We start from the raw sequence: 245,854 nt of genomic DNA on the forward strand, positions 1-245,854 counted from the left end.
TTTCCCGGGGGGACGCCCTTAGGGGTTGCGCCCATCCGCTTTAATGGGTGTTTCCCGGGGGGACGCCCTTAGGGGTTGCGCCCATCCGCTTTAATGGGTGTTTCCCGGGGGGACGCCCTTAGGGGTTGCGCCCATCCGCTTTAATGGGTGTTTCCCGGGGGGACGCCCTTAGGGGTTGCGCCCATCCGCTTTAATGGGTGTTTCCCGGGGGGACGCCCTTAGGGGTTGCGCCCATCCGCTTTAATGGGTGTTTCCCGGGGGGACGCCCTTAGGGGTTGCGCCCATCCGCTTTAATGGGTGTTTCCCGGGGGGACGCCCTTAGGGGTTGCGCCCATCCGCTTTAATGGGTGTTTCCCGGGGGGACGCCCTTAGGGGTTGCGCCCATCCGCTTTAATGGGTGTTTCCCGGGGGGACGCCCTTAGGGGTTGCGCCCATCCGCTTTAATGGGTGTTTCCCGGGGGGACGCCCTTAGGGGTTGCGCCCATCCGCTTTAATGGGTGTTTCCCGGGGGGACGCCCTTAGGGGTTGCGCCCATCCGCTTTAATGGGTGTTTCCCGGGGGGACGCCCTTAGGGGTTGCGCCCATCCGCTTTAATGGGTGTTTCCCGGGGGGACGCCCTTAGGGGTTGCGCCCATCCGCTTTAATGGGTGTTTCCCGGGGGGACGCCCTTAGGGGTTGCGCCCATCCGCTTTAATGGGTGTTTCCCGGGGGGACGCCCTTAGGGGTTGCGCCCATCCGCTTTAATGGGTGTTTCCCGGGGGGACGCCCTTAGGGGTTGCTCCCATCCGCTTTAATGGGTGTTTCCCGGGGGGACGCCCTTAGGGGTTGCGCCCATCCGCTTTGATGGGTGTTTCCCGGGGGGACGCCCTTAGGGGTTGCGCCCATCCGCTTTAATGGGTGTTTCCCGGGGGGACGCCCTTAGGGGTTGCGCCCATCCGCTTTAATGGGTGTTTCCCGGGGGGGCGCCCTTAGGGGTTGCGCCCAACCGCTTTAATGGGTGTTTCCCGGGGGGGCGCCCTTAGGGGTTGCGCCCATCCGCTTTAATGGGTGTTTCCCGGGGGGGCGCCCTTAGGGGTTGCGCCCATCCGCTTTAATGGGTGTTTCCCGGGGGGGCGCCCTTAGGGGTTGCGCCCATCCGCTTTAATGGGTGTTTCCCGGGGGGGCGCCCTTAGGGGTTGCGCCCATCCGCTTTAATGGGTGTTTCCCGGGGGGGCGCCCTTAGGGGTTGCGCCCATCCGCTTTAATGGGTGTTTCCCGGGGGGGCGCCCTTAGGGGTTGCGCCCATCCGCTTTAATGGGTGTTTCCCGGGGGGGCGCCCTTAGGGGTTGCGCCCATCCGCTTTAATGGGTGTTTCCCGGGGGGGCGCCCTTAGGGGTTGCGCCCATCCGCTTTAATGGGTGTTTCCCGGGGGGGCGCCCTTAGGGGTTGCGCCCATCCGCTTTAATGGGTGTTTCCCGGGGGGGCGCCCTTAGGGGTTGCGCCCATCCGCTTTAATGGGTGTTTCCCGGGGGGGCGCCCTTAGGGGTTGCGCCCATCCGCTTTAATGGGTGTTTCCCGGGGGGGCGCCCTTAGGGGTTGCGCCCATCCGCTTTAATGGGTGTTTCCCGGGGGGACGCCCTTAGGGGTTGCGCCCATCCGCTTTAATGGGTGTTTCCCGGGGGGACGCCCTTAGGGGTTGCGCCCATCCGCTTTAATGGGTGTTTCCCGGGGGGACGCCCTTAGGGGTTGCGCCCATCCGCTTTAATGGGTGTTTCCCGGGGGGGCGCCCTTAGGGGTTGCGCCCAACCGCTTTAATGGGTGTTTCCCGGGGGGGCGCCCTTAGGGGTTGCGCCCATCCGCTTTAATGGGTGTTTCCCGGGGGGGCGCCCTTAGGGGTTGCGCCCATCCGCTTTAATGGGTGTTTCCCGGGGGGGCGCCCTTAGGGGTTGCGCCCATCCGCTTTAATGGGTGTTTCCCGGGGGGACGCCCTTAGGGGTTGCGCCCATCCGCTTTAATGGGTGTTTCCCGGGGGGGCGCCCTTAGGGGTTGCGCCCATCCGCTTTAATGGGTGTTTCCCGGGGGGGCGCCCTTAGGGGTTGCGCCCATCCGCTTTAATGGGTGTTTCCCGGGGGGACGCCCTTAGGGGTTGCGCCCATCCGCTTTAATGGGTGTTTCCCGGGGGGGCGCCCTTAGGGGTTGCGCCCATCCGCTTTAATGGGTGTTTCCCGGGGGGGCGCCCTTAGGGGTTGCGCCCATCCGCTTTAATGGGTGTTTCCCGGGGGGGCGCCCTTAGGGGTTGCGCCCATCCGCTTTAATGGGTGTTTCCCGGGGGGACGCCCTTAGGGGTTGCGCCCATCCGCTTTAATGGGTGTTTCCCGGGGGGACGCCCTTAGGGGTTGCGCCCATCCGCTTTAATGGTTGTTTCCCGGGGGGACGCCCTTAGGGGTTGCGCCCATCCGCTTTAATGGGTGTTTCCCGGGGGGACGCCCTTAGGGGTTGCGCCCATCCGCTTTAATGGGTGTTTCCCGGGGGGACGCCCTTAGGGGTTGCGCCCATCCGCTTTAATGGGTGTTTCCCGGGGGGACGCCCTTAGGGGTTGCGCCCATCCGCTTTAATGGGTGTTTCCCGGGGGGACGCCCTTAGGGGTTGCGCCCATCCGCTTTAATGGGTGTTTCCCGGGGGGGGCCCTTAGGGGTTGCGCCCATCCGCTTTAATGGGTGTTTCCCGGGGGGACGCCCTTAGGGGTTGCGCCCATCCGCTTTAATGGGTGTTTCCCGTGGGGGCGCCCTTAGGGGTTGCGCCCATCCGCTTTAATGGGTGTTTCCCGGGGGGATGCCCTTAGGGGTTGCGCCCATCCGCTTTAATGGGTGTTTCCCGGGGGGACGCCCTTAGGGGTTGCGCCCATCCGCTTTAATGGGTGTTTCCCGCGGGGACGCCCTTAGGGGTTGCGCCCATCCGCTTTAATGGGTGTTTCCCGGGGGGACCCATTTAGGGGTTGCGCCCATCCGCTTTAATGGGTGTTTCCCGGGGGGACGCCCTTAGGGGTTGCGCCCATCCGCTTTAATGGGTGTTTCCCGGGGGGACGCCCTTAGGGGTTGCGCCCATCCGCTTTAATGGGTGTTTCCCGGGGGGACGCCCTTAGGGGTTGCGCCCATCCGCTTTAATGGGTGTTTCCCGGGGGGACGCCCTTAGGGGTTGCGCCCATCCGCTTTAATGGGTGTTTCCAGGGGGGACGCCCTTAGGGGTTGCGCCCATCCGCTTTAATGGGTGTTTCCCGGGGGGACGCCCTTAGGGGTTGCGCCCATCCGCTTTAAGGGGTGTTTCCCGGGGGGACGCCCTTAGGGGTTGCGCCCATCCGCTTTAATGGGTGTTTCCCGGGGGACGCCCTTAGGGGTTGCGCCCATCCGCTTTAATGGGTGTTTCCCGGTGAACCCATTTAGGGGTTGCGCCCATCCGCTTTAATGGGTTTTTCCCGGGGGGACGCCCTTAGGGGTTGCGCCCATCCGCTTTAATGGGTGTTTCCCGGGGGAAGCCCTTAGGGGTTGCGCCCATCCGCTTTAATGGGTGTTTCCCGGGGGACCCATTTAGGGGTTGCGCCCATCCGCTTTAATGGGTGTTTCCCAAGGGACCCATTTAGGGGTTGCGCCCATCCGCTTTAATGGGTGTTTCCCGGGGGGACCCATTTAGGGGTTGCGCCCATCCGCTTTAATGGGTGTTTCCCGGGGGGACGCCCTTAGGGGTTGCGCCCATCCGCTTTAATGGGTGTTTCCCGGGGGGACGCCCTTAGGGGTTGCGCCCATCCGCTTTAATGGGTGTTTCCCGGGGGGACGCCCTTAGGGGTTGCGCCCATCCGCTTTAATGGGTGTTTCCCGGGGGGACGCCCTTAGGGGTTGCGCCCATCCGCTTTAATGGGTGTTTCCCGGGGGGACGCCCTAAGGGGTTGCGCCCATCCGCTTTAATGGGTGTTTCCCGGGGGGACGCCCTTAGGGGTTGCGCCCATCCGCTTTAATGGGTGTTTCCCGGGGGGACGCCCTTAGGGGTTGCGCCCATCCGCTTTAATGGGTGTTTCCCGGGGGGACGCCCTTAGGGGTTGCGCCCATCCGCTTTAATGGGTTTTTCCCGGGGGGACGCCCTTAGGGGTTGCGCCCATCCGCTTTAATGGGTGTTTCCCGGGGGGACGCCCTTAGGGGTTGCGCCCATCCGCTTTAATGGGTGTTTCCCGGGGGGGACGCCCTAGGGGTTGCGCCCATCCGCTTTAATGAGTGTTTCCCGGGGGGACGCCCTTAGGGGTTGCGCCCATCCGCTTTAATGGGTGTTTCCCGGGGGGACGCCCTTAGGGGTTGCGCCCATCCGCTTTAATGGGTGTTTCCCGGGGGGACGCCCTTAGGGGTTGCGCCCATCCGCTTTAATGGGTGTTTCCCGGGGGGACGCCCTTAGGGGTTGCGCCCATCCGCTTTAATGGGTGTTTCCCGGGGGGATGCCCTTAGGGGTTGCGCCCATCCGCTTTAATGGGTGTTTCCCGGGGGGACGCCCTTAGGGGTTGCGCCCATCCGCTTTAATGGGTGTTTCCCGGGGGGACGCCCTTAGGGGTTGCGCCCATCCGCTTTAATGGGTGTTTCCCGGGGGGACGCCCTTAGGGGTTGCGCCCATCCGCTTTAATGGGTGTTTCCCGGGGGGACGCCCTTAGGGGTTGCGCCCATCCGCTTTAATGGGTGTTTCCCGGGGGGACGCCCTTAGGGGTTGCGCCCATCCGCTTTAATGGGTGTTTCCCGGGGGGACGCCCTTAGGGGTTGCGCCCATCCGCTTTAATGGGTGTTTCCCGGGGGGACGCCCTTAGGGGTTGCGCCCATCCGCTTTAATGGGTGTTTCCCGGGGGGACGCCCTTAGGGGTTGCGCCCATCCGCTTTAATGGGTGTTTCCCGGGGGGGCGCCCTTAGGGGTTGCGCCCATCCGCTTTAATGGGTGTTTCCCGGGGGGGCGCCCTTAGGGGTTGCGCCCATCCGCTTTAATGGGTGTTTCCCGGGGGGACGCCCTTAGGGGTTGCGCCCATCCGCTTTAATGGGTGTTTCCCGGGGGGACGCCCTTAGGGGTTGCGCCCATCCGCTTTAATGGGTGTTTCCCGGGGGGACGCCCTTAGGGGTTGCGCCCATCCGCTTTAATGGGTGTTTCCCGGGGGGACGCCCTTAGGGGTTGCGCCCATCCGCTTTAATGGGTGTTTCCCGTGGGGACGCCCTTAGGGGTTGCGCCCATCCGCTTTAATGGGTGTTTCCCGGGGGGACGCCCTTAGGGGTTGCGCCCATCCGCTTTAATGGGTGTTTCCCGGGGGGACGCCCTTAGGGGTTGCGCCCATCCGCTTTAATGGGTGTTTCCCGGGGGGACGCCCTTAGGGGTTGCGCCCATCCGCTTTAATGGGTGTTTCCCGGGGGGACCCATTTAGGGGTTGCGCCCATCCGCTTTAATGGGTGTTTCCCGGGGGGACGCCCTTAGGGGTTGCGCCCATCCGCTTTAATGGGTGTTTCCCGGGGGACGCCCTTAGGGGTTGCGCCCATCCGCTTTAATGGGTGTTTCCCGGGGGACCAATATAGGGGTTGCGCCCATCCGCTTTAATGAGTGTTTCCCGGGGGGACGCCCTTAGGGGTTGCGCCCATCCGCTTTAATGGGTGTTTCCCGGGGGGACCCATTTAGGGGTTGCGCCCATCCGCTATAATGGGTGTTTCCCGGGGGGACGCCCTTAGGGGTTGCGCCCATCCGCTTTAATGGGTGTTTTCCGGGGGACGCCCTTAGGGGTTGCGCCCATACGCTTTAATGGGTGTTTTCCGGGGGACGCCCTTAGGGGTTGCGCCCATCCGCTTTAATGGGTGTTTCCCGGGGGGACGCTCTTAGGGGTTGCGCCCATCCGCTTTAATGGGTGTTTCCCGGGGGGACCCATTTAGGGGTTGCGCCCATCCGCTTTAATGGGTGTTTCCCGGGGGGACGCCCTTAGGGGTTGCGCCCATCCGCTTTAATGGGTGTTTTCCGGGGGACGCCCTTAGGGGTTGCGCCCATACGCTTTAATGGGTGTTTCCCGGGGGACCAATATAGGGGTTGCGCCCATCCCCTTTAATGAGTGTTTCCCGGGGGGACGCCCTTAGGGGTTGCGCCCATCCGCTTTAATCGGTGCTTCCCGGGGGGACGCCCTTAGGGGTTGCGCCCATCCGCATTAATGGGTGTTTCCCGGGGGGACCCATTTAGGGGTTGCGCCCATCCGCTTTAATGGGTGTTTCCCGGGGGGACCCATTTAGGGGTTGCGCCCATCCGCTTTAATGGGTGTTTCCCGGGGGACCCATTTAGGGGTTGCGCCCATCCGCTTTAATGGGTGTTTCCCGGGGGGACGCCCTTAGGGGTTGCGCCCATCCGCTTTAATGGGTGTTTCCCGGGGGGACGCCCTTAGGGGTTGCGCCCATCCGCTTTAATGGGTGTTTCCCGGGGGGACGCCCTTAGGGGTTGCGCCCATCCGCTTTAATGGGTGTTTCCCGGGGGGACGCCCTTAGGGGTTGCGCCCATCCGCTTTAATGGGTGTTTCCCGGGGGGACGCCCTTAGGGGTTGCGCCCATCCGCTTTAATGGGTGTTTCCCGGGGGGACGCCCTTAGGGGTTGCGCCCATCCGCTTTAATGGGTGTTTCCCGGGGGGACGCACTTAGGGGTTGCGCCCATCCGCTTTAATGGGTGTTTCCCGGGGGGACGCCCTTAGGGTTGCGCCCATCCGCTTTAATGGGTGTTTCCCGGGGGGACGCCCTTAGGGGTTGCGCCCATCCGCTTTAATGGGTGTTTCCCGGGGGACCCATTTAGGTGTTGCGCCCATCCGCTTTAATGGGTGTTTCCCGGGGGGACCCATTTAGCGGTTGCGCCCATCCGCTTTAATGGGTGTTTCCCGGGGGGACGCCCTTAGGGGTTGCGCCCATCCGCTTTAATGGGTGTTTCCCAGGGGGACGCCCTTAGGGGTTGCGCCCATCCGCTTTAATGGGTGTTTCCCGGGGGGACGCCCTTAGGGGTTGCGCCCATCCGCTTTAATGTGTGTTTCCCGGGGGGACCCATTTAGGGGTTGCGCCCATCCGCTTTAATGGGTGTTTCCCGGGGGGACGCCCTTAGGGGTTGCGCCCATCCGCTTTAATGGGTGTTTCCCGGGGGGACGCCCTTAGGGGTTGCGCCCATCCGCTTTAATGGGTGTTTCCCGGGGGGACGCCCTTAGGGGTTGCGCCCATCCGCTTTAATGGGTGTTTCCCGGGGGGACGCCCTTAGGGGTTGCGCCCATCCGCTTTAATGGGTGTTTCCCGGGGGGACGCCCTTAGGGGTTGCGCCCATCCGCTTTAATGGGTGTTTCCCGGGGGGACGCCCTTAGGGGTTGCGCCCATCCGCTTTAATGGGTGTTTCCCGGGGGGACGCCCTTAGGGGTTGCGCCCATCCGCTTTAATGGGTGTTTCCCGAGGGGACGCCCTTAGGGGTTGCGCCCATCCGCTTTAATGGGTGTTTCCCGGGGGACCCATTTAGGGGTTGCGCCCATCCGCTTTAATGGGTGTTTCCCGGGGGGACGCCCTTAGGGGTTGCGCCCATCCGCTTTAATGGGTGTTTCCCGGGGGACGCCCTTAGGGGTTGCGCCCATCCGCTTTAATGGGTGTTTCCCGGGGGGACGCCCTTAGGGGTTGCGCCCATCCGCTTTAATGGGTGTTTCCCGGGGGGACGCCCTTAGGGGTTGCGCCCATCCGCTTTAATGGGTGTTTCCCGGGGGGACGCCCTTAGGGGTTGCGCCCATCCGCTTTAATGGGTGTTTCCAGGGGGGACGCCCTTAGGGGTTGCGCCCATCCGCTTTAATGGGTGTTTCCCGGGGGGACGCCCTTAGGGGTTGCGCCCATCCGCTTTAAGGGGTGTTTCCCGGGGGGACGCCCTTAGGGGTTGCGCCCATCCGCTTTAATGGGTGTTTCCCGGGGGACGCCCTTAGGGGTTGCGCCCATCCGCTTTAATGGGTGTTTCCCGGGGAACCCATTTAGGGGTTGCGCCCATCCGCTTTAATGGGTTTTTCCCAGGGGGACGCCCTTAGGGGTTGCGCCCATCCGCTTTAATGGGTGTTTCCCGGGGGAAGCCCTTAGGGGTTGCGCCCATCCGCTTTAATGGGTGTTTCCCGGGGGACCCATTTAGGGGTTGCGCCCATCCGCTTTAATGGGTGTTTCCCGGGGGACCCATTTAGGGGTTGCGCCCATCCGCTTTAATGGGTGTTTCCCGGGGGGACGCCCTTAGGGGTTGCGCCCATCCGCTTTAATGGGTGTTTCCCGGGGGGACGCCCTTAGGGAAGGCGCCCATCCGCTTTAATGGGTGTTTCCCGGGGGGACGCCCTTAGGGGTTGCGCCCATCCGCTTTAATGGGTGTTTCCCGGGGGGACGCCCTTAGGGGTTGCGCCCATCCGCTTTAATGGGTGTTTCCCGGGGGGACGCCCTTAGGGGTTGCGCCCATCCGCTTTAATGGGTGTTTCCCGTGGGGACGCCCTTAGGGGTTGCGCCCATCCGCTTTAATGGGTGTTTCCCGGGGGGACGCTCTTAGGGGTTGCGCCCATCCGCTTTAATGGGTGTTTCCCGGGGGGACCCATTTAGGGGTTGCGCCCATCCGCTTTAATGGGTGTTTCCCGGGGGGACGCCCTTAGGGGTTGCGCCCATCCGCTTTAATGGGTGTTTTCCGGGGGACGCCCTTAGGGGTTGCGCCCATACGCTTTAATGGGTGTTTCCCGGGGGACCAATATAGGGGTTGCGCCCATCCCCTTTAATGAGTGTTTCCCGGGGGGACGCCCTTAGGGGTTGCGCCCATCCGCTTTAATCGGTGCTTCCCGGGGGGACGCCCTTAGGGGTTGCGCCCATCCGCATTAATGGGTGTTTCCCGGGGGGACCCATTTAGGGGTTGCGCCCATCCGCTTTAATGGGTGTTTCCCGGGGGGACCCATTTAGGGGTTGCGCCCATCCGCTTTAATGGGTGTTTCCCGGGGGACCCATTTAGGGGTTGCGCCCATCCGCTTTAATGGGTGTTTCCCGGGGGGACGCCCTTAGGGGTTGCGCCCATCCGCTTTAATGGGTGTTTCCCGGGGGGACGCCCTTAGGGGTTGCGCCCATCCGCTTTAATGGGTGTTTCCCGGGGGGACGCCCTTAGGGGTTGCGCCCATCCGCTTTAATGGGTGTTTCCCGGGGGGACGCCCTTAGGGGTTGCGCCCATCCGCTTTAATGGGTGTTTCCCGGGGGGACGCCCTTAGGGGTTGCGCCCATCCGCTTTAATGGGTGTTTCCCGGGGGGACGCCCTTAGGGGTTGCGCCCATCCGCTTTAATGGGTGTTTCCCGGGGGGACGCCCTTAGGGGTTGCGCCCATCCGCTTTAATGGGTGTTTCCCGGGGGGACGCCCTTAGGGTTGCGCCCATCCGCTTTAATGGGTGTTTCCCGGGGGGACGCCCTTAGGGGTTGCGCCCATCCGCTTTAATGGGTGTTTCCCGGGGGACCCATTTAGGTGTTGCGCCCATCCGCTTTAATGGGTGTTTCCCGGGGGGACCCATTTAGCGGTTGCGCCCATCCGCTTTAATGGGTGTTTCCCGGGGGGACGCCCTTAGGGGTTGCGCCCATCCGCTTTAATGGGTGTTTCCCAGGGGGACGCCCTTAGGGGTTGCGCCCATCCGCTTTAATGGGTGTTTCCCGGGGGGACGCCCTTAGGGGTTGCGCCCATCCGCTTTAATGTGTGTTTCCCGGGGGGACCCATTTAGGGGTTGCGCCCATCCGCTTTAATGGGTGTTTCCCGGGGGGACGCCCTTAGGGGTTGCGCCCATCCGCTTTAATGGGTGTTTCCCGGGGGGACGCCCTTAGGGGTTGCGCCCATCCGCTTTAATGGGTGTTTCCCGGGGGGACGCCCTTAGGGGTTGCGCCCATCCGCTTTAATGGGTGTTTCCCGGGGGGACGCCCTTAGGGGTTGCGCCCATCCGCTTTAATGGGTGTTTCCCGGGGGGACGCCCTTAGGGGTTGCGCCCATCCGCTTTAATGGGTGTTTCCCGGGGGGACGCCCTTAGGGGTTGCGCCCATCCGCTTTAATGGGTGTTTCCCGGGGGGACGCCCTTAGGGGTTGCGCCCATCCGCTTTAATGGGTGTTTCCCGGGGGGACGCCCTTAGGGGTTGCGCCCATCCGCTTTAATGGGTGTTTCCCGGGGGGACGCCCTTAGGGGTTGCGCCCATCCGCTTTAATGGGTGTTTCCCGGGGGGACGCCCTTAGGGGTTGCGCCCATCCGCTTTAATGGGTGTTTCCCGGGGGGACGCCCTTAGGGGTTGCGCCCATCCGCTTTAATGGGTGTTTCCCGGGGGGACGCCCTTAGGGGTTGCGCCCATCCGCTTTAATGGGTGTTTCCCGGGGGGACGCCCTTAGGGGTTGCGCCCATCCGCTTTAATGGGTGTTTCCCGGGGGGACGCCCTTAGGGGTTGCGCCCATCCGCTTTAATGGGTGTTTCCCGAGGGGACGCCCTTAGGGGTTGCGCCCATCCGCTTTAATGGGTGTTTCCCGGGGGACCCATTTAGGGGTTGCGCCCATCCGCTTTAATGGGTGTTTCCCGGGGGGACGCCCTTAGGGGTTGCGCCCATCCGCTTTAATGGGTGTTTCCCGGGGGACGCCCTTAGGGGTTGCGCCCATCCGCTTTAATGGGTGTTTCCCGGGGGGACGCCCTTAGGGGTTGCGCCCATCCGCTTTAATGGGTGTTTCCCGGGGGGACGCCCTTAGGGGTTGCGCCCATCCGCTTTAATGGGTGTTTCCCGGGGGGACGCCCTTAGGGGTTGCGCCCATCCGCTTTAATGGGTGTTTCCCGGGGAGACGCCCTTAGGGGTTGCGCCCATCCGCTTTAATGGGTGTTTCCCGGGGGGACGCCCTTAGGGGTTGCGCCCATCCGCTTTAATGGGTGTTTCCCGGGGGGACGCCCTTAGGGGTTGCGCCCATCCGCTTTAATGGGTGTTTCCCGGGGGACGCCCTTAGGGGTTGCGCCCATCCGCTTTAATGGGTGTTTCCCGGGGGACCCATTTAGGGGTTGCGCCCATCCGCTTTAATGGGTGTTTCCCGGGGGGACGCCCTTAGGGGTTGCGCCCATCCGCTTTAATGGGTTTTTCCCGGGGGGACGCCCTTAGGGGTTGCGCCCATCCGCTTTAATGGGTGTTTCCCGAGGGGACACCCTTAGGGGTTGCGCCCATCCGCTTTAATGGGTGTTTCCCGGGGGGACCCATTTAGGGGTTGCGCCCATCCGCTTTAATGGGTGTTTCCCGGGGGGACGCCCTTAGGGGTTGCGCCCATCCGCTTTAATGGGTGTTTCCCGGGGGGACGCCCTTAGGGGTTGCGCCCATCCGCTTTAATGGGTGTTTCCCGGGGGGACGCCCTTAGGGGTTGCGCCCATCCGCTTTAATGGGTGTTTCCCGGGGGGACGCCCTTAGGGGTTGCGCCCATCCGCTTTAATGGGTGTTTCCCGGGGGGACGCCCTTAGGGGTTGCGCCCATCCGCTTTAAGGGGTGTTTCCCGGGGGGACGCCCTTAGGGGTTGCGCCCATCCGCTTTAAGGGGTGTTTCCTGGGGGGACGCCCTTAGGGGTTGCGCCCATCCGCTTTAATGGGTGTTTCCCGGGGGACGCCCTTAGGGGTTGCGCCCATCCGCTTTAATGGGTGTTTCCCGGGGAACCCATTTAGGGGTTGCGCCCATCCGCTTTAATGGGTTTTTCCCGGGGGGACGCCCTTAGGGGTTGCGCCCATCCGCTTTAATGGGTGTTTCCCGGGGGAAGCCCTTAGGGGTTGCGCCCATCCGCTTTAATGGGTGTTTCCCGGGGGACCCATTTAGGGGTTGCGCCCATCCGCTTTAATGGGTGTTTCCCGGGGGACCCATTTAGGGGTTGCGCCCATCCGCTTTAATGGGTGTTTCCCGGGGGGACGCCCTTAGGGGTTGCGCCCATCCGCTTTAATGGGTGTTTCCCGGGGGGACGCCCTTAGGGGTTGCGCCCATCCGCTTTAATGGGTGTTTCCCGGGGAACCCATTTAGGGGTTGCGCCCATCCGCTTTAATGGGTTTTTCCCAGGGGGACGCCCTTAGGGGTTGCGCCCATCCGCTTTAATGGGTGTTTCCCGGGGGAAGCCCTTAGGGGTTGCGCCCATCCGCTTTAATGGGTGTTTCCCGGGGGACGCCCTTAGGGGTTGCGCCCATCCGCTTTAATGGGTGTTTCCCGGGGAACCCATTTAGGGGTTGCGCCCATCCGCTTTAATGGGTTTTTCCCAGGGGGACGCCCTTAGGGGTTGCGCCCATCCGCTTTAATGGGTGTTTCCCGGGGGACCCATTTAGGGGTTGCGCCCATCCGCTTTAATGGGTGTTTCCCGGGGGACCCATTTAGGGGTTGCGCCCATCCGCTTTAATGTGTGTTTCCCGGGGGGACGCCCTTAGGGGTTGCGCCCATCCGCTTTAATGGGTGTTTCCCGGGGGGACGCCCTTAGGGGTTGCGCCCATCCGCTTTAATGGGTGTTTCCCGGGGGGACGCCCTTAGGGGTTGCGCCCATCCGCTTTAATGTGTGTTTCCCGGGGGGACGCCCTTAGGGGTTGCGCCCATCCGCTTTAATGGGTGTTTCCCGGGGGGACGCCCTAAGGGGTTGCGCCCATCCGCTTTAATGGGTGTTTCCCGGGGGGACGCCCTTAGGGGTTGCGCCCATCCGCTTTAATGGGTGTTTCCCGGGGGGACGCCCTTAGGGGTTGCGCCCATCCGCTTTAATGGGTGTTTCCCGGGGGGACGCCCTTAGGGGTTGCGCCCATCCGCTTTAATGGGTGTTTCCCGGGGGGACGCCCTTAGGGGTTGCGCCCATCCGCTTTAATGGGTGTTTCCCGGGGGGACGCCCTTAGGGGTTGCGCCCATCCGCTTTAATGGGTGTTTCCCGGGGGGGACGCCCTAGGGGTTGCGCCCATCCGCTTTAATGGGTGTTTCCCGGGGGGACGCCCTTAGGGGTTGCGCCCATCCGCTTTAATGGGTGTTTCCCGGGGGGACGCCCTTAGGGGTTGCGCCCATCCGCTTTAATGGGTGTTTCCCGGGGGGACGCTCTTAGGGGTTGCGCCCATCCGCTTTAATGGGTGTTTCCCGGGGGGACGCCCTTAGGGGTTGCGCCCATCCGCTTTAATGGGTGTTTCCCGGGGGGACGCCCTTAGGGGTTGCGCCCATCCGCTTTAATGGGTGTTTCCCGGGGGGACGCCCTTAGGGGTTGCGCCCATCCGCTTTAATGGGTGTTTCCCGGGGGGACGCCCTTAGGGGTTGCGCCCATCCGCTTTAATGGGTGTTTCCCGGGGGGACGCCCTTAGGGGTTGCGCCCATCCGCTTTAATGGGTGTTTCCCGGGGGGACGCCCTTAGGGGTTGCGCCCATCCGCTTTAATGGGTGTTTCCCGGGGGGACGCCCTTAGGGGTTGCGCCCATCCGCTTTAATGGGTGTTTCCCGGGGGGGCCCCTTAGGGGTTGCGCCCATCCGCTTTAATGGGTGTTTCCCGGGGGGACGCCCTTAGGGGTTGCGCCCATCCGCTTTAATGGGTGTTTCCCGGGGGGGCGCCCTTAGGGGTTGCGCCCATCCGCTTTAATGGGTGTTTCCCGGGGGGGACGCCCTTAGGGGTTGCGCCCATCCGCTTTAATGGGTGTTTCCCGGGGGGACGCCCTTAGGGGTTGCGCCCATCCGCTTTAATGGGTGTTTCCCGGGGGGACGCCCTTAGGGGTTGCGCCCATCCGCTTTAATGGGTGTTTCCCGGGGGGACCCATTTAGGGGTTGCGCCCATCCGCTTTAATGGGTGTTTCCCGGGGGGACGCCCTTAGGGGTTGCGCCCATCCGCTTTAATGGGTGTTTCCCGGGGGGACGCCCTTAGGGGTTGCGCCCATCCGCTTTAATGGGTGTTTCCCGGGGGGACGCCCTTAGGGGTTGCGCCCATCCGCTTTAATGGGTGTTTCCCGGGGGGACGCCCTTAGGGGTTGCGCCCATCCGCTTTAATGTGTGTTTCCAGGGGGGACGCCCTTAGGGGTTGCGCCCATCCGCTTTAATGGGTGTTTCCCGGGGGGACGCCCTTAGGGGTTGCACCCATCCGCTTTAAGGGGTGTTTCCCGGGGGGACGCCCTTAGGGGTTGCGCCCATCCGCTTTAATGGGTGTTTCCCGGGGGACGCCCTTAGGGGTTGCGCCCATCCGCTTTAATGGGTGTTTCCCGGGGAACCCATTTAGGGGTTGCGCCCATCCGCTTTAATGGGTTTTTCCCAGGGGGACGCCCTTAGGGGTTGCGCCCATCCGCTTTAATGGGTGTTTCCCGGGGGAAGCCCTTAGGGGTTGCGCCCATCCGCTTTAATGGGTGTTTCCCGGGGGACCCATTTAGGGGTTGCGCCCATCCGCTTTAATGGGTGTTTCCCGGGGGACCCATTTAGGGGTTGCGCCCATCCGCTTTAATGGGTGTTTCCCGGGGGGACGCCCTTAGGGGTTGCGCCCATCCGCTTTAATGGGTGTTTCCCGGGGGGACGCCCTTAGGGGTTGCGCCCATCCGCTTTAATGGGTGTTTCCCGTGGGGACGCCCTTAGGGGTTGCGCCCATCCGCTTTAATGGGTGTTTCCCGGGGGGACGCTCTTAGGGGTTGCGCCCATCCGCTTTAATGGGTGTTTCCCGGGGGGACCCATTTAGGGGTTGCGCCCATCCGCTTTAATGGGTGTTTCCCGGGGGGACGCCCTTAGGGGTTGCGCCCATCCGCTTTAATGGGTGTTTTCCGGGGGACGCCCTTAGGGGTTGCGCCCATACGCTTTAATGGGTGTTTCCCGGGGGACCAATATAGGGGTTGCGCCCATCCCCTTTAATGAGTGTTTCCCGGGGGGACGCCCTTAGGGGTTGCGCCCATCCGCTTTAATCGGTGCTTCCCGGGGGGACGCCCTTAGGGGTTGCGCCCATCCGCATTAATGGGTGTTTCCCGGGGGGACCCATTTAGGGGTTGCGCCCATCCGCTTTAATGGGTGTTTCCCGGGGGGACCCATTTAGGGGTTGCGCCCATCCGCTTTAATGGGTGTTTCCCGGGGGACCCATTTAGGGGTTGCGCCCATCCGCTTTAATGGGTGTTTCCCGGGGGGACGCCCTTAGGGGTTGCGCCCATCCGCTTTAATGGGTGTTTCCCGGGGGGACGCCCTTAGGGGTTGCGCCCATCCGCTTTAATGGGTGTTTCCCGGGGGGACGCCCTTAGGGGTTGCGCCCATCCGCTTTAATGGGTGTTTCCCGGGGGGACGCCCTTAGGGGTTGCGCCCATCCGCTTTAATGGGTGTTTCCCGGGGGGACGCCCTTAGGGGTTGCGCCCATCCGCTTTAATGGGTGTTTCCCGGGGGGACGCCCTTAGGGGTTGCGCCCATCCGCTTTAATGGGTGTTTCCCGGGGGGACGCCCTTAGGGGTTGCGCCCATCCGCTTTAATGGGTGTTTCCCGGGGGGACGCCCTTAGGGTTGCGCCCATCCGCTTTAATGGGTGTTTCCCGGGGGGACGCCCTTAGGGGTTGCGCCCATCCGCTTTAATGGGTGTTTCCCGGGGGACCCATTTAGGTGTTGCGCCCATCCGCTTTAATGGGTGTTTCCCGGGGGGACCCATTTAGCGGTTGCGCCCATCCGCTTTAATGGGTGTTTCCCGGGGGGACGCCCTTAGGGGTTGCGCCCAATCCGCTTTAATGGGTGTTTCCCAGGGGGGACGCCCTTAGGGGTTGCGCCCATCCGCTTTAATGGGTGTTTCCCGGGGGGACGCCCTTAGGGGTTGCGCCCATCCGCTTTAATGTGTGTTTCCCGGGGGGACGCCCTTAGGGGTTGCGCCCATCCGCTTTAATGGGTGTTTCCCGGGGGGACGCCCTTAGGGGTTGCGCCCATCCGCTTTAATGGGTGTTTCCCGGGGGGACGCCCTTAGGGGTTGCGCCCATCCGCTTTAATGGGTGTTTCCCGAGGGGACGCCCTTAGGGGTTGCGCCCATCCGCTTTAATGGGTGTTTCCCGGGGGACCCATTTAGGGGTTGCGCCCATCCGCTTTAATGGGTGTTTCCCGGGGGGACGCCCTTAGGGGTTGCGCCCATCCGCTTTAATGGGTGTTTCCCGGGGGGACGCCCTTAGGGGTTGCGCCCATCCGCTTTAATGGGTGTTTCCCGGGGGACGCCCTTAGGGGTTGCGCCCATCCGCTTTAATGGGTGTTTCCCGGGGGGACGCCCTTAGGGGTTGCGCCCATCCGCTTTAATGGGTGTTTCCCGGGGGGACCCCTTAGGGGTTGCGCCCATCCGCTTTAATGGGTGTTTCCCGGGGGACGCCCTTAGGGGTTGCGCCCATCCGCTTTAATGGGTGTTTCCGGGGGACGCCCTTAGGGGTTGCGCCCATCCGCTTTAATGGGTGTTTCCCGGGGGGACGCCCTTAGGGGTTGCGCCCATCCGCTTTAATGGGTGTTTCCCGGGGGGACGCCCTTAGGGGTTGCGCCCATCCGCTTTAATGGGTGTTTCCCGGGGGGACGCCCTTAGGGGTTGCGCCCATCCGCTTTAATGGGTGTTTCCCGGGGGGACGCCCTTAGGGGTTGCGCCCATCCGCTTTAATGGTGTTTCCCGGGGGGACGCCCTTAGGGGTTGCGCCCATCCGCTTTAATGGGTGTTTCCCGGGGGGACGCCCTTAGGGGTTGCGCCCATCCGCTTTAATGGGGTGTTTCCCGGGGGGACGCCCTTAGGGGTTGCGCCCCATCCGCTTTAATGGTGTTTCCCGGGGGGACGCCCTTAAGGGGTTGCGCCCATCCGCTTTAATGGGTGTTTCCCGGGGGGACGCCCTTAGGGGTTGCGCCCATCCGCTTTAATGGGTGTTTCCCGGGGGGACGCCCTTAGGGGGTTGCGCCCATCCGCTTTAATGGGTGTTTCCCGGGGGGACGCCCTTAGGGGTTGCGCCCATCCGCTTTAATGGGTGTTTCCCGGGGGGACGCCCTTAGGGGTTGCGCCCATCCGCTTTAATGGGTGTTTCCCGGGGGGACGCCCTTAGGGGTTGCGCCCATCCGCTTTAATGGGTGTTTCCCGGGGGGACGCCCTTAGGGGTTGCGCCCATCCGCTTTAATGGGTGTTTCCCGGGGGGACGCCCTTAGGGGTTGCGCCCATCCGCTTTAATGGGTGTTTCCCAGGGGGGACCCATTTAGGGGGTTGCGCCCATCCGCTTTAATGGGTGTTTCCCAGGGGGACCCATTTAGCGGTTGCGCCCATCCGCTTTAATGGGTGTTTCCCGGGGGGACCCATTTAGGGGTTGCGCCCATCCGCTTTAATGGGTGTTTCCCGGGGGGGACGCCCTTAGGGGTTGCGCCCCTCCGCTTTAAGGGGTGTTTCCCGGGGGGACGCCCTTAGGGGTTGCGCCCCTCCGCTTTAAGGGGTGTTTCCCGGGGGGACACCCTTAGGGGTTGCGCCCATCCGCTTTAATGTGTGTTTCCCGGGGGACGCCCTTAGGGGTTGCGCCCATCCGCTTTAATGGGTGTTTCCCGGGGAACCCATTTAGGGGTTGCGCCCATCCGCTTTAATGGGTGTTTCCCGGGGGGGACGCCCTTAGGGGTTGCGCCCATCCGCTTTAATGGGTTTTTCCCCGGGGGGACGCCCTTAGGGGTTGCGCCCTTCCGCTTTAATGGGTGTTTCCCGGGGGACGCCCTTAGGGGGTTGCGCCCATCCGCTTTAATGGGTGTTTCCCGGGGGTCCATTTAGGGGTTGCGCCCATCCGCTTTAAGGGGTATTTCCCGGGGGGACGCCCTTAGGGGTTGCGCCCATCCGCTTTAATGGGTGTTTCCCGGGGGACGCCCTTAGGGTTGCGCCCATCCGCTTTAATGGTGTTTCCCGGGGGACCCATTTAGGGGTTGCGCCCATCCGCTTTAATGGGTGTTTCCCGGGGGGACGCCCTTAGGGGTTGCGCCCATCCGCTTTAATGGGTTTTTCCCGGGGGACGCCCTTTGGGGTTGCGCCCATCCACTTTAATGGGTGTTTCCCGGGGGACGCCCTTAGGGGTTGCGCCCATCCGCTTTAATGGGTGTTTCCCGGGGGACCCATTTAGGGGTTGCGCCCATCCGCTTTAATGGGTGTTTCCCGGGGGGACGCCCTTAGGGGTTGCGCCCATCCGCTTTAATGGGTGTTTCCCGGGGGGACGCCCTTAGGGGTTGCGCCCATCCGCTTTAATGGGTGTTTCCGGGGGGACCCATTTAGGGGTTGCGCCCATCCGCTTTAATGGGTGTTTCCCGGGGGGACGCCCTTAGGGGTTGCGCCCATCCGCTTTAATGGGTGTTTCCCGGGGGGACGCCCTTAGGGGTTGCGCCCATCCGCTTTAATGGGTGTTTCCCGGGGGGGACGCCCTTAGGGGTTGCGCCCATCCGCTTTAATGGGTGTTTCCCGGGGGGACGCCCTTAGGGGTTGCGCCCATCCGCTTTAATGGGTGTTTCCCGGGGGGACGCCCTTAGGGGTTGCGCCCCTCCGCTTTAATGGGTGTTTCCCGGGGGGACGCCCTTAGGGGTTGCGCCCCTCCGCTTTAAGGGGTGTTTCCTGGGGGGACGCCCTTAGGGGTTGTGCCCATCCGCTTTAATGGGTGTTTCCCGGGGGACGCCCTTAGGGGTTGCGCCCATCCGCTTTAATGGGGTGTTTCCCGGGGAACCCATTTAGGGGTTGCGCCCATCCGCTTTAATGGGTGTTTCCCGGGGAACCCATTTAGGGGTTGCGCCCATCCGCTTTAATGGGTGTTTCCCGGGGGGACGCCCTTAGGGGTTGCGCCCATCCGCTTTAATGGGTGTTTCCCGGGGGGACGCCCTTAGGGGTTGCGCACATCCGCTTTAATGGGTGTTTCCCGGGGGGACGCCCTTAGGGGTTGCGCCCATCCGCTTTAATGGGTGTTTCCCGGGGGGACGCCCTTAGGGGTTGCGCCCATCCGCTTTAATGGGTGTTTCCCGGGGGGACGCCCTTAGGGGTTGCGCCCATCCGCTTTAATGGGTGTTTCCCGGGGGGACGCCCTTAGGGGTTGCGCCCATCCGCTTTAATGGGTGTTTCCCGGGGGGACGCCCTTAGGGGTTGCGCCCATCCGCTTTAATGGGTGTTTCCCGGGGGGACGCCCTTAGGGGTTGCGCCCATCCGCTTTAATGGGTGTTTCCCGGGGGGACGCCCTTAGGGGTTGCGCCCATCCGCTTTAATGGGTGTTTCCCGGGGGGACGCCCTTAGGGGTTGCGCCCATCCGCTTTAATGGGTGTTTCCCGGGGGGACGCCCTTAGGGGTTGCGCCCATCCGCTTTAATGGGTGTTTCCCGGGGGGACGCCCTTAGGGGTTGCGCCCATCCGCTTTAATGGGTGTTTCCCGGGGGGACCCATTTAGGGGTTGCGCCCATCCGCTTTAATGGGTGTTTCCCAGGGGGACCCATTTAGCGGTTGCGCCCATCCGCTTTAATGGGTGTTTCCCGGGGGGACCCATTTAGGGGTTGCGCCCATCCGCTTTAATGGGTGTTTCCCGGGGGGACGCCCTTAGGGGTTGCGCCCCTCCGCTTTAAGGGGTGTTTCCCGGGGGGACGCCCTTAGGGGTTGCGCCCATCCGCTTTAATGGGTGATTCCCGGGGGACCCATTTAGGGGTTGCGCCCATCCGCTTTAATGGGTGTTTCCCAGGGGGACGCCCTTAGGGGTTGCGCCCATCCCGCTTTAATGGGTGTTTCCCGGGGGGACGCCCTTAGGGGTTGCGCCCATCCGCTTTAATGGGTGTTTCCCGGGGGGACCCATTTAGGGGTTGCGCCCATCCGATTTAATGGGTGTTTTCCCGGGGGGACGCCCTTAGGGGTTGCGCCCATCCGCTTTAATGGGTGTTTCCCGGAGGGACACCCTTAGGGGTTGCGCCCATCCGCTTTAATGGGTGTTTCCCGGGGGGACGCCCTTAGGGGTTGCGCCCATCCGCTTTAATGGGTGTTTCCCGGGGGGACGCCCTTAGGGGTTGCGCCCCTCCGCTTTAATGGGTGTTTCCCGGGGGGACGCCCTTAGGGGTTGCGCCCCTCCGCTTTAAGGGGTGTTTCCCGGGGGGACGCCCTTAGGGGTTGCGCCCATCCGCTTTAATGGGTGTTTCCCGGGGGGACGCCCTTAGGGGTTGCGCCCCTCTGCTTTAAGGGGTGTTTCCCGGGGGGACACCCTTAGGGGTTGCGCCCATCCGCTTTAATGGGTGTTTCCCGGGGGACGCCCTTAGGGGTTGCGCCCATCCGCTTTAATGGGTGTTTCCCGGGGAACCCATTTAGGGGTTGCGCCCATCCGCTTTAATGGGTGTTTCCCGGGGGGACGCCCTTAGGGGTTGCGCCCATCCGCTTTAATGGGTTTTCCCCGGGGGGACGCCCTTAGGGGTTGCGCCCTTCAGCTTTAATGGGTGTTTCCCGGGGGACGCCCTTAGGGGTTGCGCCCATCCGCTTTAATGGGTGTTTCCCGGGGGTCCCATTTAGGGGTTGCGCCCATCCGCTTTAAGGGGTGTTTCCCGGGGGACGCCCTTAGGGGTTGCGCCCATCCGCTTTAATGGGTGTTTCCCGGGGGTCCCATTTAGGGGTTGCGCCCATCCGCTTTAAGGGGGTGTTTCCCGGGGGGACGCCCTTAGGGGTTGCGCCCATCCGCTTTAATGGGTGTTTCCCGGGGGACGCCCTTAGGGGTTGCGCCCATTCCGCTTTAATGGGTGTGTTTCCCGGGGGACCCATTTAGGGGTTGCGCCCATCCGCTTTAATGGGTGTTTCCCGGGGGGACGCCCTTAGGGGTTGCGCCCATCCGCTTTAATGGGTTTTTCCCGGGGGACGCCCTTTGGGGTTGCGCCCATCCACTTTAATGGGTGTTTCCCGGGGGACGCCCTTAGGGGTTGCGCCCATCCGCTTTAATGGGTGTTTCCCGGGGGACCCATTTAGGGGTTGCGCCCATCCGCTTTAATGGGTGTTTCCCGGGGGGACGCCCTTAGGGGTTGCGCCCATCCGCTTTAATGGGTGTTTCCCGGGGGGACGCCCTTAGGGGTTGCGCCCATCCGCTTTAATGGGTGTTTCCCGGGGGGACCCATTTAGGGGTTGCGCCCATCCGCTTTAATGGGTGTTTCCCGGGGGGACGCCCTTAGGGGTTGCGCCCATCCGCTTTAATGGGTGTTTCCCGGGGGGACGCCCTTAGGGGTTGCGCCCATCCGCTTTAATGGGTGTTTCCCGGGGGGACGCCCTTAGGGGTTGCGCCCATCCGCTTTAATGGGTGTTTCCCGGGGGGACGCCCTTAGGGGTTGCGCCCATCCGCTTTAATGGGTGTTTCCCGGGGGGACGCCCTTAGGGGTTGCGCCCCTCCGCTTTAATGGGTGTTTCCCGGGGGGACACCCTTAGGGGTTGCGCCCCTCCGCTTTAAGGGGAGTTTCCTGGGGGGACGCCCTTAGGGGTTGCGCCCATCCGCTTTAATGGGTGTTTCCCGGGGGACGCCCTTAGGGGTTGCGCCCATCCGCTTTAATGGGTGTTTCCCGGGGAACCCATTTAGGGGTTGCGCCCATCCGCTTTAATGGGTGTTTCCCGGGGAACCCATTTAGGGGTTGCGCCCATCCGCTTTAATGGGTGTTTCCCGGGGGGACGCCCTTAGGGGTTGCGCCCATCCGCTTTAATGGGTGTTTCCCGGGGGGACGCCCTTAGGGGTTGCGCCCATCCGCTTTAATGGGTGTTTCCCGGGGGGACGCCCTTAGGGGTTGCGCCCATCCGCTTTAATGGGTGTTTCCCGGGGGGACCCATTTAGGGGTTGCGCCCATCCGCTTTAATGGGTGTTTCCCGGGGGGACGCCCTTAGGGGTTGCGCCCATCCGCTTTAATGGGTGTTTCACGGGGGGACGCCCTTAGGGGTTGCGCCCATCCGCTTTAATGGGTGTTTCCCGGGGGGACGCCCTTAGGGGTTGCGCCCATCCGCTTTAATGGGTGTTTCCCGGGGGGACGCCCTTAGGGGTTGCGCCCATCCGCTTTAATGGGTGTTTCCCGGGGGGACGCCCTTAGGGGTTGCGCACATCCGCTTCAATGGGTGTTTCCCGGGGGGACGCCCTTAGGGGTTGCGCCCCTCCGCTTTAAGGGGTGTTTCCCGGGGGGACGCCCTTAGGGGTTGCGCCCATCCGCTTTAATGGGTGTTTCCCGGGGGACGCCCTTAGGGGTTGCGCCCATCCGCTTTAATGGGTGTTTCCCGGGGAACCCATTAAGGGGTTGCGCCCATCCGCTTTAATGGGTGTTTCCCGGGGGGACGCCCTTAGGGGTTGCGCCCATCAGCTTTAATGGGTGTTTCCCGGGGGGACGCCCTTAGGGGTTGCGCCCATCCGCTTTAATGGGTGTTTCCCGGGGGGACGCCCTTAGGGGTTGCGCCCATCCGCTTTAATGGGTGTTTCCCGGGGGGACGCCCTTAGGGGTTGCGCCCATCCGCTTTAATGGGTGTTTCCCAGGGGGACGCCCTTAGGGGTTGCGCCCATCCGCTTTAATGGGTGTTTCCCGGGGGGACGCCCTTAGGGGTTGCGCCCATCCGCTTTAATGGGTGTTTCCCGGGGGGACGCCCTTAGGGGTTGCGCCCATCCGCTTTAATGGGTGTTTCCCGGGGGGACGCCCTTAGGGGTTGCGCCCATCCGCTTTAATGGGTGTTTCCCGGGGGGACGCCCTTAGGGGTTGCGCCCATCCGCTTTAATGGGTGTTTCCCGGGGGGACGCCCTTAGGGGTTGCGCCCATCCGCTTTAATGGGTGTTTCCCGGGGGGACGCCCTTAGGGGTTGCGCCCATCCGCTTTAATGGGTGTTTCCCGGGGGGACGCCCTTAGGGGTTGCGCCCATCCGCTTTAATGGGTGTTTCCCGGGGGGACGCCCTTAGGGGTTGCGCCCATCCGCTTTAATGGGTGTTTCCCGGGGGGACGCCCTTAGGGGTTGCGCCCATCCGCTTTAATGGGTGTTTCCCGGGGGGACGCCCTTAGGGGTTGCGCCCATCCGCTTTAATGGGTGTTTCCCGGGGGGACGCCCTTAGGGGTTGCGCCCATCCGCTTTAATGGGTGTTTCCCGGGGGGGCCCTTAGGGGTTGCGCCCATCCGCTTTAATGGTTGTTTCCCGGGGGGACGCCCTTAGGGGTTGCGCCCATCCGCTTTAATGGGTGTTTCCCGGGGGGACGCCCTTAGGGGTTGCGCCCATCCGCTTTAATGGGTGTTTCCCGGGGGGACGCCCTTAGGGGTTGCGCCCATCCGCTTTAATGGGTGTTTCCCGGGGGGACGCCCTTAGGGGTTGCGCCCATCCGCTTTAATGGGTGTTTCCCGGGGGGACCCATTTAGGGGTTGCGCCCATCCGCTTTAATGGGTGTTTCCCGGGGGGACGCCCTTAGGGGTTGCGCCCATCCGCTTTAATGGGTGTTTCCCGGGGGGACGCCCTTAGGGGTTGCGCCCATCCGCTTTAATGGGTGTTTCCCGGGGGACCAATATAGGGGTTGCGCCCATCCGCTTTAATGAGTGTTTCCCGAGGGGACGCCCTTAGGGGTTGCGCCCATCCGCTTTAATGGGTTTTCCCCGGGGGGACGCCCTTAGGGGTTGCGCCCATCCGCTTTAATGGGTGTTTCCCGGGGGACGCCCTTAGGGGTTGCGCCCATCCGCTTTAATGGGTGTTTCCCGGGGGTCCCATTTAGGGGTTGCGCCCATCCGCTTTAATGGGTGTTTCCCGGGGGGACGCCCTTAGGGGTTGCGCCCATCCGCTTTAATGGGTGTTTCCCGGGGGGACGCCCTTAGGGGTTGCGCCCATCCGCTTTAATGGGTGTTTCCCGGGGGGACGCCCTTAGGGGTTGCGCCCATCCGCTTTAATGGGTGTTTCCCGGGGGGACGCCCTTAGGGGTTGCGCCCATCCGCTTTATTGGGTTTTTCCCGGGGGGGCACCCTTAGGGGTTGCGCCCATCCGCTTTAATGGGTGTTTCCCGGGGGACCCATTTAGGGGTTGCGCCCATCCGCTTTAATGGGTGTTTCCCGGGGGGACCCATTTAGCGGTTGCGCCCATCCGCTTTAATGGGTGTTTCCCGGGGGGACCCATTTAGGGGTTGTGCCCATCCGCTTTAATGGGTGTTTCCCGGGGGGACGCCCTTAGGGGTTGCGCCCCTCCGCTTTAAGGGGTGTTTCCCGGGGGGACGCCCTTAGGGGTTGCGCCCATCCGCTTTAATGGGTGTTTCCCGGGGGACGCCCTTAGGGGTTGCGCCCATCCGCTTTAATGGGTGTTTCCCGGGGGACCCATTTAGGGGTTGCGCCCATCCGCTTTAATGGGTGTTTCCCGGGGGGACGCCCTTAGGGGTTGCGCCCATCCGCTTTAATGGGTTTTTCCCGGGGGGACGCCCTTAGGGGTTGCGCCCATCCGCTTTAATGGGTGTTTCCCGAGGGGACACCCTTAGGGGTTGCGCCCATCCGCTTTAATGGGTGTTTCCCGGGGGGACCCATTTAGGGGTTGCGCCCATCCGCTTTAATGGGTGTTTCCCGGGGGGACGCCCTTAGGGGTTGCGCCCATCCGCTTTAATGGGTGTTTCCCGGGGGGACGCCCTTAGGGGTTGCGCCCATCCGCTTTAATGGGTGTTTCCCGGGGGGACGCCCTTAGGGGTTGCGCCCATCCGCTTTAATGGGTGTTTCCCGGGGGGACGCCCTTAGGGGTTGCGCCCATCCGCTTTAATGGGTGTTTCCCGGGGGGACGCCCTTAGGGGTTGCGCCCATCCGCTTTAAGGGGTGTTTCCCGGGGGGACGCCCTTAGGGGTTGCGCCCATCCGCTTTAAGGGGTGTTTCCTGGGGGGACGCCCTTAGGGGTTGCGCCCATCCGCTTTAATGGGTGTTTCCCGGGGGACGCCCTTAGGGGTTGCGCCCATCCGCTTTAATGGGTGTTTCCCGGGGAACCCATTTAGGGGTTGCGCCCATCCGCTTTAATGGGTTTTTCCCGGGGGGACGCCCTTAGGGGTTGCGCCCATCCGCTTTAATGGGTGTTTCCCGGGGGAAGCCCTTAGGGGTTGCGCCCATCCGCTTTAATGGGTGTTTCCCGGGGAACCCATTTAGGGGTTGCGCCCATCCGCTTTAATGGGTGTTTCCCGGGGAACCCATTTAGGGGTTGCGCCCATCCGCTTTAATGGGTGTTTCCCGGGGGGACGCCCTTAGGGGTTGCGCCCATCCGCTTTAATGGGTGTTTCCCGGGGGGACGCCCTTAGGGGTTGCGCCCATCCGCTTTAATGGGTGTTTCCCGGGGGGACGCCCTTAGGGGTTGCGCCCATCCGCTTTAATGGGTGTTTCCCGGGGGGACCCATTTAGGGGTTGCGCCCATCCGCTTTAATGGGTGTTTCCCGGGGGGACGCCCTTAGGGGTTGCGCCCATCCGCTTTAATGGGTGTTTCACGGGGGGACGCCCTTAGGGGTTGCGCCCATCCGCTTTAATGGGTGTTTCCCGGGGGGACGCCCTTAGGGGTTGCGCCCATCCGCTTTAATGGGTGTTTCCCGGGGGGACGCCCTTAGGGGTTGCGCCCATCCGCTTTAATGGGTGTTTCCCGGGGGGACGCCCTTAGGGGTTGCGCACATCCGCTTCAATGGGTGTTTCCCGGGGGGACGCCCTTAGGGGTTGCGCCCCTCCGCTTTAAGGGGTGTTTCCCGGGGGGACGCCCTTAGGGGTTGCGCCCATCCGCTTTAATGGGTGTTTCCCAGGGGACGCCCTTAGGGGTTGCGCCCATCCGCTTTAATGGGTGTTTCCCGGGGAACCCATTAAGGGGTTGCGCCCATCCGCTTTAATGGGTGTTTCCCGGGGGGACGCCCTTAGGGGTTGCGCCCATCAGCTTTAATGGGTGTTTCCCGGGGGGACGCCCTTAGGGGTTGCGCCCATCCGCTTTAATGGGTGTTTCCCGGGGGGACGCCCTTAGGGGTTGCGCCCATCCGCTTTAATGGGTGTTTCCCGGGGGGACGCCCTTAGGGGTTGCGCCCATCCGCTTTAATGGGTGTTTCCCAGGGGGACGCCCTTAGGGGTTGCGCCCATCCGCTTTAATGGGTGTTTCCCGGGGGGACGCCCTTAGGGGTTGCGCCCATCCGCTTTAATGGGTGTTTCCCGGGGGGACGCCCTTAGGGGTTGCGCCCATCCGCTTTAATGGGTGTTTCCCGGGGGGACGCCCTTAGGGGTTGCGCCCATCCGCTTTAATGGGTGTTTCCCGGGGGGACGCCCTTAGGGGTTGCGCCCATCCGCTTTAATGGGTGTTTCCCGGGGGGACGCCCTTAGGGGTTGCGCCCATCCGCTTTAATGGGTGTTTCCCGGGGGGACGCCCTTAGGGGTTGCGCCCATCCGCTTTAATGGGTGTTTCCCGGGGGGACGCCCTTAGGGGTTGCGCCCATCCGCTTTAATGGGTGTTTCCCGGGGGGACGCCCTTAGGGGTTGCGCCCATCCGCTTTAATGGGTGTTTCCCGGGGGGACGCCCTTAGGGGTTGCGCCCATCCGCTTTAATGGGTGTTTCCCGGGGGGACGCCCTTAGGGGTTGCGCCCATCCGCTTTAATGGGTGTTTCCCGGGGGGACGCCCTTAGGGGTTGCGCCCATCCGCTTTAATGGGTGTTTCCCGGGGGGGCCCTTAGGGGTTGCGCCCATCCGCTTTAATGGTTGTTTCCCGGGGGGACGCCCTTAGGGGTTGCGCCCATCCGCTTTAATGGGTGTTTCCCGGGGGGACGCCCTTAGGGGTTGCGCCCATCCGCTTTAATGGGTGTTTCCCGGGGGGACGCCCTTAGGGGTTGCGCCCATCCGCTTTAATGGGTGTTTCCCGGGGGGACGCCCTTAGGGGTTGCGCCCATCCGCTTTAATGGGTGTTTCCCGGGGGGACCCATTTAGGGGTTGCGCCCATCCGCTTTAATGGGTGTTTCCCGGGGGGACGCCCTTAGGGGTTGCGCCCATCCGCTTTAATGGGTGTTTCCCGGGGGGACGCCCTTAGGGGTTGCGCCCATCCGCTTTAATGGGTGTTTCCCGGGGGGACCAATATAGGGGTTGCGCCCATCCGCTTTAATGGGTGTTTCCCGGGGGGACGCCCTTAGGGGTTGCGCCCATCCGCTTTAATGGGTGTTTCCCGGGGGGACGCCCTTAGGGGTTGCGCCCATCCGCTTTAATGGGTGTTTCCCGGGGGGACGCCCTTAGGGGTTGCGCCCATCCGCTTTAATGGGTGTTTCCCGGGGGGACGCCCTTAGGGGTTGCGCCCATCCGCTTTAATGGGTGTTTCCCGGGGGGACGCCCTTAGGGGTTGCGCCCATCCGCTTTAATGGGTGTTTCCCGGGGGGACGCCCTTAGGGGTTGCGCCCATCCGCTTTAATGGGTGTTTCCCGGGGGGACGCCCTTAGGGGTTGCGCCCATCCGCTTTAATGGGTGTTTCCCGGGGGGACGCCCTTAGGGGTTGCGCCCATCCGCTTTAATGGGTGTTTCCCGGGGGGACGCCCTTAGGGGTTGCGCCCATCCGCTTTAATGGGTGTTTCCCGGGGGGACGCCCTTAGGGGTTGCGCCCATCCGCTTTAATGGGTGTTTCCCGGGGGGACGCCCTTAGGGGTTGCGCCCATCCGCTTTATTGGGTTTTTCCCGGGGGGGCGCCCTTAGGGGTTGCGCCCATCCGCTTTAATGGATGTTTCCCGGGGGACCCATTTAGGGGTTGCGCCCATCCGCTTTAATGGGTGTTTCCCGGGGGGACCCATTTAGCGGTTGCGCCCATCCGCTTTAATGGGTGTTTCCCGGGGGGACCCATTTAGGGGTTGCGCCCATCCGCTTTAATGGGTGTTTCCCGGGGGGACGCCCTTACGGGTTGCGCCCATCCGCTTTAATGGGTGTTTCCCGGGGGGACGCCCTTAGGGGTTGCGCCCATCCGCTTTAATGGGTGTTTCCCGAGGGGACGCCCTTAGGGGTTGCGCCCATCCGCTTTATTGGGTTTTTCCCGGGGGGGCGCCCTTAGGGGTTGCGCCCGTCCGCTTTAATGGGTGTTTCCCGGGGGACGCCCTTAGGGGTTGCACCCATCCGCTTTAATGGGTGTTTCCCGGGGGGACGCCCTTAGGGGTTGCGCCCATCCGCTTTAATGGGTGTTTCCCGGGGGGACCCATTTAGCGGTTGCGCCCATCCGCTTTAATGGGTGTTTCCCGGTGGGACGCCCTTAGGGGTTGCGCCCATCCGCTTTAATGGGTGTTTCCCGGGGGGACGCCCTTAGGGGTTGCGCCCATCCGCTTTAATGGGTGTTTCCCGGGGGACGCCCTTAGGGGTTGCGCCCATCCGCTTTAATGGGTGTTTCCCGGGGGGACGCCCTTAGGGGTTGCGCCCATCCGCTTTAATGGGTGTTTCCCGGGGGGACGCCCTTAGGGGTTGCGCCCGTCCGCTTTAATGGGTGTTTCCCGGGGGGAAGCCCTTAGGGGTTGCGCCCGTCCGCTTTAATGGGTGTTTCCCGGGGGGACGCCCTTAGGGGTTGCGCCCGTCCGCTTTAATGGGTGTTTCCCGGGGGGACGCCCTTAGGGGTTGCGCCCATCCGCTTTAATGGGTGTTTCCCGGGGGGACGCCCTTAGGGGTTGCGCCCATCCGCTTTAATGGGTGTTTCCCGGGGGGACGCCCTTAGGGGTTGCGCCCATCCGCTTTAATGGGTGTTTCCCGGGGGGACGCCCTTAGGGGTTGCGCCCATCCGCTTTAATGGGTGTTTCCCGGGGGGACGCCCTTAGGGGTTGCGCCCATCCGCTTTAATGGGTGTTTCCCGGGGGGACGCCCTTAGGGGTTGCGCCCATCCGCTTTAATGGGTGTTTCCCGGAGGGACGCCCTTAGGGGTTGCGCCCATCCGCTTTAATGGTTGTTTCCCTGGGGGACGCCCTTAGGGGTTGCGCCCATCCGCTTTAATGGGTGTTTCCCGGGGGGGCGCCCTTAGGGGTTGCGCCCATCCGCTTTAATGGGTGTTTCCCGGGGGACCCATTTAGGGGTTGCGCCCATCCGCTTTAATGGGTGTTTCCCGGGGGGACCCATTTAGCGGTTGCGCCCATCCGCTTTAATGGGTGTTTCCCGGGGGGACCCATTTAGGGGTTGCGCCCATCCGCTTTAATGGGTGTTTCCCGGGGGGACGCCCTTACGGGTTGCGCCCATCCGCTTTAATGGGTGTTTCCCGGGGGGACGCCCTTAGGGGTTGCGCCCATCCGCTTTAATGGGTGTTTCCCGAGGGGACGCCCTTAGGGGTTGCGCCCATCCGCTTTATTGGGTTTTTCCCGGGGGGGCGCCCTTAGGGGTTGCGCCCGTCCGCTTTAATGGGTGTTTCCCGGGGGACGCCCTTAGGGGTTGCGCCCATCCGCTTTAATGGGTGTTTCCCGGGGGGACGCCCTTAGGGGTTGCGCCCATCCGCTTTAATGGGTGTTTCCCGGGGGGACCCATTTAGCGGTTGCGCCCATCCGCTTTAATGGGTGTTTCCCGGGGGGACGCCCTTAGGGGTTGCGCCCATCCGCTTTAATGGGTGTTTCCCGGGGGGACGCCCTTAGGGGTTGCGCCCATCCGCTTTAATGGGTGTTTCCCGGGGGACGCCCTTAGGGGTTGCGCCCATCCGCTTTAATGGGTGTTTCCCGGGGGGACGCCCTTAGGGGTTGCGCCCATCCGCTTTAATGGGTGTTTCCCGGGGGGACGCCCTTAGGGGTTGCGCCCGTCCGCTTTAATGGGTGTTTCCCGTGGGGAAGCCCTTAGGGGTTGCGCCCGTCCGCTTTAATGGGTGTTTCCCGGGGGGACGCCCTTAGGGGTTGCGCCCGTCCGCTTTAATGGGTGTTTCCCGGGGGGAAGCCCTTAGGGGTTGCGCCCGTCCGCTTTAATGGGTGTTTCCCGGGGGGACGCCCTTAGGGGTTGCGCCCGTCCGCTTTAATGGGTGTTTCCCGGGGGGACGCCCTTAGGGGTTGCGCCCGTCCGCTTTAATGGGTGTTTCCCGGGGGGACGCCCTTAGGGGTTGCGCCCGTCCGCTTTAATGGGTGTTTCCCGGGGGGACGCCCTTAGGGGTTGCGCCCGTCCGCTTTAATGGGTGTTTCCCGGGGGGACGCCCTTAGGGGTTGCGCCCGTCCGCTTTAATGGGTGTTTCCCGGGGGGACGCCCTTAGGGGTTGCGCCCGTCCGCTTTAATGGGTGTTTCCCGGGGGGACGCCCTTAGGGGTTGCGCCCGTCCGCTTTAATGGGTGTTTCCCGGGGGGACGCCCTTAGGGGTTGCGCCCGTCCGCTTTAATGGGTGTTTCCCGGGGGGACGCCCTTAGGGGTTGCGCCCGTCCGCTTTAATGGGTGTTTCCCGGGGGGACGCCCTTAGGGGTTGCGCCCGTCCGCTTTAATGGGTGTTTCCCGGGGGGACGCCCTTAGGGGTTGCGCCCGTCCGCTTTAATGGGTGTTTCCCGGGGGACGCCCTTAGGGGTTGCGCCCATCCGCTTTAATGGGTGTTTCCCGGGGGGACGCCCTTAGGGGTTGCACCCATCCTCTTTTATGCGAGTTTCCCGGGGGGACGCCAAGCATTCATGGGACGCAGACGGAGGATATTTATTGTTAGATTTATATACCGCCTTTCATTAAAATAATCAATATGAGCTTGTGACTCCCTCAGTCTTCAGGTTTGTGTGATCGAGGGCTCTTTCCCAAGAACCCACCCCGCCCTCCAAGCCACAACTGAATGAGAGAGAAGGTACACCGTGAAAGCCTGAATAAAGTTTATTCCTGTACAACCATTTCTAAAAAAAAGTACTGATACACCTGCCCGAGTGTGTTGAACGAAGTCTCAGAACGACTTGAACCGTGTGGTTTTTAAAGCCCCTCGCTTAAACCCCAACCGCTCAGCATTCAGTCTCAGGCTTTTTGAGACAGAACCACACAGCCACAAGAAGATGCTTCTAGTTTTTACTACTGCGTTTCGGAAAGCTCTCCCCAGATTTGGGGGTGGCACTGCCATTTCCCTCCCCTCAGGAGAGGCCCCCGTGCGTGGGCAAGCCAGGTGATGCGGGAGAGGAGACAGCTGTGTAAGGGGCCGGGGTGGGGCTGACTCGAGGGAGACACAGCAGTCCAGCCCGGCCCAGTCCTCCGCTCTTCCCGACTGACTACACAGACACACACACGCAAGCACACGGGGGGGAATGCTGCAGGAAGGAGCCGCCTGCCGCGGAGATCATCTCTTCGACTTCCAGGCCGCCCTGGAGTAGGGAGCAGTCCGTTTTTTGTCGGGCGGCTTGAAGTACGAGTAAGCGGCCACCGGCGGGAACTCCGTGTCTGGGTTCTCAGCCATCATCTTCAGCTTGGCTTCAATGGCTTTGATTTTGGCGCTAACACTGTGGGATGGACAAAAGGCACGCGGGTCAAGCCTCGGCTGGTTACCTCACGAGTGGGGTGGGCTGAATGGATATCAGGATGCACTGCGGGCCAGAGAAAACGGACCCCACGAGCCCTCAGGGGACACTAGCAACAGAAGCGGAGCGTGAGCACTGACGCCGAGGGGAGGGGGCTTCTGTTCAGGGGCTTAGAGAGCAGGAAGCCGCCCACTGTCCGTCTGGCAAGTGGGCAAGAGCGCACACGGCCCCTTGCCAAGCGTCTGCGCGGAGTCCCAGTCGGTTTCTGGGCCCTTGACATCAGCCACGGTAGTTGGGAATGGCACCTCCTCACCCAGGGACGGCCTACCTTGGTGTCCCAGCCGCTGGGGACATAAAACTGGGGAAAGCTCTTGCCTCCCTCCCTCGATTGAGGGCTTTCCACCGCAGGAGGCTGGACGAGACAGAGCTTTTGGGCCAGTCTAGGACTCTCCTCCTGCCAGGGTCTCTCTCAGGGAGGCCCAGCTGCACTCCAAGGGCTGCCGCCGACTCCTCCTCCTCCATGCAGCACCATCTGGCCACGCTCCATGCTTGTCCAGAGCCTTACCTGAGGTTGGACTGGGTGGGCTCCATGCTGGACGAGGGCTCCAGGCTGATGGGGAGGATCTTCTCATTCTTATTCTGATCGTATCTCTGAGAGGGGGAGCAGAAGTGGGGGGGGGGCGGAATGGCAGGTGTTATTTCACAGGGAGGCAGCGAAATGTCGCCCACCACGGAGAGCAGCCAGTGACGAGAGCCTGTGGCCTGGCTGCCTCCTGCCCAGGGTGGGAGCAGGCACCAGCCTGTCCTGGCCACGAGGCCGTGCTCACCTTGACCTGGGCGTGGGCCCACCGCACCACCAGCTTCTTGGAGAGGGCCAGCTTGCCGTTGAGGCACTGGATGGCTTGCTCCGCTTCCTGCGGAAGAAACGCAGCTTCATCAAGAGGAGCCCCTTTCTTTCCCCCCACAAGGGCTTGCAGCCACGGCGAGATCTGCAAGGCTCCCAGCCGCCCCTGCTGTTGTGCTGCTCACTTATTGGTTGTTTCTTTTTTAAAAAACATCCTCAAAAGCAGCACGGAAGCCCCCCCCCGCGCGCACACACACACACACACACACACACACAAGACGGGGGCCGCTACTGCCGCGGGAGGTGCAGAGTGCAGTGGGGCCCCTCAGCTCCAGGGAGGAGAGAGGGCCTCGCCACCGCGAGCACAAGGGGTGCTGCTTCCAAAGCAGCAGGGCCCTCCTTGGCTTGCGTTTGGAGGAGGGGCTCCATGTGAGCACCAGGTAGGTAAGAGTTCCCCACCTGGCACAGCCAGCGGTTGCTCCGCTAGAACTGCCATCACCCCCAGCTACAATGTGGGGGGTGGGATGGGGCCGGAGCTCGGTGGCAGAGCCTCTGCTTGGCATGCAGAAGGTCCCCGCGTCAATCCCTGGCAGCATCTCCAGGTAGGGCTGGGAAGGAAAGACGCCTGCCTGCAACCTGGGAGAGCCGCTGCCAGTCAGGATGGACAAGACTGAGCCAGACGGACCAAGGGTCAGACTCCGTCGTAGGCAACTTTCGATATCCCCCTGCTCCTTCCTCTGATGAGAGAAATCTGGAGACGTGACCCATTTTAGGGACAGGGCCATCCTCAGTGGCAGAGCGTCTGCTTGGCACGCAGGAAATCCCGGGTTCCCTCCCCGGCAGCATCTCCAGGAAGGGCGGGGAGAGACCCCCTGCTTGGAATCCTTGGAGGAGCCACTGCCAGTCAGGGTAGACAGTCCTGAGCTGGATGGACCAAGGGCCAGAGACACCACGCCCACCCACCAAACCCACCTACCTGCTTGGTTTCGAAGTTCACAAAGCAGTAGCCTCTGGGCTGTCCCTCCAACGCGCCTGACTTGTGGAAGAGGAAGTCAAACTGCTTCACCCTGCCAAACTTCTGAAGGAGCTTGAGGAGGTGGTACCTGGGGGGAGAAGGCGAGACCGAGGCTGGGAGAGGAGACTGGGCCCGGGGCAAGGCCAAGGTTCCAACTCACGGGGCTCTCCGGTCTTTGATCCTGGCACTGCTTTGAACTCAGAGACAGCTGTGACCCGCTCAGAAAGAAGGGAAGGCAGACCTTGTCGGTGCTTTGGCTCAAGGGTCTTTAAAGATCTGGCCAACTGAGTGCCCAACGGACACGCGGAATTCCGCAACCAGACGATGAACCGCATGAGAGCCCTTGACGCAGGAGCAAAACGTGGGGTAGAGCCCAAGACAGAGACATCGCTGCTTGCGGTGGGGCAGCCCACACAGGCAGGGTCCTGGCCTTGGCCTCCCAATGCTCCCATCCAGAGACCTCTACAGGATCCCGGCAAAGCTTCACGGAAACCGTGGGAACCCAGGTGGCGGCCAGTTCTCTGAAGTTCAGGACAAGCAAGGAAATTCCAGGAACTGAAGCGGTCCTCCAGGCCAGAGGGCTGCAGACGCATTCCTGGAATGGGCCAGTTCAATTCCGCCCGGGCTTAAAGAGCCTTTCATAATGCAGTGAGGGGGCCAAGGCTCTTTCTGGAAGAGGGGACAAGGACAGGTTGGATGCAGAGGGCTGAGGAGTCCTCGCCCTTTCCTCAGAGGGATTGGAGCAATGAGGAGAGGGCCGAGAGCTCAGGGGAAGTTCCCATCACCTCTGAAATCTCTGGAGAGCTCCATCTCGTGTGCTAGAGACTCTCTGAAGTCCTTCCTGGGCGACGTTCCCCAGGAGACAAACACCGTCCCTCCCTATGTCCCATGGAAGATGCTGGACTCCACGAGAGGCTACAGAGCCTCCGCGAAGTATTTCTAAAAGCCGGGATCAAGATTTATTAGCTATTGTCTCAGAGTTCAACAACAAGCCTCCTCCTCCCGGGCCCCTGCGCTATCTTCCCCTGCTGGCAAACACTGCTTGTTTTCCTCGAGCCTCAACAACTGCGGCTCGTCCTGTACTTGGAACGAAAACGGGCTGTGCCTCGCCAAGGGGGCCGCGACTAGATTTCCTCTGGCAGGCCCCACTAGAGGGCCTATTTTTAGGGCCTGGCTTGATTCCATCAGAATTCAAGATGAGCCCTTCCCTGCCGCATCTCCACGGAGCACAGCTGGGAAGCAACACAGAGTCGTTGAGCTTAACTAGATGGGGAGCGGCGGCGGGGGGGGATATGTTCAATTACACTCTATTTAGAGAGCAAGACAGTGAGCACGTTAACCCCCAGGCTCTGCCAGGGCAGGGTTTCCATACCTGGGCAGAGTTAGCAGCGACCCCCCAATTCCCAGCACCCCAGCCTCAGTGCTTGGGGCTCTCTCACATTCCTTGCCACACGGCTCTGGCCTTCCGTCACTGGGCAAGAGGGCAAGCTCTGACAGCCTTTAACCGATCAACTGACTTCTTAAAAAGGCGCCTCCGATCAGTTTCAGCATACGTTTTCAAAACTGCTTTGGTGAAAGCATCGTTCTCGTCCCAACTGCAGGTGGCCCCCTCCAAGAAGGCCCCGCTCCTCTTCGCTCTCACTCAGGAAGGAGTTTTACGGGTGAGGAAGACCAAAGGTGGGAGACAAACGCTTGTGCACAAGGACAGCAGTGGCAGAGAATGGATTTAGAAAAAACCACCACTAGCAATCGGAAGTCCTGGCCAAGCCACGGCAAACACCTCGGATTCCCAGCAGGGGAGCCCAGCCCATTTCCCGCCCACCCCGAGAGAGGCAAAGAGCAGCTCCCAGCTCCCTTCGGGAGGCCGGTTCCTGCCGGCGGGTGGGAGAATCTTGCCGGTTTTGCTCCCAAGACCTGAGCCCCAAGACCAGAAATAAGCCAAGGGGCCCAGAGGCAGCTCCCGAGCCGTGGGCCAGCTCCATTCTGCGGAGGAACGTGGAAGCCAGGCTGCTGGAAGTGACTAGAGCATCTCGGGGAGTCCCTGGAACACGGCACCCCCAGGAGGCTCCCCCCCGCCCCGGCTGCGAGTGCAGCCAGAGCTCGCCCCGACTTCCTGCCATCCGAGGCAAACGCCGGAGAAGCAGCCAAGTCCCGTTTCCATTTCCTCCAAGCCTTCCTCCTGGCACCCCACGAGCTATTCAAAGGCCGAGGCAAGGCTTCCTCTGAACAATGCTGTCCCCGAGATCCGGGAATGGGACAGCCACATGCAAAAGCCATTAAGGCTGGGAATCTGGCCCCACTGGGAGGACTGGTCGAGTGGCTGCTTCTGGGGCCGCGGGCCGAGCAAGACATGTCCCAGGGGAGAGACGCAGAGAGCGGAGGAAGGGGGCGTGTTTCGGGGGGCCCGCTCCAAGAGGGGAGCTGCAGGTGTGTAGGAACACGAAGCCAGGAGAGACAACTGGCAGACGGTTAAACGGAGGCAGGCCAAGATGGACGCAACTCAGAGGCAACCATTCAAAGGACTGCACGGAGAATTCTACCGTGTCCAGTTTTAACAGGCCCAGAGGACTGTTTTCAGTGGTCAGATGTCAGAATCACGTTCTGGGGCAAAAGAATTCAGGTGGAGACCTAGTCCTGTGGTAGCAAGCATGGTCTCCTTGGTTAAGCAGGGCTTGCCTTGATTTGCATTTGGATGGGAGTCTACATGCGATCGAGGGGATGGGGCCGTTGCTCAGTGGAGAGACTCCTGCTTGACACGCTGAAAGTCCCAGACAGCATCCCTCCCTGGCAGCAGCGGCATCTCCAGGTGGGGCTGGGAGAGACCCCTGAGCCTGAGACCCCGGAGGAGCCACTGCCAGTCAGTGTAGGATGATCCTGAGCACAAGGGACCAAGGGCCTGACTCGCCAGAAGACACTTCCTTATGTTCCTAGAACTCCAAAAGGCTTCTTCTGCCCTGGGGCAATTCTCTACCAAGCAGGGATTGATTTCCCCTGCTTTGCAGAGCTGCCCACAATAAACTAGCATGCCTCCGTCTGATGGAGCCCAGAACTCGAAATGCCTGGGTCCAAAGCAAATAGCTCTAGCACAAGAAAAGCCCTGCAGCACCAGGCCCATCCAGTCCAGCAACCTGCTTCATGCAGTGGCCCACCAGGTGCACCTGGGAAGCCTGCAAGTGGGCGGGGGGGGAGCAATGCCCCCCCCGCACTTTTATTCCTTCCACTTTGTTATTCCTTGGGCTGCAAGACCCCCAAACTTCACCAGCAGACGCTTCCCAGCGGCCAGGGCAGGCAGCCTGCCGAATGCTGTCATGCAATTACTCACCCCGGCTAAGCCCTGGCAGTGTCTAAACACGGGGCAAAAATGGTAATTAATGCAAAGCTGAGAAGAGGCCAGCAAGCGCTGTGCTGAATGACTCGCCTGAAGAGGGCATTACATTAATGACGGACTCCACTTAGAGGCGCGATTAGGACGCGGCCCGGCTGAAAGGAACGGCACTTGGAACAAAACAGCCGAGGCACTTGCTGAAAGACGAGGAGCTGGGCAAAAATTGCTTCCACAGCTGAGAGCCACACAATATCCGGGCAATACAACAAGGACAGCCACTTGGGAGGCATCCATCGGAGATTGCTTTGTGCAGGCAAGGGGAAAGGCGGCCACCAGCGCCCAGGCCCCGTGCATCTCGTCTCCCTCCGCTCAATCAAGCTCTCCTCCCTTGGCGTTTAATTGCCCCACTTCAACCTGCTCAAACGTGTTAGCACGCAATTTAAACGCGCTAATCATCCGGAGGCCAGGGGAATGTCAAATGCACGCACTTAACATTTGCTGCCGCCAGGAACGGGGCCGGGGCGTGCACACAGCTGCAGTTATTAGAGGCAGTTGTCTCGGAGCCTTCCCTGCCTTGGGCCCACGGTGCCCCAGGGGCCACTGGCAGACCCACTAGGGTGCAGACAGTGGAGCAGATGAGAACCAAACAACGAAACCTAGGAAGCTGCCTTCTGCTGAGTCAGACCTTTGGTCCATCTTGCTCAGGATTGTCTGCACTGACTGGCAGCAGCTCTCCAAGGTTTCAGGCCGGAGTCTCTCCCTGCCCTCCCTGGAGACGCTGGGACCTTCTCCGTGCAAGCAGATGCTCTGCCACTGGGCTGCAACCCCACCCGCAAAGGCGGCATACACAGGAGAGGATTTCAGAAACCAAAACAGAGACGGGAGGGATCCCCCTCAATGAGTCAGAAAGAAAAGGCAGCAAGGAAGTCTGGTGGCAGTGACAGCACCAGGGAGCAAAGGGCGAGGGCAGTCCAGGAAAGCACACATTCTGACCCTGAGGACAGAGAGGGAGCCTAAATTCAAGAGAGCAGCCCAAAGCAGTCACGGTGCGTTTTTGAAGGTCTCTTCCCCACCCTGGGCTCAGGCACCAGTCCTCTCCCCTCTCCCCGATTGCCCTGCACTCACTCTGTAATCTTGGGGTCAAGGTTCCCGATCCAGAGGCGATGTCCATCCTGCAGGGAGCCCTCAGACAAGATGGAGGCGTTCTCCAGGCGCAGGCTCTGCGTAGGGGGCACCGCAGCCGCCATCCGCACCTGAGAGGGAGGGAACCAGGAAAAGGGGTTGGATGCAGGGCGGGAAGCGAGTGTGGATTCCAGCTGGGAGAGGGGAAGAGGTGCTTTGCTCCACGAGATGACTGAGCAGCAGCATCTGGTCACCCCAGGTGGGTCTCCAGGGCGGTGCGGAGCCAGCACCTGAACCCGGAGCGTTTTATGGTGCTGGTGAAATGCACAGGTGTGGCACAGGTGTGGCACAGAGGCAGAACACCACCTGGCAGCCCTGTGGACACCACCTAACCCTAACCCTAGAGCTGCATCGTGGACAAAGTGCGGGGGGGCATCAAGGCGTAACCGTAAGGAGACTGGGAAAGGGGAAGAAGAGGGCCACCAAGAACTGGAGGCTCTGTGAACTGAACCCGGAGGGCCAGAGCCTCCTTCCAAGCACAGCGGCCACCTCCAGCCTCAGAACCCCAATTGCAGGGGAGCAAGGGCAGGAGAGAGGGCAGGCCCCTCTCACCCATCGCCTATGGGCTTCCCGGGGGCATCTGGTGGGCCACTGCGTGAGACAGCAGGCTGGACTGGATGGGCCTCCTCGGGCTTGACCCAGCAGGGCTGTCCTAATGGGCAATGTGGCACCGACAGGGCCTCCTTGCTCCAGCACTGGGGGTCCCTGGACAGGCCAACTACAATGCCCATCGTCCCCTGCCCCCATGGCCTTCGGCTGGGAGGAATCCCCACCCATCCCCAGCGCTGAAAAAACAATCACTTGAAATCGCACAGCCTGCCGAGGGGCCGCCTAGAAACACATAATTTGCTGCCCTTGTTTTTTAATATAGCTACAAAAATTCATAAAAGCAAACAAGAAGTTGCATAAAAGCGCCCACCAGCGCCCAAGGCAGGGAGCCCGGCCGTTACGGGACTACCGCTCCCATCACCCGCTGCCACAAAGGCCATGGCTGGGGAAGGGATGATGGGAGCGGTAGTCCAAGCCTACGAAACCCTGCGCTGGGGCGAGGCGGCGTATAATTGTGATGGATAAATTTAGAAGCGGCTATTGTGAACAAACACTCCCAAGTCAGCTCCTCGCGGGGGGCTCTGCCTCTGGGCATGTGCAGAGTACGGAGCCGCCCCCCGACCCCGGGAAGGGACGGGAGAGGGGAGGAGGCGAGGAGCGGAGGAGGGCCCCCTGGGCATGTGCAGAGCGCGACTCACCGGCATCCCCTCCGCGCGCGCCCCCCCACTCGCTCTCTCGCTCCTTCCTCCTCCGGCGGGCGCTGTGACGCAATCCCAGCGCGACGCAGGAGTGCCCTGACGTCACTAGTGGGCGCGCATCGGTGGAGGGAGGGGCGCGGAGCGAAGTGACGTCATCCCCGCGCGCCGCCGAGACAAGCGACCTTTCCGCCCGCCCCTCAGCGGAGGAGATTCGGCTTCGGCAGGCCGACGAAGGAAAAGGCCGCGGCGGGGGAGCGGAGCGGAGGACAGAAGGAAGGAGCAGCCCGCCGGGCAGCCAAGGGAGAAGAAGAAGACGCGAGCGGCCGGCGGGGCGGGGCCCTGGGCAGCCAATGGGAAGGGCTTGTGAGCAGTGGGCGTGGCGCCGGAGGCTCGCCCAAGGCGGAGCCGGCTGGAGGATGGTGGGCGCGGCTTGGAGGCAGCCAATGAAGAGGCTGGGAGGCGGTGGGCGTGTCCCGTTCCCCCCCCCCGCTGGTGGGCGGGGCCTCGAACCCCGGGGGCTGCCCGCGCGCGGTCCTGGAAGAGGAGAGGCGGGATCCGGATCAGGTGCGTCTACACCGGGGTGTCTAAACCGGATTAGCGCCTGCCCTGACTTCCTCCGGAAAAAGGAAAAGGTGCCTGATTGAGGTGGGCTCTGGAATGGGCGCCCACGTTCGAGATCAAGCGGGGTTGGGGAGGGGGTCGGCATGGATCCCTGGCCCCTGCTTGGCCTCCCCCCCCCCCCACCCAGTGGCAGCAGAGCGCCTGCTTGGCATGCAGAAGGGCCCCGGCGCCGCCCTTGATGCTGCCTCGGAGGGACGGAGGCCGGCCCTTGGTCCATGCGCGATTGCCCGCTCTGATCGGCAGCAGCTCCCAACCCTGCCTGGAAATGCTGCCAGTCAGTGCAGACAATCCTGAGCTGGATGGACCGAGGGTCTGACTCTGGATAAGGCAGCCCCCCTCTCCTGTTCTTGTCCGGTGTCCTGCTTGTTACGGCATATGTCCACACACACAACACACGGTCCACAGATGCTGTTGCCCGACTCCTCAACTCGGAGTAAGTCCAATGCCAGGCCTTGCTTCCTTCCCGCTCTTGCTAGCCCCTTAACGCCAGCACGCCAGGACCTTGAGCCTGCATGCCCGTTAAACCGGAGACCCCTGGAGGCTCCTGCAGCCCACAGCCCTAACTGAAACCTTTCTTCCTAGGCTGCTCGTGAGAGTCCACCATGGCTGCATCCCTGCGATGTCTCCGGCAGGGGCCCGTCCTGCTCCGCTACTCTGCCTTGGGGATTGCCAGGTCACTGCTGCCACCTCCTCCTCCTCAGGCCCCTCTGAAGTTTGGGGCCCCGATTCTGCAGGGCTGCAAGGAAAATGGGTTCCCTCAAGCTCTACAGACCAGGCACCTTGCTACCAAGAAAGCCAAAAGTAAGAGAGAACATAGGAAGCTGCCATATACTGAGCCAGACCACTGGTCCATCTAACTCAGTATTGTCTTCACAGACTGGCAGCGGCTTCTCCCAGGTTGCAGGCTGGTATCTCTCTCAGCCCTGTCTTGGAGATGCTGCCAGGGAGGGAACTTGGGATCTTCTGCTCTTCCCAGAGTGGCCCCATCCCCTAAGGGAAATATCTTCCAGTACTCACAGGTCAAGTCTCCCATCCATATGCAACCAGGGCTGATGCTGCTTAGCTAAGGGGACAAGTCCTGCTTGCTACTACAAGACCAGCTGTCCTCCCCAAGACGAAGAACAGCCAGGACTTGCAGGGATGAGAAGATTTAGGGCCCTTGATCCTGACCGCTCGACTCTGGGCGGGGGAGAGGCCCTGAGAGAGCCCTGATGGAAGTTGGGCCAAGATGAAAACCTCTGCGTTGTGTGGAGGCGAGTCGGGCAGGAGCTAACCTCTCATGTGTGCTTCCCGCAGCCAAAGGGAAAAGCCAGGCCCGCGTGAACCTCAACGCCTCTTTAGTGGAGGACATCGTCAACTTGGAAGAGGTCCAGGAGGAGATGCGCTCTGTGCTCCAAGGCCTACAGGAGGATTTCGGCAAAAGCCTGAGCATCCGGACCTCCCCAGGTAAGTCGGTGGCTTCTGCAGTGGGGTCCTAGAGAGACTCTCCTTGCCCTGCAGAAGGTAGAGCTGGCTTCACCCCCAGCTGTAACTTGGGAGTCTGTGGATAAGAACAAGTGTCCCGGGGCATGTGCTGAGTGAGGTTGTCATGTCCTGGGACAGCCTCATTTCCCGTGACTGTCTTCACAGACTGGCAGCGGCTTCTCCCAGGTTGCAGGCAGGAGTCTCTCTCAGTCCTCTATCTTGGAGATGCTGCCAGGGAGGGAACTTGGGACCTTCTGCTCTTCCCAGAGCGGCTCCATCCCCTCAGGGGAATGTCTTACTTCTCAGGTCTTTAGTGTTTTACATGAGCAACCTGGAAGTGTCGTTTTAGACCCAGGAGACCTTTCAGACTCTTATGCGCCCATAGATGGTTAACTGCTGCAACCTGGTCTGAAGTTCCTCGCTGGGCACCCCAGCGGCATCTCCCTTGAGATTCTTTCCAAAACGCTTCCTTTGGCCTGAGCCTGACCAGGAAGGATCCGCTCTTGCTAGTAGCTTCCTGCAGATGGCCACTGCCAGTGAGACGGGTCAGAAACCTCCATGCGAACCGTTTGCAGATGTGACCAAGAAGGGAGCTCCCAGCCGCAGCCGGGCAGGAAGGACACAATTGTCACTAAATTAGCCTCTCGGAAATTGCTGGGGGGGCGGGCTCTCCCCCCAGCTGAAATCCTAGCAAGGGTGCAGCCTACCCATAAGTCAGCCCCACCGGTTTCAGCAGGATCCACTTCCAAGGCACAATATCATTTCACTTTCCAACCGTGATGCTTTTAAAAAGAGAGAGAGAGAGAGTGGATTTTGGATGATGATTCAAGTCCTGCCTCGCAGGGTGGTTGGGAAGATGAGTGATTACGGAGCTGGCAGTCGGAAGGTGTCATGTAGAAAAGTTGGCAGTCCCCCCAACGTAATCTCCCAAATTGAAGGTCTTCTCTTGGGAGAAACTGTGCTCAGACGTGGGGGGTTTTGCCCAGGGGTGGGGCTGGTGTGGCAGCCCCTGTCGTTGCCTGTTCCTGGCCCTCAGGCTAGCTTAGGCAGTAGCCCTGCAGAGTCCTCTGCTTCCCAGAATCGAATTTTAACCGTTCCAGGCTCTGTTGGTGTCCACAAGCACCCAAATGCAAATAGGCATTGACAGGATGCTACCACTTCTTCTTGAAGGCGCGCTCGATCACATAACGGTCGTGACCAAGGAGGGGAAGTTTCCTCTGAACCAGCTCGGGCAAATCTCCATGAAGTCTCCACAGCTCCTGGTCGTCAACATGAGCAACTTCCCGGAAGTAAGTTGAACGTTCCTGACCGACTTGGGTGAGTGTGGCTCCCAGTGTATGCGTCGGGTTAAGCCAGGGGGATTCCCAACTGGTGGCCCTCCGGATGTTGCTGAACTACAACAACCATCACCCCCAGCCATAATATATTCTCGCTGAGGATGATGGGCCGAGGTTATGAACCCCTGGGTTAAGCCAACAGAATGGCCGGGAGTTGTGGGAGCCAGGCAGTGCAGCCGTTTCAAACCCCGCTGCCCTTTACTCACTGGGTGACCTTGGCAGCTGCTTCCCTCCCTCCATGAAACCGAGGAAATTCCCCAGGGGGCTAGCTAAGAATCCGGCCTAGTGGCGCTTCAGGGGCACGCTTCACGGGCTCCTCCCCATGACTAGGAAGCGCAGAATCAATTCTGCAAGAAGGTAGGATGTTGCAGAATAAAATGTCAGGTTGTGTAGGAGATGCAGGGTGCAGGATCCACTTTTCACCACACAGAGCTTGGGCGGCCGGACCGCACCGCTTTAAGATTTCTTGGCACGCTGTAGCTGTGTTGCCCTCCGGGCGGGGGGGGGGGGGGACGACTGTGGGGGACCCTCCTTTCCTCGCAGTGTCCGTGCAGCAGAATGCGGCATGGAAACCCGCAGCTAGGAAGAGCCGGCCTGGTGCTAATCCCTCCCTTCTTTTCACACTTGCCCCTTGCAATGTGGAATGAGTTAAGTGGTTTAACTCTTTCCCTTGAAGCTCCTGCCACGTGAGATCTTTGGCACGCCACAGCTTGGGCCCTCCCGGAATCTTTCATCCCCCCTCGCCTTAAAACAGTCCAGGCTCGCGTTCCGCCCCCCACCCCTCGAGAGAATTCGCTGTGGGGTTTTGATCTGCATTGCCTCAACCCATCAGAACAGTCCCTTCCCCCTGCAAAAAAGCCGAACGGCTCATTCTGACGCTGGCTTCCTTTTCCCTCCACCGATACCTCAAAAGTGGGGAGGGGCCGGTGTGGCGCAGGGGGGGGGGGGCGCAGTTCGCAATTCAGCCTGATCAAAGCGGCCCGCGCCAATCTGACTTCCTGGTCGCGCTGGTAACCGAACTAAATGTTTCCATGTTCTGTCAAGATGGATTGCTCCCCGTTGATGGAGAGCCCGGGCGTCTGGTAATAATTATTTACTAATTCCTCCTGCCTTTTTTTGATCTCGGCTCTGCAGAGCTCAGCTGCGGCTATCAAGGCTATCCAAGAGAGCGGGATGAACCTGAACCCGGAAGCCGAGGGCTCGATCATTCGGGTGCCCGTCCCCAAGTAAGCCGGCTCGCTGTGCCTGGGGGGTGCGGCCGCAAGCCGCCCCGGGCAGTTCTGCCTCTGCGTGTCCTGGGTTGGGGGGCCAGTCTGGGAGGGGAGGGGAGCCCCACAGGTCGAGAGGCACGGCTCTCACTGGAACTGCTTCGAAATGCCTGTGAGGCGGAGGACGTCCTGGGGGACGTCCCTCGCGTCCTGCTTCCTCGGCCTCGGAGGAGGGATTTGCCAGTGGGTGGCCGGGACCCTCAGCAGCGCCCCTCTGGTTGAGCTTCCTCGTCCTGGCCCAGCTCAAGGCAGCAACGAAGCCCCACAGACAACGTGCGGCGATTGCCGCTCGCCTCAGTGGCTGTTCAAAAAAGGCAAAACTGAGCTTGAACGCCAGCTGCCTCCTACTGAGTCAGACCCTTGGTCCACTCGACTCATGGCTGTCTACTCTGACCAGCAGCCGCTCTCCAGGGTTTGAGACCGGGGGTCATTCCCCGCCCTGCCTGGAAATGCTTCCAGGGATTGGCTCTCAGCTCTTCTGCATGCAAAGCAAGGCCCCTTTCTTTTAAAAGGAGACGCCTGCCCATGGCTAGGAGGTACAGTCGCTTAACCGAGCCTCCGTGTTTAGAGGCAGCGTGCCCCCGAAAAGCAGGGCTGGGTCCACGCTATCGTTCAAATCCAGGTGTCACGTGGGTTGCCGACAGCAGCGCAACTGTGTGAACCTGGGCCAAGATGCTTGATAGCCCAAGGTGCAGCTGGGATTCCCGCCCGATTCCCATTCACACAATCACGCTCATGTGGGCCACCTACGTTCAACCTGGATTCAAATGATTGTGAGAGCCGGGCCCAGGTGAGCAGCGAGGAAAGGCGACCCGCTTTCTGCTGTGCTGGAAGCGGAAGGATCTGCCCCGTCCCGAGTCAGACCCTGACTCCATCCGGCTCAGCACCGTCCACGCTCCAGAGGTCTCTTTCCCAGCCCTCCCTGGAGATGCTGCCAGGGACTGAACCGGGGGCCTTCGGTGAGCAAGGGGGCCGATGCTCCCGCCACTGAGCTATGGGCAGCCCCTCGCTTGCATCACCAAGAGGGGGGCCCTCCGTTATCTTGGAGAAGCTGATAAAGGGGTTGCTTAAAGCGTTGCTGAACAGCTGGGTTTTTAGGAGGACGTCTTCTTCGCCACAAGCCCCATCGCCCGTTCAGATCTTCTGGGGAGGTACATCTACGGTTGCCACCGGCTTGTCTGGCGGCTACTGGGAGACAGGCCTCCTCCATTGCTGTCCCTGGGCTTTGGAATGCGCTCCCTGTCGAAAGAAGAGCCTCCCCTTCTCTGGCAACTTTTTAAAAGGCCCTGAAGACACATTTGTTTGCCCAGGCTTTCAAGTAGACCCGTAGTTTTAGGACTTTTAATGTTGGGTTTCACCTGCTTTTTATATTTCAAGGATTTTAACTGTAAACCGCCCAGAGACGCAAGTCCTGGGCGGTATAGGAATACGTCCGATAAATGAAACAAAGGATCTGGGCCCCCAAGGAAAGCTCCCTTTTGCTTTTATAGAAGCGCCTTCGCCCGGCTGCGCAGCATTTTGGCCTCCAAGTGGGAAGAAATCTCGCCTGGGTTCTTCGGACTCTCGCAAAGGGCCGGAGCCCGGCAGGCAGGATTCCGCTCCTGGCAGTCCCACAGATCAGCAGCTCCTGGAGCAGGCTGGCGAACCCAAGCCCTTCCCTTCTGTTGGGGATGAGCGGGAGCCCGCTTCCCTGCCTCACTCAGGCAGACCCTTCCCAGCGTCTTGGGCTGCTGAGCTGCCGCCTCCGGCGTTCTTCTCCCTTTCTCTTCTCCCTGCCCCCCCCCCCCGCGCCCCCTTCTCTCCCCCCCCCCCATCCTGAAGGAGGCTGCTATTATCTCCCTAATTGCTGAGGATTCCGGGTGGCTGCCGAGCGCCTTGATTGCTCACGCGCTCCGAGGTTGCCCTCCAATTTGAATTGCAGGGGGGGAGGAGGAACCCAGGCCTGGCGAGAGGCAGAGAGAGTTGGCAACTTCTCTCTCCTCCCCACCCACCCCCTCGGCTACAGAGCCGGAGGATGGCTGCCTCCCTCTGTCCTCGCCCTCTGTCTTGGGGAGCTGTGCCGTTGCCCTCACTGGCTGGGCATCCAGTGGAAAGGGGTGGCATTTTCAGGCTCCGTTGGAGAAGCCGCTGCCAGTCTGTGAAGACAAGACTGAGCCAGATAGACCAAGGGTCTGACTCCGTAGGTGGCAGCTTCCTATGTTCCTAATGTCTTAATGAGTTCACAAGAGTCCCTGTTTTCTGCCGCTGTTCAGGTTTGCGTTTCTCCGTGTGCTTGCTGGAAACGTTGGTACTCGGCCTCTCCCTGCGAGCCCGAGAGCGAGCTTTGCCCGACATATCTTTCTCCCTTTCCCCTCTTGCTGGACAGAGTCACCCGCGAGCACAGAGAGAGCCTGGCCACGCTAGCCAAACAGCTGACCCATAAAGCCAAGGAGTCCCTGCGGAAGGTGAGGGCCGGGGCCATCAACCGGACGAAGAAGGCCAAGGGCACCGTGTCAGAGGACACCATCCGGCTGATAGAGAAACAGGTACCAGTCAGGGGTTTTTTCCTGGTGTGTGGGGGTAGATTTTTCCATCGCTCGGACGAAGAGAGGCTCTCTCGAGCTACGCAGCCAAGGAATGTTGCGTTCAACAGGCACTCCAGTCCAAATCTATAGGAAGTTGTGCTGCGGTTGACATGGTACAGCCCTCTCGTGGGACATGGTACAGCCCTCTCGTGGGACCAGGGCACCTTGCAATGCACCGGGACAGGCTTCCCCATCATAACCTCCAAGAGAGCCAGCTTGGTGTAGTGGTTGGAGTGTTGGACTAGCACTGGGGGAGACCCAAGTTCAAATCTCCCTCCAGCCATCAAACTCTCTGAGTGACTCTGCCCAGTTGCTCCTCTCTCTCTCAGGCTAGCCTACCTCACAGGGTGGTTGTGAGGATAAACATAACCATGTACGTCACTCTGGACTCCTCCGTGGAAGAGCAGGATATAAGTGTGAAAAATAAATAAATAACCCCCATCTAGGGAAAGGCAGCTGTTTACGCAGAATGATGCACATTCAAGGAAAGCGAGTCCTCTCGCAGAATCGTACCAAGTGCCTTTTCTGAACTCTTGACTCGAAATCTCAGGGACGGAGCCCTGTGTAAATAAAACCGCCGCATCCTGATGACACAGATTCCAGCACTGAACTACAAGGGATCCATTTACTCCCTTCAGTCAGCTAGAGTCCATCTCCCACTTCTTGGCCAAACGTCGTCCATCAAAGATGTCCATTGTGGCCATCTCTAGAAACATGAACACGACAAATATTGGTGTGCCGCTTTTAATTAATTAATTAAAGAGGGCTCCCCTGTCCCCAAAGGGCTCACAGTCTAAAAAAAGAAACACAAGACAGACCCCCAGCAGCAGCCACTGGGGGAGGGGTGCTGTGCTGGGGATGGAGAGGGCCAGTTGCTCTCCCCCTGCTCAATAAAGGGAACCACCACTTTGAAAGGGTGCCTCTTTTGTTCAGTTAGCAGGAGGAGCCCCTCCACAAAACTGTGGGGGAAGAAAAAAGCTTCCGTTGTGGAAAGCGTCCCGTGCAGAACCCGAATCCGTTCCCGGAAGTCCATCCCCTAGCAGTTTTGCAGCTCCAGAATGTCCCTCTTCCAGAACATGAAACAATAGGCTCGGCAGCTCAGATTTTAATGCTCTCTCGCCTCTGCAATAACGATTCCGGTACCAATTTGAAACCTTGATGCAATTTTATTTTATTTTATTTTATTTTATTTATTTCGTACCTGCCTTATGGGGTAAGACGGCGATGTGTTTGTAAAGTCAAAGTTGCCGACTTTTAATTTTCTCGCATGGCTCTAGATCCAGCAGATGGCAGACGACACGGCGGCCGAGATGGAAAAGCTGCTGGCGGTGAAGACCAAGGAGCTGCTTGGGTAGCCCTACCCGCCAGGCGGAAGAGCGAGGCTGGCTGCAGGGAGGCCGATGCGGACTCTCTGCCGCCTTCCCCTGCCCCTCTGGACGGCCGCAGCTCCCTACAGGCACCCCCTTGTGACAGTGCTGGGCCCCCACCGTAGGCGAGTGAGAGAGTCCCTCGATCAAGGCACGGTCCTGGATGAGCCGGCTGGCTCTGGCCAGTGAGAGGGGAGGCCGTTTGCTTCTGCTCTCGCCAGGCTGGTTATCTGGGCAGCCTCCAGAGCTCCTGGGAAGGGGGCCGACCCCGCCGGTGCTCGAAGAAAGAGAGGCAGAGGAGAACTGGGCCCTCGGCTGCCGCCGTTGGAGCCAGCGGCCCACCTGGTCGTCCTCTCCAGTTTATTTTTGTGGTGTGATCTCTGTGCTGGGCAAGGACTGGAATAAAGCTCGGTTGGTCTCCTCCTGTGCCCTGGTCCTGCTCGCGGCCTCCTCCGTTTTCACCGCTGCTTTGGTGGCAAGAGGACGTTTCTCCCCTCTGTGGGGGACAGCTGCAAAGAGTTTTAGCAGGGGGAGGTGTCCAGATTGCACAGGCCCTCTCTCACTTCCCCCGTTTTTAAAGCAGCTTCTGCAGCCGATGCTTTAGGTGCTGCTGGTTCGTGCCGCAGCTGCTGCCCACCATTTCTGTCCCAGAATGCATCGCTGCTGCTGCTGCTGCTGCAGGGACCGTTTCCCTGTGAAGAGCACCCCAGTGGAGACTCACCCTCTTGCCGCCGCCAGGGGCAAGCCTCTTCCCCCAACCCTGCAGAAATGCCCCTCCTTCCCCCCACACACGTATCGGAGTCTCTCTCTGCCCTGTGAAGGGCTCTGGGCATTGCCAGCTCTGCCCGATCTGCCTGGCTTGCTGACTCTGCCGGGGAGGTGCGGGGCCTCGGGTGCAGGCCGCCAGGGGCATGAAACGGAGATCTTGACCCTGAAAGAAAAGGTGAGGGGAACTCCGAAATGCCGAGGTGGGTCAAGTGATTTCTCGGGCCGAGTCAGCCAGCATCTCCAAAGCCAGTGACCCCTGCAGTTTCAGGTAGCCAAGGCTGGGCCTTCGTGGGCCCAGCATAAACCTAGACGTAGATGTAGCAACAAAATCCCAGAACGGTGCAAAATAACACGGTGCGAATTCTCTGGCTCTGGGCAATTCAGGTGGCAAAGTTCTGCTCTCCTTGGGAGAGACACTTAATCTTTTTGAGAGAGGGGGCGGCACTGTTTCCGTGGCAGAAATGTAAAAGGCGAGGAGTGCTGGCCTTGTGGCAGTGAGCATGGATTGTCCTCTCTGCTAAGCAGGGTCTGCTTTGGCTTGCATTTGGATGGGAGACTACATGTGAGCACTGTAAGATCTTCCCCTTAGGAGACGGGGCCATCGCTCAGGGGAAGAGCATCTGCTTTGCATGCAGAAGGTCCCAGGTTCCTTCCCTGGCAGCAGCTCCAGGTTGGGCTGGGAGAGACCCCTGAGCCTGAAACCCTGGAGAAGCCGCTGCCAGTCAGTGTAGACAATACTGAGCTAGATGGACCCAGGGTCTGACTCAGTAGAAGGCAGCTTCTTGTATCTAAGGGCCAAAATACTGGTTATCATCTCGCTTCAGGCTCTTGCCCAGATGAAACCCGTTTGCTCTGGCAAAAGGTGGTCTGGCTCTCTGAGAGAGCCCGCAGAGCATCAGCTCTAACTGCCCCACCTTGCAGCGTGAGAAATCGCCCCGTCCCCCCTCCCCTTTATGGCTGGGGAGAAAAGGGCCCGTTTGATAAATGCTGAGCTTGCCCGAGCTCCGAGCTGAAAGCAATTTGCTGGACGAGACGAGCACCGCCAGGCGCTCATTTCCCCCTCCGTTCATTTATCAAGAGAAGTGCTTCTGGCCAAAACACACAAGGCAGAGAAATTGTTGGCATGTGGGGTCCGAGAAGAGAGGAAATCTTTCATTTTTCTCCCCTCCCAGACATGTGTTTGTGTGTGCATGCATGCGTGCAAAAGTTCACTCTCTGCTGCAGGGTGTTTATTTGGAAACGCAGAAAAGACACCACACCAGGAGAGGGGACAGGAGCTTGTGCTTGGAGCACTCGTGTTCTCCCTCCAGCAGGACCGGGTGAGCACAGGGTGGGGTGTGTGGCTGGGGTGAGAGCCAGGAGGCTGCTCTGGTCATGGCCTCTCCCTTTCACCAACACCCTATTCCATGAAGCACATAAATGAACCAGTATCAAAAGCATGTGGAGGGCTGTTCCCCTGGCCTTTTGCAGATACATTTTAGCAGCGCTATAAGAATTGGGGGCGGGGGACCACCCAGGAAGCATTCACCAACTGCAAGAGATGGAAAATACAGACACAACACCAGCGTTGCGTAAATTGTAGGCAGCTATGCTAGTTTCACCATATCCCTCTTTTTCTTCTGCCCTGGGGTGGGGACTGTCACCCAGCCTGCGCCCTCACCGCTAGTGGGGGCCAGTGGTACCCCATTCCTGGCAGCTGTGTTTCCTCGGGATGCTGTGGCAGAAGCACTTCCATTCTTCTTTCAAACGAAGAGGATTCCGGGAGCTCAGCAGGAGCAAGTTGGGGTTTGTCTGCTCACCTACCACACGAGAGCAAACTGAATTGGCCTGTGCAGATTTGCCACTGGCGATGTGGACGAACCGTGGGTGCCGTCTGTGCACCCCCAAGTCGTGAAAGGCCTGTGGTCAGCGAGGTCTCCCCGAGTGGGCACAAATGCCGCTAGCTAACTCAGACAAGCGAGCCAAGCTGCAAATCCCCGCAAGGCGAAGGGGGGGGAAGAGGGCACCTTGAGCTCCCCACGGCAGGCCCCAAAGATTCCCCATCCGTTTTATGTTGTTTCTGAGCATCCCCACCCACCCACAGGCCCCCACCACCACCACCACCCTGGCTCATTTGCATGTGGATTGCGCCTACCACCACGGGTGCCGGGGTCAATTGAATCTCGAGAAAAAGAGGCGAGATTTTATGCAAAACTGTTGATTGCATTTGTATGTAATGAAATCATCCAATATTCATCCGGCTACGGGCTCTGCTCTGAAAGGAGGACATAAGAGTCACTGGAAGGCCGTAATGAGCTTCTCTAGTGATTAAAAAAAAACCCACTTGAAGGCTCCTGGCAATCCAGCCCGAAAGCGCGTCTAATCAACATCGAATCTCGGAGGCAAGGCGATTACGCCGCCGTGGGCTTCTTTATCTCCCCCCCTCCCCAGCAAGACGCACTGTCAAAGCATGCACCTCCTAAACCCCGACACGCCAGCCCCACACAAGGCAGCTTGATACAAAGCTGGGAGATGCACAATCAGCCAGTGCACTCCGCCGCGTCCTGGGCACAAAGCAATCGCCGCTGGCAGCTTCTCTCCCACCCCCCGCCTCGCCACCCCAGTACCTCACAAGGAGAGCAATCACCTCTCTCTTCAAGTGTGTTGGGCTTTAACCGTGGAGGGGCCCCATGCTTCTTCCTCACAGCCTCTCCTTGCCTTTCCCAGCTTTATTTTCTTTTATTTTTTGCTCTTCTCCACAGTTTGGTCCGCCTCTGCGGGAGGTTTTCGCAGAGGGGTCGCCTCCCCGGTGGCTGCTAGACATGGTCGCTAGGTGGGGCCTCCATGCACAGGGGCAGTCTACCGCTGAGTACGGGTTGCGGCACATCATATGCTTCTGAGCTTCCCAGCTGCATCTGTTATGGGAAACAGGATGCTGGACTAGATAGGTGCCCCTCAAGCCTAAAGCAGGCTTGAATTCAAGTCAAGGGCTGATTCAGACATACCCAGACCCTCCTCTTGAGTCCTCACTGCTGCCAGGGGTCAGTGCAGACAATTAATTTGGACGGCCAGCCTTGTCAGGTGGTTGTGTGGTCAGATAAATAATAGGGACTTCGGAGGCTGCCTTATACCAAGTCAGACCCTTGGTCCATCTAGCTCAGTATTGCCTACCCTGACTGGCAGCAGCTGTCCCAAGATTTTAGGCAGGAGCCTTTCCCAACCCTACCTGGAGATGCTGCCAGGGAGGGAACATTCTGCCTGCCAAGCAAAGCTCCACCACGGAGCCATTCCGGGGACCACGGAGCCCATCCCAGTGAGGCAACAGTTTGCCAAGGGGGCGCCCCAATGGGCCGAGGCAGGCGTTTATTTACGGCTTCTTCAGTGATATTTCATACTATAGAAACTTAGGACATGTGGGGTTTTTTTTGTTTTTTAAAAATAAACCAGCATGCAGAAGCAGCCCGCAGAAGCGGCAAGATTTGCATAAGGTTGCCTGCCTTGCATAATTTATTCCGATGCTGTTCTTAGTCATTGGGGCGGGGGGACCTGGAGCTATGGGGGGGGGACCCCGCCCACTCCCAGCCACCAGAATCACTGGGGAGTGTCTGCCGCCTTTCCAACTGAGCAGACCTCTGCAGCTATTCTGATCTCTGCATAGCAGCCTCTGAGCACTATCAGGACGTGGGGGGCGGCGGGGGGGGGGGGGCGTGAAAAGCAAACTGCCAACCTGGAGCCCCCAGACCCCGGGGAGTAGTTGCATGTACCCTGGGATATGCACTCTGCTTATTCTCATTTCTCTGTTTAGTTTGCCATCTTGGGTATCTTAGCGATAGAGATGCTTTGCATCAGAACCCCCGAAGTCCCCCAAAGTAAAAAACCTGGCCAGGCCCTTTTCCTGATCAGTTGGCAATGCCGCTGAAGGCCCAGGAGCGGGGCCCATTGAACATGTGGCAACCCTCTTAGCCTCATGCATCGAACATCGCTTATGCCTCCCTCCGGCAGCAAGAGGCCTCCCTCCCTCCCTCGCTCCTTAACCATCGGAGCTAATTTAAATAAACCATCATTACAATTAAAGGATCTCGCAGCAAAGAAATCGGCGAGGATGGAGGAGAAGCAGCAGGCAGAGGAGGGAGCCAAGCCGGCTGCAAACGCCTCACCTTCAGCGGCTAAATTTAGGAAATCATGCAGATCTATACACTCCAGCACGCCTACTCTCCCTCGGAGGAGGAGGGCAGACCCCCTAACCATGGGGGGCTTTGATACCTTTCCCCACTGGCCTCCTAAATCGGCTTTTAATTGGGGGGGTGACCTCATTTGCCACCGTAGCAACAGGCAGGTACACTTTCCCTGGTGGATTGAAAACCCCCCCCCCCCATTACATCCAGAGTGCCCCCCACCCCGGCTACATCCCTTCCCCTCCTCCCCGGATGTAGACCCATTTTGAAGCAATTTTTATAAAATAAACTCTCTAATCAGGTAAATGATCCCATACGGTAAGTTACTGCCTTGCAGCTGCCTAGAAAACTCTCTCTCTCTCTCTCGGGGGGGGGGGCCGGCGGTGGGACAAACACCAAATGTGCCCCCAATTAGAGCCTACACGGGGACTGGGAAGTGGGGGGGGTTGCTTTGCAAGGCAGCATCAGACGCGAGCTGTCATCTGGGGCGAGGGGGCAGCCAGTGACCAGGGGTGTGTGTGTGGGGGGGGTGTCGGATGAGAAACGGTGCCCCATGTCCTGGGTTCACATCCACTGCCATTTCCTGGCCTCTGGCCTGGGCTGTGACTGACAGGCGGCCACTCACTCTCCGGCCACGTGCGGCCTCCTGCGCTCCTCGCTGACCTTCGCCCTGGCCAGAACTGGCTTCCGGGAGCAGAAGCTGGCCGGGCCCTTCCAGCCAGCCCCTGGGGCTCCTTTGGGGGCAGGGGGGGTCTCTGGGGCACGGCCGGGTCAGCTCTGCCTTCCCCTGCCCTGCGCTGCCCTGCAAGCCTTCAGCAGCGAGATGCCTGCACCGACGGAGAGGGCCAACGCAGAGCCAGCTCCATCCTGCCACTCTGAGAAGCCAGGGCCCCCCTCCAGCATCTGCCCCCCAGCCCAGCCTCGAAGATCTGCAGGGCCCCCTCCCCAGTGCCATCCACGGGCCTGGGGGGGCGGGGAGGCTGCCAAGCAGACTTGTGTTCAGAGAAACGGAACCAGACCCTGGCTGGCTTCACACAGTCATTTGGATCGAGGTCCAAAGTAACCAACGTTAGCGCGCTGGTGTGAACCCGCAGCAAGGCGGGGAACTCAGCTTCATCTTGGGACACAAACCGACATTGGCCGTCTTGCCAAGGGTTCTCACACCATCACGCTAACTTCAATTGCCGTGTTTAAACCTCGAATTGACTGATGGTGTGAGCCTCAGGCCCAAACCCCAAATCTGGGTTCAGAGGGGGTTTCCCCCCCCACCCCCAAATCGGAACTGGATCTGAACCCAAAGTCTTCGGATTGCCTTGAACCAGAGCTGGACTCTTCAGCCCAGAAAGCAGCAACCAGCAGCATTTGTATGTTTATTGGCCTGAGTTGCATCCTGTTTGCCACAACCTGCATTCAAGAGTAAACAATGTTTATGAAACCAAACAGAGCGGGTTAGGTTGCCATGATGTCACAGTGGTTGTCTTAAGAACAGAGGAAGCTGCCCTCTAATGAGTCAGGCCCTTGGGCCATCGAACTCAGGATTATCTTCACAGACTGGCAGCGGCTCTCTGAGGTTCCAGCCAGCAGGAGTCTCTCTCCCAGCCCTACCCGGAGACGCTGCCAGGGATCGAACCTGGGACCTCCTACCTGCAAAGCAGAGGCTCTAAAATGAGTGACAGCCTCATCCTAAGGGGAGTATCTCACAAGCGGGCATTCATGCATCCAAACGCAAACCAAGGCAAACCCTGCTTAGCCAGGGGGACCATTCATGCTGGCGACCACAAGACCAGATCTCCATCCGGCGCTCTCCCTCCTGATTTCAGACTCCCAGCCTCATCTGGGAGGGCATCTGCTTTGCCTGAGCGGTGGTTTAAGAGGTGCTCAGGCTAGGCTTGCAAAAGCCCGGCTTCCTGGCATGGAAACGACCACCACCTGTTAGACGTAGGAGGCGGCTCCGTGGGGTGGGCCCAGGCCTGGGTGCTCTCCGATGGGTGAGAAAAGGAGAGAGGCTGCAGGATGTGGGGGGAGACTCATCGCCACTGGTGGGCTGCGTGTGCCCATCCCCAGGTCTCAGGCCTGGCAGCAGGCCCTTGAAGGCACCAGGTTTGGAGCGGCTGCGTGATTTCCCAGAGCAGAAGAGGGCTGACACCCCAAACAGCAGCGGAGCGGCAGCAGGGTCATCCATCCGCCCAGCCGGCTCGCCTGGCCTGGGGCATCTCTCTGCCAGCCTGGAAGCATTTAGGCCTCTGAAATAAATCTCTTTCTCCTTGCGGGGGAACCGGCGGCTCGGCGGGGCTGGGGGCCGGGATCCACAGGGGTGGCGAGTCTGCGCCGGAGACCGTGATGAATATGATTGCTGAAAGCCGCTTTCCTGGAGGATTGGGTTTCCCCTTCCCAGACTTCCTGTCCAGCCTGGGCCACTTGGCGGGCTGCTAAGGACTCTCTGCCGGCTCCTCTGTGACTCCGGAAACGGCTGCCTCGCTCCGGCATCCCCTCTAGGGTGGCAGGCCGAGAGACCACAGCCAGAGGGCTGGCCGGAGGCTGCAGCGGGCTCCCCGACCCTTCCCAGCACTGTCCACGGGGGACCACGGGTGCCTCATCCCAGAGCTTTTCAACCCCGCTCTGCAAAACAGCCCACAATCAAGGTGGAAGTCAGCAGACACATGACATTAGGAGGCCCCTCAAACCGCTCCACCTTTCATCCCTTGCATCAAACCTTAGACTGTAAGTTCCTTGGGGCAGGGTCCTCTCCTCCCGTCTTTCCTAACACACCATGCACACACTGACAACACCATATCAGGGGTTCTCCAGCTTGGGTACCCAGATGTGGTTTATTCTATTTTGATCCCGATCTCCCTCCAAGGTACCCAGAGCAGTGGACAGGGTTGATGTCTCTCCCCACAACGACCCTGTGAGGTAGGCTGGGCCAAGAGAGAAGTAAGTGACTGGCCCAGACTCACACAGTGAGTTGCATGGTTGAAGGGGGATTTGAACTCACTTCGCCCTAAGCAGGGTCTGCCCTGGTTGCATTTGCAAGGGAGACTACATGTGAGCACTGTAAGATCTTCCCCTGAGGGGACGGAGCCGCTCTGGGAAGAGCCCCTGCAGGCTTGCATGCAGAAGGTCCCAAGTTCCCTCCCTGGCCGCATCTCCAGATAGGGCTGAGAGAGATTCCTCCCTGCACCCTGGGAGAAGCCGCTGCCAGTCTGGGTAGACAATCCTGAGTGAGACGTCTGACTCAGTATTTGGCAGCTTCCTCTGTCCCTACTAACTACTGCACACTATTCTCCACTCTCTGTGGTTAGACCACCACTCTGGAGCCGAACGGAATTCTAGTCCAAGAACACCCAAGGACCCAAGTTGGTGAGCCCCTGCCTGATATCCGATTAAAGCAATACTAGTCCAGAGGGATCTTGTCTGGATTCCTGCAAGGCCAGCCAGCCTGGAATGTGTTAAGTTGTGTGTTGAAATATTTCTGCTAATGCATATTTACATGTGTATATATATATATATATATACAGGTGGAACTAAAAAAATTAGAATATCGTGCAAAAGTTCATTAATTTCAGTAATGCAAATTAAAAGGTGAAACTGATATATGAGATAGACGCATTACATGCAAAGCGAGATAAGTCAAGCCTTAACTTGTTATAATTGTGATGATCATGGCGTACAGCTCATGAAAACCCCAAACCCCAAATCCATGTAATGCATCTGTCTCATATATCAGTTTCACCTTTTAATTTGCATTACTGAAATTAATGAACTTTTGCACGATATTCTAATTTTTTGAGTATATATATATATATATATATATATATATATATATATATACATATATACACACTGTATACACACACACACACCCCTGGTTCAAATCCCTGCTGGTACTGGGCAGCAGCAATATAGGAAGGTGCTGAAAGGCATCATCTCATACTGTGCGGGAGGAGGCCATGGTCAACCCTAACCCTTTGACCGTGTCCCCAAATGCTCAGCTGTGTAGAGGCTTCCGTGGGAAACAAATCCCTGCAAAAGTGTTGCCGGGAGGCAGAATGAAGCCGCCAGGATGGAGTGCAAGGGGGCTCCTGGTCGGGCACCCCACACAGTGAAGGCTGCAGTGTCTGCCCAGTTCCCAACTCTCTGGCTTTCTAAGGTGGTCTTTGGCTGCCCCCCAGTGGCCCAGCCTAGATCTGCAGCATCCGGCGGAGACGGAAAAGCATCTTTCAGGACAGGGGGAGTGTTTGGGGGGGTCCATTCTGAGGTCACTGAGGAAGCCTCGGTTAGTCACATCCGACAAGAGAACAGAGACAAGAAGCAACACTATCGAAGAGAAATGTTGGGGGATCTTTTGAGACAAGTGAGGAGAGCAGACACTGACCATGAAGCGCAAAAGATCTCTTGGCCCTTGGTCTATCTCGCTCAGGATTGTCTACCCAGACTGGCAGCGGCTTCTCCAAGATTGCAGAGGATGGTCTCTCTCAGCCCTGTCTGGAGATGTTGCCAGGGAGGGACCTTGGAACCTTCTGCATGCAAGCAGGTGGGGGCTCTTCCCTAAGGGGTCTATCTTCCAGTGCTCACGCAGCCAGTCTCCCATTCAAATGCAAAGCAGGGCAGACCCTGCTTAGCAAAGCGGACAAGTCATGTGTGTGACCACAAGACCAGCTCTCCAGAAGGGGCTGCGGCTGAACTTGGCTCCTGAAGGGACTTTAAAGGAAGTTGCAAGCCCAAGAGTGAGGCTAGGTTCTCCCCCCACCCACCCTTCACACACATGCACGCACACACCACCACTGCTGCTCCCTTCTGGGCAACAGCCCAGCCCCCTCACGCCTCTCGCCTGCCTGGTTCGGAACAGGACGTGTTAACCACAAGCGGCTGGAGACCACTGCTTCATGCAAATTCTTGGAAAATATCCACAACAGCCTTCCCAGCATCATTTGTATAATTCAGGACAAACATTCGATAGTTTACATCAAGGGGCCGTGGTAGAAACCATCTGTGAGGATTTGTGAGTCTCTGGCCTGATGACTTGCCCAGCAAGTATGAGGTTGCCGGTTCAAATCCCCGCTGGTACCTATCACGGGCAGCAATGATATAGGAAGATGCTGAAAGGCATCATCTCATACTGTGTGGGAGGAGGCAATGGTCAACCCCTCCTGTATTCTTCCAAAGACAACCACAGGGCTCTGTGGGCTCCAGGAGTCGACACCAACATCGACGACTTTAACTTTGACCTCAAGACCAGCCCTCCAGATTCAGCAAGTTTGTGGGGGATATATCTAGGATGTCTGGGCAGGTCTCCTGGCAAAGAGAGTTTGCTAAGAGACGTGCTGGATTGGGGGGGAGCCCTCCTCTGAGGCCTGTTCTCAGCCCAGATCTCTCGCAGAGCTTGCCCTCTCCCACCCAAGACTTCTCCAGGTCAGGCAAGCCATCCCAAGCGGGGTCTGCTGCAGAGAGAAGTGGGCACCTCTCTGCTCCAGCTGCTGCGGCACACATCTGGCGGCTCTGGATATTTGGAGCAGCCCTTGACCTCCGAGTAAACACCACAGGCCCCACGGGAAACCAGCAAGCCACAGGGGAGACGCCAAGAGTCCGGCAGTGAGGCAAAGACTGTTTGCAGCTGGCTGCCTCCCATGGAAAACAAGGGGGCCGGTCGTCAGGTCACAACAGCCGCCCTCTCTAGACTTTGGCAAGGCGTGCTCTTGGGGGAAACGCCAACAGGGCTCAAAGGGTTCCTTCCACGTCCACACAGCGGACCAACTTGCAGAGCGCCTTGTTTTTTTAGAAGGCTCGAAGCCAAGATGGGGGAAACGACAAAACGGTGGTGAACCCCGGAAAAAGGGAAAGGTCCTACATGAGAAAGGTCGAAGCCACCGTCTTGACATGTCGTTGGCTGCAGACTGGGTTTCTGGGTTATTTTTTAAGCCTTGGCCGAGAGCCAGGATTAGGCCAGCAGCAATGGCAGTGGCCTGGAAGAAACAATGGGCCTGATCGCTGGAGAGATTTGGGGGGTGGCAGCGGCGGGGGGTCCATTCCTACTCCTGCCCCCACCGGCCCCCCAAGTAGAAGCAAAGACAGATGGCAGGATCATGTTGGCCACATTCGGGGAAGCAGATTCCAGGGCCGATAGCGGGTGGGAACTACAGGACAGGAGGACAGGGCCGGCCAGCAGTAGGAGAGGAGGAAGGATACGTGCTTTGGAGCAAAGGTATATCATTCGGATCCGTCCTGCACACAGCGACAGGCACTGCAGGAATGTTAGCGGGGCGATATGGCACTATATTGTTGGGGGCAATTACCCTGCTGTACAAGTAATTACCCCCAGCATATAAGAATGCTTTGTGGGACCATTTTAACCCCACCTTGTGGAAGCATTCCATCCCACCTTCCGCAGACTACCCAAGAGCCTTGCTTCAGAAACAACGGAAGGCCTTTGTGAAGAAGCCAGGAGGCAACATGCAGGACACTTTCGGATGCTTTCTCAGCAGCATCCACTGGGACTTCCACAAGCAGAGCGTCAGTTTCACAGGCAACACCTTCCTCTTTCAAATGAACCCTGGCTAGCTCATTCTTTGTGCAAAACCCAGAGGTTGTCATGTCGGTTCTCCAGCAGGGAAAAGGCCTCCATCCCAGTTTTTAGAAAGCGTGTTAAATCTTGGCTTTTTACCCAGGCTTTTATATGATGGTCTCTACTGTGGCTTCTTTGCTTTTTGTACAGTTCTTATGCTTGTATTTTAAATCTTTTTAGTCAGATTTGTTTAGCTTAATATTTTAATGGTGTCTTTTTTATAGTCTTGTTTTTAATTTTTATGTGAACCACCTTGGGATTGTTTTAATGAAAGGCGGTATACGAATTTAACAATAAAACAACAACAACAACAAAAAGCACAGGCTATTTTCATTTGGTGGTTACATCTGATTCCCAGCAAAAAAATCTCTCAGCCAGGCCAGGCTTTAGGTTGCTGTTGAAGATGCCCAATTGCCCCCTCCACCCCGCCTCAAAACCCTCCCTAAACCTCGTGCTCCAACCCCTTGCATGCTGGGATGCCCCACATTTGGTGCTCCCCAGAGATGGATGGAGATCCCAGATAAATGCAGGAACCAGGGCAGGGAGACCTTCCAATTGCTCTGCATCTCTGGTTTAAGTAGGAACGAAAACTGTGGTTTTCCTAGAGAAGTCAAGCTGTGCCACCCATCTCCAAGCGAGAGCAGCACAAAGCTTCAGCAGAGATCTCAGAAACCATGTTCTCCATCAGTGGCGGCATTCACGTGGAAGTAGCGTACAGATAACAGAGAAAAGTCAGTCATAATGATGCTGTTTATGTACGTGGTGCTGTGTAGGGAATAACATAAACCAGAGACTAGAGGGAGGTTCCCACCCCAAAGAGCTTACATACTTTGAAAGGGAGGGTGAAGATGACAAAGGGAGTGGTGGGGAGAAAAGCGAGAACGGAATTTTATTCCAATTCCATTAGCAGGGCTGGAAATGGACTGAGAAAGCAGCACACCAAGGAGCAAAGGAACTGTTCAAAGCATAAGAAGTGATCTTGCTGGATCACATCAACGATCTACCTAGTCCAGCACCCTGTTGCCAACTGTGACCAGCCAGGTCCCATTCAGCAGCGTGGTCTAGTGGTGGGAGCATGCAGCCATCACAGGGGCAGAGAGTCGCCAGCGTAGATAATAATTTATTACGGTCGATGACCAGTCAACATACACACCAAAATATAAATCAGCATAAAACAAAATAAAACCGTGAAACTTGATAACACCACATCAGGTTATGCAAAAATCTCGGTTACAACAATGTTGTTCCTTTCTCAGTTTACAGGCTGCTGCATAGAATCTTGCTATCCCTGCTGTGACAACTGCATGTTGATCCACCATGAGATAGGAGATGTAATACTCTTCTAATTGACCAGGCCTATTCTTAAAAAATGGTTGGATCCAGATAGTACGAATGCCCCTATAATAGGTACAGTGTAAAATAACATGTAAGACAGACTCAGGGTCACCCGAACCACATGGGCATAACCGGTTCCTTAGTGGTATCCCCTTAAATCTGCAAGGCATTAAACCAGACCAGCGAAAAGGCTCTCCTCTGGCTGAAGGTGGTCCAGTGGGTAAGGTAGGCAGCTGGCTGGGGGGGTAGTTGGGAAAACCACCTCGTCCTCAAGTGCTCCTGGGGATAACCAGACTCAAATCCAATAGCCTCTCCATATCTGCCACACACTGTTTAATAATTTCTTTGGCAGCATCATGACCCAAAGCCAATAAATACTGGCTGCAGTGAGAAGCCATTTCTGCCCCAATAGAGGCTCCTGCAGCAGGATGAGTGGAACTCATCTTTGAAAACCAAGGGGGCAAGGTCCTGAGGGCAGGCATCTAATTTAAGCCACTAGTTAAATGTACGAAGCCACGCCTGTGCCTCAACTCTGGTGAACCCTCTTTCTAAACGCAAGAGAGCATTCGATACGCATCAGGAGACTTGGGAAATGGCACCAAGAAATCCAGATGACTCCACTTCTAAGGGCTTAAGATTACAGGTGGGACAGATCTGAACCCCAAACAACATTTGTGCCAGTATTTTCGCCTGATCCACCCTAACCACCGCAGGAATGAAATGCCCCCCATTCGTGTGAAAGAATTTCCGTACCACAGAGGCACTCCTCTGCACACTTGCTGTCACGTAGTCACCTTGTGAGTCGCCAGACTGGAGAGGATTGGTGTTCTCCTTCAAAGCCAAAGCACTGTTCTGAAGTCTCTTCAAAGTATTCAGGAGTGCTGTTGTAGGTTTGTGGTAAGCAAATGTGGACAAGAGAATCTTTAAAATACTGACAAAGCCTGGGAGAGAGGGAGGCCCGTGACACGCAAGCAGCGCCTCTCCCTCGGTCAGTTTCTGTGAGTCCTAAGAAAGTAACAGGACAAGGAGAGATGCCTGTCACAGATCTACGAAGCACAAAGTTCCCAGCACATTTCAAACTATCCGGAGATGTTCTGCAGGGCTTTTGTCACACAGCAGGCTTTACTGTGAATTTACTGAGAGACTTTACTGCAAGATCAAAGTTGCGCCCCCCCCCCAAAAAAAACCCCACGCAAAAAGTGGATTGTTTTTACCCTGGATATAAATTGGGCGATACTGGAATGTGCAATGAAAAACCTGAACCGTGTGTGAAGTGCTCCCTGACCGCTTGCAGGGACTTTGGGGTCAATCTGGCCCATATGCGGACGCACTCCCTCTATTCTGGAGGAGATGTGATCTAGAAGCCCCGTGTGAAAAACGCCCAGGAGAAATGCTTGAAAACAAACATCTGTAAGCAGGCCACAAGCATAACATCCTGATTTTAAGCAAGCTCTCACAGAACGCATCAAAACACTTCCTCTGGAAACTGACCACTGATTATACTTTAAGCCCACGATATCCCCGCCTGATGTGGGAAGGCAAATGGCCACCGTCCCCTTGCGCACTACACAAGACTCAAGAGGGATCTTTACAAATCCAACAAGCTCATGTCCCAAGAGAGGCCCATTTGCTGAAGAATCTCATTTTCACATTGCCTCTGCTAGTTCTCCCTGCCGGAAAGCCTGCAGAGACCCTCCCAGGATGAAGGAAGGAAAGCAGCGCCACACGCACACACACATGCACACACACGCTCGGGCTTCACTTACCCTCATTGCCTCTTTTGACAAGCACCACGAAACTTTTGACAAGCACCACGAAACGGGCCACGTCTCCCTCTTCATTGCTCAACAACTTCTTGGCTAAAAAGGCCACGGAATTGCATTCATTTCTCTTAAAAACCTCTAAAATAACCCTTCTCACCCCTATTTCCAAAGCAGACACAAAACCCACACTTCTCTCTTTGAACATTTGGCTAGCCTGAGGAATTCTCTGTCACATGCAGTCCTGGTAGCCAGATCCCTTTGATCACCTTTCAGCAGCATCACCTGTCCCAGAAGGAGCAGGGTTCATTGAACTCTTTCGCTACAAAGCCTCACAGAATCCACCTGGTGTCTCGTTCCAATGCCAGCGGCTCGCTTTGCCACCTGCACCAACTCAAGATGTAGGAGTAGGCAAGCTTTTGAGTCACACAGAATTATTTCTAGCTCCCCAAGGGAGGAAGAGAAAAAGCTGCTCCCTGCTCACCGCACCCCCCAAATTCATTTAAATTATTGCAATTACAAAAAGCAACAACATTGCTTTTAATAACTGTTAGGGGTTGTTTTTAATTAATCTTTTTCTTTTATTATTATTCTCATAAGCCACCTTGAGGGACTGCTGCCACAAAAGGCAGGCTACATATTTTGTTTTATTTATTTAAAAGATGTCCACCCCTTCCCTCCAGAACATAGAGAGCCAGCGTGGTGTAGTGGTTAGAGTGCTGGACTAGGACCGGGGAGACCCGAGTTCAAATCCCCATTCAGCCATAAAACTAGCTGGGTCACTTCTCTCTCAGCCTAGTCTACTTCACAGGGTTGTTGTGAAAGAGAAACTCAAGTATGTAGTACACCGCTCTGGGCTCCTTGGAGGAAGAGCGGGATATCAATGTAATAACAACAACAACATGACTGCTTGGCGGGGGGGGGGGCTCACAACATGAATACAGTTATTGACTTCTTGGTCTGGCGTGCTGTGGCACCCTCTCCTCGCTGTCCCCGGAGCCTCTCGTTATTAGTCACCCAAAAGAGTTTGGGTTTCCTGCCGCGGGCTGGATGCTGAAGCTGCAGCTCAGATAAGCACTTGTTCTGCTTCTGCAGGTTGGACATGGATAAATAGGAAGCAGAAGTTTATATTAGGGGCCGTGTGTGGTTCCCATGAACCCGAACAAGCAGCCTGGGCAAGAGTTAACACAAGAACATCAGAGCAGCCCTGCTGGATCAGGCCCAAGGAGGCCCATCTAGTCCAGCATATCCTGTTTAGCACAGTGGCCCACCAGATGCTGCTGGGAAGCCCACAGGCAAGAGGTCTGTGCATGCCCTCCCTCCTGCTGCTGCGACTCCCCTGCAACTGGGACTCAGAGGCATCCTGCCTCGGAGGCTGGAGGTGGCCTGTAGACTTGATGACGACAGCCATGAATGCACCACGGAGAGACCTTCAAGGCCGTGTTGAAGACAGATCAGCCTGGAGAGACTCTCGCTCTATGTGGTCGCTTAGAGTCGACACCGACTGGACGGCACTCGGTCAATCAATCAAGTCCTAAGGTTGCTTCTAGCTGGTCTAGAAAAGCTGGTCTGCAATGGTTTGCTTCTTCAGGGAAGGGTTATAGGGCCAATACGATGCTGGAATTAATGCCTCTGTCTGTGTGTGTGTGTCGAAGAACCACTTCCTGCCACAATGGCTCCAGTCTGTTTTACTACAGATTCTTGGCACGATATGCAAAAGAACTGAGAAAAAAAGCATTTCGGATTCCTGGACGTTGCGTCTCTATCCCAAAGCCTTGTTTTGGCATTTTGGTGCGTATAAACCGGCTTCACTGTACTTGTTTATGGTAAAGCGGAATACAAATAACATGGGCGGATTCATTTTGATTTGTCTTGGAAAGGAATTTGTTTGGTTTATTTTATTGACATGCTTCTGTAGCTGCCCTTCAACGTTTCCAGGGAGGTTTACAAAACATCACATTTTTGAGAAAAGCACCACCACCATATCAAAGGTCACAACATTCAGCCATTTAAAACAAGGATTGGAACAGGATGTTAAAACAACCATTAAAACACGAAGGGAAGGACAAACAAGTCTTTGCCTGGTGCTGAAAAGACAGCAGCAGAGAGGCTGGGTGAGTCTCCACAACCAGCAGCTTCCTCTGTTCCTAGGAAATATGCTCTGCACCTGCTCAGGGGCACTGTTGTCTGTTTGTAACTACATGTTTCCCAGGTATGAACGCTGGTATCGTGAAAGCAGCCTCAGCCCGGGTGGGGGTGCTGGGCTGCTCCCATCCAAAGCTGGCCTTGGCCCTGCCTGTGTTGGGGGTGGGGGGTGCAGCCCAGAGGTACCGTGGAGTGTCTGTATTCTTGCAGGTGCAGAAGGTCCCTGCTGCAGCATCTCGAGGGATGCATAAAGCAACTTCCTACGTCCCTCTGTTTCACCACCTCGGAGGCCCCTCTCTCTAACACCCACCTCCTTTCAGGTGGCAGAGGGTATGGAGGTAGGGTTTTGAAGATGGCGTGCATCTCGAGGTACAGGCCGGTTAAGGAGGCAGAGTGGACACAGGAGGAGCAACAGAGGAGGTGGGAGTATAACCAGTGGGCTGAAATGACAAGGAAGCAGATTCAAGGGAGACCTTCTAGAAGACCTCGGAGGTCCCTTCCCACTCCAGAACTCCTGAGTGGGGGCAGGTGGCCCTTCAGGTAGCCAGGCCCCAGAGGACATGGGTCGCTTGAAAGATGAGCACCAGCCTTTCAAAGGACCCCCAAGAACGGACCGGGGGTCAGTGGAGGCCTCGGAGAGCAGGCTTCTCCAGGGCCTGGTCCCACTTAAGCGGCTGGATTCTGAGCTCACCCTCTTCCCTGGGCAGGCTTCAAAGGCAGCTCCGTGACACCCCAGAGCCGGATTTCAAGCCAAGGGGCTGGGACGGCTTCTTGGGCCCTGAGCCCAGCTGGTGGTGACTGGAAGCTGGGTTCTGGCTCCCAGGGAAAGCGGAGCTTGGCTCCCAGGAATCGGAAACGTTCTGTTTTGTCCAGCCCAGTTAAAAGAGACTTCGAAGGGTTTTTTCCTTCCTCTTTTCTTTTAAGCCATTGTTTCCTCCTTGGGATTAACCTCTGACTAAAGCAGGGGAGAGAGGAAAATAAGCCCACAGAAAGGAGGAAAGGAATGTCTCCATATACACCCCCCCCCCGAGGTAGAGAAGGCAGCGATTGGGAGAGCCCAAATTGGGTGGGGGAGAATCAGACACCCTGGGGCATCGGTGCAGATCTGGGGAGCGGAAGTGGCAGAACGGACACTGTCAGAGATTCCCCTGAGGGGATGGAGCCGCTCTGGGAAGAGCACCTAGGTTCCAAGTTCCTTCCCTGGCAGCATCTCCAAGATAGGACAAGATTTTTTTATTGAGCCAACAAACTACCAAAGCATACAGTACGTTGCCAAAGCACAATTATATACAAAGTGGTTGTGTTTGTACATGATATATCTACAAAGATTTACACACAAGGATTTGGAAACACACAAATTATGAAGTATATGCAGGTAGTACTGTAACTCGGGGGTGGGGGATTTCAAGGCACATCAGGTAATCGGGGGTTACTCCAAGATAGGGCTGAGAGAGACTCCTTCCTGCAACCCTGGAGAAGCCGCTGCCAGTCTGTGCAGACAATTCTGAGCTAGATGGACCAAGGGTCTGACTCAGTAGATGGCAGCTTCCTCTGTTCTTATGTCAGGAACCCCCAGTCCAAAACACTGCTCCCTTGGAGAGGGTTGTCGGGGCGGATTCCTACAGTGCAATCCTGTGCTTACTCAGAAGTAAGCTGCAGTGTGTTTGAGAGGACCTGCTGTCAAGGAAGCGTGCCCAGGATTGCAGCCGTCACAAGTCCCCGGACTCAAGAACCGCCGGAAGGGGCCCAACACATTCCAAGCATCTGCTGCTGATCTTATTAGAGATGCCGATGGCCTTTTGGAGAGAGGGCAGTTCCGTGTGGGCACCGTGCAGCGCACGCCCAACAAACCAGGAGTGCCAGTATTTAAATGCCCTGGAACAGGAGGCCCAACGTCACAAAAGGCGAAAAGTAAAGGGGGAGAGAGAGATGAAACACGCCCAAAGAGACCAGAGGGCGAGGGCGAGGGACCGAGCACCGCGGAGTCACAAGGCCCTGCGAGAGGCTCAGTGTCGGAAACCGGATTCCGAAGGCCCAGATAAGGATCACGCCCATCAAACCCAATCAAATCTTGATTGTTACGGTCATTCGACCAGCAAAACACAAAGTGCAGAGAGATCCAGATCATGCAGGGCATTCTAACCCTGAATGCATTCTCGAGGGAAGACCAAACAGGGGTCTGAGAAAGCAGCAAGACGACCCTTCCGGAAGAGACGATGCTGCTACACCCAGGAGGAAAGAACCACGGGAAAGCCTGCAGACTTCCCCCACACCTTGCAGGCCTTGCCTTTCCAAGGGGCGGCCCTTTGGGTACCAGCCCCACAGAGGCCCAGGAGGAGGCTGCAGGGTGGAGGGCGCCTGTGATACATCCCAGAAGCCGCCTGGGGAGGGATCGGAGGAGGAGGAGGAGGAGGAGGAGGAGAAGGAGAGCTGAGCCTCTTGCAGCCCAGCCTGCCTCCTCGCTGTCCGGGTTTAATTTAGAACTCGCTCCCAAACACCACTTTGCTGCAGGGGAAAGAGTGACGCAGCAGCAGCAGCCTCACTCCTTCCGTGCACCACCACTTGGTGTGGTGTGTGTGTGTGTGTGTGTGTGTGTGTGAGAGAGAGAGAGAGAGAGAGAGAGAGATCAGGTCCTCTAAGCCAAAAGGACGGGCAGAGATGCATCCTGCACACAACATATTTTTATGTGCTTATTTAACCTGTTTCTATATATACCCCCCGCTCCCCGGCCCGCCAAATGTGCTTCTCTTTGCCTCCTTTTTTTTTGTGGCTTCTAGAACAATGGCAAAGAGTCCTGGGTGACATCAGACGTGTGTCTCATAGTTTCCACCACATGAAGACGACAAATAGTCCCGGGAAGCTCAAAGGCCTGGTGGGGAGGGGTGATAGCAGGCTGCAGGCGAGACCCCACCCCCAACCCCCACTGTAATCCAGCCCCTCCTGGTCCAATTCGGCCCCAGCTGAAGGCATCCTTTGCCCGACCTGGGCAGCTCTCCTCAGCGGCCACCCTTGAGCTCTGCTGGGATGTGCAGCTCGAGGCCCAGCTTGGGCAAGGCAGGAGGCGGGTGAGTGGGCCAAGCGGGCGAAGAGGGTGGCCAAGCCAGGCCTTCGCTTGCCTCACCTGGCCACCATCCCCACTTTGCAAAGCTATAGGGCAGCGGCCGGAGTCAGACCCTTGCTCCCTCTAGGGCAGGGCTGTCGGCACTGGCTGGCAGCAGCAGCAGCCGCAATCCAAGTCTCCAGGCAAAAGGTCCTTCACAGCCTTACCTGCCAGGGACTGACCCTGGCTGGGCCTTCTGCCGCTGAGCTGCAGCCCCAGCCCGAAAGAAGCTGCCTTCGCCTGAGTCGGAGCCTTGCTCCGGACTGTCGGCACTGACTGGCAGCGGCAGCAAAGCTCTCTCCGGAGCATCAGGCTCGGGCGGAGAGGCGGGCGGGCTCAGCCAGCCCTGCTCGGCTCTGCACCGGGCCCCGCATCATGCAAAGCAGCTGAGCCGGGGCTCCTCCCCCCCCCCTTCGCCCCGCGCAGAAGTTGTGTAGGCAGGACGGAGGGAACAGAGGGAGGAGGGGCCTTCGAGGAGGAGGAGGAGGAGGAGGAGGAAGAGGCAGCCTCTGGACAGAGAGAGCCGAGCGAGCAGCTGCCTGGTGGCGTGGACGGGGCCGGCAGCAGGACAGGAGCCCCCCTCTCGCTGGCAATGCGCGGTGGTGAGTCCTGCCCAGCTGGTGGCTGGCCCCGATCCTCTCGGTTCCTGCTTCTCCCCCCCCGCCCCACTCCAGGGACTCTCCCTCCAAGTAACTCCTGCTTCTTCTTCTTTTTCTCCTTCTCCTCCTGCCCCACACAGGGCTGTGCCGCCCCCTCCGCTCGGTGGCGATGCTGCTGCTGCTGCTGCTGAGCCCGTGGGTCAGCCCGGGAGCCTCCGGCGCAGGTAGGGAAGGAGAAGCCCCTCGCCCGCTTCTGGGCGGCAGCCAGCAGGCCCTGGGAGGGACCCCCGGGGGAGAAGCAGGCAGGGGGCGCGTGTGGCTTCTTGTGGTCCCGGCGGGGCTGGGCAGTGCCCTGGGGGAGACAGACCGGTGAGGTTGGGGGCCCTTGGCATGATTTGGCGGCAGTGCTGCTGCTGGTTGCCTTTCTGCAGCAGACCAGAAGCGGGAGGAGGAAGCCCCTTGCAAGCCACCCCTTGGAGCGAGGGCGACCGCTTGGCTGGCAGGCGCTGGGCGCACCCTGGGAAGCCCCTCGGCTGCTGCATTCTGCTGGGGAGCATCTCTGGGCCAGCCGGGGGGCTCTTGCCTTCTTTCTGCCGCAAGGGTCGTGGGGAGGAGCAGGGCGCAGCATGGGGCCTTGGGGCCCATGGCCTCAGCTGTGGAGGAGGAGGAGAGGCTGCATCTCTGGGCATGCACAGAGTGCTGCCCTTTGCACATCCCACATTCGGAAGCAGGAGGCTCCAAGAAGATGGAAGCAGCAATGTCCCGGCACGCAGAGAGCCCGGCCAGTTGCCACAAGCACAAATGCTAGAGTCTGCAAGGCTAGGCCAATGCGCTGCAGTCTGCTTGGCTGGGGCGTCTCGGGGCATCTGCTTGCAGGCTCTGTTCACTGGGCTTGGGGCATCCCGTGCTCGATTCCTGAAGAATTTGCAATAGCAAGCAGCAGTTCTTTTTCCGTGCGCGTGGAGGCACTGAAAGCTCCCTCTTGTTCTAGAAGCACTAAGCCCTGCTGGCCCCCAAGGGGAGACCCAGAGGCTGTCTTACCTCTGGACTTTGGGGCCAAAATCCAGGGCCTCCACACTCCCTGGGGCCTCCCAAATCCTCTTTAGTCTGTCCTGGATGGTGCGGCCGTTGTGTTGTGTGCGTAGGGAGATGATGCTTACCTTGGAGCCGTGGAGCGGGGGGGCCCTCCAAAGGTCTTGAAGCCCAGGCTCCAAAATTATCTAGGTGCACCTCTGGGGAGACCCCCCCCCTTCCCTCCCCACTGAACCAGACACCCTTGCTTCATGCCCTGCTTTCTCCTTTTGTTTCCCGGTGCTCTTCCATCAAGGCTGGCTTGATTTTAGGTGCTTCAGGGTCTTGAAAAGAAGCAAGGTCTCTCTCTGTTGTGGTGTGACTGTCACCGAAAGCTGTGCAGTGTGCAGCCCGCCCTGCCCCCCAATAAGAAGCCAAGGCCCAATGCTTCATGCATTCCCTTCCCTTCACAGGAAGCTTGCCTGCTCTTCCACCAAAGAAAAGGAAATGCCTTTGCCTGCCTGCCCTCCTTTGCAGTTTCTCAGTCCTTTGGACTCCAGCGGAGCAGCCAGAAAGCTCTCCTGGGTGCTTTCCAGACTAGACCCTGCAACGAGGTCAGGACGTATCTCGGAAGGGTGCTTGCACACTCCCTGTGTCGTGACAGCACAGTCCCTACGCGGACAGCGGGGTGCCGTTCACACTGCCAATGCCTTGTTGCGAATTTAATTGCTGTGATATAGTGCGAGGACGTCGAATATCTGGCGTAAGAAAGTTGCTGTTCTTTTGGGTAGTTCGTTTCCGCAAGACTGCTCCCCCTGCTGTTTACGTTTCCAATGCGACTTGCTCGAACGGAGGCATTCAGCTAGTCTGGAAAGCACCCGGGGCTCCAAACAGGACGGATGACGCAGCGCCATTCCCTGCTTGGAGGTCGTTGGCCGTGGCTGTCCGTTTTTGCACTTAACATCCAGCCCCGTCATTGCTGGCGCCCAGCGTTCTGGTTTCCTGACACTCCCCAGAGAGTTTCTGCAACTGGCCAGGGAGAACGTCAGCAGGAACCAAAAGCAAGCACCAGAGCCAAGGGGCAGCCGAGAAGCAACACCTTTGCACAGGCTCTTTGGGATGGGGCATCCTCTTCTCCTCTGATGCTCTTTCCCCTTTGGAGTGCAGCAGAACCCACAGCCGGGTTTCACTACCGACAATCACAGTGATTACGTCGCTCTCTGCGTCCAAGCGATGGGGCGCCTTTTTTTCTTGCACCAGTATCTTTGCTCCCAAGAGAAGGAAGGGGCCTCTGAGCATATACAGAGCGCCTTTTGCTCGCCACTGTTCCCTACTGCCAGCCAGCTCTTGCACAGTCCAAGGCTGGTCTGGGACGTGGCAGTGGAGACAGGGGTCGTCAGAGACCTTCCATGAAGATTTGGTTCTGGGCATCGGTCTGCAGTGGTCACCGGCAGCTAATTTTTAAAGACCACAGGGTGTCTAGACAAAGGAGAAGGTGCCAGGCGTTGAGGCTGCCCAAACAGAGAGTGTAGAGGGTTCCTGATTTGCCCGAGGCCACTCTGAGCAGCTGTTTGCTTTCTCCTGGATGCCTGAGATAGGATCTGAGAAGCTGGACGTGAAATTCCAATGTGCCAGCTTTGTTTTTGAAGAGAGATCGGCTGGTAGAAGACCAAAGAGTTTCTCTCTCACTTTTCAGCCTGCAAGCAAATCCACTGTGCTGCTGCAGAGCATTCACTCCCATTGCTGGCGAACTCAGCTGTGCGGCAAAGTGCAGCGCAGCTCAAGATCGATTTGAGCTGTGCAGCAAAGCGCTTTGCTTTGACCGGCCAAGTCCCGTTCTGGGGCTGCATTGCGTGGGGTTGAAAGAACTTCCCTTGAAGGTGGCGTGTCACCAGAGCACAGGATCATTCCAGAGATCGGGTTATGGAGGGGAAGGCAGGGCTGGAGCCACAAAGCCGGGGTCAGCTGCCTTTCCCAGGATGCCGATCCAGCTCTGCACCACATGAGGATGTTGCTCGTCTGCAACCAGGATGCCAATATGGGCATGCGGTTCACCAGTATCTGCTGCCCCATGACACGTGATCCTGAGGCACATGTGCTGAGATCGCACGATCCTGGGGAAATGTCTTCGGTCAGCCCTGATTTCCATTCCGGGATCCGGTTCACACATGACAGAGTCAAACCTGGGCTGGCCACTAAGCGCACACCTCCCAGGGGGTCTCTTTCTGTTGCTGCTGCCTGCTGAGTGCAGCTGTACAACGTCTCTGCATGCAAAGAGGTGTTCATAGATCACATTTTTGCATGTGCACTAGAAACCTCTTAGAGGTATACCTAGATATGTCTGTATAATGCTCCCCTCATGAAGCTGCTTTATCTCGAGTAGGACTCATCACCCTTCTTGCTCAGTACTGTCTACTCTGACCAGCAGCATCCCTCTGAGATCCCTCCAAAGGTCTGAACAGGAGACAGCGGGGACTGAATTTGAGACTGTGTAGGCAAACAAAACAGGTGTCCTGCATGCTCCTGATGAGCATATGGGGCTGACAGACTGAGTAAGACTATTGGTCTGTGTAGCTTAGCACTGTGCTCTGACAGGCAGCATCTCTCTGGCCACATCTAACTCCAGATTTCGGGGACAGAGACAAGGACCTTCTGTCTGCAAAACTGTAGACAGGTTTCCTGGTGCCTCAATGGCTTTTCCTTGTTCGTTTTCTCCCGTGGCTGTGTTGATAGAAGCCAGATGTTATTGCTGGAGAAGAGCCTAAACTGGGAACCTTGTGAGCTGGGAAATAACTGCAGCCAAAGAGTCCGAAACCTGGATCCCCAAATGCCATTGGATTACGGATCCCATCATCCCCTGCCACATGGGCTGCGTGGTCGTCCAACCGCCCCCGGCTTAGCTCACACATTACCTGGGACGTTGCCAGAATGTGTGGCCAGGCGCGACGTTTCTCTTGTTTCTTCCCAGAAGCAAGAAAAGTGGTTCCCGATGGGAAGCCAGACACCACTTTCACTGGCTCGTTGGCCCGAGATAAGAGCGGTTGCTGCTCCTTCCTAACAGGCTGGTTTATTAATAAGTCGGTGCCTCGCAAGCTGTCACTCAGCCTCATGAGCCAGGACACGCCAAAATTACACACACAAACACACACATTGTGCCCACATCTCTCAGGAGGCTGGCCAGAGAAAGGTGCCCATGGGGGGCACAGAGGCCAATTCCCAGCTGGAGGCAGAGAAGGAGAAGGGAGTGGTCTGCTCTCTTCCCTTGCCGTAGAGTGAGGCAGTCCGACATTCTTGGGCCTCGGACATTCTGGAAGGATGCAAGGGAAGGATCAGGCCCCTTCCAGCCCCTGCTGTTTTCTCCGTTTGTTTCTCGTTAAAGTCTTGAAAGGAGGCGAGTGCCGGCCAACCCATCTCTCTGGAGAGCTGGAATTGAGCCTCCCCCGGTCCAGATGTTCTTCATATGTCCAGGCGACAGCATAAACAGGGAGAAATCCTCTCTTTGCACACCAGGAGTCCTGGCTCTGGTTCTGAGTCGGTGGCCCAGAGCAGCTGGGGTGAGGTTGGGGCTCCCTGCCCCGCGGGATGTGGGGACGGAGGGCCACCAGCTTGGAGGGCTTTCCAAGGGGCCTAGACCAAGTCTGTCAGTGGCTACTAGCCCTGATGGCTATGGGCCACTCCCTCCATGTGCAGAGGCAGGAGGAGGCCTGGGTGGGGGGGCTTCCCAGGGTGCTGGACTCAATTGCCTTAGGGCTGATCCAGCAAAGCTGTTCTTACAGGACTGGATTCAGTGCAGTCCGATTGGGAAATCCAAAGGGGACCCCTCTTTCTCCCCTGCTGGGCTCCGTCTGCCCAGGCCACACCCAAGCAGAGAAACAGCAGGGAACAGGTCTAGGGGAGGAGAGCTGGTTAAGCATGAATGGCCCCCTTTGGTAAGCAGGGTCCACCCTGATTTGCATGTGAATGGGAGACCTGATGTGTGAGCACTGCAAGATATTCCCCTTAGGGGATGGAGCTGCTCTGGGAAGAGCAGAGGGGTCCAAGTTCCCTCCCTGGCAGCATCTCCAGATTGGGCTGGGAGAGACTCTTGCTTGCAACCTTGGAGATGCCGCTGCCAGTCTGTGTAGACAATCCTGGGTTAGATGGACCAAGGGTCTGACTCAGTAAAAGACAGCTGCCTATGTTCCTAACAGCAAGATGTATTTCGCCCCCATGAGAGGCGTAAATTCTGAAATTCAGTTTGCAAAACAAAAAATTTGCCATTTGCCCGCAGAACAGAAAAGCAGCCTGCACTCCGATCTTAACAGCGCTGTCACCCGGGGACAGAAAACTGAGTCGATGAGTCAGCTTGGTTTTGCTCAGACCTGCAGGCAGACATCACACGCTTCAGCCTCTTCGAAGCAGCTCCCCCTTCTGGCACAGCCGAGTATGCACTTGTTTCGGAAGCGACTCTCCCGCAGAGTGTGTGGTTCATCTGTACACACCCTGGAATGGGAAAGCTGGCGCTTTCCTGCCCCTCTTTCCCCACCGAAATTCCCTAGCGTTGCCAAGCATTGACATCACCCAAGCAGAAAGGTAAACCAAGAACGCCCACCGGAATTGTTGCCAACTCCAGATTGGGCGAAGTCAAAAGCAGGACTTCAGGGAAAGGCAACGTCTCCCTCTGGCCATGTCTGCAATGCACCCAGCCATCGCTCACTCCTGCTTGTTCCCAGGTCGGAAGAGGTCGGGTTGCTACGAAGGGAAGCCACACCTTAAACGGAACGGAAATGCCACCTACTTGTTTCCCACTTTGATCAGCCTTGCATCAGCAAGCAGCAGGCCCTCAAGGTGATATCAAGAAGGAAACGGAAGCCTTTCCCAGTATTCAGTAGCCCACGGAAAATGTGAGTCACCCAACTTCCCACTTATCATTACATAGCCTGCATGGGGAGACGCAGTTGCCTGGAATCACACAGCAGCACAATTCCTTCTGGCAAAATAGATATTTGCATGCCCCTAATGGCGCAGCAGGGAAGTCACTTGCCTAGAGAGCCAGAGGTTGCTGGTTCGAATCCCCGCTGGTCTGTTCCCCAGACTATGGGAAACACCTATATTGGGCAGCAGCGATATAGGAAGGTGCTGAAAGGCATCATCCTCTCATCCTGTGTGGGAGGAGGCAATGGCCAACCCCTCCTGTATTCCACCCAAGACAACCACAGGGCTCTGCATTTGCCAGGAGTCGACACCGACTCGACGGCACACTTTACTTTTATGCCCTATTCAGCTTTACTTGCAAAAACCGGAACATGGATGTTTCTCCGCCGTGATTCTTTTCACTCTCTTTAGGATGCTGCATTTCACCCGGAAGGGCTTCTCGGAGGGTCCAGTCAGGGCTTGCCTCGTCAGGTGAGATGCTGGGATGGCAACGGTCCCTCTGATGGTTGGCTCTTCGTGGCGGGGACCCAGGCAGTAAAGGGTTTCTGCCTGGGATCCCTGAAACATGATCCAAGTTCTCCACAGGAGACTCCAAATCTGTTGGGGCAGTCGCAGTAGACTCCCTCCTTGCATTTCCAGAGGGGGGGGTTGCATTCTTCCGGGGGGGGGGGCCTGAACACAGCAGTGGAGAGAAGCTGCTGTTCGTGACATGGGCCGGCTCCTGCGTCCCTCTCCGCTCTTGGCTTCTGGGGAGTGTTTAGTTCTTTCCAGCCTCCTACATAAACACTTCATTCCTCGACCTCGTTTTTGTTCAAGTGTCTCCATCGCAGCTTCAGCCCTTTTGGCACGCCGAGGGGGGAAAGGCTCCTCCACACGGCAGCTGCAGGGCAAGGTCTGTGCCAGCATCCCCTCGACTCTGACGCCTGGCTGTTGACGTGGGAGGGGGCCAGGATCCGGCCCCAGCACAGGCTGAGAACGGGCAGTCTCGAAGGCCGTGACGTCTAAATGGAGACTCCATGTTCAGAGGGAATCTATCTTAGAATGCCCGCCGGTTGCTGGCATTGGGTTGGCCTCTGGGAGCTGGGTTTGGCCCATGGCCTGATGACCAGCAGGGTTCTTCTCATGTGCTTATAACTAACGTGGGGTAGGGTTATTGTGAACAGAAACCACGCCTAAAAACTCCACAGAACGATGACCTGCTTGTCCTTTCCCTCCATCATCACCTCTTTGCCTCAAAGGCCGTCTGAGACATCTTCTGGTAGCCCACAGAAAATGTGTCTCGCCCAGCTTCCCCGCTGTCATTGGACAGCCAGCCTGGACGGGGAGACCCAGGCAGCAGCCAGGCAAGTGGCCTGGAATCCCACCTCCCGGACCTCCCTTCGGACCCACGAGCGCCGCCGGTATTGCCACGCCGCCGCCGCCATGCTCAAAGTTGCTTGCCGAAACGCTCAACAGGGATGTTTCTCCTCTCTGAGCGAATAGGAAGTGGGGTAGCTCTGTGCATCTTAGATACGGCCGCTCCAGATATCGATCCGAAATGGGTGTCACTGCCACCAGCAGCTGACTCTGCAGATAGCATCAACTCTCCGCCCTGGAAGTTGCTTCCTCTCGGCAGGGTTGCCAAACTGTCTGTCCTCCCCAACCCACAGAGAGCGTGAAGAGAAGGCAGGCAAACACCTGCCTGCAAAAGGTGTTGGGATTCAAATCGATTTGATTTGATGCCCTTATTACAATCACAGACCAGCACAGTTTGCAAACCGAAGCCCCACAAAAAACCCTACATAACCTACAGATTTGTAATGCGGTGGTTAAGCACATACTTAAGCATACAGATCAGTTAACCGTGATTCTTAATGAACGCCTGGCGAATTTTACTGGCTGTCAAACAGAACTTAGCCACATCATAGGGTCTCAGATCATTCTGGTCTGTTACAAGATAATCAAGATTTAAAAAAAGAGTCTGTACAACCTGGACGACAGCTAATAAAAGGGGTTATATGTTCATGCCGTATATCTCGGTCAAATTGACAATAAAGGAGCACATGAGCCATTGATTCGATGTTGCCTTCTGGAGCTCTCTGTGCTGCCCGGGTGGTTCCCTTCCCCATTTTGCTTGCCAAGGAAGCCGTCTGCAGCGCCGGTGGGGGGGGGGGGCCTTGCTGGAGCGCTGGCGAGGCTCTTCTGTTCAGGGCAGCCACGGAGCCCTTGGGGAGGAAGGAGGGGTCCCCTCTGGGTGACTGCCGTGCTCTCCCCCCACAGCGAACCCCTGCTGCTCTTTCCCCTGCCAACACAAGGGTGTGTGCGTCCAGGTCGGCACGGAGGGATACGTCTGCGATTGCACCCGGACCGGCTACTTTGGGCCCAACTGCACCTTCCGTGAGTACCTCCCAGCTGCTGTCGTGGGGCGCCGTGACAGCGAACTGGCGTGAATGTGTAGCGTAGACACCCCCCCCTTCCGAGGTGCTTGTGGGCTTCAGTGAATAGTGGGGGGGGGCAGTGCCCCGGGGTGGTACTTTGCACCAGGTGGAGCCTGCAAGCCTCTCGGGGGAAACCCGTTGCATTTGCAGATGGTCGGAGCCCAAGTTTGCAAGGGCAGCTTAAACCGGCTTCCAACCGGTGGGTTCAGCCCACAGCTGAACCCCTGGCCGAAGGAACCTGGAATGAAGATCCCTCCGCTCCCTCACGCCCCCGCATTTCCCGGGGAGCCCAGTTGGGAACCGGATTAGATGGAGAGCGCCATCAGGCCCCCCTGCGTCCTTTTGCCAGGGGACGGGGTGGGAATACCCACCTGGCTTGTGTGTGTGGGGGGGGGGGGAAGAGAGCCAGGCCCGGGGGGGGGGGATCCCGGAGCCAGAGGCCCTGGTGCCGACCCTGCAGGGTGTGGGTGCCCTCCTTGCACGATGCCCGTGCGGGTAACACAAGGGGCGCCTGGTGGCTTTGCTTCCTCCCCAGCGGAGTTCTGGATGAGGCTGCGTGATGCCCTGAAGCCCAGCCCAGCCTTCTATCACTTCCTCCTGACCCATTTCCAGTGGTTCTGGAGCATCGTCAACAACACCTTCGTCCGAGACACCCTGATGCGCCTGGTGCTGACGGGTGAGTCGGACGGGGGAAGCAGCCCTGGGGTGGGCAGACCCGGAGCTTCTCTGCAAACGTTGGTCCCTGAGGGTCAGAGCCAACGCAGTGAGGGCTGCGGTGGGGGGGGGGGCAGCCCAGGGAACTGGGGGTCTCGGAAAGGACAGCCCCAAACCAGCAGGCACCTGAGGCAAGACATCCCGGCGCCCTGCCCTGCCCGCACCTGAACTTGCGGGCAATGCGCCTTGCCAGCACAGCTGTCGCAGGGCTCCTGTTCATTCCCGAGAAGGCATGTGCCGGAGAGCTTCCCCCTGGAAGGGATGCCTGGTGAACCCCTTTCCTCTCCCCGCAGTCCGGGCCAACATGATCCCCAGCCCGCCCACCTACAATTCTGCCTATGGCTACATCAGCTGGGAGGCCTACGCCAACGTGAGCTACTTCACCCGGGTCCTCCCGCCGGTGCCCGACGACTGCCCCACGCCCATGGGGACCAAAGGTACGAGGCCTCTTCCCTGCACCCCCGACGACCCCCAGCGGCGTGCTTTCTGCTCAAGCCGCTCCGGGACGTTCCGTGTATCACTTCCGCGGTCACCTGCGAGGTTCCGTAAACTTGTAGAAATGTTCTGGAGATGTGGAGAGAGAGAGAGAGAGAGACGTAGGAGCTTGCACGGATGATATTTTTGTTGTGCGACTGGCAGAAAGAGCTGTGCAACTGGGAATATCCCGAGCTCATGGGTAGAGCACATGCTGAAGGTCCCAGATTCTAGTCACATGTCGTAAGGCTGGGAAAGTCTCTCCCTCCTTGGAGAGCAGCTGCCGGTCAGAATAGACCGTTCTAAGCTAGCTGCACCCAGCGTCTGACTCTGCGTGGCAGCCTCATGTGCCCCAAAGAGGCTTGGACTTGGTTTCTTGCCCTTCCCTTCCAGGGCCGGCCGAGCTCCCCGATGTGCATCTGGTGGCTGAGCGCTTTCTCCTGCGGAGGACGTTCCGGCCTGACCCGCAGGGCTCAAACCTGATGTTTGCCTTCTTTGCCCAACACTTCACGCACCAGTTCTTCAAGACCTCGGGCAAAATGGGCCACGGCTTCACCAGGGCTTTGGGGCACGGGGTGAGTAGCGCCTCTGCCCGTGGGGGTTGCGCCACAGAGGGTTCCCCCTGCAGCTCACTGGGCCAAGAAGAGGCACCTTTTTAACCTGGTGGTGCTTCTCTTGATTGAGCGGGGGGAGAGCAACTGGCCCTCTCCGTCCCCAGCACAGCATCCCTCCAGTGGCTGTGGCTGGTGTCTGTCTTATGTTTCTTTTCAGATTGTGAGCCCTTCGGGGACAGGGAGCCATCTTCTTGATTTATTTATTATTTCTCCATGTAAACTGCTTTGGAAACTTTTGTTGAAAAGTGGTATATAAATATTTGTTATTGTTGTTCCACACACACACTCCCAATGAAAACAAGGAGGTAAATGGGTGCATTCTTCCATCACAGAGAGAGGGGATGAGGCCAATCCGGGAAGTGCATCTGAGGTTCCCAATTCCCTCCCTGGCAGCATCTCCAGAATAGGGCTGAGAGAGGCTCCTGCCTGCAACCTCGGAGAAGCTGCTGCCAGTCTGGGTAGATGATACTGAGCAAGATGGACCTATGGTCTGACTCGGTAGATGGCAGCTGCCTTATGTTCTTATGTTCATGCAAACGTGTTCTGGGTAGCCGACACCCCTTTTAGAACAGGAAAAAACCGGCTCCCCGTGGGAGTGCTCAGGAGGAGAGAAGCAGCAGGGGCGGGAACATGCCCCCCCCCCCCCGGTCACAGGAAGGCTGCTGCCCGTCAGAGTAGGCGGTCCTGGCAGAGACGGACTTAGCGCCTGGCTCTGGACAAGGCAGCCCTGTCAGTTCAAGGGCCCCTTTTCCCTGCTCCCAATCCCTCCTCTCCGTGGTTCCCCCCAGCAGGATTCCAGACACGCCTTTGCCCTTGTGCTGGAAACCGCCCCCCCCTCGGGGCGTCCCCGTCAGAGCAGCGCTGCACCCCGTGTGGTGGTGGTGGTGGTGGGATTAATCACGGAGGTGAACGAACGCTGGGGTTCTTCTGCAGGTGGATCTCGGGAACGTATATGGGGACAATCTGGAGCGCCAGCACGAACTCCGGCTCTTCCGGGACGGAAAGCTGAAGTTCCAGGTATGAAGGCGGGGAACGGGGGGGGGGCAGGAGCTGGGCTGAGGGCGGGAGGGCCCAGGTACACCTCCTGGCAGCAGCTCCAGGTAGGGCTGGGAAGCCCCCTGAGCCGGAAGCCCCAGAGAGCGGCAGCTGCTGCTGCTGCCAGCCAGTGTGGACAGTGCTAGGCTAGCTGGGCCAGGGGGCTGACTCAGCAGAAGGCCGCTTCGGAAGTCCCTTGAGGGTATCCATCACTCAGCGGCAGGACATTTCTTTCCGAGGAGGGAGCTGCAGCTCAGGGGTCGAGCGAGCAGCTTCTTGGCGTACAGAAGGTCCCACGTTCCATCCCTGGCAGCATCTCTGGAGAGGGCCCTGCTCCACCTGAAACCCCAGAGGGCTGCCGCCGGCCGGTGTAGGCTAGATGGACCGAGGGTTCTAGGCTAGATGGACCAGGGTTTCTAGACTAGATTCTGGGCTGGGTGGACCACGGGTTCTAGGCTAGATTGACCACGGGTTCTAGGCTAGATGGCCCAAGGGTTCTAGGCTAGATCCTTGGCTGGATGGGCCGAGGGTTCTAGGCTGGATTCTCGGCTGGATGGGCCGAGGGTTCTAGGCTAGATGGACCAAGGGTAGAACTGTCAGCTGTCGTTCAGAGGCATCCATCACTCAGCCACAGACTTTGTCTGCTTTGCCTGCAGAAAAGGTCCGGTTCCCGGCAGCGTCTCCAGGGAGGGCTGAGAATCCCTGGAGAGCAGACCGGCCTGGCCGAGACGGACCCAGGGCCTGATTCTGGCTGAGGCTGCTCCGTTTGCCCAGGGGCAGCCCGGGCAGGCGGCTGTCGGGAGTCGGGCCAGTGGAGTCGCTCACCTGCCCGCTTTGGCTCTGGTCTCCCCAGGTGGTGGACGGGGAGATGTACCCGCCGACGGTGCTGGAGGCTCCGGTGCACATGATCTACCCGAAGCACATCCCGCCGGAGAAGCAGCTGGCGGTGGGCCAGGAGGTCTTCGGGCTGCTCCCGGGCCTCATGATGTACGCCACCCTCTGGCTCCGGGAGCACAACCGCGTCTGCGACGTCCTGAAGGGGGAGCACCCCACCTGGGGGGACGAGCAGCTCTTCCAGACGGCCAGGCTCATCCTCATTGGTGAGCCTGGGCGGGAGGCGGGCTCCAGGGCGGTGTGGAGGCATAGGGCTGTGGGAACAAGGAGAACACTCCTGAGCATGTGCAGAGTGCACCTTTCCCCTCTCAGCTCGGGGAGGGGATTCAGAGCCACTCTGAGCTGGGGCCCCGAGACCAGACGCCAGGGGATAAACGTGGCAGGTGGGGATTGGGGGCGGGGGGCACACAGGGCTGTGCCTCACCTCGGCCCCCAGCCAGGAGTCGTTTTCGGCTGCCTCCCCTCTCTGGCCCCTTCAGTGGCAATTAAGCCCCAGCATTCCTGGTTGCTCTACCTCCCCTCCCCTCCTGAAAACACTTAATTCTACATTAGAGTCTGTGGCTGAAGGGGCTGGTGATTCTCAAAAGCTTGCAACTACTGGCTGGACAGATAAAATATGCCAGCCTGACATCGCCCCCCTCTTACAGAAATGGCTTGTCATCTTCAGGGCTCCCCCTGAATCAGGATCTGCTAGGTGGGCTCTCAGCCTCCACGCTTGGGTGGTGGAGGGGGCAGCCCTCAGCCATGCCCTCCCCCATGGCCTGCCTCTCTCCTCCTCCTCCTCCAGGAGAGACCATCAAGATTGTCATCGAGGACTACGTCCAGCACCTCAGCGGCTACTACTTGCAACTCAAGTTCGACCCGGAACTTCTCTTCGGCGTGCAGTTCCAGTACCGGAACCGCATCGCGGTGGAGTTCAACCAGCTCTATCACTGGCACCCGCTGATGCCGGACTCCTTCCTCATCCAGGACGAAGACTACTCTTACCAGCAGTTCGTCTACAACACCACCCTGCTGACGGACTACGGCGTGGAGGCCCTGGTAGAGGCCTTCTCCAAACAGCGTGCCGGGCAGGTGGGCATGTCTTGGAGAGATGGCGGTGCCTGGTCTGGTTCCGGGTGCCTTGGGATGGCATAGGATCGAGGTGCTCAGGCTGGTTGCGGGTGCCCTGGGACGGCATAGGTTCTAGGTGCTCTGGGATGGCATAGGTTCTAGGTACACCATGCATGATCTAGGTTCTAGGTCGGTGTCCCCTCTAACAGGGATTCCCAGATATGGTTGACTACAACTTCAATGGCTATTGCTTGGGGGATTGTAGTCAACAACATCTGGGAATCCTTGTCAGACCAAACACGGTTCTAGGTCCCCAGGCTGGCAACCTAGCCCCGGTTGCTTCCAAACAGGTTCCTGAGGACTCTTGATGGTTGCCTTTCAGCGGAGGATCCCCAGCTAGATCTCTGCCTCCCCCTCTCCTCCTCCAGTTGCTGTTGGCCCCGATCCTTTACGGCACATGGTCTTGACCTCCAACTTTCTTTCTGAGGGCACACCAGGGGCGGGGGGTCTGCACATGGGTCTGTATGGGGGCTCCTCCTCCTCCTCCTCGCCTTGCTGACGGGGCTTCCCCGCCGGCTTCTGCCTTCCAGGTCGGAGGGGGCCAGAATATCAACCCAAACCTCCTGAAAGTGGCCATCGGGGTCATCGAGGAGTCGCGCCTGCTGCGCCTGCAGCCCTTCAACGAATACCGGAAGAGGTTTGGCATGAGGCCCTACACCTCCTTCCGGGAACTCACAGGTAGGGGCGGGCTGCCCAACGACGGATGGAGACTCCTCGGCGAGGCCGCAGAGGGCCAGGGGAGACGCCACTGCCTGGCATGAGTTCTCCCTGCAAGGCCAGGGTGGCGGGGGAGGATGGGAGTTGTAGTCCAGCAGCCTCTGGGGGAGACCCCCCCCCCAAGTAGGGGAACCCACCCCTGCCTTAGAGGGAGGGTGAGATGGGAGGTCTCTGGTTCTGGCCGGTGATCACGTACTTTCTGGTCCTCACGTTTGTGCTCCCCGCAATCCGGAGAGGTCCGTCGAGAGTTGCGGCTCCCTGGATCGGGGCCTGAATTCCCCCCCCGACCCCCCCCCCCCCGGTTCACCACTCCTTCTCACTTACAAACCCACCCACCCCCCGCCATTCCTTTTCCTCCGGTGCAGGGGACGAGGAGAAGGCAGCCGAGCTGGAGGAGCTCTACGGGGACATCGACGCCCTGGAGTTCTACCCCGGCCTGCTGGTGGAGAAGAGCCAGCCCAACGGCATCTTTGGGGAGAGCATGGTGGAGATCGGGGCCCCCTTCTCCCTGAAGGGGCTCTTTGGCAACCCCATCTGCTCCCCGGAGTACTGGAAGCCCAGCACCTTTGGGGGCGCCACCGGCTTCGAGATGGTCAACACCGCCACGCTCCAGAAACTGGTCTGCCGTAACGTCAAGCGCTGCCCGTACGTCGCTTTCCGGGTGCCCCGAGACGGAGAGGAAGCAGCGGCCCCGGCAAGCAGCGGCCAGGGGGAGAAGGAGCCCTCTGCGGAGCTCTGACTGCGGGGAGCCGGTTAGGGTTCCTCCTGGACTTGACGGGTGGGTGCCACCCGGCCGGCTTCTCCCCCGTTTGCGGTGGCCGCTCTGGCTGGCAGGCCCACGGAGAGGGCACGGGGAGGCCTCCTTCCCCACCAGCCCCTCCCACCCCGCTCTGGGGCAGAGTCAATGTCCTGTGGCCCGTCCATCTGCAGCAGGGGAGACCCCCGGCTTCTCTCCCCATGGCACTGGGTCAGCTTCACCTCCCGGCTGCAGGAGGAGGAGGAATTGAATTGGGCCCGGTTGGCCTGCAGGATGCCGGGACAGCTTTTGCAGACGCCTCCGAGGGGGGAGCCTCTTCCCCAAAGTTCTGCAGGAGGCCGTTCAACGGGCTTCAGGGCAGATGCGTCCTGGAATGAAAAGCTCGGGAAGTCGTGAGTGTGTGTTGGTGGGGGGGAAGAGGACCATTGCCTTCCGGACTGCCCTGCCTGGCGGGTGTGGGTGGGTGCGTCTCCTTGCTGTGGTGGGGAGGGGGGAGGAGGAAAAGAAGGGTTCGGGCGAATGGAGGCGGGACGGGCACATGGCCTTGAGAATAAAGAAGGACCTGGACTCTGTGTCGGGTTTGCTAAGAACGCTCCGAGGTGCTTCTTCAGGCTGGTGGGGAGGTGACTGGCCCCCGCTTGGACCCAGGGATGGTTGGGCACGGGACCCTCTGCTTCTCTCCTGGGCCCCCACTCCCCAACCCACTCGACGGCAGTGCTCTGAGTGGACCCCCCCCCTCCGCTTTTGTGCCTGCAAGGCGGGAGAAAGGCCCCCTTTGCTCAAGGCAAGGCTGGGTGGCTCGTGGCGCCCTTGGGAAGTGCCTGGCGTGGCTGACACGTGGCCTCTGGCTCTCCCGAGGGGGGGTCTCTGGGCTCCTCCTTCCTTCCGCCCACCTGGCCGTCACAAGAGCCGCCCGGCCCTCCCAATGTGAGTCTAGATCAGCAGTAGCAGTGCCAGCCAGCCCTGACCAGGCAGAGAGCTGGTCTGCTGGGGAGCAAGCTTGACTGGCCCCCTTTGCTAAGCAGGGTCTTCTCTGGTTTGCCTTTGGATGGGAGGCTACCTGTGTGAGCACTAAGGGACTTCCCCTGAGGGGGTGGGGAGTCCGCTCTGGGAAGAAGAACCCCGGCTTGCTTTAATGCAGGAGGCCCCAAGTTCCCTCCCTGGCGGCATCTCCAAGAGAGGGCGGAGAGACATTCCCGCCTGCAGTCTCGGAGGAGTCGCTGCCAGTCTGTGCAGACGATGCTGAGCTCGACGGACCAAGGGTCTGACTCAGTCGATGGCAGCTTCCGATGTTCCTAGGATCCATTACTGCCCATGGTTCCCCAGTGATTTTTGGCTCTGGATAAACCCTGGATAGGCAGCTCAGAGAGAGAGGAGGTGTTGGTGCTGCTGCACCGTTGTAGCAGAGTAAGTAGCCAGCCCCCAACTAGGCTGTAGCAAGAACACTCAGACACAGGGGTAAAAGTCAAACGTAGATTGCACTGAAGTACAGGACACTCGCATGATATGTAGTCTCAGCAGGTCCAGATACACACAAGTACTGTCGCAGCAGGCACATAGATTACAGCAGCCGGGCGGACCACAGTGGACAAGAGGCTCATGCTTGAGCTTTATTTTATGCCGGCTCCAGCCAGTCACATTTGGTCAGCACTCATGACCTTTTTACCTCTCCTAATCGGCTACACCTGTTGCCGGTCTCTCTACTGGCTGCAACAGTGACTTGCACTGCTTAAACTCCTTGCAGCACTTCACGGGAAATCTATCCGGACAGGAGGCCTCCAAACCCAAGCGGCAGGGGAGCAAGGCCCATCAGACTCAAGGGGTGCCCATGCATGGAGGGTGGCTCAGGTGGGGCCCGCGTTGTCAGCGCACCAGAGATGTGAGGCCGCTGCTTGTTCCAAGTAAGCAGGGTGCTCTCTGGTGCAACAGCAGATGGGCTGCAGAATCAGTCTGGAAAGGAGACGGGGTGACGGGTGGGTTGCAGTTATTTCTGGGGGGTCAGGACAAGCCTACACTTGTCAACGAGGAGCGAGACTCTGCAGCTGTGTGTTTCGCCCATTTTGCACTGCCTTGTGCAATTCGACATGAGATGCAGCCAGTTCTCCAGAGTTCAGCAGGTGGAGCCAAAAGGTTTGCGGTTCAGCACGGAGACGGGAGCTACAAACAGAGCGCGGCTGTGGGGGGTGCCTGTGGATTGGCCTCTCCTTAGGAGGGGAGAGCTGCTCTGGTGGGAGCAAGCAGGACTTGTCCCCTGAGCTAAGCAGGGTCTGCCCTGGTTGCATTTGGATGGGAGACTAGAAGTGGGAGCACTGCAAAATATTCCCCTCAGTAAGGGATGGAGCCGTTCTGGGAAGAGCATCTTAGATTCCAAGTTCCCTCCCTGGCAGCATCACCCTTGGAGAAGCCGCTGCCAGTCCGTGAAGATAGCACTGAGCTAGATGGACCAAGGGTCTGACTCAGTAGATGGCAGCTGCCTATGTTCCCATTGTTGGGTCCTGGAGTGCTAGCAGGACTTGCTTTAGGTTTTCATGCCTTACGTTCTCCGATGCCCCTTTTAAAAGCATTTTCCACGCAGAAACTGGACACGTTGCTGCACTCCTCAGCACACCCCCAGCTGGCTGACCTGGGCTGCTCTCCCAAGGAGGCCTGCATGATGCTCCCGACTTCTCTCGGGGGTGAGATTCTCAGCATCCCAGAATGCAGGGTTTGGGCTCACGCCTTGGCTGGCTGGGGACAGGACTCCTTCAGCAGTGCCTTCTCCGAGGGCTTCTGCACCCTGAGCCGGGGCTGGCCGGCCGTCTGTGGCCAGCAGTCGCCTTGTAGCAAGGGGGGGGGAGAGACAGGGCTTGGGGGTCCCCCAATACCCTCAGGCATGCACTCACAAATCCCTGCCCAGTTGAACTCATGGGACGTAGAGGGAGAAGTCGCCAGGCCTTTGGCGGGGAGCCAATTGGCACCTTCCACCTGTGGGCTTCCTGGAGGCTTCAGGGGGGCCACTGTGTGAAACAGGAGGCTACCGGAGCAGCAGTCTCACGGAAACGAACCCCCCCCCCAACCCCGCAACCTTTGGATGCCAGCCACCTCCCCATGGCCTGCACCCACATCTCTGGATGGCCCCGCGACTTGGAACTGGAGCGGCTTCAAGGCGGCATCCCTGGGGCAATGCTAAGGCCCATGCAGAGTGGGTTGCTTGGTAGGCGGTTGCGTGCAACGCGTTGGGCGCCACCCCTCCCTCGAGGAACCTGACACGCTGCTTTCTCTTCTGCTTTTGCAAAACCCTGCGGGGAAGCCAATGAGGAAGCCGGGCCAGCCCTTCCTTTGACCTGTCTGGGGCAGCACTCGGGGCTGTGGGAAATGTCCTGTGAGAGCGGAGTGTCGAGGCCTCAGTGGGGCAGACCTGAAGACTGGGCCCCCGGTTCCCCCATCCCCTGATGCCTGAAGGGAGCAGAAGGCCACTCCGTCCTCTGCGCCCTGCCCAGCTCGCTGGGCTCCCCTCGGGCTCCCCAAATCTCTGCCGCTCCCACCCTCCTGAGCATGTCCTGGCACAGCCCCTCACCCCAGCTGGGAGTGATGTTGCATCATGGCTGCGTGGCGTGTCTCGGGCTGCTGCAGGGTCCTGCCAAGGGTTCCCCATTTTAGTTTCGTCTGTTTCCTTTTAGATGTTGGCTACATGCAGGAGGTCACGGCCCAAGTCCGAAGAGCCAAGAGGTGCCCCTGGAAAGCCACCGTGACCTGCCTGGATGAAAGGATGCTCAGGCGTCCTTCCTGGGGAGGAGAGTGGGGGGAGCTTTTATGGTGAGCAGGCTGAGCCATTGGGCTGCATATGCACGCCTGCAAGGCACCTGCACTCCCGTGGGCAGGCCAGGGACCTCTTCACAGGGCTCTCCCCAGCCAGCTCCAGGCTCAGACAGCCGTGCACGCTCGCTCTCTCCCTCCTGCTGGCCTGTTCCAAAACAGCACAAAAAGAACCAGCCCAGCCGCTGCTCAGGACTGTGTTGCTCTCGGGGTGCCGTGGTGTTGCCCTTCAAATGGCACTCTCCTCTTATGGCTGGGCATCCTGGCGATTCGCACACCCGGAAGGTCCCCGTGGGGATGAGAAGCGCAGGTCCGTGTTCCCTCTAAGGCGCGCCCGTGTGCATGCACCCGCACATCTTTAAATGTCTGCTCCGTTCATTGAAGACCCCGCGCAGGTGGAATCCGGAAGGCCCCACTCTGCATGCACAGGGTGCGCACGCACTGCCTGGATCCTGCCGCCCAGAACAAAACTCATTCCGCACACAGATGAAAAACATGAAAGGGGACACCAATACTTTTGGGACAGAGATCCAGCCAGGCAGTCCCTTCACCCCCACCGCTGCCCCTGGATAGCTGGCAGCAGGTCAGCCGGCAGAGAGCTTCATCTTGGGGTCCAACTGGCTGCCTGGAGAAGCATCGGCATCAGGCGCAGAAAGGGCAACAAGGCCACCAGTTGCTGCATAAGGTGGACATAGGAAGCTGCCATTTGCTGAGTCAGACCCTTGGTCTGTCTAGCTCAGTATTGTCTGCACAGACTGGCAGCGGCTTCTCCAAGGTTGCAGGCAGGAGTCTCTCTCTCGGCCCGATCTTGGAGATGCTGCCAGGGAGGGGACTTGGACCCTGTAGATGCTCTTCCCAGAGCGGCCCCATCCCCTCAGGGGAAGATCTTCCAGGGCTCACACCTGTAGTCTCCCATTCAAATGCAAACCAGGGCAGACCCTGCTTAGCTAAGGGGACGAGTCATGCTGGCTCCCACCAGACCGGCTCTCCTCTCTGTGGTGCCCGCCCCCCAGATGGCGAAAGCACACGCCAGAGAAGCGTTGGGCAAGGGAGGTGGAGTGGTGAGGAGAGGAGTGAGGGTCTAACCCCCCACAAGAGGGCAGCTGGACCCACCCGGGGAGCCTCCTCCTGGGCAGGCCTGTGGCTGAGCGGTGCCCTGACCCTCTGCCCAGGGCAGGCCCCTTGGGGACTGGGCTGTGGGGGCTGCAGCCCTGACCGGAGCACGCTCTTCTTTGCCCACCCCCAAGGGAGCTCCAAGGGGCTCTGCAGCCCGCTGCTTGACTACCGGGGGATGCCGGGACCTTCCAGGTGCCGTGATCCAACCCTCTGGCAGCAAGGAAGCGGGGTGGTGAGGCAACATGTCAAAACTCTCCCCATCCCCGCCCACCCCCTGGCCAGGGAGTGAGCCTGGCGCCTTCTGCACGCAAGGCAGGGGCCCTGCCAACGAGCCATGGCCCCAACCCCATTGCGGAAAGACAGATTTTGGGAAGGTGGAGACGAGACAAAGAAGGGACACACACACCCCCCGGCCATCAAGGTGCCCAAGAAACGACTGGAAGATCCGGTCGTTCTATATTTTATTGCGTTAATTTAAGAAAGGGTTTGAGGAATTCCCCACACCTCGTAAAAGAGGGCTTTCCCTTTTAGCAAAACAGTCAACCTGCACAGAAAGAGGGAGGAGAAAAGGACGCAGGGCCCAGCGGAGGAGCTTCTCACAACACAGATAAACCTGCAAGGGTCAGACCAGGCACGAGACACAGGGGGCTTTGCACTGCTCGACAGGTGGCTGGGGAGCGAGTGCAAGGCGTGGAGAGAGCCCGGGAGGGAACAGCCGTGAGCAGCCGCGCGCTGGGCCGAGCTGCAGCCTGCAAGGATCGCTCCAGAGAGGGTTTTGGAGGCTCCGGAGGTCCCTGTGGCGGACGAAACCCTCTGGTGGGCCGTTCCTCTGTCATCGCTGGGCATCTCGGCGCTCACACGCCGCGAAAGCCCGTTCCTGGGGGCCGCTGGGGCCAGGCGCCCGCCCGCCACATTTGCTTGTGACTGCACCGGGACAAAATGCAGAGGGCGAGGCAGAGGCAACCGGGACACCTCTGAGGGTGCACGAGGCCTCCAGCTGTCCTGTCCGCTTCATTTCAACGCCCAGACGTCTCCAGCCAAAGACAACTCTGGTGCGCAGAGAGTGTGGCGCCCGCAGGGCCCCTGTGGATGGAGGAGGCTTCCTTGACATGGACTGGACAGAAACAGCCAACGCCACATGCCCCGAGAGGGTTTCCTCCTCTCTCTTTCCAGGGCGGGTGCCTCCCTTCCCCCAGGACAGAGTCTCAGTGGGAGGAGGGGGGGGGCGGCAGGGAAGCAGCGGAGAGGAGCAGAGGCAAAGACATCCTGGAGGTCTGCCGGCCAGGCGCAGAGGCCCCGAAGCTGCCGCCAGTTGGGGAAGGGAGAGACAACGGAGTAGCCTATCTGGGCCGGAAGGGGCTCCGAGGCGGCAGCTTGTGCCCCCTGGCTGGGTCTGCACTCGCAGCACGCCCCCCCCCGCCCCCCCGGGGCTCTCAGTCGATCTCCAGGTCGCTGTCCTCGCTGTAGCAGGGGGAGGCGCTGCGGATGGAGCTCAGGAGCGACAGGTCCTTCTCAGGCAGCAGGCCGCACTCCTGCAGGAAGGCCTCCAAGTCCACGGCGAAGAAGTCCTCGCCCAGCTGGTCGGTGATGCGCACAAAGTTGCCCACCAGCTCCCCGCCCTTGTAGACCAGGAGGGCCGGCAGGGCGCTGGTGGTGAAGCGGGCGCTGGCCCCGATCAGGGAGCTCCGCACCCGGCAGAACTTGACCGTGGGGTACTCGGCGGCCAGGCAGAGCATGCAGCCGCTGAGGGAGTCGGCCCCGGGCACGTCCTCCTCGTAGATGTGGATCATCACCAGGGTGTGCTTGTGCACCTGGTCGACCGTGGCCAGGAAGGCCTCCCCGCTGAGGATCTCAAAGACCTGCCGGAACTGCTGCCCGCTGTGCAGCTGCTGCCGCATCTCCTCCATCCGCTGCTTGCGGTACTGCTGCAGGAACTCCTCGTCGTCGTCCGCCCCCTCGTGCAGGATGGTGTACTCCTGCAGCGTCAGCTGGAGGGAGCGGGGAGAAGAGCCTCCTTTTAATGGGCAGGGAGGGGCCAGGGGACCCGGCCCGTCAGCCACAGCAATCCGTCTCAACCGCCCCGCCTGTCCTCTGGGGGTCTAGGCTGCATGCAGGCTCCCCTTGGGCGTTCATGGGTGCAGGGAGGGTAGGGGGGCACTGAGGGGCACGCACACCCCCAAGAGAGAGGTCTGCAGAATTATGGGCAGGGCAGGCAGGGCGGGGACTCGGTTCACTCCGGCTTTTTAGAATTGATTTTTTAAAGTGTTCAAATGCTTTGGACTGTATTTTGGATTTTCTGTTTTATACTGCAACTTGTTTGCTTTGTGTTGCGTGTTTTAACTGGGCGTTTCTATTGTTGTGGGCCCCCCTCCCAGAGAACAATTTGTTACTGAAGTTGTATTATTATTCACCTCACAGACTTTGTTTTTCCGGGAACTCTGGGCATTGCAGTTCTACGGCGGGTCATGGGAACTCAATAGAGCCTGCTAACTGGGCAAAGAGGCACCTTTTAGAAGTGGCGATTGTCTGAGTAGGGGGAGAGCAACTGGCCCTATCCAACCCCAGCACAGCATCCCTCCAAGGGCTGTCGCTGGTGTCTACCTCTATGTTTCTTTTGTAGATTGTGAGCCCTTTGGGGACAGGGGACCATCTCTCTCTCTCTCTGTAAACCACTTTGTAAACTCTGTTGAAAAGCAGTATATAAGTATTTGTAGTAGTAGAGGTTGCCGGTTCGAATCCCTGCTGGTCTGTTTCCCAGACTATGGGAAATACCTCTATCAGGCAGCAGCGATATAGGAAGATGCTGAAAGGCATCATCTCCTACTGCGCAGGAGGAGGCAATGGTCAACCCCTCCAAAGACAACCACAGGGCTAGTCTGTGGGCGCCACGAGTTGAAATCGACTCGACGGCACACTTTGCTTTTAGTAGTACTTTTGCCTCCAGATGTTAATTGTGGCTGGGGAAGATGGGAGTTGTGCTGCAGCAGAAGCAGCAGCAGCAGGAGAGGCAAGGCGCCCACCTCCCCTGCTCTGCTCGAGGGCATCCTCAGCCCTCTCACCAAACAGCAATTCCCAGCATTCTTTCGAGGAGGTGAGAGCCAGGACAGTGAAGCCGATATCAAGCCGAGATCGGTGTGCACGCAGAAAGGCCCACGGTTTCTCCAAGCCCCCGAGCTCAGGGCCAGACAGGCCTGTTTTTTGCAGGTGTGGGCACCCCCTGGCGGGACCGGCAGGCCAACCCAGAGCAGGCCTGGCGCAGGGCAGGAGGTCCCTCTGCCTCCTCCGTTTTTCTAGACACAAACCAGCAAGGCCCTCAAGCGCCAGGGGAAAGCAACCGGGACCCCAGAGTGCCCAGGAGGTGGGCTGGTGTGTGTGTGTGTGTGGGGGAAAGAGAGTCACCTTGCCGTTCAGTTTCTCCTGCAGCTCCTTCTGCTTCTGCTTGTCCTCCTCCTCGTCCAGGTGAGACCTGCAGGTCATCGAGAGCGTCTTGATGAGTCGCTCCATCTCCTGGCACTGCTCCTCACGCTGCTCCGTCTCCAGCTGCTTGAACCTTCGCCAGTCATTGATGACCCCTTTAGGACCTGTGGGGTGGGGTGGGGTGCAGGAAAACAAGCAGGCAGCCGGTGTCAGAGGAGAGCTGGTCTGGGGGTAGCGTGAATGAATGGCCCCCCCTGCTAAACAGAGTCCGCCTTGGTTTGCATTTGGATGGGAGACTACAGGCAAGCACTGTAGGAGATTCCCCGGAGGGGACGGGGCCGTAGCTCAGGGGAAGAGCATCAGGTTTGCCTGCAGAAGGCCCCCGGTTCAGTCCCTGGCAGCCTCTCTAGGGAGGCCTGGGAAAGACGCCTAAGCCTGAAAACTTGTAGAGATGCTGCCAGGCAATGCAGACAGTCCTGAGCCAGATGGAACAAGCACCTGACTACGTAGAAGGCAGCTTCCTATGGTCCAGCCTGGATAAAGGATACTTCAAAGAAGGTGGAAGTCCCACCCACGTAGGAAGGAAGTCCTGCAAACCTTACAGAACTTTTATAACCAAACAATTTATTCTCAGAGGGCTTTTAATCTGACAGAACTTAAAACTCAACCAGTGTTCCCTGCAACAGCGAATCCCAGTTGATGCTGACCCCAACCCTGGGGATTCCCTGTTACAGGGAACACTGAACAATAGCTGCCTTTTATTTGATCCTGTCCTCACCGTATTCTATGGGGCGAGACGGAAACGTGTCCAGCTCCACAGCAGATGGTGCGGAAAGGGTGATCTCCGGAGAGCAGTCTTAATGTGTGCTGAAAAGTCCTTTCCTGTTTCCGACAGACAGGTGAGCCCCAGGCACTGTGAGGGGCCGAGACAGGAGGGAGACTCACCTGTGTTCACAGCACTGCCGTCGCTGCTCAGGTGCACCTCCCCCGGCACAGCACTGGGCAGGGTGCGGCCTTCTCCCGACCCCTCCTCCTTCTCGCTATCCTCATCCTCGCTACTGCTGTAATAGTACTGGAGTTTCTCACCCAGCAGCTTATCGTCCAAGGTCGTCATTGTGGGGGCTGCAAAGAGAAGACGGACTGGTGGAAGTCCAGCTGACGGACAGCCCGATTCTGCTGCTGCCCGGAACAAACCCTCGGAAAAACACACACCAAGCCTCTCTCGCTTTGCTGTGCGTGGGCAGGAGAGGTGCTGCTGACCCACTGCAAGCAGGAAAAGCAGAGAAAAGTGGGCCACTCTGGGGAACTCCAAGCTCTGCAATGACAGGAAATAGCCACTTTTAAGGGAGAGGGGGCCGCAGCGCAGGGGCAGAGCCTCTGCTTGGCATGCAGGAGGTCCGGTTCACTCCCTGGCAGCAGCAGCATCTCCAGGGAGGGCTGGGAGAGACTCCTGCCTGAGCTGCTACCAGTCAGTGTAGGCAATCCTGAGCTGGGTGGACCAAGGGGCTGACTCTGTAGGAGGCAGCTTCCTAGGCAACTCCATACCTGTCCTTTCCCTTCACGGAATGAGAAGCGGGAGATGCCCTAGGCAACAGCCTTAAGAGGAAGGAGACGGGCTTGATATTTCTGTCCTTGTTGATGATGCTGCTGCTGCCTCCGTAATGACTCAAGAGTGACGTTACTCAGCAACAGCTGTCTCTTTCTGCAGCTGGGCCACCTTTAGATTTGCCTAGCAAAGCAGCCTCCTCATTGGAACCTTACAGTTCTAAATCAAGTCCTTGGTTCACTACGCGGCAGCCAATTCCTCCCTCTCTCTCTGCAGGCCCCACAAGCTTTTAAGACAATCCCCGCCCCCCACCGCCCCTCATTCCCCACTCTTCCTTCCAAACAAACAAGTCAGATGGCACAGATGTTGAGCCAAGCATCAGCACGGCGGACCACAGCAGCCGTGGAGCCCTGCGGCCTCTTAATCCCTCCCATGATCTGGAATTAGAGCTTCTCTCTCGGCCATGGATTTGCAGGTCTGCAAGCCATCTGGACTGTAATCACTCAAAGTGGCAGATTCTCCTGTGAAATGGAGATGCAAGCTAGAGCCCCAAAGCGATGCTGCAGCTGGCCCACGAGAGGGAAGTCTCAAACGCAGCTGGAATGATCACGTCATTTAATTTACGGACTTTGCCGGCTCAGGACACAATGGTGGAGGCTGGCTTTTTTCAGACCAGGGGTAGGCAACCTTGGCTTTGTGGCTGAAGGTGATGGGAGTTCCACAACTGCTGGAGAGTGAAGCTTGCCTACCCCAACTTAGTCCATAGAGGCTTATCAATAGCTAGTAGCTACCAGGGTGAAATAGAACCCCCAGACTGAAAGGCAGTCTACCTCTGAACGCAGGACACTGGGCACAAACCCTAAGCCCAACAGACATGTTTGGGGAAGGAGAATTCTGGCTCAGTCACTGTCTGCTAGACTGAGAGCTGTTGGTGTTCCCTCCCACCCCACCCCACCCCCAGCCCAGGACATACTTGGTCACCCAAGGGTGAAGCTGCAGCCGAGGGGGCTCCCAGCTGCTGGGAGTTTGCATGCCTTTTCTCCTAAAGAGAACCCCAGCAGAACGCTGTCCCCAGCAGCTTTAGAAGTGAGGCAGAGGGCTGCCCGGCTCCAAGCAGCAAGCAGAGTGTGGGACCAGCAGGGGACCCCCTCCTGCTTGCCCAGGCCCCCTTCCCTGCTGCTCTGCGTCACTGCCACAGGGTGCTGGGTATTTATGCAACATCCAGGGGATGTTTTCCCAGTGTTTTCCAAACTGTTTACGTAAGCTGCCCAGAACCCCAAGGGGATGAGTCCATGCTAGCAGATCAGTAAACAAACCAAACGGTGCCCTCTACCTCTTCACCCTGAACAACCTGGCCTCTGCTTCTCTCGCCGATCTGAGAAACCTGCCTTTCAGCAGCACGAAGGCCCAGACAGCGCCAGGCAGGAGGGCGGTCTCTTTACCCATTTCCAGTGTTTATACCCTGCCTCCCTATGCAAAACAATGCAGGCAGCTGACAAATCAAGGAACTCATAAGATGAGACTGAACGAAGATCAAGAAACTAAGATACAAATGAATGGCCCTAAAAGAAAGGGGTGTGTTTGTGTAGATTTTGAAAGTGGTAACCCAAGAAAAGCTGGCTCAGAGAGGCCAGGCAGGGCAAACACCTTGCAGGGAAACCACCACCACCACCACTTCAGGCAGAGGTTTGACTGACTCATCAACCTGAAGGAGGGGTTAGACACTGTCCCCTGGCACCACTCTGCACCTGCCGGCGGCCTCCCCCCACAAGCCCCTCTCCCTGTCACAGCACCCTGACACCTCCACCCCAAGGCACTGACCAGGCTTCCTGGTAAGAGGGATTACCGGACATTGTGGACTACAACTCCCAGAATCCCCAGCTGCAATGGCCTTTGGCTGGGGATTATGGGAGTTGTAGTCAACATCGTCAGGGAATCCCTCTGACAGGGAACAGCGGCACTGACCAGAGTTTCCTCTAACTGGGATGCCCAGGTGCTGTTGAGGACAACTCCCAGAAGGCCCAAGTAAAAGCGACTGCAGCCGGGGATGCTGGGAGTTGTAGTCAACTGCATCTGGGAATCCCGGTTAGAGGGAACAATGGCACTGGCCCCCTTTTCTCCTTCGGCTCCCATCAGTGACCCCCACCCCCACCCCTCCCTGTGGGGCGGGCAGGCTCCCGCCGCAACTCCCCTTTAACTCATGGGGCTCTCCCCCACACAAGGCATTCACACTCCCCCCCCCCCTTGACATCCCTCTGCACATAGTTCTGGCACCCCGCCCCAAATCCTTGCTATGGGGCAGGCCCCTAGAGTACCCTCCCCTCGCCCAGAGAACCCCGCCCCCTCCTCAAAATGCACCCACCCTTTCTTCCCCCACCCCCAAGTATCTCGCCGTGGGGCAGACCCTGCAAGCCTCCCCGCCCCCCCGCCCAGGGGCGCCCCTCCCCACTTTCTCACCTTCCTCTCTTGGCCAGGCAAACCAGAAGGCAAAAGCGGAAGCGCAAAGGGTGCCGGGAGCAGAGGACGCGGGAGGGAACTCTTCCCGAGAACATAGCGGTAGACACACGGAACAGTTTTGGGGCCGTCACCTACCACTTCCGGTTTCCATTTGACCGGCGCCATCTGCGGGGCAGATTACAGGTCTCTCTGCCCGCCGGCGCCCCCCTCCTTGGCAGCACGGTGTGCCCGATTTATTTTTTGTACAATTCTTATATTAATACAATTTTGATATTCAGATTAAATGCCGACTATTGCAAATGCAGACTCGCACACTTACCTTAATGCTTAGTCATACATGCGGTTTGTTTTTAGACATATCACAAGCAGCAGCACCTTGTCCCATTTTAAACAATAAAAAATCCAACGTACACAATACAAGCAACTGCAAATTTTTGTCTCTGTTGTTCTGCTTAACGACCGCAGGAAACGTGCTATACGTGCGTTCTCCGCATGTTCATTTGAGGACCTGAACTATTCATGTCGCTTCATGACTCCTGTAACTCTTTGCGGTAGAGCCTGGGTGTTCTCTGCGCATGCGTGAAGCCGTAACTTGCGAGGACAAGCTTAGCCCCCTACTGGAGAGGGCGGGGGAAGGGCGGGTGGTTGTCATGGCGACCCAGGGCTGGCCTAGAGGCCCAGGCCAAGCCTCTCTTTCCTGGAGGAAAACAAAAAACCCCACCTAAACAAAACACAAGAGAGCTAGGAACTGAAGATATTTCTGCTTTCATTTCGTTTTATTATTTATTATTCACTGTTTACTTCCAGTCCCTTTCATCCAGTTTTCCTGTGTTGAAAGAATGACATGGGTGGGTGCCAACTCAGGCTATACCTGTAAAAACAACCCCCTAATTCTCCTTTCCAATGTTTTGCACACTATTAAGCTATTACAATGTTCAAGACTGCTTTCAAGCGTTACCCTGGAAATGGATGCTGATTCCAGGCCAATCCCTTGCAGGGAGAATCAAGCCCTGCCCTGGTGAAATGCAAAAATAGCCCCCCACGCTGAGAGCGCCCTGGTGTCTGTGCCACCCCCTTCCTCTTACGAGAGACCCCACTCTTTTAGGAAACTTGGGGTAGCTCTTTCCCCATTGTTCCCCCTAGCAGACATTCTACGTCTTTAGCAGCTGCATGGCAGGAATTCAACAGGTGGGAGCCAGGCAGACACTTGAAAGGGTGAGGCTTGGTGAAGGAGAGGGCGGGTGTTTCTACATACAGTTTTTAGCAGCTTAAATTGGGAACTGAGCCTTTGAGAAGGGCAGGCTATCAATTCCAAGAAGTCACATCTTCTTGTGCACACACAGAGGTCACCCCATGCTTAAAGATACAGGCAATGCAAGTTTAGGTGGACAAAAATTTTTATTTTACGGCATGCAAATACATGTCAGGTACTGCAAACTCCCCCCCCCCCCATTAATTCTCTCTCAAACACTGAAAAACCATGATTCACTAAAGTCTGTGACCAGCCCAAAAGCTAATTATCTCTTCACTTCAGTGCTACATCAAACACACACACACAGAATTCACTCTGCTATTCAGGCGAATCACAAAACCCACCCCTCCCCACCTTCTAACCGCCCCACCCTCGAAATACAGACCATACGGTCTAAGCTTTCCCATGTAAATCCTATTCCTGTAACACAAAAGGGAAACCAATACAACCTGGAAATTTAAAACGGAACTCAATGGAATAGAATTCGTTCCCTACCCCACCCCCAAATATACCCCCATTTCATTTTACAGATTTTTTTTAAATTACATTTTTAAATAGAAGCTGAGAATGCACCATTAAAAATGAGCATTAAATCCATCGTAGCGATGGTGTCTGCTTTATTATACATGATGGGTGTACACCATCTTTAATTTCATTTACATTTCAATCGAACAATAGATTTGCAAAGAAAATGTCTAATACAGACGTAAAAATATTCACACTTGAGAGCTTCACAACCGGTTGTACAATTGACAAACAGGTCTCTTTTCCCAAACTTTCTAGCTAAGCAAGTTTATAAATGTTAATCAACGCACCAAGAAAAAAAACACCTTTTTTTCCTTTTAACGTCCAGGGAAAAGAATATGCAGTATACAGTATTAAATGCAGACAGCAGATACTGCAAGCATAGGCCACAATACTCTGGAGTGGCTATACAGTGGGTATTGTGCAGTACCAAGAAAAGCCACGGGTGTTGTATCACAACTACAGAATAATGTATTTGTCCGCCCAGATAAGGAAAACGCATGCAATCCCATGCCTTGGCCTAAACTAACCGAGGACTCCTCTGGAGAAGCAGGTGGGATCTGTGCAAGTGTACTTTGCCCTCACATCTGGCACTAAGAAACGCACCCAGAAATAATTTTATTTCACCCTCTTGTCAAGTATATAAAGTGTCTGTTAAAAGCTTCACAAAAAGTGTGTGTGTGTAGATAAGAGTTTTTTGCTGCTTCACCTGGGTGGCTGGGATGCTTAGCAGTGTGACCCTGCTCCACTTCAGCAAGGGAAGATTCAGCTTTGATTCTTTGATTCCTTAAGATTCAGCTTTGCCAGCAAAGCACTGTACTGTGTGGCTGTCCCAAATGTCAAGGAACAAGCTGGGAGTTTAGACTGGGGAAAAACCAGTCTCCACTCCCCCCATCCAAAACTTTGTGTTATGCCATGCCGGCCCCTCCTTTATTTAGAGGTCCAGTCTCTAAATACAGAGGGATTTCCTAAAAACAAGGGGCTTTAAAAGAAATGCATACAGTGGGTAGTGAAGAGTTGGCTACTTTTTCCACGAAGGGGTGGGGGAGATGTGCCCTAAGGTTTAGCTTTCACAATGGAAGGCCAGGGAAATAAATACTGGGAAAGAGCTAGACTCACAAATCGGGGTCACAAACTGCTGCTTCTCTTTTCTACTGTTCTATGAAAAAAACAGGCAGCTTCTCCATTGTAAGCACAGCCAAGTGTCTGGTTATTATTGATTTATTATTCTAAGACAACAGAACAAATGGTCTGGCTTTGTACTTTGAGAGAGATATTATATATATATTTCTCTCTGTACTTCTATTCTGAGCACTGTGTGTTCACCTTTATGCTGCTGAGGCCCATGTGCTCCCACAGAAGCCCAAATGCTTCCAGCAAGGATCAATGAGTGGATCTTGAGAACAATCAGCAGGGTAAGGCTGGGTTCTCATGTGCCCCACACCCAGACGGAACCCGCGAGAACAAAGCAAATCACGTCAGTCCACGCAAGCCTGCAGGACCTGTGCTGTCAGAGGCTGTGATGTACACCCCTTAACGCAAGCCACAATGGCAGACCTGCCTTGTTACCAGAGATCAATGGCTGCTTTGTGACAGGCACCACCTTCTTGATGCTATCACTACGGGTTTCAAATAAAGGGGGAGAAATCCACACTGGACAGTGATACCATGCCCATTTCCTATTGCTGCAAGCTTCCTCTTGTCTCTGGCACCTGGGGTTTCCCTTGCCTCTTTCCGCAAACATGCCACATGCCTGCTGAAAACTGAGAGGCACCTACCCTCTTCTCTTGCACTCCAAGAAGAGCCTCTTCCTGCCTGAACACAGAGACTCCAACCAGGGGAGGAACTGCCCCATCCCATGGCCAGCCGGCAAGCCCTTTGGCTGCCCTAAGGCAAACGATTCCAAATCCAGACACTCCACTTTATACGGACTTGCCACCTATGCCCAGCCAAAATCACACAGTGTTATGGCAAGATTACAATGCGTGGCAGCAAAGGCTTAGGGAGAGAGCTGGCACATGGTTTTAAAGTCCCTCTTGGCCTCGTACCAGCCGCCCTCTTTTTGGAAGGTTCTAGCACAACCCCAGGGCAGACTCTCTCTTCCTGTGAAGTGTGTGGCTCTTCTGAGAGGGCTACTGTACCACGGGAGCTCTAGCTACCCGAGACACAAATATAAAGTGAACCCATTCTTAGACACGTTTGTCACAGAACAGCCGACATGGGTTTCTAATACGCATGGGATGCTACTGGAGAAAGGGAAAGGGCTGTGTAAACAATTTATTCGAAACCCCTTCCTCCAGCAAAGCACAACCAAAGTACTCTTTAAAAAAAGAAATACATACACACACAAATTCCTAAAACCAAGAAGCTAAAAGGTAAAATACACAAGATCTATTTATAGATTCACCCTCAGATTGTGCTGAAGATGTCCAGTGGTGCTCTGGTTGACAGAGGGCTATTTCCCTGAGGGTAAAAATTAGGATCTCTCAAAGTGTTATTCCCCCATCCCCGCTATATTTGTAACAAAATAGCAATTAATTAATGTATCCTTTCCTTAAAATTACACCACCTTCAACATGGAAGATCTTGCTGTTTAAATATCCATGTAAAAGAGATACTGGTTAGCGCAAATGAAATTTCCGGAAGCATTTCAAATGTTATATATATATATATATATATATACACATTAGTATATACAGACTAGCCTGGCTAGATTGCGCACAACAGTTTGTATATTGACATCTGACATTCCACATCAAACTTTGTTAACAGTCACAAGTTAAGGTGAACAGGTAGTTAAAAGGAAAATCTTAAATTTCCTGTTGGTGTTTGTTGCTACCAAGAGAGGTTGCAACAGGTGGACGAGAAGCTACTGAAACTGTTGCACAGGAAATTAAAGAGAAGGGATTTGGCTGTCGTCTCACAAAGAGCTCCTTGCGCTTGAGTATCACATTGGCAAGATTTTCCACAACATTACTGAGATGTGTGTGTTCCATTAAAAAAAGCCAGTCCTTGGGTTTTCAGTTTATATTTACAACATAATTTTTTCCTGCGAGAGAGATAAAGAAGTTTGATCCAAGTCAGATTGGTAACCCTCAGGGAAATGCCGGTTGCTAACCCCACCCCAGAAGTGTGCACAAGACAGCTATTATTTTTCTTTTAAAAGCCTGATCCTGTACACAGAGCTGCAGTCTGAACGTCAGCAGCCCTTTCTTTCCAGTGACATGATCGTTCTTTCTCGTTTAAAGCCGTCTGCTTGCAGAAAGAGCCCTTGCGCGAAAGTGCCGCGTGGCCACAATATTCCAGTACAATTTTCAGAGTAAACAACTTCACAGAAGTTAATTAATAAACTTAAAAAAAGAAAGAAAGAAAGAGAGAGAGAGAAATGCAAAATTCATACCAAAAAATGTGTAAAAGAAAATGGTAGAGGACAACCTACGAGAAATTATCTTGCGAAGAAGCAGACTCCTTTTTGCTCCGCCAGCTTCAGAGTGGCCTGAGTTTTAAATATAAGAGAAAAAGAAAAAAATACAGCCAATATGGTAGTTTGGGGGTGGGGGGGAGTGGTTCTATTTCAGCTGAACAATGAATAAATGTGTATCTCTAAGATGCAATTTTTTTAAACAAGAGAAGACATTTATTTATTGTTCTGTCCAAGCTCAGCTAAAACTATATTAATAAGAAGTTCAAGGCTTTGTCAGCGTTAATCAGCAATAAAACCAGATACTAAGGTTCTCCGTAATACTACGGAGGCATCTAAAGAACCGCTAACCCATGGTCTGTGTCAAAGCAGAGCAAACAGCAATACTGTGTGATTCGTCAGTGCAAATACATCAGACAAGGTTTTTTCAAGGGGATTATCTGTGAGGCTCTGGGCGCCACCCTCAGAGCAAGCGCTTCCTGTCTCAAAACGGAACGCAGCGATTCCGCTTACAACCTGGAGCAGCTGACATCCAAGTCCGTAAGCGGAAAGACTCAGGCACTTGGTTTTGCAGTCTATAATTTGTACACAGGCGTGAGAGAGGGAAATGCCACGTTCTAAAGCAAAAGCGGGGCAGGGAGGACAGGCAGGGAGATGCGCAACGTGACGTTCAGCTGCATATAATGCAGTAGCCCAACGCCAAAGAAAAAGCTGCTTCAATCCTGAATTTAGAAAGATCCCCACCTCTCTTTCTCTCACGCACTCTTTCCATGCAAAGTTCCACAGCGGAAGAAAGCCACTGCAACCAGGTACAAATTCCTCTCCCATGGAAGAAAAAACAAGGCAAAATAAGTGAGTGTGACTCCCATGAGGTGTACAACCCGAGGATCTTGCTGGCTTAGTAACTCGTACATTTTCCTAGAGAAGCCTTTTTGAAAACAAGAATATCCTAGTGGGTGCCCTGGAACTCCTACGAACTCACTGAAAATCTGCCTTAAGCTTAAGTGAAACACAACCCATGCGCCCAAAGCAGGTGTGGAGAGCCGACACCTGAACCTACCCAAATGGATGCTGGCAGTCAGGTTTGTTTCCTTTCCTTTCATTAGAATGCTAACATGAGAAGGACTGGATGTAGCAGAGTCCACAGGAAACAGATGACCCCAATAGTATCTTCTTAAAAAAAATATACATTATATCATATATATATGTATATATATATGTGTGTGTGTGATATACACACACACACATACATACACACACATACGTATATATACATATATGTATATGTAATTGTGTGTGTATATATATGTGTGTGTGTGTGTAAGTAAATGCTTTCACAGCACAGTCACAAGCTCGAAAGTGGGACGCCTCTCAGCTGTTGACCATCTTGCCATTTGCAACTGGCCTCAGAAAGTCGGTTTTCCCCTCCACCATCACGTGAGCCGTTTTGAGAACCAGGCTGCCCACGCCGCCGGCAGAAGTTGTGGCAGGCAGGGAGCTTCCGCTGCTGCTCGTGCAGGACACCAGGGGCTGGCTGAAGCAGGCTGTCACCGGCAGGATTGCTTTCGGCTTCTCCCTGGTGGCGGGGGTGGGGAGTGTGAAAAGAAAGAAGGCGGGAAACCATCAGGTTGCAAATAGGATTTCTCATGGTCAGCAGGAATGCATAAGAACAGAAGCGGAGGCATAAAAGTCCTCTGTGGGAGCTGGGGTGGTCAGTGGCACCCCTCGGAGCTCTCCAAGGTCCTGCAGACCAAATGGGTTGGACACGGTTGTTTTTGTCTAACACTCACAGAATAGCAAGGTCTTCACCTAAGCTGGGTCTCTTCTGCTGCCGGGACTCCTTTGGAGGCTGCTCCAGAGGGTGGCCGTTCTCCAGAGCCGACCCATTGAAGAGGTGATCATCTCCATCGCCGATCCCAAGCTGCAGGCCCAGAATCTCCTGCACGGAGAAGGAAAGGGGACAGAAATGACAGCCTTCGTCGTCGTGGCAAAATCCTTGTGCTCACGGAGTATAAAGCTCTAGCCCCATGGTTTGCAATTCCCCTCCCCTTGAGCGGAGCAAAAGGTTGCAAGCAAAACTGCCATATGAACCTGCCAGGCTCCTCTGCTCATCCTCTCAGGCCCTGCTCATGGCCCAGCCACTAACAGAGCTCCGGCTGGTGGGGACTAGAGACAGGGCCTTTTCCGTTGTGGCTCTTCAGCTCTCGAACACTCTCCCTGAAGAGCTTCGCCACGCTCCCTCTCTCAGAGATTTGAAAAAACAACTTAAAACACATCTTTTTAAAGAGGCTTTTAAATATGTCACCTATTGCTTATATCTGGTAGGTTCTTTAGTTTTCATAATTCTTAGTTTTTAGCTTTTTAAGTAACTTTTAATTTGAAACTTTAAAAACGGTAATTCTGATTGTGGTTTTAGCTTGGATTTTTAACTTAATTTGATTCTATTCGTATGATTTTACGTTGTAACTATTTTAGAAATATTATGAGCCGCCCCAAGCAGTAGTGTGCTGGAGGAGCAGGGTATAAATATTTCAAATAAATAATAAACCTTGGATGCCCTGCAGAGCAGAGGCAGCTTTGCAGGGATGGGCCCCCTAGCAGTGCCTGCTGTCTCCCAGGGAAGTCTAACTCAAGAGGAGGAGGAGGAGGAGGAGGAGGAGTCCATCTGGGGGTGGATCTTGGAGACTCAACATTACTTCTGGGGTATTTATTTACTGTGTTTGAATTCAGCAGATTTGTATACCACCCACTACCCAAGTCTCTAGGTGGGTAGACCACAAGGGTCTGCTCATCCAGGCTAGTTCGCTTCTCTCTAATATTTGGTTTAATGAGTGGTGCTCTAACTTCTCCCTCCCCCACCCCATTCAAAACCAGGCCCTCACTCCTTTGCTAAAACCAACCCCCTTTTGATAACAGTGGGTCTGTGTTCACTGTGTGTGTCGCCCCCACACTCCCCACGGCCTGGCTGTTCGGTGCCCGCTGTTGTAAACTAGCCACCCTGCTCTGTCAGGAGGGCCACTGGGTGTTGGGGTCTCGGCTTGCTGCCTCTGCCGGCATCTGATACCCCAGGCCCAGTGGCCAGGGGTCCCCTTCCGACTGAAATACGGGGAGCTGCTTGCAAAGGGGCAAAAGGTTGCAGGAGGGAAGGCACTGCTGGGAAGGTGGGGTGACTCCAGAGATATCCAGAGGTGGCCCATAAATTCGCTGCACATGTGGAAACCAAGAGACCCTCTCTGTGGCCATTCCAGAAATAAAGAACAATGCTTGAGAACCTTCCAGAGGCCTGAAAAAACCCTTCCTTGTCTGGGCAGGAGTCCAGCGGCTGTGAGGAAGCCAGCAACAGATCTTTTTTTTGTGGGGGGGGGCGTGATGGAAGGGAACCGGCAACAGGACTGCCACTTGCTCTGGGTATGGCAGAAGTGCAAATTATACTTAATCTCTGCATCTCCTGTCTATCCAAACACATGCAAAGGTCTCCAGAATGTGGGTCCGTACTTCCATCGGCTCTCCTTGCCCGTCGGGCTCATCAGCATCAAGGGCCGAAAGCTCCAGTTCGATGTCTCGGTCCGGCTGGGGGTCTGCACCCTCTTCCGTGTAGTCCGTCTGGGAAGCAGCGAGGAAGGATAATGGAGAAAGCAGAAGGCAGGGGGTCTCAGTCCTGGGTTCCCGGACGCTGCTGGACTTCAGCCCCCATCGTCCCGGGTCCCAGGACTGAGCACGCTGGCCTAAGGTGTCACAAGAGGTGTGGGTCTTTCATGGGGAAACTCGCGGGCAGAGGCAGGAATGGCTGCTCACCCACAGCGGTCCCTATTTCCACACAGGGTGGTTGAAGACAGAATCAGAGGCTGCATGCCCCTCTCCCCTGTGGGCTCCCCAGAGGCATCTGGGGAGGCTGGACTAGAGGGGCTTCCTGGGGCCTGACCCTGCAGCTGGGCTCTTCTTCTGCTCTCATGTCCCTCCAAGGCAGGGCAAAGCCAAGCTGCCTCGTGACCTTGCAACTGAAACGCCAGACGGGGCATATCCCAGCCAACTAAGCACCGGCGCAGGCTTCCTGCCTTGCCCTCCCCACCCATGCTCCATCCAGGCTGGCCGCTTCCCCGCTTCTAGAGGGGCTGTGCAAGCATCGACACAGGTATCCCTTGGCGATGAAAAGGAGATTTAAAGGGTCGACTCGCTCCTGGAGTCTTGGAAGGGGCAAGCCCCTGACTGCAAACTGCCAGACCTGGGGCCTGTGAGGTGGATTTCTCCCACTGCTGAGCTCAGCCCTGGAGAGGCAAAATGGAGATGGCACGGCCACCCCTGCTGCTGCCGCCAGCCAGCCAGCCGCCCCGGCCCAGCCTCGGTACCTCGCCGTTCCTCAGGTCCATCTCCTTGCTCAGAAGGTTCAGGGTGAGCTGGCTGCCCTCGTCTAGAGAGCTCCACTTCTGCTGAGTGGCCAGCGCGTTCGCCTCTCTCTGAAGCAGGAGTGAGTTGCTTTTGGCCTGGGGGGGAGAGCGAGGTGCACAAGGCATTGACACCTGGGAGGAAGGCCAGGCGGGTTACTGCTCGCAGCAGTGATGTTGGTCCCCACCCATTACCCACCCCCACCCATCATTTGCACACTGCTTTCAACCCAATTCCTCAAAGAGGTTTGCACAGAACAACAAACATCAGGCTGGCCCTCACAGTCCTGGTCAGGGCTGGAGGAATGCCCAGCCAGGGGAGTGGAGCCCCGTGGCCCTGTGTTTGCAAAGATCAGGGCAGGAGGCAGGGCGAGGGCTCACGGGGGAGGCAGGAGCACCCAGCCTCCGAGATCCCCTCCCCAGCATGTGACTGAGGGAGGAGGAACAGCTGTCCGGCCTGGTTCCCACCTCCCACGCAATCCCTGCCTCCGGACCATGAGAATGAGCCTCAGAAGGAAAGGCGGGGCAGAGGGCAGAGGTGTGGGCAAGAAGCGCCATGCCATGGCCTCCCAGCTTCTGCTCCTTCCACGCTCCAGCTGGAACATGGAGAGGCTAGGACAGGCATTACCTGTTGCAGCTCAAGGCTCAGGAGATCTCCAGTGCTGGAATGCTTTCTCGGGGCAGATACGTCAGTCACGACGAAGCGGTCCCTTGGGAGGAGGAGGAGTGCAGAAGGTTACACCTCATGGGACGCAGAGGACGGAGCCCAGCACGACGGACAAACCCGCACCCCCTCCGGAAGACAAAACCAACCCAACGCCCCAAGTAAGCTGGCCGGCCCCAGTCTGTCTCCAAGTGGCCAGGAACGCAGCATCGTCTTCATCCTCAGGCTGGGCCCACACAGGCTGCTTTACTGAAGTGAACACATAGTTTGTGCAGCGGATCTGGTTAGGAAGCAGCGGATCTGGTTGTGCAGCGGATCTGGTTAGGAAGTATGATCCCAGAGCAGGTTCTAGCCTTTTGAGGGTCTGCTCTGGCACTGCAGACGCTGCTGCTGCTACTACTACTACTATTTAGATACCACTTTCTGACAAAAAAAAGGAGTTCTCAAAGCAGTTTGCACAGAAAGAGAATCGTCACTGGGTGGCTCCCTGTCCCCAAAGGGCTCGCGGTCTAAAGAGAAGGGATGCGGGGCTGGAGAATTGCTCTCCCCCTGCTACAGAGGAGAGAACTGCCCCTTTGAAGGGTGCCTCAGTGGGCAGGGCGGTTCCCAAGCCACACGTCACCAGAGGGCCTGGAGGACGGTTTCCTGTCCAAAGAGGCGCCAGGGAGACACCAGGGAAACTGACAGAGAAATGCCACGCCAGGGCTGGCCAGGGCCTGTGGCCACCCCCTGCTAAACAGGAAGAGGCACCCTCAAGCAACATGTCCATGAAGCGAGCGGGGCTACAGGGCTGTGGCATCGGCATGATACACCCCGCCTGGGGTTTCTGCCTCTGCCACACCAGGGCAAGCCGCGCGGAGGGGCCCTGTGACTGGCAGGCCCCACAGGGGAGACCAACGCCCTGGCCAGACACCCTCGTGTGGCAGCACGGCCAACAGCTCCAGGGCCAGGCGGGCAGGGCAGTCCCGTTATTCCGAAGACGAAAAAGACTTCTAGGCCACAAGAGGAGCCCACAGGGCAGGAGCGAAGACAGAACTGCAGAGCTGGGCCTGCCAGGGGTCATCTCCTGGGACGGGGACCCGTCGTGCAGGCAGCTTGGGCATTGGGAAGCAGAGCCCATTGAGGGGGAAGCACCGAAGGGGCCCCTCCCCGGCCGGGGCACCCCTGCCTCTAGGCCCACGGGGGGCTTACCGTTCTATGAAAGGTGCCGACGAAGACGACTCCGACCCGTAAGAGCTCCACCTCGAATCCACTGTGCTGACGTAAGGGATATAATCTGCAGCAGGCAAAAGGGAGAGACTCAGCCCAGGCCAGGGAGCAGCCCGCTCCTCTGCCCCGGTCTCGTCCTGCTGCCATCCGGCCTTCCCCGTGCCAGGCTCCACCCCATACCGGACACGCTGATGGGCTTCGTAGCGCTTCCTTGGGAAGCAGTGGCCTGGATGGGGCCGGTCGTGTGGTAGCCCGTGCGGGACGACCGGGAGATGGCGCCCCATTTGGAGATGATGGGCCCGTCGCCGAAGGGGATGATGGGGTCTTCCTCCTTCGCCCTCCGCTGGGCTTCGAAGAGATGCACCCGCCTCTTCATGTCCCCGCTGTCCAGGTCCTGAGCAGCCCGGAGAGAAAAGGCAGGCTCAGCGGTCTGGCCGGCTGCACGGCTGGTGCCCAGGGCCGGCTCTGCCACGGCACTTCTGTGCTGGCAGGAACACGCAGGGAAGGGAGCTCTGGCGAGCGGCCTCTGGCCCCCCTCCGCGACCCCCAAGCCACCTCTTCCCCCTCCTTGGAAGCCCCCCCCCAGAGCTCTTGCTCCCGAAGCAGGTGGCTCCCTCCTGGAACGGCTGTGTGACGCCACCCCCCCCCGCCTCCTCCCAATCCCTCCTGGACCCCCACTCTTACCATGGAGCCACCGGGACAGGCTTCTTTGTCCCCAGGCCTTCCTGTGACTGAGACATCCCACCCCCCACCCCCATTCTTCCATGCCTTCCGTTGCCTCCCTTGGATCGGCCCTGGCACCCCCCAGCTGCAATCAAGGGCGTCTGGGGATGATGGGAGTTGGCGGCCAGGAGCAGCGGGGCAGCCTTAGGTCGCCCGCCCCCCACCCACCCCGCCGCCAGGGAGGCAAGCCCAGCCTCCCCCCCGACCCCCGCCAGCTGCTGAAGGAAGAGCAGAGGCTGAGGCGGAGTGACTGCGCAAGGGGAAGGCCTTGGTGGGGGGAGAGGGAGGGAGCCAGCCACGCCAGAGTGGGGCTCCGGGGCCGCCTCACCATCAGCACCGCTCCGGAGTTGGCAAGGACGTCTTTGGGCTCCGACTCGACGGCGCTGATGCAGGAGCTGATGGTGCCGCAGGACCAGGGCGAGTAGTGGGAGAGGCGCTCGTCCTCGAACTTGCCGCCGCCCAGGTCCTTGCCGGTGCTTTCACAGAACTGCAGGGGACGGAGGACAGAGGGGAGCCCTGAGCCCTTCGGCCGCTTCCGCCAGCCCCCCGTCTGCATTGAGGGGGAGGTCGGTGGGGCCTGGCAGAGCCACGCAGGCAAGCAAGGCGAGGCAGTCCCCCGCCCCGAGGAGCTTACAGTGGAAGAGGCCACAGAGAGTGAGGTCTGGATTTGTGCATTATCCGCCCCAAGAGGCCGCTTTGGACTGGGGTGGAGAGCCGGTCCCCAACCCGGCATGAATTACAGCGCTCCCTCCTCCTTTCTTGGGAGCTTGAATGGTCCCCTCGGCTGCTAAGCAGGGCTTAGCTTGGCTGGCATCTGAGTGGGCGGCTCCAAGACATCACCCCCCTCAAGGGACGGGGCTGCAGCTCAGTGGCAGAGCCGACGGCCTCCCCGGGGGCAGCACCTCCAGGTCGGCCTGGGAGGGACTCCTGCCGGAAAGCTTGGGGAGGAGCTGCCAGTCAGGGCCGGAGGGATGGAGCTCGGTGGCAGAAGGCAGCTTCCTGCGCTCTGAGTATTGGGGCAAGGGCAGGGCGGAGGGAGGGCAAAATGCCCTCTCCCAGAGCGCTGCGTCCCAGTACAGCAACAGCGGGGGGGGGGAGTGGAGCCCTCATGGCAGGGTCTCCAGCACCATGTCTAAGTTGGGTCCCCAGAGGGAAGCCAGGCTTGGGGCTCCAATAAAGAGAGGGAGGAACGGGGGGGGAGGGCCAGGCTCCTCCAGGGAGCGGCTGTTGCTCCATGGCCACAGGGCACCCCCTGTGTCCCCAGTGCAGTCCCCGGCCATCTCCAGTGGGAAGGAGCGGAGGAGGGCCCCTCTCTGCCCGAGAGCCAGGAGAGCTGCTGGCCCAAGGCCTGGCTCTGGAGAGGGGAGCTGCTGGTGGCCAGGGAGGGGCCAGGGCACAGGGGAAATGTCCGGCGGGCCACAGACCCCAGGCTCAGGCCTCAGGGTCTCCAAGCAGCACCCTTGGGAGGTGCAGACGGGCCTGAGCTAGAGGAAACCAGGGCCGGACCCAGTCCGAGGCCTCTCGATACAGCCCTGTCTTGGGGCGCCTTACTTCAGTGCTGAAGTCCACGCTGAACAGAGGGGAAGGCGGCGTTGGAGACGGAGTCGCTGCAGGAAGGGCAGAGGACACCAGTGGCGTTTTCTGTGCGTGGCACGGGGCCCACTGCTCCGGCTTCCTTCTGAGCGGGTCGTCGTAAGTGGGCTTCAAGTGGCCGCAAGGCTCCTAGGAGGAAGGGGCCGTTACAGACAGAAGTCGGACAAGGAGAAGCAAAGCCCTCAAATCACCACACCCCAAATCTCCCTAAGCCGAGCGAGGCACATGGCAGCAGACATCCCCCCCCCGCCCCCCGATGTGCCTTGGGCTTTTCTCTTTGGCTTCTGTCGGGGGGGGGGGCGGGGCAGGCAGCTGCTCGGGAGACGATGAAGTGTGCCTTGGGCAAACCCCGGTGCTCCTCACCATAATGCTCCTCGCCTACCTCACAAGGCCAGTGTGCGGATTTGTGGAACCACGCCTGCAGGGCTCACCGGACATTCAAAAGGCTAGCCGGGGCGGCCCAGCATGGCAGAAGCCAGCCCCGCGGCACCTACCCTTGACCAAGGCACCGTCCTTTGTTCAGCTGGCAACTGGCAGGCCACGGAGTAGTAGCCGTCCAAGGAGTTGTATCTTTCCCGCAGAAAGGTCTGGTAGACGGAGGGGTGGACAACATCCAGAGGCGGCAGAGAGTTGCTCCGGATAATGTCGTCCCTCGGGTACATCTGCGGCCGCCAGATGCGCCTGCTGTCGTACACCGGCGCGTACATGCCAGATGGGACAGGGGGCACCGGCCCGTATGGCTGCGGCGGGGGCGGCGGGGGCTGATAAGGGGAGCTCAGTCTGTCCCGAGGGGGGAAGGTGCCGTAATGGTCGCCGTATGGCACAGACGCAGGAGGGAGCGGGCCTTCCGGAAGGGTGCCGGACCTCACAAAACGAGGGAGGCAGGGAGCCACGCCGGCGGGGACCGTTGGCGGCGGCGGCGGCGGAGGCGGGTAGTACCCTGCGGAACAGGAGACAGGAACGTGGACTTGATTGCACGCCGTCCGAAGGCTGGGCTACGCAGCTGCAGGATGTGGCGCAGAGAGGGCCGGGCCACTGCAGGCTGCCGGCCAGCGGGACCAGGACTGGCGTCGGCAATTAACACGGTACATTCTAAACGTCTCCTGGCTGATGAATTTAGCAGACTGGAAGGTTTTTCATCAATTACACTCGAATCGATTAATCTACGAAACAGTGCAGCCCTACAAAACGGAGTGCCTTAAGCAGACAGAACCTTTCAAAACCAATACTAGGAGGAACTGGCCAATACATCAGCATCAGTTAACACAGCGATAACGTCCCAGGCTGGGAAAGACCCCTCTCTCTCGAGAGCTGCTGCCGGTCAGTGAAGGCGATCCAGAGATGGATGGGCCTAGGATAAGGCAGCTTCCCATATTCCTACGACCCAGCAGTGCTGCAGAGAGCAGGATGTTCGACTGGATGGGCCTTTGGTTGGACTCAGCTGGTCAAAGACATTGACCACCCCCAGACCTAGAGGGCAGATTCTGCCTGGCACTTCAGGCATGGGTGGGGAGGCTCCATCATGAGACACACCCACAGAACAGGCTCCACCAGCCCAGCCTCCACCAGCAAGGGGGCCCTGGGGGGCGGGGGACACACGACACGTCTCTGCTGGACATCTCAGTGATCTGGTGGGCTCACACGGGAGTCCAGCCTGCCCTTTCCAGGCCCCTGGCCTTTTCCTCCAGCCAGGGGAGTGCCTCCCTCTGCAGCGGCTGCTCACCTGGTTGTGGGTAATGTGGCGCTTCGAAGGAGAGGTGGGCCCTGGGATCTTGAAAGTACGGGAGGCTGTCGGAGTGTGGCGGGTAGAGGGCCACCCTGCTGGCAAAGGGGCTGGATTTGGGGGCGACGGAGCTCATCTCTGTGCCCACAGGAGGCGGCGGTGGAGGGGGAGGAGGGGGGAGAGGAGGGCCCGTTGAGGTAGCTGCCGCTTGGCTGACAGGGATCTTCGGAGGCGAACCGATTTTGCTGCAAAGAATCAGAGAGCAAGAGCTGAAGCGAGGGCGGTCCCCAAGTTAAACCCGTATGAGATTCCCATGCCCCCTCCCAATACCATTTTGTGCGGCGGCCTCCAGACAAGACCACCACCAGTCCGTTCCCGGAAGCCAACAGGCTACTGATGCTGTGAGAGGCTTCAGCGCAGCCAGGGGAGGGGGGGGGGAGCCAGGGCGATGACTCCATTGCACATCATCTGCAGAGGACTTCAGTGGACAGACCACAGAGGAATGGTCCAGGGGTAAAGCGGCGGCGGCAGCATCGTGCCATCCTTTCGGAAAGGAGAGCCCCAATCTGTGCAACAGCCTGCACTTTCACACCTGCCAGTGGGAGCCGTGGAAGATGGAAAACCACTGTCCAGGCTGTGACGGATTGCTTGCTTGCTTAACTCTGTCAATGAATATGCCACTTCTAGTTGTGCAAACAAAAGGAAAACTGAGTGATGGACCCAGCTGTGAAGAAAAGCCCTCAGCGCGATCCATGTGTTACATGCTCCCTCCCCGGCAGCATCTCCAAGATCGGGCTGAGAGAGATTCCTGCCTGCAACCTGGGAGAAGCCGCTGCCAGTCTGGGTAGAAAATCCTGAGCTAGATGGACCCAGGGTCTGACTCGGCAGAGGGCAGCTTCCTAGGTGTGCCTGTGTCTTCAACTCACAATCCTTTGACAGGACGGAGCCATAGCTCAGTGGCAGTGCGATCCCATGCACCTGAGGGGCTTGTACCCAGGTTCGCTTTCAAAAGGAACACAGGGACAGCCATTCACACCAACCCGCGTACGCGTCCACAGGCAGCTGCAGAGTCGTACAATACAATGTCTGAATAGGGCTCCCCTCTCTTGCTGTTCCTAGGCGGCGCACATGCATGCGTCACAGCAGAGCACATCGCAGAAGCGGGATTCCCTCCCGCACGAGAGGAAGGTGTGGGGCCAAAACGGATTGGAGCCTGTGGGGGCTCCTGGCTTTGAGCCTGCTGGAGCGACGTGCCCCTTTGGACCAGCAGGCCCCTGCGCCGCGCTTGCTCTCGGACCCCTGCACGTACTTCTCAGGCAGAGGCTCTGTCGGGGACCCGGCGGCATTCTGCCCGCTGGCAACTGCCTTGCCGGCCTTCTTCACATTCTCCAGGGCCCTTAAGGAGGGAGTGTCGCCACACCGGGGGATCAGCTGGGGGACGCCGCTCTCCAGGCTGGCGACCCCGTTGCTGCTGGGTGCCATCTTGCCAGCCGCTTCCGGGCTCCCAATGATGGAGATGACATTGCCTGCCGTGGTGGAGACAGCGCTGGTGACGCTGGCTTTGCTCAGCAGCGGGAAGGTCCTCACGGTGGCACTGATCTTCTTGTTCCTCAGCCGATACCTACAGTGACAAACGGCAAGAGGAAAAGAGGAGTTCCCCTGGGCAGCTGAAGCAGAGGAAAATCCCTTGTGACCGGAGCCAGGCAAGAGGGAAAGAGCTGGTCCCCTCTTCCCCCTGCTCCTCGGCAGTCAAACTGCAGGTTCATTTGGACACCAGGGGACCACTCCCCAGTTCCCTTGGAAGAAGCAAAGCCTTCACGACTCCTCGCTGCACCCTCCTCGCCAAAATAAAAATTCGGCACCCGAATGCTCCAGCTCTGGTGTTGACCTCTCAGCCTGCCTGGGATGCTGCACTTTCAAGGCTGGAGAGAGACAACCGTTCCTAGGAGAGCGCCCTTCGCCGGGCACCCCCACGCCGGCTGCTTCCCCTCAGCACTTACTTCTCCAGCTCTTCCTGAGAGTGAGCAAAGGTGCAGTTTGTCCCGCGCGGGCATCCGCCTTGCTGCCGCAGGTCACGGCACATGCTCGTTTTGTATTTGCTGTTTGGCTGCGGCTTTCGGAACAGAGAAGGGAGGGGGAAAGAAAGCGTCACTGCTGGCGTCCGGTCCGGAACGCAGCCATTCGGGGCCGTTATTACTCCCTTCGGCTGGAGAGAAACAGAACCGCGCGAGACCTTTTGTCTGGCTCCATGGAAGGTTGCATCCAGTGCTCCTGCTGTGGGGAGACACTGAGGAGAGACTGGGGTTGGGGAGTGTGAGAGCGAAAGGGAGCCAGCCAGAAGGACCGCTCCCTGCCTCTGACTTCGACTGCAGTTAATCTGCAGGAGCCAGCACCTCAGAGCCCAAGAGAGAAGCAGCCGGCTCCTGCAGGGTGATGAAAGATCAGAGGGGCTGCCCCACCCTAGGGCAGGATTTGATTCCCAACAGTAGCTGCCCAGATCTCTCCAGGCATCCATGTCCAGCAAGACATGAAGGGGATGGCTTTCAGCCCCCGATCCATCCCAGGATTCCAAAGTGTGCGGCGTCTGCATACAGAGGCTCTATCTAGCTAATGGGTGTGCTAACGGAACACAGGCATGGAGGAATTCATCTCATCCTTTGGAAACATTGCTTCCTCTTCCCAATGAGTATCTTTACGTATTTCAGGCTGGTGTGGGTCTGGGGCACCAGGAATCCCAACAAGGCCACAGGGCAGGGCTAGCTCCAGCAGTCACAGCGTGACCAATCAATCAATCAATCAATCAATAACAGTCCACAAGAGCATCTGAAGAGCCCTGAAAGCTCCTCTAGCCCAACATCCTGTTTCCCACAGTGGCCCACCAGATGCCCCAGTGGAAAGCCCACAAGAGGTGAGAAGGCCTGCCCCCTCTCCTGCCATTGCTCCCCAGCAACCGGGATTTGGAGGCCACCTGCCTCTGAGCTTGGAGAAGCCGATAGCCACCCAGATTAGTAGCCATGGATAAACTTCTCCTCCAGGAATTTGCCTAAGCCCTGCTTAAAGCCATCCAAGCTGGAGGTGGTCATCACCACACTGGTCTTCTCTCACTTGGACATAATTCCACCCATATGCCGCCTCAGATCTGAGAAGGGGATTGTATTCCACACGCACACAACCCCAGAGACCCTCCTCTTGGCCCTCTCCCAAATTAGGTAGGGGGCATTTTCTAATCGCCTAACTGTGAAAAGGTAGGACACAGCTTTGGCGGGCACTTCACAGCGGATGGGGAACAGCGGTGCATAGTCACCTGTGGGGCTTCGTGGCCTTTTCTGCTGTAGTTCTGAATGAAATCCACGAGGCCATGGACCACTGTCTTCACAGCCACCATGGCGTTTTCCAGTTGCTCCCACGTTGGAGATGCTGCATCTGTGAGACCATCAAACAAGAGAGGAAAAAACAAGAGTGAAACATTCAAGACCACCCGGGAATATGCTGTGCTTCTGTTGATCCCAACGTTCAAGGTGAATCTAAGGACAGCCCTGCTGGATCAGGCCCAAGGAGGCCCCTCTAGTCCAGCATCCTGTTTCACACAGTGGCCCACCAGATGCCTCTGGGAAGCTCACAGGTAAGAGGTGAAGGCAGCCCTCTCTCCAGATGTTACTCCCTTGCAACTGGGATTGAGAGGCACCTTGCCTCTGAGGCTGGAGCTGGCCTATAGCCCTCAGACTGTGAAAATGTGAATCAGCCTCCTGTTTCCCACAGTGGCCAAGTGGATGGCACTGGCAAACCCACAAGGAGGAGATGGAGGCAGACCCCTCCTCCCACTGCTGGGGGGCCACTCCCCTGGATGTCAAAGGTCACCAGTGACAGCAGCACACAGAGGAGTTTTCTGCTACACATGCAATCATGCCTCATGTGAAGTTCTGCAAAGCATGGAGTGGGAGACGCCACCAGAAACGAAGGTAAAATGAAACGCGAATGCACACGTGTGCGACCACACAGACCGACCGACCACTTGCCTACCTGGATTAGGGTCAATGTTGGCCAGCAGCTCCAAGTGTGGCCGGAGCCGGTTTAAATTGGCAGGGTCACCCGTACGTTGCAAGACGATTGTCAGCTCCTGCACACTTTTTGCAAAGGATTCTGGGGACTGAAGCTAGGGGCAAGAGACGGCACCGTGAGTGCATGGCCTCACACGAAGGCCAGAAGCCTGATGCCACGCGCAGAAAGGGCAAAGGTGGCGCCTTCAGGTTGCATCGACTGAGAATCAGCGGTGAGAGGCCGGACCTCTCAGCTCAGAATCTGCCCTATGCAGCTTCATCACTAGGCGCACCAAATAGGGGGCGGCCCACGGGGCACAGAGCTCTGAAACCCACCAGCCACTAGCTCCTCCGTGGCCTCTTCCGGGAAGGAAGCACAGCAGTGGAGGCCCCTGCCCAGAGCCCGGGAGAGAGCTCTCTGCTGCTCCCACCTTCATAGGGGCTGTATTCTAATATAAGAGATTTTTTTAAAACATGCTTATTTGTTGGGGGGGGGGATGATTGGTCGTAATGATAAGAAGTGGGGCTCTGAGCCCCAGCCCCAGATCTTTTCAGGACCTAGCCAAGCCCCTAAGGAGCAGCTCCCCTGAAAGCACAGCTCACCTTGTCGATGATGGACTGCATGTGAGATTTATGGGCGAGGTCGCCGTAGAGGAGGGAAGACCACTGCTCCGGCGAGATCCGGAGCCCGGCCTCCATGGCAATGTGGACGATCTGGGCGTCGTGTTCCCTCCGCAAGGCCTCGTAGCTGCGGAATTCCTCTTTCAGCTGCATCAGGGAAGAATCTTCGTCTCTTTTGGTGACCTGGGTGCAAACCAGCAACCCCACTGAGCTCAGAAATCCAGCCATGACCGTAACCACTTAAAGGGCCACGGAGGTGAGCCAAATGAAATCCTTCCGTTGAGGGCCATGCACTGCAGACAGGAAACACCTGCACCCAGCACCGACCCAGCAAAATGAAAGTTTGTTTTTCTCCCTCTCCCATAAGACAATGAAGCTGGAATCACCCAATGAAATGGACAGTCGGGGTATTTGGGAGCCCTTTCGCCTCTTCGGGAGAAGATCCTTCCTTTCAGGCCAGGGGAGTGCCTGCCCTACCTTGAAGCACGACGCACGGTACAGCAGCTGCACCACGTGGCCGATGCTCGTCTTGGAGGCCTGTGGGAACCTGGGCTCCAGCCTCTGGACGACAAAAAGCACCAGGACCTTCCGGGAGAGGGCTGAGCCGTCTTCCAAGGCCAGCAGCACCAGCTTCAAGGCTTCTTCCTGCATAGCTAGGAAACCCAGAGGCTGAAGTTATGGTCTCGGAAGAGCCCAGAGGCAGAGCCAAGGGCAAGGACGCAGCCCTGCCACTTGGGCTGAGACATCCTCTGGCCACCTCTTGGCCATTATTTGCTTTGGAACATGAGCAGCAGCTACTTGCTGGAACGCTCCAGGGAGGAGGAGGAAGAGCCAGATTTTGCAAATAGCCATGCAGCTGTGGCTTGCCGGATCATCGGAAGCCACCTTACCCCAAGTCAGACCCTGGGTCCACCCAGTGCAGTACAGCCTACCCTGACTGGCAGCAGTTCTTCAAGGTTTTAGGCAGCTGTCCCCGGAGATGCTGCCAGAGAGTGATCTTGGGACCTTCTGCCTGCCAAGCAGAGGCTCTGCCATTGAGCTACTATGGCCCCATCCCCTCCGGGGAATCTCTTGCAGCGCTCACCTGTAGTCACCCATCCAAATGCAAACCAAGGTGGGCTTTACTTAGCAGAGGGGATAGTTCAGGCTCGCTACCACAAGACCAGCTCTCCCCGCCACTCAATGTCCATTTTCAAAATGACTAGATCACCCAAGAGGTGGCAAACGAGAAGATTTCCCCCATTTGCGACAGCAAAGAGAACATGCATCGCTCCTGCCGAGGAGGGAGGTGCCCTCCCCGCTGCTGGCGCAAGGGCTTACCTGGCCCGAGGAACTGGCACCCGCGCGCCCGGACGGCAGCCCAGAGGTTGGCGGAGAGCTGCTGCGGGTTCTGGTGCTGCAGGATCAGCTCGGTGACGGTTCTCTCCCCGAGGGAGCGGGCTGCTCGCATGGCTCGGACCCGGCCCTCCTCCTCCACGAGCTGGCAGTTGACCAGCGTCACCAGCTTCCTTTGCATGGGGCGGCTCAGGGCGCTCTGGTTTAAACTGGCCACACCTGGGAAATGAGGGGCAGGGGGCAGGTCAGTGTGGGAGACAAGAGCGGCATCTCCCGACTAGCCCGGGGGTGGTGGGATGGAACAGGAGATGCCCCAATCACAGGGAGAGGCATCTCAATCAGGGCATGGCCCAAGCGACCGACTGGTCTCACAGTCGCATTTCCCCACTGAAGTCAGGAGAGACAATGGTTTAAACCTCCACGTCCAGATGGAAAGCTTCCCGCTGGAACAAGCCCAGGCCCTGCTCGGCTCCAGGGGAGCTGGGCCACGGCCAAACTCACCCTTCCCTCCACTTAGCGGCTTCAGATAAAGCGCCAGGTCTTCAACGCACTTCTTGGCCACTTCATAGTGCTTGTTCTCTCCGAGGTTACTGAGCTTGACGGTCTGGTGGTCCGGTACCTGGAACAGTCGCGAGAAGGAAGGAGGGAGCCATTGCCAGTGTGCACGATGGCTGCTCCCAGGAATGGGATGTCAGCTGCACATTAAATGCTGTGTCCATTAGCTGGGCATGGCATCCTCACCGAGGCAGGAAAGGATCCCCCACTTGTAAAGCCATGCCATACAATTACTTGTACAATTACATACAATGTGCCCATTCGGTTACTAGTTGTACACCGCCCAGAGTCTCTGGACGGGGTGGTGTATAAATGCCAACAAACAAATAATTCTGATGGGTCGGACTCGGTCCCCAAAGTCTCCCCAGCCCAGCCCCCTGTTTCACGCATGCCCAGCCTTGCAGAGAGAGGCTCTGCACTCACAGTATGCTTTCCCAGCCCCTGTGGGCAAGAAACGCCCTCAGATACTTCTGCTCCCTTGGTGCTGAGAAAGAGGCAGTGCAAATCCACTGGCCAAGCGCTGTGGCACGCTGGGCACCCAGCCCCACAGCGGTCTCCTAAGGCTCTGAGGGGAGAGAGGGGCCTGGGGGCGACCAGAGATCACGGCTGGCTAGCGAGCAGAGCCTAAATCTGTGGACCCCGGCCGTTGACTCTACCTGGGCTCCCACTAACTGGAGGAGTGCAAAGTTGACAGGAAGCACATCGATGTCGGTGTTGATGGCCGTCTGGTCGAAAGGGCAGGCCTTGCGGTGGAGCTTGTTCAGGCAGGTCTTGCAGACCGTGTGGGAGCAGCCTAAGCTGATGGGCTTGTGCACGCTCTCGTCAAACTCATTGTAGCAGATTGGACAGGACAGGAACTCCGTCCACTGCGCCGCCTGCACAGGCATCGCGGAAGCTGGGCGCTCGTTCCGACGGCTGCTAGCAAACCATTGTGTCACTGCCCAGGATCTGGCGGCTGTGAAGCAAAACAGAAGTGTGGATCATATACTGATAGCTTCGTTTGCCCTCTCAGGGCCAGGCCGGCGGAGGGGGGGGTTAGTTTTAAGAGTCATCACGGCACGTGGGATTCGGCATTAGGAAAGGGGTCCAGACTCTTTTCCACAGAGACAAGGAACAGGCAGGTTAAGATGGCATAGGTGTACTCTGAGGCATCCCTCAGTTAAACCACCACCTGCACATGACATAGTGGTGGCTTGCCTCAGGCTAGTCAGCCAACAAAGCATGGCTTTTTCTGGTGACTCAGCAAGACGCATCAATTACTCAGCAATTAACTAGTTGCACACACAGCCCAGTCGAACGCTCTCTTTACTGCCAGACCCTCACTTTCTGAGGCGGCCAACCACAGAGGCTTCCAAACAGAGGCTGGCCGCCCATCTGTCAGGGATGCTGAGGCAGATTCCTAAGCAAGGGGCTAGAACACCTCCAAGGTCCCTTCCCGGGAATTCTACGGCTCTATGAATAGCAAAAGCTAAGAGGGGTGCAACAAATATCAAAACCAGTAAGGCATCAAAGCAAAGGGCGATATCCTTCCAACCACCTCCACCTTCCACTCGAAGTCTGTACTTGAGTGACAAGGGGCCCCTTAGAGATGTACGAAAGAAACAAACATCGTGCAGACGCAGAAGGACTGAGTCTGACACACCCACACACAGCCTGGCCTCGTATCCCCTCCCCAAAGGCAGCTCAGAGCATGGCTGCATTTCCATTCCACAAGCTTCCACTCTTGGTCACACACACTCCTCTATCTGTGTCTGGGAAAGATGTGCAGGGAAACAGCTAGGGAATGACTGAAGACATTTGTGTCACCGGCTGTTAGAACCTGTTTGCTCCAAAAGGAATCTGGGGAGGCTTTTAAAGATGCTCTTCTCTGACTAACGGCTTCATCAGGCCTCGGAGATGCTTCCCGGCACGCTTACGGCACCGGTGACCGAGAAGCAGGTTTTTTGATTAGATCAACAAAACTCTAACTATGCAATGGAATCACAGATAAAATCGAAATGTTTGGGACAAGGTGTTGCTAAGGTTGCCACGTGCACATTGCACTAGCCTTTACTTTGGGAAATGAAGAGCCAACTCCAGGTGGGCACACTGCATTTCTGACTCCAGGCTTTCCTTCTGGCTTAGTCAGAGTTGTGGGCACGTGCTACAGTTACGTGGGAGTGCAGAAAAAGTGCAGGATGCCAAACTGGGCACAGCTTGTGGAGGCTCTGTTTTGCTAAAAAAAATAAAGAAATACCATTCTAGCCCTCAGGGTCTCCAAGGGTTTCAACACTCTTCCCTCATCACTAGCAAAACCAGAATAAATTATGCAAAATAGGAGAATTTGCATGATTGATACCAATGGCAAAATTCAGCTTCAGAAGTTTAATTTCATTAGCATGGAGCATATACAGCCAAAAAGGAAGAGAATAATGAGAAACCCCAAACAGAGTGGGAACTGGGGGTGTGAGACTATTTCAGGATCCCGCATCCTGGCGGCCCCACCGCCAGCTGCCCATGAAGGCTCGGGAGAGGAGCAGCCACACCCACCGCTGACATGCTACCAAATAAGTCTTCGCTTTCAGATACCACCAGCGGGAAACCAGTTGGTTGGCTTCTTGTAACAACTGAACTTCTCCCATCAGCACATCTGCCTCTCCCAAGCAGGAAGCTCCCTTAGAAGAAAACCTCCTCTTGACTACACTCCTCAAAAGCAACAAGTTCAACAGACACCGTAAACACCTAGGTGTCTGAGCCATGACACTAGGGCGGGATAGGCAACCCGGTCTTTCCTCTCTGGCTGTTGTTGAGTCACATGGTTTATTGTGGCTGGAGATGATGGCAGTTGTAGCTCTGCAGGAGTTGGAGAGCCAAGGTTGCCTCCCCTTGCCCTAGGGCGTATCCAGGAACAGAGTGTCAAATCTCACACCTGGTTCTTTGCCTGAAAAGCGGGAATGAGCATGGATAGCCAGTTGGTGTTTTTGTGGGGATGGACAAGGAAGACTGTAAGCTCCTGCCTGCCTGCCCCACCCCTGTGCTCGAACAGACTCCAGGAATGGGGCAAACGCGGCATCCGTCTCCATCCCACAATTCCTCATTTCACATTTCAGGCTGGTTTGGACTGCGCAACCATTTAATTAGCAGCAACACATTAACTTGCTTACTAGCACACTACTGATTTAAGGCTTGCTTTTTTGCATATATTTTAATTACAACCATCTGTTTAAAAATTCTGTTTGGAGCCTTGGCTATTTAGCGCCTTTGAGCAACAGGATACGCTAGATACACAGTGTTCTTCTCTCCATGCAGAGCTTCGGCATTTTGAAGGTTTTTGTTATTTCTGGTTCTTTCATTTTTCAATTCCTGCACTTCTGTTGCTGATGTAACATTTTGCTATGCTCACTTTGACTATTTATTTGTTTAAACCATTTACAATCATTCCTGTCCTGCTCCTGTGTGGGTTCAGTCCAGGATCATCAGTGTGTTTTAGGGATTCAGTTCAGATACTAAAATAAAATGTCATCGGTTCCGATGCACTGAACCAGTTTTGAACCATTCCATATATTCCGTGCTGAATAAGCTCAAACTCTTTTGCTTGCAGGGTAACTCTACGCGTATTATTTCTTTCAAGTGTTTATTTTTGAAATGTCTGGAAGGTTTTTATAAACAAACAAAAATACAAGATAAAGCACAAATAACACAACTGTGCCACTGAAAGCTGAGAGCCTGATGAATGAGCCGCTTATTTTGAATGAGGTACCCCTTTGTGTGTTTGGGGATTTGGTTCTGATTTGGGTTCCCGGTTCATTGAAAGAGCCTTCCTGGACTGGTTTTTGGGTCAAGCTTGGCTTCAGGGTTGGTTCGACTCCTTGCCAACCAGTTGATCATTTAAAAAGACAATTCTTTCTGCTCTTACATTTCTGCTCTGCCACAAGCCTGATGCCCATTCAAGACTGATCAACTGAGTGGATAACAAGTTCCTCAAGGAGTCTAATGGAGCAAGCTCTGCTACAATGATCTACGTTGGGATCCAAAGAGCAGCGGAGCCAGACCTCCAGGGATCCTGTTCATGTTATCTTTTCGGCAGAGAAGCTCTAACAGGCTGTGAAGGATTCCAGAGGGCTTTAAAGGGCACCTGTGCTCGGTTTGGGGAGGGAAGAGATCACATTGGCTGTGTCTTGTTGTTGCTCTCTCTGAACTGAGAGTGCACCTTAGCCAGAACATGCCCCCAGCCCCCCAACACTCCCTTCTTGCAGCTGCAGATGGCAGGGTAGCAGCGGGGCAGCTGCCTTCCTGGGAAACATGCCAGCCAGTACCCTGAGGAAATCCAGGTGAGCTTCCAAGGAACCCCACAGTTGGAAAACTGCTCCTGTAGATACCTGGGTGCTGGCACTGGGAAATTCAGTTGTGGTCTTTTATTAATTCCATCGGCTTCCGTTTGTATCATTCATGTTACGTTTTGTGGGCAGCCCTAGAGATTTTAAATAAAAAAGTGGGTTATAAATATTTAAATCGATAAAGGGGTAATGCTTGCGTATGTAAGGTGATATGCTCATCCCTAGCTTGTCCTCAACACGGACGAATGTCTCTGACTATGGAATTCTTTGCCGCAGACAGACCAGTCCTCCATGGCTCTGTCCTGACGGAGGGTCCCAACAATGATTAAACACAACACTTAAATCGAACCTCCACGTTCAGAGGCAGCATATCTCTGATGAATAAGTGCTCAGGACAAACAAAGGATGCTGGGAATAGCAACAGAGGGTTTACGTTTTCGCAGAGATTTCTAAGCTGATGTTTTATACTAGTTTGTTTAATAAATGGTACTCCACTCAAGTCTTCAAGCAGGGGGAGGGGGTGTACATTTAAATACATCCGTAAATTACGCCTGGAACCTCTCTGGAAGGAGGGCCCTTTGGGGAGGGGGCTGCAGCTCAGCGGCCGCGCATCTACTTTGCACGCAGAACACCTGAGGCTCCTCAGCCTCTCCAGTGAGATCAGGGAGAGAGACTCCTGCTTGAAACTCTGGAGAGCTGCTGCTAGTCAGTGTCCTCAGACCTGAAGGAGATAGACCAAAGGTCTGACTCAGCAGAAGGCAGCTTCCTATGCCTTACACCCCCAATCCCAACCATGAAACATCCTGTTTAAATTAATGAGGGTTACCGCTGCAATTCTGAGCAGACTCCTTTGAAACCAGCAGGGCAGTCCTCTCCATCTGTACTTGGAAGTAAGTCCCACTGTGCTCAATGGGGCAAGTTCCCTAGTAGGTTTAAGTCTGCTGCTTAAATTCCATAGGGTACCACTCAGGCGACACACCACTGAAGTCAGTGAGACAGGTCAGTCACGACTAACTTAAAGGCAAAGTGTGCCATCAAGTCAGTGTCGACTCCGGGCGCCCACAGAAAAGCCCGGTGGTTGTCTTGGGTAGAATCCAGGAGGGGTTGGCCATGGCCATTGCCTCCTCCCGTGCAGTCTGAGATGCCGCTGCTGCTGCCTTTCAGCACCTTCCTAGATCGCTGCTGCTGCCCAATATGGGCATTTCTCATAGTCTGGGAAACACCCCAGCGGGGATTTGAACCGGAAACCTCTGGCTTGCTAGTCAAGTCACTTCCCCGCTGCGCCATGAGGTGGCTTCATGACTAACTTAAGTCTCCTTAATTTAACTTAGCCGCCATGACTGAGTCAAGATGCCACCAACTGAAACCCAAACGGACTTGATTCAAGATAAGACCTTTTTTAAAAATGGCATAATTGTACCCAAACCAAAACCATTCCAGTGAGCTCAACGATCTGGAAAGCTCCAAATAGTGAGACTGAATTGCTGATTTGGGGTGGGGGGAGGGAAAGGGGGTGGTTGCTAACTTCCATCTGTCCAAGCAGAATGAGAATCTGCTTTGTTGACGGAGAGGGAAGGTTTCCCAAATTGTCTCGAGATGCAGCACCTCAGCTGCCTCATTCCTTATCAAGGTATTCCTGTGGAGTTACTTACAGAGGAGACTTCAGTCTTTCGCTCCCTAGTTTTCTTCTCTACCAGCCAGAGAGAGACCTGAGTCATAGTCAAAGCCCAGGAAAGCACAGCAGTCACAATAATAGAGCCCAGCATCATTTAGACATGACGCCGTGCAGCCTAAATAAAGCCTCCTCTAGATAGCACAGACTTGCTTATTTCTGCATATTACGCGGCTGTGCCTGCTCCGTCTGAGCCAGGGCTCAGTCCTGGAAAGGGCCATTCCAGGAATAAAGGCAACAACAGCACCCCTGAACATATTCAGAGGGCCATTCTAGCACTACTGGTTAGGCCTAGCCTGCTCCCATACAACTGCTAACCAGACCAAGAGGCCCCTTTCCCCAGTGACAGCTCTCTTTTGCTGAGCAGGAGGAGAGCATCGGTCCCAATTGGGGTTCGGGACCAAAGCTTCCAGGTCACAGGGTGTGAACTCCAGGCAGGCTTGAGCTCTGGTCTTTGTCTTTAGAAACCAGCCTGACCAGAGGCCTGTTTAATCAGTGACAGTTCCAGGACAAGACGCCGCCTGTATGCGAGCTTTTTTCTAGAAACCACCTGAATCTGCTCTCCCTGGGGAGAGTGAAGAAAGCTGCCTTTCTGAACAGTTTCTGCTACATCAGTAGCAATAGCTGCAGGCAAACCAGAACACCCCCTCAGTCTCTCATGTTTGTATTCAAACCACACACCTTTAAAATAGAGTTGCCAACTCTGATTGATGCTATTCCTGGAGATGCTCTTCCCCAATTATTCCCCCCCCCCCCAATATCAAGCCATTAAGATCTCTGGGCTTGCTTTCAAGAGTCACCTGGAGATTCATGCTGGTTTCTGGCAGGCATGGGGGGGGTAGCTGGCAACCCTACTTTAGAAAGGAAAACCAGCTTGTGAATGTTAATGCCAAAAGTGACTGCTACGTGCGCTGTGTATTTGCAGGTGTGTCTGACTGCGAGATGGCTTTTCTGGTACTTTACACTGTCTGGATTTTATTCCTCATTGTTCCATGCTAACATGGGGAGGCAGGGAAATGCCCCTCTGCACTCCAGCCTACAAAGGGCTGCTTATGATGTGGCAGCTGAGACACTTCACACCAAGATTACTGAGCCATTCTCTAGCAGTGGAATATGCAGGGTTCTCAGCTACACACAGAACTCTTTCAACAAGGTAGGGCAAAAAGAAATCCTGCCTGCTGAAGGATTCCATGTAGTTTGGAAGCCTGCACTCCTCTCAAATGCTTACATCATAGTTGGGGGAAAACATTGCCATAGCTCTTGCACACCTTTAATAGTTTTAAGTTTCATTCAGAATCTTCTGGGGCACACATAGAATCCAAACAGCTCCAGCTGTCTAACCAAAAAGCTAACATCTCCTGTATCATCTAGTGAACATTTTGCACATCTCTGTGCATAAAGCACAGACAGGTGAAAAACACACGAGGCAAACTCAAACTTGCTGAGCTTTGCGGCCATTTCTACCTACTTTCTTCAACTCCCCTTCAAGACGTAATGGGGGAAGAAGCTTATGACATCTGGATGCAGAGTGCAACTGACCCCCAAGCCAGCTAGACTCACAGCTCACAGGCTTCGTTATGAACATGCTGATTATTCTCACAAGGAGGATGGCATCATGGCAGATGAGATGGAGAATTATGGCGGTGATAATTCGGGGTGGGATCATGGCTCAGTGGCAGAGCCCCTGATTTGCACACAGAAGGTCCCAAGTCCAACCCCAGGCATCTCCACTTAAAGGGTTTTGGGAAGTAAGGGTAGAAGTGATCCTTCTCTGCTCACAACACTGGAGCCGCTGCCAGTCAGAGCAGACAATAATGAGCCAGTCAGGCCTGTGTTCTGACTCAGTATCAGGCAGGAAGGCATAACGGTGAAGAATTATGGTTGCAACCACAAATTGGGGAAGGGTCAGAACTGGGTGGCAGAGCACCTTTTGGGCATGCAGAAGGTCCTAGGTTCCATCTCTGGCGCCCGCCTGAAGCTCTGGGGAGGTGCTACCAGTCCGTACATACAATACAGACCAAAGGACCCCCTCAGTACATGGCAGTGTCTTATGTTCAACACACACACAAATTTTGTGGGCGGGCCATAGCTCAATGTGCAGCATGCAGAAGGTCCTTAATTCTGACTGCTACCAGCCAGAGCAGATAATATGGGCCTGGATGGGAAAAGGGTCTGACTCAACAGAAGGCAGCTTCATACAATGGCACAGAAGGACAACAGTTTAACAAAACCTCATCTCCAGCTTTGTATGCAGAGTGCAGTGTGGGAGAGAGACATAATTGGACAACGGTAAGAACAGGATATTCACTTCCTAGCAGAGACAGGTCAAGTTGTAGCATTAGCCAGTTAATATGTAGTGGGAAATTCCACTTGCCTTTTGTCTGGACAGAAAATGCTGCTCCCAACATAACAATGTTCGTACGCAAATGACATTTCTGCACAGGAAATGACAAGCAATACGCATGTAAATTGCTACGCATGACAATAGCACACCCGGGTTTGACTGTGTACACACAAAGTGCAATTACAGCCTGTTGGCCTGTGTTGTGGTACCCAGAGTAACATGCGAGTCTATGCATATTGCATGCCATTACTCACAAAAGCGTCTTCTGCCCAAAGCAGTCTTGTGAGGACTTAGTCAATCAGCCTAACATTCTTGCTAAGGTGTATTCAGATCGCACATCCCTTACTCTGAAAGCCTAGTGGTCTGGCTGCATAACAGCATGTTTTGCCTCTGTGCACCAAGGCTTGAAGAAGCATTCTGTGTAACCCAAAAGCTGACTTGCAACATTTCAGCTTCAAGGGAAGGGGTGCCTTGCATCCTTCTCTCCCCATAAGCTCTCCCCAAACCTAGCAGAAGCTGCTGCGGGGCTGGGGGTGGGGAGGGTAAGAGGGGAGGGTTGCCTGCAACCTGGGAGAAGCCGCTGCCAGTCTGTGCAGACAATACTGAGCGAGATGGACCAAGGGCCTGACTCAGTATACGGCAGCTTCCTATGTTCCTATGGAACAGGGCCCAGAGGCAGACCCAGGTGTTTCCAGCCAGGGGCACCTGCTGCTCCTCCTCCTCTTCCTTCGCGCAGCCTCATTCCCAAGGGGGCAACCGGGAGGGCGGGTGTGTGCCTGCGTGCGAGGAGTGGGGGTGGCAAACAAAGAGCTGTGCCCCCTTTGGAGGGGCTGCGCCCCCACCCTCCCTCCCCATTCGGTGGGGGTAGAGGAGGAGAAGGAGAAGGGAACAGCAATCCTACCCACCCCACAAATCTTCATGCAGAGCACTATGGGGGGGGAGGCAACACAGAGAGCCCCTGCCCCACAGTGGGGAGGGGAGGGAGGGAGGGAGGCTCCTGCTGCTCCTCCCCCTTGGCACCTCCTCCCCCCACTGAGCCCCCCAGTCCCAGGCAGGCCCGCTTCTGCAGAGGAAGGAAGAAGGCCCTGCCTGGGCGGGGGGAGGGGCCCCCAACTGCCCTCCCCCCAGTCTGGCCAGGGGGAGGGGCTTCCCCCCACCGCTTTCTGAGGGGGGGAGGGGCCGCCAACGGCGGGGGCTGTGGGGAGGGGGGAGCCGCGCGGCCCGCTCCTCTCTCCGCCCGCCGAGCGTGATGGGGGGGAGGGGGGCCCGCCGGGAGCGGGGGGAGGGCGCGGTACCTGCGGGCGGGCCTGGCCTCGGCTCACCGCCCCTGAGGGGCGCACCCCGGAGCGGCCCAGCGTCGGCGGCGGCGTCTCCTCATCGCGGTGACAGCCGGGAGCCCCGCCCACCCAGGGCCCGCCCCCTCTCGCGAGACTTCGGCCCGCGCCGGGGCCCTTCTTTTTCCCCGGTCACGTGGCACAGCCGGACCAGAGAGAGCCGTACTCGCCGCCGCTCTTTCCTTCCTCTCGCTCGTCCTTTCCCTGGGCGGGTGGGCGTGGCCTCCAAGGGCTCGTGGGCGTGACAGAAGCCCCTCTTGCTTCAGCCCGTCCGCCCCCAAACAATCAATCACTGTGTCTGTGTGTGTAGATAGTATATACATACACACATATACACACACAAAAAGAAAAAAGGATACGCGTTTCTTTAGACAAACGTTAAAGTACTTGCTTAAGTACTTAAAATGCCTTTAAGTAGTAAAGATTTATTTTTTTTAAATGGAAAGGATTTTGCACGTAGTTGCACTAAAACGATTCTTTTGTAAGTCGTGTGATGTTTGAAACCGGACTTGCATAATGGAAAAAGTGTGAGCACGTCATTTTTAAAATTATGCAAATGGTTTAAAATATAGTTTTAAACCCCAGCTTTTTGCAACAGCTCAGGGGATGCAATAGGGAAGAGAATGAAGACCAGTGATTTATCCTGTTTATATATTTTACACACAAGAATGTTAGAAAACCCCAAATCTCAACTAAAATATATATTTTTAAAAAATCAGTGTCTCATGCTCAGACTTTGACACATCTAGGGTAAGCCCACAATTTTTTTTATTTAAAAGTATATTTGTAGAGTGCCTTTTAACATAATCAACAAATAGTTCTCAGAATGGTGAGATAAATAAATAAAAACAATTAACAATCATTGATCAGCCACCTAAGTTACAACACGCCCAGAAAAAGAAAGCAAAACCCAAAATCTACCATATTTACCTGAATACCAGACGACTCTGAATTTAAGATGAGTCCCTTAAAAAAGAGAGATTAAATACAGGTTATACCTGTGTTTACCCAAAAGGAAAAGACCTCTGAATTTAAGATGACCCCCGGTGATTTCTAACATCCAAGTTCTGGGGAAAAACAAAACAGTCTTGGATTCAGGTAAATACAGTAATCTCTCTGTTTTGCAGGACTGGGGGGAAAGGAATGGAATCCTAGTGCAAAGTTGCTTGGGAAGCCAGAAAGTTCCATTCAGGTTCCTACATGAATTTGAATGTTTCGTTTTTTCTTTTTAAAAAACCAGTTAATTCAGAGCTTCGCAAGCATGGAGTCCCAGCTGGGTGTTGAACATCCATCCAGCTGCTGTTGGACTAGATCCCCTACCACAATCGCCCCCAAGTTCAGGAAACAGCCAACATCAGTGAAAAAAGTAGACTTCTATGCAGAATGATGTGAGCATTAGGGGAATGGTACGTGGTGTGGCCACTAGCCTTTCTCTTCATTCAAGAGGCTGGGAAATAAATCCTGAAAGATGTGGATCTCAGCCAAAGTGCGCAAGTTTTGTTTTCACTACAACCACGTGAAAGAAACATTGACGTCAACCAGAGACAAGATCTCAGTGTTGCTTTTCCCAGAATGATGGATTTGGAGATGAAGCTGCCCAGAGAGATCTAACGAAACGGAACGCACCTCGCCAAGCAAACACTTAGCACAATGCTTTTGCAAATAACCAGATACGGAGGAGGATCTGAAAAGCAGCAAGCAGTGGGAAATCATTCCAACGCAAGAATTTTCCAGCATGTAGGAGCTTACAGCGCTCATAATTAAGACATCAAAAAGTTTACATCCAGATTTACAAAAGCCAAGACCATATGATAAAGCAAACTTAGGTCAGATCCTGTTACTATAGAAAATATATATATACACATACACACTTTTATTATTATTATTTTTACCGGGGAAGACAGAGCTGTCTGGAAAAAAGATGGTGGTACTTCTAAAGTAGCAGCTGTAGTGCTTCAGGGTAGGAGGAAGAGGAGATCAGCAGGTAGTTAGGAGCCCCAATAACCACTGCACTGGGTTGAACCTATATAGCTGCCTCCTGCTGAGTGAGACTCAAGATGTCCTACAGTGGCAGCTGCTCTCCAGGGTTTCATACTCGGGGTGTTTCCCAGCCCAACTGGGAGATGTTGCCAGGGACTGAATCTGGGTCCTTCTGCACGCAAAGCAGAGGCTCTTCCAGCGCGTAAGCCAGGACACCTCAATGCCAAAGTCTGCTTGGAGAGCAACACAGTGAAGCGACACATCAGTACCCAGCCAGAGCAAAACCTCCCCAAAAAGTGCCTTGGGTGGAATCATGACTGAACGGGAGCCTAAGAGTTGCTCCTGGCAGTCAGACTAAGTGAGAAACGAGAAACTGGAGATTTTCGTCTGTTAACCCTCTCCTTTCTTTTTCGGGTACATGCTCAAAGTAAGCCAAGGTAGTAAAAGGCATCTCCTTCTAGAGAGCAAAGGCCTGTTCATGATCGCCCTTGGCATGAAGTACCAGCTCTCAGGACCTCTCCTCAGCAGAGGATTTGACAGCACTTTGAAGAAAGAGGAAGCGAGCAGGCTGTCGACCCAGAGGTGACCTTGCCTCCTTCTTAAACACACTCCCAAGAACACAGAATTTAAATGTGCAGGAACAGGGCCCGTTCCTTTGGCCCCAAGTCGGGCTGGCCCTGTTAACAAGTCAAACGGCCTGAAATAAAGTATCTGGGCTTCGCTTGGCCCTCCTGAATGTCACAGCCGATGTTCGCCGACAGCAGAGGAAAATTCAGACAGGAGGAAGAGCAAGCGTCAAAGTGCCATCTCCAATTTGTTTCTGGAAGGTCTCAAGACTGCTCACTGTAGTGGAAATTTGCTTGCCCCTAGCGAAAAAATGACAGCAGGGATGCAGAAGTCTGACCCGGTTTGATATTTCGTTCCTTTAAAGAACTAGCCCTGTACAAAAAAAAAAAAAAAAATCCCCCCAAAATGGCACACGCTTGCCCACCCCTATAAGTAATTTGGAGCCCCTAAGGGGAAATAAGAGTGGTCCTCATTGCTCAACATCCCTGCCTGGGAGGGGATTCTGACTTCCATAGCTTGCAAGCCGGCATTACAGGGGACAAGTGCCTGTTCAATGTGCAGGATGAGGGCCTAAGTCGGGGGCTGGACTCAGGGCTTTGCTGGAGGGCTGGCCTGTCCCTCCCACCCAGGCTGCTGCTAATCGTAGTCTATCCTGACTTCTGTAATGGAGTCAAAGGCGGCTTTGTCCATGCCACTCCTGCCGTGCACAGACGTCAGGTGCTTTTTGAGGGCGGACTTGTGCTTGAAGTCCATGTCGCAGCAGTGGCACTTGTAGGGCCGATCGCCACTGTGGATGTTGAGGTGGTCCTGGAGGGTGCTTTTGGCCGTGAAGGTCTTCAGGCACACCAGGCACTGGAAGGGGCGGATGCCCATGTGGCCCCGGATGTGCCGGTTGAGGTTCTTCTTCTGGGTGAAGGTTTTCCCGCACTGCAGGCACAGGAACAATTTGTGCATCTTCAGGTGCCGGAGATAGTTCTCCAGGTGGAGGAAACCCCTGGGGCATTTTGGGCACTGGTGCCGCCACGAGTAGCTGGAATCCTCGGGGTTCTGGAACCCGCCCGTGGCACCTTCCGGGTTGTCGCTGCCAAAGCTAGGGAATTGGCCCCCGGACACCTCCGCCATTCTGCTCTCCACGGTGGAGTTGATCAAGGAGTGCTGAGTTTCGGGGAAATACAAGTTGGTTTTCGAGGAGGTGGAAGGCTGTGAGAACTCTTCATCTTCCACGCTAGGAGTGTTGAGGGAATCCATCCGGAAAATGCAGATTTCGTTGTCCTTGTAGCCTATCTCAACCGTGGAGATCTCGGGGCTTTTGACCTCCTTCCGTTCTGAGACTAGACTCTGCATGGGTGCCTGCCAGACGCCCCCCTCTTCCCGCTTGACGTGCTCCTCTACATTCACTGGGCTGTCCTCAGAAATCTCGATGATTTCGCAGTCTCTTTCCAGGCCACTGTCTTTGCTCCCCAGCTCCATGTCAGACGAGTGGCACTTCTCAGCACTCCCGCTGCCGCCCTCCACGGAAGCATCAATTTCGAGGTACCTGGACAGCGCCTCGGTGCATTTCTCCACGATGTGCACCATCTGCAGGTAGCTCGCGGCCGTGAGGTACTTCAGGAGCTCCTTCTTCTTCACCTCTAGGGCGCCGGTATAGCAGGAGAGGAGCAGCTTCCGGCCCACCTCGGCGCTCTGCAGGATGGTGATCCGTACCTGCTGGGACTGCGTGAGCAGGAACTGGTCCCGCATGAAGGTGGAGCAGGCGGCAAAGATCACTTTGTGCCCAGGGAACTCGGTGTCGTTGATGTAGATGGAGACGTCGCAGAAGAGGTTCTGCTGCCTCAGGAGGTTCATCTTCTGCAGCACGGTGTCCCCTTGCTGCTCAAATTGGAAGTGGAGCACCTCCGAGTCAGCAGCCATGATCACGGTCCGGCTGTGGGGAGGAGAGGAATTTGTTTTATTTATTACATTTATATCCTGCTCTTCCTCCAAGGAGCCCAGGAATTCAGCAAGCCAGGAACATCTAAGCAAGGTCTGCCTTGGTTTGCATTTGGAGGGGAGACAACATGCGAGCATTGTAGTGGGGGACGACGGGGCCAGAGCTCAGTGGAAGAGCATCTGCATGGCTTGCACGCCGAGGTTCCCTCCCTGGCAGCATCTCCAGGGTGGGGGCTGAGCAAGACTCCTGCCTGCAACCTTGGGGAAGCTGCTGCCAGTCAGTGCAGACCATACTGAGCGAGATGGACCCAGGGTCTGACTCTGGAGAAGGCAGCTTCCTATGTCCCTTGGCTGTTGTTGGATTACAACGCCCATCACCTGCCCCCCGCCCCCAGCTGCCTCTTCGCATCCCCCTTGAGGGTGACCAGTGGCAGGGACGGAAGGGGCTCTGGGCTGCCTAGGAATGGACTAGCAGAGCTGCAGGCGCAGCTTGTCTCGCAAGGGCGAGAAAAGCGGCCGCAGCCCAAGTCCCCTCTTGGACCCGATTAGCAGAAGAGTCCAGGGACTCCTCCAACCCCTCTTGGGGCAACTGTTTCTTCAGATCATCCGGGGACCGAGATTCCAGAGCCGGAGCCCCAGCTTCGCCTGCCGGAGCAATCTGAGCTGGGAAAGACCCTTCCCTGCCTGATGCTTCGGGAAGCGGCGGCGGCTGCTGCTGCCAGCCCGGGACGGAGAGGAGCAGGGGGTCTGGCTCAGAGGGCAGAGCGCGCAGACTCTGCAGGCAGGGGGCGGCCGGGTCAGTCCCTGGGAGCTCCCGCGGGAAGAGGCCTGTCGTCTGGGTCCCAGCTGCTCCCCGGCCGCTCTTCTCGGGGGCCCACCACCGGCAGCTGCCCGCGCCGCCCCTGCCTCCCGCGCCCCGCTGCTCACTGGGGGCTGCCGCTGCCAGTGGGGCCCAGCCCGCTCCTCTCCAGCCGGGAAAGAGCTTGTTCAGCGGCTGCAGCAAGCATCAACTTCCGGAGCTCCACAGCGACCCCTTCAACCGGAAGTGGCCTGGCAGCCAGCCCCGCCCCCACACGCCTGCGCCCTCATTGGCTGCTCCTGCAACCAATGGGGAGGCGAGCAGGGGCAAGCCGGGAAGTGCGTGGCTTCCCCCTCGCCGCGTGGGTGGGCGGGGCGCTCAGAAGCTCCTCCTCCCTCGCCCTGCCCGGAGCGGCAGGAGCTGCTGCTTCGGCTGCACGCCGAGCCAGCCCCCCGCCCGGTGGGTCAGCGCGCCCGCCCGCCCCAGTCCCTGCTGCAGCCACCTCCTCCTGCCGAGCCGGACCCCTGCTCTGCCGGGCTCAGCGTGGCCGGCCCTGACCGGCAGCGGCAGCGGCAGCGGCTCTCTCCAAGGTCCTGGGCAGAGAGGAAGCTGCTTCCCGTCGCCTGCGACCCCTTTCGCCGCCAGGCTCTTGGGGACCCTTGGAGAGTCCTGGCTGCGAGCGCGGGTCTGGGGGCAGCAGCAAGCGTGACTCGTCCCTTTCGCTAAGCGGGGTCCGCCTTGGTTGCCTGTGAATGGGAGACTAGAAGTGTGACGAGCCCTGGGAGGGTATATCCCCCTGAGGGGCTAATGGGGCCGCTCCGGGAAGAGCATCTGCAGGCTCCCAGTCCCCTCCCTGGCAGCATCTCCCAGACCGGGCTGAGAGAGAGACTCCTGCCTGCAACCTGGGGAGAAGCTACATGGACCAAGGGTCTGGCTCGGTAGACGGGAGCTTCCTATGCTCCTGTGACTGGCTGGACCCGGGCGCACAGGTGTTCTGCCCCTCAGCTACAGCCCTTCCCCAGAAGAAGGCGCCTTATTATCCACAGCCAAGCCACCCCTGGCCCCTCTCTGTTAGTATCGTCTACCCTGACTGGCAGCAGCAGCTCTCCAGGGTTTCAGGCAGGGTTCTTTGCAGCCTGGAGATGCTGCCGCCAGGCTCTCTGAAGTAGCACTCAGCGGCCCCCTCCCACCCTTGCTCACTTGCAAGAGTCTGTGCCCAACATGGCACTGCAGGCTGATGGGCTTACAGGGACCCTTCATGAACAGAGTAGCACTTCCTAACTGCACCCCACCCCTCTGGCTCCTGCAAGGGGGGGGCGGTTTCTGCTGCTGGCCCACCACCAGGTTTCTGCTTCCTGGTGCCATTCTCTGTCATTGGAGGAAGTCCCCACAACACCTGACACCCAGAAACACACCCTTGCCCACCCCAAGACACTTTAAACAGGTCAACTTCTCTCTTCCTGTCTCTTAAAAATCTTGGCTTAGGTCTAGCCTGCACCCTGTTTCCGACAGTGGGCAGCCCGAATCCTCCCTGGAGTCCAGGGGCAGGAGGAGATGAAGGCACAGCTGCATCCCCACCTGCCAGTTGAGGGTGGTCATACCTTCCAAGAGTTGGTCCTGGCAAGAACCAATGGGACTACAACTCCCATTATCCCCAAGCAAAAGCCATTGCAGCTGGGGGTTCTGGGAGTTGTAGTCCACAACATCTGGGAATCCCTGTTGGGAAGGGGACACTGGCAGCCTCCCTTCCCACCCGCTTAAGGGGCAATTTCAGAGCCTTCACCTTCAAGGGTTTCTCAACCTTGGGGCCCCCAGAAGTGGCTGGACTACAATCCCCACAGCCACTGCAGCCAGGGGTGATGGGAATTGCAGTCCAGGGTTGGGAACTCCTTTCTTAACTCCAGGCATAAGGGGCCCAGCAGGGCAATGCTGCTTGTTCAGCGGGGAAACCCCAAGGCATGGATGGGCCTATTCCTGGCCAGTGCCAGTTTTGCTGGATAGCCGGCTGGCTCTTGCCTCCGAAGGGAGCCAGTGTCCTTCCTCCAAGGAGCTCAGGGCAGGCTACGTAACCCTCATCCAGGGATTGTGGCAACAGAGATCACTGTGGAGAGGCCCAGCACAAGGCCTCCTTGGCAGAAGGTTGCAGTTTCTTCCTGAATCTGGCCCAGTTGTAGAAGCTCGTGACTAGCCAGTTTCAGCCTGAAAGCCATAAAGAGCAGCGGCTGCAAAACCTCTTTGGAAAACGGTCTGAAAAGAGCCCCACCTCTGCCTTGGGAGCAGCAAGACAGTCTTGACAGGAGATAGTGGGTGTGCTTGTGGGGAGCAGAGGCCTGTGTGCCAAGACGGGACTCCTCCTCTGCAGAGAGCACCACTGAACGGCCAGGAATGGAAAGCCGCCGTCCTCCTTCAGCAGCCTGCTCCTAGCTCCCTCCTCCAGTAGGGAAAGAGGCCCTGGTCACGAGAGAGCAGAACACTGCAGCAGCCTAGCCTGAGCCAGGATCCGTGCAGGCCTCCCCACACGGGCCCACCGGCCAGAACCCAAGGACCAACACAACGGCAACCACCACAGAATATTTGCAATGAACGCTGAAGCATTTGCCGACTGCTCAGGAGTTCTTCTCTCCATTTTTATTACATACACGAGTGATCTGGAAGGTGAGCCTGGGGTGAGGAGCCACATCCCAGCATCCTAACTGCCTGGGAGTCCATGGCCCTGCAAGGGTGCCAACGTGCCTCCCCGGCTTGGGCAAGGACCCCCCCCCCCGCCACTGCACTATCATTTCTGTAGTGGCAACAGGATTCCACCACCCCCACCCACGATGGGGCCAGGCCAGAGGGCTTACAACCCACGTGACAAGAGGGCCAGGGGATTCGGGGAGAGAATGGGAGACTTGAGTGATGAGCGAGCTGAGAGAGATGGCTAGAGTGGCTCAGAGAAGATCTCTCTGAAGGGTCGAGTGTGGGAGCGAGATCTGGAGGCGGCAGCCAGATGCCCTCCCAGAGACAGTGTGGGAAGAGGGCCAGAGACAAGAGCCGGGGAAAGTCCACGGGGACATGCAACTTCTAACCTTTCTAGTCTAATGACACAGTTTCCACACAGGCTGGGACTGGGTGGGGTGGGAAGTCCGCTGGAGCAAACCACAATGGTGAGTGTCGGACATGACAGGGGAGGGGAGGAAAGAGGGGGACTCCTCCGCTGCAAGCACCCTCTTTCTGCCCCCCCTGCCCCCCCCCAAGCAGCAGCCTTAAGAGTACAAAGGGGTCAAGGGGCTCCACTCACTGGGGTCAAACACGACAGGAGGCCGATTCCACTTCAGGGTAAGAAGAACTGAAGGCAAGTACCTCTTGCTTTCCAAACAGACACATTAAAAACAAACCCACAGAGGCGTGATCAAACATTAAGAGCTTACAATTATCCAGTGCTTTTTCTCGAGAACTCAGAAGTCTTTTTTAGCTTAAAAACTCATCCCTGGCGGGGCGTCTGGATTCCCTTTCGCTTAGCTGCACGCACCCCAGCAGCTCTCTGAAAAGGGGCTTAGCGGAGGCCGTTCCGCAGAGCACAGACAAGAGGCAGGCCTCTGCACCCACTGTGGCCTTTCTGCATGAGGGTCCCGGAGGCTTGGGCTCACAGAACACATCCAGTCACTCTAGGATGGGGGCTGAAGGCCTGCCGCAGTTTCTCCTGCAGCACAGCCCAAGGAAGAGGCCCCACACAGCTCTTTCCCGTTCTTCCTGCTCCAGTGCCCAGAAAGAGGTGCCCCCCCCTCCACCCCCGGGCTTAGTTCACGCAGGCGCTTTCGCTCCGTAAGCTGAGCACGGCCTGCGCCAGTTTCCCCGCGTCCAGTACCTGGCTGGTGTCGGCTTGCTGGCCCCCTTTGGAGTCCGTCCCGGAGCTGCAGCTGAAGGAGTCGAAATCCACCGCGATGTCCTGGACGTTGCGCTCGTTGGCGTTGTCGAAGCTGTTCTTGCCATGCAGCTGCTTGAGGTGCTTCCTCAGGACGGGCTTGTGGGCGAAGACCATGTCGCAGTAGTTGCACTTGTGGGGCTTGTCGCCGCTGTGCAGATTGAGGTGGTCCTGCAAGGAGCACTTCTGGGAGAAGGTCTTCCCGCAGATCTTGCACTGGAAGGGCTTGATGCCGGCGTGGACCCGCATGTGCCGGTGGAGGTTCCCCTTCTGCGTGAAGGTCTTGCCGCACAGCAGGCACATGAAGAGCTTGTGCATCTTCAAGTGGTTGGCGTAGTTCTCCAGGTGCCGGAAGACCCGCGTGCACTTGGGGCACTGGTGGTGCCACTGTAAGCCCTTGTCCACCCCCCGGGGGCCGGGGCCAAACATGTCTTTGGGAGCCATGACAAGGCTGTCGCCTCCGGCGTACGAGAGGGCGTAGTTGTGGAGCTGGCTCTGCTCCAGCTCGCCCACGCGGTTCTCCACCGTGGAGTTGATGAGGGAGTGCTGCGGCTCCGGGAGCCCGCTTTGCTCGGAAGAGATAAATGGGCTCTGCTCCTTTTTCCTCCGGACTTCCGCCACCTCCCCGATGGACTCCACCTTCACGATCTGAATGTCGCCGTCGTCCATGTCCAGGCTGTCCTCTGAGGGCTGGATACAAGGAGGAGAGTCTGGCTGCAAAGAATCTTCCTCCTCCTCCTCCTCCTCCTCTTCTTCTTCCTCTTCCTCCTCCTCTTTCTCCGGCCTCCCTGCCCCTTGATGCTCCTTTGGTTCTGAAGTGTTTGTCTGCCGCCCACCGTCCTCTTTGTTCTCAAGCTGCTGCTTGGGCCGGATAAACTTCCACAGGGCCTGCGTGCAGCGCTCTACAATGTGACTCATCTGGAGGAAGCTAGCAGCAGTCAGGTAGTTCACCAGCTCCATCTCAGGGAACTCCAAGACGCCGCTGTAGCACGAGAGGAGCAGCTGCCTCCCCACTTCTGAACTCTGCAGGATAGAGATCTTCACTTCCCTGGAGTCATTCAGCAGAAACTGATCCCGCAAGAAGGGTGAGCCGGCGGCAAAGACGATCTTGTGGCCGTGGACCTCGAGGTCGTCGATGCGGACCGTTACGTCACAGAACTTGTTCTCTTCTCTCAGCTTGTCCATTTTCTGCAGCATCGAGTCGCCGTAGTTGTCGAATTGGAAGTGGAGGATATCGGATCGCTCAGTCATTTTGGCAGACCTGGAAGGGCCAGGCAGACAGAGACAGGAGGAAAACAGCTTAATTGCATAAGTGGAAAGAATGAAAAGACAATCGCAGTTGAGAAAGAAGGAAGTTCAGTACAAGTGTAACCCACAATCGGAGATCTGCAACTCTCTCCCGTTCTAGTTCTCACAGGGCAACAATAACTCGTTGTTAAGTGATTTCTTCACCTCAGCCTGCCTAACCCAAATTCCGGTTTCTTGAGAGAGCAAACAAACAGGGAGTGCAGAGTATTTTTCAGACTGGAAAGCACCTTAGCAATTGGACTGGCAAAGCACTGAAAAGCAGCAAACAAACCCAACCACAGCACGTTGTATTTTTCAAGTGCTCGAAGCACTTTGAGGAGCCCTTCCACCCAGCCAATGAAAGCCAGTATTATTTTCTCCACTCTACGGCACCCCCGGTGGGGCAGGGCTGGGCTCCCTTAAGGCCACCCAGGAAAGTTACAGCCGAGCAATCTGAAGCAGGGACTTCCCAGCTCGCACTCTTAGACACCACAGATGTCTAATGCACACCTTGAGGGATATTACCTCTGGAATGCCCTTTACATCTAAGCTAGCCATAGCCACCATGGCCGTCACCGCGTGCAGAAGCAAATTCTGGAAGCTGACTACCTAGGCTTGCCGCCGCCGCCACCACCACCACCACAAACTCACTCCCATAAGAAAGGCCACTGGCTTTTAGACCTTTATTTAATTTTTTAAAAGGGTATCAGGGAAATCCATGGAGGAGTAGAAGCAGATTACCAAGCGCCACCCACCAGGACTGCTCCATAGGCCCTCCCTGTTCAGAGGCAGTCTACCAGGGCAAACAATGGGAGAAGGAGGAGAAGCTGCAGCCTCCTCCTTGGAGGATCCTCATCCCCAGGGTTCCCTCAGACAGGGATTCCCAGAGGCTGTGGACTACAACTCCCATAATCCCCAGCCAAAGGCCATCGCAGTGGGCGATTCTGGGTGTTGTAGTCCACAACCTCTGGGAATCCCTGTTCGAGGGAACACTGCTCACCCCTAGATGAAGCCGAACCCTGTTCCTCCCTCAGAGTGGGGGCCGTCGGGAAGGGGAGGAAGGCCGGAGGGGGCCTCCACCTTGTGGCCGCGAGTTCCACAGCGCCCTCCCCCAAGGTTCGGGCACCCCTCCTCCTGCTGCTCCTCCACTGGCCCGCTCACCTCCTGGCCTCCCCCGGGCGGCGGCAGCGGCGAGGCGGGGGCAGCTTCGGGGCCAGCCCGGGGGGGCGGACACGGGGAGCGCGGGTGGGCCGGGGGAGCGGCGCCGCCACCACCGCCGCCCCCTGACCGGAAGTGCCGCTCCGCTTCCGGGTGCAGCTCCTTCTCCCTTCCCCGCCGTCCGGGAGCGGGCCGAGGGAGGGAAACCCCGAGCCGGAAGTGGCCGCAGCGGGCGCCGGAAGCGGTTCAGCGGAGCTTCCGGCCGAGCAGGGTCACGTGACGCGGGAGGGAGGGGGCCGGGAGTCCGGACTGGGGCGGCCCGACTGAGGCCCGGCAGCGGCGCTGCTGCTGAGGCGGCGGCGGCGGCGGCGGCGGCCTGGTGAGCGCCCTTTTCCCCTTCCTCCTCCTCCTCTTCCTCGCGGGGGAGGGCTCTCTCCTCTTTCTCCTTCCCCCTTATGGGGGGGGGCGGGTCGCCGTAGGCTGTTTATTGTATATCCCTATTCCAGCCCGTTTCGAGGGGGCCGCCCCCTTAAGGGCGGGGTGGGGTGGGGCTGCCCGCCCGCCTGTCGCTGACTGTTGCCCTGGAGGGGAGGGGGCGGCTGCGGCGGGGGGCCTCCCGGTTGCCATGGCCACCCATCAGTGGTCCCCCCGGCGTGTCCTCCCTGGCAGCCCCCCTCCCCACAACAGGACTCCCTTTTTGGGGGGAGGGGTGCGGTCTCCCCCTAGCCGGGGGCCCCCGTGGTTGTGGACTACAACACCCATAATCCCCAAGCAAGGGCTTCTGCAGCTGGGGGTGCTGGGCGTTGTAGTCGCCAACCTCTGGGGACCCCGGCTGGAGGGGTCTCCCTCGTGGGGGCAGATCCAGCCCCCTCCCCCCACCAAGGGTCTGGCTGTAGCACATCCCTCCCCCCCCCAATGCAGCCCTCCCTCCTCCATCCCCGAGTGACTCTTGGAAGCCACCCCGGGGATTTAAGTGGCTCCGCCTGGGGGAAGTGCTGTCCGGCCGCAGGCGGGGATGGTCTGCCCTGGTTTGCATTGGGAGGGGAGGCTACTCGTTGGGGCCGCGGCTCAGTGGCGGAGCATCTGCATGGCTTGATTCCCCGGCGGCATCTCCAGGGAGGGCTGGGAGAGACTCTTGCCTGAAACCTTGGAGAGCTGCTGGCAATCCTGAGCTGGATGGGTCAAGGGTCCAACTTGGTAGAAGGCAGTTTTCTACATTCCTATATATAAAAATAGTCGTCCGCCCTGCCGGAGAAGAAAAGTCCCAGGGGAGATATAACGGCTCTCTTCAGACATCTGGAGGGCCAGAACCAGTGTGTTGAAGTGGCAAGGAAGCCGATTCAGGCTAGACATCAGGAAAGGATTTCTAACTGTAAGACAGCGGAACTGTCCGCCTCATGCTGTTGCAGAGGCTTCCTCTTTGCTGGAGGTTTTCAGGCAGAGGCTGTTCGGCCACCATTCAGGGTTCCTGCACCTGGCAAGTGTTAGACTAGAAGACCTCTAGGGGTCTCTTCCAACTCTAACATTTTATAATATTAAGTATGGAGTCCAACCATCTTGCAGGGGAGCAACAGCAAGAGAGACGGCCTGCCTTCCCCTCTTGCCTGTGGGCTCCTCAGGGGCATCTGGTGGGCCATGTGTGGAACAGGATGCTGGACGGGATAGGCTTCCTTGGGCCCGATGCAGCAGGGCTTGTCTTGTGTCCGTATGGTCTGTCAAGCCTGCTCTTGTCTCCTCTGACTGGCAGCTGCTCTTGGGCAGAGAGGGGCCTTTCCCCGCAGCTGCTTCCCGAGATCCTTTGAACCGGAGATTGAGTCTGGGGCCTTCTGTTTGCAAGCAGATGTTTTACCACCAAGCTGCGGTCCCATCCCCTAAGAGAAGGGGGCCCCATCCCAGTGAAATCAACAGGTCTGGGGTGGGTGGGGGCACAGAGCGGCGATCTGGCCAGACTGTGCACTGCCCTCCCACCGGCCCTCGTTGCAAAATGTCAAAGGGTTTGTTTTGGTGGTTTTCAGAAAACAGGAAAACTACACACTGAGACTTCCACATTGCTCAATGGGCCCAAGAAATTGTAAAATACTATTGTGCAAACAAAAAGAGAGTGTGTGTGTGTGTGTGTGTGTGTGTGTGTGTGTGTGTGTGTGTGTGTAGAGGGGACATATGGCAGGAAACGAATGTGTTCTGGCACGGCTCAGGAGCTCTAGACGTCTCCCAGCACATGTTTTTTTGAATTTTTGACTTTGCCTAGTGATCATTGAGATCCTGGGTCTCTGAGAACTTCCCTGTCGTCAGTGGCATGCCAACCGCACGCAGAGAGTAACTGGCATCTAGAGAATGTTTCTGCTTTTCTGTCCCAGCCCCAGGCAGCATTAGCAACACGATTCAAATGAATGCTCTCCCATTCCATGTTTTGAAATGGTCATTGGAATGTCTGCGCTAGGCAGATATGCTTTCATTTGGAATCCTCATTCGCGGAAGATCGCTGGAGGAGCAGAGCCAGGGACCTCCTAGAACAGCTTCTCTGGTTCTGTCTCCTGGATCCGACTTGGGAGCGGAGGCCGTGCAGGGTACGTACCCTGTGGAGTTGGCTGAATGTTTTGTTGTCCTTGTGAGCCTCTGGTTAACTTGGATAACTTCCATGGAGTTTGGATAACTTCACGGAGGAGAGGTCTATCAACGGCTACTAGTTGGAGGGCTATAGGCCACCTCCAGCCTCAGAGGCACAATGCCTCTCAATCTCAGTTGCAGGAGAGCAACAGCAGCAGGAGAGAGGGCATGCCCTCAGCGCCTGCCTGTAGGCTCCCAGTGGCATCTGGTGGGCCGCTGTGTGAAACAGGATGCTGGGCTAGATGGGCCTCCTTGGGCCTGATCCCGCAGGGCTGTTCTTATGTGCTTAAATCCATGCTCCGAGTCCTTTAGAAGCTTTGCAGGCTTTGTAACTTTTCACTAAGTAGTCTAGTTTGCGTGAACACCCTCCAGGTGCTGCCTCTTGCTTCTGGGGTTATCGGCTATCCTATCTTTCTCAGCCTCTGGACTCTTCCGCCTCCACAGAGCTGTTGCCATTTCCTGCAAGCCACACCCAGCAATCTTTCTATGGCTCACGGCCCCTTGCCGAACAGATGCACACATGGTAGTCCTTATTCCCATTGGACTGTGCCCAAATCCTTGGCTTGGAACATTGATTTTTTAGCTGTTTGCTGTCACTTCCATCTCTCTTCCTTCCTTCTGACTATTGCACCCCCCCCCCCCCGTGTTGACATGTTGACTGCAAAATCCTTTGGGGCAGGGACTGTCTCTTTGTATTGTACTCTTCAGGAGCAGCACGCATATTGATGGTCCTCTAGACATCATTGAAATAACAACAACTTTCCCCCTGTTCAACCAGCCTTTTTGACAGTGTTCAAAAGTTGCTCAGTGGGACTCTCCAAGGCATTTCAGCTTTCTACAACATGAGGGCTAGCAGCATGGATTTAAAGCAAAACTTGGGGTTCCATTTGGGCATTAGCAGTCGCCACTATAATCTTTGCTTCGGGATGCTCTCGTGGCCATGTGGGTTCCGGGGCCCTTTGCTCTTGAGCAGCTGTTCTCAGAGTGGGAAGCGAGGCTTTTATTGTCTGATAACTGTCAGGCTGCTAAACCTGAATGTCAATGTTTTAGTTTTGTGAATGGCAGCATTAATTAATGAGTCTGAATGCCCACATTTGCATGTCGTCGCATTGGCTGAGTGACTTCAGTAGCTCCTCTCCCAAGAGGTCGGGTCTGGTCATTTCCTCTTTCCAAGTGGCTTGTGGCGGCCCCAGCGGCATCTGGTGGGCCACTGTGTGAAGCAGGATGCTGGGCTAGATGGGCCTCCTTTGGGCCCGATCTGGCAGGGCTGTTCTTGTGTGCTTAAATCCATGCTCCAATTTTCAACACGGATCCATGTTTATGGCTCTGGGGACCAAGAGTGGACCCCCTTTCCCCAGGGAATGTCTGTTCTTCAGCTCAAAGGATTAGATAATCATAAAAGCAAACGTGAATGCTTTTTGGTGCTTAAAACAAATGTTCCAAGCCGTGCTTTGACCAGCGCTGCTGTGCTTCTCTCTCCTGTGCTCGTTGGTGGCTCAGGTGAAACCTCAGCAGAACACCAGCTGCAGGGTTACTCGTGCTCAATAGTGTCTGCATTTGAGGCTGGCTGCCAGGATGCTGAGCCAGAGCTTAAAGCCGGGTGGGTGAAGTGTGAGAAGGCCCTGTGCATACGCTGGAAACATGGCAAATCCACATTGGCCAGGGAGGCTTGTCCCCAGAGTGGAGTGTTTTCCTCTCGAGTACAGGATACCTGTCCTAAAGAGGACTGTTGCAGGACGGCAGCTTTTCCCCACTTTCCTGATCATTATCTGTGGAGGGAAGTGGCGTGATGGGCTTGTAGGCCGGAGGGAGAGGTGGAGAGAGAGAGAGAAAATGAACGGACTTTCTTTGCCTCGGGGAAGGGCCTTAGTTAGGGGCTGGTCTGGTGGTTGCAAGCATGACTGGTCCCTTTAGCTAAGCAGGGTCTGCCCTGGTTGCTTATGAATGGGAGACTTGATGTGTGAGCACTGGAAGAGATTCCCCTCAGGGGATGGAGCAGCCGCTCTGGGAAGAGCAGAAGGTTCCAAGTTCCCTCCCTGGCAGCATCTCCAAGATAGAGGACTGAGAGAGACTCCTGCCTGCAACCTGGGAGAAGCTGCTGCCAGTCCGTGTAGACAATACTGAGCCAGATGGACCAAGGGTCTGACTCAGTAGATGGCAGCTTCCTCTGTTGCTGTGAACAGAGACCCAGATTTCTGGCCTGGAGTTTATTGACTGGAGAGCTCTTGTCAGGGCAGGCCTCTTGCTGCTCCGGCACGGCTAATGCTGCCAGTGTGGTAGGTCTAGGCAGGACTCGCCTTCCCTGCTTCTTGAGGAAGGGAGGAACGAATTGCAAACCTGGGCGGGTGGGGCTGGTCTGACTGCTCCGGCACCCGTGGCCTCCACAGGGCTGGAATAGCCTTTCAAGCCTGAAAAATGATTGGGTGGCCCCGCCTTGTCTTTGACAAGGCAAATGCCGCGGTGTGAAGTCTCCGCGTCCTCCTGGGTTTGTGACATTTGCTTCCACCTTCTTTCTACACAGATGTTGGGAACAAGGCGCAGGAGAGGCCTTTCCTCCCACTTGGAGGGCGTGGCTGTTTGGGAGCGCCTGTGCGAGCCCAGCCTTGAACTTGGGTCCCTGGGCACCGTCTCAAGAGGCAGCTTGTGGGTTTCAGCTGCAGCCTGGATGACTGGCAGGCCGGGGAGAGGAGCGGCTCAGAGGAGCTCTGCTGTGTGGCTCTGGAGGAAAAGAAGCCAGCTTGCCCTCCTGGGCTCTGCTGCTTAGGGCAGGATTTGTGCACACACACGTGCGTCTGTTTGATAGCGACCCATGGTCGGTGCGGCTTGAGGTCTGCAGGCACCGATGCGTGTTCCTGGCTCCCCAGCCCCACCCGGTCTCCTCCTTTTTAGCCATCCTGGTCTTGGGGGGCACTTCAGCTTCCTGAGGGGTCTGGGAGTACCCCGCCTGTCTGGGGGTCCGCTCCATGCTCCTCATTCTTGGGGAGAGGCGTACCAGTGGCAGTGGCAGGCTTGGAAGTGCCTTGCCTGTTGGGGGGGGGGCACCTTCTGTACTCCCCTTCATAATGCTGGGGGGGGAGTCAGCATCCCTTTTCACTCTCTTCTGGGACCTGGGGTGCTCTGGTCTAAGTGCATACCTTTCTATTTCAGCCTGCTTTTCGGTTTTTAAAGGAAATGCTCACTGAAAATTTGAAACTCTGTTTATCACTTCCACACTTCCTAAATAAAAGTGCACACAAGCAGATTGGATAGTTGAATTGTCAATATTTGCCCTTAGTGGTTTTCAGACAGAGGCCGGGAAAACAGAATCGTAAACGTTTGTAATGGGAGGCTTTCAAACAGAGGCTGGGTGGCCGGGAGTTGTGTCGCAGTTTTCTGGACTGGAAGGGTCCCTTCTGACTCTTGACGACAGTCTCTGAAAGTAGTGACTGAGCTGATTTGGGGAGATTGGGCATAAAACAGGAGCCACTGGCCGCCTTTCCAACATGGCTCGGGGCAGTTAGAATTCATTAGAAATCTATTAGAATTAGAATTCATTTAAATGCTTTTACATATTTGCTTTATATTGTTTTTGTTGTGTTTTATGTATGTGATGTTTTTTAAGTATTAAAATGTGTACACTGCCTAGAGATGTTCATATCAGGTGGTATCAAAATATGGCAGATCGATAGATAAGGGAGCGAGTTCTGTCAGCGGGCACAGCTCCTGAGCAGTCCCTCGCTCCCCCCCCGTGGCCCCCCGTCCCGGATGGCAGGGGCCCCTGGAGGAAGGCCCCCCAAGAGGGTGGCGGTGCAGGGGCCAGCCGCCCCAGTCGAGGCAACACGCTGGCCCCTCAGCCCCCCCTCTCCTCTGAGCAGCTCTCCAGGAAAACGTGTGGCTCATTCTGGTCCCGAGTTCTAAACCCCCCACCTTGCAGTGGGTGCAGTAGATGGGATGGGGCTGTTGTTGCTCAGTGTCCGAGTGCAGGATTCACTCCCTGGCAGCATCTCCAGGTCGGGCGGGGAGGGACTCCTGAGCCTGGAACCTTGGAGAGCCGCTGCCAGTCAGAGCAGGCAGGGCTGAGCGAGGGGTCTGGCTCCGTAGAAGGGGCCCCGAGTTCTGGGCACTGGGTTTCCTGGGCTCCTCCAGGCCCCCCTCCCGCAGGGGTGAGTTTCTGGAAGCAGCTCCCTGACCAGTCTGCATTGTCCCCTCTCTGTGTCTTTGCTTTCCAGGCGCTTGCGGACCCAGCCCGCTCATGAGCTTGGCTTCCTCCCTTTAAGTCATGGATGACAAGGCTTCGGTGGGGAAAATCAGTGTGTCTTCAGACTCGGTCTCCACTCTTAACAGCGAAGACTTTGTCTTGATTTCCAGGCAAGGGGACGAAACGCCGTCCACCAATAACGGCAGCGACGATGAGAAGACGGGGCTGAAGGTGAGAGCTGGGGGCGGCCCAAGAGGGGAGGGAGGGAGGGGGGTGTGTGTGTCTGGGGAGAGCCTCCCCGCCGCCCCACTTCCTCTGTGAGCAGCCCTTCCCTGGGGGTGGGGCCCTCCGCCCTGGAGTGAAGGAGGCTTTTGCAGCTCGGAGCCCGGCTGGCTTCTGCTGGACCAGCCCTGGGCTCCTCACAAGGACCTGGCGGAGGTAACCGGCAGCCCCGGCTGGAAATCCCGTCAGCCAGAGGAGACGCTCAAGGGTGGGGATTGGGAGACGGGGGTCAGTGGGCCAGGGACTTCTTGTCCCCAGCTCCTCAGCTTGAAGCAGCAGGACTCTGCTCTGCCGGGAAGGAGGCAGCAGGATCTGCCAGGAGCATCTTTAGCCTTGTTATGGGAAGGGTCCGGGTTGGCTCGTAGTGAGGCTTCCAAGACTGGGAGGGGGTGAGAGGCTGGGCCCACCTGTTGGGCACGATGCCAGGCATACCCGGCTGCCCTTTCTCCTTGCAGGAAGGTGTCACCTGATAGCTGTGGCAGGAGTTCGGGCCTTGGGCTCCCCCCTCTTCCCACTCCCACCCCGGCACGGCAGGAGGTGGAGCCACATGTATACCACCCACCCTGCATTGGGGCTGGGGCGCCCGCCTCAGTGCAGCTCTCCCGAGAGCTGCTCCTGCCCTTCCCCGCCTGACGTCGGCCACTTGGCCCTGCTTCCCCTCTCGCTTCATAGGAAGCTGCTGTCCACTGAGTCAGACCCTTGGTCCATCTGGCTCAGCATGGTCCACACTGCCTGGCAGCGGCTCTCTGCTGTAGGCCTTTCTGAGCAGCACCAAAGTGGGCGGGGGGGGGAGTGAGTGAGAGAGAGATTGAGATTGATTCAGGAGGAAACACAAAGCAAGCCCAAGCAGTCTTCCTGGGGGCTCAGGTCACAAGCCCCCAGGAGCTGTTCCTTCTTGTAGCTTAGTGTAGGCCAGTAGGTTTAGCGGAGTCGACCGTGCAGCCCTGTTGATCTGGTCAGAAGCATTCCGGGTTTGTGACACAGCAGAGCGGAGTGATCTCTAGGGAACCACGGCGGTCGGTGTAAACACCGAGGGGAGCACAGGGAAAGCGGCTCCTGCAATCCGATGCCCAGATGTTTCCTGTTTGCCCCGCGCGTTTCCATCTCCTCTGGATTCCAAAGAACAAGCTCCTTCCCAAATGTCTTGTATTCCCCATTAAAGAACCAGGCGCTTGGCCCAGCTTCACTCTCTAGCAGCCTTAAAATAAATTTTTTAAAAAGGCAGTCCTGGTCCCAGCAATTTCCCCCAAACCCCTGCCACTCTGCTTCGTGATCTGGAACTCCAAAACGGAGTTTTCGGCCGCTCAGTGTGGGCACAAGCGAGATGCAGCCTTCGAGGGCCTTGGATTGCCTGGAGGTGTCTCCTGCTGTCACCTGGGGGGCATGCTCATTCCAGAGAGTTTAGCTGGGGGCCTTGGGCCTTGAGTGTTCGGGGAATCCCACCTGTCAGATCTCTTTGCCTGGTCTCGCCCTTTTCACGCCATGGAAGGAATTTGGAACAGTGTGCCTGGCAGGAAAGATGTGCTCTTTTTTTCAGTGTAAAGCCAGCCCCTGGTGCCACCGAGAGAGACCCTGCTCTAGAGCAGAACCTGCAGGGAATTGTGGGAGTTGTTAAACTTGACGTGAGCCCTGATTGCAAGTCTGCTGCCTGTGAGTGGCCTCTTATGCCAGGGTGGCATTTCCTGTTGGTATCTCTCGTCCTAGGGATTAATTATTCATAGAGAGAGAGAGAGAGACACACACAGGAGTTTTAAAGCCTCTTTAAAAACCGTGACGCTGGGAAGCGCTTCTGTTGCTCAAGCACAGGGAGTAATTCTGGTTCATGCTGCAAACACAAGAGGCGTTTTTGCCTCAGTCAGCAGTGGAACTTGGCTGGCACCCATGGCCCAGGACAGAAAGAGGGCAGGCCAGTTAGAATAAATAGCGTGTTTTTTAAACCTCCCGGGAGCTCAAGGGCATACCTGGTTCCCCCTGCAGACACCCCTGCGAAGTAGGTTAGGCTGAGCGCTGGTGTCCGGCTTGAAGCAGCAGGAACGGGAGGGCTTCGGAACAGCTGCCGCCGCCTCCTCACTCCGGCGTGTCTTGTGCACTAGCCCTGTTCTTGGCCCTTGAGCTTTGGGTGCCCGAATGTTGCTTGCAGTCGGTGTCACCACACATGCTGTGAATTGCCAGCGGATGGGCAGCTCCTTAAACCGGTCCTCTTGTAGGAAGATCCGAGGTGGGACGAGGATGGTGTTGGCCCAGAGGCCGTGTCGGAAGCTGGGCGGTCTGAAAGGGCTTGCCTTCCTCTCCGCTTTGCAGCCTGCCTCGGGCCCCCCTGTCGGGTGCTCAGCGCCTTTTCTGCCCTCCTCCTGTCCTGGGGGCCCATCGGATCCCTGCTGCTGGGCTTGGCTCGTGTGCCTTGGGAGGCACCGGCTGCCCAGCAGAGCTCCCGTCCTTGGGTGGTGGGTGAAGCCTGCTCCCTGCATGAACTCTTCTCCCCCAAACCTCCTGTCTGTATCTCGAGGAAGGGGAGAGGCGGATATACTGTGCGTGTGGTTTTCAGGAGCACGCCGGCCTTCCCAGCAAGAGGGAGGGGAGCTGGTCTTGTGGCAGCAGCCATGAATTCCCCCCTTTTGCTCATCAGGGTCTTCCCTGGCTTGTGTTTGGACGGGAGACTACATGTGTGAGCACTCTTGAGATCTTCCCCTGAGGGGATGATGGGGAGTCCGCTCTGGGAAGAAGAGCCCCTTCCTGCTGGCTTGCAGGAGGTTCCAAGTTCCCTCCCTGGCAGCATCTCCAAGTCAGGGCTGAGAGAGAGAGACTCCTGCCTGCCACCTTGCAGAAGCCGCTGCCGGTCCGGGTAGACAAGACTTGAGCGAGAGGGACTCAGTATATGGCAGCTTCCTCTGCTCCTGTGATCTCCTCTGTTGTCTGCCAAAGCAACGCAGAGACCAGGAGAGCTGGGCTGCCTCTTGCCTCAGCAGCCGACTGGTGCCTGCCTGGTGTGTCCGTGGCTGGTCTCCGTCCGGGTTCCCCACCCACACCCCCCACACCCCGGCTTGTCTCTCCTTTGGCTGAACCCGTCTCACTTGCTCATCCCTACAGATTATAGGGAATGGGAGTGAGCAGCAGCTGCAGAAGGAGCTCGAAGACGTCCTGATGGATCCCCCCATGGAAGAGCTTGCCAACGACCGGGGGCACCCGGAGGGGGATGCCCCCCAGGCTGACGGGGAGGCTGATGAGCCGGTCCTCCTCGAGGCCTCCGCCTCTTCCACCATTAACCCCGTGTCCGTGGCGGGGCCCCAGAAGCCTGAGATGAGCCTGCCGGTCAAGCTGGCCCAGGGAGGTGAGTGCTTGGTGTGGGTGTGTGGGGGGGGGGCTAGAAGGGAAGGAAGCAGCCCTCAGCCTTGAGAAGCCTTTGTGGGGGGCGCAGGGAGAATGCCGGGCTGGGGAAGGACTTTGTAAGCCACGTGTCAAGCCATTTAGACCAGGGTCTCTCAACCTTGGGCCCCCAGATGTTGTTGGACTCCAACTCCCATCATCCTCAGCCTCAAAGGCCATATCTGGGGATGATGGGAGTTGTAGTCCAACAACATCTGGGGGCCCAAGGTTGAGAGACCCTGATTTAGACCCTTCCTTTCTGTTGGATGACCCTCGATGCAGCTAAACCCATCGGTTTAAAGTAAAATCCAGTTTTCGCAATCATCATCATCATCATCATTTAAAAGCCACCCTCAGAAAACAGCCACAGATCTGAAGGAGCGACCCATCACCTCTCCCACTGACAAGAAGGCCCTATCCTGCAGTGTGTGTCTCCCCCCCCACCGCCGCCCCCCAGAGGTCAGGGCCTTGGTGGGATGACAGCCCCCATCACAGTGTCTGGCAGGGGATGGGAGATCCCGTCACTGCGAAAGGCTGCCTCCCCCTGCCCTCGAGGATTGGCCAGAGCAGCCCTCCTCCGTGGGGTGCCTTCACAGACCCCCTGGCGGATCTCCGTCCTCCTGGGTTCCCTTGGTTTGCCGCTGATTTGCTTGTCTGCATGCTTTGTGTCTGCTTGTTCCTTGGCATCTGGACTGTCAGCTGCCTTGCGGATTCCGTGGGGTGGCTGGTGCGGGACCTCAACCCTCTGACCAGCAAATCTTCCCCCCATGGTCACATAAAGAGCCAGGTTTTTGCCGCTTGCCGAAATGCAGGCAGCGCGGAGGCCTGGCAGGGCTCTCTCCCTGAGGTCTCCTCGGGTGTTGTTTGCGTGCGTTCATCCAGACCGAAGAGCTATCAGCTGCTTCTTTTAAAAAGAAGAAGAAGAAAGAATGTCTTGGGGTGCAGAATTCTGCACCCAGCAGACATCACCTTTTGCACATCTCTGCTGCCACAGCAGAGAGGAGCAGGGTGTGTGCAATCCTGGTGGGTCCTGGGCAGAGATCCCTGCTGTTCCCAGCCAGGGGCTCCACCCCGTGCCTTCCTGGCCTCTCGTCGGCTCTCCTGCCGTTTTCAGAGCTGGCGTTGCTTCCCAAGGGCAGCTGGCCCTCCACAACACTGGCCCTGCTTGCCTGGTGGCCGTCTGACCTCCCCGTGCCGCTCGCTTGCTGTCTTGCAGATTCCGAGGAGTCGAGCCCTTTCACTCCCGTGGCCGATGAGGACAGTGTGGTCTTCAGCAAGCTCACCTACCTGGGCTGTGCCTCGGTCAACGCCCCCAGGAGCGAGGTGGAGGCCCTGCGGATGATGTCCATCCTGCGCAGCCAGTGCCAGATCTCCGTGCACGTCACCCTTTCGGTGCCTAACGTGTCTGAAGGAACGGTCAGGTACCTGCCTCCGTGGGGAGGGGGGCAGCAGCCTGTGGGGGAGGCTGGCGGGGTCCCTCTGGCAGTGGCAAGTCGCTTCTGGATGGTCACGGGGCAACCTCCTGGCGGGCGCTTCCTTACCGGCCCTGCTGCCTTGTTCCTTCCAGTGTGTGTGTGTGTGGGGGGGTGTGTCTTGTCTGTCTCCCTGTCTCAGTTGTGCTAGCCGCTCGGAGTGGTTTGTGGGTAAAATAAACACACAGAATCCACATCAACTGTGGCTTGTATGAAAGTGGCATTGACAGGGGTTGGGGGTTTTGCGTATGCTTTCATTTTCTTAAAACGTTTGCCCCACTTGTCTGCACGGGAGGCAACCCAGGTTGACTCATTGAGTAGAAACAGTACAAGGAAACAACCAATGTGAAACCCAACGGCCAAAGCATGGGCTTGGCTGACCAGACCCTTGACTTCGCCTCCAATGCTCACAGCAGCCTCCCCGCTCCTCTCCTTCCTCCCCCACTCTGCATTCTGTAGGCTGCTGGATCCTCCGACAAACGCGGAAATTGCCAACTACCCCATTTACAAGATCCTCTTCTGCGTGCGGGGGCATGACGGGACCCCGGAAAGCGACTGCTTTGCTTTCACGGAAAGCCATTACAACTCGGAGCTCTTCAGGATCCACGTCTTCCGGTGTGAAATCCAAGAAGCGGTGAGTTGAACGCTCTCTTGAGGCCCGGACAATCTCTTGGCGGCATCCTCCTATTGACGTTAATAGTTCCGAGGCTGCTCCTCTACGGCTTCCAACGGGTTTTTCTTTGTGTTCACCACTCAGCGTCAGAAACCTGTCTGTCTCTTTTGTGTTCATCCGGTGTTTGGCTTCGTAAACTCTGCCCGTGGTGAGAGGCCTGGCCTTCTCAATGCTCAAGTGCAGTTTGGATGTGGAGAGTTCCGGGATTTGCCCTGGGGGGGTCAGAAGAAGCTCCCAAGCAAACGTGGGGTGGTAAGGGTGGGAAAGGGCCCGTCGAAGCCTTAAGGAAAGCTACGTCCTTCTTCCTCCCAAAGCTGTTTCCTTGGGTCTGGAGCCCCACACTCCACGGATGGGTCAGCCCATCTGGGAGTGTTTGGGAGAGACCTCCCGGGGCAAAAGGTCCAAGGAAGGAACCGGTGAGGGGTTATCCTCCGAACAGGAGAAACGGTAGACAGTGGAGATGGCGGACAATTGCGTTTCCTGGGCACTTATTCGAAATGCCTACCCCGTCTCCTAGCACACTCGCAGGCTCTCTTGATGGCTTCGAAAAGACAAAATGGAGAGGGAGGAACGTTAAAAACCGCTCTATAGACAGGTGGCAATAATGAAGTTCTGCAAGATGAGCCTCGGGCACGGGGACCCGCCTGTTTAGGCTTGGCTCGCTTGCCAGCCGAGATCGGTGGCTGCCAGCAGCAGCCCCCTCTCTCCCCTCAGGGCCTTTTCTGGTGCAGAGGCGGCTTAGGGGAGAAGCGGGTCCTTTCTCCTTCGCACAGGTTCACCTCTCCGGTGCTCTTGTCCCCAGGTGAGCCGTATCCTGTTGAGCTTTGCCACCGCCTTCCGCCGTTCGGCCAAACAGACGCCACTCACAGCCCCCGCCGCCCCCCAGACGCCAGACAGTGACATTTTTACTTTCTCGGTCTCTCTGGAAATAAAAGAAGATGATGGGAAAGGCTATTTCAGGTACCGTTCCCGCCCCCCCCCCGGGGGGCTTTTCACCTTGCACGACTGTGCTGTTGTTGAGGCCTGGGGTGCTGTTGGATTGTGGGTCTCACACTGTGAATCTGGGTTTGGTTGACGAGGTCTGGAGCTTCTCTGATTAGGGCCGCCAATTTGGATGTGGGATTAAGGGGCTTTGGTTGAAATTAAAATGAATGCCCGCTTGTAAGCCTCAAAGGACTCAAACGGTCTTAACTGCTTGTTCTCGCTGGAGAGTAGCCGATGGACAGTTTTTATTCGGTGCACAGTTTTAAGTATCTTGGGTGACTGTGCCCCGTTGGCTGCTTCCTTCCTGACTTAGGAAAAAACGCTGCTCTCCGTGGGCTTCTGTGCTTGCTAAATCGAATGAATGAATGAATGGGGCTGTTGTACCCAGCAAAGCCCTTCCGTCAGTTATAGAGGCAGCCTGCTTTCCAGGCAGTTTGGTTCTTCCGTTCCCATGCACAAGAGAATATGCTTGTCGGTTCTGCTTTTTTGCAAGTGAGTTTTTATGGGACACGCGCCATTCCAGGTCTGGGGCTTCCAGGGCCTTTGAGGGGCACAGGGTGCTCTTGAAGTCCTAGCCCGCCCCCCCCCCCTGGAGAAGCTGCACCTTTTAGCAGGCGTTATCCAGAGTGTGCCTGTGGTCTGGATGTTGGTTCTTTCCCCTGGGACGGGTCTCTGAGGTTGCAGTCCAAGGGTGCCATCTGGTGCCGGGTCCCACCATGACCGCCCCGTGAGAGCCAGAATGAGCAGCAGGGCTTGGGAGAGACTCCCCTTGAACGTGGTTTGGGAAAATGAAGTTCTGAGGCATTGCTGGTTGGGAAGGTCTGTCCCAATGCAGGGGGAGGCCCCCTCGGCTCTCCAGCTGATCCTGAACGACAACTCCCCTCCTCCCCAGCCGAAACTGATGGTGTCTGGGGATGGTGGGAGTTGTCGTTCAAGAACAGCTGGAGGGCCCAGGTGGCCTCTCCTTGACCCGGTGGTTCTGAGCTGGCGGACTCCTCCTTTGCTCGGCTGCAGCTGGCCTGCCAGGAAGACCCCTTGCCCATTTTCCTGTTGCTCTCTGATGTGGGAGACTCTGTAAATAATAGCTTTCTATCCCACCCCAAAGATGCTCAGAATCTGGAGCCTTCTCAGGGGAAAAAGGCAATTTGCAGATTGAGTGACAAATGCAGCTATTAAAGGGCAGTTGGGAGGCGTCTGCATACCAGACCTGCTTGCGTCACCTTATGAATGATAGCGTTCCCTTGGATGGCCGCAGGGCGTTGGGGTCCAGGGGCCCCTCCAGCATTAAACCCCTTGCCTGCCTGCCTGCCTCCCTCCCTCCTTTGTCCTTGGGACGTTTCTTTGCTGGTCCTGATAATTCTGGTGTGATAAGGGCTTTGCCTTCGCTCCCCACCTGCTAGAGACACTGTCTCACATGTTACTTCTTTTATTTTCCCATTTGGCTCCAGACAGGCTGAGACGGAAGGTCATGGCAGCTTTCCACAGTTGCTGTGCCATGATATTCAAATGTGGATTCTCTTGATTTCTTTCCCCCGGGATAAGCTGTTGAGAACTTCCGATCCAGCCTGTATCTGCAGCCCTCTGACCTGCTTGTTTGGGGCTGTTTGTAGTCTCCCCGTCATGGCCGAGGCCTCTTTATCACAGAGCGCTGTGTTTGCCAAACGTGCTGAGCCCATCGAGGGCGTGTTGGCAGCTGGCCACAGCAATGTTTTCTCTTTTGAGTATTTCTGCCCAGGGTGCAACTTTTTAGTATTGTTTTAACAAAGCTCTTGCTCCTCCTGATGTTTTCTGGTTTGGCCCAGCAGCTGCCACTTTTGATTCCACAGATTCCACCCCACACTATTCTGGCTTGTGACCGTAATAAAGCCATGCCATGCCATGCCACCCCACACTCAACCCACCCTGTAGTGTGGGTCTGAATCTTGGACGTGTCAGATTCTGCCCAGGCTTGTTAGTGATAGGGAGCTTGGTCACCCCTGGTGAGTAGAAATGGCCCCCAGGTGACAAGTCCACGCCCCTGATTTTCAGCACGTTCCCAAGAAGCGTGGGGAGCTTTTCAGAGAGGGGGAAACCCCAGCCTGAAAAGAGCTTCCTCCCAAAAGCTGCTTAAAAACCTATCCTCAAGGCCAGCTGCACAAGATGACAAGATCCCTTGCAGCGCCTCAGAACAAGCCATCGCCTCAGCTAAGGCTGCCATGCTTTTCAGACTCCTGCTTTCAGAGGGCGGATGGAGGGGAGAGAGAACCGCCTGATACTGGAAAGCTGAGTTGTAGCGAGGTGGGTTTTTTCACGTTGAGCATGCTGTGTTTCCTCCTCGGTTCAACCACAGTGCCGTTCCTAAAGACAAGGACAGGCAGTGCTTCAAACTGCGCCAAGGCGTCGACAAGAAGATTGTCATTTACGTGCAGCAGACAACCAACAAAGAGCTCGCCATTGAAAGGTAACTCGGCTTTCCTGCCCGAGGCTGGCCTCCGCCCCCTCTGTCCCCACCAGGTCCGGCTCTTCCTCAGGTATCCTGCGATGGGGAGAGAGGGCTCTTCAGGGGCTGTGGTTGCATTATTTTCACAGTCCCTGGGGCAGTCTAGTTTTTCTTTTTTGTCCTTGAGCGTTTTGGATCAGCTGGGTCCCTACTTCTCGGGCTTTGCAGACGGAGCCCTCCCCTGATGCTCTTGCTCTGCTCTTACCTTGATTTGGGACGGGGCATGGAAGCACGTCGCTGCTAGTTTGTGTCTGGTTTTTTAACAGGTGTTTTGGCCTCCTCCTGAGCCCTGGGAAGGACGTCCAGAGCGGGGACATGCACCTGCTGGATCTGGTAAGGGCCCATCCTGCTGCCGGAGGCTTCGCCCACACGGGGCCCACCGGAAGGTCCCCCGGTGTCTTTGCCTGTCGATTTGTGCCCCGCCTTCCTCACACAATGTAGACGGCGGGAGGGGGGGTCCTCTTTGGGGTGGTGGCTCCTGGCTGCTCCACATGGGCAGGGCCTGTGTGAATTGGAACGTCAGAGCAGCCCTGCTGGTTCAGGCCAAGGTCCATCCTGCCTCCAGCGTCCTGCCTTGTGCAGCAGGCAGCCAGGTGTGCTCGGGGAGCCCGCAGGTGAGGGAAAGAGGGTGGCGGCCCCCTCCCTTGGCACTTCTTAGCACCTGGTACACAGGGGCATCCTGCCCCCCTGATAGAAGGGCTGGTTGCCGTTGAGGGCCCTCTCCTCCATGGCCCTCTTTTAAAACCATCTGGATCAGTGGCCATCGCCGGTTCCCGGCCTACAGTGGGAGCAGGGCCCCTCCCTTTCCAAAGGTCCCCCTCTTGTTCTTGATCTGCACCCCACCACCTTTCTACTCGTAGTCAAGGAGGCTGCGATGATAGAAAATTAATAAAACCCCTTCCAGTTCGAAGCGAGCGCTCTCAAGGAAGCAGAGAGCAGGCCTTGAAGCCAGCTTGACCTGGCGATTCAAAGGCATCTGTCTGTCCCCAGATGAGCTCCAGTCCATGCTGGGACTGAACAAGGCAGGGGCTTGGTTTTCACACGCCTCCCTCCCCCTCTTGTTCCCGTGTGTTCCAGGAGTCTATGGGCAAAAGTTCGGATGGGAAGTCCTACATCATCACCGGGAGCTGGAACCCCAAGTCGCCCCACTTCCAGGACGTCAATGAAGAAACGCCGAAAGGTTTGTGAGCGAGACGGTGGCCCGTGAGCTGCGGGGGGTGGGGGGTGTCCGGGCGCTGGTGTCTCCCCAGCCAGACGCAGGGTTGGGAGCGCCACCCCGCCCTGACGCTGGCTCGACTCCCTCTCCGTAGACAAAGTGCTTTTCCTGACCACTGCTGTGGATTTGGTGATCACGGAGGTCCAGGAGCCGGTCCGCTTCCTCCTGGAGACCAAGGTCCGCGTGTGCCCCCCCAACGAGAGGCTCTTCTGGCCGTTCAGCAAGCGGAGCTCCACGGAGAACTTCTTCCTGAAGCTGAAGCAGGTACTCTTCCTGGCCAAATACAGCCGGGCAGGGATGGCTGGCCCCTGGGTGCCTGGAGGCAGGAGCCGCAGCAGCAGGCCACGTGGCTTGTGGCTTGCTCCCCGGGGCGTGGCCTCCTGATTTCTCAGCTGCTCACAAGCCATAGTCTGTAGATTGGCCTGGGTTCAGATGCGGGTTCAGTGAACAGTGGTTTTGTGCTGTGTGGAAATGCACCCAGACTGGTAGCCACTGATAGCCCCGTCCCCCTTGAGTCTGTCTTATCCCTCTTTAAAACCGTCTAGATGAGTGGCCATCGCCACATCCGGCAGCAGAGAACTGAACAGTATAACTACACGCTGTGTAAAGAAGTGCTTCCTTTTCTATTGAAGCCAGGAGGGCACCCCGTGTGGAGCCAACCAGCTCTCTCTCTCTCTTAATCTTACTTTGTCCTGAATCTCCCAGCATTTAGCTTCAACGGATGACCCTGGATTCTCATAGTATGAGATGAGTGGGCGGAGGGGGGGAGACGTCTCACTGTCCACTCTTACTTTACCCCACCGTTTATCCTGGACCCCGAGAAGGCAGTCGGGTTGCTGAGACAGGGCACCACCTTTGTTCTCCCCCTGGGCCTCCAGGCTGGGTAATGATTCCGGAAGCAAAAGGAAGAAGGCCGCAGTATGATTTGGGTCCTAAGAAAGGAGGAGCCCCTCTGCAGCCCTGGCAGGCGCCGTGGGAGGGGCCTGTGAGGTCCCGCTCTGCTTTTTGGAGAGGCGAAATGCGGAGAGGCGAAAACAATTGGTTCTGTTAGCTATAAATACTTCTCCGTCCTCCGAGCTCCAGCTTGTTAATTTAAGGATGTTTATCTTATGAGCTAATTCTCTAGCCTTTGTCTTGCTTGCCTGGCTTTCATTGTGACACGTTTATCTTGCGGACGGCTGGCTTGTTCTTGGGGCCCCAACCCAACTTCTCCAGGGGCTGAGCTTGTCTGACAGAGGCCTCTGTTTCAGTTGCTCCCTTTCAAAACCCTTTCTCCAGATGATATTATGCATAAAGATAACTTTTGGTCTGAGAGCGTTTCTGTTCTTGGAAAGGCAGAAACTTCTAAAGAGGTGCAAAAAGTTGTCAAGGAAGTGCCCAGCTCTTCCCGAGATCTTCCTAGTATGTTATAGACTGTTCCCTTCTCTGCTCTCCTCATTGGCTCAGCTGCTGTGATGTCATAGAACTTTCATGCATATATCAAGTGTTTGGCAGAGAGGGGGAGGCATCAGCAGTAGGATGTTGACAGATGGAGCAGCTTCTGTGAAAGGAAGTGAAAGGCCACACAGCGCCTAGGGACCAGAGGAGCTGACTGGGAGGCTGAGGGCTGGAAAACTCAGTAAGGGGAGGGTCAAGGAGGTAGGAAAGCTCCCTTTGGGAAGAGGAATGGAGAGGGCAGAGGCCTGAAGGGAGGAAAGAAGGGGTCTAGGAGAGAAAGAAAGCACAGGGACAGGAGGCAAGCAGAAAAGCAAGTGTTTTGGAGGCTGGAAGCGTGTGTGGCAAAGAAAAGGGGGCAGATCAGGCTCCTCACATGAATTCTGGTCTGTGCAACTCCATCTTCTGTCTCCTTCATTGGAAGCAAAATCCCATCTGCAGGTGAAATGGCCTTGGGTGTTTCAGAGTAACCCCAGACATTGCTGGGGTGAGTTCCCCCCCTAGAACTGCTAACCGTTCACACATTTGCTTCGGGTGTGTCTCTGAACAGTTCTGCCCTCTTGAAACCTGTCCCTTCTGCCCTTCAGATAAAACAGAAGGACCGGAAGAGCAGCACGGACACCCTCTACGAGGTCGTGTGTCTGGAGAGCGAGTCGGAGAGGGAGAGGAGGAAGACCACGGCCAGCCCAGTGCTTTGCCTGCCCCAGTCCGGCTCCCAGGGCTCCATGATCCCGTCTCCTCCGGAGGAAGACGAAGAGGAAGGTGAGAGAAGGGCTGGCGCTTGCTGCCTCGGGGCCCCCTTCCTTCTCCTTCGGCTGGCCACTGGCGTGCAGCTCGGCCCGGGCCCTTCCAGGCAGATATCCCCCCTCCCCGCATGGTTTGCACAGCATGCCTTGAGCATCGATGGAAACAATGCCCCCCCGCCCAGCCCCCTCTCCTCTGGGTGGGGGGATCTTTGCCCTCGTCTGGGCCGAGGGAGTGGAGCTCCGTGGCTCGCCTTCCTCCGAGAGGAAACACATTGGCCTCGGTGAGCCAGGCCTGACAGAAGAGCAGGGGGCAGAGGGCCGGCTCCTGCTCCCCGCTCCTCACACAGCCCCCCGCCTGGCTTTGTTCCTGGCAGATAACGATGAGCCTCTCTTGAGTGGCTCGGGAGACGTTTCCAAAGAGTGTGCGGAAAAGATCCTCGAGACCTGGGGAGACCTCTTGTCCAAGTGGTAAGCTGCCCCTCGCTCCCTCTCCCGTGCAGACCGTCCGTGGCTCTGCTTAGGAAGCGGTGGGCTTCCTCTGGAGTTGCGGAGGGGGCATGAAGCGGCGGAAGGGACGAGGACACCCTCCTGCTCTGCGGCCTCTGCCCTTGCCTGGCGGGCACTGAGGCCTGCCCTGGTCCCTGCACCCTCTGCTGCTGTGTGGGGAGGCAAGCCAGGTGGAGACGAGGAGGGCCCGTTTGCTCCCGACAGGCTCCCTCCCAGAGCAGATCAGATCCCTCCCCGGGGCCACCGGGCTCGCCCACCCAGGCCAGGATCAGTGGCCGTGACGGGTGCCTCCCTGCCTCCCTCCCCCTCCCAGGCACCTGAACCTGAGCGTGCGGCCCAAAACCTTGCCCACCTTGGTGAGGAGCGGCGTCCCGGAAGCTCTGCGCGGGGAGGTCTGGCAGCTGCTCGCCGGGTGCCACAACAACGACCACCTGGTGGAGAAGTACCGGATCCTCATCACCAAGGTAGGCTGTGCACGCGCAGGTCTGGTGGGGGGGGGGGGAGTGTGTGTTGTGATGGCGTCGCACAGGGCCGCGGGAGGCCTGCGCCTCTGAGAGACGCTCTTCTTCCTTTGCTGCCACGGCGGCTCTCGGTCGGCGTTCTGGCTCCTTCTCGGGGGTTCCTCAGTGAGGAGGTCAGGGCCTGTGTTTCCTTCGGGGTGCTGCTGTTTCAGGAGCGTGAGTGGCTGCAGGTCAGAGGCAGACCTTTCCTCGGTGTGTGTGTGTGTGTGTGTGTGTGTGTGTGTGTGTGTGTGTGTGTGTGTGATGATGGCGGCTTTGTGACTGCTTCAGCCTTGGCTTGTGGGCTGAATTAAACTGCTGTGCGTGTGTAAGGGAAGCAGTGCTAGGAGACGCAATGCAGCGGCGTGCAGATGGGAAGTAGGTTGCTGAAGCGAGGAGAAGGGCCCGCTGTGTGGGTTCCTCCCTGGGGATTTCCGCATCCCCTGCTCTGACCCGATGGCCACACCAGCCTGCCCCGTCGAAAAGAGCAGTGGGGGGCTGCCTGCCTTGGAGCCTGATCCGTGCCCGGCCAAGGCAGGCGCAGCCCTGGCTCTTGGGCTCCTCCCCGGCCCCCATGAGTTGGTGCTACGCTCTGGCCCGGCACAAGAGGACCAGCCGGGAGGTCCGCAGTGGAGCCTGGCTGGGTCCCCCCATGTTTGCTGGGCCGCCCTCAGCTTTGGGGGCCGGGCATGGTCCCCGCCCTTTGGGTGCTGCAGCTGCCCAGCCGCGGGGGTCTGGCTGAGAGAGGCCGCCTTGCCTGAAGTGAGTTGGTGGCAGAGGCCAGCTGCTGGGCTGCACCCGCTGGGGCGAGGGGTGCGTGGCCTGGCCCTCACTTGGGTTCCGGCCCCTCGGCTGCATTGGTCCCCTCGCTTCCCCCGGGACGCGGGGAGGAAGGAGTGGTGCCCAGCTGCAAGTGCCCAGCCTCCCAGGAAGATCTTTGGCCTGGTTCCTCCTGCATCCATCCCTCCGCTTGCCCAGAGGCTTAATGCTGGCTCAGGAAGGAGGGAAGCCACGGGGCTGGAAGCCAGAGATTTCTTTTGCCCAGATTTTGCACGCCCAATCTGATCTCTAGGACATCACTGCAGCATCTGAAGACTACCAGCCACTCACGTCTGCCTATCAAAGGTGTTGCGTTTGGTGGGAGAGGAAAAACCCCTCCCAGTGAAGTCTGAAGGGTCTGATGCGCGGGGGGGCGGGGGGGGTGTTTGCGGAACTGGTTCCCATGGAAACTGATAGCAAGCCAGATTCAGAGGGGGTGCGGCGATCCCGTGATCAATAAGCCCCATTCGGCGCTTGACTCTGTAAACCATCGGCTCCCTTTCCAGCGTGGGGAAGGCTCCATATCCTCGGAAGCCAGAGATGTCTTTTGCCCAGACTCCTGAAACTGACCTGAGCTGTGTCTTGAGGCAACCCCATCTTCTGAGTCAAGCGTCAACCTTGCTATAAATATTTGAAGTTTGATTTGGGTGCTTGCAGTTGCTGTTCTCATGAAAGGATCTGCCCAAATATAGAAAAGTGGCAGAAAAATGTGCCCAGGAAATACTTGCGGCTTTCTCAGAGAGACGGGAATACAATTTCTAGCTAGAACAGGCTTCTTTCCCTTGTCCTTTTTAAAGAGCAAGACACTAGTCCTCATGCTTAAAAGAGAAAACCAGGTTCCCCATTGTCGGTGTTGTGCCTGAAAAGCCACTGGATCCAGGAGTTGTCGGGCAGTGTCGGAAGCAGAAAGAGGCTTCTGTCTGGCATTGCAGGTTTTGGTTTTGGTTTTGAATGTTGGGATCTGAGAACAGCTGGTTGGGGGAAGTGCTGTTGGAATTGGTACGGATTTTGAGCTCCCTTGGATGCGCCCTTTGAGGAAAACAGGCACACAGTTCTGAGTAGGCTTGGCTTTGCAGAACTGTATGCCAGTGGCTTTCAGAATGGAGGCGGAAATGTCGGCCCGCCCTATGGGGCAGTGCGTGTGTGGTTTTTAGAGGGCCCTCCAGCTGCGGCGTTTCTATGTCAAGCGTGTTGGGTATTTGCTTCTGTCCCCACAAACGCCTCCGCCGTCTCTGGGTTCTTGGCCTCCTTTGTGGGAAAGGGGGCTCTGTGTCCCCATTGATGAAAGTGGCGCGGCATCTCTAGGCCGTGGTGGGGGTGAACTTCACAGGGGACCCGTCTGCCAGTGGCTTCTCGTTTGGATGGCTGCCATCGGGCTTCCAGTTCAGGGGCAGGATGCCTCCTCTCCCTCCCAGTTGCAGGGGAGCAGTGCTGGCCGAGAAGGGGCCTGCCTTCATCAGGCATGGCTGGGTTCAGGAAGGCTCTTCCTCCTCGGACTCTGGACCCCTTTTTCTGAAGGGCTCTGCCCACGTTAGGTTGCACACATGCCCAGTCTGTGTTACGTCTCTCCAGTCAGTCGTGGTGGGGTTTGTAGTCCAGCAGCAACTGGAGGAGCCCCTGGTGACCCTTCTAGCCAGAGCCCCCGCCCCCCCACACACACACCCTTTCATGGGCGTGACGGGCGGACGTTGCCCCCGGCCAGAGATGGGTCCGTGGTTCCCGAGCCCTCTGGCCCGTCTCCGGAATAATCTGTGCCGCTCTGAAACCACCCAGGACGTCTTCAGTGGGTGCCAAGCGCTGGCCGCCTGCCTCTTCTGGGCTGCTGTTGGCTGTGACTCCCCTGCTGTCCCCGGGAGGGCTCTGTGCCGAGGTCCGGGCTGCAGAAATGGCAGCGACTGGGGCGGGGGGGGGGCGGATGCTCTAGGAATGGCCCCTCTGCATGGCGTCCGAGGGCAGCCCGGAGACCCAAGAAGCAGCGGCCATGCCGCCACCGGGTGTTTCCCCGGCCTCTTGGCAGCCCACTCGGTGGGTCTGATCCGTGGCGGGGTGTGCGTGACCCAGAGATGGGCTGCTGAGACTGGGGTGCCGTCCTGGAGGGTTCAGGGGTCTCTGGGTGCGGCTGGACTCCAGCTCCCAGCCTCCCGCTTGGCCACCCTGGCTGGGGAGATCCCCTGCTGTGACTGGGCCCCCCCCCCACCCGGCCATTCACAGGGCTGCTTGGCCACCGGCTGCTCCCCTGTATGGGGTGGGGGGGGCGGGGGCAGCAGAAGGGGAGAGGCTTCCTGGGCTCTGTGTGACCCCAGGACCTGGGCTGCATTGGTGCTGGGGCTTTGAGGGCTCTTTCCCCACACGCTGGAGCTGCACAGCCGCTCCCTCCAGACTGCTGGAGGCTGATGGGGAGTGAGGCGGGAGCCGTCCCGCTGGGCTCCTAGAGAGGCCGTGGTCCAGCCCCAGGCGCGCCCCCCCCATCAGGAGGGCTGGGGGAGAGGAGGTGGGGTGCCAGCAGCAGGAACGGCACCCCTCTCCCTAGGAAGGAAGGGGGGAGGAGGAGGAGGAGACACCCCCCTGTGCTGTGCCCTCCCTCCCCCCCCTCCCTCCCCCCAGCACCTTGGGGGCCCCCCTCGGGCTCCTCTGCAGCCAGCCAGATGCTCTGCCTGCGCCTGCTTCTTCCTCCGGCTCTGCTGCACCCAGCCTGGCCTTTTGCTTTGTCCTGGGCAGGTGAGGGGGGGCAAGCCCAGGCCGAGGGAGGGCGGGAGGGCCTTCCCCTCTCTCCTCCCCACAGCATCCCAAGCACGAGAGGCGAGGCGGCTGCTGCCGCCCTCCTCCTCCTCCTCCCCCCCCCAGGCCTCTTCCCCCCCCCAAGGAGGGAGGGGGGAGGGAGGCTGGAGCCGGCACCTTCTGCAGTGTTGGGGGAGGAGAGTCCGGCGCTGGAGAGATGCTGCGAAATGCCTGCCCCCCCCCCCCCCCGCCGCCACCGCCGCTTCCATGCACCCCCCTCCTTCCTTTCCGTTCCTTTCTTCCCTGCTAGGACCCACCCCCTGCGTGGAGCGCTGCTGCTCTGCTGGCCCACCCCACCCACCCACCCCACCGCACAGGCTGGCCAGCCAGCCAGCCAGCCTCTAGCTAGAGCGGTCTCCTCCTCCTCCTCCTCCCGCCCCATATGTTTGTGGTGTGTGTGTGCTGAGGACTGCCAGAGAAAGAGCAGCAGCAGCAGGAGGGGGGAGGCCGCCACTGCCGCTTCTGCCGCCGCCGCCGCCGCCTCCTCCTCTGCCGCGGCTGCTGCTGCTGCTGCAGCAGTGCCCGAGCCAGCCTGCCAGGGGTGCCTCGGCGGCGCCTGCCGCAATGCCCAGGAGCCCCCCGGAGCCGCCTCCTCCGGCACTGACAGCCCTGCACGTGCGGCAGCCACCACAATGACAGCAGCCGGGCAGCCACCGGCCGCGTGAAGGGGCTCGCTGCCGCAAGATGAACGCCTCCCTGGACGGCGGCGGCGGCAGCAACCGCAGCAGCAGCCGCCAGCCGTTCTGCCTGCTGGCCAGCGACTCCCCGGAGGGCCTGGACTTCTGCCTGCTGGAGGTGATCGTCATCGTCTTCCTCACCGCCCTGATCATCTCGGGTAACCTGGTGGTCATCTGTGTCTCCCACTGCGCGCCGCTGCTCCACCACCACACCACCAGCTGCTTCATCCAGACCATGGCCTACGCCGACCTGCTGGTGGGCGTGAGCTGCCTGGTGCCCTCGCTCTCCCTGCTGCGCTACCGCCTGGCCCCGCTGCCGGAGGACCTGGTCTGCCAGGCCTTTGGCTACATGGTCTCGGTGCTGAAGAGCGTCTCCATGGCCTCGCTGGCCTGCATCAGCCTGGACCGCTACCTGGCCATCACCAGGCCGCTGACCTACAACAGCCTGGTCACCCCCTGGCGCCTCCGCCTCTGCATCCTCCTCGTCTGGCTCTACCCGGCCGCCGTCTTCCTGCCCGCCTTCTTTGGCTGGGGCAAGCCCGGCTACCACGGGGACGTCTTCCAGTGGTGCGCCGACTCCTGGCCCACGCGGGCCGCCTTCACCCTCTTCATCGTGGCCGTGCTCTACGCGCCGGCCGCCTTCGTGGTCTGCTTCACCTACGCCAGCATCTTCCGCATCTGCCAGCAGCACACCCGGGAGATCAGCGAGCGGCAGGTGCGCTTCGGCTCCCGGGAGGGGGGGGCGGCCGAGGCCCCGCCCTGCCCGGACAAGCGCTACGCCATGGTCCTCCTGCGCATCACCAGCGTCTTCTACCTCCTCTGGCTGCCCTACATCGTCTACTTCCTGCTGGAGAGCTCAGCCGTCTACCAGAGCCACATGGCCTCCTTCCTGACCACCTGGCTGGCCATCAGCAACAGCTTCTGCAACTGTGTCATCTACAGCTTGTCCAACAGCGTCTTCCAGAAAGGGCTGAAGCGCCTCTCGGGCGCCGTCTGCGCCTCCTGCACCCGGCACCGGCCGGCCAAGGACTCCTCGGCCTCCAGGGGCAAAAGACCTTCCAGTGGGGGCCACGTCTAGTGGGGTGGATTTGCTCCCGTTGCAAAAACGAGTTCGGATTGTCCAGGTTTGCAAAAAAAAAACACCAAACAAAGCGGAGAGGAACTCCAAAGCTCACAACCTTCTCCCAGAAATGCTGCTGATTAAGGAGAATCAGGAATTCCCATGAGCATGTGTGGTGTCTGTTTGGCGTTTCACGTTGACAGTGTCCTCAGGGTGGGCGGGGGGGGGGTTGTTTCGTAGTGATTCCAGGATCTGTTTTTTAAGACATGCAGCACGCTTCCTCCCTCTCCCTCTCCGCACTCCCACCTGGAGTGACCGGTCGCGGTGGGCGTCTGGAGAGCTCCCACTGAAAGACCCCCTTGATTTCTTCCTCCCGGTGTTGGCGTTGCCCGAGCGCGCTTGGAATGATCTCTGCTTCGTGTGTCAGTGTGGGAATGTAAATGGTTTAGTGGCGTACTCCCGGAATCCTTGTTTTTGTTTTTCATTGGGGGCCCGTTGTGTTGTGCGTATGCCCAAGCCTGCTTCCGGATCTTGAGGCCTTCTCTCTTCTCCCTCGGGCTGGTTGGGAAGACTGGGGCGTTGGGTTTCGGCGTGCGGCAAACCCTCGATGCAGCCCATGGGATCAGCACCAATTTCCTCCCACCCCCGTCCCATGTGCTCTTACAGTAGCTCTCCTGTGCGCCCCCCCCCCCCCAATTAGGACACTTGTTTGTGATTCTGGAGTGCAGTATTTGCATTTTTAAAATTCTGTTTGTGTAGTAACGGGATGACTTGGGAGCAGACCAAATTTAGCAGTTGAATAAAATATTTTTCTTTAAAAACAACAACAACAAAACCAACTCCAATGGCACTCAAAAAAAAAAAAAAAGAGCAGAGAGAATACTTTGTTCTTTCCCTCCGGTTGGATTCGTGGCAGCAGCTTGAGGAGGGGGTGAAGCTGCAAAGGGCTTTTCCCTTCTTGAAATGGGGGGGGGTGCCCTTCTTGCGGGAGGGAATGAATCAAAGCCGGAACTTTGGATACCTGGCAGGCGATCACGTGGTCCCGGGCATATTTATGCAGAAGTAAACCCTTCTCCCCCCCCACCCCAGTCGCTGGGGAGGCGGGACCCGGAGAGGAGGACGAAGTGCACTGCACCCTGTCGAAATGCACCGTGTCAACTAGGCCGCACAGCTTGGGTCCCCCAGCTGCAGTGGGCGGGGATGATGGGGTTTGTAGTCCAACATCTGCATGAGGACAAGGTTGAGGCTTAATTTGTTGTTTTTTTTAAATTATAGGTAGCAGAACGGTTAATGGCCTCCTGGAGCCAGCCCCAGTCTATTCCGCCTCTGTGTTGCTTCTCACGGTGGCTTCCCAAGACACCCCCTGGGGGCCATTGGTTGCCTATGACGGCGGTGGCTGCTGGCCTCTCCGTTTTGGCCACGGGCCAAAGGCTTGTGATGGGCCGCCTGTTTCTAAAGCCAGCCAGCTCCCCGCCAAAGAGGCCCGGGTTCCGGCAAACCTCCTGTGCATATGAACGAGCCATCTCTGTGTGGCACCATCCTTGTGGGAGAGGGACCCCCTTCGTCTTGCCCCCACCCTGGTTTGGGGGTCTGGTTCCGGCCAGGTGGGCCTGGCAGTGCTCCTGTGTGCTTGCTCTCCCTCTGGCTCACCCCTCTCCAGACAGCCTGCGTGTGTTTGCTCCCTGTCCCCATCCGGCCTGAGAGCTGCAGGATCCTGACCGGAACCCTCCCCAGGCCTGGCCCGAGAGGAGATGCCTTGGCTGGCCTCAGGAGCCGCTCAGCCCCGGGGGGCCCCCTGCAAGGCCCACCACGGAGGAATGGCTTGTTTGGGGACCCATGGAAAGGCCAGCAAGTGGAGAACGGGCCTCTGCCTGCCCCACAGCTGGATGTGAGGCCGGGGCGGGGGGGGGAGCTTGCTGCAGAGGAAGAGCAGGCTGCAGACGGAGACGGAGAGCCCTCCCCTGTCCCAGGCCTGGACTCCCAGCCCTCCGTGGATGGCGTTTGGCCTTTTGTCCCCAACACGGCTTTGTTTGGGCCATGTGGCTTTTGCAGAAGTCTCAGTGGAGCTGGGCAGCCCCGAGCCTGACACCCCACACAGGAGGCCTTTGGAAAAGGCCAGTTACAAAGCCTGCCCTGCGAGAGCGCAGGAGGACTCCGCCGCCGCCACTGTCTCCTCCTCCTCCATGCGTGCCTTGCAACTGGGCAGGAGGGTGTCTGGGGCTCAGAGCAGTGGGGCCCTCTCTCTCGCACAGCCGTGTCGGAGGCGGGTGGTTCTGGGTATTAGCTGGCGACAGCAATCTGAGCTGGTCGCTCCAGAACAGGAGGGCAGTGCCCAAGATGGGGCCGGAAGAAAAGGGAGGCCAGAAGGCCAACCCGTGCAAAGCATTCATGGGGGAGAGTCGCTGCTGGTAACCGAGGGACACTTCTTGGAGGGTCCCCGCGTGCTCCTCCAAGGCGTGGCCCCTCTTCCCCAGGGCAAGGAGGAGACCAGCGATGACCCTGCGCTGGGGGATGTGGAGGCCCCCTCTGGTTCCAGCCGCCCGTTTTTGCCTGCTGGTCTCCCGTCTCTTCCGATTACTCAGGCGCTTTGTAATAGCGAAATCAAGACACTAGTTCTCAACAGAGTCGATGGGTCCTTGGAGGTGCGGTGCTCTGACACTCTGGGGGGGGGGGGGTCCTGAAATAGGCTGTGGTCTCGCTGCATAATTTGCCCGCAGTCTTGTCCAGTTCCCTTCAATTTCATTTCAGTCATTGACCAGAAAAGAGAACCGAACCGAACCACAGTCTTGTCAGAGCTGGGCGAGAATCCTGGGCAGATCCGGCCCCAGGCTGAGCCTCTGCTCAGATGGCAACCTCTGCAGCTTCTATGTAAGCTGATATTACAGAATTTTGACACGTCAAATAAAAAATGGGTGCCCGATTTAACGGAAGGGGCCTTCTAGCCAAGGAGGCTTCTCACTGGCTGGGTTTCTTGTGCCCCCTCTGCTGGAGAGAGGCACCTTGCAGAGTTACGTCGCTGCCAGAGAGAGGTCTCTGCTCCCAAGAAGCTTACACTCTCAAAGAGACGCGGGGTGGGGGGGGGACAGCTGAGGCGGCAGCGCATTGATCGGGCCGTGCGCTCCTTAGAGGGAGGGAGGGAGGGAGGGAGGGAGGGGGAGTGCAGATCTGAGGCCTGGGAGACGACACAGACGGCCGGCTTTCCCCTCCCGCAGGCGAAGTGTTCTGAGTGCTCCTCTCAGGGTAGCCCTTCAGAGCGACCGGTGAGGAAGAAGCTCCGGCCTCCGTGGCTGAGCCCTGGGAGAAGAAGAGCCTCCCTGAGGCTACTCAGTGGTCCCGTGGCGAGGTGGAGATTTCCGCCAGAAAGGCTGCTTGGTGGGGCGGGGTGCTGGGCTTGTGGCCGTGAGCAGGAAGGGTCCCCTTGGCAGGCTGGACGGGAGGCAGCCTGTGTGGGTTGTGAGGTCTTCCCCTTCGGGGACGGGGCCTCTGCTCTGCAGGCAGGAGGTCCCTGGTTCCCTCCCCGCCGGCAGCATCTCCGGGTGGGGCTGGGAAAGGCTCCTGCCGGAAACCGGGGAGAGCTGCCGCCGGTCAGGGCAGACCCTACGGAGCGAGATGGGCCAAGGGTCGGACTCCGCAGGGAGCAGCTTCTGGTTTCCCCAGGTCACCCCTCTGCGTCCTGACCTCTGCACTGCCTCAGAGTGTACACCCAAGTGCAAACTTGCTCCTGCTGGCGTCTGGAGGGGCCCTGCCCTCCCTGCCCGTGCTGGGCACCAGGAGCCTTGGCTGGGGCTGTTCTCCTCCTGTGGCGATCTGCACTGCGCCCCCCCCCCCGGGAGTCTTGCAGAAGGGACCCTTTGGCCAAAGCCAGGGTTTTTCATCGCCGAACCTGTTTCATTTTGGAGCAAACGGGAAGCCGAGGGACGCATCCAGAGCGACACTTGGAAGGCTTGCTCTTCCCGGGCTCCAAAAAGTCTTTCAGTGCGTTGGCAGGAGCATAGAAGCCGGAGGGGAGCGGGCGGGGGGGGACCCACGTTGTGCCCCAGTCGCTTCCTTAGGGATATTTATAGTGCTAGTCCCTCCCCCCCCCCCGGCGTGGAATCTGGCCTCTGGCAGGAACGGCCCCCCTTTGATCTGGAGCGCTCTCTCAGGGCTCCCCCCGAGAGACACAGGAAGCCGATCCAGAGCCTGGGTCCCCCCGGGCCAGCGCTGGCAGCTCAGGCCTCCGGGGCCTGTCCCGACCCAAACTGGAGCTGCTGCCTGGACTGCAACGGAGACCTCTGACAGGCAGGGCAGGGATGCTGCCAAGGCGGCTGGTGCTCCAGCGCAGGCGCCGTTTGGGTCTGTGGCCGCTCAGTGGCAAAGAGGCCTCTCGCAGCGGCACCTGGGCTTGTTTCTGGGGAGGGAGCCCCTGCCTGGCCTCCGGGAGGTCCCCGGTGCGGCGGTCCTGGCTCCAGACCCCTTCCTGGAGCCTTGGGGGTGCTGCTGCCTGCCTGCCAGTGTAGGCCAGGGGTTGCCAGGCTTGGGTGGACGGCATCATCGTCCTCCCAGTCACCATGAGAGTGGCTGGGGATGATGGGAGTGGTAGCCCAGTGCCACCTGGGGACCCCTTTGGGAACCCCTGGGGCGGACGGGAGCAGTGGCTGGGCTCCGTCTAAGGCAACTCCTGACCTCTCCTGCCCCCGGGCATTGCCAGGTTGCTGGCGGGTGGCGTTGTCGCGGGCTTGCCCAGAAGCCGTGCTTCCCGCCCCCTGCAGAGGACCCAAGCGTCTGGCATCTCGGCACCTTGGGCTCTGCAGTGAAAAGGGGGCCAAGCCTGTCCGAGAAGCCGCTCCAGGCCCTTCAGTGGCTGGTGACTGGGTCAGTGGGCCGCGCCAGAGTTCGCGGGGACCCAAGAGGGAGCAGCCGGGCTTCCTCTTTGCAGCTGCTGCAAGCATGGGGTGCCCCACGGATGCCGCGCTCCCTGGGTGGGCCTGTGAGATGTTGCACAAGGAGGGGCAGCCCCATTCGCCTAAATGGGGGCAGAGACCCTTGTTCCGTAAGCCTCTTCCTAAGCAGGGGGGTCGGGGGACGGCAGCCCCTTCCTCACCCCAAACGCCCTACGAGGGGAGCTGTGGGGCTGCAGCTCAGTGGCAGAGCCTCTGCTTGGCATGTAGAACGTCCTAAGGTCGGTCCCTGGCAGCATCTCCAGGGAGGGCTGGGAAAGGCCCCCCGGAGCCTGAAACCTTGGAGAGCTGCTGCCGGTCAAGCAATCCGGAGCTAGGTGGGCCCAGGGTCTGACTCGGCAGGCGGCAGCTTCCCCCGTCGGCTGAGCCAGGTTGACTTGCCAGAGGGCCCCCCGCCTTGAGCTGTGCCATGGGGCAGCCCTTTGAATCTGGGTCTCCTCTCTCCAGAACAGCATGGGGCTAGTGACGCACCGGTTCCCCCAAACCCAGTGGGCCCATCCCTTGGGCCCCCCCCTCTCTCTCTCGGCATGCAGAAACATTCAGCTTCTTTAAAGGCACCCCATGCGGCCCCAGAGGTGGCCCAAGGCCTCTGGATCCATGGTTCCCCTCTGGAATTCTTTGCCCTTGCAAGAAGCAGCGGGCTTGGACACGTTCCGTGACGGGCCCCCAGTTCCGGGGCGACTTGCGGCTTCGGAAAGGCTGCCCGGTGGTGCCTTGGCGTGGCTGTAGGTCCTGGAGAGGCCGCACTGCTCCAGCAGGCGGTGGCTTCGGGTTGAAGGCTGCTGCTCTCACCCCCACCCCACCCCACCCCACCCCACCCCTGGCCCACGGACTCCCTCCTCCGGTGTTCCTTTCCCCGCTTGTACACTTAATTTGGCAGTGGAGGCGCTCTGTGTCTGAAATAAACCCTTGGTGTGTGGCTGTTCTGTGGCCTGCTGCTTGTGATTTCCACCCCCCGTTTCACATGCTGAGCGAGGGAGGGAGGGAAATCTGGGGCCGTGTTGCGGCCTCCGGCGGGGAAGCCACGGCCGGGCGCTTCCTTGTGGAGGTTGCAGCCTCAGTGAGCCCCATGCCAAGGGGGCAACGCTCCGTGTCCTCGTGGTGGTGGTGGTGAGGGCAAGTGCCTCCTCGCTCGCTGGTTTTTCCTGTGGGAACCGCATGCCCTAAAAGGAAGGGAGCACAGCCGAAGGGGCTGGGTGTCACTTGGGGATTCACTTGTATTTTTAGCATCTCCGGGCTTATTGCCATATTTGGCCTGAAACGATGTCATATCGGCACTTAATTGCACCGGAGGGCCCTTCTCACCTTGTCTCCGGCAGATTTGGGGCTGGATGTATTCTGCGGAACTTGGGCAAAAGGACCAAAGCATTGAACATTGTCTGTCCCTTTTTCTAGAGTGTGTGTGTGCCTCTGTGTGTGCCTGTGTGTGCCTCACGCTCTGGCATAAGGGCCCCACGTGGCTCCAGTGGGCTATTGGAAATGGTCTCGAGCGATGTAAGGTGGGAATTCTCAGGGTTCAGAGATACAACCTCTTCCTCCCAGACAGAGCAAAGCAATCACTTGATTCCCGTCCCCCCGCCCCCGCCTTTCTCTCCACCCCCACTGCTAAAGAAGAAGATGCTCGAAAGGGAACTCCTCCCGAAGGGGAATCTCGGACCCCAGACAACCCCCAGACAGTCCATGCTCGCGCTGCACCCCAGATTTCGGGACTCTTGCATCTCTTTGGAGGGCTGGCCAAGGGCGCCATTGAATGGGGAGAGCTTCTCCTGGAGGCACCCCGTGGGAGCCGAATGGCCGCTCCGCAGGGACGTGGGAGGGCGAGGAGTCTCCCGCGATCGTACCCTTGCACAGCTCCCGCTCACTTCCGGCGGGGGTGCTCCCGAGAGCTCCCCTGTCTGCGCTGCCCTTCGCCGGGACTTGGCATCTCCAGGGAGACGGCGCTTGCTCCGCTGTGGGGCAGCTGCACCCCACCTCTTGGCTCACGGGTGAGGAATCCAAGGGCTTCCGCGCAGAACGTGGCTACGGCTCCCCCGAGATGGCTTTAAGAAGGGCCTTTCTGGATCAGGTCCATCCAGCCTGGTATTCCATTCTCAAAAGCGACCACTTCAGGTGCCCCTGGGGAGCTGTCCAGGGGAGCCGGGCGTGGAAACAGGGATGCGCTGGACAGGGGGAGGGTGCATACTGCTGCCATGGCTGCTAGCGGTGGGTGAGCTGCCACTGCCCTCCTCCTCAGCTTCCACCCTCTCTGAGCAGCAGTGGTGGCCAGAGCCCCGCTTGGCAGATGCCGGTGGTCTCGGCAGCGTCTCCAAGCTGAGCTGGGGAAGAGCTCCCTCTGGAAGCCTGCCGAGACGCTGCCAGTTGCAGCTGGCACCCCTGAGCCAGACCCAGTTCCGAGGGTCTGCAAAGGGTCTGACTGTTCAGTCGGGGAGAGGAGAGCCGGTCTTGCTGCAGCCAGCTTGAATGGTGCCCTTTGCTAAGCAGGGCCCGCCTGGGTTTGCATTGGGGTGGGTGGCCACAGGTGAGTGCGGTGAGATGCACGCCTGAGGGGCCGCAGCTCCGGGGCAGAGCCTCTGCTTGGCATGCAGGAGGCCCTCAGGTTCGATCCCAGGCAGGGCTGGGAGAGACTCCTGCCTGCCTGCCACCCGGGAGAAGCCACTGCCGGTCAGTGGAGAGAGGGCCGAGCTCGATGGACCAAGCCTCAGACTCGGTCGAAGGCAGCCCCTGTTAACTCTCCTGCCTGGCGCTGAGAATCTCCTGGGAACTGTCGCCTGCTGAAGGCACGTGGGATCCTGACAAATCCAGCCCCTCCCAAAGCTGGAGGGGAGTGGGGTCTCGCCACTGGAGCAGCAGCACAGCCTCTGCTCGGCTCTCTGGACCTCTCCGGGTGTCCCCCCATTCAGGGACTGACTGAGCAGTAGCCCTCCTGGGGGCTGTGGCCATCTTGAGGGGCTGGCCTCCCCGTCCTCCTGGCAGCCTCCCACTCGCTCTTCCGGCCATTTACCGCTTTCTGTTCCTGACCCCCGGTGGCCTGGGGCGTGTGCCTGCGAGGGTTTCCTTCCGCTCCCCGGCCCCTCGGAAGCCTGAGAAACGGCCCGGCCAGCCAATTCTCACCACAAGGTATAAAAATAGGGCCCTGGGGGGGCGGGCACGGCTTCCACCATGGCCTTGCTGTGCCCTGGCTTGGACCAACCAGTATTTCCTTTCAGACATGGTCACTCCCTGCACTTTCCCCCGGGATCACAGGAGAACATTTGGAGAGCGGCCTCGAAGCCCCAGGCCCCCTGCTTTAGCCAGGGCGAGCCAAGCACAGACTCTGCCGTTGGGGTGAGGGGGGGACCCCAGTGTGGCCTGCCACAACCTACGCCCACCCCTCAACTCCCCTTGCCCTTGGCCGTGGGGTGGAGCAGGCGGGTCTCTCCCTTGCCAGCGCTGGGCCCTTCCCTCCCTTGGGGGTTCCTCTCCTCTGGGAGGCAACTTGGCTTTGGATTCAGGATTTGGAGATGGCCAACAGCCTCCCACCATTGGCCAACCTCGGTTTCGGCTTCCAGTGAACTTGGCTTTTGAATAGTCGGATATGGAGCGACAATTCTGCATTGTTAAGGTGTTGAGTGATCGCAGACCATAATAAACCCACATATATTGTGGGTTGTGTTTTGGGAAGGTCAGCAAGGGTTCTCACTTAGGTCATCACTTTTCATATCTCCCCGTAAGAAGGATTTCCGTCAGTCCCCTACACAGGGAGTGCCATGCCCATTTCCCCACAATGTTCTGCAGCATTCGCTTTGCTTCCGATAGTCATGGGGGAAGGCATGATTGACAGGGAGCTCAGGAAGGTGCAGAGGCGCCCCCACTCCAAGAATGAGGAGCCCTGCCCAGCCTCCTTTGGGCTCCTTGGATCTCACCAGATGTTGCCACCCCAATCCTGCAGTCATGAGGTCTAGAAGCTTGAATTTGGACAAAAAGCAAGTAGAGTACCTTGCTGATTGGCCCTCCACACCACTGTGCTGTGCATTCCTGAGCACGCGGGATGCACACCACCACTCCACCAGCAAGCGCTGGAGCATGCCAGTGGCAAAGCAGCCAGCCGGGATCGTGCGTGCCACCATCGGCCCTCTGTGGTGCTCAGAACCCGGTGTGCCATCCTCATCTCTGAGTTGCCAGACTTCAGAGTCTGCGATGAGGCCAGAGCTTGTGTGAGAGCAGAGAACTGCTGGCGGATCTGGTCACAGGATCTACGAAACGGGTGGCTGGTGGTACAGAGGTGGTTGTGGGATCGGCGGGGGGGAGAGGAGGGGAGCTCGCACTTGGCTGAGGAGGGACTATATTTCCTCCCCTCCCCATGGCTCTCTTGAAGTCAAGAGAGGGAGGGAGCCTGATCAGCCCACTCCAAGCTAGAGTGACGCCTCAGTTGAGCAAAGGAGGGCTTGCCCGTGGTAACTGCCTCCCTGCTTGCATCCCAGTCCGGCGTGGATTCCTTTCCGCTGGCTGGGTGCCTCCCCTAATAGGGGTGGGCAAGCTCCTCCAGGGCCTCTAGCTGGTGCTCAGAGAGCCCATGGGGGCCCAGAGTGTGGGGAAACCCGGGTTTGCAGCTTCCGTCCCTAACATGTCCCCATTTTGCAGATCTCCCTGCTTTGGCCTTACTGGTGGGAAGGAGGCTGAAGTGGCAGGTTGGCCCTCTTACTACCTTCCCACTCGCTTTGATTGTTCAAAGAGAAAAATCTCTCCCGCCCCGTCCTGGTACGTCAAAACCGCCTTTTTCTTCCCGGGAAAAGGTCGTCGCTGGGAGTAGGACGTGCCTTGCGGTGGAAGAGGACCCGGCCCTGGTGGAGCTGGGCTTCCGAGAGTGGCCGGGGCTGCAGCCCTGGGACGCTCACGGCCTGCCCTCCCTCTTGCCCCCCCTGCAGGAGTCCCCTCAAGACAGCGCCATCACCCGGGACATCAACCGCACCTTCCCTGCCCACGACTACTTCAAGGACACCGGGGGCGACGGGCAGGACTCGCTCTACAAGATATGCAAGGTGGGGCTCTTTGCCGTGGCTGGCTTGGCTCCCTGCGAGCGGATGAGCTCTGCGGGGGACGTGGCCGCTGCTTCTCCTCCGGTCCTTGGGTAGAATGGCTCTGCAGATCGAAGGCCGAGCAGCCCAGCGTCCAGGGCTTGCCTTGTGTTGTGTCCACCCCCATGCCTAGAAGGGCCCAGACCCTCCGGCCTCCTCTGCCTTCCCTTCCCTCGGGAGCGCCGTGCGCACGGCAGATTGCTCGCTCCTCACCAGGGTTCCCACTAACAGGGGTTCCCAGATGTTGTGGACTACATTGCCCAGAACCCCCAAGCAAAAGCCAGTGCAGCGGGGGGTTCTGGGAGCTGTAGTCCACACCATCTGGGAATCCCTGCTCTTCACCCTTTGCTTGCCCTGGCAGGAGGAGCAGGAAGCCCGTTACGTGATGCTCAAATCAGATCAGAACCTTAACTTTAGGGACATAAGAACATCAGAACGGCCCTGCTGGATCAAGCCCAAGGAGGCCTCTCTGGTCCAGCATCCTGTTTCACACAGCGGCCCACCAGATGCCCAAAGGCAAGAGGTCTGTGCCTGCCCAATCTCCTGCTGCTGCTCCCCTGCAACTGGTCTTGAGAGGCATCTTGCCTTTGAGGCTGGAGGCCTCAAGCTGTAGCCCCCAGACTAGCAGCCGTTGATAGACGGCTACTATCTCTAATCCCGGGCTTGGCCTTCCGAGATCCTCCTCCTCTTTGCAAAGGTATTGAGGCAAGGTTCTGTCTTTCCAAGGAGGAACTTGAAAAGGTGGCCATGCTCCACCAGCAGAGAGCTTGGAAGCCAGAGGACCTGGGGCCGGTGGGGGGCGGGGGCGGCACTCTTTGCACCCCTCCCCTGTTTCTTGGGGACTCTCCAGAGCCCCTGTCAGGTTGCCAGCCTGCCTGCTGTGAAACCCCTTCTCGCGTAGAGGAAACCGTATGTCCTCGACCCCTCTGTGCCTTTCTCTAAAAGCGGCCAAGGTGGCTGGCAGTCACAAGCCAGGAAACCAAGCGGCAGCAGTTTGCCATCGCAGGAGCCTGGTCCCCCCACAAGCCGGCCGCAGTGACGCGGTTCCCAGCACCCGCCGGAGAGCGGACAGCGCCGGGGCCAGGCAGGAGAGGGAGGCTCCGCCCTGGTGCCGGCCTGCTGTGCCTCCAGGGGCAAGGAGGGCTGGAGAAGGGCCCTTGGAGGCGGGCTGGGCTGCGGTCGGGCCGGAGGGAAGGCGGCCCTCTGGAGCGCGGAATGGGGCGGGAGGCGGCGGCTGCCCGCCCAGGCCAGGCGTTGCTTTACAGAGCAGGAAGCTGGCGGCTTTGGGGCTGGCACGTCTTGCCGTGTGCAGCAAGCGGGTCCTGCGTTCCAGACGTGCACCCTCCGTTGTGAGGGGAGTGTCTCTTCCATGGGTGCAGCCCCCTCTTTCTGTGGCCGGGGGGGCGAGGGGTGGGGCCCCCTCTCTCCTGCCTCTCTCTCCTGCGCCCTCAGCCTCCCGGTTCTCTTCGCAGGCCTACTCCGTCTACGACGAAGAGATCGGCTACTGCCAGGGCCAGTCGTTCCTCGCCGCCGTCCTGCTCCTGCACGTGAGTGCCCGCTTGGTCCTTGAGAGAGGGCCCCCCAGCGGGTGGGGGGTGCGCCCAGACCCCCCTTCCTCACGCTTGCTGGTTCCCGGCCTGCCTAGCTCGTGGGGGTGAGGTGCGTTCGGGCCAGCGAGACTCTGGGCACCTGGGCCCCGGGCCAGGCTGGAGCCAGGAAGTTTTCTCCGGACTGGGAGACTGAGGGCCGCCGTGCTCCCGCAGGCGAGGAGGAGCCGCTCTTGGCCGTCAAGTCCAGCTGGGACATTCAGCTGGGAAACTAGCCCACCTGGCTGGCTTTCTTGCGATGAAAGGCGACTTTCCAGAAGAAGCAGCGGGGGGTGTCGGGGGTTGCCCGGCTGTAGGGTGAGGGGGTGGGGCAAGTGGCAGCGTGAAGACCCCCCCAGGTGCGCGTCCCACCCCCGTGTCGGGGAAGAGGGGCCAACGTGGCTGCCCTTCCCCTTTTCAGCATGTCGAGCCACCGATGGGTGCCTGGGGTTGTGTGTGGAAGCCCCCACATGGCCCACTCCCCCACCGGGGCCGACCGGGCTCAACCCTGGCAGCTGGCGAAGGGTGGTGTGGAGGCCGGCTGCCTGGCTTGCCCTGCACCTCCCAGGGAGCCCCCCCCGCCCCCCCCCCCCCAGCAGCTCCTCGGAGATGGCAGCCGGCTGTCTCTCTCCTCCGTGGCAGAGGATTCAGCCCTCGTCTCGGCAGACACGCGGCACAAAAGGAGCTGGGTTCTTTCCTCTGGCACTTAATTTCTCTTTCTGCTGCTAGAAGTTATTTTTACTCCCGTCTTTTCCGCCCCCTCCCCAGCAAGCTCTTCTCCGCGCTGTCAGTTGCTGAGTGACGCTTTGCAGGGCTTCGGCGTGGCTCTGATCCACGGCCTCCTTCCCTTGGGGAAAAGGCAGGATTCTTAGCCCCTCAGCCCCTCCTGAAGGATGGCCGTGCCATCCACTAGGACGAAATCGGAAGCGACCTCCCCCCGTGCTGCAAAAGCAGACTGCTTGTGGGTCAACAGAGAAGCAGGACTCCCCGCCCCCCCACTCCCCCCCCTCATGGCACAGGGAGCATGAAGAAAGAGGCAGCACCCCCCAGTCGTCGGATAGGCAGGTGCTGGTTTCCCAGGGATAGGAGAGCCCGGGCCCTCAGGTGCAGGCGGTTTGGGGCTGACGGGAGACAGCTGGGCGGTGTTTGGAGCCGAGGACGGAAAAGCCGGGACAGCAGGTGTGTCTTCTGTCTCCCGCAGATGCCGGAGGAGCAGGCCTTCAGTGTACTGGTCAAGATCATGTTTGACTATGGACTCAGGGAGCTTTTCAAACAGAACTTTGAAGATTTGCACTGCAAGTTCTACCAGCTGGAACGCCTCATGCAGGTGAGGGTGGGGGAGTGGGTTGCCGGAGCAGCCTCTGCCCTGCACAGCATCATCCCGAGGTGGTTTCCAGAGCGTGCGCCTTGCACTGCCGGCTCAGACCGCCAAGTCCAGCATCCTGTTTCCAACAGGCGGCAGCTCAAGGCCTCTGGGAAGCCCGCAGGCAGGGCAGGTTTACAGTAAAACAGCGCAGGTGGAAAACAAAGTTAAAAGCCTTTTGAAAGATAGGTTCTAGAGGCCTAATTGAAAGCCGGGGTGGACCAATGTGTCTTTACAGCCCTTTAAGAAGCTCTTCAGGACAGACCAGTGACCGTTCTTTCTCCTCCCCGCAGGAGTACATTCCTGACCTCTACAGCCACTTCCTGGAGATCAGCCTGGAAGCGCACATGTACGCCTCCCAGTGGTTCCTCACCCTCTTCACAGCCAAGTTCCCTCTGTACATGGTCTTCCATATCATCGACCTCTTGCTGTGCGAGGTACGTGGTGGGGCCGTGCAGGCCGTTCCCAGCCACGCCAGCCCTCAGGGAGGCCTAGCCCCTCTTTGGACCCGGAGACGAGACGGAGCCTTAGCAGAAAGCCCAGCCCAGCCCCCAAAGCACAAGCCGTGCGGCGGGATTCACGGGGTCGGCATGGCCTTCTTCTCCGTGGCAGACCCCCAGCTGGAGCAGAGGGTGCCTGCCACCCCTCTTCCCTGAGCTGCCCTCCTCGTTCTCCTAAACCCACACCCAGACCTTGGCTGCCCACGCCTGAGCCTTTGGGAGACCAGCACCAAGTCCACTGAGCCAGGCAGTGGCAGCGGCACCCTGGGAGGCCGTTTTAATCATCTGTTTACTTGCCTCCTAATTAGCCGCCTCCGTTAATGCTCAGCAGACCTTCCCCTGGCTAGCGTGAAATGGCCCAGTTCCGCTGCGCCCTTTCACTTAAAGACCAGCCGCTTCCCCGCTGGGGTTGCTCTCCCTGGGGTGCCTTTGCCGCGAGGGACCCCTGCTGCGGCTGGCCTGCCTCTCTCCAGCCACAGCACACAGGGGGCCGGGGTGTTGCTGCTCACAACGAGGGACAGGAACGTGCTCTTGCAAACGAGGAGGCATGTCAGGTGTGGCAGTCTGTAGCCTCCAGACCTCCTGCACGGAGTGGATCGTGGCCTGGCTGGAGAGCTTGCCCTCTAAGGCGGGGGCTTGGGGGGCTGTTTTTTAAGCACAAAAAGGGAGCTACAGCTTTAGGCGGCGTTTCCCTGACTAGCGGCACTAGTTCCCGGAGAGAAGGCCCGGAAGCAGGTAGAGGGCTCCGAATGCCTTGGGAAATGAGCGACGTGTGTCAGTCTGACCGGTTCCCAGAAGAACTTCCCTTTAGAACAAGAGCCCTCCGAGATGGCTCCAGAGGGAGCTGCTTTGATGCCACCAGCAGAACCGGCAGCTCTTCACTCTGGCCTTTCCTTCCTTCCAGGGCATCAGCGTGATCTTTAACGTTGCCCTCGGGTTGCTAAAAGTGAGTACTCCCCGGCTTGGCCAGCGCGAGGTGCCCGGTCTCTGGCCTCTGGTGGTGAAGCGCTCTGGTGCATGCAGAGATTTGGAGGGGGTGGCGGGTGAACGGGAGCCAGGAGGCCAGCGAGCAGCACTCTCCTGCTGCCTCACATTGGGGCGGGGGGGTGGGTGGGAGGGTGGGTTGTGTGTCATTCATTGGCTTCAAGTCTTGCCCGGTGGTGGGGTGGAGACAAGAGAGCCGCCCAAGACGCTTGTGGTGAGTGGGGACAGGCAGGTAGCCATGGTCCCTCTCAGTGGTGTCCATCTCTGTGTGGGATGAGTTTTGTTCTGGGCGGCAGGATCAAGGCCATGTGTGCGCACCGTGTGCATGCAGAGTGGGGCCTTCCGGATCCAGATTCCCACTCGTCCATGCAGCCCACTGGCTGACCCTGGGCTGCTCTCTCTCGCTCTCTCGCTCTCCTCCCAATCCTTATAGACCGCTTTCCAACAAAAGTCCCCCAAGCGGTTGAGACAGATGGATAGGCAGAGGGCTCAGGTCAGACGGCTCCCTGTCCCCAGCGGGCTCACAGTCTAAGAAATAAACCCAAGACAGCCCCGGGAGGGATGCTGTGCTGGGGATGGAGAGGCCAGCTGCTCTCCCCTGGCTCAATATCACGAGAATCAGCCCTTGAAACGAGGTGCCTCTATGGCCTCCTCCTTGGCGGAGGGGCAGGGTTGCAAGCCAGGCGGGAGATCCTCCGCGTTCTGCCCTAAGGAGAAACCAGGCCCCACTTGGGTGGTGTCCTTGGAGTCTCACTGGTATCTGCCTTGGCATCGGGATCGCTAGGAGTGGGGGGTCACTGGGCGTGCCCCCTCCACGTGCCCATCATCCTGGAGAGGAGCCCCCTGCAGAGGGAAGGATTCACGCACCCAGCACCCAGCACCGCCCCCTTCCCAGTGCAGACGTGGGGGCCCGGCCTACTGCTGGCCTCCACAGAGGCCGTTGGCTGCCTGTAGATGTTCCCTTGGACGGTGCCCCCCCTCCCGGGGGGGGGCATTCTGGGCCTGTCCCTCTGGGCGGCACTGCAAGAGCCCGCTTGCCCTGCCTTTCCAGACGACCAGGGACGACCTGCTGCTGACGGACTTTGAGGGGGCCCTGAAGTTCTTCCGGGTGCAGCTGCCCAAGAGGTACCGCTCCGAGGAGAACGCCAAGAAGCTGATGGAGCTGGCTTGCGGCATGAAGGTGAGGGGGCGGGGGGGGCCGCCCCCCCGGCAGGAACTCCTCCATCGCCTGGACTCCTCTGCTAATGGGGGGGAAGAGGGCTGGCTCGGGGCACCTCGGAGGACTGGGCAGGCTGGTCAGGTGCTGTTGCCCCCCAGGGCTTGGGCCTTCCCATCCCAGAGAGTGCCAGAAGCGGCTTCTGCCTACTGAGTCAGGCAGAAACTACCTGGAGATGCTGCCAGGGGCTGCACTTCTACCTGCCGCTGAGCGACGGCCTCTTCCCTTAAGTGCGCTGGCTGGTCCCTTCTGCCTCCGTTGCAGCTGCAGCAAAAGCGAGGAGGGGACTGATCTCCCCGACTGCCTTTGTGAGCCATGCCTTTGGAGGGCAGAGCCTCTCCCCCTTCCCCCCCACCCCCCGGAGCGGTGAAGCCGGGGAGGAGCGTGTGGGCTGAGGACGCTTCTGGGCGAGCACCGCTAGAGGGAGCCCGAGGGCCGGCTTCCTCCCCAGTCCCCCCCCCCCCGCAGGGCTGCTTGCTCAGTCACCCTTTGCTCGGAGGCTTGACTGCTGGCCTCCCGGGATGACTCAGGGGCCTTTTCCTGGGGAGGGCAGTTGAGCAACCTCCTGAGCTGCTGCTGCGGGCGGGCAGGAGGAGCCCCCAGGCGCCTTGCTGCCCAGGCGTCTCTCTGGCCGGCTTGGGCCCAGGCAGTGCTGGTGGGGCAAGAAAGGGGAGCCTTCTCCCAGGAGGCCGGTCAAGGCAGCATCGAGGCCCCCCAGAAGAGTCCTCCTGAATCAGGCCCCAAATCAGGCCCTCCTAGATGCTTCCAGGAGGCAACCGCCCTCCCCTGCTGTGGCCAGAGGTAGACTGCCCCTGGGTCCGGAGCTTCTTCTGAGCCACCACGGCTAATTGCCTTTTCCAAGCGCAGACGCATTTTGTGTTGAGGCCGCTGCTTATCTGCTGACCCTGCCCCACCCCCGTCCAGAGTCACAGTCGGGGAGCTCTGTAGGGCTGCTTCTCTGCCTGTTGCAGGGCTCTGTGTAAGCCGGAAGCTTGCATGCCCACACGCTTTCCATCAGAGGGGAATTGGTCACAGGGCTGTGTGGCCTGCCACGGGGCTCCGTGTATTCCTCCCTCCCTCCCTCCCTCTCTGTGTCCTGTGCATGTCAGGCTGGGCCGTCTGGCACACGGGCCCCATGGCCTCTGCTGCTGGCCAAATGTCCCAGGCCGGCCTATTCACGGAGATGCTCTTGCCCTTTAGATTAGCCAGAAGAAGCTGAAGAAGTACGAGCGGGAGTACCACACCATGCGGGAGCAGCAGGCCCAGCAGGAGGACCCCCTCGAAAGATTCGAGGTGAGGGGGCCTCGGGGCGGAAGGAAGGAGCTGCCCGGTCCAGAGTCAGGCCCCGGGTCTCTTCGGCTCCGTAGCGTCTTCTCAGCCCAGCGGAGGCTCGGCCCCCCAGCCTCTGGCTCACACACACACCCCCGGCCATCTGTGCCCAGGCCCTCCTTGACCCCGAGGGGAACCCGGGCCCGGCGAGCGGCCGCAGCTCCCCAGGGCTTCGGGCTCAGGGGCCTTGGCAGCCCTCCCTGGAGATGCCTGCTGCCCTCTGCACCCCCACTGCGCAACCCATCATCCTGCTGAAAGAAAGGGGAGGCTGCCTCCTGTTGAGTCAGGCCCTTGGCCCAACACGGACTGGCAGGAGCTCCCCAGGCTCAGACAGAGGAAGGACCTGCCCTGCCCTGCCTGAAGATGCGGCCGGGGATGGAGCCTGGGCTTTGCTGCGTGCCCAGTGGGGTCTCTGCCCCTGAGTGATGCTGCCCCACCCCACCCCCCGCCGTCTGCCCAAGGCGCTCCCCTCTGGCCTCAACGCCTCTGTGTTACGTGGGGGTGAGCACTCGTGGCTGCCCGGCCCCCACCAAGGCGGCCATAACGTTTCCCTGCCGAGCGGCCTGCAGCTGGTTCCTCTTGGGCTGGACAGACGGGGCCTGGCCAGCCCGCCTGCCTTCCTGGGGGAAGGGTCCCTTGGGCTGCCAGACTCGGGGATGGCAGTGGCCCAGGGTGGCCACTGGGACTGCTGACAGGGAGGCGTGAGACTGACGGGCCCCTGGCTCTGGAGGGGGCCAGGTCTGAGCGGTTGGGCTCTCTGGTTTCAACCTCCTGCTGCCCCCCAAATGGGTCCCGGGGGCGGAGGGGGGGTCTTCTTCTCTGGGGCATCCGCCACCAGGACACCTAGCGAGCCGCCCATTCCAGCGAGCGAAGAGCCGCCCGCCTGTGTCTGGGTGGGTGGGTGGTTGCTGCTCTTCCCGCGCCCCACTGCTGCCAGGGTGTGTGCCTGATAACGGGCAGCCCCTGCTGGAGAGGGCAGCGCGGGGTGTGGTGCCCTCCTTTAACCCCTGCTGCTGCTTCTCCTCCTCCTCCTCCACCTTCCCTGCCCTGGCTCAGCGGGAGAACCGGCGCCTGCAGGATGCCAACATGAGGCTGGAGCAGGAGAACGACGACCTGGCCCACGAGCTGGTCACCAGCAAGATCGCCCTGCGGAAGGACCTGGACAACGTAAGTGGGCGGCCGGCGGCTGGGCGGGCGGGCGGAGGCTCCCTGGGGCTGCTCCGAGCCCTCTTGGCAAGGGGACCCCTCCTCGGGTGGCCCCTGGTCCGGACACTGGCCGGCTTGAAGCGCTCTCCCCGGAAGGCCTTCCCCGAACACTCGGCTCTCTCCCTCCCTCCCGGGTTGGTGTTGCAGGCGGAGGAGAAGGCGGACGCCCTGAACAAGGAGCTGCTGATGACCAAGCAGAAGCTGATAGACGCCGAGGACGAGAAGAGGCGCCTGGAGGAGGAGTCCGCGCAGGTCGGCAGGGGGGGCCCTTCTGAGCCGCCTCCGGGCCTGTCCCAGCCCTTCCCTGAGGGCCGCGGGGGGCCCAGGGGGCTTTCTGCAGGTTGGCTGGCGATGCCCGGCCGGCAGGACCCTGGCCAGCTCGGAGCTTGTTCTCTCCGCCTCTGGGCTGCTGAGGGCAGATGGGCTGCAGAACAGAGCTGCCCTGCCCAAGTGTCGCGCCACAGTCCCTCTGGGCCCGTTTCTCCGAAGCTGGGTCGGGGCCGCTTTGAGCCAGGACTGGCTCTCGCTGGCCGCGGTTTCCCAGGGGGAAGGCCAGCCTTCCTGTGGCTCTCCTCGCCCCCCGTGGTCCGCCTGGGAAAGGGGTCTTGTGTGCAGTGGTCCCTCTCCATGGCGCTGTGAGCAAGCAAGTGCTTCCTCGCTTCCCCCAGCCTTCCCCCAGGGCTGCAACCGGTGGGGCCCCTTTCCACAAGACCAGTTTCCCGGAGAGGCATCGCAAGGGCAAATGGGCACCGAGTCCCTGTGGACTGGATCACAAGGCCCCCCCTTTCTGGAGCACACCTTTGGGGGGGGTCTCCTTGGGGTCTGGAAGAGGCTGGCTGGGTCTCGGGCAGTGTCCCCCAGAGCAGGGATTCCCAGGTGGTGTGGACTGCAACTCCCATCATGCCCAGCCAAAGTCTCGGGGTTAGGGTTAGGGTCTCGGGGCCGCGTGTGAATGCTCCCTCCCACTCCCTTCCTGCCGCAGCTGAAAGGTATGTGCCGCCGGGAGCTGGACAAGGCCGAGTCGGAGATCAAGAAGAACAGCTCCATCATCGGGGATTACAAGCAGGTGAGTGCCAGCAGCCTCTGGGTCTCGGGCACGGCGGGCTCCGGAGTGTTGGCTGCCCGCGGACCTCCTCTCCCTCTCTCGGCAGATCTGCTCCCAACTGAGCGAGAGGCTGGAGAAGCAGCAGGCCGCCAATAAGGCCGAAATTGAGAAGATCCAGGTGAGGGCCTCGGCTGGGGTGCTTGAGCCCGGGGTGGGGCAAAGGGTTCCTTGCGCTGCTGATGAGGGCAGCCTGTGGCCCCATTGGGGACCTCACGGCCCGGTTCCTTCCCTGGGTTGACCGTCCTAACTGGGCCAAGAGGCCCCCTTATAGTGTGGCGATTCTCTCCATTGAGCAGAGGGAGAGCCACTGGCCCTCTCCATCCCGGGCACTGCATCCCTCCAGGGGCTGTTGCTGGGGTCTCTCTTTGGTTTCTTTTTCAGATTGTGAGCCCTTTGGGGGACAGGGAGCCATCTTAGTGATTTAGGTAGATCTCTGTCAACCGCTCTGGGAACTCTTGTTCAAAAGCGGTCTCTAAATATTGGCCGGCGTCCTAGTAGATTGGTCACCGGGTGTGGTCGGTGCAGAAGGACCCCTGCTCTCCTCCTGGGCTGCAGAAAAGAAAGGCGGGGGCCATGCTTTAAAAGTCCAGACCAGGGTTTGTGCCTGGGAGAGCTTCTGCCAGCGTGACTCAGGGGTGAACCAGAAGCCCCTCCTCTCCCCCCCCCCCCCGCGATCCTGGACTCCCTTCTACTCCCTTCCCACGTCCACACCCTTTGCATGTGTGAACAAAAGGGAGGCTGGAGCCTGTCAGTACGGCTGTGGCCCCAAGCCAGCTGTCTGTGCAAACAGCGGAAGGCAGGAGAGGGCCGGGGGCCTGGAGTCGTCCTGGGCTGAGGAGGCAGGGCCGCCTGGGAGCTGGTGGGTTGTGTTTTCTCTCCCACAGGCGGGAGGTGGGAAGGCTGGTCCTTCCTATGTTAGCAGGAGGAGAAAACCGGAGCCTGTGGGTCCCGCTAATGGTTTGCCTCTCTGTGCAGAATGAGTTCTGTTCTGGGCGCCAGCAGGATCAAGGCAGTGTGTGCGCACCCTGTGCATCCAGAGGGGGGCCTTCCAGATTCCACCCGAGCGGGGTCTAAAGTGAACGGAGCGGACCTCGGGCCTTAGAGGGAACAGTGCCCTGGGCGGGAGCAGAGGGTTCGGACGGGCCTCCTCCAGCGTGGACCACAGCTAGGGCGGAGGGTGACGGGGGTCACAGCTTGGCACTGCAGTAGGCGGCGATCTGGACCACGCACGGCCGCAGGATGGGACTGGCTATGGAAGGCCCGGTCAGGGCAGAGCTGAGCCCAGGTGGGCGGGTTTCTTTGCGGGGGGGTGATGGGCTCTGCACCCGCAGTGGGCAGAGAGGGCGGCCGGGGCTCAGGCTCTTGTGTTCATGGCTCCAGCAAAAGGTGGACGAGTGTGAGCGCTGCAGGGAGCTCTTCAGCCAGGAGGGGCGCGTGAAGGTGGTCAGCACTGCCCGGGAGGGCTCCGAGGAGGAGACGGACGAGGAGAAGGAGGCCCTGAAGAACCAGTTGCGGGAGATGGAGCTGGAGCTGGCCCAGACCAAGCTGCAGCTGGTGGAGGCGGAGTGCAAGATCCAGGTAGCGGAGAGGGGTGTGGCGAAGGGAAGGGGGCGCTCCCTGCTTCCACCCCACTCTCCAGGGGAAAGGCTCCAGGCCAGGGCTTAAAGGGAGCAGTGTGTGGGGCAGGAGCTCCAGGAGCTGCTTGCTGCAGGCAGAGGCTCTTCCCAGGGCGGCCTTCCCATCATCCCCTCAGGGGAATATTTTACAGATGCTGTCTCCCATTCAGATCTGCAAACCAGGACAGGCCCTACTTAGCAAAGGGGGCAACTCATGGTTGTGACCACAAGAAGACCCGCTCTTTTGGACTGGTTTGTGATCGTAATGAACTGAACTGAGCAGCTCTTCTTGTGGGAAGAAGCCGGAGGGGCGATCCTGCCCACCCCACTTCCCACGCTACCCAGTTTTGTTGTTTGGGAAGCGGATACATCTGTTTCTTGATTTGTAGTCATAGATATCAACCCCCCCCCACCCCACCCCACCCTCCCACCCCAAATCTCTGGCAAATTCCTGTGGAAATGAATGGACCAATAAGAAATTTGCAGGATCTTCGGGTGGGAGGGAGGCTGTTTTGCCCCCCTTGGCAATCCGTGTGCCTGCTCTCGGCCTTTGCAGCCGTCAGGGGAGACGGGTGAAGTGCAGCTGGCCTGCGTGTGGAGGGCAGGGCCTTGCCTCCAGGGGTGACGTGCATCCCTTTGCCTCCTCCTCTTAGGACCTGGAGCACCACTTGGGTCAGGCGCTGAGCGAGGTGCAGGCCTCCCGCAAGACCTGGTTCAACCGAACGCTGAGCTCCATCAAGACGGCGACCGGCGTGCAAGGGAAAGAGACGTGCTGAAGGGGCGGCCCGCCTGCCCGCCCCCCTGCTGCCTTCCGTGGCCTTCCTGGCCCAGCCGCCCCGCGGGAGAGAGGACCAGAGTGTACATAGATTCTAGAACCACAGCGCATGTTGGGGCTTTTCCACAGGTCAGTGGCGGCAGCCGGGCGCCCCGGGCGAGTGCCAGGCTTGTCGCGTGACGCGGGGTCTTCATACTACTGATTATTTAACTGGGGGTGTAGCTGTAGACCGACCAGCAGGACGACCGACCGGCCGGCGGCTCTTCTGGAGCAATCACTCCATTCTACAGCCTGGCGGGAGCCTTGCGCAGGCGTAGGTACGGAAACTCACCAAAACCTCTAACCTGTTAAGTTTACAGATGGGAGCTTTTTTTACCGTTGTAACTTTTTAAATGTTTTATTTGAAAGGAGAAAAAGAAAAGAAAAAAAAGAGTCCTCTTAAGAAGAAGTTACTCCAGTGCCAGAGACTAGGTTCCCTTCTCTCCCTGCAGCGGGTGCCGATCGCGCCCCATCCCCTTCCAGGACAGACCCCACCCACCCCCACCTGGGCGCGCCCCCTGGCCTGTGTCCCTGTGTCCGCGTCCTGCCACTCGTCAACTCTATGCAACTCTGGGGGAGTCTGTCGTTCCTCTTTCTCTGGACATGAAGCCCGGCTGCTTGCAGGGGAGTGCCTCGCTCTCGCAACCTCCCTCCCTGGGGTGGGAATAATGCTAATCTCTCGCAGCAGGCTCCGTTTTTACACCTCGTTCTGGTTCAGAGCCATAGAAGGCCCCCCGCGCCACTGCAGTCCCCATGCCGGGAAACGGCTTCCTACTGTACTGACACGACTTTTTTGGGGGGGGGGGCCTCAATTTGTATTCCTCTCTGAGCTGCGTCTTGTTAGTTTTTGCACATAGATGGGGACGAGGGAAGGAAGCAGAGGCAGGGAAAGGCAGAAGCCGTGGCCGAGAGACTCCGTTGGCATTGGGCGGGCTCTCCCCCGGCGGCGCGTTTTGGTGTCTCCGGGGCTGGGCTGTTTTTTTCCGTTGGGGTTTCCTCCCCCCAGCCCCCCCCAACTCCCCCTGCTTCGTGTAGCTGCGCCAGTAGGTACTAAACGCTGCTTGGATTTCCGAGCGCTCGACTTGTCCGTAACTTCTCACCAGAAAAGCTGTAGAATGGAAGTTTTTGCACCTTTTTTATTTTATTTATACTGGTTTGTGCTATGCCCAAATATCTATTGTATCAGCCGATAACTGTGTGTGCAGCGTGTGAGTATAAGCTGATGACGAGGAGAGCACTGGTTTGTATATAAAGATATTTGTATTTCTACCTTGTTTTCTTCTTCTTCTTCTTCTTCTCCTTCTCCTTTCCCTCCCTGGTTGGCCAGACTAATGCAGCCGGAGGCGGCCAGAGGCCAGGCCAGGCCCTGCCCGGGCGCTCATGGCCTCTCCCCACCCACCCCGCCCCTTCCTTAACTGTGTACATGAATTATCTTTATTGTTTAATACCAAAAAATGCTGTAACTCCATCAACAATAGGCGTGTGGACATTGTAATAGAATAGTTGGCAGTGTGTAGATCTTCTGGATTGAGATATAGATATATAGATATATATATAAACTAGTAACATTGTATTACTCTTTGGTTGATTTTATTCCACTTCTAGCGGCAGCGCTGCTCAGTATTTTGTGCGTTTATGCGGGGACGGGGCGGACCCACAAGTGTGCGCGCGCGCAAAACGGTCTCAACGCCTGCGGCCGCTCAAGACAACCCGTTCATCTTTTCCTTGGGAAACACTCCGGGGTGTCATTGTTTGCGGTGTCCAGAGGTTGCCGGGCAAGTGCTGGTGGCGGTGGCCGTCGTCTTGCCCTGCTTGCCGTCTCCCTCGCACTCCCTAGCCCAGGGTTTCTCAGACTTGTGGGGCTGCAGCTCCCATCATCCCTCAGCCAGGATGGCCCTTGGCCCACAGGGCTGGCTCTCTTGAATCCTTGGTCGTAGTTGGAGCCCGTGTGACGCGGGCAGCCGCAGCAGCAGCAGAGATTTGGCCAAGGCCGTCGGCTGAATCTGTGCCCCGGCCAGTGAGAAGCTGCTATTTATCCTCCAGGGTGGTGTGACGGGCAGCGGGTCGGGTTTAGGGGCCAGGGAAACGGATGCCTCTGCCGAATCATCCACGCTCCGTCTGCCTCCCGCAGCCTGTGCTGATTTCTTGGGAGGCCGGAGCGGGGGTGCTCGAGGGGTTAGGAAGAGCAGCTGGCCGCTCGCTGGCCAGCAGTTGGATGGCTTTGGGCCCTGACCCCGCCAAGGCCACAGTTGGGCTGCAGAGGTGGTGCTCAGCCGAGGAAGGAGCTGCAGCCCTCCTAGCTTCAGCCGGAGGGAGGAACCGAGTCCCTGCTGGCACGTGGAGGGGGCCCCCCTCATGCCACCCTTTGCCCCCGCCCTCTTGACGGAGACGGCTCTCCCCATGGACTGGAGAGCCCCCCGGGCATCTTGGGGGCGTGAGCCCTTCTGGAAACGCTGCTGCTGCTGGGTCTGCATGGTGACTCATTGCTTAGAAGCCTGTTGGGTCCCACCCACCACTTCCCTGTAGATGGAGCCACCTAAGAAGAGCTCAGGAATCCTCCACTCAAGGCAGGAGAGGCTGTGGGGAGACATGGGCTGCCTGTGGCCTCAGCTTTTCTAAGGGTGGGTGGGTGGGAGGGCAGCCAGCCAGCAGCAGACCCCACCCCAGCAGCCCACTTGGGGTCTTTCAGGAATGGGGAGGGGGACCCAGGCTCTCAAGGCCCACGAGCAAGAGGGCCTGCTCCCTTGGACTTGACCACGAGGTGTCATGGACACGCCAAGGGAAGGCAAGGGGGAGCTGAGCCAGGCTGGTTGTGAGCCCCTCCCCTGCCTCTGGGCACTAGATTGAGTTCTCCTCCGTTGGTCCTGCGCAACCTGAAACCTCACCCCGTTGGTGCAGCCACCAGCCAAGTGATTTCCCTCCGTCAGCCAACATCCGTGGGCTTGGGCGCTTTGACCTGCTCTTGTGAGAGAGTCCCGGAGGAGCCAAAGGCTCCCCAAAGCCCAGCAGCGGGTCTGTCCGCCAGCCCCCAAATAGCTTCCTGCGGCCCCAGAGAGCCTCCTGTTCAGCCCCACTAAGACTCTGAAGAGCGCGGGTGGCGGTTTTTCTCGGTTCTGCTTGGAGGGCGAGTTCCTGTTTTGGTTGGAGTCCTAACCTGGAGCCCTTGCAAGTTGCGTGTCAGTGTTGTGGAATGCAGTGGCAAGCGTCCCCTCGCAGGCGATGACTTCACTGCATGGAGAAAGCAGCTGTGGAAACTGGCCCGCAAGACGCCTCTCGGCAAGGAGGGCTCACCCACCCTGGCATGGCAGGCCAGGAATCGGTGTTGCTTGTCTAACCGGCTCCTTCCCCGTTGGGGTGCACACCTGCAGAGCCCACCCTGAAGTTCTTCCCCCTCCTGGGTCTCCCTTCGCCATCCAGCTCTTCCTTTTATTACCATGCCAGTTGCTCACCCACGAAATGCCATGTCTGGTCCCCACTGGCGGCGGCTTCTTGGCTCGCCCTCTCCCCGCCTCCCCTGGACTTCCCTGCCGCCCGAGTAGGCGGACGCAGTCTCCGTCTCAGCCCGTGGTCTGATCTTCATCAGGTCTGCATAGTTACCACCGAGAGGGGAAACTGTGAGCTCGAGGTAGAAGGCCAGGTTCTTGGCGCTGAAGACAACCGCCTGGTTTTTCACAGCAGTCTCCTCTAGCTTTCTGGAAAGCCAATTCAAGCTCTCTGTTGTCAAGGGCTTGTCTTCAATTCAGAGTTGTCTTTCAGTTGGGTAAATATGGTTGCTGGAATCGGTGGTGGCGGCAGTGTAGGGGGGTCCCCTGACAACAGAGAGCTTAAACTGGCTTTCCAAAAAGCAAGAGGAGACTGCTGTGAAAAACCAGGCGGTTGTCTTCAGCGCCAAGAATTTGGGGATTTTAGGCCAACATCTGCAGGAGGACTAAAGTTGAGCAGCCCTGGTGTAGACAGTCCCGGGCTAGGTGTAGTCTTGCCTCATAGGGGCCGTTCCTTGCTTTGCAACATCTTTTAAGGCGCAAGGCCCAGAACTGCACAGGATCCCCAAGTAGATGTGTAGAAGAGCCTGACTAGCAGTTCTCGTTTCAATCCCTTTCCCAGTAGAACTTAATCAGGAAGGCCTTGATCTTGAGCTCAATGAGTAGGCCCAACATCACATCTCCTGGCAAGTTAGACGCCGCCAGGAAGGAGGGGAAGCGAGGCGGAAAGGCGGCAACTCTGCCTCTCGTGGTGCCTTGCTGGAACCGGGATCGGCCCTCTGGCTATCATTGGACTACAACTCCCATCATCCCTGACCACTGGGGTTGGAGCGGATGGGAGCTGTGGTCCAGTCGCAACTGATGGCCAAAGGTGTGCAGACCGGATTCAGCTGACCATCACACACCATGCTGGGAGGTGGTCAACCCTAACCCCAACCCTTTTCACCGCCTGTCTGCTCCAGGACGCTCTCTTGGCCAGCGTTCCTGGCGTGTCAGGCACAGGGAAGAGGGCAAGCATGCCCCCTCTGCAACATGCCCATTCTTCAGCTGGCCCAGCGACCCTCACGGGCCCTCTCAAGAGCCCCTCCCTGGGACAGCCAACGTTGTATAGCGTCCCACGAGCCGTCCACTTCTCTGGCGCCGCCCACTTCTCTGGCGCCACCCGTAGCCCGGCTTGCCGATCTCTAGGGCCTCCTACCTTGACGAGCAGAGAGCCATGTTGAGTGAGGAGCCCCATTCCCATGGCAGACACCGCTGCCCTGACCATGAGGGGAGAGCGTAGGGTTGGACTTCTCTGCCCAAAGGGGGGAGGGTTGCCCTTCAGAAGCCTCCTTAAAACTGCAGATGTTTGCAAGGGCAGGAGCATTAAGAGTGGGTGTGTGGTATATGCATGCATACTTTCCCAGAAGCTGTGTATATTCCCAAGCCATCTGAACACAAGCTTTCTCTCCACCAAATCATGCAGAACAGGTGGTGTCTCATGTTATAGCTGTACATTTTTAAAATAAACCCAGCGTTTAAAAATAAAGCCCCAGTGCACCGTCCTCTCTCTCTCTGCTCCCACAGAGCCCCCACCCCCGCAAATATTAATAAACCGTTTTAATGTCTTGCTTCCGCTACCAACTGATTAATGTGGAGTTGGGCGCCTGTTCCCCACACCACCCTCTCCTCCAGCGAGAGGAATTAATTTGCCCTATTTATAACCTGATCCCTGTAGATTGACTGTAATAAGTCTAAAAGGAAACCCCACCAGAAAAACCCATCACCTAAAGCATCAGTTAAGAAGTTGAGGGGAAAACCTTAGTTTCCTTTCGGTTGTGGGCTCTTCTGATGCTACTAAAGGCAGCTCTGTTGGTTCAAGCTCTTGCATATGTCCTGCAGTGAGCAGGTGGTAGTTGGTTGCTTATAGGTGCATCCCCAAAAGATCTGAGGGGGATGAGTCATGCTCTTCCTAAAACTGGAAAAATAGGACTTTTCAAACTTCTGGAAGGGAGGAGAGCTGGTCTTGTGGTAGCCAGCATGACTGGTCCCCTTAGCTAAGCAGGGTCCACCCTGGTTACATATGAATGGGAGACCAGAAGTGTGAGCCCTGCAAGAGATTCCCCTTATTAGGGGATGGAGCTGTCCTGGGAAGAGCAGAAGGTTCCAAGTTCCCACCCTGGCAGCATCTCCAAGAGAGGGCTGGGAGAGTTTCCTGTCTGCAGCCTTGGAGAAGCCGTTGCCAGTCTGTGAATACTGAACTAGATGGACTAAGGGTCTGACTCAGTCTATGGCAGCTTCCTATGGAATTCACTGCCATGAGGAGAGATAGCAAGCAGCTTCCATATTCCATTAAGCTTGTTGCCAGTGGGCTTAACTTTTCTGTATAAACAGGATATTAGGGCACAAATTTGGTGTCTCTTTTTTGCAATTCTTAGCAATTTGCAACACAAAAGTAAACAGGTGCAGATGTCCCCAACAACCCCAGGAAAAATCTCCTGCCTGATCCAATTCCTTCTCAAGCAATGTTGACCTGCCAGTTTCTCAAACTTGCACAGAAATGCCCAGGCATTGTGCACCAAAACCAACCTATTGCAAGGTTCCCATCTTGGTGAAATTGTACTCATTCCGGTTCCTTCTGTATTCTCTGCTGTGATTTTGTGGGACAGGTTTTTGAGAACAACAATTCACCAAATTTGTGCGCCAGAATCTACATGCGTCTCGTAAGTCTGGAGGTGCTTAACCCCACTTTGAAAAACCTCCTTGGTATTCTGATTCCTTCTGTGTTGATCAACACCTCTGAAGCAATGCAGGCTCTTGTCTTGCATCATGCTAATTTCGGCTAACATATGGGACCGTGTCACGGGGTGTGTGTGTGTGTAATGCTGCGGGGCTCAGGCATCTCTTAGCCAGGCAGGGCAATGCTGCATCTAAGTAGGTCCCCAACTCAGTTGTGTCTTCTCCAGCTGAGGAGTCTCAGGTAGGAGGCTGCTACCTGCACGAGCCCATGATCCAAGTGGACGGCAACAGGATTAAAGACAACAGACAAACGTTTTCCTTAAGGATAATTTCTTGTGTGAGAAACTAAAAAAAATAATATAGTTGTTTGGTCTTTCCTTACCAAATAAATACAATAAATAGTTAGTGAAAGGAACAAGAAGTTGGCAACATGGAGAAGAGTCACCCTTAGAAGCTATTATTGCTGCCCCACCCCACCCCCTTCCCATTTATATTCCGTTTTACAGGAGGAAAACCCGACACGGGCGTGCGCACAGACGAAGGTGCAGCAGGGCTGGCAGGCAGCAACAGAAGGATGCTCCAGGCCTCCAGTAGAAGGGCTTACCTTGTTCCGGCCATGGCCTTTCTGGTTGTGCTATGCAACCAGTGCTGCCTGCCGCCCAGAGGAGTCCAGAGCACAGGGGGGTGGAATTGGCCGCCCACCTGCCCAGGACTGATTACCTGGCAAAGGTTCCCCCGCCACCTCTGCTGGCAATGAAAGGCAGGACCCCCTGGGCTCTTCCCCCACCCCAGGTTCTGCTGGGGGCCGCCCAAGAATCCAGCTGTGCTCTCCCCCCCTGTCATTCCAGAAGGGCGCGACTCCCCCGAGGGAGACCCGCATTGCAGACAGGACAGCCAATTCTTTTCCCCAGCAGATCCACCAGAGTTAAGCTGCAGCCTCCAAGTTCCCCTCTCCTTATCAGCTCTCAGACTTTGTAGGGACTATTCCTGGGAGGATCCTGCCCCACCAGACACAGCCCTTCCAGGCAAGGAAGCCCATTCGCCACTGGAATGGTGCCAAGGCAGCCACCCCACTGCGGGCATGGCTGGAAGCTGGCACACCTTTCCCCCAGGTTCCTGGGAGGATGGAGGGGAGGTGACGTGCTTTCCTGCAGCCTCCCGTCACTCTAGTCCTCCGAGTCCTTTTCGTCAAGAGCCCAGAGCAGAGCAGACTAGCTGACCTCCGCCCCTCCCTCCGTGCAGAAGCAGAAGCAGCCCAGGGACCTGTATGTACATCTATTGCTGTGGGTCTGAGCCCAGCGGGATGGAGGAGGCTATTGCTTTTGAGAGTTCCGGAAAGGAAGGAATAAAAAAATAATATAAACAAACTTTTTTTCTTTTTCTTCTTCTTTTTTTGAAAAGGAAACCAGTGTCCCGTTCTGACCACAGAGGGCTTCCCTCCCTCCCTCCCCCTCCCTCCCAGCCCCCCGTTGGCTTTGAAAAGTCATTGGTGAAGAGGCTGTTTTCGAAGCGCCTAACCGGCTTGCTCTAGAAGTCAGAGAAGAAATCTTGAGGGCCCAAGTGAATGATAAAAGGAGCGAGTTCAAGAGGATGGCGGTAATGGCTGTCAATGAAAAAGCCACCTACAGCGGAGAGAAAGAGCAGAGAGGCAAGGAGAGAAAAAAACGGCAGGTTAATGCTCAGCCACGATGCCCGGAGGCCACTTAAAATTTCTCTGCTCTTTCAAGCTGTAAGTGGGGTTTTCATTGCAAGGGGACAGTTTGGGGCCCTTTTTCTTTCTGAGAGAGAGAGAGAGAGAAGTATGGACTCAGCCTCCACTAGCCCAGCCTCCAGAAACCCCTTTTAGAGACACCGTATCTGTATCCAAACAAGGAACCGACAGCTTATTAAAGGGTTTCAGAAAAGCAGAGAAATGTAAAATATGCAGGAACAGGGCAGGTTACAACGTGGTTAGTAACTCCCGACATGACAAAAAATAAATGGAGGGGTGGGGGGGGGATGACTTCATATCAATTACTGGAAATGACTGCCATCACGGTGGAAGAGAGCATTGCGCCCGCAGTGAGCCAGGCTGGCCGGAAAGAGCTGCTCTCTGGTGAGCGAATCCTCGTCACGCCAGCAGAGAGCAACCCAAAGCGATTTGGGGTGGATTGGATCAGTTGGAAGGAGCTCATGGCACATCAGCAAAGAGAGAGAGAGAGAGAGAGAGCCCCCAATTTATCAAGCTGCCAATTGCATAGAAATTTTTATCATCTTCTGGGCCCAGGCATGCTCTTCCAGGGCTTTGATGGCTGCTTCCTTTCATCCATAGGCCAGCAAGAAAGTCAAAGGAGGTTCAACCCTGCAGTCAGTCTCAAGGCATCCCAGCCTGATCTCCTCCCCCACTTTTTTTTGGGGGGTGGGGGGGAGAAAAGGGGTTTCCACTGCACCAATTCAGGGGGTGGCTAACAGCACCCTTGCCTCTCCCCTGAACCACCGTTTCTTAAAGCACCACTGCCCCTGACCCCCAAGCAAGAGCTGCAGAGGGAAGAGGCAGACTGCAGGCATAGAAAGCTGCTTGCTGGTTGCTCTTCCTCGAAGGAGGCTGAACACGCGGGGTGGCTCCCCCTCCCCCCGCCCCCAACTCCTCCAAGGCCCACTTTGAAGCCGTCTCAAGGAGGCAGGGGCTGCCACTCGAGGGCAGAAAGGCCCACCAGGTCTTGGCATCCCCCAGGAAGGCTGGCCAAGAAACTCCTCCGCCCCGGTTATCTGAGAGCTCTGCCCGTCAGTGTAGACAAGCCCGGGCTAGATGGGCCACGGGCCCTTCTCAGCAGCTGCCAAGGTTCAGGAGAGCAGAGCAGATTAAAGGCATCCTCCAGGTGGTATTCTCAAATACGCCACAAGTGGGTGGCCTTTTAAGAGGAAAAAGCTGCAGCAATGCTGGTGTCTTTGTGCAGGTGGTGCTTTAACAACCATCGTTATCCCCCCAGCTTCAAGTTCCCCCCCCCCATCCCTGCCGCTCCCAACTTTTTAAAAAAGCTCCCAAGAACAGCAGCAAGAGCTCCCTTTCCCAGATCTGAAAGTGGAGGAATCGTGCACCCAGGAATATCCAGCACATTAAGAATTGCAAAGTCAAGCGGAAGGGTACTACTGGCCTATGGCTGAAACGTCCAACTTTCCACAGCAGCACTGGACGAGACCAGGACAATCGAGGAGGTAGCAAGTTTTCATGGGGAACTGTGTTGCTGCTTTAGATTCTTAGAATTGCACCAGGCTTGGGGGTGACGGGAACGGGGATGGGAAAGGAGAACCCTCCCGTTTTTGCTCCGAAAGAGAACCACCAATGTGCTACAAAATCCAGGAGGGAGTGGAAGAGGCCACAAGAACTGGTGTGGGTTGAACTGGTTTATCTGGGAAGTTGGCTTCTTTTTAGAGAGAGAGAAAAATCACTTTGGAATCTTTGCCGAGTCCTGCTGACTTGACTGCAAGTTTCCCTTATTAAATCACAGAGCTCTCAGTTTGTCAGAGAATGTCCTTAATTAGGTAACTGGTTTCACCAGGCACTGTACTAAACGCCAGAGACTTTGATGTGGTTAGCATCTGCCCCTGCACTCAGAAAACGGAATTCACAACACTCCGTATATTTTCTTTTCCTGATTCCTTAAGAAGTTAAAGGAGTGTCCTGTTCCTACCTTACAGTTTCAATTCAGGGAAATCCAGGGTCAGAAATCCGAACTGGAGAAGGGTTTAATCACTTGTCTACTTGTGAGAAAGACATGGAGATGCACAGCCATGCTCCGATTCCAGATGCAAAGAAGCATGTGTTGCGAGCAGACAGACCTGTACGCTCCCAAGAATGACGGGAGCATCTCATGATGGGCAAAATTCAGCCACCAAAATCCCTGCCTCTGAACAAATGCTAAGACATATCTTTAGTCTCACTGGTATGGAACGGGGCGCCATTTATATTGGTTGAAATGCCTTTGCATTTACAAGGCTAAGTAGACTTGGGTTTTTTTCTCTTTTCAAAGCAGAAAAGGATATATATTTGGTGCTCTGGTTCTTTTAAAAATCACTACCCGACACATTCCGAGGTCTAAGACAATCAACTAAGCCCAGGGCTCTGGGTGAGGAAACAGGCGAACTCTCTCCATTTACAGCAAAAACTGGTTTTATTTTGTGATCAGCGCTTTTATACTCTATACATCCTTCACAAGTTTTTAAATTTTACATAATTCGGATACGTCATTTAAAACAAAGTTTTAAGCATCTAAGTTTCTTCCCTATAACAGAAGGCTGGTATAAGTTATTTTGGAAAAGAACCAAAAAAAAAAAAAAAATGAGGTAACCATTTTCACAGACCATTGTTTGTTTCTTCAAGTTTTAGAGAACTAAATTTGCAATTTGTTAAAATAAAAAAGTAGGAAAAGACGTCTCTTTACAAATGGTTTTGCTCAAGTATGTGTTCAAAGGAAAACCGGGGGCTTAGAAGGCGGGCGGGCAAAGGGGTCCGCCTGCCTGCCGGCCTCTCTCTCGCTTGCTTCTAACATTCTGAACTGTGGTGGTCAGTCACAGGGGGTTTGGTGGCAGCCCATGGCTAAAAGAAGGAATAGTGGGGCACTGGGTAAGGGGGCAGCTTCATAACGGGCAACAGAAGCATTCTCTTGGGCAGACCTACAGAGAGAAGAAACCAAGAGGACTCCGGATGAGTTGGACAGTCTGAGAAAGGCAGGACTTGAAATCGAGAAATCTAAATAACGGCTAGCCGGTCTGGCTTTGTGAGCTCAGAGCGGCCAGGGTGCCCGGGGGCCGAGGCTGCCCCCCACAAGGCCCCGCCCTCCCCATCCGGACAGGCACCTACGAGAGCGAGGGGTGGCAAGCAGTTCCCATTTGGAGGGGAGTCTCAAAAACCTGGGCACACATGGCCAAGCTGGGCCAGGGTGGGTTCACAAGAGGGCCGCACAGTTCACCCCGGGACGGGCCTCAAGGCAGATACTGGGACGCCAATCCAAAGCGGCAATTTCTGGGAAACTGGGAGACGGCTTGGAGCGCCTTTCCCTGCCTAATTCCAGGGTTGTGTTAACATTCTTGTGGCCTCACAAAAAAAGCGTGCGTAGGTGCTTGTCGGTTTTTTAAAACACAACAGCAGAAACGCGTTCCTGGTTGAAGGTCTCTAGGTCTTTTCGCCTACGCGTCTGTTTTAGAAATCAGAAAGCAGCAACAGCAGGTATTCCAGAAGGGTCGGGATGATCAGAGTGAAACTTCCCCAACATGCAAACAGCTTCACGGAGGCAGAGAGAGAAGGGCGGGGTGTGGTGGGGGGGGGGGGAGAAGAAAGAGAGAGAAACAGGGGCACCTTACAGCCAGGAGGAGCACTTTCGCCCCAAAACTCTGCACCACAACCAACCAGACACTTAAAAGGAAACCAAAACAGTGAGAACTCTTTATGCAGAGAAGGAGGGCAGCATTCCCAACAGGAGCCTTTGGAGTCAGCGATGGGCCAGGGGCCACCCAAGCAGGAGTTCAGGGACTAAAAATGTGCGATGGGGCAAGGGGACCACATCGGGCACGGCGGGGGAGGGAGGGAGGGCTGAGGAAGGCTCACAGCCCAGGGGCCGAGCATCCGCCCGCTTGCTGGCAGAAGGTCCCAAGCGCCATCCCTGGCAGCGTCTCCCGGTAGGGCTGGGAAAGGCTCCTGCCTAAGAGATGCTGCCAGAGTAAACGGGCTGGGCTGGATCGACCAGGGGCCGGACGCGGTAGCCGCCCTGCCCAGGGAAGCAGCAGCCGCTGGCTCGTTCTGGCAGCCTCTCCCAGGCCGGGCTGGGAAAGAATCCCAAGTCCGGGGCCCTGGAGAGCGGGGCCCACTCCTACCCCACCTCCCCTTCCAGAACAATCCAGTGGCCGCAGTGGCTGACCCCTCCACCAAGGGGGCCAGAGAGAGTGGGAGAGACAGTGGGCAGCCTCCCCTTGGAGGGGGCATTTGGGCTTCACGGGGGCCCCCAACTAGCCCAATTCATCGCTCTGGGGCAGACGGCAGTTTGGGGACGCCTGCTGAAGGGGCAGCTCGGGCCTGGGCTCCCCAACTCCCGGCGGGGTGGCCCTGCAGGGCACCCCTGACTCCAAATGGCTCTGCCCTCGTTGCTGCATAAAACTACATTCAAAGTCATCCCAAGAGCCAGCTGTAATGCCAATTAACTGGGTGAGATGGGGCGGTTGGGGGGGGGGAGCCACAGGCTCAGCTGAGCATCTTGTGAGCCTGCCCACCCCTGCGTGTGGGGAGGAGAGCAAGCCGGGCGCCCTGCAGACCCGCCTCCCCAGGAGGGAGGGTCCACACATGGCACGGCTTGCACCACCCGGCCTGGGCTCCATCCGCACCGGCTTCTGCGATGCTCAGGCTCAAAGCCCAGCCGGGAGGAGAGTGGTGGGGCAGGACGTGGGGATTCCCGGCAGCCAGGGCTCCCCCTGGGGTGGGGCACACACACGCACACACGGGGCCAAACGCTGGTCCCCAGAAAGGTGGCCGCCAGGGAGAAGGGGCAAGCAGCGGCCAGCAAGGACCAGGCAGCTCTCAAAAAGAGGGGAAGGTCGGCGGGGAGAATCCAGGCCAGCAGCCTGCACGGTTTCTGGCTTTTGGCCCTTCGGCGTGCTTTGAATGGAGCACAAGTTGGCTGTAAGGGGGAGGAGGAGGAGGAGGAGGAGGACCACCACTCAGGCACGAGGAAGGGGCTCCACCTTGGTATGGGGGGGGGGGGGAACAGGCAGTTAGAGCAAGCAGCCCTTCCACAGGCAGGCAAAGCCAAAACACACAAGAGAGAGAAAGAGAGAGAGAAGCAACTCCAACCAGAACGAGAACCACGAAGTGGGCAGCCTTCGAGAGAGACACGACAAGGTTCCCCCGAGTGCCACGTGGGAAGGGGAGCCACTGACCCCTGACTACTTGCACACAACTTGGGGGGGCCACCCTGAGAATCGTCTCCCCCCCCGCCCCCCGTTCTGGAGGAAGACGAGGTGCTACGTACCGTAAGCTGGAGCAGCAGTGGCGGCAGCGGCGGCGGCAGCAGCAGCGCTATAGCCGTAGGGTGCTCCGTAGCCTGCAGCGGAAACACACAGAGAGGCTGACACAGGGCCGGGGTGGTCCTGGGGTCGCTGGGTGGCCGGCGTGGGTGGGGAGCCCACCAGAACCCCACGGCAGCCAAACCGACATCAACTGGGGAGTGGTGGTGGTGGTGGGTGTTCAGCCCATGCAACCACTGGCCTTCGGGGTCCCTGAGAAGCTCCCGTGGGATTGTGGGTGCCGGTTAGGGTCCTTAACCCCACCCACCCACCCACCACCCCAGCTTTCCTTTTTTAAAGATGGACTCTAAATACAGAAGCTCCCAACCCCAGCTTTTTTTTGGGGGGGGGGTATTTAGATACCCCACATTTGAGTTGGCTGAAGGTGACACATATTTCTATGTTCCCGTGAAGAGTTGGGTTTTCGGGGGGGACGACACACAGGGAGTGCTGTATCCCCAAGTCAGGTGATGGGTCTGTCCAAGCTGGCATGAACAACTGGCTGCCAACTGCCCCAGGTTGCCCCACGGGGCAAGGCGGCAACGGGGTTCCCAGGCACCAGGAAACCCGAGAAAGGGGCAGGCGCGCTGGATGGGAGCAGGAAGCCACGGCCCACACACAGGAAGGCGACGGCCATGCTCCAGTGAGGGAGAAGCGCCGAACGGGGCAGGCGACTTCCTAAGCAGCTGGGAGAAGGTTCCCAGGCCAAGCAGAGCGACGGCTTGCTCTGTGCAGGCAGTGCCCAGAGGGGCCGGCTGCCACGAACAGGTGAGAGGGCAGGTCTGGCTCATACCTGGTGCCAGGTAGCCGGTGGCGGCGGCTGCCCCAACGAAGGCGCCACGCGTCAGGGCCCCTCTCCCTCTGTCTCGGGCCGCCTGGACCGCTGCAGACATGGATGTGTTGATGATCCTTTTCGTCTGCACAGAGAGAAACGGAGATAGGAACAGAGGAAGCTGCCATCTACCGAGTCAGACCCTGGGTCCGTCTCGCTCAGGATTGTCTTCCCAGACTGGCAGCGGCTTCTCCAAGGCTGCAGGCAGGAGTCTCTCTCTCATCTTGGAGATGCTGCCAGGGAGGGAACTTGGGACCTAGTTGCTCTTCCCAGAGTGGCCCCATTATCCCTAAAGGGGAATCTCTTCCAGTGCTCACACTTCTCGTCTCCCATTCATCTGCAACCAGGGCAGACCCTGCTTAGTTAAGGGGACCAGTCAGGCTCCTTGCCACCAGCCCAGCCCTCCTCTCCTCAGACAGGCCAGCCAGGGAAAGGGTTAGTCTCTCTGTCTGCTCAAAGTCCTCTGACTCTGGGAGTTGCCTTGCGCCCACCCTTAGTCCATCTCGCTCATTCCTGACTACTCTGACCGGCAGCAGCTCTCCCGGGCGTCAGGCCGGCGTCTCTCTTCGCCCTCCCTGGAGATGCTGCCGGGCTTGAACCTGGGACCTTCTGCATGCCAAGCAGCTGCTCTAGCCGAGCCACAGAAATACATTTCGTTAATTCCGAGGCGACTTTCTCAAAGGACACACACCAAGCCACAGCGTCGCCTGGAGAAAAGGCCCCGGGTCCCTGCCTGAAGCGCTGGTGTCCGGCACCCGTCTCGACGGCCATCTCTGGGCCTAAGAGTCTGGCTGTCTTGGGGAAGCCAAATACCCCCCCCCCCCCGAGACCCACCTGCGGAAGGATCTTCTTCTTCTTGTTGGCTGCAGCGTTGGGGCCAGAGAAGAGCTTCTCGAGAGCGGCTAGCGCGGCACTGGCTTTCGCCACCTTCTTGTTGGGGCCGGCCCCTCGGAACTTCTGCCCATCCACTTCTACCTGGAAAGGCGACGGGAGACTCAACACCCACCAGTTTGTAAAACCACACGTGGCGTGGGCAACGTTCCCCCCCCCCGCCCCCTGCACAGAAACAGAACTGGGGGCCACCCAAGGCAGCCAACTGGCCGCAGACTCAGGGAAGAAGAGGAAGCCCTTCTTCCTGCAACGCATCATTGGCTTGTGGAACGCTCTGCCACAAGATGTGGCAGCGGGCGCGATAGCTCAGGTGGCTCTAAAAGGGGGTTAGACAAATTCATAGAAGGGTGTGGGGGGGTCTATCAAAGGCCCTTTGTCACGAAAATGAAACAGATTTGGAGGACGCTAAAAATTTGGAGGACGCCTGGTCAGACACATGTGCCACACTCCCCTCCTCACCTCCATCACGAAACGCTTGTCGTGGCTGCCGCCCGTCTCCGAGATGAGCTCGTACTTGAGGCCTCGCCGCTTCTCGTTCAGCTCCATCACCGGATTCTTGCCGCTTGCTGTGAGGATGGGACCCTGAGTTCTTACCTGGGGAAGGCAAACACAAAACAGAACGGCAACTGTTTATCGGTGCCAAAAGAACCTCCCTCACACGCCATGGATCTATGTCTCCCTTTAGAATTCTCTTAGCCAGCGGCCATCACCACATCTGGTGTCAGTGAGTTCCACAAATACATTGCGTGCTGTGTGAAGAACTCCCTTCTTTGACCTGTCCTGAGTCTCCGGCCCATCAATTTCAAGGCACGACCCCCAGTATTACTAAAGGGGGAGGAAAACTTCTCCTCGCGTGCCACACACAGTTCTATACACTTCTGCTGTGTTCCTGCCTTCACCCCCTTTTTCCTAAAGAGAGCCAGCGTGATGTAGTGGTTCGCGAGTGGGGCTAGGACCAGGGAGACCCAAGACCAGTGTTCAGCCACTGGGCGACTCTGGGCCAGTCGCTTCTCCCTCAGCCTAACCTACCTCACAGGGCTGCTGTGAGCATAAACAATCATGTACACCGCTCCGAGCTCCATGGAAGATGAACGGTTATGTGAATGTAAAAATAAAGCAAGCAGACCAAAGAAGTCCGGAACGCCTTAGCCGCTCCTGGGGGGCGAGGCTTGGGGGCTCCCCAGAGGCATCTGGTGGGCCACTGTGTCAAACAGGGGGCTGAGCTCGATCCAGCAGGGCGGCTCTTCTGCTCTGCAGGCTCTCCAGCCCCTTGACCATCATTCGGGGGTCCCTCCTTGGCACCTTCTCCAGCTCTGCAGGGCCCTTTCTGAGCCAGACAACCCCAACGGAGCACAGCACCATTCCAGAGACGGCTGCAGCAGAAATTCAAGGCCAGGAGGTGGCCTTCTGCAGCAGAAATTCAAGGCCAGGCCGCCCCCAGAAGGTCTGGCCTGAAGGCAACCGAGTGCAGGAGGAGGGATCCTGGGAGCCAGGGCGGGGGAGAGGCAACCCCTGTGCTTGCACCTGGCCACACAAGTCTCCGCAGCCAGTGGCTTTCAGAAAGTTGCAACGCACACATTGACGCATCCGTTCAGGAGACCGGCTTGCGCCTCTCGTCTCTCTGGCCGCCCCTTCCCCTTGCCCTCTGCCCGAAACAGGAATACCCAGTTCAAAAGGCCAGCTCCGCAGGAGCGAGGGCGGACCGGAGTCTCCAGTTACTCACCCCACTGCTGAGTAAGGGGATCGGATTCCTCGCTCCTTGCCTCCTGTCCTGACCCACAGAGACGGGAGACGTGGCACCAGCCGTGCCGAGGTCAGAGGCAGGCAGATCAAGTGAGGCACCCTTTTCGAGACACGCTGATCTACTCAGGGACCTCGCTGACAAGGAAGCAGCAGAAGGAACTGGGCACGGGGAGACACACCTGTCTGCATTTCCAGGCGGCTTAAAAAAACCAAAACCCCTTTTTGCCAGCAGATTATTCTGCAGCTACTAAGCGACCAGCAGAAGGGAGTCTGCGTCCAAGTCTTTTTTACACTCTTCTCTGCAGTCCTATCCGGCTCTTTTTCCAAGGAGCTCAGAGTTATGTTTATCCTCACAACTACCTTGCGAGGCTGAGAGAGAAGCAACTAACAGGGATTTGAACTCAGGTCTTCCTGGTACCACTCCAACACTCCAACCACACCGGCCCGTGGAGTTTGCCACAAAAGAGCAGAACTGCAAGGTCCGAGGGATGGCGCTTAAGACACACCGCAAAGTCACTCTTACCTGCCCCTACTGCACCAGCTCTGGGATTCTGGAAACCTCCATTTTCATAAAAATAAAAAATAAAAAGTTTCTAGACCTCATGGCAGTGGGGGGGGGGACCCCAGCAAGTTTTGGGAGACTTGGGCTAGGAGGGGAGTTCGAAAGGGCTGCTGCCGGTTAAGAGGGTGGAGAAGGCAAGGCTTGCAGACTGATACAAGACGAGGGAGACGCAGCACCCACCTCCAAGGTAGCAGAGGTGTCGATTGTAGAGCTGCCCGTATTATTGCTAGAGTTTGAAGACACGGTCTCGTTTTTGCCCTCCGTGTCGGACTTCTCGTCGGAGCTCGTACATTCCATGTCTGTGTCGAAACCGGTGGGGTAGCCCATCGCCTGCAAAACCTGCATTTCCAAAGGACACAGAGACGTCACGCTGGAGGAGGCCAAGCCACTCTCCGTTTCGTTGATCAACCAACAAGGCAGTTGTGTGTGCCCCGAATGGTGCAGCACGCTCTGCTGTGGGGAGCAGAGCCCTCGCCGTTCTTTTGAGAGGAGCAGGACAGGACAGGAATATTAGCATGCTCCCCCGGCCCCCAAAGTGTGGGGCTCCAGAATCGAGAAGTAGCAGAGGGCTACCGAATGGCAGGGCGGAGTTCCTGGAAGTCTGGCTCCTGCCCCAATTTCCCCTCCTTTAGCTGCCTGCCCTGGGGATCAGCACCTGGCATTGCCCGGCCTGGAAGATCTGCCCGGCCTGGGACCTCCTGCAAGCAAAGCAGGCCCACTGCCACCCAGCTATGACCCCACCCCCAACACCCAAGGGGGGCTCTCTCCCCAAACCCAGGAGGGTGCAAACGGAGAGCCCCCCGCCAGCCGTGCCGGACTCTGCGCCAGGTTTCCTGGCCTTCCGTGCCACCCCCCGCCGGCCAAGGTCACGGCTGCCGAGCGCTGGGCCTCACCTTCACGGCAACATGAAGCTTGGCCGTCTTCTTGGAAGGCCCCGAGGCTTCGTACGTCGTGCCGTCCACGTCCACGGACATCGTGAAGACCGGCGCGTGGACGGGGCCCGACTGCGAGAGGAGCTTGTACTGCAGGCCGGGCCGGATCTGATTCAGACGCATCAAGGCGTTCATGAGGTCTATTGCTTTGCTGTCAAGGACTGGGGGGGCAAAGAGAGAGGCGGGGGCTAGACAGCGGGAAAACCTTGGCCTCAGGGCCTTCGGAAGGATGAAGCTAAAGGGGAACCAGCAAGCCACCCTGGAAAATGATGCCGGTGCAATTCTCAAGGACTTGGAACTGCCCCCCACCCCACCCCCAGGTAGCTCCTTGGCCGCGGTGCCTTCCCCGAGACCAGGACGGGCACAGCCCAGGAGGGGCTTACTTTTCCTCAAGCTGCGCTTTATCTTCTTATTGGGGTCTTTCTCGTCCCCCAACCCGTCTTCGAAAGGCCTCTTCAGAGCGGAGGAGCCTGCACCTAGGAAGGAAACGCAATTCCTTAGGGGGTTAGGGTTGGAAGCACAAGGAAGCCAGCATCCAGACACTGACAAGGAGGACCGTCTTCCCGAAAACAGAAGCCAGCGAACGCAAGCGGCACCATCTCTCAGACCTTGCATGGTGCATTTCCCTCCATGGTTGCAAAATGTGCTAGTCACGGGGAGTCAGAGAGCTCGGTGGGGTGCTGACACCAAACACGCCGGCCGGCAGAAGACCGATTCGGCCCAGCCTCCGGCTCCAGGGGCTCCACCCGGCACATGCCTCTGCAGATCTACCTGCCAGCAGGAGAGAAGGGCATGGCCTCGCCTCTTGCCTGTGGGCTTCCCAGAGGCATCTGGTGGGCAACCCAGCTTCGGTTCTTCGGTTGCCTCTGGCGAGCAGGACACCCAGCACCACACAGATCTCTTCCCCCGAGTCCTAATTTCCACGGCCGTTTTTGAAAAGGTAAGAAACCTGTCTGGGCGGCCAGAGAGGTCTCTCCCTGCTCTTTACCCTCTCCAGATCCCAGTGCCAATGACAGGAGACCCACTTCTCTCCCAAGCCCTCTTCTGCCGATGCGCCAGGAAATCCCACCCAGAGCAAGGGTGAAATCGTGATGGAGAACGAAGCGACACTCTTGCCTCCCAGCCCATCACTCTGGCCCCACCAATCACTGCCGGCCAAAAGGGTCTGCAGGACAGCCGTGGTTTTGCACAGAACTCAGCAATGCTATTTTTAAGGGAGCCTTTGTGTTCGGATGGGGCGATGCAGTCAGGAAATTAAAACAAGTGGTGGGCGGGGGGAGATGAAAATGAGAAGATATTGACTTTGTGTTTTGGTAAATCCCAGATTTATGGCTGAGCACTGAAAGCTCTGCCTGCCTCTGGTGAGAGACGGCCTGACTCATCTGCACCAGGCGAGCGTCGTGAAGGCCTAGCAGCACTGGGGGAGAGGAGCTGGGGACGGGAGGAGCTGCTTAGGGAGGTGGGGAGAGGGAGATGTCCTTCTCCCTCTCCCACAAGGCTAGAACCGTGAAACTGTCATCCCGTGAACCAATTGCCAGGCAATTCAGGAGCGACAAAAGGAAGTACTTTTCCACACAGCACATCATTTATCTGTGGAGCTCCCTGCCACAGGATGTGGTGGTGGTGATGGCAATTTGGATGGCTTTAAAAGGGGCCCCAGAGGGCCGGTCTATCAACGGCTGCTAGTCCTGATGGACAAACCACCAGGTAACCAGAAACGGCACTTTGCTTGGCTTCTTTGCCCCTGTATTGTCATTTTTGCTCATCCTGGTTCTTGGTCCCAAGGGGCTCAAAGTCTAAAAAGAGGCAGCGGTGTGCAGAGGTCCTGCAGCTGGCCAGGGACAGTTGCTGCCCCCACCCTGGCTCTGAAACTGAAGAGAACCCCAGCTTGGAAACGTGCCGTTTTGCTCTGCTCACCACCAGACACTCCTAGCCCCTTCCAGGACAAGCCTGACGTTTAGCGTCCTTCAACAGATGCACTAAAAGCAGGATCATGGTTTTAGTGGCCGCTGCCCACCTCAAGAGCCCAGGACGGGGGCGAAGCGGAAAGGAAAGGCATGCACAGAAACGGTCCTTTCTTGCGCTCACCGAGGGAGCTGGTCTAAATGCCACCGCAGTGGCAGCTGGAGGGGAGGAGGACACCCTGTGCAAGACCCACGGACCAGGGCTGCACAGATCTGGCAGGGATTGAGCCGGGCTGGGCGGAGGGGGAGAGGCCACCCGCTGCCTCCAGGGCCAAAGTGAGGGAGGCTCAGTCCACACCCAGCAGCCAACAGCTGGATGGACAGCGTCAACTGAAGGGGCGCATGCGCATACACACACTCTCACACAGAGCCAGCCTTCCCCCCTCACTCCCCCCCCCCCGTAGGGATGCTGATCAACCAGTTCCAGCCAGAGAATCCCCTCCAGCCAGTCTCTCCGGACCCGGCAGGCCTAATCACTCCCCCCCCCCCCACCGAGCATCCCAGCGCCCCCATCCATCAGGTGCCAGGAAGGGGCGGCCCACCGACATCCATCATCCCCCCTAATAGCCATAAACTCCCCCGTAATGGGGCGCGTCGCAGGATCGATGCTCGCGCTTCAGAAGTAAACGGCCGGGGCCCTCTCCGCCGCTGCCGGCGTGTCAAGAAGCCATTATGTCTCTGGCAGCCCCGGGTACCGAAGGAGGCGATCTCTTAATGGCCGGGAAGGCCCGTGTGGAGCCCACGCAGGGCGGCTGAATGCAGCTCCCTGCAGGAGGGGAAAGGCACAGGGCAGCCGGCAACTGGCCCACAGCGCCCGGCCAGCCCGTGTGGCCCAACCAAGGCCCCCAGACTCCAGAGGGCTCCTGGCAGAATCCCACCCTGGTCCCGATCCTGCCTCACCCCACTCGAAGGCAGCTCACAGGCTTCCACAAATAGGTCTCCGCCGCTTTTCAAGAGAGGTTTCCAAGGCGGTTTACAGAGAGAAAGAAGGCATAAATCAATCCGGGGGCTCCCTGTCCCCCAAGGGGCTCACAATCTAATCTAAAAAGACACATAAGAGAGACCCCAGCAACAGCCCCTGGAGGGATGCTGTGCTGGGGGCGGAGAGGGCCAGTTGCTCTCCCCCCTGCCCAATCAAGAGAATCGCCACTTTACAAAGGTGCCCCGTTGCCCAGTGAGCAGGGGTGACTCTCATGATCCGGAACAGAGTTGGAGGCAGCCGGCCCAGTTTGGAAAGTCGTGCAGACAAAGCCACGTTTGCAAAGACCAAAGCCGAAGGTCAAGACGTGGAGGACCCCGCTTCGGTCTGCGTCGCAGCACCCACCTTCTCTGTCGGTCCCGGACCAGGAATATTTATGGAACGACTTGTTGGACGGGAGAGGGTCCATCTCCAGCACCTTATAGATCTGGCCAAAAGCAGAGAGTCGCAAGGCGTGCTGCAGAAGTGGGGAGAGGGAAGAGAGGTGGGAGGGGAGGAAAGCACTCCCGGGCCAAGTAAGCGCTTCCTATTCCTGGGGCAGCCACAGAGAAGGCCCCGCCCCGAGTCGCCACCAGACGAGCTGGCGGCGACCGGAACCGGCCCTCTCCAGATGCTCTGAATAGGCCACCCGGCCTTCGTGAAGGGCTTTATTTATAAAGTGCTGCTTTATCCTAAGCAGCACTTTCTATTCCGCTCGGGAGCCCGAGACCAGCGTCCGACAGTCTCTCCAGGTGACCCCAGAGACCAGTGACTGTCATGATGGCTCTTGCAGGGTTGGTGGGCTCCCCAACACGCTGGCTGCCTGGGGGTCCCTCTGGAACCGGTGGGCTTTACCTGGGCACTGTGGGTGATGGCTTCTCTTTGTTGAACAGTCAGGTTGGACAAGGCATCTGTGGGTTCCCGCTCGCAGGGGTCGTGCACGCCGGGCCCACCTGTGGGGCGAGAAAGCGGGGCGGTTCAGGGAGAGGCCCGGCCTCTGGCTGCATGCCTCCCTTCCCCACGGAGCAGGGAGGGGCTCCCGCTGCCCCCCAAGGACACCCCTCTGAAACCCGACGATGCTGGACTCTGTCTCGGCAGCTGTGCCTGGGCTGCGAGCACCCGCAAGCAGCACCAGCTGCCCTTACCGGGTAGCAGGATTCCCGAGGCCAAGCACTCCATCACCCGCCTCAGAGCTTCGCCAGCACCCAGGGGTCTATTGCACGTGCCGATCGCCTTCTCGCAGATGAGCTCCAGCGGCTGGAAGACACCGGGACGGCCATCAGGACAGAGGCCGCCCGAGGCAAGGTTCGCCCAGCCCTCTCTCACGGGGCTGGTGGCTTGAGCTCTGCCCCAAGGAAAGGGGGCTGCCGGCAGGGCTAGCCAGGTTCTAGGATGCCTGCTCATAGGGAGCGGCAGGCATGGGAATTCTCGGGGCCACGGTCCGGCTGGCACAGCTGCACCCGTGGCTGGAAAAGGCACGCCTGCAAGTGCCTGACCCCGGTGCCCCAGCTGAGCTTGATGGCCGCACTGCGCACAGTCCAGGCAGAGGACAGAATGGTGATCTCCGCAGGGACCGTGCCGCCCTGCCTGAAGCGTCACCCTGGCCCCCTAAGCAGTCAGCCCCCCGTTTGGGCCTTGCAATGAAGAGTGCCGCAGCCTCAAGACCGCTTGGCAATCAGGGACAGGCGTTGGGCCACTCCGAGGCGGAAAGGCCGGTCCTCCCCAGTGTCCTTCCACCTCCCCAACATGGCCACCCCGACTTGCCCAGCGCGCTGCCTCCGCCACACGTCCTGGGGCGACTCACCCATCCTTTCAGCGGCGCCCAGGTGGGGACTCTGTTGCAGAGGTCTCGCAGAATCCGCAGCACAATCACACAGGACTTGAGCCCATTTGCCCTGGCCTGGAACAAACAACACTGTTCCAGCGCGCCTGCCACACACCCCAGCTGGAAAAAAGCTCCCCTTGTGTGTGTGTGTGTGGTTACACTAATTTTCATTAAAGATGTTCAGAGGTTTGGGGAATGGAGTCTTTTGGAAAGCAAAAGTTACTACATTTTGTTTGTTTTTTTAAATCAAAACTCATGCAAAACCTCAATAGAAAAACAAAGTGATCTGAAAAGAAGGAGCAGGGCTCTGTCTTAAAGAGAAGGCAAGCTTTTAAAAAAAGAAGAAAGCAGCAGCGTTTTGAGAGAGCTTCACAACCACACCAGACCAGCCGGCTCCCGATCCACCCTCCACACAGTGGAGAGGCCAGGGCTCCAAAGGTCTGCCAAACTCAGCCGTTGAGTAGAGACGGGGGGGGGGGGGCCTAAGAAACAGGGGAGGGGGCTTTTCCGGTGGGTCTCAAATGGAAAAGAAAAGGACCTCGCAAGGCTACGGAAAGGTAAGAACAGAAAGCCAACCTGGAACCATTTGGCGTGCCGGAGAGACGCCAAGGCCTCTAGGCATTTCTGCCTCTCCAGTAAGTCCGGGGGGTCTTTCATCGGAACACTGTCTACTGGGGAAAGGGGAATATAAGAAAACAAAAAAAGAAAGAAAGAGACACAGACAAAATTTGACCAAGGGGTTTCTGTCACACAAGTACACTCAACAGCGGCAGCATGAAAGGGCTTTAATAAGGTTCCCAGAATTCTTCCCCCCCTTCTTTTTTCACCCAATTCTTTTTTTTTCCCCAAGGGTGCAAATGTTATTGTTTTCAGCCAGGTTTTTTGTTTAAATGGTAGTACCTAGGCATAATGAAATGCAACAGAGGCATAATGGAGGCATCAGTCCAAACGGCCACAGTTAATCTGGGATCTTATTAAAAAACAAAACAAAACAAATTAACATTTCAGGGCAGACAATAGAAAGTGTAGTGCTTGGCCTCACCCCTGTCAGCACTGACGACGTTCGGAACTGGATGGGAGGAAATAATGTGTCACCAAGGAGATTTCCAAAATGTCCAGCGGCATTCAGTTGCCTGGGAAGGGGTTTGGGGTTTTTTTTGGAGGGGGCAGCGGGGGGGGGGGGATTGCTCTCCTAGGACAGAGTGGGAAATAGCTTGCTTTGGAGCCTCTTATTCTGAAGGATTCTACCTCCCTTACCATCCTCTTTCCACTGCATGGAAAAATGCCGCCACACTGAGCAGGCATTGCCATGGGAATCTCAAGGTGCTTAGGGCACTTCGAAATCTGGTGGTGGTGGTGGCGGCGGCAGGCAGGCATTTGGAGTTCCCTTTCAGCCGGGGCGAGAACCCAGCAGCTGTTTGGGTTTGGCCAGGCAGAAACAGTCTTCTCTGCTGAAGTTTACACGCTGCTTTTGGAGAGGCTACTTTGAAACCCTCAAGATGCGATTTTTAAAAAAATAAACTGCCTGCAATCACCAAAATTCTGGTCAGTTTGGACAGACTCCTGCATTTTTAGTATGGACAGTATTATGGGATGGCTGCTACCTGGCTTGTCAAAAAGGACAAGGCAAAGGCAGAAGGGGGAGCCCTGGCCTTGCTCTCTATATCAGCACCGGTGTTCTCTAGAACAGGTATTCCCGGATGTCGTGGACTACAAATCCCGTCACCCCCAGCCAAAGGGGGTGCACCTGGGGATGATGGGAGTTCTAGTCAACAGCACTGGGGAGACCCTGTAACAGGGAGCACTGCCCATGGCCTTTGAGAAACACGGCTCATATCCCAAATGGTAAAGGAGAGGAGCAGTTCAGAAACAGCCAAGGATAAACCTCCAGGAGGATCCCGAGCTCTCTGGGTTTGCCGCCTTCGGCACTGGGGTGGACAAGGGGGAGAGCCAAGCACCACATAGTTATCGTCTGGCCCCTATGAAGTTTGCAGCAGATATTTGCATTGTGGGGGGGGGGGCTACCCTTGTCAACAGAATGGCAACCAGGCGGCTCCCAACAAAGGCTGCAAAATCGTCCGTGGGGTTAGCAGCCGGGTGTTTCGTACGCACAGAAGAGGGCTCTTGAGAACGCGTCTCAGTTGCAAGAGCTTTTTGGTCCTCAACTTTGGTCATTGCCAGAGAAAGAGGAATTTGCAACCTTTGATGGCCAACCAGCATCTTTGGGACGAAACAAAACATCAGACGTGGGAGGGACAATAGAAACATCTGCTCCAAGACCATGCTTTTGTACAACAGAGCAACCGTCAATGAGCTAGTAAGGACCTCCGGAAGAAGTTAGAGAAAACACCAGGAGATTGGCCGGCTGCAAGGCCGTTCCGTCCACCATGCAGAGAGACCACACGGACACCCCCCACCCCAGGAAATCATGCAACCGGGTAACCATTAGGGCAGCTGGTCAAGCAAGGGAGATCTGGAGGGGGGGGTCACAAATGAGGGAGAGGTTCTCTGCACCCTAATGCGTTACCCGGAGGAAGATCACCGACACCACGGCGTGGATGTTGACTTCCATGGTGCTCGCTCAACGTTAATCGAAGAGGCCATGGTGAAATGTTAAGGGAGGCCTTGGAAAGCAGCGAGGCTGTCAAGAAGCTCAACCTCTGTGTTTTCTCAGGGCAGCACACAGGCAGTCAATATGTGAGAATTAAAGTACCGTAGGGGAGCGGGGAGGTGGGGGGGGCAGCATGGAGTAGGGGGTGGCTGGGGGGTCACTCTGGCTGGAATAGCCGGCTCCGTCCGTGCGCTGATCGTCAATCATAACCTGCGTGGCGTTGAGCAAGAGCCAAGGGACGAGAGAGGTCCGTGGACCAGGCTGGTGTGGCAGACCACCACGCGGCAATGTCCGTCAAAGGGACTCAAAAACTGCTGGGCCAGCTTCCATCCGGCCAACTGGAAGAGGCAGGCCTGCTGCTGTCGACTTGTCCCCAGATGAAAGGGAGGAAGGTCAAAGGCTCCTGGTTTTCTTCACCAAGGGAGCTCTGCTCTCTTGCAGCAACCTCCAGCTCAGCCCACTAAACACTGGAGGTTGAACTGACCTAAGGGGCTGCTCACCCAGAATAACCAAACTAGTGAAGTTAGAGAGGAGTGATCCAAAGGGGGGGGGCGGTTCAGAGGGGGACTAAAAGGTCCAACACCCCCCCCAAAAGGCGAGGGGGTAAGTAGAATTAAAACCACCCCAAAAGGTCCATTCAGCTGTGTCAGGGGTACAGATAAAAACCCACATTATCACAGCTAGGACAGACCAGTTCAGCAAATTACAGATGGGGGGAAACCTTATTTCTGGTCAAAACCAGTACGATCGTGGTGTGGGAGGGAGGGAGGAATTTCATGAAGATGCACAGCTTTGTGGCCAGCTGGGTCAGTTTCTCTTCTAGATGACAGACACTACAAATCAGAATGTTGTGATATTTTACCACTCCAAGCTTGCAACTGTGTTCTTGGCGCCTTCACTTTTTAAAACTAACCTACCCCCAAATGATACTTTTAAAAAACAGAATCTCGGGAAACTGACGATCAGGGCACGGAAATCTAAGCAGCGATTCCAGACAGCCCAAACTCTGTGCCACCCACCCACCCCTTGCTTTCTTTGGTTAGAAGAGGGATTAGTCGACTACTTGAACCGGACTGCAAGAAACCTTGGTCAGTTCTGCTGGTCTGCTCTAAAAGGCTGAATCTAGGGGTGTGTCTGTGCGTGTCCACAGCAATTCCTCTCCTCCAAGTCAGTACAGAGGGCGGCCTAGTTCAAAGGAGGACCTATTTGCCTCTCTTTGTTGCTGGTGACCTTGGCAGCTGGGGAAGATGGGAGTTGTAGTCCACATCCTCTGGGAGTCCCTGTCACAGGGAACACAGCTGGCCACTTTTAAGCAGTGTTGCAGCTGGGAGATCTGCATTAGTGGTCGCCAACAATAAAGTTTCTGATCGCCACTGGGGACTACATTGGTGGAATCCCTCCAAGGCCACGGCCTTGTGCATGTGGCACAGTCCAAACCGCCCCACGTATTCTCCCTCTTTCTTCTGAAAAGAAGAACTGACCAACATTTCTCACGGTGATGGTGGTGTAATGTGGGGAGTGGCGGGGGGGGCAGAAAGAGAGGAAAAGCAGAGGGGTGTGTGGCAAGTCTAGAAACGGGGAGAGAGAGACCGAGCGGGTGGCGGGTCCCTCGCCCACACAGGGTCCAGCTGCCTTGACCGTCATGACAGAGGGGCGCCAGTTGGTCAAAGGTCTGACGTTGTCCGTGGCCAAATTTCTTGGGGAGGTGGGTGGGAAATCATAGGGGGAACAGGTGCAGGAATTACCAGTATGGAGATTAAATTTTTGTTTGCAAAAAAGAGAGGAGGAAGAGGAGGAGGAGGAGGAGACGGGAGGCTGGAGCATCAGGGGCGCGGTTGTGTCCACTGGCTTCCCTTGAGCGCCGAGGAAACATCCTCCAAGGGTACCTTCCCTTGTGGCGAAGCCGCCCAGCCCAAGCGAGTAACAGGAGACAGGGAGGAATGAGGGAGGTAAAGTTTCACGGAAGACAGAGGACACCCAGAACATTCTGTGCCGCCGTTTCCGAGGGGCCTCTTAGCGGCCACTTCAGCTCTGGGCTGCTTAGGGGTGTTCCTTGCTTAAAGACAAACACATCAAGAAATTAGCGGGGAGGGGAGGGGCAGCCTTCAGGGGAGGGGAGCACCCAGGGGGTTAGGACCCTCGACCATCCCAGCAGGACCCTCGACCGCCATGGCTCCGTTGGGCTTCATTCCTGCTAAAATCACGCGAGGGCCGTTGGCAGGGCCGCGAACCGGGTGGGAGACCAGCGCTACCCCGTTCCGAGAGCTGGAGTGTGAGTGTGAGAAAGAGAGAGAGAGAGAGCCCCAGCTGAGGAGAACCGTTTCCCCACCAAGGTCGCCGCTCAGAAGCTGGGGAGGGAATCTGGGTGGGGCTGGCTGGTCCTCCCCAGCAGAGGATGAGCTCATGAGCAAGCTCTCTGCCCCCAACACGCGGCTGCAAAAAAAAACCCAAACGGGAGCACACCCAGCTCCCGGCAGCAGGCAGGGTCCGCCTCCTGCTCCGTTTATGGTCAGTGATCTGTCCTGGGGTTGACCGCTAACCAGCAGCGGTGCTGAGGGAAAAGCCGGCACTGGAGACCACGAGGGGCGCCCGAGTCCAGCTGGACCCCCTTGTGGCCAAATGAAAAGACATCCTGAACGCTCCGTCCCTCTGCCAGGAGAGGAGGGTGGCCCTCGGCCCTCGAAAGGCACAGCCCAGCAGCTTGGCGAGGGGGAGCCAAAGCCACCCAGCCTCCCCACCCGCCGTGGGGCGGGAGCATCCATAGGGAAGGGCCATAGCTCTGGGGCAGAGGCCCTGCTTGGCATATGCAGACGGTCCTGGGGTCAATCCCTGGCAGCATTTCCAGGCAGGGCTGCTGGGAAGACGCTTCTCGGTCTGAAACTTTGGAGAGATGCTGCTGCTGCCAGTTGGTGCAAACAATGTTGAGCGAGCAGACTCAGCAGAAGGCGATGCATACCTAGGAGAGGGGAGCTGGCCTGGTAGCAGCAAGCCTGGCTTGTCTGCTGAGCTAAGCAGGGTCCACCCTGGTTGCATCTGAATGGGAGGACTTGATGCGCGAGCACTGCGAGATATCCCCCTCAGGGGATGGAGCTGCTCTGGGAAGAGCAGAAGGTTCCCAGTTCCCTCCCTGGCAGCATCTCCAAGATCAGGCTGGGAGAGACTCCTGCCTGCAACCTCGGAGAAGCTGCTGCAAGTCTGGGTAGGCAGTGCTGAGCTAGATGGACCAATGGTCTGACTCAGTAGATGGCAGCTTCCGATGTCCCTACGTTCCACCACTCCAGCACCAGAGGGTACTGACTTGTCAGAGCACGTGTGCTGTACACGTCAGTCTGAGTACACACACACACACACACACACACCAACAAACACACAGTCAATGGGTCCAGCTCACAGCAAAGCAGCCCCACTCTTCTGCAGTTTGCTTCCAGGGGGGCAGAAGCCATCCAGAGCAGAGACGGGGCCAGGCTGAACGCACAGCTGTTTTGCCCCCCCTCGCCAGAGGCGGGTGGCGCTTTCCTGGTGGGACAAGGACAAGGCCTGGCCCCCTTCCCTGCACAACACCAGGAGGGAAACGTTAGCAAAGCCAGGAAAGGCAGAAACAAGCGGCCCCATCTCCGTACCTCCGTCCTTCTTCTCAGCTTCGTCCCGGATGAGAGGGGAGGTCAGGGTCACCTTGAGCGTCAGCGGAAGCTCCTTTGTGCTACGGATGACGATGGCGGCTTCGCTGACATGATGCTCAATCTGGTAATGGTCTTCGGTGAGTTTCTGGAAGGGTTCAGAATAGCGCCACTGAGTCACGGGCACAAAGCCGGCATCCCACACACCCCTGTCTGACCCTTGAGGACGGGAAACCAACATCTGCGTATGGAAACAGCTCCTCTCGAGGAGGAGAGCTGGTCTTGGGGGAGCAGGCATGAATTGTCCCCTCCGCTAAGCAGGATCTGCCCTAGCTTGCATTTGAATGGGAGGCTACATGTGTGAGCACTGGAAGAGATTCCCCTCAGGGGATGATGAGGCCGCTCCGGGAAGAGCAGAAAGTTCCAAGTTCCCTCCCTGGCAGCCTCTCCAAGATACGGCTGAGAGAGACTCCTGCCTGCAACCTGGGAGAAGCCGCTGCCAGTCTGTGTAGCCAATACTAACTGAGACGGCCCAAAGGTCTGACTCAGTATGTGGCAGTTTCCCATGTTCCTGTGGGGAGGGAGACGCTAGTTCTCACCTTCCCCAAAGACTGGCCTAGATTCCGCACAAACCCCACCACCTAAATACATCATTTGTTCTCTGTGCCTTTAAGCCATCCCTGTTCCCCCCCCACCCTGCCCCGGCAGATAAAGGAGAGCCGGTTCCCTCCCCCGCCCCCACAAGAACGAGTGCTGCCTGGCAGGACCATCCATCACCGCCCTGGGAGATTGCCCTAATTTTGCTCACCTGGATTTGGACGGGGAGATTGTCTTTGACGAGAGATAATAAGGTCTCGGTGGGCTTCCCTTTGCACATCAACACCAGCTCCAGGTCCATGTCGTCTTTGATCAGCAGGCCCTTCGCCACCAGCCCGATCCTCATCACCCCACACAACACTCGGCCACCTTGGTCCCTGGAAAGGAAGAGGAGGAGGGGGAGGAAGGATTCTTCAGGAAAACAGCCCTGGTATTTTGCACCCTCCGGGGAGGACGTTGCACCCCCAGCTCTGCTTCCAGCTCGCAGCGCAAGGCAAGTCCTTCCTTTCCTTTCTGCTCCCTCCTTTCCGAGTTTCACCCCCCAGGCAAAGCGGGCAAGAAGGGCCATTGTAAAGAGGTAACCCTTCCATGGGGGCTGCCTGCTGTTAAGGCGATTTCCAGCCCCACAGACCATGAGCCAGGCTCACACATTCTGGCCAAGCGGCCGCATCTCAGGGGATGCATGCGTGGCGTGGTTTCTGCCAACGTATACGCCCCACCCCAAGAGGTGGGAAAGTGGGGAGAGTGTGGTTGCACTGGAAGATTCCCGTGTGTGTGTGTGTGGCCACCCCCTTCTTTATCACCATTCCCAAACAATTAGGGTGAGACTGCAGCCATTTCTGCACAGAGGAAAGAATTAGTCAGGGTCAGGGTCAGGGTCAAGGCAAAGTGTGCCATCGAGTCGATTTCGACTCGTGGCGCCCACAGACTAGCCCTGTGGTTGTCTTTGGAGGGGTTGACCATGGCCGCCTCCCACACAGTAGGAGATGATGCCTTTCATCCAAGGAGATGATGCCTTCCAAGCCCGCCACATCCTCTGCTCTGCAGAAGCCGGAACACGAATGTCCCTGGCCCTTTCTCCCCGCTCAGCAAAAGAAAAGCCTTCTCCCCGCTCAGCGAGTTTTCATGGCCGCTCTTTTGGTGGGGAGAAGCGAAGCAGGGCGGGGGGGGGGGAGCAAAGAAAGGTCTCACACAGGCCGCCCCCCACGGGGAAAGGCAACACCCAGGCCTCAACGCAAGCCGCTCTCCAGCCGGCCGGCTCTTTGTGGAACCCACCCCAGGTCAGCACCCCGAGTCCTGGAGCTATCCCATTAGGTGCTCCCCGGAGAGCCAAGAAGCCACCTTCCCTGTGACTGACTGCGGCACCCACAAGGCTGAATCCACTCACTTGCTGCTGCCGCCGCCGCCGCCATCTGCCGCCTCTTCTTGGCCTTCCGTGCTGCCCTCCGCCCTGGCGGTCTTGCTCGTCTCGTCCATCCAGTCGGAGACCTGCTTGAGGGCACACTCGACCGTGGAGACCATGTTCTGGACGGCTTCGAGCTCCTCCGGAGACGGGTAGATGGTGGAGTGCTTCATCATCACGTGCCGGTCGTCGTTGGCAAAAGAGCGGATGGATCTCTGCGGCAAGAGGGGAGGAGAAGGTGGTGGAGGAGGGAAGGGCCCCTTGAGGACGTCACCGGTCTCGGAATCCATGGACCCACCTCTCAGGGCCTTGATCAATATCACACACATATTTAAATAAATATCAGAAGGAAGTCACAGAACGACATAAGAGAGCTGCCTGATATGGAGTCAGACCCTTGGTCCATCTAGCTCAGGATTGTCTACACTGACTGGCAGCAGCTTCCTAGGGCTGCAGGCTCAGGCGTCTCTCTCGGCTCGACCTGGAGAAGTTGCCAGGGATTGAACCGGGGACCTCCTGCAGGCAGAGCAGAGGCTCTTCCCCTGAGCTAAGGCCCCATCCCCTCCGGGGAATCTCTTGCCATGCTCATATGTAGTCACCCACCCAAAGGCAAAGCAGGGCAGACCCTGCTTAGCAAAGAGGACAATTCATGCACACTCCCACAAGACCGGCGGTGTCTGGGAACCCTGACCCTCATGGATCCAAGCAAAACGGGGAAGGCCAAACCGCTCAGCCTTCCTCTGCCTTCTCCCCCGAAGGGAGCAACCCCACAGCAAAGGGTCCTCAGCAGGCTCAGAGTCCAACGACCCACTCCGACCACTCTCAGCCACCACAAGGGACGGGTCGGGGGCAGGCAGGGCGGCACCCCCATCCCACCACCCCATGGGGGAGCCCAGCCTGCCTCTGCCGGCCACGATTCACCGTCTCCCAGCCCGGAGAGAGAACGCCGCCCTCTTCTGCCCGAGCGGGCAATTCCCAGGCTGCCTCTCCGCAATGAGAGGAATCAATGGACTCGGGTGCCTCCCGTCAGCTGGCGGCAACCCACCATGGCGAGCGCACGGCCAGGCCCCGGCCAGAATCGCAGCCCTGTGGGTCCAAAGCACCATTCAGGAGGGAACGCAGAGTGCCGCAATCGTCCAGCGCCGGGAAGGCAAGAACCCCCCAAACGGAAGCAGGAGGCAGAAGAGAGCAGCAGCCCTGGAGAGGCTCCAGGGAGGACAAACCAGTGGCCACATCGATGCTGCTTGGCAGGTGGGAGCCAGGAACGCGGCCCCAGCACAGCCGCGGCATCCCGGCAGGGGGGCGTGGTAGGGCCTGGTTACGCCCGCCGGCAGAGTCCAAGGTCGCCCGAACCGCTCTGGCAAGCAGCTGGCGAGAGCCACTTTCCCCAGAAAAGGTTATTTATGAGCCTCCCCGGCGCGGGCACTTAATAATTCATGCCCTGCAACCTCCACGCTCCGTGGTTTCGCCGAGGCCCCGGCCATAAATCAAAGCCCGAGGAGGGTGCCAGGCCGGCTCACAGCCTCAGCACCTACCATGGCTGGCGAGAGAGCGGGTTTCAGCTGCGGCCCCCGGCCCCTTTCTCCTTCTCCCTCCGCCTGGGTGTCTTTGCGAGGCACTCGTTCGTCTGGCAGGAGCTCCTCATAAGCCGCTCAGGTGGCCACGCAGGTGTGGGGCGCTGGGAGGCGGACTCGGAAAAACACCTGCAAGAGAGGGGCGGGGAGGGGTGTTAGAGCCCCACGCGGAGGGAGAGGAGACCGGCGGGAGGGGTGGAGGCCAGGCTTTTCGGAGTGCCGAGGGGGAAGCCCGCTGTGTGGCACAGGGACACAGGCAGCCGCCTTCCACCGAGCCAGACCCTGGGTTCATCTAGCTCAGTTCGGCCAACCCAGGCGGGCAGCGGCCTCTCGCAGGCTGCAGGCGGGCGTCTCTCTCTCAGCCCAGCCTCGGAGACGCTGCCAGGGAGGGCACTTGGGACCTTCTGCATGCAAGCGGGCAGGCGCTCCTCTCCCCATCCCTTGAGGGGACTAGCCTACAGAGCTCACCCACGCGGTCCCCCATCCAAATGCAAACCAGGGCAGACCCTGCTTAGCAAAAGGGGCCATTCCTGCAGCGCTGCGCCCACACAGGCTTCCCAGAGCAGCCCCGAAGCGCTCTCCTCCTCCCCAGCGGACAAGCTCAGGACAAGAAAGTGAGAAGGGAGTGTGTTGTGAGGGTGTGAAACCCCGAAGCCCCTCCTGGCCTCTTGAGATTCTTCCCTTCCAAACCAGAAGAGGAATCGGAACAGGGCTCCCAAGGACGGAAGACTCCCCACCTACCTACACACACACACACTCTTCTGCCTCCCCCTCCTGCACAAGCCTACACATATTTATAGGCTGCTTTCCAATGCTGTTTACAGAGACAAAAGAAGAATAAATAAATAAGACACATACACACACACCCCGTCCCTAAAGGGCTCGCAATCTAGAAGCAGCACAAGGCAGGCCCCAGCAACAGCCCCGGGAGGGCTTCTGTGCTGGGGCTGGACAGGGCCGGCTGCTCCCCACCCCGCTAAAGAGGCAGGAGGACACCCACCACTTCCAAAAGGTGCCTCCGTGCCCTGCCCTCTGTCAAGCCTGCCCACAGCTCTTTCCAAGTTCTCGGAGCGCCTGAGCTTGGGGTGGAGAATGATGCCGACCAGCTCGGCAAAGTTCACCCCTGCCTGAGAATTCACACTCACAGCCTGGAATGGGGCTCCTTCCCCAAGCCAAGAAGACGTTTTAAGCCAGTGAAAAAAGCCACAGAGGAGGAAAGCGAGAGGGGGGAGGAAAGCGGACCGACTGGGAGCAGCCACACTCCTCGGGGCTCTCTCTGCTGCACAGGACCATCCCCACGCACGGAGGGTGGCACACAGGCGGTGCATGCCCAGCGCACAAAGCACTCTCCAGCATGCCAAAAAAAACCAGCCTTGTTTGCTGCAACGAGGACGATCCGGGTTCGCCGCCACAAGACCGGCTGTGAACGTTCCCCTCTGTGCTGCCTTCCCATCCAGACACCCCTCCAGGCCCGGATTCGACAGGATGCTTTTATCCCTTTCTGGACATCCAGTGGGTCACTCACGGCCCTCCCTGGACACCTGCAGCCCTCGGTGGCCACAGGCCAGAGGCCGCGGGCCGGTCCGGGCACGTTGCTAAACTGCGGGGCAGGAGTCACAGCCAAGAGGATGCACTCGGGGGCGCCCTATCAGGAGTGCCACCTACCTCCACAAGGGATTCTGGACGCCTAGAGCTCCGGGGGGGTCTCTTCTGGAAAGCCAGGAGGCGTTTCGGGGCGTTCCCAAGTCCGCCTCGGATTAGCAGGCCTTTTGCCCCGCCAAGAAAACAACGCTCTGCTACACCCCCAGCTGATTCCGAACGCGCAGCGACAACAATGCAGCTTTTAAGCACCTCCACGCCTCACGAGCAAGCCGGACAGGTCTGACAGGTATCAGGGCGAGAGCTGGTTCTACCCGCCCGGCCTCCCGAGGGAAAGACAGAAACAGACGGTCTCGGGCCAGAGCGTGGGGCCTCTGAACACGGCTTGGATTGGAGCTGGCTGAAGAGTCGGTCGATTTCCCGGCAGAGAAATGCTTCTCCGGAGCAGGGAATTCGTGCGGTTCCTGACTCCGGGGGGAAACTAAACCGACTCCGGTTTAGGAGAAACCGCGGCACAGGAACTGCACGGAGAAACTCGGGAAAGGCAGATCCAAGGAGAAGGGCAGGTTGGACCACTAGCCAAGAGCTGGAAACGAGATGGATAGCACCTCTGGGCACACAGCAATGCCTGCCTGCCTGCACAATTCGAGAGCTCAGCGCCAGAGCCGCAGGGACAGAGGGAGCCGCCTCCTACTGAGTCAGACCCTCGGTCCCTCCCACGCAGTATTGTCTGCACAGGCTGGCAGCAGCTCTCCAAGGCTGCAGGCAGGAGCCGTCTCTCCCAGCCCGACCTGCCAGGAGCAGAACCTGGAACCATCTAAATGCCAAGGAGATGTTCTGCTACTGAGCTACGGCCTCATTCTGCTTGACAGGCAGGAAGCCCCAAGTCCAACCCGGCCAGCATCTCCATGCACACTCGGGAAAGACGGCTAAGTTTCAAATCCCAGAGAGCTGCTGCCGGTCAGTGAAGTTGACACCAAGTTAGATGGACCAAGGGCCAGACGCAGGACGGCAGCCAGGCCTCTCGACCGTATCGCCACAGGGAGTGTCCTGAACCCCAAACTGGTATCCCCCACATCGGTCTGCCCAGGATAACTTTTCCAAGCAGACGTCCACCTGTTCTAGTTTCTGGAAAGAGAACAGGGACCGATTTCTTTATTTTAATCCATGCAGGGCCATCTCTCTGCACAGCACCTTAGAAGTGGACCGGTCCTTGCCCCGAGACACTCCCAACTTATAAATTCAACACAGGCAGAGCACTGGAGAGAGGGCTTAGCAGGGAAAGAACAAGCATGTATTTCCGTTTCACGCACACAGCAGCTGGCTGTGGCCCCTTCACCGGCTACTCTTGTGCGAAGAGGAGCTAGCCCAAATGTCTTGCCCCGTTTAGTCCACTTCAAACTCTCCGTGGGGGAGATGCCTGAAGCAAAGGCCAGGTGCCTTCCTGACCGGAGTGCACCCCACCAAGAACTGAAGCCTCCCAGAAAGACCCGACCATTGGAAAATCCTCCCCGGTGCGACGGAGATCCGGGCCAGATGGCTGCTGCTGCCGCCGCCTCCACTACTTGATCCTGGTGGGCCAAAAGGCTCTCTGGGGTCACCTTGGGCCAATGCAGAAGCTACCAGCCTTTTGCACCGGGCCGGACACAGCAGGCAGCAGGACCCCTCCGTGCCGGCTTTTTTCAAAGGTTCTGGGAAAGAGAAGGACTCTTCAAGAACCGGCAGCCTGAACGGCACGAATTCTTGTCCCCAAAAGCAGATGTCTTTTGAAGGTAATTTTTATCATCGCACACAGTTGGACAAAAAAACACCAAAAAAAAAAACCCAAGCAGGGAGCGTGTCGTGTTCCTCCTGCATTATTATTTTAATTCCTGGCCTGTGTCCAAAGTCCTCTCTCTGGAAGCATCCATCATAGCGGGACGCTGTGTATGTGGGTCAGAAGAGACGAGGGCCGGTTCAGAGGAGCCTCCACTCTTTGGAGACGTGCAGAGCGAGCTCAGAATGAGACCTGCAGGATGTGAACCTTCGCAGCAAAACACCTGGGGAAGGAAAACCTAAACCAGACCTCCACACACAAAAAACAACAATGCCAAACTCATGCTTCATAGGGACACAGGAAGCTGCCATCTACCGAGTCAGAGCCTTGGTCCATCTAGCTCAGTATTGTCTTCACAGACTGGCAGCGGCTTCTCCAAGGCTGCAGGCAGGAGTCTTTCTCAGCCCGATCTTGGAGATGCTGCCAAGGAGGGAACTTGGGACCTTCTCCTCTTCCCAGAGCAGCCCCATCCCCACAGGGGAATATCTTACATGGGGTCTCCCATTCAAATGCAACCAGGGTGGACCCTGCTTAGCAAAGGGGACAAGTCATGCTTGCTCCCACCAGACCAGCTCTCTTCTTGGTCTGTCTAGTTCAGTATTGGCAGCGCACATGTCTCCCATTCAAATATGAAGAAGGACAGACCCTGCTTAGCAAAGGGGACAAGTCATTCTTGCTGACACAAGCCTATCAACAGTACAAGCAGTAGCAGAATTTCCCTGGTCCGGGGCTTGCCCTCTGCAAGAGTTTGCAACATAGCCTCAGGCACGCTGCCCCCTGTCCAGCCTCAGCCTAGGTTTAAACAAAAGGAAGCAGCTCCCTTATACAGAGACTTCTGGGGGGTTGAGGCCGTCGCTCAGTGGAAAAGCATCTGCTTTGCACTCACAAACACACCATCTCTCTCTCTCTCTCTCTCTCTCCTGGCTTAGCAGCACAAGAGTCACATCTCAATAAAACCTGGATGAAAGTCGCATCAGGCACCTGGAGACTGGCAGTGGCTCTTAAGAGAAAGCAGTCAGAGGCTTTGCTTCCAAGGGCGAGTTTGATTTACTGATGCATTTATAACCCGCCTTTCCTGACAATACGGCCCCAGGGAGCCAACAGTGAAACAAACCAAACCACAATGCTGGAAAACATAACCAAGAAGGTGGCAGATAAAAACCAAAATCACAGCTGAGCCAGGAACACACATCAGCATTAAAAGGCCGGGTGGAATAAAAACCATTTCCGGCCTCTGCCTGAAAAGGAAGAGGATGCCACAGCTCACTGAGCAAAGAGGCACCTTTTAAAAGTGGCGATTCTCTTCTGCTTCGCAGGGGGAGAGCAACTGGCCCTATCCGTCCCCAGCACAGCATCCCTCCAGTGGCTGGTTTCTGCCTTACGTTTCTTTTTTTGATTTGTCGTGAGCCCTTTGGGGACAGGGAGCCCTTGTATTTATTATTCATTTTTCTACATCCACCACTTTGCTCACTCTGGTTGAAGAGCGGTATATGCATATCCGTAGCAGCCCAAGCAACCTGGGAGAAGGTTAACCTGGGATAAGGTCCCATCTCTAGGTCCAGTTCCAGCCATTGTGCAGACACAGACAGGCAGAGGCACAATTTATGCTGCCCCACTGTGGCCTCCGGCCAAACAGCCTCTGGACGCTGTACAAGCGCCTGTTTAGCAGACACAAGGGAGGGGAGGAAGTGGGGGGGGGGAAAGAGCCCACACATCACATCACAAGCAGCAAAACCCTCTTAAATGCACTTTCAACTCGCTGGGAAAAAAGCCTGGTCCATCTCCAGGCGAACACACTGAAATATTTAAAATGAAAGAGCACACACGACAGAAGTTTAATGTTGAAGAAGGAGAAGAAAACAGGCTGCGCCCCCTTTCTGGGTCTTGGGGTTTTTGTGTTCATCCCCGCCCACCCACCCACCTCCCCCCAAAAACCAATGGGAAGGGGAGCGGGGTCTCTGTCCCCATTCTGGCCATGGCCACGCTGGGCCCCTTTACCAGCTGCGCTGTCGAGCGCCTGACTTTCCCGACGGAGGCATCCCTTTTTAAAAATGCATACAGCCATGGAGGCCAGGGCTGACAAGCAAGCACAGAGCATTTAAGTGAAGGCTCATTAATCTTTAAACCGGCTAAGAGAGACCAGGCGGAGGCCCGGGGGCCGGGGCAGGCGGGCAGTGCGGAAGGGAGTTGGGGCGTCTTCCAAAAACGCCGTCAGGAGGGCGGGGGGGCGGGGGGGCCACCAGGGCAGCAGCCCCGGCATGCCTTTGAGCAAGCAGGAACAGCGGCGGAGTCCACTTTCTGGAGTCCAGCGACGTCCCCTCGTTCAAAGACTCTTCCTGAGCACAAGAAGGCGCTGGGGAAATGAAGCTCCCTTTCAGCTTGGGAAATGGTGCCATCCCGAGATGAAGCAGCAGAACGTTTTCATGGACCGTGCCCAACAGGTTAGCGTGACACAGAGAGCTTGTTTTCCGTGGGCCCGGGCGTCCTTCTGGGCTTCCCCGCCTCTGGCCACCCGAATGGCTCCAACATTTGGCCGCCCTTGAGAAGGGCCCAGGTAGGGCTGGGAGAGGCTCCTGCCCGAGCCCTTGGAGGGCTGCTGCCAGTCCGTGGAGACAGAACAGAGCTGGACGGAACAAGGGCCGGACTCGGCAGAAGGCAGCTGCCGAGGGTCCAATCCAGGACGGCACCCACTTCTTCTGTTTGGAAGCAGGAGTGCAGGCGGGGGGTCCCCCGATGCCTCGCAATCGCTGGTCTCCGTTCAGAGGCGGTGAGTCCACCTCCTGGAAAGGTGACCCCTGCCAGGGGAGGGGAGGCTGGAGGGCGGGAGCAGAGCACCTCTCGGCCCCCTTCCAACCATCCCCCTGCAATGGGAGCCGCCGTCGTCTCCGTTTCGTCAAGGATGGGAAATGTGCAGAGGCAGGTTGCATGCCAGTCCAGAGAGCTTTCGCCAGCATTTCTGCCCTTCCGGATACCTCCGTCCGAGCTGCCTTGGACGTCGCTGTGCAAATCTGTCACTGAGGAACAGGCTGCGGTCATTTCACTCCACGGCAAGTGCCCCTCTGGTGTGCCACCCTGGAGGAAAGGCAGCGACAACATCCCTGCAATTGCCGGGACTAGGTGGACGCAGCAACAACGCATTCCGCCACCTTCAGCCACGTGGGGCCAAATCCCTGCCGTCCGCCCTAACCACAGCAGTTAGTATTTAAGAGGTAGATTGCCCCTAAACAAAGAAGCTCCATAAAGGCATCGTGGCTAAATAACCATTCACAGACCCTCTCCTCCTCAATTTATTTATCTACACATGCACACGCACATGCACACACGCGCGCACAAACACACACACACTCTTCCTCCAAGGAGCCCAGAGCCATCTACATAGTTATGTTCATCCTCCCAACAGCCCTGTGAGGTCGGTTAGGCCGAGAAGGAAATGACTGGCCCAGAGGCACTCCGTGGAGTTTCATGGCTGAATGAGGATTTCAACGGCGATCTCCCAGCTCCTAGTTCAACATTCCAATGATTATACCAGAACCTGCTTTCAAAGCCATTACAACAAGAGTCCGAACATTATGTTGTACCTGCATGCGCACGCACACACCTCTGTGGGAATCACTGGGCCAGTGCTCATCTTAAAAGTGAACCTGGATACAGGCTCTGTCAAATGTAGCATACAGGAAAGAACTGTACTGGTGTACCTGTGTCCAGCACAACGTGCAAATACCAATACCTGTGTACACTGTACACTCATCGGAACATGGGAAGCTGCCATCTACTGAGTCAGACCCTGGGTCCATCTAGCTCAGTATTGTCTTCACAGACTGGCAGCAGCTTCTCCAAGGTTGCAGGCAGGAGTCTCTGTCAGCCCCATCTTGGAGATGCTGCCAGGGAGGGAACTTGGAATCTAAGATGCTCTTCCCAGAGTGGCTCCACCATCCCCTAAGGGGGAAATCTCTTCCAGTGCTCACACTTCTAGTCTCCTTCTCATATGCAACCAAGGCAGACCCTGCTTATTTAGCTAAAGGGACAAGCCATGCTGGCTGCCACCAGACCACCTCTCCTTAATGTACTCGTTGCATGCATGTTGGACGCAACGTGTGAACAGGGCTCTTTTCTAGCAGCAGCTCCATGAATTAAACGACGGATTGTGTGAAAGAGGCCTTGCATGTGTCCCCCAAATTCTGGTATGACGAGAGAGGGACGAAAACCTACTGCCTTCCAGTTCCTCCCCACTATTTGCTAAACTGGAGGGCTCATTCGCAGGCACATGCTAAGCCCAGGAGTTCATCCTCTCTCCGAGGGGCCAGACCTCCCCGCAAGCAGAGGGCAATGCCCCCTCAGACCTGAGCAGAATCCGGCTCTTCCGTGTAAATGCCTGGCGGCCTTTCACAAGAAGGGAATGAAGACCCAGCCCTGTGCCTGGAATACAATGGGATCTGCTATGCCCGGCACCGCAGAGCTAAAAATAGCCGGCACGCTGCAGGAGGCAAGCATATCCAGGAATAATTCCGGAGGGATCAATACTAAGGAAACAGACTGGGCCGGGGAGGAGGCAGCAAAATGAGGAAGGGGTGGGAAAGAGGCGGGGGATCGTTGGTTGCAGCATGTAATGCTCTCTCCTCCTGATAACGGGGAGCCCGGCCTCCGAGGCGAGAGGGCTCTACCGCAAGACGCAAAAACACGGCATTTAGTGCATAATGAAGTGGCGGTGCTTTGCATCCCAGAGCGAAGGACAAAAAGGGAGATGCATGAAGGAGGAGGGCGATTTCTCCCTGCCTTCGGTGGTGCTGCTGCTGCTGCTTGGAGAAAGGGTGTGGACTCCGAGCTCCTTTGCTTGGCCGAGGGCCTGCCTTTTTCCCTAGACCAGGAACCTTTCCATACACACACACACACAACACGCTTGGGAGGTGTACACCCGTACGTTGCAAGCACACCCAAGGCACAGCCCATCTAAGAAAAAAGGAACCGCCGACCTGGACCCACAGCCGAGCAGAAGCGCCTCTGCTTTGCAAGCAAAAGGTTCCGGCTAGGACTGGGGAGGGTTTCCAGTCAGTGTCGACCAGGGTTTCCCAACCTGCAGTACTCCAGGTGTTGCCAAACTCCTATGGAACTACTTTTGCTATCGCGGAAGCAGAAGGCAGCCTCTGAGGTCCCAATAAGGGGCAGCCAAGATGAGACAAGGGCTGGAGCACCTTCCCTGCAAGAAATGCCCGGTGCATTTCGGGGGGTTTCCAGTTTAGGGGAAAGGTGGCTTGTAGGGAGTGAGGCTACTGGTCCATCGAGCTCAGGACTGTCATAGCTCAGCCGGCGGAGGCCACACGGACAACACAGAGCAACACGAAAGTCCCAAGGCGTTAAAATCAAAGGAAAGGGGTAGGCAGGCGATGAGAACCAGGCAGCCCAGATGTGAACAGCCCCGGCAAGCTAACCCCTGCTCTGGGGCTCCAATACAGAGAGAGCCCCACTAGCAGCAACTGGCAGCTTAGCCACCCGGTTCCAGCATCACAGCAACCGCTGGATATGGCCCACATTCATAGCACCTGGATCATTCTAACCCTGCAAGCGTGCAGAGCACGCTTTTTGCATTCTCTGAGCAGCTCCATCAGCAGAGTGAGATGGAAGATATTCAAGATATTGAAATTGTTCATGCTCCGACGCTTCCTAATCAGCGCATTAATTCTCAGTAATGAGTATCACGGGCACCCAAATAGGTTGCTTAAAAGCATCAAGATTAAAAGGGTTTTCCAACCATGACCTGGTGTAGCCCAGAAAACGGCCTCTCCTGTTTGCCTCCTAATGGGCTTCGGAACCAACCTGGACCCAAACCTTTGCTCCCCAAGTGGGAACAGATGAAGCTGCCATATACTGAGTCAGACGCTTGGTCCATCTAGCTCAACATTGTCTTCACAGACTGGCAGCGGCTTCGCCAAGGCTGCAGGCAGGAGTCTCTCTCCCAGCCCTCTCTTGGAGATGCTGCCAGGGAGGGGACTTGGAACTTCAGATGCTCTCCCCTGAGCGGCTCCATCCCCCGAGGGGAATATCTTACAGTGCTCACACATCTAGTCTCCCATTCAAATGCATTCCAGTGAGGACCCTGCTTAGCAAAGACAACAATTCATGCTGGCTACCACAAGACCTAGAGATTGCAGGTCCGTATGTGCACATGTGCACACACATCGCCACTCAAATCCTTCACAACGTGATCCTGCCTCCCCATTTCCTGCAGCTGTGGGGCACCAGCAAGCCCTTTTTAGATTCCCAGGCCTTTGGCGACTGTCCACACGGACAGGCAGCGGCTCCTTCTCCAGGGCTTCAGGCAGGAGTCTTTCCCAGACCTACCTGGAGACGCTGCCAGGGACCCGCTGAGCTTCAGCAAGGCGGCTGCATCCGGTGCCAGACCAGTCCAAAGCCAGGGGGAATTGCGTACGTGGTGCCGAGGGCGTCTGGATGACGGGAGAACTGGCACCAGATCTGCCAAGCTGGGGCGGGGGGCCTTCCGCGGATGGGCCGAAGTCCCTCCCCCCCTCCCACCGGATCCCAGCAGGCAAGGCAACCATCTCACCGCGACCAGCGTGTCCATGCAACGCCAGTCCCGAGAACGGAGCCGGTGAGAGTTGGACGCTCCGTCGCCGGTGGCCCCGAAGCAGACGCCTGTGGCCACACCACGCGGAGGCCAAGTTCCTTGCTGCAGCTGCCCTCCACGGGAGCTGGGGATGTTGCACTGAGGAACGACTAAACACCAGGCCCAGACACCCACAGACACGGCTTCCTTGCACGGTGCAGCCGCCGCCGGGGACCAGCTTGCAGGGCGACCTTCAGCCAGTCTCTCTCTCTCTCTCTCTCTCTCCCCCCGCTCAGCCTAACCAGCCTCACGGGGCTGTCAAGAGGATCAGAAGCCGGGAGAACTCTCCCCCCCCACCCCCAGAGGCCATGCAGGCACAAAGGTGCTGGTTAAGGCGCTTCCCACCCACCCAGGGCACCGGCAGGCTGCAGGAGGGGACACCTGGCACGCTTCCTGCAGTTCTATTTCGGGAGGGCCCGGGCTGGGGATTCACACTTCCAGGAGCAGGAATTTAAAAAGGGAAAACAAGCCGGACACAAGCCGAGCGAGAGGCAGTGTCTGGAACCAATTATCAATCCAGCCAAGCACAAGGGAAGCCGCTTCTGCAGCCCAGCAAGAGCCGTGGGGCGGGCGGGGGGGAGAATATTCCCACAGGGATGAGGAATAAGTGGAATGAGACATCCCCCAGAATGACGGAGGACTCAAGGGCGGAGCAGCTCTTCTTCCTCCATCTGTGGGCAAGTCTCGCAGGGACTTCTGACACCCCCTGCCAGATTCCTACCATAACAAGAGTCTGATTTTCAGCACCATTCCTCACACAGGAGCCTAGGAAGCTGCCGAATACCGAGTCAGGCCCTTGGGCCACCGAGCTCAGGACTGCCGACGCTGACTGGCAGCAGCTTCTCCCAGGTTCCAGGCAGGAGTCTCTCCCAGCCCTCCCTGGAGATGCTGCCACCAGGGACTGAACCGGGGGACCTCCTGCATGCGAAGAAGAGGCTCTCCTGCAGATCTGGGCTGGAACGTTTGCACCCAGAAGCAGTTCCGCTTCCCAGGAGATTCTGACACAGCCATGGGAGTCTCAAGGCAAGAGAAGCATCCTTTTGCCACCAGCCGCCAAGGGCAAGGTTGAGCCCCCAGATGTTTTTGGACAACTCCCGTGGCCTCCGGCCATTATGCCTGGGGATTATGGGAGTTGTCGTCCAGAAACATCTGGGGACCCACACAATATTGCATCCCCAGTGAGGGACCCAGAGAAAGAGGGACGGAACAGAGAGAGCCGCGAAACACTCTCCTGGACCACTGAGTTCTAAATGAGGCTTCAGGCAGCTGATCATAAATAAAAGATCCTTCATAAATACTCCCGGTCCTATTTTAAAACCGTCGGCTCCTGTGACCCTTCTGGGAAGGGCAGTCCAGTTTTCTACGTCCTAAATAGTTTATGGGCCCACCTTATGGGTCTGCATCTCCCCACACCCGTTCCCCGCAGAACGTACACATTATGAAACCACATCACCACTATCAAAATACGCAGACTTGCTTTTAGAAATCCCGGAACAGAGCGGCAATGAAAATGCCACAACAAATTAGAAGACACCAGTCGAAGCAACCCAACGGGAGAGGCTTCCAAGGACGGCCAACAGAATCTCTCCACGCTTCCACAGGTTCATAGGAAGCTGCCTCCTACCGAGTCAGGAGTTTGTTCCATCTAGCTCAGTATTGCCTGCACTGACAAGACAGTCACAAACGGGGATTCCCAGATGCTGTTGACTTGATGGATGGATGGATGAAGTGCCATCCAGTCGGTGTTGACTCTTAGCAACCACATAGAGAGATTCTCTCCAGGATGATCTGTCTTCCACTTGGCCTCTGAGGTCTCGCAGTGGTCCCTTCATTGCTGTCGTCATCCTGCTGGTCTTCTCTTTCCTTCCACTTTCTCCAGCATTATGGACTTCTCAAGGGAGCTGGGTCTTCGCATAATGTGTCTGAAGTATGATAGTTTGAGCTTGGTCATTTGTGCCTCGAGTGACAATTCTGGATTGATTGGTTCCAGGATCCATTGGTTTGTTTTCTTGGCTGTCCATGGTCTCCTCAAAAGTCTTCTCCAGCACCAAAGTTCAAAAGCATCAACGCTTTTTCTATCTTGCTTCTTCAAGGTCCAGCTTTCGCATCCATAGAGCATCATGGGAAAAACCATGGTCCAAATGATTCTAATCTTTGTAGCTGTAGACACGTCACGGCATCTAAATATCCTTTCCAAGGCCTTCATTGCAACCTGACCAAGTGCTAGTGGTTGACTACAACTCCCATAATCCCCAAGCAAAGGCTATTGCAACATCTGGGGATCCCTGCCGCTGCTCACATGCAGTCTCCCATCCAAATGTGAACCAAGCTGAACCTTGCTTAGCAAAGGGGACCATTCAGGCACGCTACCGCAAAACCAGCAACCTTCCCCAGCCAAGGCAGACAACTGAGATTCTCTCCAGCCTTTTCCACCATCCTCTTTTGTACACTACTGGTCTCTGCTTTGCAAAAATTTAAATTTTATTTTTGTGTGGCAAACGACAGAGGCATTTCTGTTCCGACTGTATCGGTGCTAATTATTTTTCCTCTCTCCCGGCCTGTCAGGGAAGTGCGTGGAAGATATTGCTTTGCAACAGATGGAGGCCTTCGGAAACAGAAGAACCAAAAAACAACCACCATCTCCACTGCTGTTTCCGAAAAGGCTCTCACAAGCCCCAGTTGCTCTTGGCTGATGGAGGGGTTCCAGGGGGACTTGTCTGGAGGTGAACTTCTACATTTCACATGCAGCTGAGCAGAGGGGAGACTGATCCCAGATGAAACAGCCCCACAAATCAAGACCTTTCCAGCTCTAGGGACATTATTACGGCTCCTGCGTGGAGAAGGACAGTCAAGTGGAATTTGAGCACTGGGCCAAACACAAAGAGTCTCGTTTGCTCAGGACAGACCCAGGAAACTGTGATGCTTCAGGGGAGTCTGTGATTGGTGCAGAGCAGCACATGGTCCAATGGGACAGGCCTCCACAAGATCCACTATGGGGCCTGCAAGGACCCTCCTATGGGACCCTCATTTGCTGCTGCTTGGGTTCCTCAATTCCTGCTCACTCCAGATGCATTCAACATCACGCACACGAAAAGCTGCATTGTAACCCTGCTAGCAGAACCAAAAGGCACCTCCGAAAGTGGCAATTCTCTTGTCTTTAGCAAGGGGAGAGCAACTGGCCCTATCCAGCCCCAGCACAGCATCCCTCCAGTGGCTGTTGCTGGGGTCTACCTTAGGTTGCATCTTAGATTGTGAACCCTCTGGGGACAGGGAACCATATTTATTTTTTCTATGTAAGCCTGCAATAAAGTTTATCTATCTATCTATCTATCTATGTAAGCCCCTTTGAGGACTTGGATTGAAAAGCAGTATATAAATACTTGTAGTTGCAAAAATAAACATTCCGTTCCCAGGAGACTGAAACTGACGGAAACTTGTATGCATCAGCATGCAAGGCACCTGTCGATTTCCCCCCTCCAAGACGCAGACTTTATTTCTTAATCTCTGTCCAGTTAGATGCATCTCCAAGGCACTGCACAGGTTGCCAAACAGAGCCATCTTCTTCCTCATGAGCCTGTTCCAACCCTGCGTTCTTCACCGGAGGCTCTCCTCTTCAATTGGAAGAGATGGTTCTCATCTCCAAATGCAAGAGAACGTCTTCTTCGCCGCGATCCCCACTGCCCATTAAGATCATCCAGAGAGGACCTTCTCTATCGCTGCCCCGAGGCTTTGGAACGCGTCCATCCACGTTAAGACGAAGCAAGCCTCAAATCTGCTCGCTGCCCCACACGAGAAACGCCCCAACACTCTTCCAGCACTTCAGACTTGTTTGTTTTAGAGGCTGCTAAAAGGGCAGCTTGAAGCTCACAGAAACCGAGAATCCGAACACGACTCCTCTGTATATTCCGTGGTGGTGCGTTTGGGCGCCTGCTGGGAAGGAGCGACCCCAGAAGTGTGTGCGAATCCAGATGCTGCTACAAGGGGAGAGATTTCTCCGAAATACCAACACTCCCGCCAGGGGTGGAGCCTTCCCTGCCACCCAGACCGAGCTACAGACAGGCCTGGCGCGCAGGGACGAGCCGCTAGTTTGGGAAACCCCTCTATCGGGCAGCAGCAAGAGAGGGAGATGCTGAAAGGCAGCGTCCCCTACTGTGCGGGAGGAGACGGCCATGGGAAAGCCCTGCTGGATTCCCCCCAAGACAGAAGAGGTGGCGACAAGATTCAGGGCTCTGTGAAATGCACGGGGGACTCCTGCCCCACAGGGCACCCCCAACGACGCCCCTGCCTCCAGCACACTCCTCGGAAGCACGCAACGCAGGACTGGCGTGTCCAGCCCGGTGGCAGCAACCTGCGGTACGGCCGGGGCGGAAAGCCTGACCCAGCCGCCACCTCCCTCCACCACTAATGCATGCTGGAGCCCGCCCAGACCCGCTCACACCCACCCACCTCGCCCCGGCCGACGCCAGTAATTAATCGCCCGCGATCACTCTCCTCCTTGGCAGCGGAGAAACTCCGGGCTCCGCAGCAGAGAACGCGCTCGCGGCTGCCAGCAGGCGGAGAGGAAAACAGCCACGAGGGGGTCATTTGGCCCATCCGGACTCCTCAGCCCACCGATAAATCCAGGGCTGCTTCTCACGGCCGAGCCTGGGGTGGTTTTATGGCCGCCATTCAGGCAGGTCTCTGGAGAACAGCAGCAGCAGCGCCGTGGAGAGGACAGAAGCACGGTGCACACAGGCTGTCAGCACTCCCTACAACGGCCCTGCAGAGGAGGCCAGAATTATCCCCATATGGAGGTGGGGGCGACCGAGCAGAGCCTCTTCCCGTGTGTCTTTCGAGACCGAGTCTCCTCTGGGGACAGGCGACTGCGTGGTCGTGGTTTTCCCCTCTGTATCCTGCATCGACAACCAATGTTGAAACACGGTATAGAAGTGACAGGACTCGGAGGCACCCTAGTTCAAAAGCTGGCCCTCGGGGGCCACTCATTAGGCGCCAAGGCTGCGCATTCAGGAGCTCCCTGGTTCAGTCCCTGGCAGCATCTCCAGGGAGGGCTGGGAAGAACGCCTGATGCCGAAACCTTGGAGAGCTGCTGCCAGTCAGAGCTGGCAAGACTGAGCTGCATGGACCCATGGTCTGACTTGGTACAAGGCAATTTCCTAAGGTATAAAAAAAATTATCTTAGATACTTATTGCATGCAGAAATAGGACTCAATGAATGCATGGTCGGAACAACTGGAATTCTTCATCCATACAGGGGAAAAGAAAAAGACAACTTTTCACTCTGGAAGGATTTTGCCTCTAGCCTCCGCTTGCAGGCTCTGCAGAACCTGTCTGTCCCCTGTTGGAAACAGGATACTGGGTTGGGGCGCTTGGCCCACTCCAGGAAAGCTCTCCGGATGCTCTTACAAAGGATAAGACAAATCCAAAGTCAGGGAGAGAGGGTTTGGGTGGTGCTAGCCAAGAAAGGAACCTCCACATTCCAAGGCAGGATACCTCTGGATACACAGGGAAGCCTGCCTGGCCCAAGTTGCAGTGTCCTCACGGCGTCAGGCAAAAGCCGTTTATTTACCAAGGCTTTTTGTTTACCTTGCTGCAGCTGTTATCTCTGCTTACGTGTGGGCTGTTTATTATCCTGTTTTAGTTGCATTTAAAAGTTGTGATTCGTTTGGTCCCTGAACGTACGTTGCCCCAGGAGGAGGAAGATGGAAGGGAGGAGCACAAATGACTTCAGCCAACAGAATTCCAGAAGTGCACCGTCACCTCCGTGCCTGGACTGCTGATGAGGCACCTGGCTTGGACGGGAGGACCTTTGGCCTGACCCAAAAAGCGCCTCGTGCTGTTAACAGCCACCAAGTTTGCAGAGAGGAAGCAGCTCAGAGATCCCTCGGAGGAAAAACACTCGCCGAGCACCACAGCAAACCCTTGCAGCGAAGCCCCTTCGGAGCCCAGGAGGGCACCCCGCCTTCCCCCCCCCCGCCTTTAAAACATCTAACACAAATGTTTCCTCCCCCAAATTGCACATCAGGGAGAAAGCCCCTAGAACGAGCCACGCCGAGCCTGCCTGACACATAAACCTCGCGTCGGATGAATTAGTGCTAGTAAAACAGCATATAATTTACATTTTGTCCTGTCAATCACTGGCGGCATCTCCAAGCTCCTTATGACGAAGCGAGCCAAGCCACAAGCCGGGCTCTAAATCATGTCCCCCACAGAGGAGAGGGAGGCGGAGGCGGCGGAGAGAACAGTTCACAGTCAACAACCCGGAGGAGGGAGGAAGGAGGGCTCTCCCCAAATGAGTGAGCTCCTGGGAGCAGATCCCAAGCAGCAGCTCCTGCAAGGAGGTCTCTCTCCCCCGACCCCCAAGAGCCCCGAACGGCACACACGCGGCTTTCCTGACAAGCTACTTAAGGCGGGGAGGACGACCCACACACTCACACCCCACAGCACGACACACCAGGCTGTACAAGCCACGGGTGACAACCCACCTCTGCACTTGATTAGCAGGCGCCATCAGCCGAGCGGAGAGGGCAGGCGGTTGCCCAGTGGTTTGGGAACACTCCGGCACGGCCAATTTGGGGAACACAACCAGGAAGACCGCCAGAGGCCGAGACCCATGCGCACGCACACACACACACACACCCAACGCCACACACTTCACGGCAGGGCCGGGCTCAACGAGGACTTGGCACGGGGGACCGAGGGATGTTTGGGCTCTCTCGGATCGCCACCACTTTCAGCACGGGCCTGGCGGTACGCGGGTGTTGCATCCCTGCCGGAAGATCCAGAAGTGTCCCGGACCATTTCCCCTGGATGCAGCTGGTTTGGGGACAGAGGAGAGTCACTTCGGCACCCTCCTGGGCAGGAGAGAGAAGCGGAAGGGAACAGCAGCCGTGGGGTCCCCCCGGAGATGGCAGGGAGGGCTCTACCGAAGCAAAGGACCTTTCGGCCCAAAGGGCGAGCCAGCAAAGGAAAGGAGGGGAAGCTCGTCTGCAAGAAGGAAGGCGGGTGGAGGAGGACGCAGCAAAGCAAGAGGAGCAGTGGGGGGGCACTCCATTTACCGATCACATTATTGGTCTGGGGAGATCTCGTGGCATTGCTCTTTGCTTTAAACAACTTTCAGTTAGTGCAGAAGCAGAGGCAGAGGGTAAACACGCAAAAATCACTGGCCACTGGGTGAGCATTTTAAATTTTTCTGGACTTTTTCTGAGGAGCGCGCCCGGGCGGTGATAGGGCGCTGCCTGCTGCAGAGACAAGCTCTTGGTCCATCCCGCTCAACGCGGCCCACCCTGGCTGGCAGCAGCCCTCCAGGGCTTCGGGCGCAGGGGAGGCGTGATCAAGCCTACCTGGAGACGCAGCCGGGGACGGCTCGGAAACTGGGCCCTCCCGCAGGCCCGACGGGGACTCTTCTGCTGAGCTGCGGCCGGCCACTACGGAAAGCGGGTGGCTGGGCGCCACTGACCATCTGTCTGATCCGGCAGGGCGCTTAAGTCCTCCTGATACGTAAGCGAGGCAGGAGTGCGAGGGGATTGCCAGGGCCCCGGAGAGAGAGAGAAGCACAATCCTTTCACAGCCAGGAAAGAGGCTGCGGGCTGTCCTGGGGAGCGTGCCGCACACGGGGGGGGGCGTTCCCCGAGGCCGGGGCAGGCGGGAGCCAGGGGCCGCCCTGCCATCTCCTGCCCGCAAGGCGCTGCACTCTGGCAGAGGCAGCTTGGGAAGGAGCAGGCCGGCCGGCGGGGGCGCCTGCAGGGAAAGTGCCGCTCTAAGCCCGGCTAAGTCCCTGAGCAGAAGCCCCGCTCAGGCTCAGCGGCTTCTCAAGTGACTCTCCTCCGCCCGCCCGCCTGGGTTGGCAGGCAGAGGCCTCTCTCTGTGCCCCAGCCCCCCCTCCCCAGGATCCGTGCCTCAGCAGTGCAGGAAAACGTGTGGGAGCTTTTCTCTCCCGAAGCCCCACGGTGGCTATAAAAAGAAGGGAGGTTTTCCAAGCCTTGCCTCAGGAGGCACCGGTGCGGACGGAAGAAAGGGAGGCAGCCGGCACCCACCTCAATGTGCTTCTCTCGGGCCAATACGCCCTGGAGTCGGGCAAGCAGGAAAAAGACCCCCCCCGCCCCCTGCCCAGGGGGTACCCAAGAAGGTACAGGGAGGAGGGGCCAGGCATAAGGCCAGGCTGGCGGCACCCTCGCCCGGCATGCCTTCTCCATCCACCAAGCACACAGTGGTGAAGAGGCGCAACCCCGACGTCCTCTGCACCCACAGAGCTCCACAGCACGCCTCGCCGGTCTTTTGAGCCAAGGATCAATCCAGGCCCACCTCTTTGCAGGCATCTCGAGGCCTTGTCTCGGCATCCAGGGAGCTGCACGGTCGGTACTGAGGGCCTCCTCGGTACAGACTGTGCTCAACGCTTTCCTGTTTCCCCAGCAGGGTGAGGCATGCTGGCCCCGTGCGGGGCGGGTGGGTTTGCAGAGCGGTTCAGATGGTGTTCTAGGGAGTGGGTGGTGGGAAGTCAGCGGGGTTGGCAGGGACCCCTAAGATTATAGAGCATCTTCAGACAGCGGGGGGGGGGGGATGAAGAGGAGTTCTGTGGGATCCAGAGGCCTGCTACCTTAACTCACAACCCTGAGAACACAACTGGTCCAAGGGAAGGTAAAACCACGGCTCCGACGTGGCAAGGCTGGGGAGGGTTTTTCTCCGCCAGAGACTCCGATGAGACACGGCCAGCCAGAGAGCAGAAATAATGGGCAAGATGGGACACGGGCGAGATTCAGAAGGCGGCTTCAGGTGTCCGTGGGGGTGCGAGGGAAGAAAGGATCACAGGATTTGGGAGTCGGAAGGTCTTCCAGTCAAACCCACCGCTCTGCGCGGGAAATGGCTACAACATCCCAGACAGGTAGGCAACTCCACCTCGGTCTGAAAACATCTGACGGAGCGCCCAGCACTGCATGAGGCAGGCAGTTCCACTGTCCAACAGCCCTGACTGGCAGGAAACCTCCTCTCATGTTTAGCGGAATATGGACTTCATGAAATCTTAGACCTGGCAGGGACTTTGGAAGCCTTGCTCTAGCCACCGCAACCCCTGACGCAGTGCGGGAAACCGACACCACAGTTGTCCAGCTTCTGCCCGGTTCTCTCCACCTGGCCAAGGAGAGGCCACCACCATATGAGGCGGGGTGTTCCACTGCCCAACGCTCAGGAAATCCTTCCTCACGTCCAGCCGGGATCTGCTTTTAGGCAGTGACTCCTGTGGGGGAAAGACCCCTGGGGAACAGAACACCACTGCATGTGCTCAGAAGGAAAAGGAGCCGGGCGAACGAGCAGGCTGCCCTCTTCAGCGGCTAATCCCCATTCAGCCATGCAACTCACCGGGCGACTCTGGGCCAGTCACTCAACTCTCTGCCTAAGCTACCTCACAGGGTTGTTGTGAGGATAAATATAACCATGTACAGCGCTCCGGGCTCCTTGCAGGAAAAGCGGGCTATAAGTGGAAGAATAAACTGTAATAAATAAATAAACAAACAAGACCTTTCCCTGTATCCCGCCTCCGGTAGTGGAGAGGCAGGTGCCTTACCGAGCGAGGATCTCTGTGCAACCCCAAAACTGGCACGCCGGGCAGAAGCCGTTTCAGACCAAAGGGGCCCCCATCTCTGGGCTGCAAGCCAGGATCAAGGCCTGTGCAGACGGAACCGCACCACCGAGCCCGGCCTGCAGCAGACCCCCACTTCTGACCCCTTCCGCCAGGCAGAGAAAAGCTCTGCAGCCTGCAACGAGTTGGCCTTTCCGAGTTCACACCCCATAGACTGGATCTTTCCCCTCCTTAGAAGAGGCCTTGGAATGCGGCAGGGGGGGGGCGGAGGGTTCTTAAGTATTTGGGGACCAAGTTTCTGCAAGGCTCAGTTTCATCAGCCCTAAGGGGGTCTCGGGAAGGGGGGGGGTCTTTAAAGATACCAGGAGGCAGTTCTGGACACAGTTTGCAGCATCCCCCTTTTCCTTCCTTCTCTCTCTCTCTCCAACAAGCTCCCCAGCCTGCCCTTTGGATCCTTCTTAAAGAGATACACCTCCTACCTTGGAAGACGGCAGAAACGGGAACGACCACCTACAAGTCCCCCCCACATATACCACGTCCTGCTTGCATGGCGGATTCTTGGGCACGTCTCTCACTTTGCAGGAGGAAAAGTTTAAAAAGTAAACTTAGCCGTAGGAGAGAGTGTGTGTGTGTGTGTGTATGTCTGGCAGGGGTGTGTGTGTGAGTGTCTGGTTTATTTCATTCTTCTCCACCCTGCAGATCTTTTAAACAAAAGTCTTGGGTGACTTTTTTCACCAAAAAGTCTGCCTGGGAAACACGTGGCAGCCGGGAGGATGCAGTCAACAGTATCGGGCCTAGACAGAGGAGTCCAGGGTTCCAGTTCTATGAGCCGCCTCATCCTGCCTCATCATTAGCTAAGCAGGGTCCACCCTGGTTGCATATGAAAGGGAGACTTGGTGTGTGAGCCCTGCAAGAGATTCCCCTGAGTAGGGGATACAGCCGCTCTGGGAGGAGCATCCAGGTTCCCGGGTCCCTCCCTGGCAGCATCTCCAAGACAGGGCTGAGAGAGACTCCTGCCTGCAACCTTGGGGAAGCCGCTGCCAGTCTGTGAAGACAAGACTGAGCCAAACGGACCAAGGGCCTGACTCAGCACATGGCAGCTTCCTCTGTTCCACCTAGTCTTAGAGCTCACGGGACGACCTTGGGCTACTCACCTTCTCTTAGCCTAACCACCGCATCCTAGAAACAGCCCTGCAAACAGCTCTCTGGAGGAAGTGTGGAAATGGAAATATAATAAAAACGGAACGACTCCTCACCCAGCGCTCCATCTGCCCACTCTTTCCAAAGAGAAAGAGGCCAGCTGCCGGTCTCTGGCCAGGAGGTAACCCCAAGCATGCTTGGCTGAGAAGCCCCCTTAAACCACTGGGGCTTACTATGGAGCAAAGAGGAGGCTTAGGCCTGGCCAGCACCCCCATCTCCATCGGGAACGAGGCGGCCTCCTTCCACTTCTATTCTTGGTCTATCTAGCTTTACACCACCCGCTCTGACTGGCAGCGACCCTCCAGGGTTTCAGAGGGGTCTTTCCCAGCTCGACCTGGAGATGCTGCCAGGGACAGAATCCGAGACCTTCATGCAAAACAAGGCGTCTGCCGATGGGCAGTGGCTCATTCCCATAAATTGATGCACGTACCATCTTATCCCGAGTCAGACCCTTGGTCCATCAATTGTCTACCCTGACTGGCAGCGGCTTCTCCCAGGTTCCAGGCAGGAGTCTTTCCCAGCCCTACCTGGAGTTGCTGCCAAGGAGGGAACGTCTGCACGCAACTATCTCCCACCCACCCCACCAGCAATACTCTCCTCCTCTCCTTTTCAATATCATCCCCCCGCGCCAAAGACATTTCTCCTCCAAATCTTGGGTTTAATTATGAGCCATAAGCAGGAGGGGGGGAGCGAAAGCCAAGCGCTTGCAACGGGGCAGTGCTAGCAGGGCTGCCACCCCGACTGGGATCGGCCGCTCCTCCGGCAGAGCCGAGCGCGCTCACAAGCCAGGAGGAAGTGCAGATGCTTCATTTTTGGAAAAATCAGGTCAGGCAGAGAGAGAATCTGATGCGGCACAGCCGCCGCCGCCGCCGCACGGAGCCTGCCTTTGGAGAGCCAGGGCCGAGGGGCAGCGAGACCAAGCCGAGGAGCAAACGCTCCCGCTGGGCAACTCTCAAAGGAGCTGGGCACCTGCAAAGAAGAGGCGGCTGTGCCCCCCCCCCCCGTGGACGCTGGGAGAAAACGGCAGGGCAAATTCACACACACACACCCCAAGCCCCGGAGAGACCCAGCGCTTGACTTGCACCGTGAGGAGCAGCTGCTGGTGCCTCACATGGCCAGGTCCGAGGCTGGCTCTTCTCCCCACAAGCGGCCTCTCTCTGGAAGCGTGCACGTGTACAGGACAGCAGCCGCCCTGGTGCATTGCAACACCCACACCGTCCCACAAAGCCAGCCCCACAGCGCGGGGTTCTCCGCTGCAGAGACGGTCCACACCATAACGGGGGTCAAAAACGAAACAGCCAAGTCATCCCCATGGAAAAGCAAACAAACCTTGTACCATGTTTTGGAAAGGCTAGAATGTCAAATGCTGGGTGTAGTCTTGCGAGCGGCACAGGACTCTTCCCCAGGCTGGAAGCAGTGTCTTCTTACCCAGTTAAAACTAACAGGCCCCTACACAGAAATACCTGGAGGTTGCCCTCTGGTTGCACAAAGGAAGCAAGAAGAAAACAGCAGATGCTTCGGTGTCCCAGAATGTCATCGTTCCTGGGTAAGACAGCCAGTCCGAAGAAGAGTCCTGCATTACTCAGAAGTCTGCACCTATCCCACGGATGAGCTTCCTATACAGAACGCCTTCTCTGACCTCCACATTCACAGTCCCTGACAAAGAGTCACCTGATTGCATCTGATGAAGTGGGCTATAGCCCACAAAAGCTTATGCACCAATAAATTAAAGTCTTTAACCAGCACATTTGTTTGGGGGTTTTTTTGGGGGGGGGTATCCTGCAGACTCACACAGTGACCCCTTTGGGAGGGGTTAAAAAGGACAGACTCCCCACCTGACCCATCACAATTCATGTTAAAAGAGCAGGAAAGGGGGAGACCCACCCAGTAACTACCCCGACTGCAGATCGCGGCGGGTGGGGAAGGAGTGACTGGCCCACTGAGGGGGTCTCCGGGGGCTTCTTATCTTGCTCCCACTGCCCCCCTCCCCGGAGCACCCAACTGCAACCCAGACCGCGGCCCGATCCCACCCAGCCCTCCACAGCACAGGGCACCCGCGACCCAACCTCTGCACTGGGGGCAAACGCCACTGGCCCGCCGGCAGGTACCACTCCGCACTGCCCCCCCTGGCCCCCCCCGGCCTGGATTCCTCCGGCACCCAAACTCCCGAAGGCAGCCCCCATTTCCAAGGGGCGTGGGGAGCTCCCTCCTCCTCCTCCCCCCCCGCGCCAGCCCACAGGCCGTACCTGCCTCTCGCTGCCCCTCTGCAGCCCCACACCCCGCCCTGCACTCCCCTCCCTCTTCTCCTCCTGCCCCACTGCCGGGGGGAGCCTCCTTCCCTTTTTTGCCCTAGATGCAGACCGCCGCCCCCCCCCCGCGCCAGACCCCCTGCGGGCAGATCGCCCCCTCCTTCTGGAAGCCCAGCAGCCCCCCCCCCCGCCCGCCCGCCCGCCCCTCCAGGGTGCGCCTCGGAGCCCAGGCGGCCAGGCACCAGCGCTCGCTGCCCGCCCCCCCCGCGGCGGATCGGGCCCCCTCCCGCCCCCCCTCCCGGCATTGCACCGCGCAGCACCGCCCCCTCCCGCGGCATGCAGGCATGCACGGCCCCCCGGGCTGGCCGGCCCGCGCGCCGCCCCTCCGGCCTTGCGTGGGCGCGCCCTGCCCCGCGGGGGGGTCCTTACCCCGCCCCAGGCAGCCCCCGGCCCCGTCCCGGCTCGGTCCGGCTCCCGCAGCACCGCGGCAGGCAGCTTTCGGGGGCTCCGCGAGCACGTGACGGCGCCCGGCGCCCCCATAGGCTGGGCCCGGCCAGGGCTGCCGGGCAACGTGAGCCCGCCCCCTCGCTCCCTCCTTCCCTGCACCTGAGCGAGGCACGGAGCAGCGCGAGGAGGGCCGCCTTACGCCAGCGGCGTAGCGCCCGCTCCAGCCGCCCGCCAGCCCGCCTGCGCCGCTTACGCCGCTGGCGTGCGCAACGCCGCGCCGCTCGCCTGCCTACCTGTGCCCTTCTCCCCTGCGCAAGCCGCGTAGCTCACCGCTCCCCCTCCCCGGCCAGCGGAGGGAAGGGAACGCCTCCTCCCCCCCCACCTCCGGCTTTGCGGAGAATGCGTAACTCTGCCCGCCGCCAAGGGTTTGTCCATCCCCTACGCCAAGTACGTAGGCGCCTCCTCCGCTTTCCCGGCGGGCGGGTGCCGCACCTGAGGAGCGCGCTCACGCAAAGTCCGCAGCGGAGCCCGGGCCACCATGGCCCTCCTTGCGCAAAATGCGTAAAGGAGAGAGAGAGAGAGAGAGAGAGAGTCCGGGCTCAATGGGAGGGGGCGGGGCAAAAATGGAAGTGTGCACAGGGAGGGGGGGCCTTGCAAAAGGAGAGGGGTGCACTGGGGGGAGGGGTGCACTTGGGGGAGGGGGCTTTGCAAAAGGGGAGGGGTACAAATGGGATCTTTGGGGCGTGGGGTGGAAAACTTGGGGTTAAAAACATGGAGGGAACGGGGGGGGGCTTCGAACGGGAGGGCTGGGAAGGACAGGGATGGGATGGGATGGGATGGGATGGGATGGGGGGCTTCCCGCAGCAGAGGCCAAGGGGTGGCAGCCTGTCCCACGCAGCAAGCGAAAACCAGCCCACAGGCGAAAGCCAAAGCAGGCCACCAAGAGCAGCAGGCGAGCCCGGAGTGTGTCTTCTTCCCGGGGGGCGGGGGGGAGCCAGCCCAGGGCGAGGGTCCTGCTGCCTTTTTTGAACCAGCCAACTGGCCTCTGTGGGGCAAAAGGTGCCGCAAGACACCAAGAGGAAATTCAGGGGGCGCCGAATGTTGGGAAACAAGTCACAAGGAAGAAGAGCCACCATGTCAACACTGAGTTCAGCTTGGACAAAACACTTCCCCTTGCCTGCAGAAACATCCCTGCTGCCTTGAGAAGCCCCTGCTCCTCCCGCACATCATATCTCACATGCAACTCTGCATTTGCAACATTTCTGCCCTAATGAGTTGCCTCCATCCATAGCATGGAAGAAAGCCCCTTTGGCCTTTTGTCCCACTGATCCGCAGGGCTGGGACCCCCAGGGGGTTCTCCCCTGCTAAGGGTGGAGGAAGGCAACATTTCTTAGTCTCTGCTTGGCTGTAGGGAGATTTGGGGTGGGTGGCATTGTTGGATCCCTAAAGGCCCCACTCTGGTAAGAGGCTCCCGGGAGATCCTGAACAACCATTGATTCCGCTGCCCTGGGCCCAGGTAAAAGACTGACTCATGGCACTGTTTTGAGCTACACAAGGTTTTGATATGTTCTTCCATTATGCCAATATTCATGTTCTGAATAAGCTTTGCTTAGTAATTAATCCCTGACTTCAGATTCCAAATAAAAGCCCTGCAGGGGGTCGATTGTGGGGGAGGAAAAACTTCAAAAGCCCAAAGAACAAAACCGAAAAATCCCCTGGAATAGAGTCGCACCAATGTGCTCATACAAAGATTCCAGCTGTAAGTGTTTTGGTTTGTAGTATTCAAGGAGAAAATCACGTGGGGAGAAATATAAATAAGATGCATAACTATACAAAATTAGGCCTTTGTTATATATAAGTATAATTCACACAGTGTGTATGACGGTCATTTCATTTCAAAAGAAAAGGGGGAAAAGTTGATTTTAAAAAATGTGGGTAATGTTAAATTAGGAGCATAGGAAGCCTATGGAGTCAGACTGTTGGTCCATCTAGCTCAGTATTGTCTACCCAGGCTGGCAGCGGCTTCTGCAAGGTTGCAGGCAGGAGTGTCTCTCAGCCCTCTCTTGGAGATGCCGCCAGGGAGGGAACTGGGCACCTTCTGCATGCAAGCAGGCAGATGCTCTTCCCAGAGTGGCCCCATCATCCCCTCAGGGAAATATCTTCCAGTGCTGCTCACACAGTTAAGTCTCCCATTCAAATGCAAAGCAGCTCAGATCGTGCTTAGCAAAGATTCAAAGATTCATTCTTGGCAAGATTCATGCTTGCTGCCACAAGATCAGCTCCCCTCCCCTCCTAAATTGCTGAGTACTCCCTAGGAGCTGTTCTAGGTGCCAATTTTCTATGAACAAAATTGCAGCTACAGGTGTGTGTGTGTGTGTGTGTGTGTGTGTGTGTGTGTGTGTGTAGGGCAACTTAAGTCCCAGAAGTGCAGTAACTAATCCTCTTTCTAATCTGGCTTACCAGTGACCCCGAGAGCGAGGGAATTCTTCCCCTGACCCCTGTGTTCTGGCACAGGTGGATGTTGTGGCAGATGCACAACCCTACTCGGTCAGGAGGTGAGAGGTGAAGTGTTCACACCAGGCTGGGGCAAGGTTGGAGCCGATGGCTGGAGCGCCAGGGGTGGCTGAGGACAGATGGAAGAAGGAGTCCTTCCGCTCATCCATCTATCAGGCCGCTGATGCCGTTTCTCCTCCTTTGCCCCTTCTCTCCCCACCTCGCTTTTTAAACCACAGAAGGACTCTTACAGAAGTTAGCCAGGAAGAGCTTCCTGAGTGGCTGTTGATTAATAGCTCCCCACACTCCACCCCGGCCTTACAGAGAGAGAGTTGCTTGCAGAAACAGCAGAAGGAGCCCCCGCAAAGCCCGAAGACCTCCTCCTTTATTTACTTATTTATTATTTGAAAATTTATACCGCCCTTCCAAACGGCATGCGCGATACATCAAGCCCTCCTTCTACCCACGAACTATACACACCCGCAGAGGGGGCTGACCCTCAGGGAGCAGGGGCAGTGACCAGGGCAGCGATTGATGAGGCTAAAGCAGGCAAGGCAGCCACATCAGTTTACCGGAGAGTAGAACTGGGGAGGGAGATTGGGGTCAGGAATCAAAGGCCGGCAGGAGGGGCAGGCACTCCAGGGAGCCTGGAAGCAAGTGAGGGAGGGAGGGAGATTCTCTCCTTTCTGCAGTTAGCTTGGCTCTGATTTGCAGCCTGTGCTCACACTTTCTTCCCCCTCCTCCTGAGTAGACCCATTGGAAGGTCAGCCTTGGGAGCCAGGTGGACACCATGACAATGACGACAACAACAAATATTTACACACATGGACAAATGTGTGGGTTACCCTCCATGAAAAAAGAACCCGCAATTGTCTCTGAAATAACTTGAAACTGACAAACGTAATTGGCACAATACGATTCAAGAAAAACTCCAGTTTCGTCTCATCTGTCCAAAGGACCTTCTCCCAGAAGCACTGTGGCCTGTCAATATGCATTTTAGCAAATCCCAGTCTGGCTTTTTAATGGCAAAACTGGAGCTTCTTGAACAAGTCACATCAGCTCTAGGTCCACAGATGAAAAAAAATGAAGCTTTCAAATTAAAGAACACCATAGCGACTGTGAAACATGGAGGAGGCTTGGTTATGTTTAGGGGTTATGTCCCCTGCTTAGACTGCGGCCAGGAGGACAAGCAGCAGAGAGGGCAAACAGGGCAAGTGGCTGAGAGGACCTGGGGCTGGGCAGGGGGCAATGGGGAGTCATGTGGGGTATCTCTGGGGGGGCCCCCAAGGCAGTGGGGCCCCCAGGCAACCGCCTCCCCTTGCCTAATAGTAGTTACGCCCCTGCCCTTGGTCTCAAGC

General features: G+C 57.9%; 10 protein-coding genes and 1 non-coding gene across 26 annotated transcripts; 4 read left to right on the forward strand and 7 right to left on the reverse strand.

The window, feature by feature from the left end:
- Nucleotides 1-30,652: 30,652 nt before the first annotated feature.
- On the reverse strand, nt 30,653-39,109 carry RBM18 (RNA binding motif protein 18). The gene is made up of 6 exons (XM_053282636.1): nt 38,911-39,109; nt 37,607-37,734; nt 33,118-33,244; nt 32,125-32,211; nt 31,863-31,948; nt 30,653-31,279 (listed from the first exon to the last, which is right to left on the reverse strand). Exons 1-6 carry the CDS (start codon nt 38,914-38,916, stop codon nt 31,120-31,122), a joined length of 594 nt encoding a protein of 197 aa, XP_053138611.1. The 5' UTR covers nt 38,917-39,109; the 3' UTR covers nt 30,653-31,119.
- Nucleotides 39,110-47,951, forward strand: MRRF (mitochondrial ribosome recycling factor). 5 transcript variants are annotated; one of them, XM_053282634.1, is made up of 7 exons: nt 39,136-39,329; nt 40,114-40,332; nt 40,828-40,977; nt 42,166-42,284; nt 43,467-43,558; nt 45,966-46,125; nt 47,442-47,951. In XM_053282634.1, exons 2-7 carry the CDS (start codon nt 40,134-40,136, stop codon nt 47,517-47,519), a joined length of 798 nt encoding a protein of 265 aa, XP_053138609.1. In that variant the 5' UTR covers nt 39,136-39,329; nt 40,114-40,133; the 3' UTR covers nt 47,520-47,951. The 5 variants fall into 5 exon arrangements, with proteins under 5 accessions (XP_053138605.1, XP_053138609.1, XP_053138607.1 ...); XM_053282632.1 differs by having other exon boundaries at nt 39,149-39,474; XM_053282631.1 differs by lacking the exon at nt 39,136-39,329 and adding an exon at nt 39,400-39,555.
- A 19,845-nt stretch (nt 47,952-67,796) lies between these two features.
- Nucleotides 67,797-83,171, forward strand: PTGS1 (prostaglandin-endoperoxide synthase 1). Its single transcript, XM_053281643.1, has 11 exons — nt 67,797-67,957; nt 68,095-68,178; nt 76,139-76,255; nt 76,832-76,972; nt 77,304-77,447; nt 77,878-78,059; nt 79,032-79,115; nt 79,987-80,233; nt 80,815-81,101; nt 81,671-81,818; nt 82,223-83,171. The coding sequence occupies exons 1-11, from the start codon at nt 67,948-67,950 to the stop codon at nt 82,594-82,596; spliced, it is 1,818 nt and encodes a 605-aa protein (XP_053137618.1). The 5' UTR covers nt 67,797-67,947; the 3' UTR covers nt 82,597-83,171.
- Nucleotides 83,172-87,973: 4,802 nt separating this feature from the next.
- On the reverse strand, nt 87,974-95,089 carry PDCL (phosducin like). 2 transcript variants are annotated; one of them, XM_053282050.1, is made up of 4 exons: nt 94,946-95,089; nt 91,888-92,064; nt 90,925-91,106; nt 87,974-89,513 (listed from the first exon to the last, which is right to left on the reverse strand). In XM_053282050.1, exons 2-4 carry the CDS (start codon nt 92,054-92,056, stop codon nt 88,959-88,961), a joined length of 906 nt encoding a protein of 301 aa, XP_053138025.1. In that variant the 5' UTR covers nt 92,057-92,064; nt 94,946-95,089; the 3' UTR covers nt 87,974-88,958. The 2 variants fall into 2 exon arrangements, with proteins under 2 accessions (XP_053138025.1, XP_053138026.1); XM_053282051.1 differs by lacking the exon at nt 94,946-95,089 and adding an exon at nt 92,488-92,761.
- A 1,690-nt stretch (nt 95,090-96,779) lies between these two features.
- Nucleotides 96,780-126,739, reverse strand: RC3H2 (ring finger and CCCH-type domains 2). Of its 3 annotated transcripts, none has more exons than XM_053282046.1 (22): nt 126,613-126,734; nt 121,344-121,435; nt 117,642-117,940; nt 116,932-117,049; nt 116,416-116,649; nt 115,573-115,748; nt 115,078-115,278; nt 114,458-114,590; nt 113,742-113,860; nt 112,438-112,550; nt 111,747-112,058; nt 110,438-110,682; nt 109,209-109,654; nt 108,673-108,843; nt 107,450-107,608; nt 106,579-106,792; nt 106,381-106,465; nt 105,154-105,235; nt 104,490-104,624; nt 103,639-103,746; nt 101,934-102,082; nt 96,780-101,719 (listed from the first exon to the last, which is right to left on the reverse strand). In XM_053282046.1, exons 3-22 carry the CDS (start codon nt 117,870-117,872, stop codon nt 101,515-101,517), a joined length of 3,636 nt encoding a protein of 1,211 aa, XP_053138021.1. In that variant the 5' UTR covers nt 117,873-117,940; nt 121,344-121,435; nt 126,613-126,734; the 3' UTR covers nt 96,780-101,514. The 3 variants fall into 3 exon arrangements, with proteins under 3 accessions (XP_053138021.1, XP_053138022.1, XP_053138023.1); XM_053282048.1 differs by having other exon boundaries at nt 101,557-101,719; nt 101,953-102,082; XM_053282047.1 differs by lacking the exon at nt 121,344-121,435 and having other exon boundaries at nt 126,613-126,739.
- Nucleotides 114,675-114,765, reverse strand: LOC128339136 (small nucleolar RNA SNORD90). The gene has a single exon (XR_008312863.1). It is a non-coding gene; the product is annotated as a small nucleolar RNA SNORD90 (small nucleolar RNA).
- A 663-nt stretch (nt 126,740-127,402) lies between the features above and the next one.
- ZBTB6 (zinc finger and BTB domain containing 6) lies at nt 127,403-132,156 on the reverse strand. Its single transcript, XM_053282643.1, has 2 exons — nt 132,055-132,156; nt 127,403-131,122 (listed from the first exon to the last, which is right to left on the reverse strand). The coding sequence occupies exons 1-2, from the start codon at nt 132,132-132,134 to the stop codon at nt 129,835-129,837; spliced, it is 1,368 nt and encodes a 455-aa protein (XP_053138618.1). The 5' UTR covers nt 132,135-132,156; the 3' UTR covers nt 127,403-129,834.
- A 2,370-nt stretch (nt 132,157-134,526) lies between these two features.
- ZBTB26 (zinc finger and BTB domain containing 26) lies at nt 134,527-138,468 on the reverse strand. Its single transcript, XM_053281655.1, has 2 exons — nt 138,279-138,468; nt 134,527-137,091 (listed from the first exon to the last, which is right to left on the reverse strand). Exon 2 carries the CDS (start codon nt 137,079-137,081, stop codon nt 135,705-135,707), a length of 1,377 nt encoding a protein of 458 aa, XP_053137630.1. The 5' UTR covers nt 137,082-137,091; nt 138,279-138,468; the 3' UTR covers nt 134,527-135,704.
- Nucleotides 138,469-138,505: 37 nt separating this feature from the next.
- Nucleotides 138,506-187,335, forward strand: RABGAP1 (RAB GTPase activating protein 1). The gene is made up of 26 exons (XM_053281644.1): nt 138,506-138,654; nt 145,091-145,290; nt 148,429-148,669; nt 149,921-150,125; nt 150,636-150,810; nt 151,652-151,809; nt 154,163-154,273; nt 154,579-154,645; nt 155,390-155,492; nt 155,623-155,792; nt 157,550-157,724; nt 158,083-158,176; nt 158,529-158,679; nt 173,894-174,007; nt 175,516-175,590; nt 176,831-176,956; nt 177,286-177,429; nt 178,397-178,438; nt 179,528-179,656; nt 180,893-180,985; nt 182,078-182,188; nt 182,375-182,479; nt 183,210-183,293; nt 183,379-183,450; nt 184,713-184,910; nt 185,602-187,335. Exons 2-26 carry the CDS (start codon nt 145,141-145,143, stop codon nt 185,722-185,724), a joined length of 3,216 nt encoding a protein of 1,071 aa, XP_053137619.1. The 5' UTR covers nt 138,506-138,654; nt 145,091-145,140; the 3' UTR covers nt 185,725-187,335.
- On the forward strand, nt 162,610-167,009 carry GPR21 (G protein-coupled receptor 21). The gene has a single exon (XM_053281656.1). The coding sequence runs from the start codon at nt 162,997-162,999 to the stop codon at nt 164,065-164,067; it is 1,071 nt and encodes a 356-aa protein (XP_053137631.1). The 5' UTR covers nt 162,610-162,996; the 3' UTR covers nt 164,068-167,009.
- A 6,078-nt stretch (nt 187,336-193,413) lies between the features above and the next one.
- On the reverse strand, nt 193,414-242,314 carry STRBP (spermatid perinuclear RNA binding protein). Of its 9 annotated transcripts, none has more exons than XM_053281649.1 (18): nt 241,986-242,163; nt 218,464-218,631; nt 216,914-217,143; nt 215,738-215,903; nt 214,933-215,077; nt 209,278-209,369; nt 208,681-208,776; nt 208,022-208,133; nt 207,732-207,829; nt 207,243-207,354; nt 204,338-204,430; nt 203,916-204,115; nt 203,203-203,361; nt 201,177-201,311; nt 200,661-200,801; nt 199,788-199,911; nt 198,961-199,032; nt 193,414-193,584 (listed from the first exon to the last, which is right to left on the reverse strand). In XM_053281649.1, exons 2-18 carry the CDS (start codon nt 218,464-218,466, stop codon nt 193,490-193,492), a joined length of 2,073 nt encoding a protein of 690 aa, XP_053137624.1. In that variant the 5' UTR covers nt 218,467-218,631; nt 241,986-242,163; the 3' UTR covers nt 193,414-193,489. The 9 variants fall into 9 exon arrangements, with proteins under 9 accessions (XP_053137624.1, XP_053137625.1, XP_053137623.1 ...); XM_053281650.1 differs by having other exon boundaries at nt 204,338-204,424; nt 209,278-209,372; XM_053281648.1 differs by lacking the exon at nt 241,986-242,163 and adding an exon at nt 242,297-242,314 and having other exon boundaries at nt 193,415-193,584; nt 209,278-209,372.
- Between the last annotated feature and the right edge of the window lie 3,540 nt (nt 242,315-245,854).

This window comes from Hemicordylus capensis, chromosome 17, assembly GCF_027244095.1.
Source record: "Hemicordylus capensis ecotype Gifberg chromosome 17, rHemCap1.1.pri, whole genome shotgun sequence".
Taxonomy (NCBI): domain Eukaryota; kingdom Metazoa; phylum Chordata; class Lepidosauria; order Squamata; family Cordylidae; genus Hemicordylus; species Hemicordylus capensis.

Bases quoted from the DNA above. Each gene is read 5' to 3' on its own strand.
- RBM18 (XM_053282636.1), bottom strand. The intron at 33,245-37,606 runs GTGAGTGCAGGG...TTCTCCCCCCAG, and splicing joins CTTGACCCCAAGATTACAGA to GTACCACCTCCTCAAGCTCC. The intron at 32,212-33,117 runs GTAGGTGGGTTT...TTTCTTCCGCAG, and splicing joins TGAACTTCGAAACCAAGCAG to GAAGCGGAGCAAGCCATCCA.
- MRRF (XM_053282630.1), top strand. From the start codon at position 39,261: ATGGGAAGGGCTTGTGAGCAGTGGGCGTGGCGCCGGAGGCTCGCCCAA. The intron at 42,285-43,466 runs GTAAGTTGAACG...TCGGCTCTGCAG, and splicing joins ACATGAGCAACTTCCCGGAA to AGCTCAGCTGCGGCTATCAA. The intron at 43,559-45,965 runs GTAAGCCGGCTC...CTTGCTGGACAG, and splicing joins ATTCGGGTGCCCGTCCCCAA to AGTCACCCGCGAGCACAGAG.
- PTGS1 (XM_053281643.1), top strand. The intron at 76,973-77,303 runs GTGAGTCGGACG...CTCTCCCCGCAG, and splicing joins GATGCGCCTGGTGCTGACGG to TCCGGGCCAACATGATCCCC. The intron at 81,819-82,222 runs GTAGGGGCGGGC...CCTCCGGTGCAG, and splicing joins CTCCTTCCGGGAACTCACAG to GGGACGAGGAGAAGGCAGCC.
- PDCL (XM_053282050.1), bottom strand. From the start codon at position 92,056: ATGACGACCTTGGACGATAAGCTGCTGGGTGAGAAACTCCAGTACTAT. The intron at 91,107-91,887 runs GTGAGTCTCCCT...CCCACCCCACAG, and splicing joins CGGCAGTGCTGTGAACACAG to GTCCTAAAGGGGTCATCAAT. The intron at 89,514-90,924 runs GTGACTCTCTTT...CGCTCCCTCCAG, and splicing joins AGGAGAAACTGAACGGCAAG to CTGACGCTGCAGGAGTACAC.
- RC3H2 (XM_053282047.1), bottom strand. From the start codon at position 117,872: ATGCCTGTGCAGGCGGCGCAGTGGACGGAGTTCCTGTCCTGTCCAATC. The intron at 115,279-115,572 runs GTAGGGCAGGCA...GTTTGCACCCAG, and splicing joins ACCGTGCGTCGTGCTTCAAG to GTCACCAAAAGAGACGAAGA. The intron at 106,793-107,449 runs GTGAGGCGGCCC...CGGGCTGCTCAG, and splicing joins ACTCCGGAGCGGTGCTGATG to GACCTGGACAGCGGGGACAT.
- ZBTB6 (XM_053282643.1), bottom strand. From the start codon at position 132,134: ATGCTTGCTGCAGCCGCTGAACAAGCTCTTTCCCGGCTGGAGAGGAGC. The intron at 131,123-132,054 runs GTGAGCAGCGGG...TCCTCCCCACAG, and splicing joins ACTGGCAGCGGCAGCCCCCA to CCGGACCGTGATCATGGCTG.
- ZBTB26 (XM_053281655.1), bottom strand. From the start codon at position 137,081: ATGACTGAGCGATCCGATATCCTCCACTTCCAATTCGACAACTACGGC.
- RABGAP1 (XM_053281644.1), top strand. From the start codon at position 145,141: ATGGATGACAAGGCTTCGGTGGGGAAAATCAGTGTGTCTTCAGACTCG. The intron at 178,439-179,527 runs GTGAGTACTCCC...CTGCCTTTCCAG, and splicing joins TTGCCCTCGGGTTGCTAAAA to ACGACCAGGGACGACCTGCT. The intron at 180,986-182,077 runs GTGAGGGGGCCT...GCCCTGGCTCAG, and splicing joins ACCCCCTCGAAAGATTCGAG to CGGGAGAACCGGCGCCTGCA.
- GPR21 (XM_053281656.1), top strand. From the start codon at position 162,997: ATGAACGCCTCCCTGGACGGCGGCGGCGGCAGCAACCGCAGCAGCAGC.
- STRBP (XM_053281648.1), bottom strand. The intron at 209,373-214,932 runs GTACGGAGATGG...CCCTTTCCCCAG, and splicing joins AGCTGAGAAGAAGGACGGAG to TAGACAGTGTTCCGATGAAA. The intron at 193,585-198,960 runs GTACGTAGCACC...TCTCCGCTGTAG, and splicing joins CACTGCTGCTCCAGCTTACG to GTGGCTTTTTCATTGACAGC.